Below are 288,358 nucleotides of genomic sequence, written 5' to 3'. Positions count from 1 at the left end.
AACTCTGCGACTCCAATCCACACTGATAAAATCCTCAGTATTCATTCACTGATTACAGACCTGCAACGTTCCATTTTAGTTCCCAATTATCAATCTTTTAGCCCTTGCCCCTCAAGGACCGACCCCCTGGAGGGTCCCAGGCCCTAATTCCATGCTCGATTCTCGAAGGGTTTTACATGCCGACTGTTTACAGTGGTAAGGTTTTTCTCCAGTGTGGACACGCTGGTGTGAGTTCAGATTACTTAAATCATTGAACGTCTTGTGACATTGTCTGCAGCGGAACGGCTTTTCTCTGGTGTGTATAAGCTGGTGTTTCTTCAGACTACCTGCCTCGCTAAAACTCTTCTGACACTGTTTGCAGTGGAAAGGTCTTTCTCCAGTGTGGACACGCTGGTGTCTTGTCAAAGTACCTGACTCACTGAAACTCTTGTCACACTGCTTACAACAGAAAGGTTTTGCTCCAGTGTGGACACGCTGGTGTCTTGCCAAAGAACCTAACTGACTAAAACTCTTGTCACACTGTTTACAGTGGAAAGGCTTTTCTCCAGTGTGGATACGCTGGTGTCTTTTGAGAGAAGCTAGCACCCTGAAACTCATGTGACACTGTTTACAGTGGAAAGGTTTTTCTCCAGTGTGTACACGCTGGTGTATCATACACCAGCGTATCCACACTGGAGAAAATCTTACCTCTGTAAACAGTGTGAAAAGTGTTTCAGTGCTTTGGGTGACCTGAAGAGACACCAGTGTGTCCACACTGGAGAAAAACCTTTCCAATGTAAACATTGTGAGAAATGTTTCAGTGTGTTGAGCACTTTGAAGATACACCATCGTATCCACACTGGAGAAAAACCCTTCCAATGTAAACATTGTGACAAGAGTTTCATTCATTTAGGTCCTAAATTACCGAAGCTCTTGTCACACCGTTTGCAGATGAAAGGTTTTTCTCCAGTGTGGATACGCTGGTGTCTTGTCAAAGAACCTAACTCTCTGAAACTCTTGTTACACCGTTTACAGTGGAAAGGCTTCTCTCCAGAGTGGATACGCTGGTGTTTCCTCAAAGTACTTAGCATATTGAAACTCTTGTCACACACTTTACAGTGGAAAGGTTTTTCTCCAGTGTGGACACGCTGGTGTCTTGTCAAAGAACCTGAGTCACTGAAACTCTTGCTACATTGCTTACAACAGAAAGGTCTTTCTCCAGTGTGGACACGCTGGTGTCTTGCCAAAGAACTTAACTCACTGAAACTCTTGTTGCTCTGTTTGCAGTGGAAAGGCTTCTCTCCAGTGTGAATACGCTGGTGGTGTCACACTGTTCGCAATGGAATGGCTTTTCTCCAGTGTGGATATGCTGGTGTGCCTTCAGATTACCCAACTGACTGAAACTCTTGTCACACTGCTTGCAGTGGAAAGGCTTTTCTCCAGTGTGGACACGCTGGTGTCTTTTGAGAGCACCTAACTGACTGAAACTCTTACCACACTGTTTACATATGTGGTTTTCTTTCCTGAATAAGTCATCAGATATATCTTTACTTCTCTTGGCTGAGTTAAAGTCTTGGTAAGATCTTGATTCATCAGTTCCATCTCCTTTTTTCTGGTTGGTTATAGAGCTGGCAATTTGAACATCCGCTGGTTCTTCGTCAAAGCTGCTGCAATCCTTGGACTGTGATGTGGATGGACTTATGTGTTCTCTTTTGGCTTGGAGATTTTTACTCATCTTCTCTTCGCTCGCGTGTCTCTCTCTCTCTCCTCTATATGTCTGTCTTTTTACTCGGGCTGTCTCAGTATATTGTTCTTGACTTGGACACAGACAAATTTGAAGTCTATTGGCTTTTATGGGTCAGGAAGATTTGCCCTCATATAGTCTCTTTCAAACCCTTCAGTCTTTTAGTTATCCATCCGTTTTATCCTCGTCCTTTTTTACTCAGACCACTTCAATTGATTATGTCTGAAGTAACAAATTTCACACACAACACAAACTGTGGCCAAGCATTCCAAACTGCTGATTTGCACCGCCACCGCCACCCCCCGGCCCCGTCTCCAGGGCAGCTACTGCCGCTGTCGCCTACCGCGCTCACTCTTGTGAGTGGCTTTGCGACCCTGCTCCTGGGGTTGGGGCTCTGGGGACTCTGGGGACTCTGGGTGAACGGAAGTGAGGCCCGGTCCCTGGTGGTTGCCCTTGCCTCTGTAGCCCCACATTTGCATCAGATTTGCCCAATAATAAGTCTTAATATTTATATAGGCCCCATTTGATGTAGATTGAGCATGTCAGGACCAGGTAGGCCGGTAAGTCCCCTCCCTCCGGAAAATCTCATTTCCATTTGATTTCAGGAATGGAGTCTGGCCTGAAGGCTTGTCTGGGCGTTTCTAGCCCGTTCACCAAATGGACGAGCCTATTAGCGTCGTCGCTCATCGTTCTGTGATTGACAGTGCAAGTTGGCCAATCAGGTGGCGAGTTCGAGTGAGCCTGAATGGAACCGAGTGCAGCCGACAAAAATGGAACGAGCCGCCATTGTTTTCTGTGGGCAGTTAAACTTTTTACTTTCGGTTTTCAAACGCTCTCAAACTTCATATATGTGGTCAATTAATCATGACAGAGCCTATTTAAAAATAAAAATTCAGAGAACCGGCAGGGGCGGGCAGTGACACGCATGTATCCGAATAAGGCAACTTATTTTGGGCATGGCCGTCTCAAAAGTCCCCTTGCGTCACATTAGTCTGGAGGTGGTAAAAATGCACTGCTGATTGGCTGAAGGGGAACAACGATCATTGGCTGAAGGGGTTGTCAGTCAACAGTATTACTCCCGCCCAACTCCAGCCCACAGCCAATATTGCAGAATGGGCGATCATGCCAGACTCACTCCTGAAAATAATTACAAATGAGATTTCCGGAGGGAGGGTTTACCAGGCTAAGGACCAGGGGCATCACATTCGAACAAAAACATATCATAGCCTGAAAACATCAAATACAGTGGCACACCATCATCAATTCAGTCACTATTGCTATGGTCTGCTTTTGCTGTCAAGGGACATAACTTGCAGATTGTTAATTAATGTTGATTAAGAATATTACTTTTAGTGTGCAAGTATTTGCTATTGCAGTGTCTTAATATATGATATATAAAAAACCTGAAATCTACATGTCACTCAGGCGGCAGCTGAAAGAAAGGTTATAATAATCAGTGGTACAGAATGATATTGCAGAGCTATAAACTGTAACCAATCTCTCTGACAGCACATGTAATACATTAAGCTAGGTTGAAGAGGTTTAGTAAAACACAAAAAAGAGCATTTCCAAATACATGTCCAGGCAAGTGTAATAACAGGCTTTATTTTTACACCCAAAGGTTTGCACACATTTTACAACAAAGACCCTGCATTTTGACCAGAAGTTGTCAGTGTGTCCAACACAAAATCGGCATTTCCAGACAATCCTGCATGAATGTCCTCCCTTAAGACGCTGATGCTGTGACTGCTAGCACTGGAGCTTCTGTCCCTGTTGCAGGCCCCTGTGAATAAAGTGAACAAAGCTAACATCACAACACTGAATCAATAATAATGATTGAGCAAATTTTGACCTCTACATATTAACAATTAGAAATTGTAGCCAAAGAGTGTCTGTCTGACTGACTGAGTTTTGTAGTTAGACAGCAGTGGCATTTAAAGGGACATTTCGCCGATTTTGCAACCAGATCTTATTTTAATGAAGTTTAGGACTCAAGAAACAAGATCCTGGTTTTCTTTTGTGTAAAATCATTCAGTCGCTCATCATTCGAATGCCAAAACTCAGAAGACAGTTGACTGGCAGTAAATGACTGGCTGGTGGCTGCTATTTATGTTATCAAATCACTACATAATGTTATATCATTGCCCTAAATGGCGAGATATTGACAAGGGAAGGATGATAAAAAAATCATTATGTCTGTATTAGCCTTGATGTCAGTATAAGAAATGACTTTGTACAGGTGGAAAACTTTAGTTAAATTTGCAGAGTGACGCATTACTTTACCTGAGTTACATCTTCTGATAGTTATACTTGAATGTTGACATGAAATAATAATCCTGTTTAGTGTTTCATAAGCGCAAGCATGAAAGAATCCAAATACAGCGTGGAGCGACGGTAAACAAACACTGTTGAAAGGCTAGGATCACAAACAATACCAAGGATTCGACAGTTATGTCGCTACTATGCTACACGGAAGTAGAACGGCATAAAGATACCAAGGATTTGTCAGTGATGTGACATCACTAACGAATCCTTGGACATGAAGGATGAGATGGACGCAGCTGACTTCCAGTGTTGCCAGATATTGTGAAAGAATTAAGAAACCAGGTCTATGAAAAACAAGACCAAAAGAAGATAACTAGGCCAAGAGCACTTTAAACCTAGACATGGGATATTATATATTTGAAAATTGCCGATCTACAAGCTCACAACGTGTTGCGATGTTACCCATTGTGAGCTTGTAGATCTGCTATTTTCCAAAAAATCTTGAGGGGAAAAAGTGCAAAATGTGGAATATTTTTTTATCGTTTTAACAACACATATTTGGTAGGGGCTCCCTGGCACAAATTATAATTTCAGATGGGGGTCCGTGGAAAAATACATGAACATGTTTGAGAACCACTGGTTTAAACAACAATCAAAACATTTGGATACAAGCCCAAATGTCAACTATATTTTAGAAAGAAGCCGCTTATAATAAGTAGACATGGCAACACTGTCGAACATGTACACATGTTGTGTGTTGTTGTTGAAGATCACACCCACATGCAGCCTCCACTCCCCCCACAAGGAGGGGCAGTGCACCAAAGCATTATGGGCATTGTAGTATTGCAGCAGTCCAGTCAAACCCTAGTCAAACACACATATTTCATAATTTTTCTGGCCATAGGGTGCATATTTTAAATTGTTCTACTGTAATCTACTACAAATACTATTAACATTGAGTGATTGCAGTTTCTTCCAGGGGTGAAATGCTCCTTTAATGTGTGTTGATTAAGTATTTTGTTATTGGCTTTCCATTATAATATCATTGTAAATCGACGCTCATTAGTACAGATACCCCTTATTTTACATGGTCAAAACATCTATTGTTTATAGAGTACCAGGAATGTACAGTACACCTGAATAGATCACCTCAGCTAATGCTAATTCTTCTGATGTTCTCTGACTGATGGATTTTTTTTTAAAGATTAATTTAAGAGCTTTATTTTCTGATTAACCCATTTAGACCTGGGGCCGATTCTAAAAAACGTCTTCTAAATCCTGACCTAAGTTTTCTGAAAAACAAAACAAAAACAAAAATTACAACAAATGTACGTTGCTATATACTGTACATAGCAACAAGAACCCCAAAAGGGGTTCCCGTCCTGAAAGGTATAGTTACAAATATGGGTGCCCATACTTTAAAGCCTCATTTGGACATTAATAACTCACTAACTATTTAATAACGTAATAGTCCCGTGGACACCCTGACCAAGAGCTATTGGCTAGCGGCTTCTAATCTAAAACAATTTGAGCTCCTACCTTTCTAATCTTTTCTCAATTTGAATAATTAGAAAGGAATGAATTACCGGGGCGTCCTTGAATGTAGTATGTAAAATAATAGGAACCATACAGTGTTGCGTTTTACATTTACACGTCAAATACACGTTGGATATGCAAGGAGTGAATGGTCAAATACTCACTTATTTTAATCGCGTTTGTTAATGTATGTAATGGGTTGAATGTGACGATAAACAGTTCTTGTTGACATGATATGGTCGAACATACAGATATGACTGAAAATAATATGTACTTACCAATAACGGTATGGATCTCAGCTGCCTCTCGTCTCGATAACGGTGGATACTAGTGACTCCGGGTGAAATAAAAACAATGTTGTTTTTACTCGCCCTCAGCGACTTGTTGGTCAGTTTTCTCGTCCATTCCAACATAGGTAGTGAAGCGTTGATACTCAAAAATACATCAGTACACGATCAGGAGTTAACATAACCAACATAGCAGTGTTCTTTTAATATAAAGATACGTTTCGGTGCCGTAGCAACGTGTAGCTCATCGGAACGTTTGACAGTGTAGCACAGCCACTCAGACCTGGAAGGGGCATGTCCACTCAGATTCGGAGCGAGAGACACTTTCCGTCCACAAATACTCGAGAGAGTTGTATTTTATGGACTAGATTTAGCTGAAAGCATGTGATCATTTCTGCTCGGCATGACGAGTCTAAACCAGGGGTCTTCAACAGGGGGTCCGGGACCCCTAGGGGGTCCTCAGAGTTACTACAGGGGGTCCGCCAAATCTTTGTGTGATATGTTTTTTTTTTTACCTTAACCACTTGAACCGTAGCCTCACAACCGCAAGCCCGTAGCCTCACAACCGTAAGCTCACAACGCCTCACGCTGCGAGGCGTTGTGAGCGTTGTGTAGATCGGCTATTTTTGGCAAAGAGCTATCGGTGTAGAGGGAAAAAAGAGCAGACCACGTAAACTAAAAAAGTTTAATATGAAACACAATTTTATACAATATAGAGGGGGTCCTTGCTTCATCTCTCTCTCAGCTAGGGGGTCCTTGGGCTGAAAACGTTGAAGACCCCTGGTTTAAACATTGAATTACATTTTGCCATAAGCACATTCCTATTTTCCCTGCATTCACTAGAAAAGCGGTTGAAGCCTTTTGATGCTGGATCAGGGCCCACTTCAAAGTCTTCGCGGCCCACCCATCTGACCACTTTGTTAAGTGTGTTAAGTGGTGCATCAGAGAATTTTTATTTTAATGATAATCAATCAATTGTGTTCAGGCTTCTTTCTTATTTTATTTTTATTTTACATAATTTGTTGCTGTCGGGCAGAAACCAGCTAACTCCAATTTTCCGCTTTTGCATTTTGTTCCCATATATCGGTGGTATTGAACACCCTTTACGTCTTTGTGTTGATAAAAAAAATATTGAACCAATGAAAACTATTAAAAAGCGCTTCTGACAAAACCAGCTAACTCCATTGGATCCTCAAACTGTCTGCTAAACTAGCTAACTCTACCAAAGGGGGGAGGAGTTAGCTGACTTTGCTGACCCCCAACCTCATTGTGAGCTTGGAGGTCCATTTAGCTGTCCATTTAGCATCAATGATGAACAAAAACTCTGAAAAACCCTGAACATTTTACATTTTGGAGTTAGCTGGTTTCTGCCCGACAGCAGAGATATGATCAATATCTCGACTTTTTGTCTCCACACACAGAGGATCTCACCATACATGCGTCAGAGAGGTTTAAGTTGGAGCATAGCGGAGCTTTGTTACTAAGCCTTAGAGTTACACTTGGTTGCGCGCGAGTGTCGTGCGGCGAAAATAGCAGATCTACAAGCTCACAAAGCACCGCGGTGCGACGCTTTGTGAGCTTGTAGATCTGCTATCTTCGGCTCACACCACGGAGCCACGCAGCCGAGTATATAAATCAGGGCCTTATCGTCCTGTTCCAGATCCAGATTCCTCCATTTGTACGGCTGAAGGCACTGCCAGCTGGCAGCTGTCCCTCTATGCTTCACACACACGCACACATACACACACACACACACACACACACACACACACACACACACACACACACACGCACACGCGCACACACACACACACACACACACACACACACACACACACACACACACACACAGTCGACGTGCAGAGCAGAGGAACACACACATACAGTAAGAGATGCATCTACACGAAACACCTGGGGACAGCAATTGCAGCTCTGACCAACAGACATCGATTCCAAAATAAAAAAGCGTGCACGCACGCACACACACACACACACACACACACACACACACACACACACACACACACACACACACACACACACACACACACACACACACACACACATACACACACACACACACACACACACACACACACACACACACACACACACACACACACACACACACATACACACACACACACCCTTTGAGACCCTAGAGTACATGGAATGATTGAAGCGTTCCGTCTGCCTCGATTGCCAGGTGTCAAATTTGCGTGCGTGTGTGCGCGCGCGCGCTTCTGAAGGCTAGCCTGTCATTTTATTTAAGGGCATATGGAAAGAGAGAGAACTTGAGAAGCTTGGCGGGATCGCCAGTTTAAAATTATTAAAAATAAATGAAAAAAATAATTGAAAAAACACGGTTTCCGAACATATCAGAAGGACAATGTCAGTCACCAGAACCAAGGACGGGTGTTTCTGATGAATCTATCATGGTTCAAATTGAGTTTGAAGTTACAATGGGTTTGTATAGGAAGGGGGCGTGTCTGATAAAATGAATATCAAATATCTAAATACTAAATCAAGCAACTTAAAAACTGTCCCTGGTGCTCACAAAAGCTTTAGTAGACAATAAAATGACCTTCTTTTTTTTATATCCCTTTAAGTCTGCTATTTTCACTACGTTTGAAATAGGGCTTAGTTGGTAAATTTTAAATGTATACCTTTCCCCCCTTCCTATAGAAACGTAGTGGAGTCTAAAGTGCAATAATTTGCCTTTGAAATGTAGTGGAGTGAAAGTCAAAAGTATCAACAACAAAATAAGTATGTACTTAATGTACTGTACTTTAACGACTTAAACCCCAGCATCCTTATTGTGGTTGAGAGCTTTCGCATGAAAATAGCAGATCAACAAGCTCGTTGCGACGTGTTGTGAGCTTGTCGATCGGCTATTTTTACCGAAAGCTTTCAACCACAATAACAGAAAACAGGCAAGCCACTAGCATAGAGCCCTGAGGGACTCCGGTCAACCATATGGGGTTTAAGTGGTTAAGTAACAGTCCTCGAGTAAATCTATTCCGTTGCTGTCCTCCGCTGATGAAGAGAGGCTTTCGGGGTGGGGCCGAGGGCACGGGGGTTCAGGCCACATGCCACCCAGTGAGACGCTGACCTCTCTCTCTCCTCCACGGAGGCGCAGCCGCTCAAATTAGAAAGTGAGGAGCGCAGGCCCGACTTTCAATTAACACTCTGCACTCCGTGTCGCTTCACATTTGAATGGAGGTGGTTACTCAGCATCAGGGTAGACAGCCCTGTGCGTGCGTGCATGCGTGCGTGCGTGTGTGCGTGCGTGCGTGCGTGCGTGCGTGCGTGCGTGCCGTGCGTGCGTGCGTGCGTGCGTGCGTGCGTGCGTGCGTGCGTGCGTGCGTGCGTGCGTGCGTGCGTGCGTGCGTGCGTGCGTGCGTGCGTGTGCGTGTGTGTGTGTGCGTGTGTGTGCACATGTGTGTGTGCGCATGTGTTTATGTGTGTGTGCGTGTGTGTGTGTGTGTGCGTGTGTGTGTGTGTGTGCGCATGTGCGTGTGTGCGCATGTGCACACACGCGCACGCACGCGTGTGCGTGCGTGGGTGTGTGTGTGTGTGTCTATCTTGCACGGCGCCTTATGCCTTATGCCTATGATCTTCTTAAGCATTGTTAATACTTTGAAAAACATTTTAAAATAGTGAACATAATCTATTATGTACGTTATGAGATCGGCTATTTACTTTATTTAAACATGTTTTATAGTAGTATAAAAACGCGTATATGTATGTATGTATGTATGTATGTATGTATGTATGTATGTATGTATGTATGTATGTATGTATGTATGTATGTATGTACTGTACGTATGTACTGTACGTATGTACAGTATATATGTGTTGTGTCCATTCCGATGGTGTCCATTCCGATGGGCGCAAGGCTATGAAGAAAGATTTCAGCACCACGGACAGTGCCTATAGCCCTCGGCCGGCTGATTGAAGGGAGCTGTATGCCAGTTCACCTTCTCTATCTGTGGTCTGATCGACCTTGGCCTATACAAACTGCAGATCATTCCTCAGACATTGGCCACATCCCAATAGGCTCTATGCACAGCAGACATATTGTGAAGAAATTCACAGGTGTTGCCAATGATACTAATGAAGGCTCTGTTCCATTCTGGTCAAACAGAGTCAGGGTGCTGATGTTGCGCACGTTGGCTCACTGGAAACACTCTGTTACACCAGTGGGACTAAGATTGGGGTTCAGGGACCCTCATGGTTCCTTGAGGGGGTTCCAAATGGCCCCTTATGGGTGTGTAACTCTGAGAGTGTACAAATGGAACCAAATGGACCCGTAAGGGTCCATTTGGTTCCATTTGTACACTCTCAGAGTTATGGTGGTCGTGGAAATTAAAAGGTCTGAGAACCACTGTGCTACACTAAATGGAACAGAGCCTTCATTATTATCATTGGTAACACCTGTGAAGGAAGTGATAATATGGATGCTGTGCATAGAGCGAGTATATATACTCGCGTCCTCCGTACAGTGTGACGGGCTTTACGGTGAAATTGGTGACCTGCCGAAATATGTGGCCATCTTGTGGACTTCACATGACAATGTTCAACGGTAAATCACTGCTGTTTGTTTATTGACAGAGTTAAACCTAGTATACTCTGTTAATAAACAAACAGCAGTGATTCATGTTCAGACATTGACGTTATGTGAGGGCCAGTGCTTAATTTGCTAATTATTACGTGCCGGAGCCCATGAATCCGACTAAAAGTTTATATATGTTTATTATCAATAAAAAGGGTCAAAGTCCAATCGCAATAATCAAAATATGCTTAAAACTCATAAAATGGCACTTCACTAATTGCCATATTCTGGGGGGAACAATAGCCCAAAATAGCAGATGCACCAGACCATAGTTTGACAGGAAAGAAAAAGGGGGAGAAATCAGAATAATAATACTAATAATAATCTACAAGCGCTAATTGCGTCAGAATGCGACACAAGCTTGTAGATCTGCTATTTTCACTTACAAGTTTTGAAAATGTTAACCTATAAAGACATAGAGGTCAAAAGTGGTTAAGTCTGTCTGTGGGATTTCTAAATATTAAACCAATAAAAAGCATTGACAAGACCATAATATCATAACTACATTAGATCAGTGGTGTAAAGTAACTAAGTACATTTACTCAAGTACTGTACTTAAGTAAAATGTTTAGGTACTTTTACTTTACTGTAGTATTTCCAATTGTCTATACTTTTACTTCTACTCCACTACACCTCAGAGGCAAATATTGTACTTCTACTCCACTACAATTATTTGAAAACTTTAGTTACTAGTTACTTTACAATATAAATGAGTACATTATGAAACATATATTAACTATTTTATACCTAGGCTATTTCAAAATAGCCGATCTACAAGCTCACAACGCGTCGCGATGCGGCGCGTTGTGAGCTTGTAGATCTGCTATTTTCAAACATTTTAGTATTTTTACTTTTGGTACTTTAAGTGCATTTTGATACCAATACTTTTGTACTTTTACTTTTTAAGTACATTTTTAATTCCGGACTTGTACTTGAGTACTTTTAAACATTGCAGTATTGATACTTTTATTTAAGTAAAACATTTGAATACTTTTTCCACCACTGCATTAGATCCATTGGAGTATCAGCTTATTATTATTTTATTTTTTTCCCCTGAAAAGTCACAGTATTGAACATACAAGGTTTCCACCCGACAGCAACAATACGAGAGTCAAGCTGCGAAATAACCCCACACTAAATCATTGGTGCATTGCAGAGAGAGAGAGAGAGAGAGAGAGAGAGAGAGAGAGAGAGAGAGAGAGAGAGAGAGAGAGAGAGAGAGAGAGCGCCCAGAACAGTGATGGACCACCTGTGCGATATAGAGCCTCATTTTGTGGCTCGGGAGAATTATCCACAGAGGGGATTACAGAAACGCCTATACGTCAGAGTCCTGGAAGGCAGTAAAGGTAGTAATTACCAGAGTGAGGGGAAAACAAGGGATAACCTGATTGCGTATTGATTCTGTATGTCGTGCTGTGGACAGATACAGCATTGCCTGGGGGGCAAAACGTGTGATGGACCCAGCAATATGTGGCTACATGTTGTAAACACAATTTCCTGGGATATAATAATGCAACATTTCCTCACACTGTTTGTCCGATAGATCTCTTGGAGTACATGTTAGGCCATGATGGGGGAACGTTTAGCCTCGGTGGAATAATTGGTTTTTCGTCGCTGTCGGGCAGAAACTATATGTCTGTTATGACTTGTATGTCTGTAAAACTGTGACTTTTCAGGAAATGGAAACAATTACCTGCTCTCCAATGGATCTGATGTAGTTATTATTTCGTCACAAGCTGCTGCTAATATTTTTCATTGGTAAAATATAAATAAATAAATAAACACTCACAGATGTAACCACTTTGGCTTTAAAATGTGTTGTGTGTTGATTAAATAGCATTAATACTGTAGGTGAGCTTGTAGATCAGCTATTTTTGCTACTTTTACGTGACACTCTTGTGCAGTGAATGCCGTACAACAATGGTATTCATCGTACAAATCGTGAATAAAACCGAATTACTGATATACAATGTGTCTGCCCGACAGTGTCAATAAACTGTTCGAGCTTTACTTCTATATAGATGTGATTCTCAACTCTTTTTATTTGAAAGACCCCAATTTCATATGCACTAGGCCACAGACTCCCATTTCATAAGGTTTGTATCTCTAAGCACATTGATATGATATGATTGGATTTGGTTTGATCTGATATTTGATCACTTAGTCCAGCATTGCTGTCTTTAGGAATACAGATAGCAGTGGTACTCTGAAAAAAAAAAAATCTTGTACATTCAATGGTGTAGATTTACTAATATTATTTGACATCTTGATTGATTGATTGATTGATTGATTGATTGATTGATTGATTGATTGATTGATTGAATACTTTATTAAAAGGTTTGTTAACAGTACAGGTAGTAGAGTCAAAGGTTATGCCACCCCGAGTCTCATTTAAATCCAGCAGAGTTGCTTCATCATTCCCAGACAAGATATTCGACTCATGAACAACTTTCCAAAATGTGCTTGAACCCACAACTAAGGCATCCGAGGCCACTCAATTCGTTCTCTTTGTCTTTTCATAACAGCAAGTATATAAACAGAAGCCTGTCCAATCAGTCTCTGCTTTTGCATGAGCCCGGTCCCTTATCAAACAACATTAATCTTGGTTGTAACAATCTCAGTATCTGCCATTGATGTAAATGCCCATTCCTCCGTTTGGAAAAGAATGGCGTCTCTCTTTCCTGACTAAACAGGCTCCTTTTTGTTTATAAAAAAAAACCTGATTGATCACTTTTCTTTTGTAAACAGAAGGAGGGCGCAGAATTTTAAATATGGAGGAAGCAGACAGGCTCTGTGATATTGTGCTCCCTCGTTTTTTCCCACGACCGGAACAGGAGCGATTGACACGGATTGATTTTGTTTTGTCGGTGAGGGTGTGCGATAAGCAGAGGAAAATAATGAGCAGTGTCTTATTAATGGCTAGAGAATGCATTATGGGTCATACTTTCAAATGAATTATGCATTAGGCACAAACAGCCATTGTGGGAGAAGGCATATCATTGGGGGGGTGTCATTGTTTGATTATATCACCTGATCATGTCACATGACACCTCCAGTGGTGCACAGTAACAAACAACATTTACTTGAGTACTGAACTTAAAGGGTTGGTTCAGATTTTTTGAGTATTTTCTGTAGGAAATACTTACCATTAATGTAGTGGTTGCAAAGGTATTAATTGATTGCCCGAGTCCCGTGGTCAGAGTTATGGTCCGGTTCTGATAAATATGAAGTAGTTCCGGTAGATTCAATTTCGACCCCTCTGTCACATGGTACTAATGTTTGTGTCCAGAATCACTGCGACACTACTCACGCACAAAATATATGACACAAAAAATAGTACCATGTGACAGAGGGGTCGAAATTGAGCGAAACCTGCTCTATATGGTAGAAATAGGTCAACAATACAAATGACGCTAGTTTTTTTAATTAATTTATTTTTAATGAGCGGCCCCCACCAAATCTACTAATCTACCGGAACTACTTCATATTTATCAGAAACGGACCATAACTCTGACCACGGGACTCAGGCAATCAATTAATACCTTTGCAACCACTACATTAATGGTAAGTATTTCCTACTGAGGTATATTTCCCACTGCAGACAACCCATATGAGGTATATTCTTCCACTGCCAACAACCCATATGAAGTATCTCTTACACGGCCTTAAAGGCTCTATTGAGTTGCCAACAACGCCATATTGCAGTTAAGTTTGTTGTTCCAGAGATGAGAATGAATGGTGGTAGAATGAATTTGAGTCATCACTCCAGCAAGTGAGGTTTCTTTGATTCCATTTATTGCATAGTACAGAGTTCCACAGCCAACTCCACAGCCTGTCGGCCGGGAGTGGCACACACACACTACAAGCTTACATGCCATAGTCTTTATAGCCCATTCAGTGAAAGAGGAGGTACAGGAATGGGTGTGTCAGACTTCAAAGGTGAGCCCCCATCCGCCCCGAGACATTTGCAACTGTTTAAGGCAGGAAGGGGAAATGATGCTCTCTGTCTCCTGCAGGTAAGACAAAGAAAATGCTAAGAGCACCCACACCCCGCTCAGACAAACCGGCACCTCTCTCTGACTCAATCCACTTCTTCTCTCTGTAGCCTACTTGTACTGTAGACTTGTGAAGTTAAATAATGCTAACAAATGTGTATGAAATGTTATTAAATATACTACACTACAGAAAATACTAAAACAATCTGAACTAACCCTTTAAGAACATTTAATTGTATTTGTACTGGGTTTTTTGATACTTATGACTTTCACTCCACTACATTTCAAAGACAAATATTGTACTTTCTTCTCCACTAGATATCTAGGGAGGGGGGGGGGAGTACATTATGAACTAGATAAAGTGCTCCTCGAAGCACAGGTCCTTCTAGGACCTCTTCCCCACTAGTCCCTCCCTAACATTTTAGTCTAGTTTTTATTTGTTGACAAAATTGTCATTATATCTAGTCTTAGTTTTAGTCATCATAGCTTAGTTTTTATTTAGTTTATATTTAGTTTTCGTCAGCGAAAAAAGGTAGTCGACGAACATTTTTCATTAGTTTTAGTCGACGAAATCAACACTGTGGTCAAGGGTTCTTTAACCCTTCCATTGTGTTAGGGTCTTTTTTGACCCGTTTTCAAGTTTGAATAGGTAAAAGGTACCCTTTACATTTCTTTATTGGAACGAGGCTTCATGATATCCTCAGAAATAGCCATTTTAACACAACTAAATTATTTATCATCATTTTAATTAATTCTGATGGTCTCAAAAAAAAAGAGTGACACGTGTGGTGTTAGGGTCCGAAATGACCCGGCAAAGAAGTGTGGCTCAATTCCCCCCCAAATGTTCAATATTCAATGTTTACATGTTTGAGAGTGAGAGAGACTTGTCCTCAATTAGCATTTGCCATCAGGAGTAAAATAAAGTTTGAGTTTATGAAAAATAAATGACTTTTTACCTTCTATGGTATACGGGTCATTTCGGACCCTAACACCACTAGTGTCACTATTTTTAATAATTTTAACATTTTTTAAAGTTAAAAAACGAAAACAAGTATTTTTTTTATTTATTTTGGAAGTGTGTTCTAATTATTATTCTTAATTATTCTATTATAGCTAGATAACATCATTATCCATTGCCTTCATTATAGGAAATGTATTGAGTGAATTTTAACATTTTTATAATAGAAAACAAGATATATTGAAAGATGAAACCGTAGCCCTAACCCAACATAATATTTTAAAAAGTGTTTACATGAATATGAATGCAGTACAAGTGAGCTATGAGGTGGGAGGAAAAAAAATATGAAAATACTTATTTTTTTAGTATTTTGGGCTGATTTAAATCACAGGTCAAATTTGACCCGCTAACACCACAAGTGGATGCAGTTTTCTAACACAATGCAAGGGTTAAAGAACCATTAAAATGAATTGTTCTTTAAAGAACCTTGGTCTGAAATGTTTTCTGTGTGTGACAAAGGAGGAGTGTGGTGTCATTTGTCTTGCAGAGTTTTCTAGAAGACTTCTCATAAATAATGAGCAAATATTTTGCCACACTGACATTTAAACTTAAGTTTCCACGAGAACCTCATACAGGAGCAGGGGAAAAAAGAACTCCATGCCAGATTCGGCTTGAAGTTTCCAACAAAAGCAGGCTTTGGATTCGATCATTGATCTAGTTTCTCTTGTTTCTCTAAAGCGAACAGCTCGCAGGGTCTGCCTTAAACAGAGATGTTCAAATAGGCATTATGTGCAAACGTTTTAGAACCCTTATAATGTAATACATACATTTATTACATGTACACAATTGCACATGCAATAAATCTGAGAAACTGGGCATGGCTGCGAAAGCTATGCATTTCGGCCATTTGAAAATAGCCGATCTACAAGCTCACTATGCGTCGCGATGCGACGCATTGTGAGCTTGTAGATCTGCTTTTTTCAAACGATTTTTTATACATTTGAAAACTTGAAACGGGACATTCTGCATAATGAGTTCTTTCTACTTTTGGTACTTTAAGTACATTTTGATATCAATACTTTTGTACTTTTACTCAAGTACATTTTGAATTCCAAAAAAAGAAAAACACTTTTACTTGTAACAGAGTATTTCTATATTGCAGTATTGATACTGTTTAATGTCTTTACTTTCTTTCTTTACTTTATTAATTTTAAGTGTGACTCATCCAAACAAATCCAAATATTGACAGAAAACTGCAAACGGTTACCAGAAAACAAGGTAGAATAAATTGACTGTTTTTGTCTCAAACCTAATAAAATGAACAGGGAAAAACCACACCAAGGTGCTAATTACAGGAAAACAACACATGTAAGCTAAATGCATTTTGGCTCCTCACAATCATTTGCTTACACAGAGTGGTCAGTGAGACACCTGTTAACCACTTGAACCCTAGCATCCCTATTCTGCGGGGAACATATACGCTAAAATAGCCGATACAAGCTCGGCTACTTACACGTATAAATCGGGTATTTTCAAGAGATTTGGTGTGGAGGGGGAAAAGGAGTGGATCAAGTACAAAGCCGACCTCGATCAACTAAGTATTAGATACTAAGTTTAGAGGTGTAAGTCAGTGGTTCTCAAAGTGGGGTCCGGGGACCCCCATGGGTCCCTGAGGGTGTTACAGGGAGTTCCCGGCAAAATGAAGAATTGAAACACTTTTACCCTATTTTATGCTTTCGTGCTCAAAAATAGCAGATCTACGAGCTCACAACGTGTCGAGATGAGACAGGTTGTGAGCTTGTAGAACTGCTATTTTTGATGTCATTTCAATTTGTATTTTATTTACATTTGCAAATTAGAAAAGCTTAGCAGCTATTTTTGAAGGGGAAAAGAATCCTGTGAAAATTGTAAAAACTAAAGAAAATGGGTCCCATGGCACAAAATCATTACAAATGGGGGTCGGTAGCCAAATACATTTGGGGGGCCTTGACATGGAAATGTTTGATAACTACTGGTTTAAGTGATTTAAGTGGCAAGGCCGAGGCACAGACAATCTCATTTTTTTAGGTTTGTGTGAGAGGTCTCTCTTTTTGTCACCAACTGACTGTATTTCCCCAGTCACTGTGGAGGAACACAAAAAGACCAACAGGTGAAGGACGTTTGCCGATTAAACCATAATGTGGACTCTCTTAATAACTTGGAATGATTTACCGTAGGTAGGTGGAGCTTTGAATCACAACACTCCTATCCTTGACTTGTTTTGACAATGACAACATAGGAAAAAAAATGTCACAGCACAAATTGGACTGCAGAATGAATTACTGCTTTGTTACCTTAAGGTAGCGGTGCTGCAAACCTTAACACTGCAGTTTAATATAGCAATTTACTGTGATTTTACAACAGCTAAGGGCTGTTGTTAGGCACTCCGCTCATGCAAAACAACGCCCCCTAGCTGTTGTAAACTCGCTTTTTAACACTGCCTCATGTGGATTATTGCTTTTATTAATGGTTACTATATATATACCTACTAGCAAGGCTTCATTAAATACATATAGATACACCTGAATGCCCGCAACACACCCAAAATAAACAGTCTTTATGTGCACGGCCAAGAAATGTAACGTGAAGAGAAAAAAGCCAGCACCCAGTAATGCTGATGAAGGCTGATTAGCCAAAACGTGTGCGTAGCTTGTTCCGATGAGACTAATCCATTTTTATGGCTGGCTTTTTCCATTAAATAAACACACACAGCAACAAATCATTTATTGACAGCAAATAATAATTCTTCCACCCAGGAAAGTAGTTCTATAGAGATATTTAGCACAATCGTTGCCAAACAACACAGAGATGCAGCAACACAATTTGTTTGTCGCAGTAATACTGATGTCATAATGCGGTCACATGCTGTGTTTAGACAGTATTTTACAACGGCCTTACAGTTAGCAGTTTAGGCATTTAGTAGACACTCTTAATCCAGAGCGACTTACAGTAAGCAAGGACACAAGATAATACATCATAATACACATAATACATCAAATGCATACAAATAGTAATCTAATAATAAAGTAATAGATAAGTAAACCAGTAATCTAATAATAACTATACGTAAACCAAGGACCTATCATCAGCCTACATTGAAACTATACACACTATAGGATGCCAGGTCAACAATGACCTGGCATCTGTCTACATAACATGCTATCTAAGTTACATTTTAGCCTTTGCATAATCCTGCAAGGTCGTCAAGGCTGGAGCAAGAGCCTTGAGCTCTGCTCAGCCAATCATAATGAAGTACCTGAACTAGCCATTCTATAACGAGAAGAATGCAAGCATTGTTGCCGTGCAACATGATGGAAGACAATCCTTTGAACTTAAAACATCATCTGTAGATCTGGTGTCGAGGGGACAAGGAGAGGACCACGTATAGACCTCTTGGGGTACCCTGCTCAACAAAGTATATGTGTAGGTTTTAACCCATTAAGATCTGGAACGCAGCTTGTAGATCTGCTATTTTTGAAAAATCAAGAAAATGTGTGCAAATTAATATATTTATATTATTTTAAAGCGATTTGTTTTAACTAAAATCTTTGTTTCTTGGGGTCCTGGTCCCTGGAACAAAATATTTTGAGATGGGGGTCGGCGACCAAATACATATCATTTTGGGGGTCCTTGACATGAAAAAGTTTGAAAACCACTGATATAGAAACATACTGTACGTATTTTTTTTTAAACGTAGGATTACAAGACATTTTGTAGAATCGGAACCTCAGGCTAATGGGTTAAGCATAGATTTATATATAACATATCTAGCTAGAGAGGTCACCGGAAATCCTCTTGTATGGAGTTGCTCACCCAGCGCATACTCCCATTTTTACTGCTTCTTCCGTGTTCTCTCGGTTCTGGGGGCTTGGTTTTAAGTGGTTAAAATGTAAAATAAAAGACAAAAGACATGATTTATAAATGTCCCAATGCCCTAAAATGTACTACTAAAATATGTACTGGAGGTCACTCAGGACAACAGACAAGACTGATGTCATCCTTCAAGCAGTCCAGTAGTTTGTGAAGAAGTTCGTTCAGTTGAACCATGGTGGGGTGTTTCGGTACAGAGAGTAAGTTCCTCATTGGTTCAGAGAAACGCTCTCAGCCTGGGTAAGCAAGGATGCTCGCCAGCGCTCAGCCACACCCCTGCATCCTGCACCACAGGACCGTATTCTAGAGGTACACCCATATGGATTTTTTCAATAACGATACCAATTCCAGTGTTTTTGGAGGTCAGAAAGGCTCGTTTAAATTGATTTTCTTTTTTCTTCTCTCTCTCTCTCTCTCTCTCTCTCTCTCTCTCTCTCTCTCTCTCTCTCTCTCTCTCAAAGATTCTGATATCCATAATTAATGTTGCTAACTCTGTAGCCTAAAAGGCATCTGATACCACTGTCTGCGCAAGTGCCTTTCATCTAGGGTGTGGTTACTGTTTACTCCAGTGGTTGGTTGAGCAACAATTTCATGTCAAGGTAATATTTTGTACCAGGGACCCCCATATACGGGAAGATTTGTGTTTCAAAATTATTTTTTTTTTTAATCTAGATTTTTCAAGATGTTTCAATAAACAATTGTCTTTGGATGGGAGAACTGGAGGGGAGCTAGAGATGGCACGGAGGCACAGTCGGTAGTGCTGTCTCCTCACAGCTAGAAGGTCCTAGGTTCGATTCCCGGCTGGGGGCGTGTTCTCTCCTCCGCGTCATCAGTGCCCATACCCTAGTTGGGGTTGGCAAAAGGGTCTTTCTGTGTGGAGTTTGCATGTTCTCCCCGTGTCCCCTAGGGTAGGTATCCTCACAAAAAACATACAGTAATCCTGGTACTGCCTCCCCTTGGTCAGCTGGGGCGCCTGATGAAGGGGAAAGGAATTGGTTGGAATAACGTGTTCCTTCTACACGCTAAATCCTACCGGGGAAACTCCCCCCTGTCAGGTGATAAGAAGTAGTCTGCTCCTCATGTGTTGAAGGAAGCATGAGCTCAGTGCAGGGCTCTCCCCAGGATGGTAGAGGGAGAATAGGATTACAAGCTTAGGCAATGGCACTGTGTGAAAAATAGGGTTACAAAATTGTGGGATAAAATAAAATAAAAAGAGATAAACTAGCTGTTGGCATTCTCTAAAGAGGTGAGATGGGTCAGATCAAAGCCAGCCCTCATCGTAGACTGAATATGAGGTGACTGCAAATAATGACATCATGTGTGACCACTCATCACTATTATTCATCACTATTTTCTTAACCAGTTGATCCCTATACATATTGCAACGCATTGTGAGCTTGTAGTTATTTTGACTAGCCTATTTCTGAAATCTTCAGAAATGTTGCCCTATTTGCCCAAAAAAGGTATGCCAGGGTTAATGTTGTTAAAATTTTTCTTAAATCTTAAATTGTGATTTTATCATGTTTGATAAAATCACAATTTAAGAATTAAGAAAGAAAAGCACATATCAAACATAATCAGACGGTTTACATTTCCCAACAGGAAATGTATTTATTTACCAAAAACAGGGATAAAACAACCCCCATTGGCCGTACATAATGAATGACCTTCAGGGCAAGGGGGGTTCGAGGGGGCATGTCAAAAGCTGAAGCGTGGATTCCCCTGCCATACAGGTATATAAATAGTTTCCCATTTTGTGCCGGTGTCAATCTAAATACATCACTGACCTGTTGAGAGATACAGTGTTTTGTGCTTTTGTATTTCCACTGACTGCGCCCAGAGATGGAGTGTTGATTGTCTGTCCCGAGGGCGTCTTGGCGTATATGGGAGCAATTTGCACGCATGAAGACAACAGGGCCATTATTCAGTCTTAACCCATTCAAAACCGTGAACGCATCTGTGTAACCACTTTAACCATTATTTTATACCTTGTCTATTCAAAAATAGCAGATATACAAGCTTGTGTATCAAGCTATATGAGCTTATAGATCTGCTATTTTTGAAAAATCTGGAACATTTTGTGCAAATCTTTGAATATATATTTTTAAGCACATTTTTTTTACTAAATGTTTTGCTTCTGGGGGGGTCCCTGGAACAAGATATTTTGAGAAGGGGTTCGCTGCAAAATACACTTAATTTTGGGGGTCCTTGACAAAGTTTGAGCGCCACTGATATTTAGCAAAAAAAAAAATCAGAAACCTGTAGAAGACATGTAGATGCGTTCCCGGACTGAATGCGTTAAAATGATGCAGCTTCTTATCACCTCGCAGGGTTGACTGAGGCAGATGCTCCTGTCAACATGCAGAGCAACCAAAGCATTGTGCGTGCGTGCTTACCTACTGCTATACAGTATAATTTGAGAAATACAAACTTGTGAGGACAATTCCCCTGGTACTCACAAGAGAAACGGATGGTTATGGCTTGTAAAAGATTCAGGTTAGGGTTAGGATTAAACATTTCAGAGGTTAGGGGTTGGGGTTAGGGATATTCCAATATATACCGGAAATCTACAAGCTCACAACACACACACACACACACACACACACACACACACACACACACACACACACACACACACACACACACACACACACACACACACACACACACACACACACACACACACACACACACACTCAAACACACACACACACACACACACACACACACACACACACACACACACACACACACACACACACACACACACACACACACACACACACACACACACACACACACCAGTGTTTATTTTTTTTATTTTTTTTATGATTAAAACTATGACTAAATGTATTGACAATTTATTCAGCAAATCAAAACTAGACTAAAACGTTAGGGAGGGACTAGTGCAGAAGAGATCCAGTAGAACTAAAAGACAAGTCATTTTATGTTTGGTTGCACTCGGGTGAAAATAACCGATTTACAAGCTCACAACGTGTCGCGCTGCAACGCGTTGTGAGCTTGTAGATCGGCTATTTTCAGCATGCAACCAAGTGTAAAATCAGCCATTATGACACCATCAATACACCGCCAAAATACATTTTAGTCGACTAAATCAACTGTAGATTTAGTCGACTATAATCTTATCATATTTAGTCGACTAAAACTAGACAAAAACTAAAACATTTCAGGTGACTAAAATATGACTAAAACTAAATGCAATTTTATTCAAAAGACTATGACTAAAACTAAATCAAAATTTGCTGTCAAAATCAACACTGACACACACACACACACACACACACACACACACACACTCAGTCTCACACTCTCTCTCTCTCTCTCTCTCTCTCTCTCTCTCTCTCTCTCTCTCTCTCTCTCTCTCTCTCTCTCTCTCTGTCACACACTTGCACATGTGCAAACACCATCATCCCAGCATCTCTAGTCCTGTGGTATATGGCAACGGGACGGAATGTCAAGTTGGACATGAGATGTTGACAGGCGACCGTCGTCGGAACAAGGTTGATAAGTTGCGGCCACTTTGGATAATAGGAACGATGACTATCATCAAAATGTGATGGTTCCCTGTTGTCCCACGTGTAATGAAATGTCAGGCTGGATTCAAGGACGTTACGTGTGTCTTCAGAGGGTGTATTTACTCGCACGCGATAAACTTGCTACATTGTAATGCCTGTCAAATCAATGTTTGCACAAGACCAGCCAAACATTGTGAAGAAACAGGAGCCACCCGCTGTGGAATGTTAACAATTCATTTCAGCATAACGTCTCTGTCGGGTGGAAACCTCACAGGCTATGTTCTAAAAATGTTACTTTTCAGGATTCAAATTCAAATGTAGCAAAAGTAGCAGATCTACAAGCTCAAAACGCGTCGCTTTGCGCCGCGTTTCGAGCTTGTGAATCTTCTACTTTTGATGCTTTTGTGTGACGCTGTTACTGGTCAAGTAGGGCATTCATTTACGAAAAACGCAAAAGGTTATAAATGGAGATAGGAGGTTTCTGCCCGACAGCAACAATGGACCCTATACTCTAGGTCTATGGGGTCCAAATGGACCCTTACATGTTTGTGACTCTGAGAGCGTACAAATGTAACCAAATGGACTTGTAATCTGTCTACGTTCTCTGTCTGTGAATCCGGAATCAATCTTGCCAACGACGTTGCGTGCCACATGTATTGTGCACGGAAGTCACTTCACTCCGATATTCCATACCGTCTGTCTTGGCTTCCAAAGTTTGCGGGAGGGGCATATTTTACTTCATGAACACACCAGCCAAGCTACTCCAAATGTAAATCACATCTTGAGGGGCCTCTACACAATGCAGAGCCAAAAGCGATTTCAAGTAAAGGGCACAACAAATGTGACAAATGTCACTGTTTGTAGCAAAAAGATGATTTTTCTTTCTTCTTTTTTTTACATGATTTACTAAATTAGGTACACATGATCTCGGGAGTCATGTGATAAATGAGCGTCAAGCAGGGTTTTGATTTTCTATAATGTGTGTCTGTGATTGTCTTCAGACATTTGAGGGAGGAGCTTACCTTTTACAAATATAGATCATGAACACAACATTCAATCGGGTTGATTGGAAAATCTAAGTAGATTCACTTGTTGAGGAGCTTCTCCAGTGCCCCTTCAAAGGTGCTCCGCCACCCCCCTCCGCAGCTTCCTTGGGTGCTGGTGTAGCAGTAGTGGCTTCGAACATCTGCCTGATGAACTAAAAGCCTAATATCTCCCCCGGCCTATGGGGAACTCCCTTTTAGGCTAGTGCTTAAGCTGTTGGCTTTCCCCAACCCCGGTTTGATTCCCGGGCGTTACATTGGTGATGTGACCCGGATCAGCTTTCCCGGTGGGAGGCGACCGCAACCCACGACCTACACAGCCCTGGATAGTCAAACCCGGCCTGGTGAAGATATATGCCCCCCTTTTATTCCAGTTAAAATCCCATCATCAACATTTTGAATGCTTCTTAATGAATCAAATCTTACCTGCTTACTGTATATGTTCTCCTTTAGACTGATGGTCGTGTCGGTCTGCTCTCACCCTTTATCACCAGCACTTCAGACAGTCCTCAGACTATCCCAGATTTGAATCTGGAGGTTATTTTTAACCTCAGCAAGGAAGGCAACCAGGTGTCTCAAAAGCGTCTCAAAATCACACGCGCAAGAAAAGAAAATATCACCGACGTCGCGTGGAAACCTTGTACGTCCAAAACGGTTACTTTTCAGGAAATGGAGAAAAAAAAAAGAACCTGTCTTTCAATGGATCCAATCCAGTTATTATTTTGTCATAATCTCGTGTCTTTTCATTGGTTAAATATTCATAACACACAGACACATTTATAACCTCTTTCAGTTTCATTCTTTAAAATAGTAGAATTAGCACATTGTGAGCTTGTCGATCGGCTATTTTCGCTACTTTCGCACAACACTCTTGTAAGGACAAAGTAGGGCGTTTATTTACAAATTAAAAACGTTGAATTATATGGACATACAAGGTTTCTGCCCGACAGCGATAAAGTACGTATATATCTATAAAAACCTACTTTCACCAGCTGGTACATTGTGGAGTGTCCTTGAGAGATAAAAATGTGGCTGGGATCTTCAGTCCCACTTGTCTGATGTGCAAAGGCTTTAGAAAAAACACACACACACACACACACACACACACACACACACACACACACACACACACACACTCACACGCACACGCACACGCACACGCACACACACACACACACACACACACACACACACACACACACACACACACACACACACACACTCACACTCACACACACACACACACACACACACACACACACACACACACACACACACACACACACACTTCTGCACCCTCACTCTGAGCTAGCGCTTAACCTCACTCCTGACCCAAAAGATAATAAAAAAAAGAAAACTGCACCAGAAATCATAAAGTCCCTTCTGCTCCAAGCCTCCCTCAGTGTGTTTGCACTGCAAAAAATTATATTGTCTCAATATTTTCTTTTTTTTGGGGGTTGCTGAATTGAGTCCACAAATCTATTTTTAATCCAATAAGTGAAACAATCTGCAATAATGAGATTTTTTTTGTTTGTCTTCTGTGCAGTGTTTCATTCAAAGGTATAGTAGTTTAATCAGTGTCACCTTTTGAGGAGGTACTTGCGTATACTTAAATACAATTTCGAGGTACTTTTACTTGAGTATGTACATTTTTCTGATTCTTTTACTTTTACTCGACTACATCTCAGAGGCAAAAGTTAACTGTCAGCTCAAGATCATTAAGAAGGAGTGAAATTATCAGGTCAGACATTCCTGATATGAGTTGCGTATATATAAAATGACATACTTAAATAAGGTGCATAGTTATAAGAAATAGCAGTGAATGAGGCAGTTTAATAGCAGCATAGATAGTAACAAGTGGGACATTGAGTAATGAGCTCACATCATCTGAGCATAGTCTTCACATATTTTTGCTTATTCTATCAATTATTTTCACAGAAAAGGCTATTCAATCGGCTATTTTCAGCGAAAGCTTTCCGCACAGAAAGCAGAAAATACACTAGTATAGAGCCCGGTCAACCATAATGGGGTTTAAGTGGTCAAGCGGTAATTTCTTTAGCCACCCCCTAGATGTTTTCTGAAATGACGCATCTGTGTACAGGTGACCTGATAGCAGAGTGATTGGGACACATACCACACGGACTCACATGCATGACAGTGACGTCCTGGTTCAATTTCCGGCCGGCACGACTTTAGTTGTACCAAAGCATCCATTGATCAACTATTGGTCAATATTGTCAATGCTTGCTAACTGGCACACCTAAAGTAGCTGAATGGTTTGAGAACCCGTCTGGGAAGGCAAAGGTCCCTGGTTCGATTCAAGCCCTCAGCAATGTGTCAAACTGAGTAAGTCACGTAACCCCATGACTGCTCCCCGAGAGCTTCACACCAACGGCTGCTAGCTGTAAAGAATAAAGAATAGCCTAGCCCCTTTCTGTGTAGAGTTTGCATGTTCTCCCCGTGTCCCCTAGGGTAGGTACCCTAAAAAAGAAAATGCAGTAATCCTGGTCTCTATACTACCTCCCCCTGGTCAGCCGGGGCGCCTGATGGAGGGGAAAGGAACTGGTTGGAATAACGTGTTCCTTCCACGCGTTACGTCGGTCTGGGGAAACTCCCCTGTCAGGTGATAAGAAGCGGTCTGCTCACTCCTCATGCATTGAAGGAAGCATGAGATCAGTTCGGGGCTCCCCCCAGGCTGGCAGAGGGAGAGTAGCGCCCAGGATTACAGTTTAGGCAATTGGCACTGGGTGTAAAAATGGGTTACAAAAATGGAGGGATTAAAAAAATGAAATAGCCTAACTACAGTGCAAAACTGCCCTCTTCCCCAACAGTGTTCTGCTACAATGCACTTGTGCTATAGTTTAAATGACAATAATGTTATCCTAGAGCCTTGATTCGTCTTCTGTTTTTCTTTAGGTAGTCGTTTTGTTGGTAGTCATGGCTGTCAGTTCCCACCTGATGTCGTGTGGAAGTTCTGACAGCTCTGAACCATACTGAATAACTGCTAGCTTGCATAATGTCTTCAGACTAGGATTCAAGTCTAAGATGTACATTCGGTCAGGCATCTCGCCATCACCTTCATCTTCAACATCCAATGGAACATATCTCCATCTTTGTCCTCCAAAGAGGATGATACGATCTCCCACCATGCAACAGCACATCTCAGACATCAATAAACATGGGTCTTTTCCCTTGGACTCAACCTTCTTCCAGGTGAATGCCTCTGGATTGAATTTCCACAGATCATCGAAGATGCGGCCCAAATGTAAGTTGTTACCACCAAATATGTACAGCTCTCCATTGTAAGCAAAGGCTGAATGACTCGAGCGTCCTTCTGGAAGATGCTGTGCAGAAGGCGTGCTCAGCCAGCAGTTGGTCTCTAGGTCAAACACTCTGATGTTGTTTCTGTAGCCGCCCTGTTCCTCTTCGCCCCCAAATACAAACATCTTTGTCCCAATGATGGTGGCAGAGTGTTGTATTGAAGCAAGTGGCGGAATGCTTCTGGTGTTAATCAAAGACCAGACCATTGTGGTGGTGTCCAACTTGCAGATGTCACTATAGCATGTCCCTTCATATTTATGTCCTCCATAAATATACATGACCTTCCCAAAGACACAGGCTGAGTGGTCGATCCTCTCACCTGGATGCCCCAGAAACCTTGGGCTTGAGCCATGTGTAGGCGTCGACATCAAATGCATAAAGGGTGTTGCAGTACCCCTTGTTGTAAGTAACCCCTCCCCAGATGTAGATGATATCTTCTATCAGCACAGCTGTGTGGTACACACACATGGAGGGAACCTCGCTTCCAGTTGTCACTGCGGGCAATGTCATCCAACACAAAGACACTGTGTTGAAGATGTACACCTCAATATGATGATCTATGTGGTGATCTATGTGGTTGTTGTATATGGTGGTGTCAAAATGGTACCCTCCAAAGGACCTTTTTTCCCAGTACCACGGAGGCATGTTGATAGGTAAACTTTGTTTCTCCTTTCAGATTTACTGTCCAACGCAACATTAGCACCAGTTGTGGAAAAATTACTGATCTGCAACTCTTTGTCTTCAAATTGTCATCTATAAAATCATCATATTGCGCACACCGCTTATATTGGTACAGTGGTCAATCTGGGAATCAGATGGGCTGTGTTGACCAATTAGGGAAGCTGATGCCTGTTGATATCCCTAATAAGGCAATCAGACCGCCATAGCAACCACAATCAGAATCAGAATCATCTTTATTGTCACATCACAGGTTTACAGGTGTAAAACAGTGGGTGGAAGTTGTTGAAAGAAAATAAAGAGGGGGGGGGGGGGGGCAAGGGAAGGATAAACAATAGGAAGGAATCAAAAAAGAGAACAAGGTACATATTTACACATATATTCATCCAAACATTATGTACATGAGGTTTAGAAATAAGGTGCATGAGCATAAGAGCTGGTATGTACCGTTCATGACATAGACATTAGTGCAAGAAGAGTATCAGTTGTACAGGAGATTAAATCTCCGGTAGGCTCTGTAACTCTGAGAGTTAAGATGGCACTGAGAATTTTATAGTGTAGACATGGGTCTCCCAGAAACAAAACTAAAATCCCAGTGCTGTTGCAGCGGCCTCTTCAGATGGACACTGAGTGAATCAGTTGTTCTCCAAGGACCCCAGAACTGATATGTATTTGGACCCCATTTGGACTCCCATTTGAAAAGATTTTGGCACTATTTGTGTTGTTAAAAATGATCAAGATTATGATTTCTTTGACAACCGATTTGCAAGCTCACAACACGCATGCTGCGTTGTATTTTCGTCTGTCTGTGACCAGCTAATCTCCGCCACCGTTGGCCCGGTCGCTGTGAAACTGCACACACACACTCCCTGGATGCCACAGCAGAACCTCTGTCCCACATTTTTCAGATCAGCCTGGGCATAGCGCCACCATGAGGCCGACTTTTGCCCAAAAAAAATAATAATATTACTCCTAGAGATTTTGTCCAAAAATACGGGAATCGGTACACAGTATCTCTGTAGTCAAGTGATCGACGTGGATCTGTCCGATTTTCCATATTCCATCCTGATTGGCTAAGATTGGCTTACAAAGTTTGCAGCATTGGTTAGTTTTGAACAAAATGTCTTAAATCATGAACGCAGTATGCGATTTCCGTGACATTTTCCACGTAGATTCTTACTTGGCCCAGGAAAAAATGCCACCCTTTTCACATTGGCCTGTTATAGCGTCCACCAGCAGGTCTAATTTAGCAAACCACCTTTTTGGAACAAAATCATGAATGCAGTGTAATAGTAATGATAATAATAATGGATTTTATTTGTAACGCACTTTACATTTACAAGAAATCTCAAAGTGCAGTGTCCGATGGCCTTGAAAGGCCTAAGAGGAAATGTTCACCCTTTTCACATTGGCCTATTATAGAGCCACCACAAGGCCACAATAACCTACATGACCTGGCGGAGACTTTTTCTAGTTTAGTAATACTTTCACTCCACTACATTTCAAAGACAAATATTGTACTTTTGACTCCACTGCATTATAAATGGACCACTTAAGCTCCATTTCAAATACAGTGAAAATAGTTGATCTAGAAGCTCTCTCACATTGTGGCACGTTTTGAGCTTTCATACTGTATTTATTGTAGATCTGAATTTTTTTTGTTGAAACATTTTTACTTTACTTACGGTTTTAAACTTATTTATGTTTGATACTTTATTTATAATTTGATGCCAATACTTTTGTAAGTAAAGTTTTGAATGCAGGACTTTTACTTACAGAAAGTATTTCTACATTGTGCGACAGACAGTCTTGCTACTTTTAACCACTTACACCCCATATGGTTGACCCTGAGTCCCTCAGGGCTCTATACCGGTGTATTTTCGGTTTTCTGCTATTGTGGGGAAAGCTTTCGCTGAAAATAGCCGATCGACAAGCTCACAACCTGCAAGACTGCAAAGGCCTTCCCCACAATAAGGATGCTGGGGTTTAAGTGGATAAGTAAAACAAAATATTTTTCCGCCACTGACAGTATTGTGTCTAAGCCAGGTGCTGACAAGCTCTCCTGAAGTCCTTTCTAAAGGTCAGGCCTCCCGCTGAGAGGTGTGTACTTTTTGAATAATTCATTTTTCGCTGTTTCCCCTCGGGACACATGACAAGAAAAAAGACGATGACATACGTAAACAGCACCGTTTCATCGCCCAGCTTTCTGCTCCCGGTATCTTTTTTTTGGCAACGGTTACTTTTTAATTAGTAGATAATCAATATGGTAATGGCATTTTGCAAAGTAGAAGGAGAGGGTTCAAACGATGTTAGGAGTTTACCGAGGTCGGAAAGTCATAGCCAATCAATGTTGAACTGCTAATGTATTAGCAGGTTTATGTAGAGCACAGTGACAGCACCATAAGAGTAAGAGAATTCATTGTTAAATATTTTATATTCTGCAACTATACCGTATCTTCTATCAGTGGTTCTCAAACGTTTATTTTTTTGTTTTGTTTTTAAGGACCCCCAATTTTGTAAGCTTTAGTCCAACCCCATAACTGGTCCATTATGGGTCCATTTGGTACCATTTGTACACTCACAGAGTTACCGACTGGTAAAGGTTCACTCACATGGGTCCCTAACTACCAATACTTTAGCCGGGGACCCCCAGTAGTTTGAGGACTACTGTCTTATATGGTCTTATCTGGACCACAACGTAAACAAGCTTTGGCTTTGTGTGACTTGATCCATGTTGACGTTTTAAGTTGCGTTGTTTGCGGGGGCACGGTGGCGCAGTCGGTAGCGCTGTCGCCTCACAGCTAGAAGGTCCTGGGTTCGATTCCCGCCGGGGACGCTGTGGGCGCTGGGGGCGTGTCTTCTCCTCCGCGTCATCAGCGCCCATACCCTAGGTGGGGTTGGCGAAAGGGCCTACTCTGTGTGGAGTTTGCATGTTCTCCCCGTGTCTCCTAGGGTAGGTATACCCTCACAAAAACATGTAGTAATCCTGGTCACTATACTGCCTCCCCCTGGCCAGCCGGGGCGCCTGATGGAGGGGAAGGGAACTGGTTGGAATAACGTGTTCCTTCCACGCGCTACGTCCAACCAGGGAAACTCCCCCCTGTCAGGTGACAAGAAGGTCAGTTGGCTCTCATGCATTGAAGGAGGTATGAGCTCGGCCCTGGCCTCCCTTGGCTGGTGAGGGGAGGGTAGTGCCCAGGATCACTTAGCAAATTGGCACCGGGTGAAAAAAGGGTTACAAAAATCGAGGGATAAAAATTATAAAGTTGCGTTGTTTTCTTTTATCCTATAAAGACCAGAGGTCGATTCTACAAATGCCTTCTAAATCAGTGGTTCTCAAACTTTTTCATGTCAAGGACCCCCAAATTGATATATATTTGGTCGCGGACCCGAGCCTGATGGAGAGGAAGGGAACTGGTTGGAATAACGTGTTCCTTCCACGCGTTACGTCCAACCAGGGAAACTCCCCCCTGTCAGGTGACAAGAAGGTCAGTTGGCTCTCATGCATTGAAGGAGGCATGAGCTCGGCCCTGGCCTCCCTAGGCTGGTGAGGGGAGTGTAGCGCCCAGGATCACTTAGAAAATTGGCACCGGGTGAAGAATAAGGGTTACAAAATCGCGGGATAAAAAATAAAAAAATTATAATAAAGTCGACACCACCTGTCCCCTGTACAGACCACCTTCACAACACAGAGGCCGACCTCTTGGTCCAAGTGGGACCAGAGACGAGGGCGTGGCTGCACCACTCTGAGCTGGTCATATTTTAAAACGGATTCCTTGAGGGGGTTCCAGTTGTGGGTGTCCTATTATCTTTGCCGAAACTATGAGATCTACAAGTTCAGAATCAGGTTCATTGTCACATCACAGGTTTACAGAGTAAAAAAGTGGGTGAAATTCGTTTTCGTGCATAGTTCCCATCGTAACGTTATTTCCATAGAAAGAAGAAGCGGAGGAAGAAGGGGGGGGGGGGGGGCAAGTGGAAAGGGAGATCAAACAAGAGAACAAAGAAAAACCCAACACGTTATCTACATATTTAAATCTAGTACCTGAGAATGCGTCGCAATTTTCACAGAATGTTTGCCTATTATGACTTGCCCGTAATATTAATTTAGCCCCAACTCCTTTGGCGTGCTGTATGTTTTGACGGTACAATTGCACATAATGTGAAATGTGTCCTCACCGTTTAACCATCCTAACTGTCAGGGTGCTATTATTTCAGCGCCCGGGGAGATGTTGCCAGTTAGGGGTTAAGTGTCTTGCTCAGGGAGACACTTTGATACATAGACTGGGTGGCAAACTATTTACTGTAGGGCTTAAGTGGTTAAGAATGAGACCATCAATCATGTTATGACTGCTGTGCCAAGTCAAATTGGCTGGCATGGCATCCTATTTTATTGGCGCTTATTTTCTGTTGTCGTAATTGGGTTTGCTTGAGATACTTATCTACATGAACCCTAGCGTCCGTATTCTGGTGCAAACATTCAGCAAAAATAGCAGATCTACAAGTTGTTGGTGAGCTCGTAGATAGGCTATTTTCTTTCTTTCTTTCTTTCTTTCTTTCTTTCTTTCTTTCTTTCTTTCTTTCTTTCTTTCTTTCTTTCTTTCTTTCTTTCTGTCTTTCTTTCTTCCTTTGGGAAAAAAATAAATACATCTATATGTTCTTCCTTTGTAGACCATTAACCCACTAAGACCTGGAACGCATCTGTGTCACTTTTTGATTTGAGCTAAAAAGCATTATTTTACACTTTGGCTATTCAAAAATAGCATACAACTCATAGCACGGCACCGAGTGCCGCGCTATGAGCTTGTAGATCTGCTATTTTGGGAAAATGTGTGCAAATCTTTTGATATATATTGTTTTAAAGCAAACATGTTTTAACTCAAATCTTTGCTTCTGGGGGTCCCTGGAACAACATATTTTGAGATGGGGTCCGCGGCCAAATACATATCATCTTGGGGGTCCTTGAGATGAAAAAGTTGGAGCACCACTGATATAGAAACATACGTTTTTTTTCAGAAAACTGTTGGGATTCTTTCAATCTTTCATTCTTTCATTCTTTCAATCTTTCATTCTTTCATTCTTTCATTCTTTCATTCTTTCATTCTTTCATTCTTTCATTCTTTCATTCTTTCATTCTTTCATTCTTTCTTTCTTTGGGGAAAAAAAGAAATACATCTATATGTTCTTCCTTTGTGGACAATTAAAGAGAGTTCTTCCCCTTTTTAATGGGCTTTTTATTGTTGTTGCCACAAGCCAACCCATTTAAGATCAAATGAAACTGGCCGGAAAATGGATAGCGTGTTATCCATTTGACAGAAACAGTCGGGCAGTCACAGCCGGAACAACTGAAACACGGAGCCACACGTTCTCTCTCCGTCTGCTTGAGTGAACACACTCCCTCTTACAAGTCCCACAAATTACTGAGCTTTTGTCACCGTCTAATAGAGGTCTTGAACGCTGTTCCTCTGCCCTTGGTGTGTCGCACAATGAGCTGTCAAAGAAACTTCTTAGAGGTCATGTGAACGCACGTTGCATTCAGCGGCACAGCCAATAGGTTTAATGCTGCAATCCAGAACTTGAAAGCTATAGCGTGGGCTTGTGGAAGGGCTATTTTCGGTGAAGACATTTGGTGTGTAGAGCAGGGGTCTTCAAGAGTGGGTCCGGGACCCCTAGGGGGTCCTCAGAGTTACTACAAGGGGGCCGCCAGATCTTTGTGTGATAGGACATTTTTTACATTTTTAAAGTTGTTTTTACATTAACCACTTGAACCCTAGGATCTTATTGAGGAGAACTTTAGCCAAAAATAGCAGATCTACAAGCTCGGCTATTTACGGCACAGAGGTTTGGTATAGATCGAAAAAAGAGCAGACCAAGTACAGAGTTAAAGGTCAAGTTTACTAAGTATTGACAGTTTAAGTGGTTAAATGTCTGAAAATACACATTAATCCAACATAAACTAATGATCAAATGTCAAACAAGTGTGAAGCTATCTATGAAATCTATTGAAAAGTTTAATCTGCAACACAATTTTATACAATATGTAGAGGGGGTCCCTGCTTCATCTCTCTCAGCTAAGGGGTCCATGGCCTTAACAAACCCTGGTGTAGAGGGAAAGAAGGAGGGGGCCTAGTGTTAGACCCTTGGGTCATGAAGTATATAGGGTGTACAGTAAGTGGTTGACGGTAGCGTAAGTGATATTTTATGGTTAAAGCCCTATATTCAGATATAAGTAATAATTGCTACAGTATAGAGCAGGGGTCTTCAACAGGGGGTCCGGGACCCCTAGGGGGTCCTCAGAGTTACTACAGGGGGTCCGCCAAATCTTTGTGTGATATGATTTATTTTTTTTACCTTAACCACTTGAACCCTAGCATCCCTTTTCTGAGGAGAACTTTAGCCATAAAAATAGCCTACCTACAAGCTCACAACGTTGTGAGCTTGTAGATCGGCTATTTTTGGCAAAGAGTTATAGGTAGTGGTAAAAAAAAGAGCAGACCAAGTTAACAAAAAAGTTTAATCTGAAACACAATTTTATACAATATAGAGGGGGTCCCTGCTTAATTCATCTCTCTCTCAGCTAGGGGGTCCTTGGCCTGAAAACATTGAAAACCCCTAGTATAGAGTGTTTGTTCAGTAACCATCTCCCCGTCTCTCCAGCTCTTTAGTAAAGATCAAATACATTTTCAGGTGGGTTGGCGATTTCATCCAATCAGGAGAAAGTACCCATCTATCAGCTTAAATCTTAGTGCTCCAGTTCCACTGTTGACTGCTCACTTCTTTGTGTCATCACTTCCAAATCAATCCACCTGTTGATCGTGTATCCTCTATCAGTTCTCTCACCTGATAAAATAATCGGTATCACAACCTGAAAATGCATTTTCTGTTTACTAAAGAGCTGCGAGACAGGGACACCCTGGTTACTGAACAAACACTCTATAGCAATGATTAGAATATAGAGCTATGTACCTTTAAAGTCATACTAGTATGTAACCTTTTCAATGAAGCAACATTTATTTTAAATTGGTACTCCCATGTTTGTTTGTTGTTGTAGTTTTTTTTGGTTAGTTATTTTCTTAAACTGAATTCTGTGAATCGCAGTTCTAACAGACCATAGACGACAAAAATGTTACTTACAAAGTATAGCTTTAATTAATAAAGTTTGTATGGTAGAGTATGATAATATAAGAATATATGAAAATATAACCAATACATCTGCAGTGGTCTCCCTACTTGAGAAGCTTATCACAATTTGTTCTCCAGCCAAACGGGGATTCCCTCGTGGAAGAGCAGTCCGAGACCCGGGTTCAAGTGCCATTATTATCAACCACTTATGGACTGTTTTATACTTCGGCTGAAAAACAGTCAATCTACAAGCTCACAACGTGCTGCAACGCATCACAACGCGTTGAGAGCTTGTAGATCTGTTATTTGCAAGATTAAGATTACTAATACAGGCCTTTTACTTGTCTTAACGTTGTGAACGTTCACAGACCGTTCAGACGGTACGCTCCCCCTTTCTACATCTTTTGGGTTTGACAACGGCACTCAAATGATGTGATGCCATCACTATAGGACGACTTGAGAGGGAGAATATGTTGTATTACTACTTTTACTTAAGTAAAAAAAAATAGTATGTCTTCCACCTCTGAGAGAGAGAGAGAGAGAGAGAGAGAGAGGGGGGGAGATCTGTTGCCAGTGGCAAATGGTGCATTGATGGAGTGGAGCGTGAGTTCACTCTTTACCTTCACTTTGTCCTTGAGAGGTTCTCCTCCCACGCACTGCATTTAGCCCTCCCAAGAAGACACACACTGACACTTTCACACACATCACACATAAACAGAGAAAACATTGAGAAATTAATGCAATCAGGAAATTATTTTAATAAATAAAAAATAAACCAATCTGTACAATAGAGTATGTTGATACATTATAACTACTACAACTGTATGGTAGAGTATGTTAATACAATATAACTAGTACATCTGTATGGTAGAGTATGTTAATACAATATAACTAGTGTATATCGGTATGGTAGAGTATGTTAATATAATATAACTAGTACTGTGCATCTGTATGGTACAGTATGTTAATACAATAGAACTACATCTGTATGGTAGAAAATGTTAATTCGTGTAATTTTAAATGGCTTTGGCTATTCAAAAATAGTCGCGCTATGAGCTTGTAGATCTGCTATTTATTTGTTTTAATCGTGAACATGGTGCAAATCTTTGAATATGTATATTTTTAGAGCCAACATTTGTAACTGTCAAATGTCTCAACAAATGTCTTACTTTTTCTGAAAAACTATTGTTGCTATATCAGTGGTGCTCAAACCTTTTCTTGTCAAGGACCCCCAAAATTGGATGGCCGCCAACCATCAAGATATGTTGTTCCATAATAGTGTAATAGTATATACTGATATAATATAATATATTACAGCAATAATGATTGTATATAATGGTAAAATTGCATTTAAACTGTGAGCTTTGAAGTCTGAAGAAAAACTTTGTTCTTGAAAAGCTGAGCTTTGAACATTCATGAATAAATCAGTTGCCTTGCCTTTGGCCTTTGTTGTTGTTGTTTTTCTGTAAAAGTTTAGATTATTCATAATAAATCTTTTTTTTTATGATGATGACATTTTACTGAAAGTGTTCTTTCATACACATGGGATATCAATAAATACAGTATTGAAATTATTACATTTACATCAGATAAACCGCTCTTGATACCCCCCCCCCCCCCAAAAAAAAAGAAGAAAATGTTTTTTTAATAAAACATCCCCCCATGAACAATAACAAAATGATAAACACAAAAAATACAACATCAACTCAACATTCTCAAACTCTTCAGTAGTAGCCAATCATGTTTTATCTTTTAACCACTCAAGCCTGATTTATATACATACATATGATATGTTATACATAGTTCTTGATCTCCTCAATATCGTACTCCATCGTCCTTTGCGTTTGCAGCTGAACAGTATTTTCTTTGGTGGCATTTTGTCTTTTGTTAGATTTCGTAGTTAGTTCAAAGTTTAGTTTTCAGTCAGTCAGACAGCGTACCTCAGGGCGCCGCCATCTTGGAACGCCATCGCGGTCATACTGTATAGGAGATAATATAACATGACACCGTGTCACTACGCGTCGCACCGACAGTACCAATTCACCGGCTGACAATGTGTCGCGATGCAACACGTTGTGAGCTTGTAAATCTGCTATTTAATAATCTGGACAATTTAGAAAAACGTATCTGGACGATTTTGAAATTGTGGGAGAACCGTGTTCGAGTCCCAGGAGGGCATGAAAGTTAAGGATTTCAGCTTTATGTGCTATTGATATTAGTCCAGTCATTAAAGAGATAGTTCACCCCCAAAATGACTTTCTTTTTTTATCGATTATTAGTCACCCCATGGAGACTTGAATGGATTTTTTTTTTGTTTTTGTGGCATTCCTAAGCCAATAATTTGATGACCGGCAGCGGTTCCAGTAGGAGACACTAAAGAGTCTTCTTTGTGTTTCCTACCGAAACCGCTGCCTACCGGTCCGCTGGTCATCAAATTATTGGCTTAGGAATGTGAGAAAAACAAAACATATCCATGAATTCAAGTCTCCATGGGGTGACTAATCGATAGAAAAAAAGAAAGGGTGAACTATCCCTTTAATGTAGTTAATTTACAACCAATGAGGATTCGTTGGGATCATGTCAGCATCCAACACTTCGTCGATGTCTAAAACTGTTACTTTTCAGGAAATGGGGGGAAAAAATAACCTGTGTTCCAGCGGATGTTAGTCACAAGCTCTTGTTTATACTTTTCATTGGGTTTAATATGTATAAAACCCTACAGACACACTTAACCACTGTCACTGTCAAAAAAATTAAAACGTAGTGAAAATAAGCGATCTACAAGTTAAAATACTATGGCTATCATCTCTGTCGGGTGGAAACCTCATACTGTATGTCCAAAACGGTTACTTTTCAGGATAGCAAAAGTAGTAGATCTACAAGCTCGAAACACGCCGCGTTTGAGCTTGTAGATCTGCTACTTTTGATGCTTTTGTGTGACGCTGTAGTATGATCAAGAAAGGCAATAATGTACGACAAAACACGTAACATGTAACAAATAGCAGGCCGACAACAACGATATACAAGGTTTCTGTCCGACAGCAACGACTTGTACTGCTGTTGCCTCCGAATTTGGACAAAATGAAAGCAAATCTCTCTCTCTCTCTCTCTCTCTCTCTCTCTCTCTCTCTTGACAGCGTGCTGATGAAGTTAACCTGGGCGTGTGTGTGATAAATCACGGCACCTTGCTCGCCCAGTTGATAACACCTCATCGTCAGCAATTATCTGCCGCATCAGATTGGTCACCGCCACGACCGAGGGGACTCATAAATCCACCGCACCCTGAAGCTTCCTGATCCCACTGATACACGGTGAGGCCCCCGCGTGCCTCCATTTGTACACAGTGGTGGACAGTAACTGAGTACATTTACTTGAGTAGCCTACTGTACTTTTTTTTTTTTTTTGTATATCCGAACTTGAGTTTTTTTTTTTTGTTCCACCATATTTCAAAGACAAAAGACAATTGTTGTACTTCTGACTCCACTACATTTCTACAAAGGGGAACATATGAATTAACCACTTAAAGGAGAATTTTGGACTAAAGTTTTCTTACCTTTTCTATGACGTTATGATATCTTAGGATGAATGGTACAGTAGAAAATTTTCATAACTCCACCCCTAAGCCGCCACAGCTTAAAAGGTGCGCGGATAGGCCTTAGGTTAGATCACATATTTTAATACCTTTTTTTTAAATGTTTTGGTGAGATCTGACGTTCATAGTGACAGAACACTATGCAACAAAAAAAAAAAAAAAAAAAAAAAAACAGAAGTCTCGCTAGACGAGATTGAAATCTCGAGATTTCAATCTCGTCTAGCGAGACTTCTGTTTTTTTTTTATTTATTTTTTTGGTTGCATAGTGTTCTGTCACTATGAACGTCAGATCGCACCTTTTTTTTTTTTTTTTAAAGCTATTAAAATATGTGATATAACCTAAGGCCTATCCGCGCACCTTTTAAGCTGTGGCGGCTTAGGGGTGGAGTTATGAAATTTTTCTACTGTACCATTCATCCTAAGATATCATAACGTCATAGAAAAGGTAAGAAAACTTTAGTCCAAAATTCTCCTTTAAGCCCTATTTCAAATGTGATCAAAATAGCCAAGCTTGTAGATCTGCTATTTTTACTATTATTTCTAAATCTTGTATACGTTGATATAAAAAATTAAATGTACTCTGTAATTTGAACATTTGAATACCCATTTTCAACCTATCTTCATATAATTGGTCCTCAATAGTCATGATAAAATGGTGCCATTTTTTTGTGCTTGGTCTGTGTCTTCTAGGAGGGCTGTAGACACTTCAGAAAACCTACCAGTGAGTGACTTCATCATTTGGCAGATTAATTTTTTCAAACAAGATTTCAAATGTTTAATTTAGATTTTTATTAACGTGAGAACAATGGCTTCCATAATAGCATGCTAACTTTCCAGGAATAGATAGCCTACAGCAGGGCTACTCAATTTAAGATGGCTCAGGGGCCACTCAGCAAAATACCAAAACTCCAAGGGCCGCAAGCTAATAATGTCGGTCCTATTTTCGATTTTTCAATTTTGTAACACAGCACTACACATTGTTATAAGAACATTTACATTTTTTTTACATCATATTCTTTTCACTGTAGGCTACCTGTTTATTTTGTGTGTATGTCCAGTGGCATCAGTTCAGCAAAAGCTAAGGTATGGCAAGGTTAGGGTTGCCAACACCCAGAGATTGAAATAAGGGACACCTATCCTGGGCGCGCGGTCCAGGATAGGTCAAACCCCCCAAAACCCCCGAAATGCATAGAAAACTATGCATTATACCTATAACACAATACAAACACAATGGTCTTACACCTGCATCAGGCTACTATTCATAATTTTCTTTTTTTATATATATATATATATTTTTTACCATGACGGGCTTGGTTTGACCATGATGGTCACCCGACTGAACTGTCCACAGCACTCTGAGACACAGACGGAGTAGAGAAAAATGGTACCATATTATCATTAGCATTACTGAGGACCTAGTATATGAAGATAGGTTGGGGAATGGGTGAAGTCGTCCTTTAAGTATTTTTAAAAGCATGCACTTTTGAATACTTAAGTATGTTTTTTATACTTTGACTCAAGTACGCAATTTTAGTCTCTGCCAGCAGGAGAGGCAACATTTTGCCATGAGAAAAAAACACCATCTATTTGCAGTAATGCCACTTGTATGCCGATGCAAATCTGTATGAGAACTACATAAATAGATTCCTCAATTACTGTATAGAAATGACTGAAATTAGATTACAGGAAAAAAAAATACATACAAATGTATTAAGCAATAGGCATGTCACTCCCCTCCTCTATCTCTGTGTTTCCCTTCTCTCTGCATTGTACAATTTGTACCTATCAGATACAAACGAAAATAGTTATGTATAATTTGGTTATATTTTGTCTCTGTCGGGCAGAAACCTTGAATCTTCATAGTTCAACTTTTTTTTATGTTTTTCCGTCACTTAATGCCCTACTTCGTCGTACAACACTGTCGAGCAAAAGTAGTGAAACTAGACAATTATGAGATTGTAGATCTGCTATGTTCAGTATTTCAGATTTGTTTTGCTCCAGCTCCTGAAAAGTAACAGCTTTGGACATAATACAAGGTTTCCTCCCAACAGCGGTGATTTGTACCCTCTCAGAGTTAAACGAACGCTCGTGATTCTCCGACGGATGGGGGCTTTGTTTCTTGTTGTCGTCCCCCTCGGGGGGGGAACATCTCTCGCCATCTGCATGACAAAGCGCTCCTCCTCGGCTCGGCCTCTCCTCCTCCATTTCCCCACTGCTACGGTTCAGTGGGTGCATAGTTAGAGGTGATAAATGATTTATTTTCCTCCGGTATGTTCCACCGCATAGCTCTGCCCGACTTTTGCCCAAGCCCCCCTTTTTTTCCTTCCTCCTCTCCGCTCATAACACCGGCATGATTTATGTGGGAACGCTCAATCCCCCCCAACAACAACGTTGGGCTTCCTTTAACGTTCTGCCGCATTGTGTGTAGTGGATGATATGGATCGGTTGGTGGTTAATTGGTAGTTGCGTTAGAACAAATATATATATATATATATATATATATATATATATATATATATATATATATATATATATATATATAAAGCACAGGCGGGCACACATGCACACACCCACCCACATACACACACACACACACACACACACACACACACACACACACACACGCGCGCACGCACGCACGCACGCGCACGTGCACGTGCACGTGCACGCGCACGCGCGCGCACACGCGCGCGCACACACACACACACACACACACACACACACACACACACACACACACACACACACACATACACATACACATACACACACACACACACACACACACACACACACACACATTCCTTATTCTGCAGGGGGCGAGTAGTACACCCAGAGTCGAGTCTGGAGTCAGTTCACTCATTGTTTTGCACCTTTGACACAGGGCACACAAAAGTAAGTCGGCAAGTAAGCAAGCGAGCAAGTAAGTAAGAAAGAAAGTACGCAGGTAAGCAAGTAAGTGAGCAAGTAAGCAAGTAAGCAGGTAAGCAAGTAAGCAAGTAAGCAAGTAAGCAAGTAAGCAAGTAAGCAAGTAAGCAAGTAAGCAAGTAAGCAAGTAAGCAAGTAATTAAATGGGTAAGTCAAATCACACAGGATGTCTATGTGCTCTAGGTGTACTTTGTTGCGTCATAGGCTGGCCTGGACTGCATATTTGGGCATTCCTCATACGGGACTCCATATTGGGGACACAGAGACGCAGACAGACAGATCCCAAAATCTCCATATATGGGCATAAAAGGCACACAGACAGATGGTGGCGGGACGTGCATTTCCAACTTGCATCGTTCTTGAGTAGGTGGTAGTCTAGTCTAATTGGTTAAAATTGGTTAGTACTGTACATGCCGATTTAATAATTTAAACATTATATCGTTGCTGTCGGGCAGAAACCTCTTATCTCCATATTTAAACGTTTTGTGTTTTTCTGTAAATGAACTCCCTACTTCACACAAAAATATCAAAAGTAGCAGATCTACAAGCTCGAAACGCCTTTTGAGCTTGTAGATCTGCTACTTTTGATATTTTTTTATTTGAATCCTGAAATGTAACAGTCTTGGACATAATGATGCTTCCCCCCGACAGAGACAATGTTTTTGATTGACAGGAAGTAGTTAAAGTAATACTAGGTAACGTTTTCAACAAAACTAAAGTTAAATTGTATATCTTTTGCGAGTGGCAAAAGTTTCACAACACCCACTCCGTGAATTTCACCCCCGGAAGCCTTTTATTTATATATTTTCTATTGAACGTGTACGGGGGGGACTTTCCCGGGAAAATGACGTTCCTGGCCAACGTCATGACGTCGTGGCCGACGTCCTCAGGAACTACCGCAACGGTTTCCTGTTTGGCCAGGAACTACCGCGCTATTAACAAAAAGGAACCTCACGCTGATTTTAAGATAATGTAGGATTGGAAGATCGAAAAAGAACAGAAAAAGAAAGCACAGCTCATGGTAACTAATGCTCCACTGGCTAAGAGAAACGATCCGTAGATAGTATAAAACAATTAAAAGATCGCTTTTTGAAACGCTTCCGGCTTCCGGTGAAAACGAATGGAATTCTGGGTAATCGAGGACTAGGGAAATTGTATGCAGTGACGGTAGTGACCAGCAGAGGTTGCTAAAAATCGTTATTTGTGATTCTGCATTGTACAACTTTAAGATTAGATTTTTAGGGATTTGAAATACTAAATATTATTAAAATACTCCAAAATGTAATACCATTTTTTTCATCTATTGTTAATAATGTCCCCATTGCGACATATATAACGTATATGCCCTAAAAGTGTGGAAAAACAGCTTGTCTCAGCTGGTCTTTTAAGTGACACTCTCTCTCCCTCTGCCTCACATCCATGAATGACAGAGAGGAAAATCAAACAACCCTCACCATGGCGTGGATCAATCAGGTGGAGAAGGTTCAAGGTCTTTTGGTATGTGCATTGAACGGAACAACGACAGCGCGTGGAGGAAGGGCTGACGACGACAATGATGATGATGATGATGATCAATGATTCTCTATAACCTTTTTAGTTTCAAGGACCCCCAGTTTGATGTGTAATTAGCCGAGGACCCCCATCTCAAACATATTTTGTGCCAGGGACCTCCAAAAGTAAAAAACAAACAGAAGATGAAAACAAAGATTTGCACACATTTTCAAAAATAAATAGCAGATGTACAAGCTCTTAGTGCGGCACAAAGTGAGCTTGTACATCTGCTATTTTTGACTAGCCAAAGTATAAAATATGGTTGAAGTGGTCGCAATGATTGTGATGCTTTATTAACAAGTTTTGCTGGGGACCCCCCTGGTACCCCAATCTACACTGTAAAAAAAAAGGAGTTACAGATCCCTAAGGGTCTATCGGGTGGACCCTTGGTGGTCCCTAAACCTGACGTTGAGAGACAGTGATGATGATGATGATGATGATGATGAAGATGTTGATGTTAATGTTAATGTTAATGTTAATGTTGATGTTGATGTTGATGTTGATGATGTTGATGATGATGATGATGAAGAAGATGTTGATGATGATGATGATGATGATGATGATGATGATGATGATGATGATGATGATGATGAAGAAGATGTTGATGATGATGATGATGATGATGATGATGATGATGATGATGATGATGATGATGATGATGATGATAGAGGGCCGAGGGCATAAAGCTCACGTCGCCCAGACGATCCAAAGCCAACATGGGTGAATATTCATTAAAGCGTCCACAGTAAGAGAGAGAGAGGGCTTAAACTGCTGCTGGTTTAATTATGAGGCTGCATGGAGCACGGCAACAAGGCTTTGGTCCAGATTCTGCTCGCCCCCCCTACGGAGACTCACCCTCCATCCCCTCACTCCCACCATATGAGAGGGAGAGAGGGAGAGAGAGAGAGAGAGAGAGAGAGAGAGAGAGAGAGAGAGAGAGAGAGAGAGAGAGAGAGAGAGAGAGAGAGAGAGAGGGACGAACGGAGGGAGGGACGGACGGACGGACGGACGGACGGACGGACGGACGGACGGACGGACGGACAGACAGACAGGAACAGCCATTTGACCAGTGATGAATCTGCTAGTTTTGAAAAATCTTGAAAATGTTTGCAAATCTTTGAATATATATATATTTTTAAGCGAACATTTGTAACGTAAATCTTTGCTTCTGGGGGGTCCCTGGAACTACATATTTTGAGATGGGGGTCCGCGGCAAAATACATATCATTTTGGGTGGTCCTTGACATGAAAACGTTTGAGAACCACTGATGTAGCAACGTGTAGCTTGCTGCTGCACACGGCCAGTGGTGGAAAGTAATTGCTGCAAGTACATTTACTCAAGTGCTGTACTTAAGTACAATTTTTAGGTACTTTTACTTGCCTTGAGAATGTCCATTTTTCGATTATTTATACTTCTACTCCATTACATCTCACAGGCAAACTATTGTACTTTTTACTCCAGTACAACTATTTGAAACTTTAGTTACATGTTTGAATACCCGCAACAAATTAGTATTTTTAGATTTCGATATTGCTAATTTTACTCAAGCTAAAATATATCAGAGTACGTCTCTCACCACTGCACACTGCAGAGGAGAACTGCAGTGACAGAGGAGAGGGTTGAGAGAGTGGAACAATAGCAGGCTGTGACCAAGTAACTGTTACATCCTGAGAGAGAACCATGCCAGCGCCACAAATTGGGACACCAGAGAGGGACACAGAGTTATCAGGGACGGGAAATGGTGTTCCTATCTGCTGCAGCATAATGGCTTGACGCAGGGAGGGTAATAGCTTTAGAATAGACTTTTTGCATCATCTGGCCCCCAGGTGAGGGCGGGTTATCGAGCTAAACAATAAAATCCTGAGATTTAATTTTACTCTGAGCGTGTACAAAATGGAGGTTCCATTTTGTACGCGCTCAGAGTTATGGGGCCCTTAAGGGTCCATTTGGTTCCATTTGAAGTGGGGGCGAGTTATTGAGCAATATGCCGCGAAGGAATGGGAACAGAGAGATGAGTTGAAATTTGAGTTGAGAGTTGAGATTTGGAATGAATGCCAAATATGGGAAGCCAATCTCTGCAGGCCCGCCGATGCAGGTTCATTTTCTCACGAAATGAGCGCAAGCCTCTTCTTCGTCGAGGTAGTTTTAATTAATAATGAAAAAACAACGCTATAAAACCGTTTATTAATAATATAATGCCCCACCACTGCTTTTTGCTCAAATATATTGATTGTTTCTTTCAGAAGCTCGAGTGGGTCTCAGTCAAAGTGTACCCCAGGGAGTAAACAAACCAAAACATAAACACGAAGCATAAAGCGTTCTTTGGGCACAGAAATCAATACGTTCATAGTACACACACTGAACATAAATGGTGGTAAATAGCACTGAAAGTGGTTCTTTGGCTCATAATCATAGGGGAACCTCTTCTGGCACCTTTGTATATAGAGCCATGCGTGTCTAAACTAAGCAGTGTGTGTGTGTGTGTGTGTGTGTGTGTGTGTGTGTGTGTGTGTGTGTGTGTGTGTGTGTGTGTGTGTGTGTGTTTGTGTGTGTGTGTGTGTGTGTGTGTGTGTGTGTGTGTGTGTGTGTGTGCGCGTGTGTGTGTGTGCGCGTGTGTGCGCGCGTGTGTGCGTGCGTGCGTGCGTGCGTGCGTGCGTGCGTGCGTGCGTCCGTGCGTGCGTGCGTGCGTGCGTGCGTGCGTGCGTGCGTGTGTGTGTGTGTGTGTGTGTGTGGACATCGTAAAATCTGGAGTGAAATTTTTACTGACTGTAATAATGGACCCATACTCTCAGGATTTTACTGTGCTGTAGATTGCATTTTTACAATAAATCCTGGACTTTGGTACCACAGGCATCCAGGAATTCATATAATTAAAACTTATCAAGTTGTTTATGCACCACACCACTTCATGAAAACTGTTAAAGGGGTATTTCACTTTCAAACATGGGTCATTTTGACATAACTCTGGCTTGTGTGTGCAGCCCAGACAGTTTTTAAGTGGCATGCTTCAGTATGAAATATGGACCCCCTGTGCGTCTGGAATAAAGTTTGAATTGAGTATAGATATATAATTAATTTTATCAGACTATATAAACCCATTGTAACTTCAAATTCCATTTTAACCATGCATAGAGAAACCATGTTTTTAACCATGTTAGATTCATTGAAAACACACGTCCTTCATAGTTCTGGTGACTGATATTGTCCTTCTAATGCGTGAGGGGGCCATGTTTTTTCAATTACTTTTTTCATTTATATTTTATACTTTTTGGGGGAAAATGAAAACAATAAAATAAATGAAATAACATAACATAAATGAAAAAAGTAATTGAAAAAATACGGCCCCTCACACATTAAAAAGACAATATCAGTCACCAGAACCAAGGACGTGTGCTTTCACTAATTTAACATGGTTAAAATTGAGTTTTTAAAGTTACAATGGGTATACTGAATCAAGCAACTTGAAAACTATGGTGTGCACACAGAAGCCAGAGTAGATGTTAAAATAACCCCAAACATGTTTGAAAGTGAAATATCCATTTAAAGCTGCTCTTTTTCATGTTTTTCTACTGCTCATCCAAGAGACAGTACCCGCTTGTGCAAAATAATGCATCGTTTAAGGAGGTCCTCTTCGTAAACTGGGGGAAAGTCAACATAACTGTTTTTTTAAAAGCAGTATGGATTTATTTAATTTGTATTCCTTTTCATAAACACGTTTTCTATATAACCTTGAACCATACGATTTCTTTAAATGTTTTATTCATTAAAATAAGTTCTCGATTGCAGCTTAAAGAAAAACAACCTTTATTCGGTTTTGCCTTCAAACTGTCGTCCTTTCCGCTGGGAAGGTGTTTGTATTTATTTCAAACATCTATAGTCCCCAGTCAGCCAGCTGCGGTATGAATCCCCTGTCTGTCTGTCTGTCTGTCTGTCTGTCTGTCTGTCTGTCTGTCTGTCTGTCTGTCTGTCTGTCTGTCTGTCTGTCTGTCTGTCTGTCTGTCTGTCTGTCTGTCTGTCTGTTGTTGTTGATTGTGAGATGTTTTTAAAGCACATTTGGAGCTGAGGTGATCCGGTTCTCGCCGCGTTGGGCGATCAATCGCTGGCACTGCTCTACGTGAGGTGTAGCGCCCACCTGCAATGTCAGACAAGAGCCCTATAGCCATGAATAAATGATGTTTGTTATACCCTTAGCGGCTACGAAAGCTGCATAATTCAAATGTAGAGTCACAGTATGATTGCATGAGCAGTTCTTCTGGCCAGCTCGACGTGCTTCCGGGACGTATAGATTACTTAATTGATTCCAATCCCTTGTGTTATTATATCGTTGCCGTCGGGTGGAAAGCTTGCATGTCCGAAACCGTTCCTTTTTTATTATTGTTTTTTTTTAACGTTTTAAATAATGAAAATAGACGATATACAAGCTCACATGGAGATACGGGGTTTCTGCCTGACAGCAACGATATACACAGTAAAATAACTCTGTGTTCATTTTTCCATTTGCAACTCTGAGAGTCTACAACTGTAACCAGAAGTTAAATGAACATTGAAGATTAACAGTAAAATCCCATAGGAAGCACCATAGAAGACAGGGAAGCACCATAGGAAGCACCATAGAAGACAGGGAAGCACCATAGGAAGCACCATAGAAGATAGGGAAGCACCATAGGAAGCATCATAGGAAGCACCATAGGAAGCACCGGAAGCACCATACTAAGCACCGCCAAAAACCTTCAAACCATGTAAAAAGATCATTTTATTGTATGATATTAAACCATGCAAAAAGGTCATACTTTAGTATAGTATGATGTTAAACCAGGTAAAATGGTCATACTATCATCAGCTATTTGAAAATAGCCAATCTACAAGCTACAAGAATCGGGAATATTTTTTGAAACATTTAAACAACACAAATCTTGCATGGAGGAGGTCCCATACCATTTTCAGCCGGGGGTCCTCGGGCCAAATACATATTAAGTCAGGGGTCCTTGACCTTTGAGAACCACTACTCTAATGTACCGGCGAGACCTCCGAAATAAAACCATTATGTTTTGTACCGTCACCCCCGTAGTAATAGAATAGCTACACGTTACGTGTAGCTCGTCATACGTGGAGGAGTGAAGCGTAGATAAGCTGCCATCCCCAAGGTCTTGCTCTCCCTCTGTCTGCAGAATAGACCTGAGGCAACATTCTTACAAAACGAACACCTTTATTATCCCATCCGTCTGCAGTTTTTTTTCCAAGGTTTTGATCCAGGGGGACGGGCCCTGGGGGTCTTCGCACGGTCGGCTAGGTATTGCCCCCCGCCACGGTCTGTGACTGCCTTGGGGGGGGATTAAACCGTGATTTATACATTGTCATGCGGCGGTGTCCTGCGCCCGAAAGTAGCCGATCTACAAGCTCAGAGAGCTTGTAGATCGGCTATTTTCGAGCGCGCTGCACCATCATTCAATGGAGCATCAGTGGTGAAAAAAGTACTCAAATGTTTTACTTAAGTACGTATCAATACTGCAATGTAGAAGTATTCTGTTACAAGTAAAAGTCCGGAATTCAAAATTTACTTGAGTAAAAGTACAAAAGTATTGGTATCAAAACGGACTTAATGTACCAAAAGTAAAAGTACTAAAAAGTTTGACAATAGCAGATCTACAAGCTCACAACGCGTTGCGATTTCAAATAATTGTAGTGGAGTAGAAGTACAAGTATAGACAATTGGAAATACTCAAGTAAAGTAAAAGTACCTCAAAATTGTACTTAAGTGCAGTACTTGAATAAATGTACTTAGTTACTTTCCACCACTGCGGAGCATAACTTTTATGGGCATTAGACCGCAGTGAATCTTTTCCTTGTGGTTCAGTTGCCTTTTTTTCCCCGCTCTCTCGTCACTCTCGGCGACGGGGCACCTGTCCTGGGCGCTGGCAGCAGGCAGCAAACGGGTCATCTAAAGACCATTATGTCAGGCAGCGTCAGACATGAAGTGACTATAAGGGGAGGAGAGCGCTACACCATACAGTCCAACTAATCTCTTCCTCTCTCCATTTCTCTTGCTCTGCCTCAGCTCATCGCATCCCTCTCTCCCTTTTCCTGCATTTTTCTCTTTCTCGTCTGATGAAAAGGACATTATGGTATGAACCCCCCCCACCACCACCACCTACCCACCACACACACACACACACACACACACACACACACACACACACACACACACACACACACACACACACACACACACACACACACACACACACACACACACACACACACACACACACACACACACACACACACACACACACACACACACACACATGAAACAGAGTGGTTCACTACCTCAGCCTGATGGCCTGAAAGTCTAATATCTCCCCCGAGCAATAGACCACCGAAGTCCTGACGTCACTCGCTCATCCCCAGGTTCGTAAAGTAATTTCGCTATGGAGAATAACATTGGGTCATCATAGAATCGTCTCATATAAGAATTGTGGTCAGAAAAAAATAAACAAACTGTCTCTGCGATATTGTCAGGGAGGAGGTTCTGTATTGTTTATGATAGTCAGTCACTTATATTTGATAGTCTGTTTCTGGCGAAAATTTAACTAATTCGGCGGAAGTAACATTATCGTTTTCTCACCGTCAGTTGATGGTTCATATCCATAAGAGTCAAACCGCCGGGGTCATTTGTTTATTTTTGGAACACAGTTCTTATTTGACGCGATATTAAATACGTCTATGGGATTCAGAATGGGGGTGGAAGACCGCGAACCAGGTAGACAAACAAAGGATGTGTAAATTACGTCAGACTTCGGTGCTCAATAGGGATACATCCCTTTGGCTTAGTGGTTAAGATGTTGGCTTTCCACGCGGTGGTTAGACTGATTTTTATGCTATATTAACACATTATGCTGGGGACTCCCTGGAACCCCCTCAAGGGCCCATGGGAATCCCCAGAACCCCACTGTGAGAGCCACTCAGAGGCTAGAGTTGTGGTGACGGCAGGCTGTATAAGGAAACATCTTAATGTGTCAGTGCTGACTCACGAAGAGCACTTTTACAATGTAGTTCACATTCATCCACTGACCAACCATGCAAGGCAACAACAACCTGCTCATCAGGAGCAGGCTTCAGTGTCTTGCTCAAGGACACTTCACCACGCAGCCCAGAGGAGTTTCATGGGGATCGAACCTAGGGCTGTCACGATTACACATTTAAGTTGACGATTAATTGTCACTCAAATAATTGCAATTAACGATTTAATTGTATGTTTGGCCATTGAACATTATCTGAATATATGAAGCCTTTTAGGCTTCGTAATCAAAAGTTGCACATGGCAGATATGACAAATAACTGAAATACAAAACTTATTGACATATTTAATCATTTTTATACATGTAAAAACAAATGCAGAAATAGTAGATCTACAAGCTTACAACGTGTCACTTTGTGTTATTTCTGCTTTTTGTAATTATTTGAAAATGTGAAAATCTTTCAACATGGAAACGATTATGACGATTATGCAAAAAGAATCACGATTATCTCAAATAATTGGGATAAGACAATTATGTAATAATTGTGACAGGCCTACGAACCATGAAGGCCTTATGAAGCCATCAACGCTGCAGCATTACTTGGAGGCACTAAAAGAAAAACGTTGAAGACCCCTGACTTACACCACCTTTAAGCTACATTGGCTATAGGATTGGGCGATTATTGTCACAGTCACAGACTTTTGTGTCATTGATTGTTGTGTCTAGGTCTTGTATTTCTACGTATGTTCCCTGGTTTAGTTTCCTAGGTTCTATGTTTCTGTTTGCACCAGCTGTATCTCATTTGTAATCACCCCTCTTGTGTACACTGTATCAGTCTTGTTCCAGTCCGTTTTTAGTCATTGTTTTCACATGTTTCTGTCTTGTTCACCTGTCTTCTGTTTTAAAACACCCATTTATGGGTTTTGAACACCATGCCTGGCTGTCCTTCGTTCGGATTCTCACCACACCAACACGTGACAGATATGACTTCTAATAAATATCACAAGTATTTCACACTTTTGCGACAAATGAACGATTATTTTATTCAACCTTTATTTAATTCTCGGAAAACACACTGATGGCTGAGACCCTCTTGTCCAGTGCTGCCGAGATTACAAGTTTGACAAAAGCACAAACAATATAAAAGAAATTTAAATAAATAAAATGCCATGATTTAAAATGAAATGACATCACATGATTTATCAACATCAATTAAAACAGGTGCAATTCAGATTGACCAAAGTTGATATCTGAATGAAAGTGACCTAGGGGAACAAGTGAGTTGTACTTAAGCAAACCCTGTTTATCCAAGTATGCAGATCACAAAACTTGAAAGCAGACTTTCCAAACTCAGTGGAGACACACGGAATCTCAAGCATAAAACAGTCCTGAGAGCGTGTGACAGGCATTTAAAAAAATTAATACAAAGAATATAGCTGCAAGCAGCGATAAGCGGGGCCAGGGAATGCAGAAAGAAAAAAGAAAGAAGCAATGATAAGTAATATGCACAATAAGCCATAGAAACATAGAAGAATGAACTTGAGAGAAAGAAGACCATGCAATTAACAAATGAGCATTTTAAACCCTCACTAACCCTAACCTCAGTAAAACAACGCCTAAGCCTATCCTCAAGAAACACTATGTGTAAACCCAAGAATGCCAAATCATGATCACCTCAGCACATCGTCGGGGACAGGGATCGAACCAGTGACCTCCGGACTCATGGGCTGCCTTTCTTCTCATTGAGCTATAGATATGATAACGCTGGTAGTGTCTGTTGATATATATAAGTCTTTCCGGCCATAGCTGAGTGGTTAGTGAGCCCGCCTAGGGAACCAGAGCTGGCCCTGGTTGCCCCAGGTTCGATTCCAGGCTATCCCAGCATATGTGCCGATGATATGAAATTTGTCCCTGAGCAAGATTTTTTTTTGGGGCGGCCATAGCTGAGTGGTTAGTGAGCCCGCCTAGGGAACCAGCTGGCCCTGGTTGCCCCAGGTTCGATTCCAAGCTATCCCAGCATATGTGCCGATGATATGAAATTTGTTCCTGAGCAAGACTCTTAACCCCAATTGCTCACAGGTTCTCATTGGAAACAAGACCGCAAGGACTTTCATGAACGACCTGTTAAAAGGAATTTCCGTCCCTGATGGACCAGGCCTCTGTTTTGCTGACTACTCTAGATCACTGGTTCCCTAACCATCTACCGAAATTGTACGTCTCCTCGGAACAGAAACCAGTGAAAGTAGCTGATCTACATGATGATGAGAGAGAGAGAGAGAGAGAGAGAGAGAGAGAGAGAGAAAGAGAAAGAGAGAGAGAGAGAGAGAGAGAGAGAGAGAGAGGCAGTGAGAGAGAGGCAGAGAGAGAGAGATAGAGAGAGGCAGAGAGAGAGAGAGAGAGAGAGAGAGAGAGAGAGAGAGAGAGAGAGAGAGAGAAACGGAATAGATTGAAGAGAAAGAGTGAGAGAGAGACATGGAAACGGAATAGATTGAAGAGAGAGAGAGAGAGAGCGAGAGAGACAGACATGGAAACGGAATAGATTGAAGAGAGAGAGAGAGAGAGAGACATGGAAACGGAATAGATTGAAGAGAAAGAGACACGGAAACATAATAGATTGAAGAGAGAGAGAGATGGAAGCAGAATGGATTGATTGGACATCTCAACCTATTGCCATTAACAGGAATCGAACCATCAACCTTCGAATTGACAGGCTGCAACACTACCTATAGTGCTATAGCTTTGTCCAGGCTGAGGTTGTCTGTTGAAGATAAAAGTGAACCAGTGAAAGCAGCCGATCTACAAGCTCAGAAAGAACGTTGCTATCTGAAAGGTTTTGAGATTGTAGATCGGCTATTTTCAGAATGAAGTATATCATACATACTTCATACCCTCTCAAATAAGCATTTCAGGTTATCTTTATCAATTGCATTATGTATTAATTGACACAATTACTGGTAGTGTCTGTTGATATTTATAAGTATTTCCGTCCATTATGAACCAAGCCTCTGTGTCCCGAACTACTCTAGATCACTGGTTCACAAACCATTTACCAATAAAGGCATTTTTGTGTCTCCTCGGAACGAAAACTAGTGAAAGTAGCCGATCTACAAGCTCACAAAACGTTGCTATCTGAAAAGTTGTGAGATTATAGATCGGCTATTTTCACAATGAAGTTTGTCATACATTGCAAAAACATACTCTCTCCAAGAAGCATTTCATGTTACCTTTAACAGTTGCACATGCATTAATTGAGAGAGAGAGACATGGAAACATAATAGATTGAAGAGAGAGAGAGATGGAAGCAGAATGGATTGATTGGACATCTCAACCTATTGCCATTAACAGGAATCAAACCCTCAACCTTCAGATTGACAGGCTGCAACACTACCTATAGTGCTATAGCTTTGACCAGGCTGAGGTTGTCTGTTGAAGATAAAACTGAACCAGTGAAAGCAGCCGATCTACAAGCTCAGAAACACGTTGCTATCTGAAAAGTTTTGAGATTGTAGATCGGCTATTTTCAGAATGAAGTATGTCATACATTGCAAAAACATACCTTCTCAGATAAGCATTTCATGTTATCTTTATCAATTGCATATGTATTCATTAATACAGTCTTGTTGTTTGCAATGCACTTTAAATGAAGTCTCCATCAAGTGAGGCTTGAACCGGCAACCTTGATGTTATGAAACATTCACTTAAGCGGGAAGCCATTGGACCAACAGACCTGATCCAGTGAAAACGGAGGTCAGACAGATGATACCATTTCACGCAAATAACTGAAAAATCCTGGGTTTAAGTGTTTTTCAAACTGCTCAAAATTGCGGACAATCTAAGGGCGGAGAGAGAGACATGGAAACGGAAAAGATTGAAGAGAGAGAGACACGGAAACAATCGATTGAAGAGAGAGAAGGATGGAAGCAGAATGGATTGATTGGACGTGTCAACCTATTGCCATTAACAGGAATCAAACCCTCAACCTTCGGATTGACGGGTTGCAACATTACCTATAGTGCTATAGCTTTGTCCAGGCTGAGGTTGTCTGTTGAAGATAAAAGTGAACCAGTGAAAGCAGCCGATCTACAAGCTCAGAAACACGTTGCTATCTGAAAAGTTTTGAGATTGTAGATCGGCTATTTTCAGAATGAAGTATGTCATACATTGCAAAAACATACCCTCTCAAATAAGTAATTCAGGTTATGTTTAACAATTGCACATGTATTCATTGACATAATCATGTTGTGTGCAATGCAACTTAATGAAGTCCGCATCAAGTGAGGCTTGCACTGGCAACCTTCAGGTTGTGAGGCACACGTTTAAGGGAGAAGCCATTGGACCAACAGACAAGAACCTGTGAAAAAGGAGATCACACAGATGATACAGTTTCACGCAAATAGCTGAAAAATCCTGGGTTTAAGTCTTTTTCAAACTGCTCAAAATTGCGGACAATCTAAGGGCGGAGCTTACTGGTCAACGTGATAGATGTGTTCCTCATGAGTCAGAATGTGTAAGCATGTTTAATGGCTGTCGGCCAAACGAGGCATGACTTTTGCCTGTTTAAAGTTTGCATTTTCAAAAAATCGCTATAGCGCCCCCCTTTGACCAATTGGAGTAAGATTGGTTTCAGTGATATTTGGAATGACCCTCAACATTACCGCAAAGTTTCAAAGAAATGTGAGTCTGCATGTATGTGTTAGGGGCAGATGAATAATTGTCATAAAACTGCAATATTCATTGGCTCATTAAAGCTTAAGTTTTTTCACTTATGGAAAATCTTTTGCACCAGTTTGTCGGCATAGGTCCAAAGTTCATGTGTAAAACGTTTCGTGCAGATTACTCAAAAATCCCAGGAGGAGATTCAAGAGATTCAGAATTCAAATGGTGGGAGATCTAAAGGTCAGAGGTCAAAAGTCAGAGGGTGAAAGTTGTTCATCATGAGAAGGCGCATGTGTGTATTGAAGTTTTATGGATGTAGGTCAAACAGGGCATGAGTTGTACCTGTTCAAAGTTGGCATTTTCAATTGAGTGCTATAGCGCCACCTTTTGACGAAAGATTTTTCATGACCATCTACCATATGGCCGAGTTTCGTAAAAAGCGACTTCGGTTCACCCAGAACTGCGAAAAGTGGTAGAAACAGAAGAATACTGCCAATCTTAAAACAGGTCCAGAGCTGAGCTCTGGCCCCGTAAATAGTAGATCTACAAGCTCAAATATGCTATAGAACTGCTATTTTCACTATTTTTGCACGTCACCTTTAAACAACGAAGCGCAATACAGGGCTTAAGCGGTGAATCTGGCGAAGGAAATCAGTAGGTTATAAACAGATTTCTTTGTGTGGATTCATTGATATATAATCCATTTAAAAAAGTAAAAAAGAACATGTTTCTCGATTGATCGATTAACCTATATGAGCAAGATTAACCTAAGACCTGAAGCCGATTCTACAAATGTCTTATAAGTCCCAACAGTATTCTGAAAAACATATGTTTCTATATCAGTGGTGCTCAAACCCTCAAAATGATATGTATTTGGCCCCCAACCCCCATCTTAAAGTATTTTGTTCCAGGGACCCCCCAGAAACAAAGATTCGAGTTACAAATGTTTGCTTTAAAAGAATATATATTCAAAGATTTGCACACATTTTCAAGATTTTTCAAAAATAGTAGATCTACAAGCTCGTAGCGCGGCACTCGGTTCTTCGAGTCCGTCGGTGTCACGTGACAAACGGTAAAATGAAAAGGTGATCCAAGCAGAAAATGAATTATGAAGAAAATGAAAAATACAAAATGACTGATGACAAGGAAAACAGCCCAGCCAACGTTTGCCGTGATGATAACATGCCCCCCCTGTGCGTCTGTCTGTGCCCAAAATCTCTTCTGCCCGGTTCTCCTCAGCAATTGATTGCTGAAGCAATTGATTTGCATTTGCACACAGCCATTGACCATTACCATGTGCACGGAACACCGAAGCCCGTTTTTCGCTTTCCCCAAATATGAGCTGTTTATTAGCGTTTTTGTGTTCACTGGCTCCCGAGTTGCCAAATCATGTGCTTGAAACAAGCGCCCGTGTTGCCACATCCATGAAACAAGCGGATCATGTTCATATCCCCCGACGGGTATAGGTCTAGACTCTAGTAAGTATAGTTCTCGTTGCCGGCCACTTTACTCACTGTCACCAGGGGTGGACTGGCCATTTGGCGTACCGGGCAAATGCCCGGTGGGCCGCGGGCCAGTGGGCCGCTGGGCCACCCAAAAAAAAAAAAAAAAAAAAAAAAAAAAGTTTTTTTTTTTTTTTTTTTTTTTTAATCAAATATTTTTGCTCCCGTTTTAGGATTATTACGGTCATTTCAGGGTCGTGTGGCCCAATTATTAGTTACGTTAATGTTTGGGCTGGGATGCTTTCCAGCAGGGGCCTCAGTGCGGCTGCAGAGTTCATGTGCAGGGCTGGGCTGAAACAGTGAAACGCCCCCCCCCCCCCGTTGACAAAACGGTCCGGGCGGTGGTGGGCCGGTCCGGACCAAAATGCCAGGGCTGAATTTTGGTCCCAGTCCGGCCCTGACTGTCACGGATGGAATCTTTATGTTCTTTATGACAGACAGACAGACAGACAGACAGACAGACAGACAGACAGACAGACAGACAGACAGACAGACAGGGGGGAACACACGATCTCCATTCCTGGCTTACAGAGGTAAGAGGTAATTAGAAGAAGAATTAGCATGCCATTGTTCCGCTATTGTCCCTAATGTCAATCATTAAGCCTTTAATGGGTAAGAATAGGATTAAGAGTTGTGTCTTTTTGCTATACATTGTACTTAGGGAAACTGCTAATTGCTTTACGAACAGTGATTTTCTTCACCACCTGCAAAATGCAAATGAACTCATTCTGCTTTAGGAAGTCAAAGCCCTATATGCTGCATGGCCTTTTTCTAAGCACATACACAACACAATTATGAATTAATTTGACTCTGAAAGAGTAAGAATTGACCTGTGAGTCCATTTCAGCCGGTTCAGGGTTACTGTTTGTTGCGTTGCACTGCATTTGGCATCCACCAAATTCCAGTGGTGGAAAAAGTACTGAAATGTTTTACTGAAGTAAAAGTATCAATACTGCAATGTAGAAGTACTCTGTTACAAGTAAAAGTCCGGAATTCAAAATTTACTTGAGTGAAAGTACAAAAGTATTGGTATCCAAATGTACTTAAAGTACCAAAAGTAAAAGTAGGCCTACTAAAATGTTTGAAAATAGCAGATCTACAAGCTCACAATGCGATGCAACACGTTGTGAGCTTGTAGATCTGCTATTTTCAAATAGCCTAGGTATAAAATAGGGTTAAAGTGGTTAATGTATGTTTTATAATATAATAATATATATCTGCAAAGTAACTAATAACTAAAGTTTTCAAATAATTGTAGTGGAGTAAAAGTACAATATTTGCCTCTGAGATGTAGTGGAGTAGAAGTAAAAGTATTGAAAATTGGTAGTAAAAAATACCTCAAAATTGTACTTAAGTACAGTACTTGAGTAAATGTATAGTTACTTTACACCACGGAAAATATCAGACCCACAAGCTCACAACGCATTTCATCCGCGGCTGCGTTGTAGATCTGCTATTTTCAAAGTAGTAAGTACGAATGGCGCTTACGGCTCACCCCCTCAAGTTTTTCATCTAATAGCAAGATCTAAACCAAGGACACTCACCCACGGCAGCAGCAGGGCTGACTTGCGCAAAGGATTGAGATCATATCTCTGTTACAGTACAACGATAATAAACCCCAACCAATTCATCACTGGAGCCAGAAACCCTTACCTCAGCTAAAGTCCCCCATTCATTTCTCCTGAATAGAGACAGCCCAGCATTCCCATTTGTTTTTCTATTCTGATTCCTGTGAATGATAAATAAAACGTTTGCCTTTGCTTTGGAAACAATTGTCTTTTCTCTTTCCTCTTCGCACTCGTTTCGGCGAGCGTCATTCATTTGCGTCGTCACCTCTGCTCTTTCAGCAGTTGCAAACAGCCAGCTAGACGTTTTGTATTCACTTACTGTTATAGGCCTGTCACGATTATTACATAATCGCCTGATCACAATTATTTGAGATAATGGCATTATTTTGTGCGTAATCGTCAGGAAAAGTTTCCATTAATCTGTGTAAATTCATCTGTTGAAAAATACAAAATTAAATAAAGATTGTCAAAATGGGACCCCCAGAAGCACACATTTTCACGATTTTTATATGTTTATAAAAACAATGTTTTTAATGTCATACCAGGACACGCAAACAATGGTTTCGTCCAAAGCTGTTACTTTTTAGGATTCAAATTCAAAAGTAGCAAAAGCATCAAAAGCAGCAGATCGACAAGCTCTGCTCCTTTTCATACTTTTGTGTGATTCTGTACTGTAGTATGATCAAGTAGGGCGTTAATTTACGAAAAAACACAAAAAGTTTGAATATGGAGATAAGAGGATTCTGCCCGACAGCAACGATTTGTTCCATGGATACGGGAGCTGTATGGCAGTGGTAGGCAACAGGCGGACTGTGGGCCAGATCTGGCCTGCTGCCAACAATGATATCTGGCCCGGCAAATTATTTTGTAAATCATTTACAATATAGCTGCACGACTGACAGACCAGGTATATGGACAGCAATAGCTTTGGTTTAATGAAACCCGGTAGAATGATCAAATAGTTCTATTTTCCATTCTTTGAATGTTGTGTTTTCACTGTCAACTTTCCTCTTGAGACTTTTGGATGAAAAACTTCTCTCATGTTTAAAAAACAAACCAAAACTGTGTTTCACATTAAAGTGGAACTACGTAACTTTCTTTTAAAGAATTAAATGTCATTTTGTCCAATCTGTATGGCGTTTGGGGTGGTTGTATTTTGTCTCCCTGCTCTCCTATTGAGACATTTAGATTGTTTCATGTGTCACCTAGAAACAGGAACTGACTCAAATTAGGACCTGATGGTCAAGATTGAATTCATCCCCTGAGCAAGCAGGCAGGCAGGCTCTATTAGTTCAATGGTAAAAAGAATGTCAGCGCTTGCGCAGGAAACCGGGTTCAAATCCGGGGTAGAAGAGGAAAGTTACATAGTGCAGCTTTAAATTATACATTGTTTCTTTCCGTTCACCTTCAACCATGAAAGAGCTCTTTTTCGAAAAGGACTCTGTCTCCAGATAAAATGTTCTTTTGAAACTTTTGGATGAACTACTGTAAATATTCTCTAAGTGCCACATTCAAGGATGAGGCCTGCACAAAAAGGTTTACATGAGCATTTATGTGTGCACCTTTCCACACAGAAATTTGATTCCACATGCATTTCTATTAATTGTTACACCACACACATCTTTATTTATTAGCTTTTATAACAATATAGTTATTATTGTATATAAGGTTGATTGTTACAAGTTCCAGGTCCTAAATTAGCCATTTATTTTGTTCTGGCCCACCATCTACTGGCTTAGAAACAAGCGCGGAAACAAGTCGGGTGGACTGAAACCGCCTGCTCACTCACTCACTATTCCTGCATGTCATGTTGTATATTGGATGCAGTATTTCTCATTCGTGTGTCTCACAAACACGCACGCACGCACGCGCGCACGCGCGTGAGCGAGCGCACACACACACACACACACACACACACACACTCACACACACACACACACACACACACACACACACACACACACACACACACACACACACACACACACAAACACACACACACACACACACACACACACACACACACACACACACACACACACACACACACACACACACACACACACACACACACACACACACACAAAGTGCACCCTTTGGGCTATCATCGATTAATTTATCCAAACTCCTAACATTAGTTATTGAAGAGAGTTCACGTTATAACTCAAACCTTGACTACTGAGGTAAATGACTTACTAGTTGAACTAGTAATTCACCAGCGTGTCCACACAGTCAACATCTTTATGACCTTATAGACTTTATGGTTTCCTAAGTCCTTACAGTATGTGTTTCTGGATGTTCTACATACAAGACTCACAAAGGAAATAAGAAATATATCGCCGCTGTCGGGTGTAAAACTTCAAACGTACGTTCAAAACTGTTCATTTTTGTATTATTATTTTAGAAAATATTGTAAAATAGTGAAAATAGCCGATCTATAAGCTCACAATGTGTCGCATTATGAGTTATGACACGTTTAGAGTTTATAGATCTGCTATTTTCTCTGCTTTTATGCGACACTCTTCTATGATGAAGTTGGGCATTACTTTATTAACCCATTTCGGGCGGGAATCCCTATTTGGTACTATACCTTTCAAGACGGGAACCCCTTTTGGGGTTGTTGTTGCTATGTAGTATATAGCAACGAACATTTTATTTTTTATTTTTGAATACATATTTGAAGTTTTTCAGAACACTTTGGTCAGGATTTAGAAGGCGTTTTTCAGGTCTAAATGGGTTGAGGGAAGAAAAAATATACAAAAACAAGAGGTTTCTGCCCAACAGCAACGATATATATTTCTTAATTGTCATCTAAACCAAACCAAACCAAACACTGTTTCCTCAGACCATAGGATCAAAATGCACATTCACAAATGTACAAGATGTAAACAATGTGACTAGTTCCACTTTTATACTTTTTCTTCCATCCTTATAGTTTCCATTTTTCTTCTTTGTTCTTTTTTCTTCTATTTTGATCACAACTTCCATTTTTCTCAACAGAGTAGGCTACAGACAGAGTGCTCTCTTAAAACAGAAAAAAGACTATTAGGCCTAGATTGGATTTTATTTCTCATCTGTCTTTCTGCCACTTTGGGATGGACCGAGAACACAGAGATTGACGTTGATCCAGGTTGCTGACACGCGTTATGAATAATGCCTCCGCTACAGATCCAATCGCACATTCCAGGTGCAAAGCCATAATTTAAGGTTTTCCCCCGCACCACAAAGGGGGGCTGACATCGGCCCGTAAGTCTTAATTATCTCGGAACGTCTTAAATCAACCTTTTCACACTTGTCTCTGTTAGGGAAGATAAGGCGAATCCGTCTCCGTCTGCCACAGCGTGGTGTGGAGGATGTGTTTATCTCCTCACAGCATCACTGGAGAGAGGAACCACCGCAGTGTGTGATTATCCGCTCTCTGCTCAGCACCACTGTCATGCTCCGTCCCCCCAGTGTTGATTTCGTCGACTAAAACTATGACGAAAAAGTGTTCGTCGACTACCTTTTTTCACTGACGAAAACGAAATAAAAACTAGAAAAAGTGCTCCTCGGATCACAGGTCTCCGCCAGGTCAGGTAGGTTATTGTGGCCTCCTGGTGGCGCTATAATAAGCCAATGTGAAAAGGGGCGGCATTTGTTCTTATGCCTTGCACGGTAATCGGACACTGCATTCATGATTTGAGGCATTTTGTTCCAAAAATGTGTTTTGCTAAATTAGACCTGCTGGTGGCGCTATAACAAGCCAATGTGAAAAGGGTGGCATTTTTTCCACTGCCTAGTGGGAATATGTGTGCAAAATTTCACAGAAATCAAACGTTGCGTTCATGATTTGAGGCATTTTGTTCAAACAATCCAGCAAACTTTGGAAGCCAATGTTAGCCAACTAGACGCGCCGCAATTCAGGGCAATTGCAGAGTGTGGTTGCGCCGACGCGAGTCGCGGGTCGCTGCCGCCGGTACTCGAGGAATACGCTGGGAGGAATACCGTCGGAGGCTGCGCCAATTACATTGTCACATAATTCCTGAGATCACTTGCGTTTCATTTTGAGAGGATTGATCCCCCCAACATAAGGTTTTTGCATCAAACGTTACATTTTCAGCATTTGTGGCGCCCCCTATGGATCAAAGTGGAAATGCTTTTGGGGAGTTTCGCAGCAAGCGGGCCAACGGTGCCGGAGATTAGGTGTTCACAGACACACGGACACACGGACACACGGACACACACACGGACGAACGGACAAGGGGTAAAACATACTCTCTCGCCATGCCTTTCGGCCTGGCGGAGACAACTAAGCTATGATGACTAAAACTAAGACTAAATATACTGACAATTTCGTCAACAAATAAAAACTAGACTAAAATGTTACGGAGTGACTCGAGAAGTAGAACTAAGACAAGTCGTTTTATGCTTGGTTGCCCTCGGGTTTTGCGCTCTGAAAATAGCAGATCTAGCACACAGCGCTGCGACGCGTTGTGAGCTTGTAGATCGGCTATTTTCAGCATGCAACCAAGTGTAAAATCAGTCATTACGAAGCCATCAAGGCACTGCCAAAATACATTTTAGTCAACTAAATCAACTGTAGATTTAGTCGACTAAAATGTTACGATATTTAGTTGACTAAAACTAGACAAAAACTAAAACATTTCAGACCACTAAAATATGACTAAAACTAAATGGAATTTTATTCAAAAGACTATGACTAAAACTAAATAAATATTTGCTGTCAAAATCAACGCTCCGTCCCCCTGATGCCACCCAGAGAGCTTTCATGCGCTCCTTTCGCGCTTCAAATGGTCATTGTGGTTTTACTTTTTTTAGGGTGGCAAATTCATTTTTATTACTGACCGTGATATTGACCATATCATATCAAACAAACAGGAGGAGGGCGCACACCAGTATTGGTGAGGTGCTGCTGACCTTGGTAAATAAGTATAAAAGTAAAGAAAAGGCCGCACACTCGCTGCCACTATGACATGATACTGACATGATACTGACCATGACACTGACATGATACTGGCCATGATACTGACCATGACACTGGCATGATACTGACATGATACTGACATGATACTGACATGATACTGACCATAATACTGACCATGACACTGACATGATACTGACATGATACTGACCATGACACTGACATGATACTGACATGATACTGACCATGACACTGACATGATACTGACATGATACTGACCATAATACTGACCATGACACTGACATGATACTGACATGATACTGACCATGACACTGACCATGATACTGACATGATACTGACCATGACACTGACCATGATACTGACATGATACTGACCATGATACTGACCATAATACTGACCATGACACTGACATGATACTGACATGATACTGACCATGATACTGACCATGATACTGACCATAATACTGACCATGACACTGACATGATACTGACATGATACTGACTATGACACTGACCATGATACTGACATGATACTGACCACGATACTGACCATAATACTGACCATGACACTGACATGATACTGACCATGATACTGACCATGATACTGACCATGACACTGACATGATACTGACCATGACACTGACCATGATACTGACATCATACTGACCATGATACTGACCATGATGTTTTCAAGTGGGCCATGATCCAGAAAAACGTTGAAAACCACCATCCTAGGATAACAAGGACACGATATTCTGCATTGTGACGTGCCAGTGGCACTTTGATGACCAGTGTGACAGCTTCCTCCTCATTATAGGTGTGAAGAAGACATGGGCAGCGGACGGACAGGAGGGGACGTTTTCCTTGAACGGCCACAGAGGGCCACAGGGCCACACACACTGGTCCCTGGGGAAATCAAAAAGCTATGGAGAGACACGCAAGGGAGCCACTGAGCTCCAAGTGTTGACATCTGAGACACGATGAACTGTGAAATCCTGAGTGTTCATTTAACTCTGAGTGTACAAATTGAACCAAGTCAACCCTTAAGGGTCTGTAACTCCGAGAGTTTACAAATGGAAGCCATTTGTAAACTCAAACGGGCCCTTATACGCCATGTTGGCTCCATTTGCACACTCTAAGTTAAATTGACACTGCAGATTTTACAGTCTGGAGACGTAATCTCGTAATCTAGTCCAGTTCACTGCAACGACAACAAAACCAGGATATTTGACATTGGGATTGATATTGGATATTGTTTTTTTCAAGAATGCATGAAGGGTTGGATGCTCTCGCATGTGACAATGAAGCAAAAGAAAAGACTAATATTTGAGAGATTGCAGAGATTGTGAAATAAAGCAACAATCCCCAATAGGCCATGGTTTACAATGATTACAGAACAGCTCTTATATATATAGTTATTATATAGTCCCGTTCAGAACAGATGCGTATGTGCCCATACATTCTGAGTGCAAGTGTCCTTAATTGGGTCACATACTCGCCTCCGTACTTCATGTTTATATTGAGCTTCAGACTTTTCGTATAATTGGTTCCGTTTGTACAGAATTGCCGACCCAAAAGCATCCATCTGGGCCCCTGGGGGTCCCCGGACCCAGCGCTTATAAGGTCTGTTTCTAGAGATAAGTCATGGTCCAGTTGCATCACCTACCGATGCAGTTGGATCGGTAGGTGTTTTGTAAAGCAACTTTGAGTAGCCTACCTAGAAAAGCGCTTAATACAGTACATTGGATGTACATTATTATTTACTTAAGGCCTAACTAAAAACAACTATTTCTGTTGTTATTGCAGTGAATGGATATGGATAATATAATACAGCAGTATTTTATTATTAGCCTATAAGTACAAAAAGGTGTAGTACTTAATCATAATTTTTCCTCAACATTAGTTATGTCTGTCTTTCACAAATGCATGACTACTAGCCTAGGGCAGGGGCCAGGCCTATAAAAAAAAATAATAGTGTGATAAAGTACATATTAGTACATGTTATTGTTGGCTTAGTTCTTGGTGTAGCACTACCTGGGGGGATATCCACCAGCCGCCACTGGCAAACTAAACATGCTCACATATGATTAAAAGCCAGGGTAAAGAAGTGGGTTTTGAGCCGGGATTTATAAACCTCAGTGGACTGCGCTGATCTAATTGGAAGGGGCAGACTATTCCAGAGCCTGGGGGCAGCAGCAGCAAAAGCACGGCCACCCCTACATTTGAGTCCAGAGGCCATTGTGGCGTCTACGTATATTACTCTAGGGTTTTAACCACTTTAACCCTTGCCTCCCTATTTTCATCATGTCATTTATAAGGGAACATTTTCACAGATTAAAAGAAATCTCTTGTTTTGTGAAGTACATAAATAAGTGCTTAACAGCAAAAGCTGGGAGATTGTCTTTTGTCTCTTCATGAGCGAAGCTTTGAGAGACTGACTTTTGTGAGTCATTACCGTCTTTTAATTCACTTCAGACTCATTTTCACCATAATGGCCTCTCTCACTCGCTTTTATTCTCGTTGTCAGTGGGGGTTTACAGTTTTCAGCATCAGTCTGGCGCTTTGCTGCATGACAAAAATAAAAGAATCAATGCTTGTTCATCCGCTTGTCACACTCCACGGCTCACTTCCTGTAAACACACTCTCCAAATCCTACAGTCTTACAAGGCTGTCTCCTCCTTTTGTCTTTAAGCTCCGGTGTCTGCCACCAAACAGACAACATTTTGTTTGTTTTTATGTGTGAATATAAGAATGCTTTGTTTCCGGCTGGAAAACAATGGTGGAAAGTAACGAAGCACATTTACTCAAGTGCTGTACTTGAGTACTTTTACTTTATTTGAGGATTTCTATTTTTAAACACTTTATACTTCTAACCCCACTACATCTCAGGGGCAAATGTTGTACTTTTCGCTCCACTAAAGTTGTTTGAAATCTTACACGTTACTTTGTAGATTTAGATTATTCATACAAAACATACATTAACCACTTGAGCCCCCATATACTTCATCAATTTGAAAATAGCTGATCTAGAGTAGATGTGGCAATTTTGAATAAGTTTGGGGGGAAAAAATTGAAGAAAAAAGCATTTTGAATACAGCCATACTTTTAACAGAGTATATTGTGGTATCGCTACTCATACTTAAGTAAAATAACAAATCTGAGTACTTCCACCACCACTTCTCTTGTCTCTAAGCTCTAGTGTCGGCCACGAAGCAGCCAGTTAATCCTTTTGTTTACATCTGGCGACTTGTGGTGAATAAAAGAATGCGTTGTTTCTGGTCGAGGACTCTGAGTTTATTCACATGCAGAGCCAGGTAGTGTGCTAACGCTTGTCAAAGCCTCCAGACAGTGTGTTAATGTAGACCAGTCTCAGGTAGAGAGAGGTCTGACCCTGGCAGTAGACTAGGCTACTGTGTGGAATACTAATGTCCTCTGGTCGTAAACACAGACCCTTACAACAGCCCCCCCGCCCGTGTGATGTCTTCACTTTACCGAGTTGTCGCTGTTGTGCAGAAACCTTGTATGTCCATTTAGACATTTTATGTGTTTTGTTTGTGAATTAAATATGCCATACCACAGTGTCACACAAAGGTAGTAAAAACAGCCAATAAGCTCACAACGCGAGCTTCTGGATCGGCAATTTTATTTTAATTTTATAGTGACAGTGAAAGTGTGAAACGTGTGTCTATGGGTTAGTATTAATATTGAACCAATGAAAAGTATTAACAAGAGTGACAAAATAATAACTACACTAGATCCATTGAGACACAGGTTATTTTGATTTCATCACCTGAAAAGTATAGCCGGTTTGGACATGATACCAGTGGTGGAAAGTAACTAAGTATATTTACTCAAGTACTGTACTTAAGTACAGTTTTGAGGTACTTTTACTTTACTGGAGTATTTACAATTGTCTATACTTTTACTTCTACTCCACTACATCTCAGAGGCAAATATTGTAGTTTTACTCCACTACAATTATTTGAAAACTTTAGTTACTAGTTTAGTTACTTTTCAGACACAAATGATGATATTATGAAACATACATTAACCACTTTTTGCCCTATTTCATACATAGGCTATTTTCAAACATTTTAGTACTTTTACTTTTGGTACTTTAAGTACATTTTGATGCCAATACTTGTGTACTTTTACTCAAGTATTGGTACTTTTACTTGAGTAAAGAATTTGAGTATTTTTTCCACCACTGCTGACCATGATACTGACCATGATACTGACTGATAAGTCTAAAAGACACTTTCACAGCAATGGGGAAAGTTGAAGAATCAATATACCATAATTAAAATGTTTTTTATTTGTCACAGTTTCACAGGTGTAAACTTTTCACCCCTGTCACCTCTCTCCCGGGGCCTTCCTGTACCATCCACTTTTTGCTCTTGTCCCATTCACATCACCCAGCACTTGGATGAATCAGCAGCCAGGCAGAAAATCACAATCAGAATCAACTTTATTGTCACATCACAGGTTTACAGAGAAAGCACAAAGACACATCTTCAGTTCACACATGTCACTGTTACACCAGAGTCTGCACTTTTTTGCTCACACAGTAAGTGTACATAATTGTCTTTTTGTTATTCTTCTCCTTAAAACGCTTGACTGTTACTACCTAAGCTGTATTTACACGTTTATACATTTAGAAGTGTCAGCCAGTGGTAAATGTTGATATGTATATAATACATTTTTGTTGTTGCTCTGATTTGTCTCCTTTTTCTCTTATTTTTTCCCCTTAACTTTTATAATAATTTACTATGCTGCTGTATTGTCTGAAGGTCGTCGAACAATTTTTACTCTTATGTAACAATAATAGTAACAACCTTGAACTTGAACAGAAGTAACCACCTCAATCCCAAGCACTTCACTCTCCCCGTACCCCCTTCTTGACACCTTTTCTTTCGATTGATGCTAGATTGAGGAGAAAAAGCTCTGGGTATAGAAACAGGTCAAAAAGACAAAAAATAAATCTAATGTGAAAGGAGCTGAGCGGGCTGCATAATTGCCTGTGGCGCTGAGGTGTGATCCAGCCAGACCATGGAGGTGCGTCTGATTGGAGCCGCGGGTCCCCTATCGCCCTGCTCCATTTCCATCTGTCTCCTATGTTTAAGGATAATTATACATGACGAGTTGAATGTCGTAATGGTCAGTATCATGGTCAGTATCATGGTCAGTATCATGGTCAGTATCATGTCAGTACCATGGTCAGTATCATGGTCAGTATCATGTCAGTATCATGTCAGTATCATGGTCAGTATCATGGTCAGTATCATGGTCAGTATCATGGTCAGTAGCATGTCAGTATCATGGTGGTCAGTATCATGGTGGTCAGTATCATGTTAGTATCATGTCAGTATCATGTTAGTATCATGTCAGTATCATGTCAGTATCATGGTCAGTATCATATCATGTCAGTATCATGGTGGTCAGTATCATGTCAGTATCATGTCAGTATCATGTCAGTATCATGTCAGTATCATGGTCAGTATCATGGTCAGTATCATGGTCAGTAGCATGTCAGTATCATGTCAGTATCATGGTCAGTATCATGGTCAGTATCATGGTCAGTATCATGGTCAGTATCATGGTCAGTAGCATGTCAGTATCATGGTGGTCAGTATCATGTCAGTATCATGGTCAGTATCATGTCAGTATCATGGTCAGTATCATGTTAGTATCATGTCAGTATCATGTCAGTATCATGGTCAGTATCATATCATGTCAGTATCATGGTGGTCAGTATCATGGTGGTCAGTATCATGGTCAGTATCATGTCAGTATCATGTCAGTATCATGGTCAGTATCATGTCAGTATCATGTCAGTATCATGGTCAGTATCATGGTCAGTATCATGTCAGTATCATGGTGGTCAGTATCATGTCAGTATGGGTGAGATCCCTTTTTTCGTGCAAGCTCCATCATTTTGTAGTTTTCAGGAAAGAAGGAAGGATAGAGACAGAGATTGAGGAAAGAGCAAGGAGAAAAGGCACTGGGTAGAAACAGGTCAAAAAGACAAAAAATAAATCTAATGTGAAAGGAGCTGAGCAGGCTGCATAATTGCCTGTGGCGCTGAGGTGTGATCCAGCCAGACCACGGAGGTGCGTCTGATTGGAGCCGCGGGTCCCACATTGCCCCGCTCCATTTCTGTCTGTCTCCTATATTTAAGGATCATTATACATGACGACAAACGTTTACGACAACACGTGCCACTTGCCTTGTCCCCGTTTGACAATGTTACATTTTCTTCTGTGGGCTATTTTTGGGGGGATTCCAGACTGGAGGGTGAATGCAGGCTTGGCAGAAACGCCCCGATTAGCCCGCATAACAAATAAATAAATAAATAAATACAGAATCCATTTACTCAAGTACTGTACTTAAGTTTTGAGGTATTTTTTACTTTACTGAGTATTTCCACAATTATTTGAAAACTTTAGTTTCTAGTTACTTTGTAGATTTGGAGTATTATTAAAAACATACATTAACCACTTCCGGACCATACATTTCGGCTATATACATTTCGGCTTGAAAATAGCCAATCTACAAGCTCACATTGTGAGCTTGTAGATCTGCTTTTTTCATGTTTCATGTTTTTTGTTTTATTTAAACTTGTGAAACGGGACATTCTGCATAATGAGTACTCTTACTTTTGATGGCAGTACTTTTGTACTTTTACTTTTTAGAATTCCAGACTAATCAATGGTGAACCATTGATTAGTGATCCGGTCAGTGCCGGCGGAGCGGCCAGCAGGTCCAGTGTGGTAACACGATGTTGGGCAGAAACCTTGTATGTCCAAAACAATTATTTTTCATTGGTTCAGTAGGCTACTCCTAAAACCCAGGCACAGACACACTCAACCACTTTCACTTTCATATAAAAAATCATTTAAAAAAAATCATCTACAAGCTCACAACGTGTTGCATCGTGACGCGTTGTGTGCTTGTACGTAGATTGGCGGGTTTTTGCTCATTTTGTGTGACACTGTAGTATGATGAAGTAGGGCATTAATTTACCCGGGGGAAATTAACGTTAATAATTGAAATACGGAGCTACAAGGTTTTTGTCCTCTCTCACTGCATCCATAAACCTCCCCTTTGGCCTTCCTCTTCTCCTTTTGCCTGGCAGCTCCATCTTCAGCATCCTTCTGTTCTCCCAATGTACCCCTCATCCCTCCTCTGCACATGTCCAAACCAAGTCTACCTCACCTCTCTTGTCTCGTCCCCAAACCTTCTAACCTGGGCTGATCCTCTAAAAGTTGTCATTTCTGATCCTGTCAATCCTTGTCACTCCTAGATCGGCTGCAAAGAGATTTGATGTAGAGGGAAATAATTGCGGCCCTAGTAGAGCCCTGAGGACCTCTGTAAACTAAGTAGGCTATATAGGTTTAAATAGTTACAGTATAATCGGTAGTACAACGGTGTCCCTGCCGACAACACCTGATCATCATCCTAATGGACTGCTGGCCCCAGGAGCTTCATCTCAACTGCTTCACACTCCACAAATAGGCTTAACTCCGAAGAGTGTACAAATGGAACCAAATGGACCCATGAGGGCTTCCATTACACTATTCGGAGCAAAAGGGATAGTTCACCCCCAAAATGATCGATAGCCTAAGTCACTCCATGGAGTTATTTTTTGGGTGAACTATCCCTTTAAGGATTTACTGTGTAGAACTGCTGCCAAAATAAATAAATAGAAAATATCTGTAACTTTGCTTCTGTGTTCAAGGAACCTCTGAAGGAGTCAGTCTTCTCTCTAGCTTATTGGTTCTCAATGTGGGGTTCATGGACCATCGGGGGTCATTAACGGGGCTTCCAGTGGGTCCCCAGTGAGGTGATTTATGGTTAATATTTGCTAGCATTACATTTACAATGAAATGTAGCCTATTAAAATATATATATAAATGCATACAATTAGAGAACATATGGATGTTGATCAGTGTCTTTCTAGGTTCGAATCATCAGTGTCTTTCTACCAACAGTATGTATATTTGGACCAAATAATCTAACAATAAAAGTCTTGGATTGGGGGGACTGGGTCCCAGAGACAAATTCTCATCAAATGGGGGGCCGTGCCCTAATGCAGAGCTATCCTTTTGAGGGCCTATGACACAAAAAGCTGCCGAGAAAATAAACACTGCTATAGTGTATGTCAGCATACAATCACACTTAACTTGTGGTCTCATATTAAGGATGTTGGGTTGAATTAAACAGAACTAAAATAATAAATCAGACATCACAAAATATTTACATAAAGAACTGTGAGTTCTACACACAAAAAGTGACGTTAATTTATACATTTGTAACTATGGGAGTTTAGATATTTGTGCACTCTCAGAGTTAATTAAAATTGAGGCTTTTACCAGGCAAAGATACAGCAGACTAAACTCATTCCACATGAAATGCATGATGACAGTCAGTCAGTCAGTCAGATCTAATGTCATGTACCGCAAGCTCTTCATTTAATCCTAGATGCTATTTATAGTGGACTGACCCTAATCATTGTAGCGGAGTTGGCAATTATGTGCCATTGGCCTCTGTAAGGGCTGAATCCCTTGGTTCTGCAGTGTGGCTAACGGGCACACAGAATTTCTGATGCTACTGCTCCCCCAAGTGGTGGAAAATTATACCGCATACATATGTCACTATTGTTCTTTGACCCCAATCTTCTATCTCCCATTAACCACTTGAAACCTAGCATCACTATGTTTGGGCAAACATTGAGGGAAATTAGCAAGCTCATAACTTTTCTTGATCAGCTATTATCGGCCAAGAGATTTGGTGTAGAGGGGGAAAGGAGCACACCAAGTATATAGCCCTTGGGGTCAACTGTATAGGGTTTAAGTGGTTAACATGACTGCTAAACTGATATTAGCCTACAGACTGAATCTACTGTATGAGGTAAAACAAATATTGTTACCCTTGCCCTGAAAGGGTAAGGTATTTTATTATACTGTACATGTCTGTCTTTGGTTTGCAGAGAAACAAGGTTGTGAAAATAACTGAATTGTTGCTTGTTCTACAAAGACATTCTATTAAAATAGCTTGACTAAAAGTGGATGGATGGATATTCTGTTTTTAATTAATATATCAATAATTGCATTCTCATAATCACTCATAAAGGCTACAAGTGTATCTCTAAAGACATTACTATTCCTGTGACCACTGTTGCCAGTATTATTGAGATGTTAAAGTCCCATGGGGTATTGTAGCCAGCATCTCTGGACGTAGTCCCAAGAGGAAAATTGGCCCAAGATTGAACAGAAAGATTGTTCAAATGGCCCAGAAACAACAGAGGAAAACTTCCAAACAGATCCAAGCTTATCTTCAAAGTGCAGGGCAAAACACTTTCAAGTTGCACCATCCGTCGTGGTCTGAATGACAATGGACTCCGTGGTAGAAGACCCAGGAAGACCCCACTTCTAAAAGCGAGGCACAAGAAAAAGCCAGACTGTGCATTGACAAAATGTGTGTTGACGAGCCATAATCCTTCTGGGAGAATGTACTTGGAAGTACAGATGAAACAAAAAGAGAGTTTTTTCGGTAAATCACATCAACTCAATGTACACAAACAGGGTCCGATTGACAATCTATGCTGGTCTATCTGTTGGCTGGTAGACGGCTGTTTTGTTTTGTTTTGTTTAGTTTAGTTTAGTTTCTTCGGCTGACTGGGCCCCAGAGATCGGCCGGCCCACTGTTACGTATATGTCTCTGATACTCAACAACACAAATAATGGAAACAATGGAGTTGACGAGAGTACTTATTCAACCCTGACATTATAAAAGCAGTGGTTCTCAAAGTGGGGTCCGGGGACCCCCAAGGGGCCTTTGGGGGGTTCCAGGAGGTCCCCAGCTAAATGATTGATAGTTAGGAACCAAATGGATCCTTACACGTCTGTAACTATGAGATTTATGGAGTTCCGTGATCTAATAAATGAGAAACTTCGGGTCTTTTTAAATTAAGAAATACACTGAAACGTGTGAGAACCACTGAACTAAATGAATGACAACAGAAGTGTGAGGATTGTTTCCTTAGGTACTAGTAGAATATCTGGTCAAATTGAGTTCCTGAGTGAAGTTTAATGCCTTGAGACGACTCACCCATTAAAATAAAATATTTCATGACAGCGTCTCATCACTGAGACTTATGCACTGTCAAATCAATGAGAATGACATACTGTACATACAGTACTTATGACATACATTAAGACCCACATTTTATGTGTCTTATTATTTCATAATTTAATACCTCAAAAATGTAAGTCAGAACACAAAAGGTTGTCAGTCAAAAGAAGACTGTTTATTAAATCAAACTATTAAAAAAAATAAGTAAAGAAAATGTATCAAAATTAGTACAAATCAGTGATGTAAGGATATGCATGGTTAAATGGAAAATAAAAAACTGTTACATGACAAATCAATCAAATCAATGTGGGAGCAGAGAGACTAAATCAGTCTTTCTCAACTTTTTTTGGGGGGGGGGCCTATCCAATATCCAGGTTCCCTACCACCCCCAACACCCAGTTAAAATGTAAGCTTTATTTTGTATTGTGTATTGTGTTGCCATGATACTGCCATGATACTGACATCATCAGTATCATATCAGTATCATGTCAGTATCATGGTCAGTATCTTGCTAGTATCATATCAGTATCATGTCAGTATCAGGTCAGTATCACGTCAGTATCACTTCAGTGTCATGGTCAGTATCATGTCAGTATATCATGGTCAAACTCAATATCATGCCAGTATCATGGTCAGTATCATGTTATTATATCATGTCAATATAATGGTCACTGACAAGTTGTTGGCGTATGTTGAGTGTAAACTAGGCTTTAGAAGCCAGTCTTCCATCATCATCCCAATACAAAAAACATGCAACTATACACAATTCAGAAACCATTTCAAGTTAATGAAAAGAAATGACTCTAGGATGAAATGAAGAAAACATGCACTTGAATGTATTGAACTCCCCCCCCCACCCCTTCCTCCAAGAGCACCTCAGCAGCCAACCAGGTGAGGCTCCTCCCACTAACGACCTCCACGCTGCTGTCTCTTCCTGAAAAGAGACAAGAACACAACCAGTAAGTAACAGTAGGAGCATCACACAACCAGTGTTGATTTCGTCGACTAAATGTTCGTCGACTACCTTTTTTTCACTGACGAAAACTAAATTAAAAACGAAATAAAAACTAAGCTACGATGACTAAAACTAAGACTAAATATATTGACAATTTCGTCAACAAATAAAAACTAGACTAAAATGTTAGTGAGGGACGAGTGGAGAAGAGGTCCAGTAGAACTAAAAGACAAGTCATTTTATGTTTGTTGCGCTCGGGTGTTGCTTTCTGAAAATAGCCGTTCTACAAGCTCACAACGCGTCGCGCGTTGTGAGCTTGTAGATCGGCTATTTTCAGCATGCAACCAAGTGTAAAATCAGCCATTACGACGCCATCAAGGCACCGCCAAAATATATATTAGTCGACTAAAACTAGACAAAAACTAAAACATTTCAGATGACAAAAATATGACTAAAACTAAATGGAATTTTATTCAAAAGACTATGACTACAACTAGATCAAAATTTGCTGTCCAAATCAACACTGCACACAACCAACACAACAACCAATCAATGCAAGTGGTGATTATGAGGTCATACTTATGAGGTTGTACTGTAGATGGTGTCATGACGTCATATGTATCCTGCTTCATAGTGGCTGGTTGGAGACTCTGATAGGTGGAGTCTGGACCTGTGGTCTGACAATTATATAGAGGAGGGAGCGGGGAACATTTCATTTGTCAAGTAGCATTTGCACACACCCTTGTCCTCTGCATTTAACCATCCTAACTGTCATCATGGCCAGCTAATGAACAGTGTCCTGGGAACAGTTAGGGGTTTGGTGTCTTGCTCAAGGACATTTTAGATGTGAAGTTAGGAGGAGCTGGGATTGAACCAGAGATATTGAAGCACACTGACTGTCATTGACAGGCTAAACTTCACCTCTGTGTGTCTGTCCACAGCTAATCTTGCATTCTTCTAGGCTAATCAGCGTCATATTTCTTGTGCACACTGACAAAGGGCCAAGGACTTTTCAAATTGGTCAATGACAACATTTTCTTTTTTTTTACTTTTTTTTATGACAGGGCAATTATCCCTTCAGGTTATGGGATATATCCCATCCAACTATGGACTGGCACTGAACTGCAGACATGCACATCAGGTTGCTGCATGAACACAAACATATCTTGCCCCCGCCAAAGATTTATGTTTGTCGACTATGTTTTATAATTTGCCAGGTGAGAGGCCAGACTATAACAACAGCAACATGTTTATGTCAATTTAGGGCATAGTGCCAGTTCTTGCTCCCTTGCGAAGGACACATTCAGCGAGTGTGGGCCAACGTAAACCTGACACTTACATTTCAAATTACAATTGACTGTTGATACAAACATAATTGACACAAGGCATTATCAATCAGCCCCAGGCAGACAGAAAGATGGGGAGAGGTAAATAATATGAATGTGTTTGAGAGAGAGGGAGGCATGTGGTAATCACGTCGCACGTGTTTGCATTCTGAGTGAGGCAGGGTGAATATTAATGTTTGGCCCATAAGTGCTGTGATATCAGTTATCACAAGTAGATCAAAAATAATTACCCGATCACTTGATTGATTGATGGCAGACTGGTCATGTCCAAGATTAGATGAAGTGTTCAGTGTTCCTACAAGAACAAGCATGGAATTAACAGGCAGTGTTTCTCAATCTGCCAGTCGGACACCAAAAGTACAGTATGTCTCAACTTTAATATTAGGAATATCACAGTCACGTCAGATGAAGGTTCCTGCAAAATTCTAGGTCCCAGTGAAAAGCAAGTGGAGAACAAGGACCTAGTTATATACAGCTTGTCATTTATATTGTTTGATTTTTGACACCAGCCACGAGAAACACATAATAAACACATAATGATGGATTATAAGGCTATATAATAGGCCTCATTTACCTTGTTTTCTGGTGCAAATAAGAACGACAATCACGATCACACAGCACACCAACAGTAACCCCTGTACAACCACTACGATGACAAGTGGATCCACCTTCTGACCTGGAATCAGACAAAAATATTTATTAAAACAGTTTTCATGACTGGAAATACAGTATATGCTTTTATTTACGCCAGCCCAATATGAATATGAATATAATACCATGTCATAATAGATTGTCGTATGAAACAATACAATTACATTTCTATGATTTTATTAATGTTTCCTTTCTACATGAGTAAACTTCTGTTATTTGACAAGCATTAAAACGTTACTGTAAATAACAAATCAGTGTCACATTTTACCATCAAATTTAAACAAAATGACACATGACAACCGCTAGTCCTGTGTTTTCTTTAACACTAATTGTCTCAGATCCAACTACCTGGAACTACAGAATTCTAAAGTCAACTGAAACCTGATTTAAATGCAGAACCTGCTATCAGTGTTTCTATCTTGTTTGTGGAGTGTTTTATGTTGTTTTGTTTTATTACATTTTATTCATGCGCACGCACGCACGCACGCACGCACGCACGCACGCACGCACGCACGCACGCACGCACGCACGCACGCACGCACGCACGCACGCACGCACGCACGCACGCACGCACGCACGCACGCACACACACACACACACACACACACACACACACACACACAATCAAGTCAGTATAATGGTCAATACCATGGTCTGTATCATGTCAGTATCGTGCCAGTATCATGGTCAATGACCATGACACTGACTGTCAGTATCATGGTCAGACACACACGCAAGCACACACGCACGAACGCACGCACGCACGCACGCACGCACGCACGCACGCACGCACGCACGCACGCACGCACGCACGCACACACACACACACACACACACACACACACACACACACACACACACACACACACACACACACACACACACACACGTATGCATTTGTATGTAAAAAAACAAAACATATCCTACTTATCTCCAGTTTAGCTCCTTTGCCAAAGACAATCTCTCCACATGCAGCTACAGCACAGTAGTACATCCCAGCATCAGAGGAGAGGACACTGTCCTTGTAGAGACTGTACACACATCTCTGTGGACCTGAACCAGCCTCAGTTTCACATCCTCTACTCCTGTGCCAGTGAGATGAAACCACGCCGGGAGGAGACTTGTTCGATCGGAACCAAAACACCTTGGATCCTGCAGAACACTGGTCACCATCTTCTCTGCTCTCAGAGAGAACCCAGCACTGGAGGTTCACTGGGTCTCCAAGAGGTACCGACCCAGACACTGGTACCAAAGTCTGGTGGATGGTCCTGTCATGGTCAGACTCTGTGAAAGGAAAATAAAGAGTGAAGAATTTCTACGTTTTCTCTGACAAGATACAATATGCTTAAAAATGCAATCATATCAGTTCATATGTTCACATAGAAGACCAGTGGTGGAAAAAGTACTCACATTTCTTACTTAAGTAAAAGTATCAATACTGCATTAAAGAAATACTCTGTTACAAGTAAAATTCCAGAATAAAAAATTCATACAAAAGTATTGGTATCAAAATGTACTTAAAGTACCAAAAGTAAATGTACTAAAATGTTTGAAAATAGCAGATCTACAACCTCAAAATTGTACTTAAGTACAGTACTTGAGTAAATGTTCTTAGTTACTTTACACCACTGTAGAAGACTGACACTGAATAGGACTTACTTTACCTGTTACAACTAAATGTGTGCCTTCTTCATATTTCATACTAACATGTGTTCCTACTCCACAGAAGTACGTTGCTTCGTCGTCTTTGTTGATATTTCTGATGGTTAGGTTAGAGTCAGCAGTGACTGTGTTCACCATGAAACGTACGTTCATAAACGGTGCCTGTAGTTCTGTTCTGTCAAAGTTGGAAGAAGACACTAGTTGCAGAGCGTGTCCCAGACTATACTTGTACCAGTGAAGCAGAGTTGATTCTCTTCGTGGGCATCGTATAGTGACGGTTTCATCGATTTGGACAGTTCTCAAAGAGATCTGCTGGGAAACCTGAATTGTGGCTGAAGGTCGGATGGCGATGATCCCAGAGAGCAAAGACAAAGAGAGAAAACAAATAGAATGAGCAGTTTGAAGATAAGAATGATCAGGTAAAGCAAAGGCTACAAAAAAGACAAAGAATGAAATGTCTGGTCTCTGGTGTCTTGCTGGAAATACTTTCCTTTAGCTTTTTTATAAGATACATACGATGCAGTGGAGTTAAATACAGTATTATTATCTAAATATGATAATATTTATTATCTAAATAATATCAAATGTAGTTATCAGACAGAGCAAAGACAGAATAGAGCATGAGTACAAATAGAATGACCCGTTTGAATAAAAGAAAGAGAAAAAAAGAAAAATAGTATTATCAGGTAAAGCACCATAAAAAAAGATCAAAAAAGGCAAATAATACAACTATGAAATGAAAATACTCTTTGGTGCCAAAAATATTTCTTGTTATAAATGATTTCTTCTAGCTTTAAAAAAATATGTAATAGGGGTCTTATAGTAAAATAGCAGATGTACTTACACACTGTTGTAAGAAGAAACAGAACAAAGATTATGTCAGTCATGGTGTTTTGACAGTTCAAGCCGATTCAAATGAAAGCTTTAGTCTGATGATCAAAGTTTACTAAGTGTAAAAAACATGTGGGTGGGAGGTACATGAAAGGTGCACTTCCTGTGACCAGCCCATGACCCTTTTAGGACCCTTTTGTATGTGATTATATGCACCAAGGAAAAAAGACAAGAAGAAAATAGAAAATACAGACAATAATACATAAAATACAGGACAATTGAAGAAAATAGAGATCCTCCACTAAAAGGATGTATATAGTCAACAACTAGTTGCTAATTATACCAACGAAGAAACACAAGATGATATAATGAAAACGCCACATGTATAAAACAAGAATAATATGTAAACTAGAAAAAGTCACAGGTCTCCGCCAGGTCAGGTAGGTTATTGTGGCCTCCTGGTGGCGCTATAATAGGCCAATGTGAAAAGGGTGCCATTTCTTCTTAGGCCTTTCACGGCAATCCAACACTGCATTCATGATTTGAGGCATTTTGTTCCAAAAATGTATTTAGCTAAATTAGACCTGCTCTGTGGCGCTATAACAGGCCAATGTGAAAAGGGTGGCATTTCTTCCTTGGTCTAGTGGGAATGTGCATGCAACATTTCATGGAAATTGCACGCTATGTTCATGATTTGAGGCATTTTGTTCAAAACGGACCTATCCTGCAAACTTTAGAAGCCAATGTTAGCCAATTACGATGGAATATGAAATATCGGACACATCAGTCTTGATCACATGACTATAGAGATATTGTGTACCTATTTGTGTGATTTTTGGACAGAATCTAAAGGAGAAATAGCAAAATAATGTTTTACAAAAGTCAGCCTCCTGGTGGCGCTCTAAAAGGCAGATGAGAAAATGCAGGGCAAAGGTTTTTCCTTGGCCTCTGGGGATTGGGCGTGCAATGTTTCAGGCAGATCGGTGCAGTTATAGGTAAAAAAAACGAATTGGCCTGTTATAGCGCCACCATGAGGCTGATGTGAAAACTTTCGAGTAGCATTTCATCCCCGGCCTAGTGAGAATGTGCGTGCAAAATTTCACGGAAATCGCATGCTGCGTTCATGATTTTGTTCAAAACAAACCAATCCTGCACACTTTGGAAGCCAATCTTAGCCAATCAGGTTGGAATATGGAAAATCAAACAGATCCGTGTCGATCACATGACTATAGAGATACTGTGTACTGATTTGCGTGAGGTTTGGACAAAATCTGTAGGAGTGATATGAAAAATTTTTTTTTTGAAAAAATCGGCCTCTTGGTGACGCTATAAAAGGCCAATCTGAATAATTTGGGGCAGAGGTTCGGCTTTGGTATCCAGGGAGTGTGTGTGCACAGTTTTGCAGCGGCCGGGAGTCAGAGCTGGATATAAAGTCCTGAAAAGTGCCCTTCATTTCACATATTTAAGTTTATAATATATGAAATAATCATCAAAGGAGGAGAAAGGAAATGTCAGCAGTCGGTTTCTGTGTACATGTTCTACTCAGGCCTCTTTTTCCTCAGTTTTTGTAAGTAATGCGAGCAGCATCTGGAACCTAAGCTGACCACAATGTCAGGGTACATAGGGCCACCGGAGGTCCCTTCGCTTTGTCTCTTCTAAGCGCATGAAGCTGTTGAAACCACACTGCTCATGTAAAGCCTTGCTTTTCTCACATCCATCATGTCAGCATATTTAGAGCAGATAGACAACTTTCCAACCACAAAAACAGTTGTGTTGTGTTGACGTTACTGACATGTACTTAGAGACCTGAGTCACTACATTAAGGTTTTTAACCCATTTTGGGCGGGAACCCCTATTTGTAACTATACCTTTCAGGACGGAAATCCTTTTGGGGTTCTTGTTGCTATGTACAGTATAGCAACATACATTTGTTGTAATTTTTGAATAAATATTTGAACATTTTCAGAAAACTTAGGTCAGGATTTAGAAGGCGTTTTTAGAATCGGCCTCAGGTCTAGATGGGTTAATGTAGCACATTAATATGAATCATATTGCATTATATTAATTATAATTATAAAATTGCATTGATTGCATATTAATATCTCTAACTTTGCATTCCTTGTCGCATAGTCAAAAGGCATTCATGTCAATAACAGAGCCCAAAAAGTCCTATTGATGAACTGAAGGAAGAGCCTAAACATTCACTTTGAAGAGGATACAAGAAAGAAACCATCACGATACCTTTGAAGTGACTGTCTATCCCTTCAGTTTATCTACAGTATAGGACTTTAAAGGGGCTGAGTACTCCATGCAATATACTGTAGGCTCAATGTCTCATGTTCCTGTGTATGTGCATGCATGCGTGCAAGTGTGTGCCGTGCATGTGTGTGTCTGGGTGAGCATACAGTATGGTGTGTGCATGCACAAGTGACTGTATGAACTTGATCATAGGAAGAGATCATAGGAAGACAGAGTGATTTGGAGAGAAGGTTTTCACATGTTTTTGTTATGATTATTAGACCTTTATTTAAGAAGGCAAGCGACGTTGAGATTACAACATCTCTTTTTCAAGGGAGACCGGGCCAAGATAGTCGCAACTACAGTGTTGCAAACAACATAAAACTAACATTAACAGCAGTAATTACATTTCTGTACTGGTAATTTGCCATATTGTGACCCCAGATGAATACTGTACATATTTATCCCTGCACCAGAGGTGTAGGGAGGGTGCATTCATTGTGTTATGCTCATAAATATAAGAGGACCAAATACATATATATATTTTATGATAACCTACATTTTCTGCTTCAGAAATGTGTTTTAATTGTGCAAATCAATGATCAATATTTGTTGATTTCTGATTTTCTCATTTTTACAGGTTGATTTACTTTTATTAAAATTGTATTTCAACTTTAGTACAATTTGGTTTAAGCATTCATTCATTTTTCATTCTGGTTTAACTTAAGACACATATTATTTTAAACATTGTACTCTTACTCATTATACGCTCCCTATAATATGTGTGATCTTTTGTCTTGTCAATGTCAATGCCTCGCAAACAAGAAAAAGTCCCCCTTGCAACAGTACACACATGTAAGCTGTGGTTGGCCATATCTCTGCCTTTGACAGACCACAGAGCCTCTCAGTGTGTATAGGCTACACTTGAATGTCGGTTACAGGATGTGTAGCTCAGGCACAGTACATCTCTGAGATGCCCAGACGATACTTTTAGTTTTGTCTCACAGTAACTGTTAATGCTTTACATGGAAGCATTAAGTACAAAATGTACAAACGTTAACACTTTTGCTTGAAAAAAGTATTAACGTCCACTCAGAGCACAGAGATGAGGATGTGTAGCCATAGTACTATAATGGTATAGTGTAAGGCAGAGGTTCTCAATGTGGGGTCTGGGGACCCCAAAGGGTCCTTGAGTGGGTTCCAGGAGGTCCCCAGCAAAATTTTAGCCACTTCAGCACTATTTCAAAAATCGCAAAAATAACCGATCTACAAGCTCACAAAGTGTCACAATATGAAGCCTTGTGAGCTTGTACATTGAAAACTGTCTCTATGGCATGCACACAATAGGGAGGACAGGTTGAAAGTGGTTAATTTCATTATAATTTCACCAGCTAGATACAGGGGTTATCAACCTTTTCAGGCCGCGACCCCCAAAATAATTATTTCCCGCGACCCCCCGCGTCCCTATACCCAGGTCAAAAAAAATTCGCGCGCGAACGGGACCCCCCGCATGAATTAATAATAACATAAAAAAATATTTTAAAACATTTTATTTTTATTTTTTACAGTCAATCTGGCAACCCCCCCAAATTAGTTGGCGACCCCCCTGGGGGTCGCAACCCACAGGTTGAGAACAACTGAGCTAGAAGGTAATCCAATGAGAGCATTGTACTGTGTAAGAATGATAATAATATACATTATTTCACTCTCTCCAACTACAGTCTAGACAGTTGTAGAATTCTGTATACTAAATCATTGCTGTTCTGCATTTTAAATAAAAATGGTTCCTATCAAAAGTCTTTGTCATGTCTGTACCTTCAAAGAAATCCACCGGTCATTACAATATGCCATGTGTGTTTGTGCCATGTGTGTTTGTTAATTTTTTTAAACTTATTTTATGTTTAGTTGACCTTTGATCAGAATTTTATTCATTTAACTGTTTTTTAATTGTTTTAGTTTTTTGCTTTTAACATGTAGCACTTTGAGATTTGTTTCAAATATAAAGTGTGTTACAAATAAAATGTATCATTATTTATTATTATTATTATTATGATAATAATATACATTATTTCACTCTCTCCAACTACAGTCTAGACAGTTGTAGAATTCTGTATACTAAATCATTGCTGTTCTGCATTTTAAATAAAAATGGTTCCTATCAAAAGTCTTTGTCATGTCTGTACCTTCAAAGAAATCCACCGGTCATTACAATATGCCATGTGTGTTTGTGCCATGTGTGTTTGTTAATTTTTTTAAACTTATTTTATGTTTAGTTGACCTTTGATCAGAATTTTATTCATTTAACTGTTTTTTAATTGTTTTAGTTTTTTTGCTTTTAACATGTAGCACTTTGAGATTTGTTTCAAATATAAAGTGTGTTACAAATAAAATGTATCATTATTTATTATTATTATTATTATTACCCTTATTATTATTATTATTATTACCCTTATTATTATTATTAATATTGTGGTTGAAAGTATTTTATAGATATTAATATATACAGTATATATTGTAAATTGTTGTTTGTTTTCATTTAAAACAATGCAGTTATTACCTAACAGGCAACTCATACTGTCACCATTTAATTCTGAATGACTGTTGAAACGACGGCTAACCTGCCCTTTACTGCTGACACAGCCAGAGCTTGAGAAAGCTGCAACGCGAGTGTGCGTGTGTGTATGTGCACACATCAGTTGTACAACAGTGTTGTTGACTGGTTGTGTTTGCAGTCAGGTTGATGCCCTCACAAGAAGATTCAGAAACTTCAGTCTGAGATAATACAGAACAATTGAAGGGGTTGTATCATCATCAAAATACTGCAAAATACTCCATGACAAAGTTGCAAATCTTTAACTCTTTTAAATCGTCAGTTACCTAAACTCAACTAGTCAGCCAGCCGACCAATCAAACTGTGATGATCTTCAGTCAAAAACTGGAGTGATAACACAAAAGGTTGTCAGTCAAAAGACAACTGTTTATTAATCAAACTATTTACAATAATAAGTAAAGAAATCTGTACAAATCAGTGATGTACGTAGCTATAACAACAATTATGGAGCTAGCACTAAAAATAATTTCACCCACTGTTTTACACCTGTAAATCTGTGACGTGACAATAAAGTTGGAAATTCTGATTCCGATATAATGTACTGTATCTACTGTATACAACATCAGAGGAGCGGAAGAAATATAAAATCTCCCTTATGTACAAAAGATATAACAAACAACATTGTAACCTATAGGGAAGAGCATGGTTCAATGGAAAATAAAGACCAGTTGAAGGATAAATCAAACAAAACCAAGAGCACACGTGGGAACAGATAGACAGAGACAGCCAGGAAGCTATTATAATCTGTCCGGTGCAGCCAACCAGGTGAATCTCCTCCCCTAACGACGACGTCCACGCTGCTGTCTCTTCCTGAAAGGAGACGAGAACACAACCAGTAACAATAGGAGCATCACACAATACAACAACACAACAACCAATCATCTGTGAAAAAGTGGTGATTATGAGGTCATACTTATGAGGTTGTACTGTAGATGGTGTCATGACATCATATGTATCCTGATTCATAGTGGCTGGTTGGAGACTCTGATAGGTGGAGTCTGGACCTGTGGTGTGTGGACCTCCATGCTGCTGTCTCTTCCTGGAAGGAGATGAGAGCACAAGCAATAGGACAGTAGAGTAGAAAGAGAGGCAGCATTCAACCAACACAACAACAATCAATAAAGTGGTGATTATGAGGTCATACTTATGAGGTTGTGATGTAGATGGTGTCATGACATCATATGTATCCTGATTCAAAGTGGCTGGTTGGAGACTCTGATAGGTGGAGTCTGGACCTGTGGTCTGACAAATATAGAGGAGGGAATGGGGAGTGTTTCATTTGTCAAGTGCATTTGCACACACATCCACACCTAATCTTACTATCTTATCTTATCTTACTATATATATATACTATATAAATGACAAAAGCTCCGAAAGTTCGTGCGGGGTGAGCAAGCACAGGATCACTCCATTTTCCCCGAAACTTGCCACAGACTGTTGATCATGAGCTATGGCTATGTTTTAGGCATCTTACCCCACCTCGATCTGTGATCAGACTCTCGGCTTGATTGATTCTCTGATTTGCCTATCAGACCCTCAGCCTGATATGGCAGGTTGCCATAGCAACCATATAAAGGAAGTTTGACCTCTTTATCACAATTACGGCAAACTCAAAGAGTGGCGGTGTACTAGCAGACATACCTGACCCACAGAAGGAGCCACTCTGCGTCACTCTGCGTCAATCCATGCTACATGGACCCTGTGGGACAGCCAACCCTAACAGCCCCTGCATGGTCAATAACAGCTTCCCTAAAGACTTCTCTGACAACACTCGACTGCCTCATGATGGCCATGGTTACCCACAGTACAGGCGGCCTAATGACCGAGGTTGGGAGGTTGGGACTAGAGGTTAGGGCCGCAAAGAAAAGCGGGGAGGGAGGAGAGGAGAGGAGAGGAGAGGAGAGGAGAGGAGAGGAGAGGAGAGGAGAGGAGAGGAGAGGAGAGGAGATCATCTGTCATCTAGTTGTCTCCGCCAGGCCGAAAGGCATGGCGAGAGAGTATGTTTTGCCCCCCGTCCGTCCGTCCGTCCGTCCGTCCGTCCGTCCGCCTGTGTGTCCGTCCGTCCGTCCGTCCGTCCGTCCGTCCGCCTGTGTGTCCGTCATTCTGTCTGTGACCAGCTAATCTCCGGCATCGTTGGCTTGCTCGCAGTGAAACTGTGCACACACACTCCCTGGATGCCACAGCAGAACCTCTGCCCCAATTTTTTCACATGGGCCTTTTATAGCGCCACCAGGAGGCCGATTTAAGAAAAACATATTTTTTGACAGTACTCCTACAGATTTTGTCCAAAAATCCCGCAAATCGGTATACAGTATCTTTGTAGTCATTAAACAAAATTTGTCGTTCCGATATTCATATTCCATCCTGATTGGCTAAAAATTGCTTCCAAAGTTTGCAGGAGTGCTCCGTTTTGAACAAAATGCCTCAAATTTCCACTATGCCGAGGAAGAAATGCCACTTGAAAATGTTCAAATCAGCCTCATGGTGGCGCTATAACAGGTCAATTCGTGTTTTTATCTATAACTGCACCGATCTGTGTAAAACTTTGTAAGCACACTCCCTAGAGGTCAAGGAAAAACCTTTGCTCTGCATCTGCCTTTTATAGCGCCACCAGGAGACCGACTTATGTAAAACATTTTTTTTTATATTACTCCTTCCGATTGGATCCAAATTTCACGCAAATCGGTACACATGGTCTCTATAGTCATGTGATCAAGACGGATGTGTTTTATTTTTCAGCAGGTCTAATCTAGCAAAACAAATGTTTTGATCAAAATGCCTCAAATCATGAATGCAGTGTCCGATTGCCGTGCAAGGCCTAAGAAGAAATGGTACCCTTTTCACATTGGCCTATTATAGCGCCACCAGGAGGCCACAATAACCTACCTGACCTGGCGGAGACCTGTGCTCCGAGGAGCACTTTTTCTAGTTATACATAATTTGTCCTCTGTATTTAACCATCCTAACTGTCAGCAGGGGAAACTATTGAACAGTAGAAACATTTATGGGTTCAGTTCAGTGATGGGCTGGACGTGTGTGTGTGTGTGTGTGTGTGTGTGTGTGTGTGTGTGTGTGTGTGTGTGTGTGTGTGTGTGTGTGTGTGTGTGTGTGTGTGTGTGTGTGTGTGTGTGTGTGTGTGTGTGTGTGTGTGTGTGTGCAAAGCAAACTGTGTGTGTGTGTGTGCAAAGCAAACAAAATAAAACCAAGTGTCAACGATGCTACAAGTCTTACATATCAAAACAAACAAAACAGAATGAAGAGAAACATTTTTAGTTTTGCGTCAATTACACAGAAAAAAACAAAAAAACAAAACAAAAATATTTGTATTTATATATATGAAGTGGTAGCTTCATATATATAAATATGATTCACATAAATGTTAGTATACATACACACGTGTGTGTGTGTGTGTGTGTGTGTGTGTGTGTGTGTGTGTGTGTGTGTGTGTGTGTGTGTGTGTGTGTGTGTGTGTGTGTTGAATTCATGATTGTCAACTGTGTATTACAATCTTGTCCTATTATATGAACTAGTGCCATGGTGCCAATTACTTACTTCCTCACAAAGGACACTTTCACACATTTCACATCACAACATTTGATTGACTGGTGATACAAACACCTCCCGTCATTGCCCTGTGCCTTTTCATACTCACACACAAGACACAACCCTTAACAACACATTGTCATCACATGCCCCAGACAGACAGGAAGAGGTAGACAATGAGAGAGAGAGAGGCAGACAGACAGTAGAGACGATGTACACATGGTAATCACATCACATGTCATGCTACTCATGGCTGTAGGGAGGCCTACAGTACAGTAGAAATTGAAGTACATTGATAGAGCATGCCCCCTGGTGGAGATCTTCAGTCTACTGAGTGCAGATTTCGAGTTTAAAGGAAGTGTAAGTGATATTTTATAGTTAAAACAAAAAACAATGTTGATAGTAATCATAGCTATAGAGTGTTTGTTCAATAACAGGGGTCTCCCCAGCTCTCTTTAATAAACAGAAAATGCATTTTGAGGTGGGTTGCCAATCAGGAGAGAGTAGGCCTACCCATGTATCAGCTTAAATGTTAGTGTTGCAGTTACATTTTGTTTGCTCATTTGTTTGTGTCACAATGTCCAATTTGTTGATCCTGTACAAGTTCTCCATCCTGATTGGATAACATTGGTATCCAGACCTGGAAATGCATTTTCTGTCTACTATAAAGCTGGAGAGATGGGGAGATATAATCTAATATTTAGAGATAATGCTATTCTTATTTTCAATGTATGAACGTGAGAAGTTAAATATCTATCCATTGATATTAAAAGTAACATCAATGGATATTACTAATATTATTAAAAGCAATTAGAAAACATAGGACATTGATAACAATACATGAAGACAGTATAATGTGGAGGTAGATTGAAGTCTAGAAAGAAATGCGACAGCTTGGAGGTAGAGTGAATATTAATGTTCCATAAAAGATGTGATGTTAGTTAAAGTCAGACTCATTACCAAACACAAGTCACTGGATTTGGTCGCTTGAAAAAGAATTACCTGACCACGTGGCTGACTGACAGCTGTCTGGTCATGTCCACGTTGAGAGGAAATGTTGAGAGTTCCTACAAAGTAAAAGAATGGAATTAACATCATGTACAACTATAACATGTATAAGGCAGTATTTTCTCTACCTGTGAGTCAGAACCCAAAATTGTATTGCAACTTTAACATAGGAATATCATTTCCTATAATAGTTCCTGTCATGGTCAGAACAAAATATTTAGTCCCAGTGCAAAGCCAGTTGAGAACAACATTCTAAGGACCTGGTTAGACATTTGGCATTTTTATTGTTTGATTTTTTTACACAAGCTGGCATGCAGTGACAGTTTAAAACAAAAGTTGGGTTTATCTGCAGTACATTGTTATATCTTTAAATCAAGACTGTACGTGACACGTACGTTCTTTAAGGGGATCGGGCGGTGGTTTTGGGGGAGGTGTGTTTGTTGTGTTGTCAGTGTGAGTGTAGAGTGTGAAATGGGTGGACGCGACCGCTCTGCATGCCCAACGTGAGAAGTTGCAGTACATTCATTATTGCAATTCCTACAGTATGGAGATACTGTAGTACTGTATATAGTACATACACGGATTGTAGTGTAGAGCAATTTGCAAAGCCGGGGAGGCGGGAAAAGGGAGGGGAAAAAACACATACAGTACAGACATATCTCCCTTGCAAAAGAGATATTTTCTAAATCTCAGTGGGTCTTTACCTGTATAAATAAATGATAGAAGAAATTACAAAGTACCATAAGTGTAAATATACAATACAGTAGTTAAATACAACACCTTCCATTTAATAATAGACTATAACAGCCATGAGAAACACATAATGATGGTGTTATAATGCATAATATGTAATAGATGTAATTGACCTTGATTTCTGGTGCAAATAACGACATTCACGATCACAGAGCACACCAACCGTAACCCCTGTACAACCACTAGAATGACAAGTGGATCCACCTTCTGACCTGGAAACCAAAAATATAATTAATACTGTTCATGATTGAAAATATATCCATATACAACAGTGTTAATTTTGACAGCAAATTCTGAGTAATAAATCTAGTAGTCTTAGGGCCCTATTTTCGCCGGTGCCCTACGATCCCTAAACTTCTTTGCCATTTTTTACTATTTTTAAGAACATTTTCAAATAGTTCAACTAGCCAATCTACACCGACACGTTGTGAGCTTGTAGATTGGCCATTTGAACTATTTGAAAATGTTTTAAAAAATAGTAACAATTGTCAAAGAAGTTTAGGGATAATGGGTAAGGCACTGGCGAAAATAGGGCCCTCTGTCTTTTGAATAACACACCATTTAGTTTTAGTCCTATATTAGTCATCTGAAATTGTTTAGTCTTAGAGCCGTTTCACACTCGGGTCCCGGGTGCGCACTCCAGACCGCTTGGCTAGTGTGAATGTTGCGAATCGTCTCCCGAAACGGGTAACCGTTCCGTTCCCGAAACCACCTCCGGAGGTAGTTTCGGATCCGGATCATGCGTTTTCGGGTACGGTACGCTGCAATGTGAAAGCAAGCGTACCATTAGACGGAAGTGGCCCGCTATTTGGAATAGGTGACGGTATATAAACTCGACAAAAACAGCCAACAAAAACACCGCTCTTCTAGCCGGTGCTACTGAATGAATGAAAACGCCCCAGAATGCATTGCGAACTTAAGGTGGGCAGGTGCATATTACTCTTAAGGTGGAACATAACAATTGAAATAATAATCTGATGGGAGCCTTTCTAACAATTTTACTCATTCAATTCTGAACCGATTCTTAAAATTTAAAATTCTCTATTAGCTGTGAAGGGCCTTCTTTCATGTCTATCAGTCATGAAACATTGGCGGGTCTCCATCGCGCATTTCAGGTGCGCGAGCAGCGCATATAGTATAGTATATCTTGTGGGTATCTTGTGGAGTTTCAGCTACTATGCATCCCAGAAATATATAGCTTATAAGGCTTTGTAATTTGAAATTTGTAAGTAAATATGGTAACTCATTTAGATGTAGGCCTACGTAGGTTTATAGTTTCCCAAGGACTATAGCCGTTTCACTCATGACGCAATTTCTCTTTCATAACAGATACATACATGTGCCAGATAATCCCCACACCAAGAGAGTCAAAAAAGAAAAGACGTTGGATTGATGTACTTTATTTAGACATGAGACATGAGAAACAGTACAAGTACAATTCACAATACAAGGTTTCAGTCATTCAGTCGGACTTCACTGTATAGGCTACTATAGTTGCCTTTTCATAAATGATATATTTTTGTACTTAAGCTGTCGTGAAAGTTTATAATATTTAGAGAAATGTAAAGTTTCAAATACAAAAGTATTAGTAGTTGTGAAGGTTAGCAAACTGGACATTTAGACTGAATGTTTCCTGTATCCTCATCTTGCGCTAATGCACGCAACTGTTTTGCCAGGTTTTATTTGTGTTGTTTCTCATAAGCGTGCATCCGTTGTCCGTCAACAACACAGTAGACTGTGCCTTGACTTCAGTGCGCTGACTCTCTCCCCCCCCGCCCCCCGCCCCCCGCCCCCTGCCCCCTTGCGCTTCAACTACATGCAAAAGGCCCGTTGACTCACTCCCCAGCCGCAACCATAGAGGTATAATATAACTAGAGGGCGGATTGCCCCGCCCCCAGCTATCATTTCAATGAATGTGCTCAGTGGCGTTTTGAAGCACCCGGAAACCTGCCGGAAGTAGAATTATTGGTTCGATTTTGTATCCCCATAGAGTTATGAGCATGCGCACTAGTGTCCTTTTTGCGTTCTACGGCAGCCCGTGTGTCAAGGATTGAACGCGAGATATTTATTAAATACACTCGAGATGCATATTTATATGTAAATGCATATGTATGTATGTATAATATGTTTACGTATTTATATGTATAAATATAAATATCTCTCAGTATGTTTTGCGCGTGCATGTATTTCTCCCCGCCTGCAGTTCCAGCTTTGGCCACTGGGGTGGCAGCTTCAATGTTTCTCAGCAACTCTGGGGGCTTGGCCGCAACCCTATATTTATACGAGCCCAGCACAAACATTGTCGCATAGTTGATGACGTCTGTGTCCACACTATGTGCATGCCGCCACCTATAGGATCGGGGGTATACATGCAAGTGTTCTCTGGTGCGATTGGATCTTGGGCAGTGTGAATGCTGGCCAGCCAAGCGTACTCGGGACCGGTTTGATTCAAACGAACCCAGTCTGAAACCGCCCTTAGTCAACTAAATATGGCCTCCTGGTGGCGCTATAATAAGCCAATGTGAAAAGGCTGCCATTTATTCTTAGGCCTTTCACGGCAATCGGACACTGCATTCATGATTTGAGGCATTTTGTTCCAAAAATGTGTTTTGCTAAATTAGACCTGCTGGTGGCGCTATAACAGGCCAATATGAAAAGGGTGGCATTTCTTCCTCGGCCTAGTGGGAACGTGCGTGTGAAATTTCACGGAAATGGAAGGTGTTGTATTTAACTACTGTATTGTATATTTACACTTATGGTACTTTGTAATTTTTGCTGTTGCTGTTGCTCACTTTCTAAAAGAACATAATTATGAGAAAGAGAGAGAGAGAGAAAGGACATCTCAACCTATTGCCATTAACAGGAATCGAACCCTCAACTTTCGGATTGACAGGCTGCAACACTACCTATAGTGCTATAGCTTTGTACAGATTGAGGTTGTCTGTTGAAGATAAAAGTGAACCAGTGAAAGCAGCCGACCTACAAGCTCAGAAACACGTTGCTATCTGAAAAGTTGTGAGATTGTAGATCGGAGAGAGAGACACATGGAAACGGAATAGATTGAAGAGATAAGGATAATTCCTTTAACAGGTCCGTTCATGAAAGTCCTTGCGGTCTTGTTTCCAATGAGGGCCTGTGAGCAATTAAGGGTTAAGAGTCTTGCTCAGGGACAAATTTCATTTGCTGGCCTGGCCTGGAATCGTACCTGGGGCAACTAGGGCCTCTGGCTCCCTAGGCTGGCTCACTAACCACTCAGCTATGGCCGCCCCTCAAGAGAGAGAGAGAGAGAGAGACATGGAAAGGGAATAGATTGAAGAGGGAGACATGGAAACGGAATAGATTGAATAGAGAGAGAGACATGGAAACAGAACAGATTGAAGAGAGAGAGACATGGAAACATAATAGATTGAAGAGAGAGAGAGAGATGGAAGCAGAATGGATTGATTGGACATCTCAACCTATTGCCATTAACAGGAATCGAACCCTCAACCTTCGGATTGACAGGAAGCCATTGGACCAACAGACCTGATCCAGTGAAAACGGAGGTCAAACAGATGATACCATTTCAGGCAAATAACTGAAAAATCATGGGTTTAAGTGTTTTTCAAACTGCTCAAAATTGCGGACAATCTAAGGGCGGAGAGAGAGACATGGAAAAGGAATAGATTGAAGAGAGAGAGACATGGAAACATAATAGATTGAAGAGAGAGAGAGATGGAAGCAGAATGGATTGATTGGACGTGTAAACCTATTGCCATTAACAGGAATCGAATCCTCAACCTTCGGATTGACGGGCTGCAACATTACCTATAGTGCTATAGCTTTGTCCAGGCTGAGGTTGTCTGTTGAAGATAAAAGTGAACCAGTGAAAGCAGCCGATCTACAAGCTCAGAAACACGTTGCTATCTGAAAAGTTTTGAGATTGTAGATCGGCTATTTTCAGAATGAAGTATGTCATACATTGCAAAAACATACCCTCTCAAATAAGTATTTCAGGTTATGCTTAACATTTGCACATGTATTAATTGACACAATCATGTTGTGTGCAATGCAACTTTAATGAAGTCTGCATCAAGTGAGGCTTAAACTGGCAACCTTCAGGTTGTGAGGCACACGTTTAAGGGAGAAGCCATTGGACCAACAGACAAGAACCTGTGAAAAAGGAGATCACACAGATGATACAGTTTCACGCAAATAGCTGGAAAATCCTGGGTTTAAGTGTTTTTCCAGCCTGATCTCCAGAGAACTAGTATACATTGCACGGATCCAGTGCACTTCATTCCGTGGATAGTCGCCTAGAAACCCCGAAATTGCGTGCATATGTACGGCAAGTCCCTCGGTGGGCGTAACCAGTCGCAACCCGGAAAAACCCGGAAGCAGAGCAGTCCCCACAACAAAATTTACGATTCTGTGCCTATCGGTACATAACTCAAACGGCGCTGAGTAGGCACAAGGGAATGTCGCAACGTTCGGGACGGCAACTCGCTCGCTTTAGCTCGCTCGGTGGCCCCTTACGTGGCGACAATTCCCTTGAGACTGCGCGCCTCCGAAATGGTTTTGTCACAAAGGGAGAGATGTACATATGCACGGAATTTCGGGGTTTCTAGGTGACTATCCACGGAATGAAGTGCACTGGATCCGTGCAATGTATACTAGTTCTCTGGAGATCGGGTTGGTTTTTCAAACTGCTCAAAATTGCGGACAATCTAAGGGCGGAGCTTACTGGTCAACGTGATACATGTGTTCCTCATGAGTCAAGGCACATGTGTAAGCAGGTTTAATGGCTGTCGGCCAAACGAGGCATGACTTTTGCCTGTTTAAAGTTTGCACTTTCAAAAAATCACTATAGCGCCCCCCTTTGACCAATTGGAGTAAGATTGGTTTCAGTAATATTTGGAATGACCCTCAACATTAACGCAAAGTTTCAAAGAAATGTGAGTCTGCATGTATGTGTTAGGGGCAGATGAATAATTGCCATAAAACTGCAATATTCATTGGCTCATTAAAGCTTCATTTTTTCACTTATGGAAAATCTTTTGCACAGGTTTGTCGGCATAGGTCCAAAGTTCATGTGTAAAACGTTTCGTGCAGATTACTCAAGAATCCCAGGAGGAGGTTTTAACTGTTTTTCATATAATTCAAAATGGTGGGAGATCTAAAGGTCAGAGGTCAAAAGTCAGAGGGTGAAAGTTGTTCAGCATGAAGAGACGCATATGTGTATCCAAGTTTCATGGCTGTAGGTCAAACAGGGCATGAGTTGTACCTGTTCAAAGTTGGCATTTTCAATTGAGTGCTATAGCGCCACCTTTTGACGAAATATTGTGAGATGTATTTCTTGATAGTTTTTCATGACCATCTACCATATGGCCGAGTTTCGTAAAAAGCGACAGCACGGTTCAGCCAGAACTGCGAAAAGTGGCAGAAACAGAAGAATACAGGCAATATTAAAACAGGTCCAGAGCTGAGCTCTGGCCCCGTAATAATATATAATAATAATAATTTTGGATTTGGATAAAATCTGAAGGCTTAATACTTTAAAAAAATGTTTTACTTAAGTCGGCCTCCTGGGGGCGCTATAAAAGGCAGATGTGAAAAATGCAGGGCAAAGGTTTTACCTTGACCTCTAGGGAGTGTGCATACAAAGTGATGTTTGGACAAAAGGAGGAGTACTGTCAAAAAATGTGTTTTGAAAAAGCGGCCTCTTGGTGGAGCTATAACTGGAACGTTTGAAAGATTTGGGGCAGAGGTTCTGCTGTGGCATCCAGGGAGTGTGTGTGCACAGTTTCGCTGCGATCAAGCCAACGGTGCCGGGGATTAGCTGTACACAGACAGAAAGAATGACACACGGACGGACGGACACACACACACACACACGAACGGACGGACAGACAGGGTGCAAAACATGGCCTTTTGGCCTGGCAGAGACAACAAAAACAAACATTAGCGCCAGTCAGGGAAAGACAGGGCTACATCAGCTAAGGCCAGGGAGAGGAAATTAGGCTTTAGTAACGATTTAAAAGTAGCGACTGGGCCGCTTTGATGCGAATGGGCGAATTATTCCAGAGCCTGGGGGTCACCCCTGTTTTTTTCCGTGGGTGCTCCAGCAGCAGCTGGTCGGCCGACCTCAAGGCTCTAGTTGGAGAGTGGTTGGAAACGAGATCAGCAAGGGACGGGGGTGCCAACCCATTTCGAATTTTATAAACAAACATTCAAATCTTAAAATCAATTCGGAAGCGGACAATGGAGTGAGGCCAAGACTGGAGTGATGTGGTCTCGCTTCTTTGTCCAAGTGAGGAGACGCGCAGCGGCGTTCTGGATCAGCTGCAAGCGCCTCAGCAGCGATTGATTGATGCCGACATATGGAGAATTACAGTAATCCAATCTGGATTAAATAATAGCATGGATAACCCTCTCGAGGTCATTTTGAGAGAGGTGGGGTTGATCTTGGCTAAAAGTCTGAGATGAAAAAAGTTGTTTTTAACAACAGAGCTAACCTGTTTGTCCAGTTTGAAGTGACACCAAGATTTTTTACAGAGGAGTGTGTGTAGGGGCTAAGGGGATGAAGGATGTTAGGGGGAGGGATGGGAGAGTCGAGGCCGAAAATTATCATTTCTGTCTTGCTATCATTGAGATTGAGAACATTTGAGCCCATCCAAGATTGAATGTCTGCCAGGCAGTCCTGTAGTAGCTGTAGTGGATTATAGTCTAGGTTTTTGTCTTTTGGCTTGAGGGGCAGCTTAATTTTGATGTCGTCGGCAAAGCAGTGAAAATATATGTTGTGTTTGGTTAAGATTTCGCTTAGGGGCAGTATGTATAATAAAAAGACGATGGGGACCACGATTGAACCTTGGGGGACTCCTCAGGGCAGAGAAGGGCCTTAGTTGATGAAAATTCCCCAATTCGGCTGCGGCCGTCAGGTCAAGTAGAACCAGAACCGCTGGAGTCCACAGTTAAAAGGAGGTCAATAAAAACCCTTAAGAGTGCCGTTTCCGTGCTGTGACCTGGTTTAAAACTGTTAGGAAAATTAGATTTTAAGTCTATAAGTATGATAAATGTGTCTGTAGAAAACTGCATAAATGTAGGAGTTTACAGGAGTAAAAAAGGGGGAACTAACACAAATGGTCATATGATGTTTTGACATTTTTTATAGTGGCTCATGTTTATATCCTGGTATTTACACATATAACTGCTCTAAGTTCAAATATTCTGATCACTTAGGCCACACATTGATATATAGACCTTTATACTGTGTATATTTTAATTTGTAGGTCTAATAGTGTTGAGTGTTAGTATAACTGCGTCAATATACCCTTATATTAAAAATAAAAATCACACCCTGTGTGAAGTGGGCGGTGTCTTGCTAGCTAATCACAATACTGAATGGAGTCGATCAATCATGTACAAAGGATAAATACATTTATTGAAACACTCTTTATGATGGACAAAACCATAACTTGAAAAAAACCAAATTTTGTTTTTTTTCAAGTTATGGTTGCTTATATAGGGCTATGCACATGTGTCATGTGACACTGGCCAATCACAGTCCTGAATAGGCTGTGATTGGCCAATCACAGCGCAGGATAATTCTACTAATTTCCTGGGCCCAGATCACAGCGCAGGAAAATGTACATTTTTCCAAATCTCACTTATAGGGGCGGTTTCACCGCCCAAAAACTGTTTATCAGAGCAGGAGATGAGATCATAGTTTAAAGAGGTCTTGATATAATGTTATCTAATAAGCACAGTAGAGAAGAGAGGAGTTTTAGGGAGGGTGCATTCCACAGGTGCCCTGGAGGAGCCAAGGTCATCTTGCAGCCCGGAGCAGCCATGAGAGAATGAACACACAGGGAGGGGGCCTTTGCCCGCCCCAACGATGGGTCGCGAGACGGCATGGGATTAGGGGCCGCATGCTCAATCCCCTACGATGGATCAACAGCGACTCCTGTTGATGATTTTTATTTTAATCTTTATGCCAGAGATATAAAAGCTTGATGAGAAAAATCTTATGTTATTACAAACTTCTCGACCTGCTTGAGAGGCGTGTATCTCGGAGCTCCGATGTAATATATATCTGGTGTAGTATCTTTATTGTTTGTTTGATAATTCATTCTAATAGTTTGTAGGCTCATAAATAATTGTATACTTAGTTTAAGGATAATAAAATCATTTCGATTTAACCACAATTGTAATCACCTGTGTAGCAATTATTTCAAGGGATTTTCCTCTCACTCTATAGAACCATCTGAACCAAGTACCTGTCATCTATGATTTACCCTTATGGTGTGAAGGTTCAGTTAATAAATCTAACAAATTGGTGCCTTGAAACCCTTATGGTTCTGTGGAGGGAAATCCTTTGGCAGGTTGACCGTCTGGACATCATTCCAGTAACCGGTCTCGGCTTTCTTGTCTCGGTTTGAGCAAACTTGCCCCGGGGTGAAAGATAAGGCTTGCTGAAGCCTGTTTCGACGAATTCAGTGATTGATTACTCTAACCTGAGTTTGTTTGACTGAGATAAGCAATTGTCGTAATCCCAAAGCATTGATTTAAATTTAGCGATTGTAGGACATTGATTTATAACCAAATTTGAATGAATTGTCATTAAGCTGTGTGTTTTAACTGTGCAAAATCGGACTCAGGAAGTTTGACGGGAGACTATTATTTATGGGTATTAACAGTAGAGAGATTACCAGATTTTACCGCACGAGTGCAGCATGTACCTTGATCCAGTATCTACGTTGTCACACAAAGTGCGGTTAATATCAGGTATTACAGTTTAGGACTGCCGAGATATAACAGCGATATAGCTGCCGACACATTACAGTTCATAGCTGCCGAGATATAACAGCGATATAGCTGCCGACACATTACAGTTCGTAGCTGCCGAGATATAACAGCGATATAGCTGCCGACACATTACAGTTTATAGCTGCCGAGATATAACAGCGATATAGCTGCCGACACATTACAGTTTATAGCTGCCGAGATGTTAACAGCGATATAGCTGCCGAGACATTACAGTTTATAGCTGCCGAGAGATTAACAGTGATATAACTGCCGACATATAACGGATATAGTCTTGACATTTATTGTATGGGTGGGTTTCCTTATAGCGCGCCGCGCTGTAAGTTTGTTTTGGGGAAAAAGTATTTGGGGGTGGTGTGTGCTCGCGACAATCTATTAATTGTCGCATCTCTTCTGTCTATCTCTTTCTAGTTCACTGTTAAATCATTGTATAATATACTACAGTTCATTGCGCTATTTTTTTATGTGTGTTTTTGGTGCTTCTAGTGAATTGTATTTGAAAACATATTTTCAAGAAGTGTTGAGTAATTTTCATGGGCCAAATATTTGTCATTGGTACCTGACATAAGGCACAAATGAGTGAGAGTTTTTGAGCATTTTTTGAAACTCCCTGAGAAATTTAGAATGAAAAAGGGACACAGAATTTGAGTAGTGGTGCCGCCACATGACACTCCCACATTCTCACACACACAGGGCAGGCAGAGAAATCCCCAGTAATAAATCACTGCTATAATGTGTTTCACTGAGTAGTCTCATGCTTTATCTTATATAGATTGTAACGTGGGGGATCATAAAAATTGGCATTTTCAGTGAGAATCATATTAAGTGCCACATCCAGCCGCTTTGTTACAAATTACTGCGGAAGGACAGTTGTATGAGAAATACTGAAATACTGCCATTTACTAGGGAGTGGTAAAAATAGCAGTACCTTAGTCCCCTGCTGTAAAACAGTTGACATGGCGACAATTGCTGATATGAAAAAAAGGCTTCTCAGATTACAAATACAACAAGTAGAACAACAGATTAGTACAACCAAAAAGAATGCCAAAAAGAATGCACCTGATCTTAACACAGTGCCTACACAGCCAGTGGTACAGGTAGCTCCCACATCACAACCTCAGGCGCCGAACACACAGACCACGCCCATGTTTTCATTTGAGCAAATGCAACAGATGTTATTATTGCAACAAATGCGGTTACAACAGCAAAATAGCAACCATGGGTACTATAAGGGTGGAGGAAGAGGAGGATATGGTGGAGGAAGAGGGGGTTATAGGGATCCACGTGACATGTCTCAGGTCAGATGTTTTAACTGCAATGATATGGGACACTTTGCCCGTGATTGCACACAACCCAGACGGCAGCGAACACACGGTGACTGCCGGCAGGGTGGTCATAGCCAGCAACAATCTTAAATGAGGCAGAATAGAACAGACTAGTTATAGGGGAAGCAAGGTGTTAAGGCAGGAAAGGAAGGTTACAGGGTTAAGCAGGACCAGCATAGAGGGCAGAGAAAAGTCGAATAGAAGAGAGTATGATAGGGTATGATAGGGGTCAGAGTGAAAGCACGGTCACACACAACATACATGACATTGCTTAGCTGCTGCAGTACACATGCGAAACCATACGTTTCACACACATGATAAGCAAAAGTTTAAGAGGAATAAATAATAATGATGATAATACTGCTAACTGCCAAATTATTATAACTGCCATTTTTCAAAGTACATAACCCTGCTGAGGATAATTGCGTTCACATCCGAGGGGTCCACGATGTTTATGGTCTGGACAATTTGCTTTTTCACATGAAGTGACACTGTCTGCAGCTATTGGACGAGACATTACAGGCGTGAAGGGGTCAGTCTATGCGACCTGGGATGTAAACGATGCTACTGGATTGTTTGCAATGCACATGCGACACGTGCAGGAGAGAGAACTATATCGAATGAGCATTTTGGGGGTGCTCAGGGAAACATAAACTGTTTTGCGTCTGTCTTCCGGCAGGAGGAGTGTGGAGGAGTGTGTCACGTGACCGGGCCACTGGAAGATGTCATACCAGGGTCTCAAGCCCCAATGCATGTGAAAGCAAATTTTCCTCTGGCAAGTTGGTAATTAAAGTATTAAATGGCAAAGTAGGGCAGAATTGGTTTTATTCACAACACCCTTTTATTTGTATGTTTCTGAAAAAGGAGATTACGTTGTCCTTTTTTCAGAAAAAGGGGGAGAGAGACAGGTCCAGGTTTTAACAAGCATTGCGACATTCATCACATTTAAGTGTTACAATGGAAAATTTAAGACAAACCATATATAACCACACATACAGTACTGTAGTATACGACCATGGCAGAGACATTGTTGTACATAGAAAACTCACACTATACACTGACTGGCACCCTGACCAAAGATTACAAGTGTATGTAGTAATTAAGTAAGTAGGCGTAGTGGAGGTGAAGTTTGGAACAATAGGAGAAGAAAGTTTGTTAAAATATTAAATGAGGGCCGTTGAATGGAAAAAAGAATGTTATCAGAGGGCTTGAGAGAGAAAGAGAGGAGGGAGAGCTTCTGTATGTGATGTTTAGAAGTAAAAGAGCTAAGGAGGCCAAGAGGGTGATTTGACTGCCACGGCCTGTATGTAAGTGGTGTGATTGAACAGACAGAGAAGTTTAGTTTAGTTTAGTGTATTTTTATTAAAAGTTCAGAATTAGAAGAGTACTAAATCAACAGAGTATAGTATGGAATAAATTAGAAGTGTTTAAATGCTTCTTAAATGTTGGAAAGTGTTTGAAGACTTAAATGGCATCTAGTAAGTTCAATAAGTAAGTGCGGAATGTGAGAATGTTAGAAATATGACAATAAGTAAATTTAAAGTATCTCATTGTCTTGTGGGTTAGGAGTGAATGTTAGAAGGAACATAAATAATAATAAAATATATGATAAGAACAAGGAATGTTTTTTTAACGAGCGGCAGATGGTGCGGGGCATGTTTAGTTGAGAGTGAATACATTCTAAAAATGGTTTGGTCAGATATGATGGAAGTGCAGCCCAAAACAATATAACAATAGTTTCAGTAATTCAAAGTTGGCGTTGGGGGAAGTATTGCGATTGTATTAACTGTTGTACTGTCATCTGTTAACTTAAGTGATTGATCATTCCCCAGATGAACTAACCACAGATCGAAAAAGTCACGGACCAGCTATTTTTAGGTCAAAAAGGGGGACGCCCCTGGACCTGAGCAAAATGTGTAGAAAATGTATTACAAAGTGTACAGACCCTAATTACATTGAAAGCCTCTATTTTTCTAACAGACACAGGAGAAACGGACAGGAGGTATACCCAGAATCCAGCATAATCTGTGTTTGTTATGCTATGCTTGCTTTATGTTGTGGCCTGTCTGTCTGTTTTGTTTCCTCCCCAGCCAGTCAGCTAAGGGGGACACTGGGGCAGTCCTTTGGGGTTTTGGCTGTTCTCAGTTGGTAGTGGCATGGGAGAATGTGTGTTTTAATCACAATTTTTTCATTGTAGCACCTACAGAATGCCGTGCCTAACCTAAATCTAACCCAGACACACATGACGACCCATTTGCAACTTGTGACACAACACTGTAAATCTAGGTGTAGGTCCTTCTAATTTCCCTTCTAGATTCCACCTACCACTATGGGAGGTGGAAAAGGGGGACTGTTAGGAAAATTAGATTTTAAGTCTATAAGTATGATAAATGTGTCTGTAGAAAACTGCATAAATGTAGGAGTTTACAAGAGTAAAAAAGGGGGAACTAACACAAATGGTCATATGATGTTTTGACATTTTTTATAGTGGCTCATGTTTATATCCTGGTATTTACACATATAACTGCTCTAAGTTCAAATATTCTGATCACTTAGGCCACACATTGATATATAGACCTTTATACTGTGTATATTTTAATTTGTAGGTCTAATAGTGTTGAGTGTTAGTATAACTGCGTCAATATACCCTTATATTAAAAAAAACTGTTTATCAGAGCAGGAGATGAGATCATAGTTTAAAGAGGTCTTGATATAATGTTATCTAATAAGCACAGTAGAGAAGAGAGGAGTTTTAGGGAGGGTGCATTCCACAGGTGCCCTGGAGGAGCCAAGGTCATCTTGCAGCCCGGAGCAGCCATGAGAGAATGAACACACAGGGAGGGGGCCTTTGCCCGCCCCAACGATGGGTCGCGAGACGGCATGGGATTAGGGGCCGCATGCTCAATCCCCTACGATGGATCAACAGCGACTCCTGTTGATGATTTTTATTTTAATCTTTATGCCAGAGATATAAAAGCTTGATGAGAAAAATCTTATGTTATTACAAACTTCTCGACCTGCTTGAGAGGCGTGTATCTCGGAGCTCCGATGTAATATATATCTGGTGTAGTATCTTTATTGTTTGTTTGATAATTCATTCTAATAGTTTGTAGGCTCATAAATAATTGTATACTTAGTTTAAGGATAATAAAATCATTTCGATTTAACCACAATTGTAATCACCTGTGTAGCAATTATTTCAAGGGATTTTCCTCTCACTCTATAGAACCATCTGAACCAAGTACCTGTCATCTATGATTTACCCTTATGGTGTGAAGGTTCAGTTAATAAATCTAACAAAACCGGACTGGAACTTTTTGTGGATGCCGTGAGTTGCAGTTGTGCATAAACTGTCTTCTCCAGGACCTTAGACAGGAAGGACAACTGGGAAATGGGCCTGAAATTTGAGAATTTCAAGATGTATTTTTTATTATTATTAGAGGCTGCACCACAGTGCGGGGATTTATGAGGGAATTAAAAACATTAAAAAGAACTTGGGCGCGGCCCCGTAAGATCTCTAGTGAGACATGTAGTTTTTCATTTTGCCATTTTCTCTCTGCTTGCCTACATCAAAATGACAATTTCAGTTAAATGCTAAACTGCTAGTTGATGTTATAGACAGCACTGTCTATTTATAGCTTCTGAAGAAACCGCCAAATATCACCCTATTCAAAGTCACAAAGTCATTGTTTACACTTTGTTATTGTAAAGTTTAAACGTATAAACTTACAACCACTAGTCCTGTGTTTTCATTAACACTCATTGAAGTAGATCCAACTAAACCTGGAACTACAGAATTCTAAAAGTCAATTTAAATCTGTTTGTAGCCTACTACAGTCAAAATGCAGGACATTTTTGTATCATGTTTGTGGAGTGTATTTACATATGATTTAATTGTATGTCCTTCTCCTGATTGTAAAATCTATAAGAGATATCAAAATCTATATATTGACAACAGTGGACACTGGACAGGCGCCGGCGGACACTGCCGACACTTCTGACATACGCACGCGTGCGGGGACACCTCCCCTACAACGCCACACTCTCGGATAAGCCCAGGAGGTGTAAAAAAAAGTGTGGCGGACCGTCCAGTGAGGTCAGAGGTCAGAAAAGTGCAATTTTCAGACAACAGTGGACACTGGACAGGCGCCGGCGGACACTGCCGACACTTCTGACATACGCACGCGTGCGGGGACACCTCCCCTACAACGCCACACTCTCGGATAAGCCCGGGAGGTGTAAAAAAAAGTGTGGCGGACCGTCCAGTGAGGTCAGAGGTCAGAAAAGTGCCATTTTCAGACAACAGTGGACACTGGACAGGCGCCGGTGGACACTGCCGACACTTCTGACATACGCACACGTGCGGGGACACCTCCCCTACAACGCCACACTCTCGGATAAGCCCGAGAGGTGTAAAAAAAAGTGTGGCGGACCGTCCAGTGAGGTCAGAGGTCAGAAAAGTGCCGTTTTCAGACAACAGTGGACACTGGACAGGCGCCGGCGGACACTGCCGACACTTCTGACATACGCACACGTGCGGGGACACCTCCCCTACCTCAGAAGTGCTGGCACTAAGCACCGTCTCCTGTCCTGTGTCCAAATTGCATACACTAGTGTCTGAAAACTGCCCTTTTTTTTGCAATGAAAGACCAAATCACAATATGTGTGAAGCCATACCATTACCAATATTAAACAGCTTTGTGAATGACACACTTGGGGCTAATTTCCTTGGAAATGACCTGCTTTGCCTTAAAAGTCTTGGTCGCTATATTTGCACTCAATGTGGTGACCAGGCCGTACCATCTAGAAAGAACATGTCAGAACTCATAGTGCAGCCACTTGAAGTGTCACAAAAAGGCATCTTGGACACAGTTGCAAAAATATGTTCTGCTCAACTTGACCAATGTGAAACATGTAAGCAGGACTTAACCTTATCAACCTATCAAGTAATTCACAGCCCACAGACTTTACTTCTCCTGCTAAGATCTGGTGCAGAAATTCCCAAAACGTTCACTCTCTCCTGTCTGTACCACCAAAATGATTCACCATAGTGTCATTGTACATCTGTAAAGACCAGCAATGGCATATCATGACAAATGCATCCAATGACACAGCAGGCTATACCTTTGAGCTGATGCTAAAAATACTGACCACAGCTAGTTGCTTTGTCGTGTCATACGAGAAAACTAATAGTGTGAAACTAATCAACTTTCAGCAGGTCGAACAAAAACATAAATGCACAGACAGATGCAAACAACACAAGCAGACAAGGGCTAGAAAAGTGAGATCCATTCCAAAGGCAGCTGTGGAGAATAACGAGTGGCTGAGTGATAAGATGATCGATGAGTACCATAAGCTCTTGCTTTCGAGTGTTGAAAGAAAAAAAAATGCATATATTTGTCCCAGCACTTTTGTAAGCCAACAGTTACAGAGTTTTTGGTGTGATGACATCAGTGTCCTCCCAGATGTACCACGAGCATCACGCAATTGGTGGAACTACGAGTTGGTGATATTGCCCGTCAACGCAAATAAGTCCCATTGGGGAGCCATCGCGGTAGATTTCACCAAAAAGACAGTGAATGGTGATGTTATAGTATTAGATGTTGTGATAATGGATTCACTACGTGTGCATGAGCAAGACCTGGTTAAGGCATTTTTTCCACTGCAAAGGTACTTAGCATTACAGTACTTTGCATTGTATGGTAGAGGTATGGGTATTACATTTAGATATGAGTGTTATCACAGTTGTCCCAATTTCATAGAACAAACTGACGGCAGCAGCTGTGGTATTTTCACTTGTTTGTTTTCCAAAGCTGTTCTGTTTGATGTGAGCCTCAACACTTTCAAAAGCCACCGTGAAAAAGCGAGATTGTGTTATGCATGAGTTGTCAGGCAAAAAGATATTTATCTGAGTACAAAGTTAAAGCATGTACTGTGATTTACTGTATCTTGGACAAACTACCTAAAAGGCTCTGTTGTGTCTGTTGTAGGAGAACGTCACAAATGGAGGATGCGAGGGACCAGAACTGACATGTTCCCAAGACACCAGGAGGGAACGTCATTTTGGTCTTCCTTTTTTTCCTTTAGGTTTTGATTTAATCAAATGTTTTTTTCTTTTTTTCTTTTGTCTTTGTGCTTACTGTGATCATCTAAAAACAAACATTAGAGCACAGGAATATGCAATGTTTGGACTGAGCTGGTTTTGCTTTATATACGTACATCTATCTATTGATCAATTTGTGTGTGTGTGTGTGTGTGTGTGTGTGTGTGTGTGTACAATGTTTGCACTTTAAGTTTGCTGTGTTGCACTTTTGAGTGATGTTTGCACTTCAGTATATTGCATGTTATACTTTTTTATACATTTGAGTGATGTTTGCATGTTGGTACATTGCATGTTGTACCCGTTTATTATACATTTGAGTGATCTTTACACTTAGGTACGTTGCACGCAGTACCATTTTATACTTTTGAGTGTGGTTTGCACTTCCACATTTTTACAGTTTTGCATGATGATTGTGTTTGAATAATGTTTTCTGTTATTAACGCACACACATTTGGTAAATTGATCAAATCTGTGACTACTAAACTACTACAGTAGCCTCTCAGTCCACCTTAAGACAATTGGCAATGTTTAAAAACAAATATTGGAAATTGTATTTATATTTATTCTGTTTTTGATAATTTGTACACTGTTTTATTAGTAAAGAGTAATTAAAAGGTATTTTTTTAAACTTTCAAAGCCTGTCTGTATTCTTTTATTTTATGTCTGTATTATTTTACTGTTGTCTGAAAACGGCACTTTTCTGACCTCTGACCTCACTGGAAGGTCCGCCACACTTTTTTTTACACCTCTCGGGCTTATCCGAGAGTGTGGCGTTGTAGGGGAGGTGTCCCCGCACGCGTGCGTATGTCAGAAGTGTCGGCAGTGTCCGCCGGCGCCTGTCCAGTGTCCACTGTTGTCTGAAAACGGCACTTTAAAAAAAAAACGGCCTGCCACTTTTTTTTTTTTTTTTTTTTTTTACAAATTATCTCTCAATGTTCACCAACATTCTGTACTACTGGTCTGTATCAATTTTCTATCAAGTTCAGGGGCGCTCAGTTATGGAGCAGTTCTCACAAACACACACACACTCACTCGCTCGACCGCTCGCTCGCTCGCACGCACGCACGCACGCACGCACGCGCGCACACACACACACACACACACACACACACACACACACACACACACGCACACATTTTGTGTACATTTTTCTGAATACATTCTTATTTGTATTGTATTTTAGTTTTTCAATAGGTGAGATCAACTTTATAAACCCCCCCCCCCCCATGATAATTTTCCAAGAGTGACCTGGCTGGCCTAGAGGCAGCATCATTACAATAATGGACAAACAATACAAAAACAATACATATGTAACAATCACAAATGAATATCCAGTTAAAGTGCAAAACAGGATCAGAAATTGTGCTAAGTGCACATTTAATGGGGATCAATAGCCAGTTTAAATCAGGAACAACCTAGCACTTGGAAGTGATCTAGTATAAGCCATTTAAAAAGACATACATCATAAATATATTTTTAAAAATACATTGTGTCTTTAAAAAGAAAATTGACACTTAGAAGTGTTCTAGTATGCGCCATTTAAAAGACATTCATCATAAATGTATTTTTAAAATAGATTTGAGTCTTTTAAAAAACATTACAAATTTGTTATCTTATTTTGAAGGCAACCGGAAACCTTATTGTTGCTAGCTCAAAAACCGGATGTCTTATCGTTGCTACCGGAACGGAGCTGGCTGGTGTGGTGTCAAATTCTTACTTCCTGTTGCAACACACTCTCAAAGGAAGTGTGGGCCAACAACAACCTGACAGATACGTAGCATTTCACATCTCAACCTACAGGTATAACAACACAAAGCTGAAAATAAAAGTAAACTGTAACTGTAACTTAGACATGCTTTTTTATATTTTTCGCAATGCACATCATTCTGCTGAATGAACACAAACGTTCAATGTATTGTATCATGACTGCAATGAGCAACATGAGTTGATCTTTGACAGACATTTCACAACTCAATTTCATTTCATTTGAATTTATTCAATTCAAATCAAAGTCCATTGTTCCCATTAGTGCAATTAAAAAAACATGTTTTATTCAGCTATAAGAAAACAGCATATACAATGCTCAACATTTTACTCTGAACACCCTGTTAGTATGTGTGATCTTTTGTCTGCTTGCTGAGTGTGGTATGTGGTTTCCATGTCAATGCCTTGCAAACAACAGGAAAAGTCACAGGAAGCAGCTCACTGTGGTTGGTTGGTCATATCTCTGCCTTTGACAGACCACCTTTAAATGTGTAGCCTACAACTTAATGCTGGTATCAACAGGATGTGTAGCTTATGCGTACATCTTTGAGAGGCCCACAGTGGGCTAAGGGGGACTCCCCAGCATGCCTAGAGGCAAAATATTTGGTGCAATAGTTTTATTGTTGTTTAATTATTTTTCGGAATGTGTTATGAAGATGAATGTGTCATATTGTTCTGTATTATCTTATTTATTCATTTATGTTATATGTGTGTTTCTGCTAACAGCACAAGTGAGAGTGTAATGACTGGGAGCATACACCTCCCTTTGTGTGCTGTGAGTGGATTGAGATGAGCCTCAAAGCCATGCATGCAGTCCTCCAGTAATGCATTTAAAGGAGTAACACTTTTTGTCATTTTAATGTCTACTCTGGCTTTTGTGTTTTTAAGTTGCTTGGATCAATATTTAGATACTTGATATTCATTATATCAGACCACCCCTCCTTATTTTCTTTCTTTCCTGGAAAACAACAAAATTATGGAGTTTACACGAAAACACATTTTACCCACTGATTTACACTTATTGTATTCTTATTCTGTGTGCACACAAAACCTAAGTAGTAGTAGTGTTTGAAAGTGAAATTCCCCTTTAACCCTTTTAGACCGGGAACGCATCGGTGTCATATTAAGATTTCTTTGGCTATTCAAAAATAGCAGATAATACAAGCTCAGTTAAAAAAATAATATATATATATTATATTCAAAGATTTGCACACATTTTCAAGAGTTTTCAAAAATACTTCAAAGATTTCATTGGCTATTCAAAAATAGCAGATATACAAGCTCATGGCACAGCACCGAGTGCCACGCTATTCCAGGAGGTCCCCAGCAAAATGAGGACTATTTAAAAAATAGCAAAATAACCAATCTACAAGCTCACAAGGTGTCACTATATGAAACCTTGTGAGCTTAGATTGATAAATGTCTCTATGGCATGCACAAAATAGAGAGGACAGGTTGAAAGTGGTTAATGTCATTATAATTTCACCAGCTAGAAGGTAATCCAATGAGAGAATACTGTAAGAATGACTATACTTCATTTCACTCTCCCCACCTACAGTCTAGACAGTTGTAGAATTCTGTACTAAATCTAATCTAACACGTAAGATCTTCTCTATGGGGTCCACAGCTCTATATGTATCAGTTTGGGAGTCCTTGTACAAATATTTGACAACCACTGGGAGCATATATATACTGCATTATAAAGAAAACTATTGTTCCTATCAAAAGTCATTGTTTTTGTTTAAAACAGTCAGTCCAAAGAAAACTGTTTATTAATAAAAAAAAATGTTTTACCAAATCAATACAAATCAGTGATGTAGCTATAATATCTACAATGTAGCTACAACATCTGAGGAGCGGAAGATAAATACATGTTCCCTTACGTAGAAAAGACAACCTTGTAACCTAGTATGTAGGGGGAGCATGCGGATGAATGGAAAATAAAGACCAGTTGAATGATAAATCTAACAAAACCGGGAGCACATGGGAGAGACAAAACATACAGAGCTGGGATCTAAATGATCTGTCCAGAGCAGCAACCAGGTGAAGCTCCTCCCCCTAACGTCGTCCACGCTGCTGTCTCTTCCTGAAAGGAGACGAGAACACAACCAGTAACAATAGGAGCATCACACAACCAACAAAGGAGGTAGTACCATTTTCCCGTTAGACAGAAGACCCCCCCCCTTTTTGCTTTGACTCTCACCCCCCCCCCCCCATTGATTGTACATATAGTATTTTCCTTTTCTCTGTATTTTTTGTTTTTGTTTGTACATATAATGTTCTTTTTTTTCCTGTACTTTTGTGTTGATATTTGAACTGTTGGTGCCACTATATATGACCATGAATTGAATACCAAGGACTTAAATGGAAACAAGACTGCAAGTATTTTAAATGTAACTGTGCTGTTTTACATTTTTGCCAAATAAAATATTCAATCAATATTCAATCAAACACAATTCAACCAATCAATTGTGGAAAAGTGGTGATTATGAGGTCATACTTATGAGGTTCTGCTGTAGATGGTATCATGACATCATATGTATCCTGATTCATAGTGGATGGTTGGAGACTCTGATAGGTGGAGTCTGGACCTGTGGTGTGTGGACCTCCATGCTGCTGTCTCTTCCTGGAAGGAGACGAGAGCACAAGCAGTATGACAGTAGAGTAGAAAGAGATGCATCATTCAACCAAGACAACAATAATCAATAAAGTGGTAAGGCCTGTCGCATTGCCTTTAATCATGCACAACGATCTGTGTTTAAGACTTGATGCTCCTTTACAGTATTTACAGTGCCTTTTCACCCACAGCACTGATTTTTAAACATGCTGCTACTCTTTTCCCTACTTTTACTTTTACTCTAACTGCAACCGTTAGAGCCTACACAAATAAGAATTTCATCCACTTTTGCCTTTTAACTGTGATGTGAAAATATAGTTTGACTGATTGATTCATAAGGTTATCATACTTATGAGGTTGTGCTGTAGATGGTGTCACGGCATCATATGTATCCTGATTCATAGTGGCTGGTTGGAGACTCTGATAGGTGGAGTCTGGACCTGTGGTGTGTGGACCTCCATGCTGCTGTCTCTTCCTGGAAGGAGATGAGAGCACAAGCAGTATGACAGTAGAGTGAAAGAGAGGCACTATTCAACCAATTACACCAATACAACAATAATCAATAAAATTGTGATTATGCTGTCATACTTATGAGGTTGTACTGTAGATGGTGTCACGGCATCATATGTATCCTGCTTCAAAGTGGCTGGTTGGAGACTCTGATAGGTGGAGTCTGGACCTGTGGTCTGACAAATATATAGAGGAAGGAACAGGGAACGTTTCATTGGTCAAATACATTTGCACACACCCTGAATAAAGTCCTCTGCATTTAACCATCCTAACTGTCAGCAGGAGAAAGCTATGGAACAGTGTCCTGCCAGGAACAGTTATGGGTTCAGTGCCTTGCTAAGGACACCAACCAGAGGTACTGAAGCACACTGACTTCACGTCTGTGTGTGGGTGTGTGTGTGTGTGTGTGTGTGTGTGTGTGTGTGTGTGTGTGTGTGTGTGTGTGTGTGTGTGTGTGTGTGTGTGTGTGTGTGTGTGTGTGTGTGTGTGTGTGTGTGTGTGTGTGTGCGCGTGTGCGTGCATGCGTGCGTGCGTGCGTTTGAAATACTAGGCCAATCAGAATCATATTTCAAAATTATTCATTTCAATCAATCATTCTTCCAGGCTATGGGATAAGCATCCCGTCCGGCTATGGACTGGCACTAGCCAATCTCAGATATACATTCTGCTGAATGAACACAAACATACCCTCAATCTGAAGTCATTCCAGCAAGTGAGGTTTCTGAATCTATGATTGTCAACTATGTTTTACAATTTGTCCTATTAAAGGATCTACACTATGAATTTAAAAAAATATATTTGATATTTAATATCATATGGTGTATGTCCCTCAAACCTTTTTCAAAAGGTTTGAGCCTAAATCATCACTCAGATATACTCATCCCAAGTCAATTGTCTCTGGCTTATACAGCACTTTCAGCTGCAATACCAAAACGTCCTCTTGGGCAGGGGGGGGCTACTGAGCAATTCTGTCTGTTAATAAAAAAAATATTAAAAAAATTTATTAAAAAGGAAAAAAAAATGGAAAAATTCTGCATAAAAAGAAGCATCTAAGAAAAATACAAAATCGAAAAAAAAACACTTTGAACAATTCCACCAAGTGTTTGAGGTGCCTGTTTCACCCACTTCCGGGGGGCAGAGCCAAAATCCGAGCCCGAAGTATTTGTTCGTAGACCCCCACTTAGGGGAGCGATTCGGGCACTTTTCATTTAACATTGGGTTTGCCATCATTAATGTTTGTGACATCAGAAACATTACTTTTACTTTACTTTATTTGTTTATTTAGACAGGACAGAGCATATTAATGAACGTCACATGAACGTAAATACACCGGATTTAGCAAAGATGCTAATTTTCATCCGCAGTCCTCACACAAAACAGAAAAACAGAAAAACAATAACATCAGAAAACAGACAAACGGTGAAATACAATTACATTACATCACATAGCCTAAAAAAAAACTAAAATATGATCACAAATGGTTGCAGCTTTGGTTTTCAAGCAACCATCTTTTCACATTGAATTTAAAAGATGGAAATGTAGCACAATCCCTATTATGTAGAGGAAGGCCATTCCATGCTACACTCTGAGATCCATTCTGAGATCGCCTGTTCAGACACGCCCATTCTGGAAATCCATGAAATGAGAAGGAATGACTGAATTTAAAAAAAAAAACATTTTTTTGGGTACAAGAGACACTGGGGACCCCAAAAAATACAAAAAAACAAGAAAAAAGTGATTTTCATGGTGTAGACCCTTTAACTAGTCCCAGGTGAGAGGCCACACTAACAATAGCAGAAATATGTTTATGCCAATTTTGAGCATGGTGCCAAGTTCTTACTTCCTCACAAAGGACTCACACAGCGAGCGTGAGCCAATAGAAACCTGACACTTAGCCTACATTTACAATTACAATCTTTGATTGACTGGTGATACAAACACCATCTCCCGTGCCTTTTCATACTCCCAGGCGCATAATTCTAGCCTACAGCAGTGCTATACACACAATCCTAAACCACTGTCATCACATGCAGAAAGAACAAGAAGAGGTAGACAATAACAGGGGTCTCTCTGGCTCTTAAAATAGCCAGGTGGGTTGACAGTTTTATCCACTCAGGAGAGAGTACCCATTGATCAGCTTCAATTGTATAGTGTTCCAGTTCAAATTGTATCTGCTCATTTCTTTGTGTCATCAGTTTCAATTTGTTTATCCTGTACCAGTTCTCTGTCCTGATTGGATAAAAACCGACTTGAAAATGTATTTTATGTTAACTATAAAGCTGGTGAGACGGGGAGATCCCTGTTACTGAACAAACTCTCAAGCCTATAGCAATGATTACTATCACAAAATAAAACTATTTCACACTTATTTGAACAAAAAAATTGCTGCACCTTTGATATAAATTCAAAATGATAAACTGATATTTAGATATTATGTTGTTCTTATTTTCAATGTATCTTTCAATTATGTGAGGAGAAATTTAAAATCTCTCCATTGATGTTAGTAATATCAATGATTTTTTTTTTTTTTTTCAAATATTTTTTATTTATTTTTTGTGACATACAGTACATGACATCTACTTTCACACACATTCATACATATACACATATATAATATCAATGAATATTACCAAAAGCCATTAGAAAACATTGGACATTGTTACCAATACATGGAAATACAGTATAATGTGGAGGTAGATTGAAGTAGAAATGTGACAGCTTGCATATACAGTGAGTGAATATACATTTTTGGTCCAAGAAAGATGTGATATCAGCTAAAGTCATATTACCAAACACAAGTCACTGGATTTGGTTGTTTGAAAAATAATTACCTGACCACTTGGCTGATTGACAGCTGTCTGGTCATGTCCACGATGAGTTGAAGTGTCCAGAGTTCCTACAAAGTAAAAGCATAAAATTAACATCACGTAAAACTATAGCCTTTATAAGGCAGTGTTTCTCTACCTGTGAGTCAGAACCCAAAATTGTTGTAACTTTAACATACTGTAGGAATATTGTGTCATATCATATTGCATATGTCAAGTCCAAAACTGTTCCTGTATTATTATTATTATTAGTATTATTATTATTATTATTATTATTATTATTATTATTATTATTATTATTACTATTATTATTATTATTATTATTATTATTATTATTATTATTATTATTATTACCCTTATTACAAGCTCACAACACGTCGGGAACATGTCGGCTATTTTCATTAATTCTCTGTGACACTCTTGTATGATGAAGTAGAAAGAAATGAATGCACTAAAAAAGGTAAGTTGAAATATGGAGTATTAGGTTTCCGCCCGACAGTGACAATATAATAGTTAATGTTGTGATCAATAGTTTTTCATGATTTAAACAAAAGTTGGCTTTATCTACAATACATTATTATTATATCTTGAAAGCCAGACTTAAAAGGAAACCAGCTTGTAAGGTGAACAAACTTCTTCATAGAATGGAGGTAATGTAGTATCCTCCCACAATAATTGACAACCAAACTCATGGAGTCCACATGATTGCATGTGGAGGGCGTCCAAGCAGACCCATGGCCCAACTAACTCCAAACTTTTCACAAAAATTCCTCAATATTCTGCCTCCCAGCATACCTGCTTCCCACACCGTTACTGTACTTGCAGGATGTACAATCAATAACAAACGCATTATGCCAATACTTATGCAAATCACTTCGCCAGCTGCAATTTACTTCCGGAGGGTTCTTTTAACAGCCAATCATCATCATCTGCCACAAAACCTCAGCACCTTCGTTCCCCTGCACACAGAAACAAGCGCTGCCTTGGTCTATGCAGCTCACCCCCCCCCCCTCAGATCTACAAGCTAACAACGCTTCGTGCGTCGACATGCTGTTGCCTTGTAGATCAGATGTACTGCCAGCAGCCCCTCCCCCTGCAGAGCACACAGGCCATCTACACAGCGCAGCGGTCACAACCACGAGCGAGTGAGGGAGAGAAAGCCACACCATCTTTTGGATGGTGTTTTAACAGATCTACAAGCTTCAGAAAGACACACATGGACATGGAGAGAGGGACAGAGACACAAAGAGACAACACGAAAGTTTTCCTCTACAGCGGTCACAGCCGCGAGTGAGGTAGGGACAGAGAGACAGACAGACAGAGAGGGGGACAGAGAGAGAGAGACACACTACACAAAACTTTGCACGCAGCCATGGCACGCAGAAAAACTATGATGAGCGAACGCACACGCAACGCCAAGAAACTGTGTGTGTGTGTGTGTGTGTGTGTGTGTGTGTGTGTGTGTGTGTGTGTGTGTGTGTTTGTGTGTGTGTGTGTGTGTGTGTGTGTGTGTGTGTGTGTGTGTGTGTGTGTGTGTGTGTGTGTGTGTGTGTCGCACGTCGCAAAAACACAGTGGCCATTTTGACCAGCTTGAACAGGGTCACACTTTTCTGTATAACACCCTCCACCGAAACATCGAATTCATTCTAACACATATCCGTTGGTAGGTCAGTATGTCCACAACGCGTCGCAAAAATACACAAACAGTGGCCATTTTGACCAGATTGTACAGGGTCACACATTCCTGCATAACACCCTCCGCAGAAACCACGCACGGCCTTTTGCCGAGTAGTTGAAGCACAAGGGGGGGGGCGGCCGGGGGGGAGAGAGTCAGTGCACTGAAGTCAAGGCACAGACTACTGTGCTGTTGACGGACAACGGAAAGGAAACATTCAGTCTAAATGTCCACTTTGTTAATTCACAACTACTGTGCCAGATAATCACCAAGACAGTCCAAAAAAAATCAGTCCCACTTCACTGTAGCCTATAGTAGCCTAACTAGCCTTTACATACATTATATTTGTATTAGGCTGTCCTGACACTTTATAATATTTAGAGAAATTTAACGTTTCAAATACAAAAGCAGTGGTAGTAGTTGCACATTACTGGACATTTACACTGATTTTGCTACACACATAAGAACCCAGCTCTAATGAAAACACGTACAAACGCCTATAAGTCAGACCAGGTTGCCGAAGTTCTAGTATAGAGTAATTTGCAAAGCCGGGGAGGGGGAACAAGAAATTCAATAAATAAATGAATACGCACACATCTCCTTTACAAAAGAGATATTTTTTTATCTCAAAGCTTTACCCGTATAATTAAATGATTGGGAAAAAAATCTATATATTTATATATATATTTATATTATGCAGGTATATATATATATATATATATATATATATATATATATATATATATATATATATATATATATATATACATGTATATATATATATATATATATATATATATATATATATATATATATATATATATATATATATATATATATATATATATATATATATATATATTTTTTTTTTTTTTTAATATATATATATATATATATATATATATATATATATACACACACACACTAATACGTGAATTAGTTTAGAGTCGAATCATGCCAGAGCCGTACGGTCTCCACCTCAGCTTTCCTCCTCATATGTTTCAATATATAATACAGTGGTTACAACACCTTCCTTTTAATAAGAGAAAGAAAGTACTGTAACAGCCATGAGAAACACAAAAGGATGGGTTATAATGCATATATAAGGACCTATTTACCTTGTTTTCTGGTGCAAATAACGACGTTCACGATCACACCAACAGTAACCCCTGTACAACCACTACAATGACAAGTGGATCCACCTTCTGACTTTGTCTCTGGAATCAGAGACAAAATAAATCAATAATTAACACTGTACATGACTGAGATATATCCGTATTAATATATAACAACTATACAAAATGAATATAATATAATACCATATCATATACATTGTAGTAGCATATGAATTAAATTCCTGTATTTCAGAATGTTTTAAATTCTGTCTTAAACTCTTTTAAATTTCAGTAAACTTTTGTTATTGGACAATAATAAAAAATATAAAAAAGTTATAGTTACAGGCAGCATTTTCTATTTATGTACTTTTTTATTTGATTTTATGTCCTTCATCTGATGGTAATATAAATGGAAGTGTTTATTGTTAGTTAGTAAAATGTGAAATAACAACGGGCAGGTAGAGAAATAAAAAAATAAACAATATCACAGCGCAATGTGATAGTAGACACAGAAGGAATATCACGGGCTGCCTTAGTTGACATATATGAGTGCAGTGTGTGCATTAAAAGGTAGAGGGAAAACATTCTAAAGTTATGCGATCACTTCTACATATTTTTATTATGTTATTAATTGTCCTAGGGGGAAAAAAGACATATCCTACTTATATCCAGCTTAGCTCCTTTGCCAAAGAGAATCTCTCCACATGCAGCTACAGCACAAAAGTACATCCCCGCATCAGAGGAGAGGACAGTGTCCTTGTAGAGACTGTACACACATCTCTGTGGACCTGAACCAGCCTCAGTTTCACATTCTCTACTCCTGTTCCAGTGAGATGAAACCACGCCAGGATGAGACTCATTTGACCGGAACCAGAACACCTTAGATCTTGCAAAACACTGGTCACCATCTGCTCTACTCTCAGAGAGAACCCAGCACTGGAGAGTCACTGGGTCTCCATGAGGAATCGCCCCAGACACTGGTACCAAAGTCTGGTGTACGGTCCTCTCATGGTCTGTGAATAGAATAGAATAGAATAGAATAGAATAGAATAGAATAGAATCCAGTTAAAATGCAAAGCATAAATTGTAAAAATAAATGGTTACAATGTAAACAATAGTGTTCACTTGTGTGATATTTGTTTTGTGTTTATTATTATTATTATTATTATTATTATTATTATTATTATTATTATTATTATTATTATTATTATTATTATTATTATTAGTATTATTATTATCGTATTATTTATTATTGTAACAGTGTTTCAGGCTGCTGTCTTGGTCAGGTGACTCTTAAAAAATAGATGTTAATCTCAATGAGTATTTTACCTGCTTAAATAAAGGATATGATGAGATGTTAGTGTGAAAATGTACTGACAAGATGCTATAGTCTGACATATGTAATCAAACTTCAGCTTATATGTTGCTGTGGTTTGCAAGTGAATGAAAATCAGAAAAAATCTTGGCACATAAGTGGTAAAGATATCAGAAGAAGACATAGAGACACTGAATGTGACATACTGTACCTTTCACAACCAAATATGTGCCTTCTTTAAATGTCAGGTGACTTCTAAATGCCGTTCCTACTCCACAGAAGTATGTCGCTTCATCTTCTTTCCTGATATTTCTGATGGTTAGATTGAAGTCAGCATTGCTTTCGTTCAGAATGAAACGTGAGTTGTTAAACTGTCCTTGTAGTTTTGTAGATGAATAGGTTAAAGTAGCAACCTGTTGGAGCATAAGTCCAGGACTTTGCTTATACCAGTAAAAAAACTGTCCTGTATTTCGCGGGCATCGTAAAGCAATGTTTTCATTGATTCTGACAATTCTCAAAGGGATCTTCCTGGGAACCTGAATCATGGCTGAAGAACAGAGGACAATGGTAGTTTCCAGACGGAGCAGAGAAAAGGGGAAAAAAAGACAAAAAGTGTCAAAAACATTTCTTGTAAGATAGTTTAAAAATATTGATTAAAAATATATATATTTATTATCGTTAAATATTATCTACTGTATATATGGGTCTTATGGTAGAATATAGCAGTTTTACTTACACACTGTTGTAAGAAGAAGCAGAACAAATAATCTTTCAGTCATTGCAATTGTGTTTTGACAAAAAGGTGGTTCAAATGAAAGCTCTAGTCTGATGATCAAGGTTTAAGAGGTACATGAAAGGTGCACTTCCTGTGAAACATGGCCAGCCCACAACCCTTTTGATGTGATCATTTGCTGAAAAGACCAATATAGACAACATAATTATGAGTTTTTAATGTTGTACTTTATGTTGTTACTATATTATAGCAAGCATACTGTGTGTGCATGTTCATATTGTACAACATATGAACGTTCTGGTAACTAGCCATCATTTGTGCGAATATAATATTTCTCCCTGCACCAGAGGTGTATTGTGGACATTTATAGAAGTACAAAATAGGATTTTATCAAAATAATATCCCACATGTTCTGTTTCAGAAATGTGTTGCAATACAATTTAAAGTGGCTGTAAAGTTTTATTAAAGTCTAGTGGTCAACAGCTTTACAGTAGCTTGATGTATTAAGTATTTCAATGTAGAGTATCATAATTATGTGTTGATCTTTGACTACCATTTTTACAAGTAAACGTGATTTGATTTGTTTTAATTACATTCAAGTGTTTTTTTTCTTTAGGTATAATATTATATACAAAACCTTTTACTCTGAGCTCTTATGTTATGTGTGATGATTTTACAGAGTGTGTTATAGTTTGCATGTCAATGCCTTGCAAATAGAAAAGACACATGCAGCAGCTCACTGTGGGCCATATCTGCCTTTGACAGACCACAGAGGCTCAAAAATGTGTATAGCCTGAACCTTAAAGTTGGTATGAACAGGATGTTTGAGGCACCCACAGAGGACAGTTTTAGTTTCATCTAGGGCTGGACATGAAAAGACACCATTTGTAATTTAAACTTAACTCATAGCACCCTTATTGCATTACTTTTGCTTATATTATTGTTTATTGTAGTGTACTTGGCTGTTAGGGGCTGACAGGGACTTCCCATTTCATATTAACTAAGTTAACTGACATTGGGGTCCACCAGTAATGTGTTGGTTAAGCGATGCACAACTGAAAATGTTCTGTTTGATAGCTGTTCAATAACATTTGGACACAAACTTGAAAGAACCTGAGCCTACTTTAATCATTTTCATTTTTGGTATCTCGGAACACAAACTTAAAAACATGGAAAGAAAAACAGGGAAGAAGTCCTATTGAAGCCACAGAGGCGCCTGAATGAACCACCTGATGACCGTGGCTGCTGCAGGCTGCAGTCACGAGTTCCAATAGGGGAGAGAGGAGTAAGATGAGCCTCTTTTTACGTATGTTGTCCTCTAGGCCAGTGGTTCTCAAACCTTTTAATTTCAAGGACACCCCAGTTTGATACAAGTTTTATCTCTTGTACCCCAATCTACTCTGTAAAGTTCTCAGTTTTAATTTATCAGACCTCTAACTCCACAAGGACAAATCGCCAACTCCGCCATACACTATGGTTAAATTTTTTTTTTTAAATAATTTACAGCTCGGCAATTTGATATAATGAGGTTCTTCCAGGAAATGTCATGAGATCGCTTCCTTACTTATACAGAGAGAATTATTTTCCCAGTTATTCCTGAATGAGACTTCTACCCCTTTAAAATACAAATAAAAAAGTTCTCAAGGACCCCTGGAGTTTGAGAACCACTGCTCTAGGCAAGGCAAAATGAGAGAGAAGATATAAACAGATACCCTTATTTCAGGGTGTATTTTGTCACTTTAAATTATGATGTATGCATCTATGACAAAGGGCCATAAAACATAACTTTTTGGCTCAGCTTAGCCCACCCAGCAAGCACAGTCAGGACCCGGACCAATCAGTGACGTCTCGATTGGGGCTAGATCAAGTCAAACCAAGACAAGTCAGATCTGGCCCAGAATATCACCTGATTTCAACCAAAATTAATCCTGACCACAAAAACGTCACTTCCAGGACGTCATCTAAACACATTTCTCATCACCCAAAATTGCTGTCCAAATGTCCATAGGATGTCCCTGTGACGACGTCCTGTAAATGACGTAAAGATCATCCCCATATGGGCTGTGATCTGGCCTAGTCCTGAACGTCACCGGGGTGATGACCGGGCGTCATCATAACGTCATCATGACGTCATTGTGCTTGCTGGGCAGGTTGGGGTATTTACTCATAATGAAACATACAAATGTATGTTTGGCAAACACTGTTTTAAGGTATGGTGCCAAATTCTTACTAACAGTTAGATAATGACATGAGCTAGGGTGCTTTAAAGCCTGAGTCATACAGTATGTACATCAGTGGCATCAACAACAGTTATTGTAGAGCAGAGGTGAGCAACCATGACTTTAAGATCCCAACAGGCTTTTTGGTCGATCATGGATTTGAAAACCCACACAAAAACATCCATTCATATTGTCTGACGTCCAATCATGCACAGGTTTGCTGGTTTGATATGTTAATGTGGTTAGTGTTAGAGACAGAGGCTGTCAGGGTTGGGAATAGGCCAAAATAACCCAGAACGGGCACCTGTCCTCGTAGAAGGGGTCTCACATGACATGACATAATAGATTTTCCCATATGGTGAAGAAAGGCAACTTGGAAAGACACTTTCAGACAAACTACTACCAATTTGACTACATATTTCCAGCCAACTGAGAAAAATAAAGAAGGAACTGAAATGTCAACCAAGTGTACCTTTTATTTGTATCAAACTATTGAGTAATTCTGTATTAAAATGGTTAATTTGATCTCATGCACCAAACGGTTGCCCACCTGTATACAGGTCCACAGGCCAAGAATTGACAGCTAAATGAACAATTACAAGCTCACGTGTCATGATATGACAGAGTGAGACTGTGTTGGATATGAAGCCTCGTGAGATAGTAGATCTGCTAGTTTGAACCATTTTTGGCTATGAAATGCACAACATAGAGACAGGTTGAAAGTGGTTAATGTCAATAATTGCATGCATGTGTGCATGCATGCGTGCGTGCACATCCATTGTATCATGTCTGGTACAGCAGTGTTCAAACTCAGGAGCACATGTGGGAAACAGACAGAGCTGGGAAGCAAAATATTCTCAGAGTAGCCAACCAGGTGGTTGGTTTCCTGGCACTAACGACGTCCAGTGGTGGCTTATCCAACGGGCTTGAGGTGCTGAAGCACAGGGCACCAACCTTGGGGGGTGCACCAAACGGTGTGAGAAAAAAAAAAACAAGAAAAACAGCGAAATTTAGAAGCAGCGGCTGCTAAAGGAGCGCTACAACATTGAAACGCGCCGGTGAAGCGTCACGAAACTAAACCGGATCCAATCACCGTGCACCACGAAGGGTTAATCCGCCCCTGACGACGTCCACACTGCTGCCTCTTCCTGAGGGAAACAAGAACATAACCAGTAACAATAGGATATTCACAATCAATACAACAACCAATCAATTGTGAAAAAGTGGTGATTATGAGTTCATACTTATGAGGTTGTGCTGCAGATGGCGTCATGACATCATAATGTATCCTGATCCATAGTGGATGGTTGGAGACTCTGGTAGGTGGAGTCTGGACCTGTGGTCTGACAAATGTAGAGAAAGGTATTGGAAAGTTTCACTGGTACATTTCAAACCCACAATTTGTCCTCCGTATTTAACCATATCCTAACTGTCAGCAGGGGGGAGCTATGGAACAGTGTCCTGGGAATTAAGTGCCTTGCTAAGGACACCATTATGGGATCGAACTAGAGGTACTGAAGCACACTGAGGCGTGTGCGTGTGTGTACTCAAATTTCTTGTACACTGACAACAGACCAAGGACTTCAATTCTCGAATACTTTTCAAAATGAACAGAGCAATCGTTCTTCCAGGCGACAGAAAAGCATTCCGTCCGGCTATGGACTGGCACTAGTCAATCTCAGACATGCACATCACTCTGCTGAATGAACACAAACGTTCAATGTATTGTATCATGACTGCAATGATCAACATGAGTTGATCTTTGACAGACATTTCACAACTTAATTTCATTTAATTTGAATTGATTCAATTCAAATCAAAGTCCATTGTTCCCATTAGTGCAATTAACAAAACATGTTTTATTCAGGTAAAGAAAACAGCATATACAATGCTCAACATTTTACTCTGAAGTAAAGTATGTGTGATCTTTTGTCTGCTTGCTGAGTGTGGTATGTGGTTTCCATGTATGTGGTGTCAATGCCTTGCAAACAACAAGAACAGTCACAGGAAGCAGCTCACTGTGTTGGTTGGTCATGTCTCTGCCTTTGACAGACCACCTTTAAATGTGTAGCCTACAGCTTAATGTTGGTATCAACAGGATGTGTAGCGTGGGTACATCTTTGAGAGGCCCACAGTGGGCTAAGGGGGACTCCCCAGCATACCTCGATGCAAAATCTTTGGTGTATAGTTTTATTGTTGTTTAATTCTTTTTGGAAATGTGTTATGGAGATGAATGTGTCACATTGTTCTGTATTATCTTATTTATTCATTTATGTTATATGTGTGTTTCTGCTAACAGCACAAGTGAGAGTGTAATGACTGGGAGCATACACCTCCCTTTGTGTGCTGTGAGTGGATTGAGATGAGCCTCAAAGCCATGCATGCAGTCCTCCAGTTATTCATTTAAAGGAGTAACACTTTTTGTCATTGTAATGTCTACTCTGGCTTTTGTGTTTTTAAGTTGCTTGGATCCTTTTTTTCAACAAAATTATGGAGCTTACACGAAAACAAATTTGACTGATTTACACTTGTAAACCATTAAAACCATATTCTTATTCTGTGTGCACACAACACCTAAGTAGTAGTAGTGTTTGAAAGTGAAATTCCCCTTTAACCCTTTTAGACCGGGAACGCATCGGTGTCATATTAAGAATTCTTTGGCTATTCAAAAATAGCAGATATACAAGCTCATATAGTGCGGCACTGAGTGCGGCACATATCATTTTGGGGGGGTCCTTGTCATGAAAAAGTTTGAGCACCACAAAAAAACATACGTAAAAAAAAAAAAAAAAAAAAAAAACGCTTCCCTAGAAGCAAAGATTTGAGTTACAAATGTTCGAGTTTTAAAAAATACTTCAAAGATTTCTTTGGCTATTCAAAAATAGCAGATATACAAGCTCATGGCACAGCACCGAGTGCCGCGCTATTCCAGGAGGTCCCCAGCAAAATGAGGACTATTTCAAAAATAGCAAAATAACCAATCTACAAGCTCACAAGGTGTCAATATATGAACCTTGTGAGCTTGTACATTGGTAAATGTCTCTAGGGCATGCACAAAATAGAGAGGACAGGTTGAAAGTGGTTAATGTCATTATAATTTCACCAGCTAGAAGGTAATCCAATGAGAGAATACTGTAAGAATGACTATACTTCATTTCACTCTCCCCCCTACAGTCTAGACAGTTGTAGAATTCTGTTCTAGATCTAATCTAACACGTAAGATCTTTTCTATGGGGTCCACAGCTCCATATGTATCAGTTTGGGAGTCCTTGTACAAATATTTGACAACCACTGGGAGCATATATATACTGCATTATAAATAAAATATTGTTCCTATCAAAACTCATTGTTTTTATTTAAAACTATGCAGTAATTACTTAACAGGCAAGAAAAGACAACCTTGTAACCTAGTATGTAGGGAGATTATGCGGATGAATGGAAAATAAAGACCAGTTGAATGATAAATCTAACAAAACCAGGAGCACATGGGAGAGACAAAACATACAGAGCTGGGAAGCTAAATGATCTGTCCAGAGCAGCAAACCAGGTGAATCTCCTCCCACTAACGCCGTCCACGCTGCTGTCTCTTCCTGAAAGGAGACAAGAACACAACACAGTAACAATAGGAGCATCACACAACCAACAAAGGTGGTAGTACCATTTTCCCGTTAGACAGACGACCCCCCCCCTTTTTGCTTTGACTCTCATCCCCCCCCTCCCCCCATTGTTTGTACATATAGTATTTTCTTTCTTTCTGCATTTTTTGTTTTTGTTTGTACTTTTTGCTTTTTTTTCCTGTACTTTTGTGTTGATATTTGAACTGTTGGTGCCACTATATATGACTATGAATTGAATACCAAGCACCTCAATGGAAACAAGACCGCAAGGACTTTTTTGAACAGACCTTTTAGACAAAGTATTTTTAATGTTAAATAATAATAATACTAAAATATGTTTTGCCTAATGAAATATTCAATCAAACACAACAACCAATCAATTGTGGGAAAGTGGTGATTATAAGGTCATACTTATGAGGTTGTGCTGTAGATGGTGTCATGACATCATATGTATCCTGCTTCATAGTGGCTGGTTGGAGGCTCTGATAGGTGGATTCTGGACCTGTGGTGTGTGGACCTCCATGCTGCTGTCTCTTCCTGGAAGGAGACGAGAGCACAACAGTAGGACAGTAGGAGTAGAAAGAGAGGCAGAATTCAACCAACACAACAACAACAATCAATAAAGTGGTGATTATAAGCTCATACTTATGAGGTTGTGCTGTAGATGGTGTCATGACATCATATGTATCCTGATTCATAGTGGCTGGTTGGAGACTCTGATAGGTGGAGTCTGGACCTGTGGTCTGACAAATATAGAAGAAGGAACAGGGAACATTTCATTCGTCAGGTATGTTGAATATGTCATGAATATGTACTCTGCCTTTTAGTGCCTTTAACCATTCTGTCAGCAGGGGGAAGCTATAAAACAGTGGGAATATGTATGGCTTCAGTGTCTTGCTATGGACCTCGATGTGATTCTGGAATTGAATCAGAGATACTGAACCATACTGACTAACTGGGCTAAACTTCACCCATGTGTGTTTGTGTGTGCATCTGTTCACATCTAATCTCACATACTAATAGGCCAATCAAAATCATATGTCTTGTACACACTGAAAGCAGGCTAAGGACTTCAATTCTCAAATACTTTTCAAAATGGTCCATGGCAACTATGTATATTTATGTATTTATTGTATTTATTTGTTATAATCGCAGAGCAATCATTCCTCCAGGCTATGGGATAAGCATCTCGTTTGGCTATAGACTGGCACTAGCCAATCTCAAACACATCATTCTGCTGAATGAACACGAATGTTAAAAAAATAATCAATCTTAACTAATTCCAGTGAGTGAGATTTCTGAATGTATGTTGGTCAGATATGTTTTATAATTTGTCCTATTAGTCCCTGAGAGGCCAGACTAACAATAGCAAAAATAATAAATAGGTATCCCGACCTAAAAATGTATTTTCTGTTTACTAGAGTTGGAGAGAGGGGGAGACCCCTGTGAACAAACACTCTATAGCAATGATTACAGAATATAGAGCTATTTAACTCTTATTTAAAAATAATATAGGCTATAACTTACTGCACCTTTAATATAAATTTTATATGATAATCTTTAGTTATTTATTTAGACATTATGATAAATTAAAGTAATACTAGGTAACGTTTTCAACAAAACTAAAGTTAAATTGTATATCTTTTGCGAGTGGCAAAAGTTTCACAACACCCACTCCGTGAATTTCACCCCCGGAAGCCTTTTATTTATATATTTTCTATTGAAAGTGGACTGGGGGGACATTCCCGGGGAAATGACGTTCCTGGCCAACGTCATGACGTCGTGGCCGACGTCCCCAGGAACTACCGCAACGGTTTCCTGTTTGGCCAGGAACTACCGCGCTATAACAAAAAGGAACCTCACGCTGATGTTAAGATAATGTAGGATTGGAAGATCGAAAAAGAACAGAAAAAGAAAGCACAGCTCATGGTAACTAATGCTCCACTGGCTAAGAGAAACGATCCGTAGATAGTATAAAACAATTAAAAGATCGCTTTTTGAAACGCTTCCGGCTTCCGGTGAAAACGAATGGAATTCTGGGTAATCGAGGATTACGGAAATTGTATGCAGTGACGGTAGTGACCAGCAGAGGTTGCTAAAAATCGTTATTTGGGATTCTGCATTGTATTACTTTAATGTGAGGAGAAGTTAAATATCTCTCCATTGATTACTTTTAACCAAGGACCCCTTATCTGAGAGAGAGATGAACCAGCGACCCCTACAATTTATTGTTGAAAATTGTGTTGCAGATTAAACTTTTTCATAGATTTCAGAGATACTGTAGCTTCAATGGCCACCATCATAAGTGTTATGTAAATTAATGTTGGTCTTGGTCTTCTCCTTTTATCCCCCTACACCAAACCTCTTTGCTGAAAATAGCCGATCTACAACTTACAACGCCTCGTGAGCATGTAGATTGGCTATTTTCGGTTAATGGTCCCTCCAGAATAGGAATTCTAGGGTTCAAGTGGTTAATATAAAAAGAAGGTTCCTATCACAGAAAGATTTGGCAGCCCCCCTGTAGTAACTCTGAGGACCCCCTGGGAGTCCCGGACCCCCTGTTGATGACCCCAACACAGAGGACAGTGACCAATACATAAAGACATAATTTTGAGGTAGAATTAGAGTAGTAGAATGAAGTTTAGAAAGAAATTGAATATTAAAGTTGTGAGATCAGTTAGAATAATTTTATCAAACACGAGTCACTTTGGTTGTTGAATAATAATTACCTGATTACTTGATTGATTGGCAGCCATCTGATCATGTCCACGATCATGAGATGAAATGTTCACTGTTCCTACAAGTAAAAGCATAGAATTAACATCAAGGTGGTGTTATCAAAAAGTGTGCCACAATTTCATACAGTGTAATTCAATATTATAATTCCTGTTGTGGACAATAAAAACAGAGAAAATGAGTCTAAAGACCTGGTTATGTGACTGTTCTTGATAAAATAAAGAATAAAGGTTATTATATGTCTTTAAAACAGACTTAAACGTTTAAAACCAGCTTGTATAGTGAGCTAAATTCTTAGTAGATACTGCAAAATAGAGCATTTTGATGGGGGAAGAAATTATAAATATACTGTATTCATATCTCCCTTGCAAAATATATATTTTTTATATATTTACCTGTATAAATAAACAACATAAAAAGGAAATTGTTTAGACTGAATAATGCCAGAGCCATATGCAGTTTAGAAAATACAACACCTCCCTTTTAAGAATAAAAAGAGAGTAATGTAACAACCATGACAAACAGATAATGATGGATTATGTGCCCAACAGCAACGGCATATCGTTGCTGTCGGGCAGAAATCTCATATAATGTAAATGAATGCCCTAAATTAGTGAAAATAACAGATATACAACCTCCGCACGCCTCACAATGCTTGTAGATTGGGTATTTTGACTATTATTAAATGTTAATTTAAAAGAATTATAATACTAAAGGAACGGTTTTGGACATACAAGGTTTCCACCCGACAGTGACAATATGCAATTAACCTACTTTACCTTGATTTCTGGTGCAAATAAGAACAACATTCATGACCACAGAGCACACCAACAGTAACCATGGTACAATGACAAGTGGATCCAACCTCTGTCCTGGAATCAGAGACAAGACAATAAAATTTAAACTATTCATGATTGACTGAAAATAACCTTAATATGTCCACTATAATAGCTACATAATATAATAAGAATTAGAATAATATAATATACTGTATTACCATCATAATTGATTATATTATGAAACAATAGAATTTCATGTTTGCTTTTTAAACGTGAGGAAACATTTCATTATTCATTGGACAAGTATTACAAATTGTATGTTAAAAAATAATATATATATATATAGATATAGATATAGATATAGATATAGATATATATAGATATATATAGATAGATAGATAGATAGATAGATAGATAGATAGATAGATAGATTTTTTTAATGTGTGTTGAAAGTAAAAGCATATCATACTTATCTCCAGCTCAGCTCCTTTGCCATAGAGAATCTCTCCACATGCAGCTACAGCACAGTAGTACATCCCAGCATCAGAGGAGAGGACACTGTCCTTGTAGAGACTGTACACACATCTCTGTGGACCTGAACCAGCCTTAGTTCTATTTTCACATTCCCTACTCCTGTTCCAGTTAGATGAAACCACACCAGGATGGGACTCTTTAGATCGGAACCAGAACACATTGATCACTCCTGCAGAACACTGGGCACTATCCTCTTTACTCTCAGACAGAACCCAGCACTGAAAGGTCACCGGGTCCCCAAGCGGGACTGGCCCGGACACTGGTACCAACGTCTGGTGGACGGTCCTCTCATGGTCTGTGAATAGTATAGAATACAGAGATCCAGTTAAAATGCAAAGCATAAATTGCATACATTGTTTAAATGCAAATGATAATGTTCACTTGTGTGATATGTGATATGTTTTGTATTGTTTTTAATTATTGTAACAGTGTTTCATGCTGCTCTCTCGCAGGTCACTATGACGTTAATGTCAACGAGTATACCTGCTTAAATAAAGGATATATGATTAGATTTTAGTGCGGAAATGTGCCCTTGGCTGACAAGATGCTATAGTCCTACATATGCAATCCAACTCCAGTTCATATGTTTTAGTGTTTTTCAAATGTACATCACAACAATTCATGCCACATAAGTGGTAAAGATATCAGAAGAAGACATATTGAATGTGACTGTGAATACTGTACCTTTTACAACCAAGTATGTGCCTTCTTTATATTCCATACTAAATAACGATCCTACTCCACAGAAGTATGTTGCTTCATCGTCTATGTTAATATTTCTGATGGTTAGATTGGAGTCAGAAACACTTTTGTTCACAATGAAACGTGAGTTGTTAAACTGTCCATGTAGTACTGTTTTGTCATAGGTTGTAGTAGAAACCTGTTGCAGCATACGTCCAGGACTTTGTTTATACCAGTAATGAAAGTCCTGTCCTTTATTTCGCGGGCATCGAAAAGTGATGGTTTCATAGATTCTGACAACTCTCAAAGGGATCTGCAGGGGAACCTGAATCATGGCTGGAAAATGTTTCCAGACAGAGAAAAAATAAAACAGAGAGAACAAATAGTATAACCAGTTGGGAGAAAAAAGAGGAAGTGAAAAAAAACAAAATACACAATACTATTAAATGAAAATACTCAAAATTCAAAAATATGTCTTGTAAGAAAGTATTTTGTCTAGTTTTTTTGTTTTTGTTTGTCTTTCTTTTTCTGCATTCAATGCAGTGGAGTAGCCTACACAGGAAAGTTAAATATTATCTAAATATGTGTTTTATAAAATAATAGCAGATGTACAGTACTTACACACTGTTGTGAGAAGAAGCAGAACAAAACAAAAATCAGTCATTGTGTTTTTGACAGAAAGCTGATTCAAATGAAAGCTTTAGTCTCAAGGTTTGGAAAGTGGTACAAAAAGGTGCACTTCCTGTGAAACTTGGCCAGCCCACAACCCTTTTGATTTGATGATTTGCAAAGAAAAAAAAGAGGAAAAGAACAATACAGACAACAATACTGAAAATACAGGACAGTTCTGCAGTAGAGGAAATAAACCAAAATCAGCCAATAAGAGAAGAGATCCTCTCCAAATGATGAAAACAATCAAATAGTAATTATACCAACAAAACAATAGATATAACATAGACATAGACAAAAAAAAAATCAAGGGAGCCCTGGCAGCAATTATAGTGCAATTATTATTATTATTATTACTATTAGTCAAATTTGATTTGATTTGAAGCATGTACAGTATGCCCATAATTATGCTCAACGTTTTACTCTGAGCTCCCTGTTAGTACAGTATGTGTGATCTTTTGTGTGTGTGTGCAAATTAATGTACAAATATGTGATCATAGGAAGACAGAGAGATATGGAAAGGAAGGATCTCACATGGATCTCACACTTTTTCATTATTATTATTAGACCCCCGATTTTATAGGGGGTCAAGGGGGGCATTTCTATAAAAGTACAATAATAAGGACTGTCAACCCCTGATGTGGAGGACATAAAAGCGGCATTACAGTATGTAACTTTTTTGTATTAATAAAGTGTAATTTTGTTAATTATTTGTTAATAATTTTGTTAATGTTAATACAATAAAACTTGTACAATTGGGGTGGTTGTATTTTGTGTCCCTGCTCTTCTATTGAGACAAAGATCATGTCTCATCTAGACACAGGATCTGACACGAATTTTGACCTGAAGGTCGAAAGAATGAATCCCCTGAGCAAGCAGGCTCAATGGTAAAAAAAAAATCTGCACTTGCGCAGGAAACTGGGTTCAAATCCGGGGTAGAAGAGGAAAGTTAGTGCAGCTTTCAGTACTTTTTTGCCATTTATATTCGATTATATTTGATTCGTAAAACAGACATTAAATGCAAATAATTTCAAACATACATTGTGTGTTCATACAACATGTAAATACTTTGATAATTTAATTGTCATATTATGACCACAAATGAATATTTCTCCCTGGTGTAGGAAGTGTGTATTATAAATATTCATTCAAGAATACTAAATATGATTTTAAATGATATACTACATTTTCTGTTTCAGAAATGCATTGCAATACAATTTTAACTGTACAAATCTTACACATTTACAGTTGCTTGAGGTACTAACCATTTCAATGTAATGTATGTATGTATGTATGTATCCAATAATCAACATGAGTTGATCTTTGACATACATTTTACGAGTTGATTTGATTTTATTTGAATGAATTCAATTCCAAGTCCATTAGTGCAATTTGGCCTAAATTATGCCTAAAGTAAAAACTAAGAATAATTCAAGACATAACAGCATATCAAATATTTTAGTCTGAGCATGATGTTAATATGTGTGATCTTTTGTCTTCTTTTGCATGTCAATACCTTTGACAAACAACAAGAGAAGTCACAGCTCACAGGTAGCAGCTCACTGATGTAAGCATGTGGTTGGTCATATCGCTGCCTTTGACAGAACAAATGTGTTGCCTACACCTTAATGTTGGCATCAACAGGATGTGTAGCTTGGGTACATCTTTGAGAGGCACACGGTGGGCTAAATTTAGTCAGGTTTGGTTTCAGCTGACAGTTTCATTCAGGGCAATACAGGAAAAGACCCCATTTGAAGTTTTAAACAATATAAACTTAACTGTTAGGGCCGTCCTCAAAGTGGGCTCTGGGCTGTGAGATTTTGCTATACAGAACAACAAGTATTGCACTTATGTAGTTCACTCACAGGAAAACGTGACTAGTTTTGCTTAAATTGTTGCATTCTGGGCTGTTAGTGTCTGAGGGGGACTTCCCAGCATGCCTCAGTGTACACTCCAGTTCTTGGTGTGTTGTTGTTTATTCTTATAGGGAATGTGTTGAAAGTGAAACACCCCTTTAAACCTTAGGCTTGGGAGTCAGGATCATAATTTATAATTGTAGATAAAACTAATAATAATAGTGAAGAATTGAAGAAGTTGTAGAATATTTGGAATGTTTTTGTAACCAAAATATGTTACGGAATATATGGAATAATTTGTGAAGTGATGTTGAGGAGGAAACATCTTTTTTAAGGTACAACACTGATTATTATGTTGCAATTTATATTATATTTGTGTATCAGACTGTTTTGCAAATAATGTAGACTACAGATGTATTTAACCTTATTGCCTGAAATCAATAAAAGCATACAAATTTAAATTGTGAAGTGTAAAGCCTGCATGATTTATACTTGCGTGTCAGCGTCGCACACCGAAAACAGCCCATCTACAAGCTCACAACGCACAACACGTGTGAGCTTGTTGTGCGTTGAGTTATTTTCAGTGCGTGACACAATGTCCAACCAATTATAAATCAGGCATAAGGGGCATACTGTAGGTTGGCGTTGGTGTTCTGTATTATAAATAAAAGATTGTTCTTCTTTCAGAGAAGAAATCCACCAGTCATTACAATATTGTTACATGGCTTAAAATATTTTATGTATATTTATAGTACATTTTTCATTAACAACTATGCAGTAATTAGTTAAAATGCTCCTAACATTGAAGGAAAAGCCATTCAGAATGACTGGCTACTGCTAACCTGCCTCTGCTAACCTGCCTCTAACTGTTGACAAAGAGCTCGAGAAAGAGGCAAAGAGGCGAGAGAATCGCACCCGCTAATTCACACCTTTCAGCTTCCCATGTATCTGTGCGTGCGTGCGTGTTTGCGTGCGTGCGTGCGTGTTTGCGTGCGTGCATGCGTGCGAGGCGTTGTGAGCTTGTAGATCTGCTATTTCATTTGTTTCATTTTGAAACTTTCTAAAATATCAGATTTGTTTGGAAAGTGTCTAAATTTCATTACAGCAATTAATTAATATTAAAAAGAAAATGTACTACTGTATGTAATTTGCACTTTTGAATAATGGGGTTGAGAAATGTGTCCAGTAGTATGGTGGCCAATATGGTACTACAGTTTGGCATTTTTCCAAAAACACACCCAGAGGAAAACACCTCTAAAACTGTTATGAAAATAAGTTGAAATCCGCAAAAGAGGGAATTGAGGGAATTTGTAAGTCACCCAGAGCTCATTTTGTGTGCGATGTCATGTGAAACTAAAAGTATCTGTGCATCTGAGCTCTGCCTCGTGAACGTGCAGGCTGTTTGGAGTATGGTTAGCTCTTTATCAATGTGTATCAAAACATAATATAGTTATATATAATATATATATATATATTATATCATTATCAAATAAAATGACTGCTTAATTACAGTTTGTCTCTAGAAGTCTAGTCTTTCTAATCTGAATTTCAGATCACATCAAAGTGCTACTAAATAGGCTGGTAGCCATGTGTCATGTCTGCCATGTCTCTTCAAAACCACAACCACAGCTTATGGTTTTGAATTGTGATTTCATCATTCTGTTGAGATGCAATGCAACAACTTTATCAAACATGGCACTGGTGTCTAATAGAGGTGGTTGAATCTCAAACTTTGCTACATACCCTTTTATTTGATTTGAGAGTAAAAGAAAGTGAGATTACATACCTTAAATTACACGTTTAAACAGGGATCTCTCTCTCTCTCTCTCTCTCTCTCTCTCTCTCTCTCTCTCTCTCTCTCTCTCTCTCTCTCTCTCTCTCTCTCTCTCTCTCTCTCTCTCTCTCTCTCTCGGACTGGATAGCAAGAGCAATCAATGAACGAACCAACCAACCGTGATGATCTTCAGTTAAAATAGGTGTAAGAACACAAAAGGTTGTCAGTCAAAAGAAGACTATTTATTAATCAAACTATTTACAACAATGAGTAAAGAAAACTGTACACTGTAACTACGATGCTGCTGCAATGTCTGAGGAGGCAAACAAAAATAAATGTTACTCTTATGTACCTGCACAAGATGACCACCATGAACATTGTATGCAATAAAGTGCATGGAGGAAGGCAAAAAAAGACCAGTATATACTAATAAATAAAAAGTACATGTGGGAGTAGACAGACATGAACAGACTAAATATTCTCTAGAACAGCCAACCAGGTGGCTCCTCCCACTAACGACCTCCACGCTGCTGTCTCTTCCTGAAAGGAGACAAGACAACCAGTAACAATAGGAGCATCACTCAACCAACACAACAAGCAATCAATAAAGTAATGATTATGAGGTCATACTTATGAGGTTGTGCTGTAGATGGTGTCATGACATCATATGTATCCCGATTCATAGTGGCTGGTTGGAGACTCTGATAGGTGGAGTCTGGACCTGTGGTGTGTGGACCTCCATGCTGCTGTCTCTTCCTGGAAGGAGACGAGAGCACAACAGTATGACAGTAGAAGCAGAAAGAGATGCATCATTCAACCAAGACAACAACAATCAATAAAGTGGTATGGCCTGTCGCATTGCCTTTAGTCTCGCGTAGCCAGACAACTATTCCACAATCTCTGAATGCTATATAGAGTCTGGAACTACAACTCCCGAAATTCGAGAGAGGAAGCTGGCACTTCCGTTCACGAAAATATATTTTAAAATATCTTTACATTTTATTATTTTATTTCCATTTCTGCTAAGCAGCAAGCTAAATATACTTAGATGATTTGTATTTATATTAATAAGATACATTTGCGCGACTGTAAAGACGAAACGGAAGTGGGGAGGAGGCTTCATATCCGGTTTATATTCTAATCATGATCAGAGCTTCCGAGTCCCAGACTGTATGACCGGAAACATTCGAAAATTGTGGGAGGCAACAGTCTGGCCACGCGAGACTACATTGCCTTAATCATGCACAATGATCTGTGTTTAGACTTGATGCACCTTTACAGTATTTACAGTATCTGTGCCTTTTCACCCACAGCGCTTATAAAGAAGGCTTTCATATCATACTTGCCAGCCTTAGTCATAACAGATACCACCACGAGTTAGCCTGTGTCACAGGATGCCTGAAACTTCACATATGAGATAAGTGACAGATTCAAGTCGGACATCATAGACTCTATCCTGGACTATCTTTGGGCATGATGGACATTGGGACTCCATATATTGATATGACTGAAGATATAATGAATCTTGGAGTTAGATCAGATGCAACGATGAACCCCAGAGACGATCCTCAAAGCTCTCCCCGAGAGCCTACCTTGTACCAGCCAGGGTATCTGGCATTCAACCCAGATACTCCGGCGACTACAGAGCTCACTGAATCTCTTTCACCCCCTCTAGTCTAGTACTTCACCTTGTGAACCACTTGGGTTGAACAACTCGGTTTAAGTCCTGCTTGGACACCATTGCAGTGGGTCTTGGCTCAGGATACCATGCAGTCGAGCCTTTGGTCTTTTACAGCGCAGATGTTTAAACTTGCTGCTACTCTTTTCCTTTTACTCTAACTGCAACCATTAGAGCCTACACAAACAAGAATTTCACCCACTTTTGCCTTTTAACTGCGATGTGAAAATATAGTTTGTTTGATTGATTGATTCATAAGGTCATACTTATGAGGTTGTGCTGTAGATGGTATCATAACATCATATGTATCCTGATTCATAGTGGCTGGTTGGAGGCTCTGATAGGTGGAGTCTGGACCTGTGGTGTGTGGACCTCCATGCTGTTGTCTCTTCCTGGAAGGAGACGAGAACACAACCAATAGAAAATCACAGTAGAAAAGGACATCACACAACCAACACAAGAACAATTAATGAAATAGTGATTAGTAAGGTCATACTTATGAGGTTGTGCTGATGGTGTCATGACATCATATGTATCCTGATTCATAGTGGATGGTTGGAGACTCTGATAGGTGGAGTCTGGACCTGTGGTGTGTGGACCTCCATGCTGCCGTCTCTTCCTGGAAGGAGACGAGAACACAACCAATAGAAAATCACAGTAGAAAGGGACATCACACAACCAACACAAGAACAATTAATGAAATAGTGATTAGTAAGGTCATACTTATGAGGTTGTGCTGTAGATGGTGTCATGACATCATATGTATCCTGATTCATAGTGGCTGGTTGGAGACTCTGATAGGTGGGATTTGGACCTGTGGTCTGACAAATATAGAGGGAACATTTCATTGGTCAAATATAATTATTTGCTCATACACCCAGATTTTGCATTTAACCTTCTTATCGTCAGCAGTGGGAAGACACTGTTCAATAGAACAGTGTCCATGGAAGAGGACACCCATTCAATTCTGGGATCGAACCAAAGATACCACCATGTATTTTGCCAACTGAAAATATTCTGTGCCAGGACCATACAACATTTGAGTTGTCAAAATATTTAAAATGTTCTTGAAAGTAGCCGATCTACAACCCCCAACGCATCACTCTGCGACGCATTGTGAGCTTGTAGATCAGCATTTTCCAAATAGACAATTTATTTAGGGTTAAAGTGGTTAAACTGATTTCTTGCTATATTAACTCATTTAGCTGGGGACCCCCTGGAACCCCCCCATGGAGCCCTGGCCTAAATGGCCACTTTGAGAACCACTGACCTAAATTAATGATCAATACAATTAGTTAGTTAGTGAAAATGCAATTAAAGTCATTACTGCAAGTCCATTTGAAATTGATCTTGAATGAAAATAAACTGTGTTTGCGAACTAATAAAACTTCTGTGTGAATGCTGATTCATGTGACCCCTACTTCAAACAGTGACTCTATTAGTCCAGGGCTGAATGTGAACAATTTTGAAACCAATATGTGTTTGTAAATACATTCTTTTGTGAAAAAAACAGGATAGTTATTTATTTATTTATTTATTTCACTGATAGTTTTAATGTACTTGTATGGAATCATCCTTAACCTTTAAGTTAAATTACTTAATGTTGTGGATTTAAAATCAGTTTTATTGCATGGCCATCCTGCTCTGGCATTTGGCCTTTGTGCCCTCAAACAATTGACAAAACCAAAGGCTAAGTAGCCTTGCCCTTAAAATAATGACATTTCAGGCCTGCATAGCAGAGATCTAATTATTACTAATCTAAGATATTACTGTATGATATTCTTATTTTCAATGTATCATTCAAGAATGTCAGGAGAAGTGAAATGTATCTCTCTATTGATTCTACTATAACACATCCACCCGTATGGAGCCATTACAGAGGGCAGGCTGATTTCACTCAATAAATACAAGGTAGAGGTAGAAGTTTAGAAAACTAATTGACAGCTTGGAAATATTTGGGTCCATAAACACTGTGTTATCAGTTCATGTTATGAACTGGATTGTGTTGCTTGAAAAATAATTACCTGATCACTTGGCTGATTGACAGCTGCCTGGTCATGTCCACGATGAGATGAAATGTCAAGAGTTCCTATGAAGTAAAAGCTTAGTATTAGCGTCAATTAAACCTACAGCGTTTCTAATGCAATTAGCTGCATACATTGTTATTATATCTTTAAAACAAGACTTAAAAGGAAACCAGCTTGTGTGTGTGTACAGTATATATATATATATATATAATTATATTATGACTGTTACAGTTCTCTCTCTCTCTCTCTCTCTCTCTCTCTCTCTCTCTCTCTCTCTCTCTCTCTCTCTCTCTCTCTCTCTCTCTCTCTCTCTCTCTCTCTCTATATATATATATATAAAGAGAGTACTGTAACAGTCATAATAAACACACAAGTGGTTTATAATATCTGCCTATTTTACCTTGATTTCTGGTGCAAATAAGAACGACAATCACGATCACACAGCACACCATCAGTAACCATGGTACAATGACAAGTGGATCCAACTCTCCTGGAATGAGATGCAGAAAACTTGATCAAAACTGTTCAGGTTTGACTGAAAATAGATCCATATATATCTACTATAACAACTACACAGCATAGCATAGATCTTATAAAACAATAATATATTAATTTAATTACTTGACTTAATAGTAATATTCCCTTTTTAAATTTGAGCACAATTTAGTTAATGCACAAGTATTAAAACGTTAATGTAAATAACAAATCATTGTAACACTAGTTGTACCATCACAATTACAAACAAAAACTGCTAGTTAATGTTATAGGCAGCATTGTCTGTTTATAGCTTCTGAAGAAACAGCCATATCAAATTCACAATCTCACCACATCCATTTAAATGCATTTATAAAGTCATCATTTATAGTGTACTTTGTTATTCTAAAGTTTTAACCAAGTGTTTTCATTAACACTAATTGTCATAGTGAGATCCAACTGGAACTACAGCATTCCTAAAGTACATTTAAATCTGCCAATGATTTAAATGCACAAACTACTAGTAAAGTTTCATGTTTAACAGTAAGTGTTTTTATTATTATTATTACGGACAGGGTGCAAAACATAATGTTCCTACTTATCTCCAGCTTAGCTCCTTTGCCAAAGAGAATCTCTCCACATGCAGCTACAGCACAGTAGTACATCCCAGCATCAGAGGAGAGGACACTGTCCTTGTAGAGACTGTACACACATCTCTGTGGACCTGAACCAGCCTCAGTTTTATTTTCACATCCTCTACTCCTGTGCCAGTGAGATGAAACCACGCCAGGATGGGACTCAGTTGATCGGAACCAGAACACCTTGGATGCTGCAGAACACTGGGCACCATCTTCTCTGCTCTCAGAGAGAACCCAGCACTGGAGGTTCACTGGGTCTCTAAGTGGTACCGACCCGGACACTGGTTCCAAAGTCTGGTGGATGGTCCTGTCATGGTCATACTCTGTGAATAGAATAGAATAGAAATTTTAGAGTGAAGATGTACCTTTGCTAACAAGATACGATAGGCCTAAATATGAAGTCATAACAGTTCATATATTTATCAACAGTAAAATGCATGACAAATAAGTGTTAAAGACTAGAAGTAATTAGAGGACTGGCATAGATTGAATGTGATATACAGTTACTTTACCTTTTACAACCAAATATGTGACGTTGGTATATTTCATATCATATAATTCTCCACGTCCACAGAAGTATGTTGCTTCATCGTCTTTGTTGATATTTCTGATGGTTAGATTGACGTAATCAGGGCTGTGTTTCACGATGAAACGTGAGTTGTTAAACTGTTCCTTTAGTAATGTTCTGTACAGGGTTGAAGCAGAAACTATTTGGGGCAGATGTCCCACACTTTGCTTATACCAGTAAACAATACGTTGACCTCCCGGGCATCGTAAAGTGACAGTTTCACTGATTCTGACAGTTCTTAAAGGGATCTGCTGAGAAACCTGTATTATGGCTGAAGAACAGACGACAAATGTAGTTTTCAGACAGAAAAGAGATTATAATTACCAGTTTGGGGGGAAAAGAAAAGGGGAAAAAAAGAAAGAATTATCAGGTAAAGCATACTGTAGACCAAAAAACACAAATAATACAACTATGAAATGAAAATACTGGCGTCAAAATATTTCTTGATAGAAATTATCTTTTTAATAAGATACATTGCAGTGCATACATTTAAGTCAATCCAGTATTATTATCGAAGCATGGGTCTTATTATTATAGAATAGCAGATGTACTTACACACAAGAAGAAACAGAACAAAGATTATGTCAGTCATGGTGTTTTGACAGTTCAAGCCGATGATGAAAATGAAATCAAATGAAAGCTTTAGTCTGATGTTCAACGTTTACTAAATGTAAAACACATGCGAGTGGGAGGTACATGAAAGGTGCACTTCCTGTGAACAGCCCATGACTCTTTTAGGACCCTTTTGTATGTGATTATATGCACCAAGGAAAAAAGACAAGAAGAAAATAGAAAATACAGACAACTAGAAAGAGCACAGGTCTCCACCAGATCAGGTAGGTTAAATTCTGGGCCAGCAATGTTGGGAATTCGGCAATCAGGATGGAATATAAAAAATTGGACGGAACCATCTTGATCACTTGACTATAGAGATAATGTGTACCGATTTGTTTGGACAAAATTTGTAGGAGTAAAATGTTGCAAAAATCGTCCCCCTGGTGGCGCTATAATAGGGCAATGTTAAAAGGGTGGCATTTGTTCCTTAACGTAGTGCAAATGTGTGTGTAATGCGTTCATGATTTGCGGCATTTTGTTCAAAACGGGCCCCTTCTGCAAACTTTAGATGTCAATTTTAGCCAATCAGAATGGAATATGAAAAATCAAACAGTTCCGTCTTGATCACATGACTATAGAGATCAACTGATCAAGTGTACCGATTTGCGTGAAATTTGGATAAAATTGGAAGGCTTAATCTCCATTTTTTTTTTTTACATAAGTAGGCCTCCTGGTGGCGCTATAAAAGGCAAATGTGAAAAATGCAGGGCAAAGGTTTTTCCTTGGCCTCTAGGGAGTGTGCAAACAAAGTTTTACACAGATCGGTGCAGTTATATGTAAAAACACCAATCGGCAAGTTATAGCGCCACCATGAGGCGGATTTAAAAAAAATCAAGTGGCATTTCTTCCTCGGCCTAGTGGGAATGTGCATGCAAAATTGGACGGAAATTGCACATTGTGTTCATGATGTGAGGCATTTTGTTCAAAACGAGTACTCCTGCAAACTTTGGAAGGCAATTTTAGCCAATCAGGATGGAATATGAAAAATCTGAAAGACGAGTTTCGTTTCATGACTATAGAGATACTGTGTACCGATTTACGTGATGTTTGGACAAAATCTATAGGAGTACTGTCAAGAAATGTGTTTTGCACAAATCGGCCTCCTGGTGGCGCTATAACAGGCCCATGTGAAACATTTGGGGCAGAGGTTCTGCTCTGGCATCCAGGGAGTGTGTGTGAACAGTTTCGCTGCGAGCAAGCCAACGGTGCCGGAGATTAGCTGTACACAGACAGAATGACACACAGACACACGGACGGACGGACGGACGGACAGGAGGTAAAACATACTCTCTCGCCATGCCTTTCGACCTGGCGGAGACAATGAAAACGCCACATGTATAAAACAAGAATAATATGTAAACTAGAAAAAGTGCTCCTCGGAGCACAGGTCTCCGCCAGGTCAGGTAGGTTATTGTGGGCTCCTGGTGGCTCTATAATAGGACAATGTGAAAAGGGTGGCATTTCTTCCTCGGCCTAGTGGTAATGTGCGTGCAAATCTTCACGGAAATCGCACGCTGCCTTCATAATTTGAGACATTTTGTTCAAAACGGACCAATCCTTCAAACTTTGGAAGCCAACCTAACCAATCAGGATGGAATATGAAATATCGGACAGATCCGTCTTGATCAAATGACTATAGAGATGTGTGGACTGTGTACCAATTTGCGTGATGTTTGGATAAGATCTGTAGGAGTAATATCCAAAAATGGTTTTGCACAAATCGGTTCTGAATTGGCATCCAGGGAGTGTGTGTGCACAGTTTCGCAGCGACCGGGCCAACAGTGCCGGAGATTAGCTGCTCACAGACAGATGGGCAGACGGACACAAGGACCAGTGGTGGCTTATCCAACGGGCTTGAGGTGCTGAAGCACAGGGCACCAACCTTGGGGGGGGGGACACCAAATGGCATGAAGAAAAAAAAAACGGAGAAAAGCGGCGAAATTTGGAAGCAGGGCTGCGAAAGGAGCGCTACAGAATTGAAACGCACCGGTGAAGCGTCCTTTTTCTTCGCGCAGCACCCCCCCATCATTAAAATAAACATGCTCTGAAAATGCACGCGGCCCACCCCGTCTAGTGGCCAGATGGGTGGACCGCGAATGCTTTCATGATTATCAAGTGGGCCCTGATCCAGAAACGGTTGAGAACCTGACTGGTCTATAGGCCAAATAAGATGAATACACAATATAGCAAGAATCGTTCACTTTGTGATACAAGCATGAAATACTCTCTAAGGGCCACTCTTATGTAAAAAGGCGCTGACCACTCAAAAATCCAAGATGGCGCCCATTTTTTTCAAGATGGCAACCACCTTAGCGGAGCAGATCTTTCAGGTTGTGATACAAGGATGAAATTTGGCACACATACTCTATAAGGGCCGATCTTATGGAAAAAGTTGCTGGCCACTAAAAAATCCAAGATGGCAAAAAAAAATCTCAAGATGGCCACCACCATAGTGGAGCAGATGGTGATATAATCTTTCAGGTTGTGATACAAGGATGATATTTGGCACAAATACTCTACAAGGTCCACTCTTGTGAAAAGGGGAGCTGGCCACCCAAACAATTCTAAATGGATGCCATTTTTCAAGATGACTTCCAGGAGTTGTACCATTATGTATTATATAGCTTTTATATATAGAGTGAATGTCATTGCACAACCAGGGCACAATGGTGGCATCACTGCTGTGTAACTCAGCATGGGGTTCAGTGTCAGCTGAGCTAGTTTTACTAACACTGTAGTAATAGTATATCTTATCAGTGTCCCAAATGGTGTCTAACAGCCCCGGTCAATTAGCTAGTAACATTTAGTAGATGTAGTTAGATAACCGTGCCTGAATTGACAGGGTGTGCCAGCGCGGGAGAGCCGAGCCAAGGGTAAGCTGGGCTATTCATGACTTGTGCATGTATACTTACCCGGAAGGTGTACAGATCACACCGGACTTAAATGGCACTGGATGAATGATCGTGCTAGTATAGGTGTAGGTCACCCGAACCTAGTTGTATCCCATACCTGAATGTGCAGTATCACTTTGATTAAGTTGGTAAAAGGATAGCCCCTCGGCCTTAATCAGAAATCAATCCACCAAAAAATGGCAAACGCAAATCCAATGTTAGCCAACAGGCAAACTGATTGGAAGAAATGTTGTCTTTGTCAGATAGACAAAAAATAATGATGACCTAGTATCACCACCAACCCATCATGTTCCTCAACATGATGGCTACACCATGCTTGCCACCAATGTTCCACTCTTTCGTGAGATGAATCAAATGCCAATGATCCTGAACCCAGCAAGGCTGGATGAAGGTGGTGGCATAGAAGCTACATTGAGAAGAAACCAGGCCAAGTATCACACAAGTTGTCGACTTATGTTCAACAACACAAAATTAGATCGTGCGATGAAGCGACAGTCAGATGTTCCGATGGTCCTGCCGTCTTCCGTCTTGCAGATATGAGCAACCTGTGCGAGCAGCGTCTGGAGCAACTGGGTGTAACCTCACCTACTGTCAACTCTACCAGACTAAAGGACAAACTGATGGCAGAGATCTGAACTACCTGAGCAGAGATGTGTTCCTGACTTTTGAGGTAGACGTAGGATTGGCTCTCTCTCAAGCCGCTGAAGCTGCTGAAATCTCAGAGGCACTTACCATGGCCAAGGCTGCAAAAAAAGAAAAAAAGAAAAAAAAGAATATTATATCACTATCTGCTCTGCTAAGGTGGCGGCCATTTTTAAACAAATGGTTGCTATCTTGGATTTTTGCGTGGCCCGTGCCTTTTTCCATAAGAGTGGCCCTTAGAGTATGTGTGCCAAATTTCATCGTTGTATCGCAACCTGAAAGATTAAATCACTATCTGCTCCGCTAAGGTGGTGGCCATCTTGAAAAAAATGGTCACCATCTTCGATTTTTGAGTGCCAGCGGCATTTTGCATAAAAGTAGCCCTTACAGAGTATATGTGTCAAATTTCATTCTTGTATCACAACCTCAAAGATTATATATCTGCTTCGCTAAGGTGGTGACAATCTTGAAAAAAATGGTCGCCATCTTGGATTTTTGAGTGGCCAGCGCCTTTTTCCATAAGAGTGGCCTTTACAGAGTAAGTGTGCCAAATTTCATCCTTGTATCACAACCTGAAAGATTATATCACTATCTGCACCGCTAAGGTGGCGGCCATGTTGAAAAATGGTCGCCATCTTGGATTTTAGAGTGGCCAGTGCCTTTTTCCATAAGAGTGGCCCTTAGAGGGTATGTGTGCCAAATGTCATGCTTGTATCACAAAGTGAACGATTATATGCTTACCTGCTCTACTAATACTACTTTACTGGACAAGGACAACAGGTTGAGTCAGAGCTGTATATAAAGTCCTAAAAAGTGCCCTTCATTTCACATATTTAAGTTTATAATATATGAAATAATCATCAAAGGAGGAGGAAGGAAATGTCAGCAGTCGGTTTCTGTGTACGTGTTCTACTCTGTATGTGCGAGCAGCTTCTGGAACCTAGCTGACCACAATGTCAGGGTACATAGGGCCACCGGAGGTCCCTTCGCTTTGTCTCTTCTAAGCACATAAGGCTGTTAAAACCACACTGCTCAACATATTTAGAGCAGATAGACAACTTTCCAACCGCAAAAACTGGTGTGTTGACGTTACTGACATGTACAGTACTTAGAGAGACCTGAGTCACTACATTAAGGTTTTTAATGTAGCAAATTAATATGAAGCATATTGTATTATATTAATTATAATTATACATTTGCATTGGTTGCATATTAATATCTCTAACTTTGCATTCCTTGTCGCATAATCAAAGAGCCTAGTCATTCATGTCATAACAATAACAGAGCACCAAAAGTCCTATTGATGAAAAAAGAGCCTAAACATTCACTTTGAAGAAGATACAAGAAAGAAACCATCATGATACCTTTGAAGTGAGCGTCTATACACTCAGTTTATCAATAGGACTTTAAAGGGGCTGACTGTACTCATGCAATATAGGCCCCTTTACATGTCAGTGCCCAGGGGCCCAATGTCTCATGTCCCAGTCCATGCAAGCAAACGTGCTTGCTTGCGTGTGTGTGCATGTATGTGTGTGCATGTATGTGTGTGTGTGTGTGTGTGTGTGTGTGTGTGTGTGTGTGTGTGTGTGTGTGTGTGTGTGTGTGTGTGTGTGTGTGTGTGTGTGTGTGTCTGCGTGCGTGTGTGTGTGTGTGTGTGTGTGTGTGCATGTGTGTGTCTGAGTGAGCATACAGTATGGTGTGTATGAAGTGAGTGTATGAACTTGATATAGGAAGAGATCATAGGAAGACAGAGTGATATGGAGAGGAGGATGTCACATGTTTTAGTTATTATTAATAGACATTTATTGTCTCCACCAGGCCAAAAGGCGTGGCGAGAGAGTATGTTTGCACCCTGTCTGTCCGTCCGTGTGTGTGTGTGTCCGTGTGTGTCCGTGTGTGTGTCCGTCCGTCTGTGAACAGCTAATCTCCGACACCGTTGGCTTGATTGCAGCAAAACTGTGCACACACACTCCCTGGATGCCAATTCAGAACATTTGTGAATGTTGTGGTTAAATGGCTTCCAAAGTTTGCAGGAGTGCTCCGTTTTGAACAAAATGCCTCAAATCATGATCACAGCATGCAATTTCCCTGAAATTTTGCACACACATTCCCACTATGCCGAGGAAGAAATGCCACTTCAAATGTTTTAAATCAGCCTCATGGTGGCGCTATAACAGGCCGATTCGTGTTTTTACCTATAACTGCACCGATCTGTATAACACTTTGTGTGCGCACTCCCTAGAGGCCAAGGCAAAACCTTTGGCCTGCATTTTTCACATCTGCCTTTTATAGCGCCACCAAGAGGCCGACTTATGTAAAAAAAAAAAATTAATATGACTCATTCCCATTTTATCCAAATTTCACGCAAATCGGTACACATGATCTCTATAGTCATGTAATCAAGACGGATCTGTTTGATTTTACATATTACATCCTGATTGGCTAAGATTAACATCTACACTTTGCAGTAGTGGCTTGTTTCTCCAAAATGCCGCAAATCATGAACGCAGCGTCTGATTGCGGTGAAACTTCCCACGGACATTCACATTATGTTGAGGAACAAATGCCACCCTTTTAACATTGGCCTGTTATAGCACTACCAGCAGGTCAAATTTAGCAAAACTAAATTTTTAGAACAAAATGCCTAAAATCATGAATGCAGTGTCCGATTGCCGTTCACAGCCTAGGAAGAAATGGCACCCTTTTCACATTGGCCTATTATAGCGCCACCAGGAGGCCAAAATAACCTACCTGACCTGGCGGAGACCTGTGCTCCGAGGAGCACTTTTTCTAGTTTAAAAATGTGAGTGCCGTTGAAATTACAACATCTCTTTTTCAAGGAGACCTGGCCAAGATAGTCACAACACAACATATAATTAACATTAAAAGGAATTACATTTCTATTCTGGTAATTTGCCATAATAAGCCAGAGGTGTTGTGCACATTAATACCAGATATAATTTGTATGTATATTTTTTTGTGATAGCCTACATTTTCTGTTTCAGAAATGTGTTTTAACTGTACAAATCCTATATTGAGGTCTACTGCAACAGATGTATAGTAGCTTGATGTACCAACCATTTCAATGTAGCCTACTGTCCCATGACTGCAATGATCAACATTTGTTGATTTGTGACAGACATTTTTACAGGTTGATTTTATTTTTATTTTATTTCAATACCTTTTGTTCCTTTAGTACAATTCGGCTTAAATGAAAAGGTTTTCATTCAGGTATAAGACACAACAGTATATTATACAAAAAAGATTTACTCTGAGCTCCCTATGTTAGTATGTGTGGTCTTTTGTCTTGTCAATGTCAATGCCTTGCAAACAAGAAAAGCCACATACAGCAGCTCAGACATGTGTGGTTGTGGTTGGCCAAATCTCTGCCTTTGACAGACCACCGAGGCGCTAAGTGTGTGTGTATTCAGTAGAATGTTGGTATCAACAGGATGTGGAGCTCAGGAGTACATCTCTGAGAGGCCCAGATGATAGTTTTAGTTTCGTCTCACAGTAACTGTTGATGCTTTTTACTGGAAGCAATAAGTAAGTACAAAGTGTACAAACGTTAATACTTTTGCTTGTAATATATCCTAGAGTCCTGGGCAGTTAATGGCTGAGGGAGACTTCCCTTGGGGTGCACAATAGCCTTTTTTTTGGTGTGTTGTTTTATTGTCGTTTCATTATCATTTCATTCCTTATTGCATTGCAATAAAAACAAGTGTTTTTTTTTCTTTAGGTATAATATTATATACAAAACCTTTTACTCTGAGCTCTTATGTTATGTGTGATGATTTGTCTTCTTGCTGGAGTTTTATAGTGTGGTATAGTTTGCATGTCAATGCCTTGCAAATTACAAGAAAAGCCACATGCAGCAGCCCACAGTGGTTGGCCATATATCTGCCTTTGACAGACCACAGAGGCTCAAAAATGTGTAGTCTGAACCTCAAAGTTGGTATGAACAGGATGTGTAGCTCTGGTACATCTTTGAGGCACCCACAGAGGACAGTTTTAGTTTCATCTAGGGCCAGACACGAAAAGACACCATTTGAAGTTTTAAATTATTTAAACTTAACTCATAGCACCCTTATTGCATTACTTTTGCTTATATTATAGTTTATTGTAGTGTCCTGGGCTGTTAGGGGCTGACATGGACTTCCCATTTCATATTAACTAAGTTAACTGACATTGGGGTCCACCAGTAATGCATTGGTTAAGCGATGCACAACTGAAGATTTTCTGTTTGATAGCTGTTCAATAACATTTGGACACAAACTTGACAGAATCTGAGCCTAGTAAGACACTTTCAGACAAAACACTATCAATTTGACTAGATTTTTCCAGCCAACAGTGAACTGAGAACAATAAAGAAGGAAGTTAAATCTGAACCAAGTGTACCATACCCTGTATTCATATCAAACTATTGAGTAATTCTGTTTGCATTGTTTGAATTAGCATCCTATAATAGATTGTAAAAGCAGGTGATTGCCACCGTCTAATTAATGTAGATCTCACCATCTTGAAAAATGTTCAAGTAGATCTCTTGCACCAAAAGGTTTCCCACCTGTTCTATTGTATACAGGTCCAGTGGCTGTGGGCAATCAGATAGGACAGAAAAACTAAATATTTAGCCTTTCATGAGCAGGGACTATTCTTGAGACTGTTGAGACCCCAGTAGAAAATCTCACATCTGTTGTTGTCCTTTGTATAATAACAGGCTCCAGCAGGATAAAAACTGTCATATAATAGGCCGTCATCAGAGCAGTTGTTAAAATGTCTGTTTCATTGTTACATCAGTACTGTAGTATTTGTTTTGCCAAACAATATCACCCCTCAATGCCTATACCAAATATATACAGTATAAACATACACTGCATGAAGTGACTTGTGTCGTATCGCTTTAATCTTTTGAAAACAAAACAATATGCTAACGATTTATTCTATATACACTGCAATGCAAGAAATATACATGCTTTCTTCACAAGTACTGAAGCCACACACACCCCAAAATGTGTCTTTTAAACACCACCTTTGTCAGGTTCTCCAACACACTTAAATTAATCAAACAAAACGACTCATGGTGTGGTCAGTAAAGTAAAAAGTCTAGCTATGTAAAGGATAAGTTCACTGTTTTTCAACCATATTACCCTGCTCTTTGTCTATATATTTTTAAGAAAATCAGCCAATCATAGACTAGCATGGAATGGCGGTTAAGCTCAGTGTCGGTGTCTTTGGCTTTTGCATGTGTACAAGCAGGTGGATAGAATACATTTTTCTGGGACCTTGTCTTTTTAGGAACACATTTTTATCACTACAATAACCAATTAATCAGTGTTCCAACAATTAATCGTAAATTAAAATATGCGTCAGAACTTTAGCCACTTAAGCCGTATTCGTATACTATGCTCCGTCATACGACATTGTCGCGGTTAACCCATTTAGACCCGAGGTCGATTAAAAAAAAAAATCCTTTTGCTAAATACATAGCAACATCTAAAATGACAAGTGCTTTCCCTGCTTTAAAAGGTATAACATGTAGGCTTTCCCCGCTTTAATGGCTTAAAATAGCCGATCTACAAGCTCACTATGCAACGCGCTTTTACATCTATTTTATGAACTTTTCACAACATGCCGAAAACATTTACACCAGGTTGAAAGTGCTAGCGACGACTCCCCATTCAGAGACAGAAGTCTTCTCTTGTTAGTCAGAACTTACTGCCCAGCAGGTGTTACCATGCTAGCTCCCCACTGAACCCACTCCGGCTTTAGTACTGAGAAACATAACCCTGCTACATCTTCTCACTGCCTTTAACCACATGAACCACCCACAACGACAACAGTGACGGCAGAAGCTACATTGAGTCCATTTCATTTAACATATCTGTGAGCTCACCCAAAACTGGCACATCGATGTTTCTTCTGAACTCAACGGTTATTTGGAAGAGCTGGAGGAAATGAGCATCAGGTGATGAGGACAAATCAAATCAGGCAGATCTTACACATCTGAACTACATTATGACAGCAAGATGAAAAGAGATTCCAAAGGGCCCTCATCCACTAAATAGCCAAACTACAAGCTCAAAACGTGTCGCACGGTGGTGTGTTGTGGGAGCGTAAATCTGCTATTTTTGCCGAAAGTTAGCCCCAGAATGGGGAAACTAGAATCCACATGGTTAAATGTAGGCTACTCCTTTAAACACAGCCCTACCAGGGGAAATCGTTTAGGCCTTCAAAACCTTTTTTATTTGGGAAACGGTGAACTCACAGTTTAGCCTTAAAAGAACATGTTTTGAATAGCAGCGATACTTTTGATTTGGAACTACTTTGTGCCATTGCTGCAGCACATCCCAACCATTTGTGAACTAACTGTCACACTAGATCTCCAGAGAGCAGGAAGCTCCAAATAGTAGCCAATACACAGCAGGGACAATGCAAAAATGTCTCGACTATACTGAGTTTCCCGGTTTCCTAAAAAGTGGGGTTATCATGGATTTTGGAAGGGCTAAATGATATCCCCCTTAGACTGCATTTAAAGCTGCAATCCCATACTTTCATGTCCTATCCTTAATCCGAGATTCGAACCCGCGTCCACTGTGCGAACGCCGACTACTGAGCTATAATCGAAGGAAACTTATTTCATGCAATACGTCTTGTCGACCAATAGTGGTCCTAGCCGACCACAGAATACACATTTCTTGATAGAAGCGCAGGGAGACCACCTTCAACCACCACAATATTGGTTGGTACTGAAAAGATTATGTTATGGATTGCAGCTGCATGATAAGTTATTGGTGTGGCTGTGCTATCCACATTTATATAATGGAAATATCAACAGCCTAATAAGGATTAATTCATACGAAAATAGCAGATCTATAGCTTGCGATGCAACGTGTGGTATGCTTTTAGATCGACTATTTTAAAAGGTATGCGACACCAGCTCACAACTAAGCATAAATCAGGCTTACGGTCTAATAACTTTGAAAAACCGCGAACCTATCCTTTATATCAGTGGTTCTCAAAGTGTGTACCAGAGACCCTCAGGGTTCCTCGCAGGGTTTCCAAATGGACCCTTACAGATATGTAACTCTGAGAGTTATAGAGGGTCCTTGAAATTAAAAAAGTCTGAGAAACACTGCTTCAAGTTTAACCCATTCAATACAGGAACGCACCTGTGTCACTTTAGATTTCTTTGGCTATTCAAAAATAGCAGATATACAAGCTCATAGCGCGGCACCAAGTGCCGCACTATGAGCTTGTAGATCTGCTATTTTTGAAAAAACGTGAAAATGTGTGCAAATCTTATACATGAATACATATTCTACAAACAGTTTTTTGAAACAACTTATGTTGCAATATTAGTGGTGCTTCAACTTTTCCACGGCAAGGACCCCAAAATGATATGTATTTGGCCGCGGACCCCCTATCTCAAAATATGTTGTTCCAGGGACCCCCAGAAGCACAGATCGGAGTTAAAATTTTTCGCTTTAAAACATATGTACAGTATATATATATTCAAAGATTTGCACACATTTTCAAGATTAAAAAAAAATAGCAGATCTACAAGCTCATAGCGCGGCACTGAGTGCCACACTATGAGCTTGTAGTTCTGCTATTTGAATAACCAAAGAAATCTAAAATGACACGGATGTGTTCCCGGTCTTAAAGGGTTAAACACTAGGTTAAGTAGCTTTAAGTCTCTTGGCCTCTGTGTTCTCTGCCATTGGTTCGTCCTGCTGGCGTTTGGCACCATGTGCCTCCTTGTCCGCCGCGGACAGCTGTGACTCGGTGCCGCCGGCGGTGGCGGCGGCGGCGGCCATCTCGTGAAACTGTCTAAGCTCCCTCCTGTCTCTGCGCTCCTCCATCTCGCCGATCTCTAATGCAAAGAGGGCTTTGAGGGCAGGGATGAGCCTGGGGATGAGGCTGAAGTCTCTGAACCGGATCTGGGTTGGATCGGGGTGGTGAGGGGAGGTAGAGGAGGAGGAAAGAGGGAAAAGGTCAACAAGAATGTAGAGCTGTGGTTTTCAAAAAGTCACACCAATGGGAAAGTCAAAGTCTAACTAACAAAGTTGAAATTCTATTTCTTAATTTATCCAGTGGTTCTCAACCTGTGGGTCGGTACCCCCAGGGGGGGTCTCCACATGATTTTTTTTGGGGGGGGGGTCCCCATTTGACAGTTAAGTGACAATTTAAGGACTTTTAAGACCTTTTTAACTCATTGAGTGCCATTTACGTGTTTCACATGTTTTACCGCTATGGCGCAACGTGCCAATGACGTGTTTGACGTGTTTTCGAAAAAAAATTATAATAATAATAATAATGTTCAGAATCATTATCTGAAGATTTGCTGCTCCATCCACTCTTTGTTTAACTTATAACTAAAAAAGGCTGTATCTCGCTTCCTAAGCACTTTTTTTTTACTTTGAAAAAATCTCTGGCACTGGGACAGCATGGCCAGAAATAATTCTGGCACTCGGTGAGTTAATACCTTTAAAAAAAAAGAAAGAAAGAAAAAAGACCATTACTGCATCACAAGTAATCAACACACTATAGTATAAAAACTGGTCAAACATCGGCCAAATTGTCAAATAATATAAGAAAGAGGCAACAATTGTGAAAATAGCTGATCTTGTAGATCTATCTGTGGAACAGAGTCTACAACAATTCCAAGTGCTTATCAGGGTGGGGGTCCCCAGTTCAAATGTGATTCTTTATTTTGTCGGGTCCCCAGTTCAAATATGATTATTTTGGGGGGTCGCGGCCTGAAAAGGTTGAGAACCACTGCCTTATACTGTACAACAGGTCTTGAGAGTGCGACATCTAGTGGCTGAATGTTGTCTACTGCACCTTCAACACACACTATGACATTAATATAGGGAGGCTCATAGCAGAGGTTCTGAAAGTTACTACATCACATTCAGCACCACAATAGTAACAACTGGGACCACCAGGGGTGAAAATGGACCCTTAAGGGTCTGTAACACAAAGTGTACAATTGGATTACGGGTCAATTTGGTTCCATTTTGACACGTTCAGCGTTAAATAAGCACTGAGGATTTTACAATGTAGACTGGGGTCCCGAGATAAAAAAAACAAAACTGTCAGTGCTCTGTGGCCTAATAATGCATACCAAACTTGAAACAAAAAAGGTTAAGAATCAGATGCTTTCCCAGTTTTAATGGGTTAAGACAGTGTGTCATTTTATAGCAACATAGGTTTTTCAGAAAACTTATTGGATTTAGAACATTGGTTTAGAACAGTGGTTCTCAAAAATAGCAGATCTACAAGCTCACAGCACTTGTACAGCTGCTATTTTTGAACATTTTTGAAAGATCTTTCAGATGGAGATCAGCGGCCAAATACAGGGCGGGTCCTTGGTACGAAAGAGTTTGAGATCAGGTCTTAATGGGTTGACTCACCCTCATGTGGTCGAAGGATATCCCCACCCTGTCGTTGAAGTCTTCGCTGAACAGAGGGATCTTGGCGTAGCGCTGGCTGAAGTGGTTCAACATGATGAACTGGGCCTTCATCTTCATGCCGATGCCGATGGCCTGGGAGGTGGTGCTGTCCAGGGGAAAGGGAGATAAGCAGGCAGGCAATGAGACAAACGTATCGTCACTGTCGGCTGGGAACCTTGTATGGACAAAACAATGTACCTAATGGAGTTATGCCAGTGGTTCTCAACCAGTGGTACGGGGACCACCAGTGGTCCTTGAGGGGGTTCCAGGTGGTACCCAGCAAAACGATGGAGAGTTGGTAACCAAATGGACCCTTATAGATCTTTGACTCTTGAGAGTGTAAAATGAAACCAAATGGACCCTTACGGGTTCCATTTTACACTCTCAAGAGTTAAATTATTGTTAAACATCTGACCATATTCACACGGAGGCCATGTTGCTATTAAGTCAATGAAGTGCCAACCCGGTTGCCACGGCAACGGGTGGCACTTTCAATGTTAAATTCCAAAATGGCCGCCGTGTGAATGTGGTCTATTACTTACTTTAAAAGAAGTCTACAGAATTAGAGAACGTAAAAGAATTGTTATTTCGATTGTTTGCCTGTAGTGTTATCTCTCCTATGGCACCAACATCAATATAGCATGGAATTGTGGACAAAATCTTATCCAACGATAACAAAATATTCTAGGTTCTGAGAGGCTAAATCTCGTCAAACGGTGGTTCCGTGGCTCAAATGCCGAATAAATAATGGACCTTGATATGAGAAGGGTTGAAAACCACTGAGTTATGCAATTTAGTCACAAGCTCTAATACTGGGTGTTTCATTGGTTAACAACTTTCAACCTGGCGTTCCTATTTTCGGCATGTCATTATAAGCGGAATTGTTCAAAAATAAAATGAATGAATTCGTTATAAAAATCGCTAAACTAGCAGATCTACAAACCCAGGCGTTGTGAGCTTGCAGATAGGCTAGTTTCGCTGTTTATTTCAAACAATAAGAATAAAGTAGTAGCTTAAGTAGCCAACTACTGTAATTGTTAACTAAACCCACAGAGAGACGTAAAGTGTGAATGATTTATCTAAAAAACAAACAAGCAAACAAACAATGAAAATTATGATACAAGGGATACAAGGCTTCGAACTGGCAGTGACAATACGTTACACTGCCGGCATCTAAGATAGACCAGGCTCTATGGGGGAAATACAAGGAACTGCAACACACACAAAAAAAAAACTTTTTCTTTGCAAAAGCCAGTTGGCCAAATCAATGCATTTCTCAGAGGCATTCTCTCTTTTCTTGATTTGTGTTCAATTCAGTGAGAGCGGAAGAAGGCGGCTTCTTACACAGCCTTGATAAAAGACACAAATAAAAAGAAAAGGAAAAAGGGAAATCAATGGCAATTGTGGGGGAGAATGAAGCAGGTAACAATTTGCTCAAAAAATTACTGCAATCTGCAGTGAGAGCATTTCCATTGTCTGCTGAAATACAGCTTTATCTAACATTACAACGTTTTATTTGTATTTTCTTGTGAGTGGAGGGTCATCCAGTTTGAGCATATGCATTTCCAACGGTAAGGCCGTTTGTGAACACAATTGTCCCTTGCTGATACTGTAACTCCTTGCTTGAGCTCTGTTATGGCTCCTTTCCAATAAAAGTGAAGCGTGCTGTATTAACTCATTGAGTGCCATTAACGTATTTTACCGCTATGGTGCAACGTGCCATTAACGTGTTTCACGTGTTTTTGAAAAAAATAGAAAAGAACTTAAAAAAAAACTAAAAAACTAAAAATCGTACTGGCCAGAAATAGCCCGAAATAATTCGGGCACTCAATGAGTTAACCTATTTCACAGGTTCAGGGGTTTGTTCCCATACGCTACGGCTCGGTTTCAGAGAAAGTTCTCAGAACCTAATTTGGACCCTGCTCACCCTGCTAGGCTGAGTTCTGGGAACCCATGGCAGGAGCAAGCGGTGCTGTGGCCATGGATTGGTCAAGCTGAGGTGACGACACAGGAACTAGGCACTTTAAAACATTCTCAAAAATAGCCAACAAGGCTCACAAGGCGTTGGGGCGACGCATTGTCAGCTTGAAGATTAGCTATTTTTGAAAAAAAGAAAAACGGATAATGGACACAGGGTTTTTTTATGACGTACCTCCCTCTTCAGGGGTGGAAATCACTCAGTATACATTGTGTTTTGCTTTGTATATGAAGTGTACAGAGATCCCTTGTATTGGGGTGACGTTGCACTATACATAAATAAAAACTGAACGGAACTGGTTCTGGTTATAATTGAAACGTAAACAAAAAAACATCAAAGGACTTGAATGGCTTCTGGAAAGTTTCAGGTGATGGGAGGGTTCTGGGTTAACTCTTTGTAGTGAATAAGTGCCATCAGACATTAACTGTGACATACACACCTATGTCTCTTCTCCACAGCCTCCTCCTCCAGTCCGTCTTCCAGTGTCGCCTCATGAATCAGTAGCGTTGCGTCCTTTCCTTTAAAAAAAAACAAACAAAGAGAACGGAGGCATGAACATGAATCACACAGCCGGTGTACAGACCAGTACTAAAATCTGACTCATACATACAGTACCACAGTGTCCAGGTCTGAAAATAGCTGACCTACAAGCTCAAAACACGACGTATTGAGAGTATGGGTACAGCCGATAATTGATGTAATTGAACTTTTTTTTTTATATACTTTTAACGTGCCATCCCTATTTTGGGAGATAGAAACAAAAGAAACAGGGGGAAAAATAAACTGAAAAATAACTGATAGTTGCAGCCCTGGTAGTGTGCTTGTAGATCTGCTTGTAGATTTTAAGCGTGGGACACGGGCGCGCAATTAAATATAAATTGGGGCTTTACAGACACACACACACCATAGACTGCCCTTCCCGTTCCAAAGGAAATCAATCAAGGTGTGTGTGTGTGTGTGTGTGTGTGTGTGTGTGTGTGTGTGCTCGCACGTGCGATCAGGACCCGGCACGCCCTGTCTGTGTGAAGAGCTGATCCATCTATAATGATCAGACGTGGGACTCGCTGCCTCTACCCGCTCCGTCTGGCTTTACTTGGACAGAGTCCAGTCCAGCTATTTAGATAGAAGAGTCAATGAAGTCCCGTAGGAACGCTTGAGTGTGATTCATCGGCTCCTTTGAGAGCCGATCGATGGCATGGAAAAGACATTTTGCGCAATTACGTAAGGCAGTGGTTCTCAATGTCTGGTCCGGGGACCATCAGAGGGTCCAAATGGACACTTCCATTTGTACGCTCTCAGAGTTAAATTAACACTGGTCCGTGATCTAATTAATATCAAAACAGGTCCATGAAATTAAAAAGTTTGAAAATCACTGGTCTATTGCATCTTTGATTTAACTATATATACAAACGGACACATGATTTTATGGATCTCTGAAATGGCAAATCTAACACTCACTTTACTCCACCTGTATCTAGATACAGGTGGAGTAAAGTGCCACCAATGTTGGGTTGAGGTGTAATACTGACCCATGAGCACCAAGGCGTCACAGGGCATGGTGTCACCAGAAAACACAAGCTTCCACCCCGACTGATGCGTGATGCTGCAGGCGTAGGCGCTCTTGCAGTGACGCACCAGACACGCCTGGACCTAGAGACCAGGAGAAGCAAAGACCTGTATGACGTTTTACAGTGATGGAAGTGGTACTCAGATTTTACTTAAATAAATAAAAGGTAGCAATACCACAATTTAGAAATGCTGTGTACCGTACTTTCCGCACTATAAGGCGCATCTGAGTATAAGGCGCACCTTCAATAAATGTATTATTTTCATATATAGGGCGCACCGCATTATAAGGCGCATCCGCACTATAAGGCGCACTGACGGTGCGGCTTATAGTGCGGAAACCAAGGGAACCAATATTGATACATATATAAGGCGCATCGGATTATAAGGCGCATCCGCACTATAAGGCGCACTGACGGTGCGCCTTATAGTGCGGAAAATACGGTACTCATTATTTGACTTAGTACAAAGGTATCGGCATCAAATAAGCTTACCAAACATAAAAGTACTCATACAGAATATGGTCATAGAGTTCTCAAATTCTGCCCAAACCAGACCCTACCCGACCCTAGCCTGTGTTATTAAAGAAAAAAGGGGGACAATGGCCAAAACACAGCCAAAAACCCAGTAGGGCCGGGCCTTAATTTTCTGACCCATTGAGAACTCTAATTGGTCATGCATTAACGTGTTCATCACTTTAATGTTGCAGCTGGTAAATGTGGGGCCGATTTTAATAACTTTATGTGTTGCTAGGTAGATTAACCTGTAATAATACATCATTTATCATTACAGTACTTGAGTAAAAGTACTTAGTAGTTACATTCTACCATGTCCCACATCAAATATGCACTTTGAACAAAGAAAAGCAATTAATGGTTCAGATGATCCACACACCTTTTCCAAGTTGTTTTTCTTCAGCATCGCTTCGATGAAGGACTTTGTCTTATTGTTGTTCACCTCTGCTCCTTCACACAAATAGTTGTTTGGGACAAAGCTGAGAAAAAATTGAATAAAATTGTACAATTAATGTGCGGAATCTCTGTACGGTAGCATGTCTGTCCGTCCGTCTGTTATTCACGTATCTCGAGAACCACCGGACACACCGACTTCAAACTCGGTACGCGCGGCGCAGCCGACCCGAGGGGCATTTATATAACCGACATCGAGGCGGTCTGATAGGCGTTGACCAGAACCGCCAAGCCGACCAATACGCCCATATATGAAGATCCGGATGCTATGCCCAAATATGGTCACACGCATGTGCCAAACTGACAGTCGAGCACAGGTCTAATACGATTTTTACAAAATATACTTTGTCGTACAATGGTGTCACACGGTGAAAATTGGAGATCAAACAAGCTCACAACACGTTAATATGCGTTGTGAGCTTGTAGATCTGCTATTGTCTAGGTTGAAATGAACTAATAGTCAAGTGAATTGTTGAGCAAAAGTATTGAACAAAAGGTACTTTTGAGGTAGAGTAACAGATAAAAGATACCTTCAGATATTTACATATTAGTCCAAGCTTTTTTTTTTTATCACATGAAACTGACATAAAAAGATAACTGTTTTTCGTAAATGCTGAAAGAGCAGCGGTCTGGGTATGAACAATCATGACATCACGAGTGGAGGAAGTTGCTAGTTGTACATGCTGCATCAACAATACTTGGTACAATATCTGCCTATAAATGTACATTGTAAATGTCTCGCATTCAAAACCAGCTGCTTGTGCAATGCTCTGGAAGACACTCTGTTAAACATTATCTGTTGCCTTTAAAATACAGCCAGTCAAAAGGTCAACCATGCATTTATCACTATGCTTAGATTCCTTTAGCTCACATCACCCCAATTTCAGGCTCTTGTACACTTGCTCCCTGTTTTAGAACTGACTTTAGGGATTACTTTTAAAAAGGTCCAGTAGGGTCAGAAACATGCCCACAATTCAGATCTTCCATCCCTGTAATAGCCTAACGCAGAACACTCTGTCCCTTCCAGAGTCTAGACCAAAGTCTAAGGCCCCACGAATGACTTGGCTAGTTCTGAAAGTTTTGGAATAGGGCTTATATGGTTAAAATAAATACAGTTCAGTTCATGTGCATAATGTGCTTATATTTACTTGCTTGCTTGTTCATTGTATTATTAAAGTTAAATGGTTTAATGTATATACTTACATTAACCCATTAAGACCGGGAACGCATCTGTGTCATTTTAAGATTTCTTTGGCTATTCAAAAATAGCAGATCTAAAAGCTCACAGCACGGCACCGAGTGCCACGCTGTGAGCTTGTAGATCTGCTATTTTAGAAAAATTTAGATTTTTGGGGCAAATCTTTGAATATATATATATTTTTTGTAACATTTGTAACTCAAATCTTTGCTTCTGGGGATTCTACAAATGTCTTCTAAATCTCTAACAGTTTTTTGAAAAAACGTATGTTAAAAAAATACATATTCAAAGATTTGCACAACATTTTCAAAAAAAAACAAAAACAGCAGATCTACAAGCTCATAGCGCGGCACTCGGTGCCGCGCTATGAGCTTGTATATTTGAGCGTGTATATTTTTTAATAGGAAAAGAAAGCAAAGAAAAAATTACTCAGATGTGTTCCCGGTCTTAAAGGGTTAAATGTTTTAACTCATCAGGAGTAATGTGTGGTCATTTGTATTTGTTTTATTATAAGTTAATGTTCTCAAATTGATATTCAGTGGTCTAGGACTCGTGATCGGATCCAAACATCTGGCATGGGTCAGGCTCTAGTTATAATAAGACTTGTGCGTCCACCTACTTGACATGGCTGAGGACCTCCTCACAGTGGTAGTGGTACTGGTTGAGCCAGCTCATCATCTGGAACGGGGCCATCAAGTAGATGGGGCTGAAGTCTTTCCCGAGAGTCTCCTACAGTCGGCACATAATATGACCACATCACTCACATGTAGAAGACCCACATCAAAGCCCGAAAATAGCACCGCGACAAGCCTTGACCTGGTACTGTAGATTGACTATTCTCAGCACATGACTTAAAAATTAAGCATTAAGGATGTTTTCAAATACTAGACGTTTTAACCATAAACACTGATGCAGATAAAAACAAATCTTAAAAAAATACAAACAACTTTTTATCTATTGTAATATTTCTATCTACAAATGTTTATACAATGAGGACACTGAATGGAGGGTTCAGAGAAGCTTATTACCATAAGGATATGAAGCTGAGCAATCAGATCGTGTAATTTATAACCCTTGTAAACATTTCTTCTCATATAATTCCTTAGCTATAAATTCCCATTCAAAAGGCTCAATGTGTAGGATTTAAAAACAGGAGACAAAAGAAAGTGAACTGACCAGCGCTCTTTTCCTCTGATAGAGCAAGTTTAACAGTCCCTGGGATGAAAAAAAAACACACACACACACACACGCACACACACGCACACACAAATATCAGGAATACAATGAGAGTCGGCCAGTGCGAAAATGATTACTTCAGAAATGGCAAACAGTGTAGGCAAACAGCTCCCTATACCGTGTGATGGTCAGCGTGCAGGTGTGAGACGAACACTGTCGAGATGTTGGACAGAACTTCGTCCACGCCGTCCCCGTAGTGTCTGCACAGCTGACCGAAGATCCCCGCACCACAGTCCAACATCACCGACTGACTCTGGCTGGGATTCATGGACAACGAAATGTCACTAACAGTGGTGGAAGAGGAACGCAGGTCTTTGTACTTAACCCATGAAGACCGGGGACGCATCTGCGTCATTTTAGATGTCTTTGGCTATTCAAAAATAGCAGATATACAAGCTTGTAGCGTGGCACCGAGTGCCGCGCTACGAGCTTGTAGATCTACTATTTTTGAAAATCGTGAAAATGTGTGCAAATCTTTTAATATCTACTTTTTAAAGCGAACATTTGTAACTCAAATCTTTGCTTCTGGGGGCCCCTGGAACAAAATATTTTGAGATATATATATTTTTTTATATATATATATGTATTTTTTAAACTGTTAGGATTTAGAAAACATTTTTAGAATCGGCCTCAGGTCTTAATGGGTTAAGTAAAAGTAGCAAATATCACAATATGAAAATACTTTGGTTACAAAGTAAAAGTCCCTTATTCAAAACTCCCGCCAGAACCCTCCAGCCATAGAGGTCCAATTTGGTTCCATTTGTACACTCTTGAGAGTTAGATTAACACTGATGATTTTACAGTGTGGATCGGGGGTCCCAGAGATGAAACATCATGTGAAAAGGGGGTCCGTGGCCTAATGCATATCACACTGGGGGTCCTTGAAATTAGAAAAAGGCTGAGTGAATGACTGCCGTACCTGATGTTGACTAAAGTGCCGCTGACATTCCTCAGCTTCGTGGGGATTGCAGATCCTGTTCCCAGGAAAACCACCTCTGGATACCCCTCTGCTTGTCCTGCATGACAAACAACAAAGGTTCACAAACCTAAATGAACGGCACACCATCGTCCAATCACCATCACCAATTCTAATCAATTAAGCCTTATCTGTAGTTTCAGATCTTCCATCCCTTCCCATAATAATTGGAAGATCTACAAGCTCACAACGCATTGCAACATGATGATGCGTTGTGAGCTTGTAGATTGATATTTTGGCCACAGGGGCACACTCCTTTTATTTCCCCCCTCTACACCAAATCACGAAAATAGCATAAAATATCAGATCTATTTTTCACAGAATGTTCACCTATTATGACATGTCAAGAATACTTGTGACACAAGGGTTTAAGTACCAGCTCAGTGGCATTGTGGTTAGAGAGTGTGCCCTGAGATTGGGAGATCGGGTTTCAATCCTCGGCAGAGTCATACCAAATACTATAAAAATGGTACCTAATTCGTCCCTGCTTGGAACTCAGCATCAAGGGTTGGACTGGGGTAAGTCCATGTAACATACTAGTGTCATGTCCACGGGGGTGTACTTGTCTTGTGCATCATGTAACATACTAGTGTCATGTCCACGGGGTGTACTTGTCTTGTGCATCATGTAACATACTAGTGTCATGTCCACGGGGGTGTACTTGTCTTGTGCATCATGTAACATACTAGTGTCATGTCCACGGGGGTGTACTTGTCTTGTGCATCATGTAACATACTAGTGTCATGTCCACGGGGGTGTACTTGTCTTGTGCATCATGTAACATATTATTGTCGTGACCAGGAGGTGTACTTCACGCCTCACGCTACAGAAACAGAAGATAGGCTCCTGACCTATGGGCCACAGGTTACTAAAAAGCAACACTTGGTTGTCTTGTCTTGGCCCTCATTCCTGTATACCTTCTGGCTATCCAAAGCAGAACTCACCAGACAGCAGTGCCGTGTCAGTGGAACAGAACTGTTTGCACTCCTCCACTTCTCGCACAAAGTCGGGGACCTCTGCAGCCTCTTTCACAAACTCCTCGGTGTCACAAGAGGGGATCGCATCTCTAAACAAATGAGTGACAGAGTGAGAGGGGCGCGGTTACACACAGTCACACATACACACAGAAATCAATTGAGGGGGAAAGTGAGTGACTCTTAACCCATTTAGACCTGAGACCGATTCAAAAAACGCCTTCTAAATCCTGACCCAAGTTTTCTGAAAAACTTCAAATATTTATTATTTAAAAATTACAACAAATATATGTTGCTATATACTGTACATAGCAACAAGAACCCCAAAAGGGGTTCCCGTCCTGAAAGGTATAGTTACAAATAGGGGTTAAAGCTGCAATCTGTAAGATGTATTTAAATGTCTCAATAGATTGAATTTGTTATATTATACATATATATATATATATATATATATATATATATATATATATATATATATATATATATATAGTTATATTATTTATCATCCATTTATTATTATTCATCATTATTTTAACCAATCACTCAGATCGGTTAAATAACGTTTTATTCACACAGAAAGTTATGGATTGCAAGCTTTAGTTTTCACACTAGAGAAGTATGACAACAAGAAAAGGCTCGTCAGATGGAGGGAAAATAACTACAGCTGAGAGCAGTGTTCCATTCCACATTGTTTTCTGTGACAAGCGGACGAAGGGACAAAAACCAACCTTTGCCATTCCATCACAGGTCTGAACTGGAACTTCAGCATGCACTCGGCTCTGACGGTGGGGACGTCCATGTCTGCCTGGCTCTCCTGGGGAACGACAATAGAACTCTTAGCTTTCAGTATCTTACAAACAGAACAAAACAACGAGCACGACTTAAGTAGAACACACGGTAATACTGCACTCCAAAGAATTATGTATCTATAACAGGGGTCTTCAACAGGGGGTCCTGGACCCCTAGGAGGTCCTCAGAGTTACTACAAGGGGTCTGCCAAATCTTTGAGTGGTGGGGAACATTAGCCGAAAATAGCAGATCTACAAGCTCACAACGCCTCGCGCTGCGAGGCGTTGTGAGCTTGTAGATCGGCTATTTTTGGAGAGTTGGTGTAGAGGTAATATTGAGGGTTCCAAAGGTTAACTGTCTGAAAATACATGTTTAACATGAATCCAACATATTGGAACAAGTCTATGAACCTACAGTATAAATCTGCAACACAATAGTGGGGGTCTCTCGCAGCTAGGGGGGTCCTTGACCTGAAAAGGGTTGAAGACCCCTGATCTACAACAAACTAGATCAGGGCACTAGTTCTTCTGCTACGGTCGGAGCACGACGTGGCATGCAAGCAAGTAGAACTCGGACATTACCGTTGCTTTGTAAGGCTTGATGTTTGGAAAGATCTCCGGGTGAATCATATTCAGCTGGGCCTGAATCTTGTGGCTTCTGATGTTGTGGACAGTGCAGGTTTGCTCGTTGAGTATCAGATGCTCGGTAGTCGAGGGGAACCTAGAAACAGACAAATGGGACATGACTCCTGGCCTCAACACATCAAACTGTAAGACCACAACCAGAGCGACATGTTGTTAGCTTGTAGATCTGTTCTTTTTGGCCAGCGACAAAACAAATGGAGGTGTTACACTGTAAGAAAGAGTACCTCTTCATCCACTCCTTGTATTCATCCGTTTTCAAGATGCAGCAGGGTCTTCACTCCCCCCGGTCTGGTAACTATACAAGATAAACACACAGCACTGGACAGTCATACTGCTCTCTACAACACAATACCTAAACCATTTATTTAGTTCATGATAATAATAATAATAATAATAATATTATCGCAACAACACAAAGAGGACTAATGAGGACTGACAGATAAAATAGAACAAGTCAAATACCAATTAAAGCTACAATAACAGCACAGGAAGAACCACACACACACTTTCTGTCAGAAAGCCCTCAGGGGAAACTTGTCTCTTCTGCGGACTGCACGGCGTGTTTACCTGCCCAGCTGCTGATCGCTGCAGATGGCTTTCAGAAACTCCTTAGAGGGACACTCAACTATGATGAAGGCTGGTGACGGGTAAGTGGGAGTGCAGACCTGCTCGGGCCGGATCTACAGAACAATGGATACGCAATAGTTAACCACATGAACCCTAGCATCCCTATTCTGGGCACGGCATAATAGGTGAACATTCTGAAAAAAATTGCTTGCATCTAGGGATGGAACAGTTAATCGAACTGATCGATGTAAACGGTTATTAACCCATTTAGGGAGGGAACCCCTATTTGTAACTATACCTTTCAAGACGGGAACCCCTTTTGGGGTTCTTGTTGCTACGTGCAGAATATAGCAACATACATTTGTTGTAATTTTTGAATAAATATTTGAAGTTTTTTAGAAAACTTCAGGATTTGTACGTTTTAGAATCGGCCTCAGGTCTAAACTCATTGCATTAAAGGCGACAATCTAAAAATAAAATATAAAAAATGGCAAGGTAAATAATTCAAAAAGTTAGAACAGTGAGATAAATTCAGAAAATGACTTAGGCTACCGGTAACTTTATGTAACCTTGTAATGTTGTCAATCCAAAACAAAAGATAATTCCTTTTTTGTTTTTGTAATCAGAATCCTCTTTACTTTTATAACCCCTAACGACAAGGCTTTTTGCAAGCAATCCAAAAAAACAATTCTTGCCATCGGTTTGGATAGTTGTAAAGGTATATCGCCTCTTGACAGCACACACATTACTTTTCCGCATTCACCCAGCAGAGGGCTTGCTCAGATGAGTTCTCGGTGGGGAGCAGTTAGGGGTTAGGTGTCTTGATCAGGGACACTTTGAAACATAGATGGGCTATCTGAGGGTTGAACCAGCGCCCTTCTGATTACTAGACAGTGTATGGCCGCCCAGAGAGAAGGAAGATGAGAAGAAATCCTATCCTCATGATCGGACACTTTTGTGAAGTCGAAAACGACAAAAAAAAGAAGCAATGGAATACTTCTCTACAGACAGTGGAAAGAAGTCAATTTTATCAGGTTTTCCCATGTTTGGAGAAGAAAAAAAACACCAATTCAGGTGGGGAAAGGGTGTAAGGAGTCCTGTTACGAGTAAGTTGAAAAAGATACCTCTTTCCCTTCGTATATGACACTTTTCCCATCCTTAAGCTGTTTAACGAGTTTGCCGATGGCTGCTGTGCCACTGCGAGAGAAGGAGAGAGAAGAACAAAATCCAAACTTTTAGTGAGAAAGCACATACAGTAATGTACCTTTGCATCTAAAATACAAAATACAAAAGTCCACTTACACGGGCATACCAAGCTTCTTTGCTTCAGGGACCAAGAAGTTTCCTTTCTTGGGGTGCAGCTGCAAATGAGGAGAGAACATTCCTTTAAGAAATGTGCGGATCCATAAGGTCACAACGCGTAGTGTGAGCTTGTAGACCTATCATTAAAATGCAAATTTCTTCCAAGCGTGCCTCATATACCATGTAAAGGCCTTTACACACCGGGGCGTGACAAATAAATGATACAAAAATGCTTAATTCTAGTGTTGTTTGTTTATGTATTGTGTGATTTCTGTGTCCTGATGGCTGCTTGGCACAAAGGGAATTTCTGCAAGGACTAATATCGAGGCTTGTTCCGAATAATACTATTTTCACAACTTTTGCACGACACCGTTGTGCCACTAAGTACAACATTTGTATGTGGATTTGGATTATATCAAGTAATGGACAGTTGCAGCCCTATTAGCTGTCCAGTCTCTTCACATAGTCTCTGTGTAAACCTCTCTTTGCCTTGCCTACTTGTTAACTAGTTGTACGAACTCTTGTTTTATTGTTTTACTGGATCTTTCGATACACTTATTTGTTTTAGCTCTCGCTCATTAGTTTTTCCTATTCGTCTCATCTGTTTAAGAAAGTAGGTAGCTGATATATTGCACTTTTACCTTAGCGCTAGGTATACTCTTAGTTGCTTGTTTTAGAAGAGAATGCACTTAAGACTTCTGGTGATTAGTAGTTTCGTTCCCTACCTATGTTGAATGCACTTATTGTAAGTCGCTTTGGATAAAAGTGTCTGCTAAATGACTGTAATGTAATGTAATGTTAACAAGACAGGGTTTAATAACAGTGTGGCTTCCCTGTGGTTATTGATGACGTCTGTCCCGAATATCGGGGGACGAACAACTGTTCAAAAATATATATTTTTGGGCAAATTTAACGCACAGAAAAAAAAGAAACCGCTCCCGATGTGTTTTTAGAAGAATATTTATAAATTCAGTACCTTGCAAACAAATGCTACCACCAAGGATGCATCTCTGGTTGTTCTGGGATTTCCACCTACATTCAAACAACATTATGCATAAAACATTACGTATTACACAACAGAACAGTGGTTCTCAAACATTTTCATGTCAAGCACGCCCAGATTGATATGTATTTGGCAAAATACAAAACAAATATAATATAATAGCAGATCTGCAAGTTGCGATGTGTTGTGAGATTGTGGACATTGTCAATAGCTGAACTATAGAAAAGTGGTTAAACTCTTCCTCATTTTGCCAGGGACCCCCTGGAACTCACTCAAAGACTCTTTGAGAACCGCTGCAACAGAACACTATTGTATAAATGGATGCATAACCTTATAATGTACAGTACCAATACTGCATGTTATGATAACTCAGTATTATTCAGTGCAATCTTGCAACACTTAAATCACACATTCTATATTGAGTGAGTGTCAACACACTGAATCAGTGAATGCAAGCCAGTTGTAATATGACTTCTATGATGTAAACACTCAAGTACTGGCAAGTGGCAACCATGCTTGTCTGTCTGCAATGAGACAGGTCCTCGCAGAGACTAGCTAAGCCCGAGTTATAAGTCTGTGTCACACCAAAAATAGCCAATCTCATAACACGTCACAGCTACGGCTAGTTTAGCTATTTCTGAAGAATTTTGAAAGTGAAATTGTTAATACTTTTCACTGGTTCAATATTAAAAGTTTGTGAGTTTGTGACTAAATTATAAAAACTACATTGGATCCATTGGAACACAGGTTCTTTTTTGACATTTCCTGAAAAGTAACGGTTTTGGAAATTATAACGTTTCCACCTGACAGAAATGATATAATATATGTGTGTATTACAGCATCTTTGTGCATGCGTGAGTGTTATGTGTTCATTAATATGTAAAGTGTCAGGTGCCTGTGTGTGTGTGGTGTGTGTTTACATATTAGAGCTGTAGTATGCAAGGGCACACAGCATAGCATTAACCCATTAAGACCGGGAACGCATCTGTGTCATTTTAGATTTCTTTGGCCATTAAAAAATTGCAGATCTACAAGCTCGTAGACCTGCTATTTTTTTTTATCGTAAAAATGTGTGCAAATCTTTGAATATATATATATATACATTTTTAACTCAAATATTTGCTTCTGGGGGTCCCTGGAACAACATATTTTGAGATGGAGTGGGTTCGCGGACAAATACATATATCATTGAGAAGCACTGGTATTATAGCAACATACGTTTAAAAAAAAAACTGTTCCTCTGTGCCTCTGTCATTTTTTAGGTTTCTTTGGCTATTAAAAAAATTGCAGATATACAAGCTCATAGCGCGGCACTGAGTGCCGCGCTATGAGCTTGTAGATCTGCTATTTTTGGAAAAAACATGAATATTTGTGCAAATCTTTTCATATATATTTTTCAAAGCAAACATTTGTAAAATATGTTGTTCCAGGGACCTCCAGAAGCAAAGATTTGAGTTACAAATCTTCGCTTTAAAAATATATATATTCAAAGATTTGCACAGATGTTCAAGATTTTTCAAAAATAGCAGATCTACAAGCTCATAGCGCAGCACTCGGTGCCGCGCTATGAGCTTGTAGATCTGCTATTTTTGAATAGCCAAAGAAATCTTAAAGTGACGCAGATGCGTTCCCGGTCTTAATATTACTCCCAGAGTGTACAAATGGAAAGGGTCCATTTGGTTACACTTGCACACTCTTGGGAGTTAAAATAATACTGAAAGTTAGGGTCCATTTGGTTCCCAACTATCAATCAATTAGCTGGGGACCCCCCGAAAGTGTAGTAAAGAAGTCAAATTACAGGATATAGCTCCAAGAATGAGAGAAACAAAAGTCAACTGTACTATCCAGAGTTATTGTGGCTGATAAACACTTGAACCCTAGCGTCCTTATTCTGGTCATGTCCTATGAGGTGAAAGTGTGCCAAAAATAGGCAGAGCTTTGGTGTAGAGGGGGAAAAAAAGGTATGGACAAAGTACAGTTTAAGTGGTTCAGGTGAGATATGCATTTTTTTAGTCTCCATCCAGACTCTAGAAAATGTTAAGGCTAATATGCATGTAAAACCATTCTAATAGATAACTCGCATCCAAAGTGCATTTGGTTACTCCTCCATCATGAGAATGGCTCCACCCGCAGGGCAAGAGTAGTGCTGCAGTTTGGGCTGAACGTGATCACATGGAATGGTTTGTTTACTAGCATTTACTTACTACTAGCTCCAGAATAGGCTCTATGCACAGCAGCCATATTGTGAAGACATTCACAGGTGTTACTAATTATACTTGACGGTTCCCTGTATTGTAGTATAGTAGTTTTTTGAAAGGAGTGTCATTTGGGAATCAATCCGGGGATTCCCTTGTCCAGTTGGTTCAACGGTCCGGTGAGTAGAGACAAAGCGATGTTACACGCTTGTTTTTGTCTGGATTTTGTTTGGGAGATGCAGTTAATTTCTTTGGTTTGAATTTAATCTGTTTAATCTGTTTATTTAGATTTTGATAAGTTACAGATTTGATTAAATTGCTACGGGGGGAGTTTTGTCCTGGTATTTGTGCTGCTAAGTTAAAAAAAAAGTAGTAAAAGAAGCGGATGAAATTGAACGTGACTTCCCAGAGGTTTTTACAGCTTGTGCAATGGCTAAGTTAAAAGAGAGATCTGAGTCACAAGAATCGATTACGACTAAAGTATCTGAAAAGTTTTCAATACCTCTTGCTAATTTTCCATTGTCCATAACACGTTCAGATCTGGTTGCGGAGCAGCAGGCTGACCCCTCTCTGACGGAGCTGGTGCCGCTGATACGGCCAGAGGATGAGCTGCTTGACAGTGCTTGTGGGTATTTTCTGCAGGACTCCTTGTTGGTGAGAAAGTGGCTGCCACATGAGGGAAGGTTTGTGGGTGAACCAGTGTTCCAAATTGTGTTGCCAGTCAAACTTCGCCAGTCAGTGTTAAAAGTAGCTCATGATGAATCTGGACATGCTGGTGTGAGAGAAACTTATGACAGGCTTCTTAGACATTTCTTTTGGCCTCGAATGAAGAGAGATGTGTCAGCATTTATCAAGACATACATGTCAGTTAACTGACAAGCCTAATCAGAAGCTGAAACCAGCCCCATTGTATCCCATTCCTGCCATTAGCCAGCCATTTGAACATCTAATAATTGATTGTGTGGGTCCTCTACCACGTTCAAAGTCAGGAGCAGTGTATTTGTTAACGGTAATGTGCCAAGCAACTCGCTATCCTGCTGCATATGTGACCTCCTCTATCCTGTCCTGCCTGCTGTATCACCAAGGACCGACACGAAACAGGTGCTGGAGCAATAGAGTGTGGTTTTATTCTGTAAGCACAATTTGGGACACACAACCACAGCTCTTAGTAAAGTACAGACAGTCTTGTGTCATCTCTTTCATAAAGGATTCCTCTGGACTAACAGACTTATCAAACATGGATCGTATAGTGGAATTAGTTTTACACAAAGTCTGACAAAAATGCATTTCCTTATAAAATACATGAATTCAATATCACAGCAATACATTACAAAATAGCAGAATAACCTTTTCCCTCTAAAGCTCCATTTTTACATGTTACAAATGTCAGAATGCACAACCATGAACTTTACTGCCGCCCTGCTGGAATCAATGCAGAATTGCAGGTTGGCCTCTCAAATAATTATGCCACTGCATACTGTACAAAATAATAATAACAAAACCTCAAAACAATATTACACAGAGGACATACCTGTAAGCACAATTTGGGACACACAACCACAGCTCTTAGTAAAGTACAGACAGTCTTGGGTCATCTCCTGTTCAGAGACAGCATGTTTCATGTTAGTGGGCTCATATATAACAGCAGATAGCTTAGCATAAGCTAATCGTTTTTTAACCATGAAATAACCAATTCCATAAAATCAAATATAAAAACGAGTGTTACTAGACAACAAATAATGAACACAAGAGCATATTTGGCCACTCTAATGAAACACAGTTAATGTTAATTAATTATTTAGAGTCTGAGTAGACAGGAGACCATCTTACTTTCATAAAGGATTCCTCTGGACTGAGGACCCACAATGCAACACAACAACTTCAGAATAAGATGCATCACATACAAAAGGGAATTAAATAGCTATGGCTGTGTCCCAAGTTTAACATAATTGATAATAAACAGGGTATTTGTTAACACTGTTACATACACCCCCCTTAAATTATGTTAAACTCTTGTGCAAATCGTAAGTCATCAAACCCAACGAAAAACAACGCCCCGATCACCCAAAAAAAGAGTGAAGGAAATCAGAGCACCGATGTATCACACAGTCAATACAAAATTCTCCTGTAAGGAGTGCAAAAGAATAGGGTGGTACCATACCCTACACTTTCCACAGACTAATAGAAGATGCCGTTTACACCTCCTGTACACTTAGCTCTCGTTGCATATTCAAACAAAAAGAGTCATAAATCACCTCCTCAATCAAGGCATATCAGAAACTTAAGACTTCAAAGAAAACTGAAAAAAAAAACTCTTGGTCATTTAAACCACAAGGTCGAAGAGGGGACTCAAAACAGAACCCGAAACAGGTGAGGTATCCTCAACCTTTTGTGTCAACATCTCGCAAATCAATCTGTTAGGAGGTCTGACATGTCTCCCAAACCTGGTAGTGACCGCACCAGTTTGACCTGCACTCAAACTCTGAGGCTGCGTAGAAACAACAGTATCCTGATTAACATCATCTGAGAGGTCTAAGTGAGACACACTGACTGACTCTGGATCAGGTGAGTGAGCTACAATGACAGGGGAAGGGGCTGTCTCAGGAGTTGCACTGACAGGGGCTGATTCAGGGGCAGGGACTGCATCGGCAGGGACAGGGTTAGGGGAAGGGACTGCATTGGCAGAGACAGGCTCGGGGGAAGGGACTTCATTGGTTGGGACAGGGTCAGTTCCATCAGGTGTATCGGCCAAGTCATCAGGGATGGAATCACTTCCTGAAGCTATGGATAGAGCTTCATCTACATCACTCCCATCAACAGGGTCCTCAATCTCAGGAGTATTCATGAGCCAGTCCATTGTCTGGACATTGCGATCCATACCGCCAACTGCCGCTGACTCCGGGCCACTTCCATCAGCCACAACACTGAGATCTGATCCCACAAGAGAGACTGGAGGCTCATCCTCATCCAAGTTTAGGAAGTCGACTGGGAGAAGAAGGTTCCTGTGTACAACTTTCTCCTTGCCAGTTTGGATGTCTTTTATCCTGTACACGTTAATGTCGGGCCTCACTGACACAACGTCATAAGGAGCCGAGTCCCATCTGTCAGAGAGCTTCCTCTTGCCTTTCTCACCACGAGTGGCCAGCAACACTCGATCACCCACAGCCAACGAAGAACCCTTGACTCGACGGTTGTAGAGTCTGGCGTGACGAGCCTGCTCTTGGAGGCTATGTCTTCGAGCAATCTCTGCGGCTGCACACAAATCTTGCCTCAAGCGAGTAACAAACTCATTACGGCTGACCACCTTGTCATCCTGGCGGACATGTTGGAACATGATGTCAATGGGGAGACGGGGGACTCGCCCAAACATCAAGAAGAAGGGGGCAAAGCCAGTGGTCTCGTGCACTGTACAGTTGTAGCAGAAGGTCAATGTCTGTAGCATCTGAGGCCATCTGGCTTTTGCAGTAGGGGCCAGGACTCTCAACATGTTCCCCAGTGTCCTGTTGAAACGTTCTACAACACCATTACCCATTGTATGGGGTGGTGCGTGACTTGTGAACTCCCGCCATTTCCAGAAGTTCTTTCATGAGCCTGCTCCCAAAGTTGGCACCTTGGTCCGAGTGTAATCTTTGCGGAAAGCCATAAATACAAAATAAGTCATCCCACAACCGCCGGGCAACTTGTTTCGCAGACTGATTTCGACAGGGAAAGGCATGTGCCATTTTGGAGAAGTGGTCCGTTACTACCAAGACATCGACTGTCTTCTTATCACTCAGTTCGGCCGACCAGAAATCAATACACACCAATTCCATTGGAGCAGATGTCTGAATGTTCTCCAAGGGTGCACGGGCCTCAGGTTCAGGTGTTTTGCCAACAACACATCTCTCACATCGGCGTACATGGTTGGCCATGTCATTTTCCATTCCGATCCAGAAGAACCGTTCCCTGGCAAGGGAGAGAGTTCGTGCACGGCCCTGATGACCAGCATTATCGTGGACGCCAAGGAGAACTTGATGTTTGAGGCTATCTGGCACAACGAACTGGAAGAGCTTCTTGTCGAGTCTGAGGTCTTTTTTCACCCTGTACAGGATTCCATCTCGTACCTGCAGCTTCTTCCAGTGTCTGAGGAGCTTGTTGACACAGCCAGGTTCAGACGCTGTTTCCCGCCTGGTAGCTCTCCTATGCCGCTGCACATAGAACATGACTCTGGTTATTGTGGCATCCTGCTCCTGAAAACTCAAGATCTGGCTCTGGGGAATAACAGTGGAAGGGTCTTCTCCAGGTAACTGGGGCAACGGTGGACTAACGCCGGGCAGACTGGTCATTCCACTGTCACTATGGGCAATCAGCACAGCTGACACCTCTTCAGGGCTGATGGAGCCCTCCACAGATTGAGAGACAGCTCCAGCATCGGAATCAGAAGATCCTGGTTCCACTTCTCGAACAGCTTGACAGTTGTTTGTCATCCGGAAGGCATCCTGTACTGTACCCCTGACAACACCATTGACTTCATCCAACAGTGCAATGTAAGGCTCTTTCATCAGACGGTGACTGATACATGACTGAACGAATGGCTCACGGCTGAGCGCATCGGCGACAATGTTCTTAACACCTGGCACATACTTCAGATCAAAGTCGAACGCTGCAAGCTTAGCCACCCATCTCTGTTCACAGGCATCCAAGCGAGGCTTCGTTAGGATGTAGGACAGCGGGTTGTTATCCGTCCAAGCAGTAAAGTGTCTCCCCTTCAGCCAGTGGCCAAACTTGTCACAAATGGCCCACTTCAACGCCAGGAATTCCAGCCTGTGCGCTGGGTAGTTCATCTGTGACCGGGACAGTGTCTTGCTAGCGAAGGCGACAGGCCGAGCGATCGTTTCACCTGGTGGCACTTGAGACAGGACGGCGCCAATGCCATCGAATGACGCATCAACAGCAAGAATGAAGGGCTCACTGAAGTCAGGGTGGGTTAAGGTGACCCCATAGGCTAGTTCACTCTTCAGGGTCTGGAACGAGTCTTTGCATGCGGCAGTCCAGTCACTTGCCGTAAGCACTGGTGGAGCAGATAATCGTTTCTTGCCCTTCCTGCTCTTCATGGTCTTACACTGCACCTGCCTTCCAGAGAGGAGCCTGAACAAGGGCTTAGCTTTTGCAGAGCAATCAGCAATGAAGTGCTGATAATAGAATCCATCTGTTCAGGAGACCTTGTTGCCACTGGGTGCTGTGAGACACTCTGCATATTGATAGAGATCTTATCAGGTGGAGACAACTCCTCGACTGCAACACACGGAGAGACATCTGCAATCTTGCTGTTCCTCTTCAGGGTCACCGTCTCAGTGCTAGGGTTTATCAGCTTCAGGGGCACCCACCTGTCCCCCCACAGTGGCGATATGACACGGCCCACCAACACATTCCTGGGCCTGGATCTTGACTGGGTTGCCTCAACAACTACTGTGCTCCCCACTGATATGGGTGCAGAAGCAGGCAGCTTGCCCCAAACAAGGTGTTCACACAACGGCTCAAGTGTGACACTCTGTCTCAGCTTAACAGTGCCGACCTTGTCCGGCATGGGTCCTCCCTTCCACTTCTCAGAGTTGGATAGCAGGGACAAGAACTGGTAGCACTCACCGTCGGCGACATCAACTGGGGAAGCCAAAAGACTCCAGTAGTTATCAGAACTCTTCATCTGACGTATAAGCACCTTAATGGCATTGCTGCCGACAATCATGTCATCTGTTTGCCCAGGGATGACCAACGTTGGGATAAGCAGCTTGAAACCGTAGATGGTCACTTCCAAATCATAGACTGCTTTTGGAGTGACATGGTGACCCCCAGCACCAATTACAACAATGTCATCAGCAGGACTTCTCTTAGTGTCAGGGCATCGTTGCATAAGGCGCGCTGCAGCAGCCTCACTCAGTGAGCATGCCATGGAGCCGCTGTCAATCATGGCTTTCAGATCAACTTTACCAGCAGCACGAACATCAGTATAGAACAAGCTGTCAGCTCTCTGAAGCCTGTGTGTCAACTGGAATACGGCAGTCTTCCCAGAGGGTGTGACAGAACAGAGAGAGTCATACAAGGATTCTAAATCATCGTCATCACAGTAGGGAGGGTTGCTATCATGATCCACACGGTCCTCCATTAAGTGTGGATCTTTCAGTTTCCCGGCTGCTGGGAAACGGGACGGGAGTTTGACACTGTGCTATTAGGGCAATCACGTCTGGAATGGTCTGGTGAGTGGCATTGGAAGCAGAGCTTATGGTCACGGCAGTGGGTGAATGCAGAATGTGCAGCGTCTTGGCAAACAGAACAAGGCATGTTATTTAAACCTCCAACCCTGGGGAGCCGTGGGCCAGACTGTCTGGTTGAAACTGGAACGGGTCTTTGCAGGAGCACCTTCTCCAGCATGCTGATAAGGCGGTTCAGGGCATCAGGGTCAGTGGCCTGCGGCTGCAGTAGGCTCTGTCCCTCAGCATGGAGCACAGCTGTAGGGACAGCAGCAAGAGCATTTACTGACACCCTTTCCTTGGGAGCCCTGCTCGTCGTCAACGTCATCTCAGAATGATACTAGTTCAGAATATCTTGAACTTCATGAGCTGTCCACTTGTCTATTGTTTTTGACCTGAAAGTCATAGCAAGCTCAGTGGAGGGGCAGTTCTTTATGAACATACGTGTCACTTCGGTGCTAGGGCTGTCTAGAGTCTTGCCTTGTTCCCTCAGACGCTCAGTGGCTAGGTCGACAGCACGGTTCAGCCTGAGCCAGTAGTCAAACGCATCCTCACCCTTCTCAGGAAGAGTGGTGTAGAAGTCTGCTAACGGGAGCGATGAGCATGTGGCAGAATCAAAGTGCTTCCGCAGGAGGCCATAAACGGCGTCAGGGTTGCGGGTGATGTCGATATCACTGTTCCTGGTTCCAAACCTGACGACATCCTTGGCTTTGCCTCTGAGGTGAACGAGAATCTCCTCTGCTTGTTCCTCAGGTTGCAAATTCCCTCTCTTAATGAAACTCCTCATGATCTCCTCCCACTCCTGTATGGAAACAGAGTCTGAGCTGTCTCCTCTGAAGCAGGGGGGCTCCTTCAGCTTCCGATGGGACACATATTGCAAATGGGAGGCATCAAGTACATTTGTAGCAGACACATTGGCATGGGTAGGTGTAGGGGCCGCACTGTGCAAAGGGGTACTGACAAATATATTGGCATGGTTAGGTGGAGGGGCAGCACTGTGTAAAGGGGTACTGGCAAGCACATTGTCATGGGCAGGTGAAGGGGCAGCACTGAGTAAAGAGGTACTGACAGACGGACTGAGATGGGAAATAATCTCCTGTGCTACTCGCTGGCTGACCTGCTGAATCAATACGTCACCCATCTGACTAATAATACTGGCAGCAATGACATCAGGGGTAGGGACAGGGGAGCCTGGACTTTGGCTAGCTGGGGCAGGGAGACCTGTGCTTTGTCTGGCTGGGGCAGGGGAACCTGTATGTTGGCTGGCTGGGGCAGGGGGACCTGTATGTTGGCTGGCTGGGGCAGGGGGACCTGTGCTTTGACTGGCTGGGGTAGGGGCAACATCTGTACTGAACAAAGGGGCCCCTGATGTACTCTGGACACTTGACATCACAATACCACCCCCCTGAACAGGACTGTTAAACTGTAAAGTCACAGGAGGCTTAAAACCTCTACCTCTGCCAACCCCAAAAGGAGTTACAAAAAATCCCCCCTGAGAATTACTCATGCTAAACAATCAAGTGAACAGCATACAATGTCATTAAAGAAAGGAAAAAAATCCTCAATCTGACCACTAGTACTGTATCAGAGCAACACATCCACCTGACTTCATGGACTGTAGACGAACAGCAGCAGCAGAACAGTTCCCGGATCGCTCTGTAGCATCCACAGCTTAACAGAAGAGTCTCGAGTCACGGCACCAATGTGACCTCCTCTATCCTGTCCTGCCTGCTGTATCACCAAGGACCGACACGAAACAGGTGCTGGAGCAATAGAGTGTGGTTTTATTCTGTAAGCACAATTTGGGACACACAACCACATCTCTTAGTAAAGTACAGACAGTCTTGGGTCATCTCTTTCATAAAGGATTCCTCTGGACTAACAGACTTATCAAACATGGATCGTATAGTGGAATTAGTTTTACACAAAGTCTGACAAAAATGCATTTCCTTATAAAATACATGAATTCAATATCACAGCAATACATTACAAAATAGCAGAATAACCTTTTCCCTCTAAAGCTCCATTTTTACATGTTACAAATGTCAGAATGCACAACCATGAACTTTACTGCCGCCCTGCTGGAATCAATGCAGAATTGCAGGTTGGCCTCTCAAATAATTATGCCACTGCATACTGTACAAAATAATAATAACAAAACCTCAAAACAATATTACACAGAGGACATACCTGTAAGCACAATTTGGGACACACAACCACAGCTCTTAGTAAAGTACAGACAGTCTTGGGTCATCTCCTGTTCAGAGACAGCATGTTTCATGTTAGTGGGCTCATATATAACAGCAGATAGCTTAGCATAAGCTAATCGTTTTTTAACCATGAAATAACCAATTCCATAAAATCAAATATAAAAACGAGTGTTACTAGACAACAAATAATGAACACAAGAGCATATTTGGCCACTCTAATGAAACACAGTTAATGTTAATTAATTATTTAGAGTCTGAGTAGACAGGAGACCATCTTACTTTCATAAAGGATTCCTCTGGACTGAGGACCCACAATGCAACACAACAACTTCAGAATAAGATGCATCACATACAAAAGGGAATTAAATAGCTATGGCTGTGTCCCAAGTTTAACATAATTGATAATAAACAGGGTATTTGTTAACACTGTTACACATATCCTCTGCGCACCATTACCACTCGGTCGGTGGTACGTGCACTTTCTCAGTTTATTTCTATATTTGGGATTCCGAAGGTCATCCAATCTGATCAGGGATCGAACTTCTGTTCTCGCATGTTTTCCCAGGTTCTGAAGCAGCTACATGTCCGTCACAACCGGAGCTCTGCGTACCATGCTCCGAGTCAGGGGGCGTTAGAACGCTTTCACCAAACGCTAAAAGCCATCTTGCGCGCCTACTGCACTGAGCTAGGTAAAGATTGGGAAGAGGGTCTGCCGTGGCTGATGCTTGCTGCTAGGGAGGTAACACAGGAGAGCACAGGGTTCAGTCCAAACGAGCTGGTCTTTGCTCATACAGTAAGAGGTCCCTTGGCTGCGCTGTCTGGGGAATGGATAGAGGCACAGCCTCCCAAAAATTTGATTGAATATGTTAATGGTTTTCGTCATCGGCTTTACACAGCCGGGTTGTTGGCTAAAGAAAAGTTAGCTTCAGTTCAGGATAAGATGAAACTGTTGTATGACTCTAAAGCCGAGCGCCGTGTGTTTAGCCCTGGAGACCAAGTACTGGCTCTGCTTCCAATTGTTACGTCACCCTTTCAGGCAAAATTCTCCGGTCCACACAATGTGGTAAAGCAGGTTTCCGAGCAAAATTACATTATTTCAACGCCTAAACGTAAGAAACCAACCCAACTCTGCCATGTAAACTTGCTTAAGCCTTATTATGCACGCACTTCTGAGACACCGGTGTTGTGTGTGCAGCCAGAGGTTGGCTTGGCTCATGCAGTTTGCATGGCGGTTCCGGTGTTGTCTCCCAGTCGGGAGGTAGAGGAAGATGGGTTGGGTACACCTGATCCAGCGTTGGTGCACGGGTGACTGAAAAATTCAGAAGTGCTTGCGTGCCTCGATACATTGTTGGCTCATTTGCCTGCGACTGGCCGCGGGGAACTTTCAGGTTTAATCCGGGAGTTTCCGTGCCTATTTGGTGATACACCGAGTTGTACTCATTTAATCGAACATGACATTGACATTGGTGATGCAAAGCCAATAAAACTGAGGTTTTACAGGGTGAATGCGGATAAGCGTCAATATTTAGAAGCCGAGGTCAATTACATGCTAACAAATGGCATTGCAGAGCCATGTGCATCTAGTTGGGCTTCACCTTGTATATTGGTTCCCAAGTCAGACGGTACATTTCGTTTTTGTTCTGATTTCCGTAAAGTGAATAATGTCACTAAACCCGACTCTTTTCCACTTCCTAGAATGGAAGACTGCATCGATCAGGTGGGCTCCGCGAAGTTCGTGAGTAAATTCGATCTATTGAAGGGATACTGGCAGGTACCTCTGTCAGCGCGAGCGCGTGAGATAGACGCTTTTATAACGCCTAATGGTCTTTATTCATACAAGGTCATGCCTTTCGGACTTCGAAATGCGCCTGCTACCTTTCAGCGGCTTATGAATCAAGTGATTTGGGATATGCCGGGGTGTGCAGTGTATTTGGACGATGTAGTTGTCTATTCAGACACATGGGAGGTTCATATGGAACGCATTCGGGAACTGTTCAACCGCTTGAGGGAGGCAAGGCTCACTGTCAATCTTGCCAAGTGTGAGTTTGCAAGGGCGACAGTGACCTACCTCGGTCGAGTGGTTGGGCAGGGCCAAGTGTGTCCGGTTGGTGCCAAAGTTCATGCTGTTGAGCAGTACCCGGTTCCAACTACAAAGAAAGAGCTCATGCGCTATCTTGGTTTAATAGGTTAGGTTAGTTTCTGTAGGAATTTTGCGACAGTTGTGGTGCCTCTCACCAACCTACTTAAGGCTAAGGCACAGTTTGTCTGGTCGCCCGCTTGCCAGGAAGCATTTGAGCAGGCTAAATTGCTTTTGTGTACCGCTCCTGTTCTGTCGGCTCCACGCTTAGACAGGCCATTTAAAATCTACACTGATGCCAGTCATGTGGGGGCGGGGGCCGTACTGATGCAGGAGGACAATCTAGGAATAGATAAGCCTGTTAGCTTTTATTCCAAGAAATTCAACTCTTACCAGCTAAATTACTCAGTCATAGAAAAGGAAGGATTGGCTTTGATTTTAGCTTTATAACATTTTGACGTTTATGTGGGCGGTAGTACCCCCGTTATCTATACTGACCATAACCCCCTGACTTTCCTGAATTCTCTGTGTCCAAACCAGAGGTTGATAAGGTGGTCACTGTTCCTGCAGTCCTATACCTTGGACATCCGTCATGTTAAAGGGACAGAGAACGTGGTGGCCGATGCGTTATCACATGCTCCTCATGACTGAGGTCCTGATTATCTCCGTAGGTCCTCCTCTTGCCTCTGTCTTTCACCGCTTAAATGCTTCCTTGGATCCGGTTGCTGGGGTGGAGGTCTGTGACAGGGTGCGGGCGGCCATTGGAGTAGAGGTTTGGTATAGTAGATAGATAGTATATTTATTGTAAATTAGATACCGGTGATCCCTTAGGGACCCCGTCTTTATGGGGGGGGGGGGTGTGACGGTTCCCTGTATTGTAGTATAGTATGATAATGTGATGTCACTCTTAGGTTATATGGTTATGGTTTTGTTGCTTTGTATTCAGTTGTGTTTCTCATTGGTTCCTATAGGACTTGGGGAGCAGTGAGATGTTGGCAATCAGCCAAATTGGCGTGCACCTGGGCCCGGGTGTCCACGCCCTATAAAAGCCTGCCTCCCCAGTCCTCTTTCTCTCCTTCAGTTCATTTGCTTTTGCTCCTCGCTCAAGCTACACCTCTTTCTCCCACATTTATGTTCACACATGCAACACTCACACACTACATAATCCACTCATCCATACACGCATTACACTACTGACGTTACTGATTTCCACACCTCATCTGTTAATTCATGATTTGTTCATTCATTTTGATTACTTAAATAAACACTATTTCTTTGTAAACTGCGTCTCCCCTGTATTTTTGTTGTGTTCCCTGGTCCCCCTAGGCCAGGGTCATAACATACTAATGAAGGCTCTGTTCCATTCTGGTCAAACAGAGTCAGGGTGCTGATATTGTGCACATTGGCTCAATGGAAACACTCTGCTACACCAGTGGGACTACAATTTGGGTCCAGGGACCCTCATGGTTCCTTAAGGGGTTTCCAAGTGGCCCCTTACGGGTGTGTAACTCTGAGAGTGTACAAATGGAACCAAATGAACCCTTACGGGTCCATTTGGTTCCATTTGTACACTCTCAGAGTTATGGGGGTCATGGAAATGAAAAATCTGAGAGCCACTGTGCTACACTAAATGGAACAGAGCCTTCATTAGTATCATTGGTAACACCTGTGAAGGAAGTGATAATATGGCTGCTGTGCATAGAGCCTATCCTTCAACGGCTGGAAGATTCACACACACACACACACACACACGCCCTATATACATTTCGGCCATTTGAAAATAGCCGATCTACAAGCGACGCATTGTGAGCTTGTAGATCTGCTATTTTCAAAAGATTTGTATACATTTGAAAACTTGTGAAATGGGACATTCTGCATAATAAGCACTTTCTACTTTGGGTGCTTTAAGTACATTTTGATACCAATACTTTTGTACTTTTTACTCGAGTCAATTTTGAATTCCGGACTTCCGGAGTAATTTCTACATTGCAGTATTGATACTTTTACTTAAGTAAAAAATGTGAGTACTTCTCCCACCACTGTTAGTAACACCAAACTCCTTCCAGAAACATGTAAGGTTCATTCACTCACCAGCTGTGGGGGTCCGGAGAGAACACACTCTGGGACACCCGTGTCCTTCAGTGTCAGTATCATCCCTGTAGCAAAAAGAACATCATCACACAGCTGAAAGGTGGGCTGTCCTGATGACACAGGCCTCCAACATGTTTATACTGCATATCTCTGTTGTCGGGCAGAACCCAGCTATGTCCAAAATATTAACTTTTCAGGAAATAAAAAAACAAAACATGTTTTTAAAAAAGACACAATACTGGCTCATCAAAGTTGGTATGGTGACTTTATACATTGTGAAGATACTTGAATGTGTCATTATATTATCATCACTTTACCCAAATACAGCTCAAGTGGGGTTAGGAGTTTTTTGACCATTAATGTGGAGGGAAGGTTTTTTTCCGTCTGACTTCGCCATTCTAATCAATGATGGAAAAAACAACTCTCCAAAGTTGGAGTTAGGTGGTTTGACCGACAGTTTGAGGATCCAATGGAGTTAGGAGGTTTAGTCAGAAACACATTTTAATTTGTTTCATTGGTTTGATATTTGTAAAACCCACACACAGACGTAAAGGGTGTTCAATAGCACTGATTTATTAAAAAAGTAGAAAAATGGAGATAGCAGGTTTCTGCCCTGAAAGCCTCGATATATATGACGGCAGGTGCTCCCCACTGTTGCTGCTTATGAATACTGTGTTGGTTGTTAAATATTGTTATATCTGCCGTTTTTGAACTGCCTCATTTTAGTGATATTTACGTGAAACCATGCCCCTTATGTACAGTACATATCTCTTATTACACGTTCTGCTATGTAACTGCCTCATCCCACTGCTATCCCTTATTGATGCTAGCTTGCCATGCAGATGTAAATTGGTTACTTGTTCTCATGTTTTTGTTCTTTAGATTAGTGTTCTCTCGACCACAACGGTTCAGAATGTTTTTTTAGACAGCATGTGGCTTAGACAGATGCTAGGTTCATTGTTTACCTGGTATCTAAGTTTTCTCTATTATGTACCTTGTTAAGTGACTAGAGTTCTTCTGTACTCTGCTTATTCTGTTTTCATACTTGTAAGCCGCTCAGGATAAGAGCGTCTGCTAAATTGCAAATTGTCTATTTTACCCACACACACATTATATATTTGACCTGTTTCAGTTTCTTTACTTCTTACTTTCCACCTTTCTTGAAACTGCAATGATGTAGCTTATACAACAAATACATTCACCCACTTCTTTACATCTGTAAACCTGTGATGTGACAATGGTATGTTGAGTTGAGGTTTCAAACATAAGCCTGATTTATAGTTTGTCATACGAAAGGGTTGCTCACCGAAAGTAGCCGATCAGCAAGCACACAACACGTTGCATCGTGACGCGCAGTGAGCTTGTTTATCGGCTATTTTACGCGAGCGTCACCATCGTATAACGGAGAACAACTTAAAAGGGATAGTTCACCCAAAAAAATACTTTTTTTCTATGGATTAGTCACCCCATGCAGACTTGAATTCATGGATATTTTTTTCGTTTTTGTCGCATTACCAAGCCAATACTTTCATGACCGGCAGCGGTTCCGGTAGGAGACACAAAGAGTCTCCTTTGTGTCTCCTACCGGAACCGCTGCCTACCGGTCATCTGAGCTGGTCATCAAATTATTGGCTTAGGAATGCGACAAAAAAAAAGTCTCCATGGGGTGACTAATCGATATAAAAAAAGGGCATTTTGGGGGTGAACTATCCCTTTAAAACACAACACACATGAAAACTGAGGGGGATTTAATAAGCGTTGGGTGTGTGCCAGACCTGATAAACCCCCAACATTCGGCCAGCTCACTCTGGTCAAGAAGATGTTATCCAGACGAGCAGCTTTCAACCTGTAAACAGCAAAGCGGCACAGAGGCCATTTTGTAAAGTGTCTGACAGGGTTCATGGTGATTTCTTTGCATTTGTATAAATCAGTGGTTCTCAACATGGGGTCTGGGGACACCCAGGGGTCCTTGGGAGGGGGGTTCCAGCCCAGGGGGTCCCCAGATAAATGATTGATAGTTACAGTAGGAACCAAATGGACCCTTAAGGGGCTGTAACTCTGACAGTGTACAAATGGAACCAAATGGACCCTCACGGGTCCATTTGGTTCAATTTTTACACTGTCGGAGTTATGGTGGTCCGTGACCTTATATAAATGATACCAAAACGGGGGTCCTTGAATATTAAAAAGTTTCTGAGCCATTGGTATAAATCACAGCAGTCAAGACAGCTTACTTGTGTTCCTGCATGAGCCTCTGTGTGCCTTCACCACAGTTGAACAGGTACCTGAGGTAGTGGGGAGGACAATAAGCATTTATCAGTGGTGGAAAGTAACTTAAGTCCATTTAATCTTGAGGTACTTTTACATTACTTGAATATTTCTATTTTTCTTATACTTCTACTCCACTACATCTCAGAGGGAAATAGTGTACTTTTTACTCAACTATAACAGCATTACAGTAGTTACAAGTTACTTTGCGGATTATGAAGACAAAACACAGATTACGTAAGTGATAAATAATGATGTATTATCATGGGTTAAGCTACCCAGTAGCCCTGGTCCAGAGTGTTAAGTGAGTTCTCTCTAACGTCCTGCCACGCGCTCGGCTCTGCTCATAGACAAAGAAATTTCTCTGCCCTGCGAGGGCTCCAACTGTAGTAAAAATAAACAAAACCACTTCGCTACTCACTGAGACAAAGGCAGTTTTGTCCACCTTCTCTGTATAATACACTTTTTGGGCAGAAAATAAAATATGTCCGCGAGACGGAAATTTTTATAAGCTCACAACGTGTCGCGTTGCGATGTCTCACTGAGAAGAGAGGGTTTAAGTGGTTAAGTAAAACATCTGACTACTTCTTCCATCACTGGCAATTCTACTTCTCTGTCAGTAAAACAAGAGAGTACTTCTTTCAGCGGTGACATACTGTAGTTACCTGTTGTACTCTGAGAAGACGTAGAGTGCTGCAGCGTTGGCCCTGCTGCCTGAAGACACCACCTGCAGGAGGGGTTCAACAGTTAGTCATCCTACTAATCCATTTGTTTTCATCTATCATTGTTTGTTTTTTTTATTAATAGGGGGGGGATACATTGCAATTGTTCTTTTGCCTTTCAAATCTTTTTAGAAATAGCAAAAAGAGCAGATCTACAAGCTCACAACATGACATTTAATGACACTTTGTGAATTGTGACCTTGTAGATCAGCTATTTTTGCACTGCAATGAAGTATAAAATAGGGCTTAAGTGGTTAATCAGACTAATCGATTGTGTCAAAAGCTGATTCTTGATGATTTGATTAATCAAAAAAAGTTATCAAAAGAATAACCGCTACGAAAAGAATGGATCATTGCAACCTTATTTGCAAGTTTGCATTTCCAGTCTAAAGAGAATCAGCGGATACAGAAACAGTGTGTGTGTGTGTGTGTGTGTGTGTGTGTGTGTGTGTGTGTGTGTGTGTGTGTGTGTGTGTGTGTGTGTGTGTGTGTGTGTGTGTGTGTGTGTGTGTGTGTGTGTGTGTGTGTGTGTGTGTGTGTGTGTGTGTGTGTAGGTGTGCGTGTGCGTGTGCGTGTGTGCGTGTGCGTGTACACGTTACCAGTCCAGTTTATGGAATAGGTTGTATCTAGACCAGATGAACCACTTATGCCCATGTTTATACTTCAACAAGCTCACAACGTGCCGTGATGCAACGTGTTGTGAGCTTGCAGACTTAAAATAATAATAGTAATAACATTTGAAAGATTGTGGAAGAATTTTGAAATATTATGTAACATTGTGAAGACTTTTAAAAATGTTTGGGAAAAAAAATTTGAACATCAGGCTGAAAGTAGTGGTTGTTAAACAGCTAACCATTTATGGAATTACCCGTTATGGAAGGTAATCAATAATACTACTAATCACACCTCATTCACATACAGGACTACTAGTCAAACCCTTTTTCTTATAAATAAATATGACTGTTTACTGAGCAATATATTCTTTTTATTTTTAGTGTGAACTACGCAAGTAAGTATACACACACACACACACATACACACACACACACACACACACACACACACACACACACACACACACACACACACACACACACACACACACACACACACACACACACACACACACACACACACACACACACACACAGACTTGAATTCATGGATATTTTTTTCGTTTTTGTCGCATTACCAAGCCAATACTTTCATGACCGGCAGCGGTTCCGGTAGGAGACACAAAGAGTCTCCTTTGTGTCTCCTACCGGAACCGCTGCCTACCGGTCATCTGAGCTGGTCATCAAATTATTGGCTTAGGAATGCGACAAAAAAAAAGTCTCCATGGGGTGACTAATCGATATAAAAAAAGGGCATTTTGGGGGTGAACTATCCCTTTAAAACACAACACACATGAAAACTGAGGGGGATTTAATAAGCGTTGGGTGTGTGCCAGACCTGATAAACCCCCAACATTCGGCCAGCTCACTCTGGTCAAGAAGATGTTATCCAGACGAGCAGCTTTCAACCTGTAAACAGCAAAGCGGCACAGAGGCCATTTTGTAAAGTGTCTGACAGGGTTCATGGTGATTTCTTTGCATTTGTATAAATCAGTGGTTCTCAACATGGGGTCTGGGGACACCCAGGGGTCCTTGGGAGGGGGGTTCCAGCCCAGGGGGTCCCCAGATAAATGATTGATAGTTACAGTAGGAACCAAATGGACCCTTAAGGGGCTGTAACTCTGACAGTGTACAAATGGAACCAAATGGACCCTCACGGGTCCATTTGGTTCAATTTTTACACTGTCGGAGTTATGGTGGTCCGTGACCTTATATAAATGATACCAAAACGGGGGTCCTTGAATATTAAAAAGTTTCTGAGCCATTGGTATAAATCACAGCAGTCAAGACAGCTTACTTGTGTTCCTGCATGAGCCTCTGTGTGCCTTCACCACAGTTGAACAGGTACCTGAGGTAGTGGGGAGGACAATAAGCATTTATCAGTGGTGGAAAGTAACTTAAGTCCATTTAATCTTGAGGTACTTTTACATTACTTGAATATTTCTATTTTTCTTATACTTCTACTCCACTACATCTCAGAGGGAAATAGTGTACTTTTTACTCAACTATAACAGCATTACAGTAGTTACAAGTTACTTTGCGGATTATGAAGACAAAACACAGATTACGTAAGTGATAAATAATGATGTATTATCATGGGTTAAGCTACCCAGTAGCCCTGGTCCAGAGTGTTAAGTGAGTTCTCTCTAACGTCCTGCCACGCGCTCGGCTCTGCTCATAGACAAAGAAATTTCTCTGCCCTGCGAGGGCTCCAACTGTAGTAAAAATAAACAAAACCACTTCGCTACTCACTGAGACAAAGGCAGTTTTGTCCACCTTCTCTGTATAATACACTTTTTGGGCAGAAAATAAAATATGTCCGCGAGACGGAAATTTTTATAAGCTCACAACGTGTCGCGTTGCGATGTCTCACTGAGAAGAGAGGGTTTAAGTGGTTAAGTAAAACATCTGACTACTTCTTCCATCACTGGCAATTCTACTTCTCTGTCAGTAAAACAAGAGAGTACTTCTTTCAGCGGTGACATACTGTAGTTACCTGTTGTACTCTGAGAAGACGTAGAGTGCTGCAGCGTTGGCCCTGCTGCCTGAAGACACCACCTGCAGGAGGGGTTCAACAGTTAGTCATCCTACTAATCCATTTGTTTTCATCTATCATTGTTTGTTTTTTTTATTAATAGGGGGGGGGATACATTGCAATTGTTCTTTTGCCTTTCAAATCTTTTTAGAAATAGCAAAAAGAGCAGATCTACAAGCTCACAACATGACATTTCATGACACTTTGTGAATTGTGACCTTGTAGATCAGCTATTTTTGCACTGCAATGAAGTATAAAATAGGGCTTAAGTGGTTAATCAGACTAATCGATTGTGTCAAAAGCTGATTCTTGATGATTTGATTAATCAAAAAAAGTTATCAAAAGAATAACCGCTACGAAAAGAATGGATCATTGCAACCTTATTTGCAAGTTTGCATTTCCAGTCTAAAGAGAATCAGCGGATACAGAAACAGTGTGTGTGTGTGTGTGTGTGTGTGTGTGTGTGTGTGTGTGTGTGTGTGTGTGTGTGTGTGTGTGTGTGTGTGTGTGTGTGTGTGTGTGTGTGTGTGTGTGTGTGTGTGTGTGTGTGTGTGTGTGTGTGTGTGCGTGTAGGTGTGCGTGTGCGTGTGTGCGTGTGCGTGTACCAGAGTCCTGCAACGGGCCGGGTACCCGCGGATACCCGACGGGTACTCGCGTTTGACGGGTGAAAACGGGTGAAAATTTTACTTTGATAAGATCACGGGTACGGGGACGGGCGGTACTGAACTAATCGCGGGCAGGTATCATTTTATTGTGAAAATCAGAGAGCACTGTTTCCGCCCAAACAACGTCACTTGTGTAACTTAACACAGCACAACTGCATGGAGCACGCTGGTCAGTTATCTTAACTCACAAAAACACATTGAACATCCTGTTAAACCTTCAAATTAAAACCATCTGACGACGTAAACAACGACACATGTGTGCTGCGTAGATGCACGTTCGCGCGCGTGGCTTAAGCTCGCTCCTCCGTCTTCACTTGATTTCTGTACGAACCTGACCACTGAATGTAGCGCTGTTGTTGAAGGCTGCTATCTTTTTCAACACACTTTTCAATAGGATTTACATTTTCTGCATGTAATCACGGGTAAACGGTCGGACAACAGGTCGTTTATTTGACGGGCGGGGCGGGTCTGGTTCGTATTTTGAAATAATCACGGGTGACGGGTTGGTCTACGGATCTGAGTATTGACGGGCGGGGCGGGCGCGGGTTCTCAAAATTGGACCCGTGCAGGACTCTGGCGTGTACACGTTACCAGTCCAGTTTATGGAATAGGTTGTATCTAGACCAGATGAACCACTTATGCCCATGTTTATACTTCAACAAGCTCACAACGTGCCGTGATGCAACGTGTTGTGAGCTTGCAGACTTAAAATAATAATAGTAATAACATTTGAAAGATTGTGGAAGAATTTTGAAATATTATGTAACATTGTGAAGACTTTTAAAAATGTTTGGGAAAAAAAATTTGAACATCAGGCTGAAAGTAGTGGTTGTTAAACAGCTAACCATTTATGGAATTACCCGTTATGGAAGGTAATCAATAATACTACTAATCACACCTCATTCACATACAGGACTACTAGTCAAACCCTTTTTCTTATAAATAAATATGACTGTTTACTGAGCAATATATTCTTTTTATTTTTAGTGTGAACTACGCAAGTAAGTATACACACACACACACACACACACATACACACACACACACACACACACACACACACACACACACACACACACACACACACACACACACACACACACACACACACACACACACACACACACACACACACACACACACACACACACACACACACAAGTACATCCCAACATCAGAGGAGAGGACACTGTCCTTGTAGAGACTGTACACACATCTCTGTGGACCTGAACCAGTCTCAGTTTCCATGCCAGGATAGGACTCATTTGATCGGAACCAGAACACCTTGGATCCTGCAGAACACTGGTCACCATCTTCTCTGCTCTCAGAGAGAACCCAGCACTGGAGGTTCACTGGGTCTCCAAGAGGTACCGACCCGGACACTGGTACCAAAGTCTGGTGGATGGCCCTGTCATGGCCTGTGAATAGAATAGAATAGAATAGAATAAAGATTTTAGAGTGGAATATACCTTTGGCTGACAAGATATTCAATTCAATCTTTATTTCAGACCCAAGGCGATCCATATCACAAAATAAAAAAACACCATACAAAATATAACAATAAAAGAAAAAGAAATACAATAAAAATAATTCCACCATGTTCAGTTTCGAACATACAGACAAGTGCGCCAATGGTTCCACAGTCTAGAGGAGAACCTGACAGAACTACGTAACGGGTTACTTATGACAGAAATGATGTCATTTACCGACTCAGTTGCCCTACACATAAATCTATACATAAGATTGCGTAGCACAGCAGGGCAGGTGGGTACCCCAACACTAACAAACATCTGGCTTGCACTGGAGCTTCTTGGAGCTCTCAGCAGCAGCCGCATACAGTCATTATAAGCCACTGTGAGTCGTCTGATGCTGCCTTGCTTGTAGCGACACCACAGGTGTGCAGTATACAGAGGTGTACAAAAAGATTTAAAGAGTGAAATCTTCACCGGTACTGAGCACATGCTAAATTTGCGACACAGCATGTTCCCTTGAGCATACAGCTTCCGACGCTGTCTATATGTCCTTGTCATCAGAGAGGTCATTTGATATTATATGGCCCAAATATTTAATCTCACAGCAGACACTAAGGACAGTGCCTGAGAGATAGAAGTCAGGAAAAGTTGACTGTCTGTCTTCTCTGCTTCGGACAAACATCATCTTACTCTTTTTAGCATTGTACTTTATGTCAAAATCAACACCATACTGTGAGCATGCCCTCAGAAGCTGTTGAATACCAGCACTATAAGGACTGAAGATGACCAGGTCATCCGCATACATAAGGTGATTAATTAGCGAATTTCCAACCCTACACCCTGTATCACATGCGTTTAAAATCAAAGATAAATCATCCATATAAACGTTGAAGAGAAAAGGGGACAAAATCCCCCCCTGGCGTACCCCATTGTTCACACGAAAGGGAGCAGAGGTTGACCTCCCCCATTTCACTCGCATCGTCTGGTGAGCATACCAGAAGACCAGGATTCTGACTAGAAAACTAGGGACCCCTCTTTGTGACAATTTAAAAAATAATTTCTCATGATTAATGCGGTCAAAGCACGTGACGCATCAATAAAACACATAAACATTGTAGAATTTTGCCTATTATATTTATCTAAAATTTCTTTAAGTGCAAAAATACACATATCAGTGCCATGCTTACGTTTGAAGCCAAATTGGTTGTAAATAGACTTGATGTGTTTCTCAAGTCTACTCAGAATAATTGTCTCCATAATTTTGGACAGCACGCTGGCTAGGGCTATAGGCCTATAGTTGTCTGAGCTGTTTAGCTTCCCCACTTTGTCTTTAATGACCGGCACTAAAACAACAGAGAGCATAGAATCAGGTAAAAACCTGTGAACAAAGAAACCTGTAAAACACATTGCAATTACAGGACACAGTTTCTTACTGGCAAATTTGAGATGTTCAGCTGTTATATTGTCCAGCCCACAGGCCTTATTATCACCAAGCTTCAGAATAGCTTCATGGACCTCACCAGGAGTGACAATCACTTCATCATTGAAATCTACCTGATCCACTACAAACAGGTTACTTTTCACACAGTTAAACAGTTCAAAATACTGATTCTGCCATAATTGTGAGATTGCTTCAGACCCACTCACACCATCTATGTTTGATGGGAGACATGTTTTGCAATTATTCATATTTTTTATCTCCTTCCAGAAGTCATTTACATTATTCTTATGCAACTTTCTTGCTAGAGAATCTGACCTCATAGTGTTTTCATTTCTTTTTATAAAGCGAAGAGCATATTTAAAATCAGCATTAGTGCGTTTTTTCTTTTCAAACAGAGGTCCATGTCTAGCCTGGTAAACCCTCCCTCCGGAAATCTCAATTCCATTTCATTTCAGGAGTGAGTCTGGCCTGATCCGCCTGTCTGCAATATTGGCTGTGCTGGAGTTGGGCGGGAGTAATACCGTTGACTGACAACCCCTTCAGCCAATGATAATTTTTCCCCTTCAGCCAATCAGCAGTTCACCAGTCTTAATGTGACGCGACGGGACTTTTGAGACAGCCATACCCAAAATGGGTTGCCTTTTTCGGGTACAATGGTGTCACTGCCCGCCCCTACCGGTTCTCTAATTTATTTTTTTTAAATAGGCTTTGTCATGATTAATTGACCACATATATGAAGTTAAACAACTAAATTCTATCCAAACGATATCTTATAAGTAAATTCCGTGCCTCAAAATAGAAGTTAGAGAGCTTTTTGAAGTAAAAAAATAGCGGAGAATTGGCCGCACAAGAAAAAGATGGCTGCCGTTCGTGTTTTGGGCTCACTCGAACTCGCCACCTGATTGGCCAACGTAAGCTGTCAATCACAGAACAATGAGCGACGACGCTGATAGGCGCGGCCGTTTGGCATACACAGCCAATATTGCAGAGAGGCGGTTCATGCCAGACTCACTCCAGGAATCAAATAGAAATGAGATTTCCGGAGGGAGGGTTTACCAGGCTAGTCCATGTCTACCTTTGCCTGACTCAGCCCACATTTTAAAAGCATTTCTAGCCTCTGCATGAAGCTCTTCAACATGGTCATTCCACCCTGGCTTAGCATTAAAAACTTTTGCCCTGTGCTTATAGAGAGGCCTGCTGGATATACACAGAGACTCCACAATAGCTTCATACAGGGAACATAATATATCACAGTGTTGTGGGTTCTTGCAGTTCATATCCCGACACATGACAACATCTTTTGTAATTTCAATATTACCCAGTAAGGCATCAGAATGCTTCAAGTATTTATCCAGATCTTTTTTGGTTAATTTCGACCAATCTATTTTCCCAGCACTCATGCTGTTATCCACAGGCAACAACACAGGTAAGTTGCCTGTTTTTAACACCACACGAAAGGGTATGTGGTCTGTGGTAGCCAAATCATAAACAATGTCTATTGTATCAATCGAGTCGTGAGCATCCACTGTACAGAGGCAGTGATCAAGCCAGGACGTCGTGTGCCAAGCCTCGCTGATATAGGTATAACTATTCTCTGGTAGACAAACCTTGCTAGATAAAATCAATCCACTGTCTGCACAGAAATCCATTAAATGTTTACCAAATAACGATTTAACATCAGTTACATCTGCATTCATGTCACCGACCACATATATGCAGGTGGAAGGGTTGTCCTGAATAAAAGACATGATGAATGCCAATCTACTGAGATATTCATCCTCATTTTGATAGCACTCATATGGTGTGTAAACATTCAAAATTATTATCTTTTTACCGTGACAGCACAGCTCTATCCCAATAGCCCAGTTAACTCCCAATCTAATGACATTAACCGACTGGTCATATTTTTTATTCCACAGAGTGGCAACTCCACCTGGAATCCTCCCTCGTACCACTTTAGAACACAGGTCGGTGGTGGATTCCCCCGCACCGTGAAAGTCCTTATGGATAGAGTTAATACCTTCCAGGTCTTGTTTAGCCAAGAACGTCTCCTGGACACACAAAATGTCACATCCCTCTAACAGTTTGTCCACAACAATACGGCGTGATTTATCGGTTTCACTGTGGCCAATACGCAGCCCTCGCGCATTGTAGGACACAACACAGATGTTCATGTTCATGTTCATGTTCATGTTCATGTTCATGTTCATAGAGAGATTAGTTTGTCACGGTGACTATTCCGTCGCAGACTGGCTCTCAAGCAGAGCTGCGGGTATCCCGCTGCCAGTAGCCTTGGGCCCACGAGCCTCATAATAGCGGCGGACATAGGTTCCAGTGGGCCACAGTTTGGGATCAAACATATCATCAACATTATTACATTCAGCAGTAATGTGAAACGAACCGAATCTGCTGTGAGGCGACTCGATCCTACGACATGTCACTGTTTTATTACCCAATTTCTCAGATAAATAATCCCGCAGTGTATCCGCCTCCAGATTAGGGGAAAACCGAGTAGCAAACACACTCACCAGTTTGGTTGTCACCACGTCAATGTTGCTCTCAGTGCCAGTTCCTACTATGCCCAAATTCTTCTGCTCACGTCTCAAGTGAGCTTGCTTGTTGTGAGGTTTGGGCCTCACTGCTGCTGCTTTCAGCGACACCGGCTTCTTGCGACCTTCCTTCACAACACGGCTCCACTGCGGGGACTGCTGTTGCGATAGTGGCAATGAAGTTGTAGTTACACCTACATCCAACTCCTCTTGTTGCGCGGAACCCGCCAGCCCCTGCACCCCCTCTCGTGAGGTACTGGCGATACCGGTATCCAAACCCGGGCCTCGAAGCCTCCCAGCAGGAGATGTTGTTAGCTCCTGTTGACAAACAGGGCCTGTTAGCCCCCGCCACGGCTCTGGCCCCCGCAGCGCCTCCCGTGCGGAGCCGGCAGCCCCAGGATCATAGCCCGGGACACGGTGTTTCTCCACCGCCGTCACCCGGTGATTCATGGCCGTGACAATAGCTCCCAGGTTCTCACTCACATCTGTCTGTGTTTCCAGTGACCTCCTCAGACCCGACACTTCTTGGCTCAGCTGCTCCATTCTGCTCAGCAGCGCCGAAGCGTCCATGTTGCCGAACCCAACCGGTGGCAGTTCATCCAGATAGTGTGAGACAAATCTGGGAATATTTTCTCCAAGCTCATTAAAAACTTTTAAGCAGGCTTTGGCATTATTAGCATCCTTCTGTGCGCCTTTGTGCATCACATTTCGTACAGTGGTGTTTGGGCAGAGTTCAAACAGCAGCCGCTTTGACTCCTCAAGCCATTCAGATGAAAAATTGTTTGTCAACAACATCACAATTTCATCCTGACTCAGAGTCTTCATTTTTACCACAACAAAGTTTAAAAGTTCGTCTTCCACTATCACCTTCCCATCATCCGATTTGTAAATCTCAGGTTTTAAGCGAGGGCAAGCAGAGCCACCACCAGCACGCACCCCCGCCGCCGCCGCCATCACTTTCTTCACATAAGAGTAGAACAATAGGCCTACAATAAATAATAGTTCATATGGCAACAGTACAATTCATGGCAGATATTTCGTAAAGATATCAGAAGAAGACTGATAAAGACACTGAGGGCTCTATTCAGAGCCAGATTTGAACAAACCACTAATTAGGGATGAAGGACTAGGCAAGAGGCGTTTCCCCGCAAAATTCGGTATTCTATGGCACCCCCGTGACCCGCCAAACACCTGAGCTACCCGTTACATTATGCATAGGTGTGGTTTGGGCGTTACACAAATCAAACCAATCAGTGTGCCAGGTGCCATTGCCTTTAAGAGCAGGCTGCGTAACCCACAACACGCAATCCCACAATGGAGGAGGAAGTGCAGCCCTCACTTGGGCGTGCTCCGCGTTTTAGGGATGATGAGGTGAAAGCGCTCGTGCATGAGGTCAAGGCAAGGCAGGTGCTGATCTTCGGGTCCTCACGTCATTCTACAAAAAGGGACGAGGCAAGGCAGGCGTGGGTTGATGTAGCGGCGGCGGTGTCGGCCTTTTCTGGCATCACTAGAAGTGTGGAGCAAGTGAAGAAAAGGTTCGACACCACCAAAAGAACGGGGAAAAAAAAGGTTTGTTGCATATGTGTAATTTCGCGATTAATCCATTGGGATTTCCCCTTGATTTTATCATACTGCTGTACCTTGAAATTGTCAATAAAATATTCCCTCAATCACTCCAAGGCCGCCGCTAACAGACGGGAACTGCTGGCCACAGGGGGAGGACCAAGCACGGTGGAGGTCCTCACTCCCTCGGAAGACCTCGCCGCCTCCACTCTCTTCCCCGAGAGTATATATGGCATCGGCGGACCAGTGGAGGTTGGCGGGGCAGAGGGAGGTAATTCAATAATTTTGCCAATTGCACCTGGTTTTGTGAAGGTCTATTTCTTGGGAGTAAGACCATGCTTAATGTGCAGACATGGATGGTCAGAAACGACACACTTGCGTTCATTAGACACACAATCATCGGACATTAGTATGCGCAATCTGAGATTATTATGACCGCCATGTGTGTAGGTAGGCCTATTCCAAACATTAACACCGTCCGTGCAGAGGAGCAGGTGTTTCTGAATTACTTACTTAATTCCAACGAAAAGTAAAAGAAGTGGGCAGCACCATGTCTAACCCAAACGAAAAAATATCAAACAATTGTTCTAGATAATAATCACAGGATAAAAATCCACAAATGATTGTTTATTAATTAAATCCGGCCATAAATGGACGTCAAACCCTCAATTTCTGCCAATGTAGCGTCAACTTTAATAATCAACAGTAGGCCTACTTCCTCCACAAAGTTAACCCCAAAAATGAAACTGATCCAAGTTCTACAGTCAGCGCAAATACTCTAAATTTGAAGGGAAATCTCACCAAAAGAAAACGTGGAGATCAAGAGATTAAACACTACAAGGTCCTTACACCCCGGGCCGATTTCTTTCATGCGAACAATACGTTTTTTTTAATAACCTTTATAAAGTCAATGCAAGCTTACATGGAGCGCAAAAGCGTCTTTTAATTATTCGGAACGAGTCCGAATTTTGCGTATATTCGCCGATCGCCTTAAACCAATTCACTTCTAATTAATGTGGAGGCTGCTGGATAATATAACATTTTAGGCCTATTTCAAAATTACATTTCAAACATGTGACATCGACTGGCAAGTATAGGCTAGTTTAACAATTACCAAGGGGGAAAGAATGAAGCATAACAAATGTTCCAACAAAATGATAATTTATTAAAAATCTAAACAAATGAGTGCAGTTGGCCTAAATGTCAATTATTCCCACAGATGAGCCACTCGAGGAGGAGACACAGGGGGGAGAGCGAGCAGAGGATCCTGGTGAAGGATCTTCAGGGGTTCCAGCAGGCCGAAGGTCGTCGGGGGTTCCAGCAGGCCGGGCCCAGAGGAGACCCCGCCCCCGCCGATTCAGAAATGTGGTAAGACCAGAGGACCACCCAATTCTCGCGATCCAGCAGGCAGGGTTCCGCATGCTGGACCGGGAATTGGGTGGTCTTCGGCGGGGTCTCTTCAGCCTTAACAGGCAGATGGTCAGCCAGGGGCGGCTCATGAGGGAGGGAGTTGCAGCGCTCCAGCAGGGAGTTGCTGTCCTTCAGCGGAGCGCTGCAGCTCTGGAGTCGCTCTCTGTGCTGGGGCCTCCGGCGGCCCGATCCGGACCAGCTGCTGCTGCTCCTCCACCACCACCACCACCACCACCACCACCACCACCAGCTCGCTCTCCTCCCAACACCAGAGCGGCCCACCATCCAGCAGCTCCTCCTCCTCCTCCCTCCCGTGGCCGGCGGTCCCGTGGTGGCTCACGCCTGCGAGTGAGGGGAGGAAGAAAGTGAATGAACAAAGAATGATGTGAGGACCCGAAGATCCTCACCTGCCTTGCCTTGACCTCATGCACGAGCGTTTTTAATTTAATTTATTTTGTTTCCAGGATGTTTTATGGCCTTTTTTTTTTTAACAGTTATAGAAGGCCTGTTTTTGTTTTCTTGTAGTATTATTGTTATTATTGTTTATTTATTATTATGTGAAATATATATATATGAAAAATATGAAATAAAAAAAGTATTTAAGACTGAAAACATGTACTGTACTTTACTGTACCATTTTGATGCATTTACACTTAGTATTTCCGATAGCCTACTTTTATTCTACTACATCTCAGAGGCAAATGTTGTGCTTTACTCCACTACAATTATTGGAAAATGTGTCTTACTAGTTACTGTGACGATTTAGATCAGGGGTCTTCAACAGGGGGTCCTCCAAATGTTTGTGATATATATATTTTTTTTTTACCTTAACCACTTGAACCCTAACATCTCATTTATGAGGAGAACTTAAGCCAAAAATAGCAGATGTACGAGCTTGTAGATCTGCTATTTTCAAATTAGTTGCAACATGTTCAAACTTGCGAAATGGGCCATAATTACTTTTGGTACTTTAAGTTGGCCTATATTTGGATGCCAATACTTTTGTACTTTTACTAAAGTACTTTTTTAATAGTACAAAATGTGTAGCCTACTTTTTCCACTGCTGGTTCCAACTCCCTCACCCATCTGAAATGAAGCGTACAAACATTTTAGAAAATATGTACAGCCAAAGAAATGCCTACATTGACTGCAACCATTTCCATGTTTTGTTTAGTAAGCGACATGGAGTATAATAAAAGCGCTATATAAATTGCATGTATTAGGCTACTGATTGATTGCACAAATTACTTACGAGGCAGGCTGCAGATGACATGATGACTAGCGGAGTCGCAGCTCCGCTGCCAGCTGGTCCCTCACTGCCCGTGCTTGTGGTGGCACATTTGCTTCTAAATTTGGATTGGGCAGCATCTGCACCTCAGCTTGCCGTCTTCTATAGTCCGCTAATCTACCCTCGTCGAAGTCCAGCACCATTCCATGTTGTTTGGCAATGTTGTGCAACACACAGCATACCACTACGAAACGTGCTACCTTCTGAGGACCATACTGCAAGACTCCACCCGACTTGTCCATGCAGCGGTAGCGCATTTTGAGCTGGCCAAAGACCCGCTCAATGACAATACGTGCGCGTGAGTGTTTTCTATTAAAAGAACACTCACGCACACTTGTCGGCGCTAAGTATGGCACCATGCACCACGTCTTTAATGGATAGCCATTGTCACCCAACAGCCAACCATCTAGAGGGGGGTTCCTCGGAGTCTGGAAGACTGCTGGGATGACGGACTGTTCCATTATAAAGGCGTCGTGACTACCTCCAGGATGATTTGCGTATACATTTAAGATGTTTTCATCTGCATCGCAAATCACCTGGACGTTAATGGAATGGGTTCCCTTACGGTTCACATAAGCGCCACTGTTCAGCCTCGGAGCCCGAATTAGAACATGTGTGCAATCCACTGCGCCGAGAACCCTAGGGAACCCATATTTTGCCAAAAAAGCCTGCTTGCCCCGGCGCTGTCTCTCGGGTGTCACAGGGATGCCAGTGATGTACCTACCTGCATGTCGGACTATGGCATTCGTGACGGCAGTTATAGCCCTGCTTACGGAGGGTTGGCTGATTCCTCCAGCCAAGACCAGTGGATTTTGAAAAGTGCCACTGGCATAGAAGCAAAGTGCCACAGTAACTTTCACAGCAATAGGCAAGTGGGGACCAAAGCCAGGGCCAGCGGGCTCTAGGTCATCTGCAATTAAGTGACATAGTTCTGTCACTGCCCCACGGGTGAGGCGCAGGAACGTCACGCTTTCTCGTTCTGTGGAAAATAAAAATGTTATTGCCAACGACTTTATCACTATAAAAACGGCAAAATGTATTGATTAAAAAAAAAAAAAAAAAATACCAGTCAGGTTGAGGTAGGAGACTCGCTGGCGCGGGACTCGTTCTGGTGGAACAACCAGCATTCCATCAAGCCTATTCAGCAGAATCTCTGCCATGATCCCAATATTTATTTATATATAAATTGTAAATTTATATATAAAATGTATATGTAAATTGTCTGTCTGTCTGTCTGTCTGTCTGTCTGTCTGTCTGTCTGTCTGTCTGTCTGTCTGTCTGTCTGTCTGTCTGTCTGTCTGTCTGTCTGTCTGTCTGTCTGTCTTTCTTTCTTTCTCTCTCTCGCGCTGATCTCAATTGTTTGCTTGTCTGTCTGGGGTCATGAGGGTTCACAGCCGCAGATCATCTGACTTTTATATGCGAGGAATGGAGGTGGAGCCCTTGTGCGCGTCCACATGTGTCCAAGTGGACGCGCGTTGAAGCCGCCTGGGCGCGCTCTTGTAAACGACTAAATGGACGGCGGGTGGTATTAGATTCCACTATGCCCCCCCCGAAACCCGTACCCATGTGTGTCTGTAGAATTGCAATGTGGGGGATATAGCAACAACACGCCCACGGACACACCTCCACACGCAAATAACGGCGTCGGCATAATGGTGACGGGTAGAGCAGGTGCTAGAATAACCTATTGGGGCGGCGCAGGTCCATTATCCCGATTTAACGGGGAATTTTTGGCCTGGGAATGGGGCCCCCAATGTGATAAACTGTACCTTTTACAATCAAATAAGTGCCTTCTTCATAATACGTAAGGCATCCCTTCACTACTCCACAGATGTATGTTGCTTCATCATCTTTGTTGATATTTCTGATGGTTAGAATGGAGTCAGCAGTACTTGTGTTCACCATGAAACTTGAGTTGATAAAATGTCCCTTTAATTCTGTTTTGTCATACACTGAAGAAGAAACTAGTTGCCGTGTATGTCCTGCACTTTGCTTATACCAGTGAAGAAAACTTGTTCCTTCGATTCCTGGGCATCGTAAAGTGATAGTTTCATTGATTCTGACTATTCTTAAAGGGATCGGCTGCATGGGGAGCCTGGTTCATGGCTGAAGTACAATCAAATGTAGTTATCAGACAGAGCAAAGACAGAAAAGAGTATGAGTACAAATAGAATGAACCGTTTGAATAAAATAAAGAGAAAAAAAGAAAAATAGTATCAGGTAAAGCAAAGACCAAAAGAGACAAATAATACTGTATTATTTATAGTTGAAATGAAAATACTCTATGGTGCCAAAAATATTTCTTGTTATAAATAATTTCTTCTAGCTTTTTAAACATATGTGTATAATATAAATAGGGGTCTTATAGTAGAATAACAGTTGTACTTACACACAGAAGAAGCAGAACAAACTAGAAAAAGTGTTCCTCGGAGCACAACCGCAATCGGACGCTGCGTTCATGATTTGCGGCATTTTGTTCAAAACGGGCCACTCCTGCAAACATTACATGTCAATGTTAGCCAATCAGGATGGAATATGAAAAATCAAACAGATCCGTCTTGATCACATGACTATAGAGATCATGTGTACCAATTTGCTTGAAATTTGGATCAAATCTGAAGGCTTAATATAAAAAAAAATGTTTTACATAAGTCTGCCTCCTGGTGGCGCTATAAAAGGCAAATGTGAAAAATGCAGGGCAAAGGTTTTTCCTTGGCCTCTAGAGAGTGTGCATACAAAGTTTTACACTGATCGGTGCAGTTATAGGTAAAAACACGAATTGGCCTGTTACAGCGCCACCATGAGGCTGATTTGAACATTTTCAAATGGCATTTCTTCCTCGGCCTAATGGGAATGTGTGCGCAAAATTTCACGGAAATTGCATGCTGTGTTCATGATTTGAGGCATTTTGTTAGAAACTGAGTACTCTTGCAAACTTTGAAAGGCAATTTTTGCCAATCAGGATGGAATATGAAAAATCTGAAATTAGCCGTTTCTTTTAATGACTATAGAGATGCTGTGTACCGATTTGGGGGATTTTTGGCCAAAATCTGTAGGAGTACTGTCCAAAAATGTGTTTTGCACAAATCGGCCTCCTGGTGGCGCTATAAAAGGCCCATGTGAAAAGGAGGTTCTGCTCTGGCAGCCAGGGAGTGTGTGTGCACAGTTTCGCTGCGATCAAGCAAATGGTGCCAGAGATTAGCTGTACACAAAATGACAGAATGACAGAATGACGGACGGACACACACACGGACTGACGGACAGGGGGTAAAACATACTCACTCGCCTTTCGGCCTGGCGGAGACAATAATTTGTCAGTCATTGTGTTTTGACAGAAAGCTGATTCAAATGAAAGGTTTAGTCTGATGATCAAGGTTCACTAAGTGGTACATGAAAGGGGCACTTCTTCCTTTGGAACTTGGCCAGCCCACAACCCTTTTGGTCTGATTATTTCCTGAAAAGAACAATACAGATAACAATGTATAAAATACAGGACAATTGTGCAGTAGAGGAAAATCAGCTATGCAAAGAGTCAAGTAGTAATTATATCAACAAAGAAAGATAACATAGACAAGCCCATTGAGATAAAAGATCAGTTTTTTCAAGGCAGCCGTGGAGATAGCAGCAATTACTGTACATTGTTGCAAATGATACATAACAAACATTAAAAGCAACAATAACATTTCTGTAACAACGTAAAACAAACATTAAAAGCACATAATACAGTATGGGCTTTTAATGTTTGTTTTATGTTGTTACTATATTATAGCATACAGTGTGTTCAAACAACATGGATGTTCTGGTAAATTTGCCACAGTTTTACAGTAGCTTTCAATGTACGGTATCATGTGTATTGATCTTTTGACACCCATTTTTACAAGTAAATGTGATTTGATTCGATTTGATTTGATTACATTCAAGCCAATTCAATTGCATTGTTCCCATTAGTCAAATATAGCTTGCAGTGGGGGTTCTTTTGTTAGTTTTTTTTCCAGGTATAGGCTATAAGACACAACAGCATATTATATGCAAAACATTTTTCTCTGAGCTCCCTATGTTAGTATGTGTGATCTTGTGTCTTCTTGCTGGAGAGTTACAGAGTGTGCTATGGTTTGCATGTCAATGCCTTGCAATAACAAGAAAAGCCACATGCAGCAGCTCACTGTGGTTGGCCATGTCTAACTTTGACAGACCACAGAGGCAAAAAAATGTGTAGCCTGAACCTCAAAGCTGGTATGAACAGGATGTGTAGCTCTGGTACATCTTTGAGGCATCCACAGAGACAGTTTTAGTTTCATCTATGGCCGGACACGAAAAGACCCCATTTTAAGTTTTAAACAGGGTCTTTACTTTTGCTTATATTATAGTTTATTGTAGTGTCCTGGGCTGTTAGTGGTTGACATGGGACATCCCATTTCATATTAACTTAGTTAAATGACATTGGGGTCCACCAGTAATGTGCTGGTTAAGCGATGCACAACTGAAGATGTTCTGTTTGATAGCTGTAGAATTTGGATACAAACTTGAGCCTACTCTAAGGATTTTCATTTTTGGTATCTCGGAAAGCAAACTTAAAAGCATAGAGTTTAAAACATAGGACAGAAAAACAGGGAAGAAGTCCTATTGAAGCCACAGACGCTCCTGAATGAACCACCACCTGATTACCGTGGCTGCTGCAGGCTGCAGTCACAAGCTCCAATAGGGGAGAGAGGGTTAAGATGAGCCTCTTTTTACTTATGTTATCTAGGCCAGTGGTTCTCAAACCTTTTAATTTCAAGGACCCCCAGTTTGATTCAGTTTTATCTCTGGGACCCCAATCTACTCTGTAAAGCAAGTTTGAGAACCACTGCTCCAGGCAAGGCAAAATGAGAGAGAAGATATAAACAGATACCCTTATTTTAGGGTGTATTTTTTTAATTTAAATCATGACGTATGCATCTATGACAAAGGGCCATAAAAACAAACTGTTTGGCTCAGCTTGCCCCGGGTTGGAGTATTTACTCATGAAACATACAAATGTATGTTTGGCAAACACTGTTTTAAAGCATGGTGCCAAATTCTTACTTCCTGTTGCAACACACTCTCAAAGGGAGTGTGGGCCAACAACAACCTGACAGATACGTAGCATTTCACATCTCAACCTACAGGTATAACAACACAAAGCTGAAAATAAAAGTAAACTGTAACTGTAACTTAGACATGCTTTTTTATTTTTCTCCTCGGTTTCCTGCCCGTCTATTCCCAGTTATAGGAAACCAAACACAAGTAATATTCTTGATTTATAATAACTAATTAATAGTTGAATAGATAACACCTCTTACAGGATTTACAAAAACACCCATACATAACACATACTGTAACACAGTGACAAAAAGGACATTTTCACCTTGTACAGTGCAAAGGGGACACAACCAGTCAGTATAGGATGTCTGTAACAGTTTGATAATGCTTTAAAGCCTGAGACATACAATATGTACATCAGTGGCATCAACAACAGTTGTAGAGCATAGATGAGCAACCATGACCTTAAGATCGACCAGTTGATCCCAACAGGCTTTTTGGTCGATCATGGATTTGAAAACACACTCTGGTATGTGGAGTCTGGACCTGTGGTCTGAAAAATGTAGAGGAAGGAATGGGAACGTTTCACTGGTCAGGTACATTTCAAACCCACAATTTGTCCTCTGCATATAACCATATCCTAACTGTCAGCAACGGGGAAGCTATGGAACAGTGTCCTGGGAATTCAGTGCCTTGCTAAGGACACCATGCTGGGATTGAACCAGAGGTACTGAAGCACTGATGCGTGCGCGTGTGTGTACTCATATTTCTTGTACACTGACAACAGACCAAGGACTTCAATTATCAAATACTTTTCAAAATGAACAGAGCAATCATTCTTCCAGGCGACAGGAAAGCATTCCGTCCGGTTAAGGACTGGCATTAGTCAATCTCAGACATGCACATCACTCTGCTGAATGAACACAAACGTTCAATGTATTGTATCATGACAATGATCAACATGATCAACATGAGTTGATCTTTGACAGACATTTCACAACTCAATTTCATTGTCTCCGCCAGGCCGAAAGGGATGGCGAGAGAGTATGTTTTAACCCCTGTCCGTCCGTCCGTCCGTCCGTCCGTCCGTCCGTCCGTCCGTCCTGTCCGTCCGTTAGCAGCTAATCTCCGGCACCGTTGGCCCGGTCGCTCCGAAACTGTGCACACACACTCCCTGGATGCCAAATCAGAACCTCTGCCCCAAATATTTCACATGGGCCTGTTATAGCGCCACCAGGAGGCCGATTTGTGCAAAACCCATTTTGTTTTATTACTCCTACAGATTTTATCCAAATGTCATGCAAATCGGTACACAGTATCTCTATAGTCATGTGATCAACCCGGATCTGTCCGATTTCCCATATTCCATCCTCATTGGCTAAGGTTGGATTCCAAAGTTTGCAGGATTGGTCCGTTTTGAACAAAAAGCCTCAAACTATGCACGCAGCTTGCAATTTCCGTGAAATTCTACACGCACATTCCCAGTAGGCCGAGGAAGAAATGCCACCCTTTTCACATTGGCCTGTTATAGCGCCACCAGCAGGTCTAATTTAGCAAAGCACATTTTTGGAACAAAATGCCTCAAATCATGAATGCTGTGTCTGATTGCCGTGAAAGGCCTAAGAATAAATGGCACCCTTTTCACGTTGGCCTATTATAGCGCCACCAGGAGGCCAGAATAACCTACCTGACCTGGCGGAGACCTGTGCTCCGAGGAGCACTTTTTCTAGTTTCATTTGAATTGATTCAATTAAAATCAAAGTCCATTGTTCCCATTAGTGCAATTAACAAAACATGTTTTATTCAGGTATAAGAAAATAGCATATACAATGCTCAACATTTTACTCTGAACACCCTGTTAGTATATGTGTGATCTTTTGTCTACTTTCTGAGTGTGGTATGTGGTTTCCATGTCAATGCCTTGCAAACAGCAAGAACAGTCACAGGAAGCAGCTCACTGTGGTTGGTTGGTCATGTCTCTGCCTTTGACAGACCACCTTTAAATGTGTAGCCTACAGCTTAATGTTGGTATCAACAGGATGTGTAGCTTATGCGTACATCTTTGAGAGGCCCACAGTGGGCTAAGGGGGACTCCCCAGCATGCCTCGAGGCAAAATCTTTGGTGTATAGTTTTATTGTTGTTTAATTCTTTTGGGGAATGTGTTATGGAGATGAATGTGTCACATTGTTCTGTATTATCTTATCTGTATTATCTTATTTATTCATTTATGTTATATGTGTGTTTCTGCTAACAGCACAAGTGAGAGTGTAATGACTGGGAGCATACACCTCCCTTTGTGTGCTGTGAGTGGATTGAGATGAGCCTCAAAGCCATGCATGCAGTCCTCCAGTAATGCATTTAAAGGAGTAACACTTTTTGTCATTTTAATGTCTACTCTGGCTTTTGTGTTTTTAAGTTGCTTGAATCAATATTTAGATACTTGATATTCATTATATCAGACCCCCCCTCCTTTTTTTCTTTCTTTCCTGGAAAACAACAAAATGATGTAGTTTACACGAAAACACATTTTACCCACTGATTTACACCTGTAAACCTGCCATTAAAACCCTATTCTTATTCTGTGTGCACACAAAACCTAAGTAGTAGTAGTGTTTGAAAGTGAAATCCCCCTTTAACCCTTTTAGACCGGGAACGCATCTGTGTCATATTAAGATTTCTTTGGCCATTCAAAAATAGCAGATATACAAGCTCATATAGCGCGGCACTGAGTGCGGCACATGTCATTTTGGGGGGTCCTTGTCATGAAAAAGTTTGAGCACCACAAAAAAACATTTGTTAAAAAAAAAGCTTCCCCAGAAGCAAAGATTTGAGTTACAAATGTTCGCTTTAAAAATATAAAAATATATATATTCAAAGATTTGCACAAATTTTCAAGAGTTTTCAAAAATACTTCAAAGATTTCTTTGGCTATTCAAAAATAGCAGATATACAAGCTCATGGCACGGCACTGAGTGCCGCGCTATTCCAAGAGGTCCCCTGCAAAATGAGGACTATTTAAAAAATAGCGAAATAACCAATCTACAAGCTCACAAGGTGTCACTATATGAAGCCTTGTGAGTTTGATTGAAAAATTTCTCTATGGCATGCACAAAATAGAGAGGACAGGTTGAAAGTGGTTCATGTCATTATAATTTCACCAGCTAGAAGGTAATCCAATGAGAGAATACTGTAAGAATGACTATACTTCATTTCACTCTCCCCACCTACAGTCTAGACAGTTGTAGAATTCTGTACTAAATCTAATCTAACACGTAAGATCTTCTCTATGGGGTCCACAGCTCTATATGTATCAGTTTGGGAGTCCTTGTACAAATATTTGACAACCACTGGGAGCATATATATACTGCATTATGAATAAAATATTGTTCCTATCAAAAGTCATTGTTTTTATTTAAAACTATGCAGTAATTACCTAACAGGCAAGAGGCAACTAATATTGTGAGAAAAAGTCACCACCCGAACTCAACCAGCCAACCGGGGATAGCCAATCAAACAAACTGTGATGAACTGTGTAAAGAATAGGAGTCCGAACATGAAAGGTTGTCAGTCCAAAGAAAACTGTTTATGTTTTTTTTACCAAATCAATACAAATCAGTGATGTAGCTATACTATCTACAATGTAGCTACAACATCTGAGGAGCGGAAGATAAATACATTTTCCCTTACGTAGAAAAGACAACCTTGTAACCTATAGTATGTAGGGAAGAGCATGTGGAATGGAAAATAAAGACCAGTTGAATGATAAATCTAACAAAACCAGGAGCACATGGGAGCGACGAAACATACAGAACTGGGAAGTTAAATGATCTCTCCAGAGCAGCCAACCAGCTGAATCTCCTCCCACTAACGACGTCCATGCTGCTGTCTCTTCCTGAAAGGTGACGAGAGCACAACCAGTAACAATAGGAGCATCACACAACCAACAAAGGAGGTAGTACCATTTTCCCGTTAGACAGACGACCCCCCCCCCTTTTTGCTCTGACTCTCACCCCCCCCCCCCCCATTGTTTGTACATATAGTGTTATTATTGCTTTGACTCTCACCCCCCCCCCCCCCATTGTTTGAACATATAGTATTTTCTTTCTTTCTGCATTTTTTGTTTTTGTTTGTACATAGTGTTCTTTTTTTCTGTTCTTTTGTGTTGATATTTGAACTGTTGGTGCCACTATATATGACTATGAATTGAATACCAAGGACCTCAATGGAAACGAGACCGCAAGGACTTTTTTGAACTGACCTTTTAGACAAAGTATTTTAAATGTAACTGTGCTGTTTTATATTTTTGCCTAATAAAATCTTCAATCAATATTCAATCAAACACAACAACCAATCAATTATGGAAAAGTGGTGATTATGAGCTCATACTTATAAGGTTGTGCTGTAGATGGTGTCATGACATCATATGTATCCTGCTTCATAGTGGCTGGTTGGAGACTCTGATAGGTGGAGTCTGGACCTGTGGTGTGTCGACCTCCATGCTGCTGTCTCTTCCTGGAAGGAGACGAGAGCACAACAGTAGGACAGTAGAAGCAGAAAAAGATGCATCATTCAACCAAGACAACAATAATCAATAAAGTGGTATGGCCTGTCACATTGCCTTTAATCAAGCACATTTATCTGTGTTTAGACTTGATGCTCCTTTACAGTATTTACAGTATTTACAGTATCTGTGCCTTTTCACCCACAGCGGAGATTTTTAAACCTGCTGCTACTCTTTTCCCTACTTTTACTTTACTCTAACTGCAACCGGCGTTACACAAATAACATTTTCACCCACTTTTGCCTTTTAACTGCGATGTGAAAATATAGTTTGACTGATTGATTCATAAGGTCATTGATAGAGTTAATCTTGATTGATCATAATGTGTCTAGGGTCATAAACCTGCTTTAAATGTCAATTTAATATAATGGTGTCATATTGGTCTAATTCAGTCATGTTAAATGTGCTTCTGTACTCCTATTCTCTCTGTGTCTATGCAAGGTCAAACTAGCTACAGGCTTTCTGTGGCTATCTGTTGTTTTGAGAACACTATCTCGGTGTTCTTCTCCAATGCATAACCCTTCTTTTAGTGTCACGAAGTCACCACTGACCAGTGACCGGTCAGAGCCGAGGTCAACGTGTTGACCCAGACATGTGGACGCTGTTTGTCCAAAGATAAACTGTCACACCATCATCATCATCATCTTCATCATCTACCATCCTCATCTTCATCTGACGACAACTAGCATCATCACTCTCCACCAATGGCAGGATTACACCTCCGACGGCTGGACGCTTGACCTGTCTTCCATGATGTCATATGTTTATGTTAACGGACGCTGTTAAAGTCCAGTGCTTTCTCTGTCCAACTGGAGAGAGACGACGACCGATGATGCGTTAACACCTGTGACACTGTAACCTTCCATATCTCTCTGTCTGTTAATACAAGATATTTCACTACATCCAATGGCTGCCTGTGTTCGAGTCTGAATTTTCTTTGTCGCCTTTATGAAACATGTCTGGTACTTTGTGTGGGTGATAAGGAAAAAACAGCTCCATCAGTCATACTTATGAGGTTGTGCTGTAGATGGTGTCATGACATCATATGTATCCTGATTCATAGTGGCTGGTTGGAGACTCTGATAGGTGGAGTCTGGACCTGTGGTGTGTGGACCTGCATGCTGCTGTCTCTTCCTGGAAGGAGACGAGAGCATAAGTATGACAGTAGAGTAGAAAGAGAGGCATCAACCAATTCAACCAATACAACAATAATCAATAAAATGGTGATTATGCTGTCATACTTATGAGGTTGTACTGTAGATGGTGTCATAACATCATATGTATCCTGATTCAAAGTGGCTGGTTGGAGACTCTGATAGGTGGAGTCTGGACCTGTGGTCTGACAAATATATAGAGGAAGGAACAGGGCACGTTTCATTGGTCAAATACATTTGCACATACCCAGAATATATCCTCTACATTTAACCATCCTAACTGTTAGCAGTGAGAAGTGTTCTATACTGTCTAGTGTAGAACAGTGCGTGCGATTTTCTTTGGTTAAATAAGTGTTATATAAAATAGCTCTATATTCTGATAGTACTCATTGCTATAGAGTTTGTTCAGTAAAAGGAGTCTCCCATGTCTCTCGAGCTCTTTACTAAACAGAAAATGCATTTTCAGTACTCTCTCCTGATTGGCTTAAAACGTCTCACCTACCTGATAGCAATGATTACTATCAGAATATAGAGCTACGGTATTTAACACTTATTAAAACAAAACAAAAAATAATTACTTACTGCACCTTTAATATAAATTCAATATGCAAATCTAATATTTATCATAAAATTATGATATTCTTATTTTCAATGTATCTTTCAAGAATGTGAGGATAAGTTAAATATCTCTCCTTTGATATTACTTTAACACGTCCACCCGTATAAAGACATTAGACAACAGAGGACAGTGATACCAATGTTAAAGACATATAATGTGGAGGTAGAAGTTTGGTTAAATTAATATCAAAGTTTGGTCCATAGATGCAGTTATATCAGTTAAAGTTATGTCACCAAACACAAGTGACTGGATTTGGATGCTTGAAAAATTATTACCTGACCACTTGGCTGATTGACAGCTGGCTGGTCATGTCCACGATGAGATGAAATGTTCAGTGTTCCTACAAAGTAAAAGCATGAAATTAACATCAAATTAAACTACAGCCTTTATAAGGCAGTTTTTCTCTAGTCAGAACCCAAAAGTGTTGCAACTTTAACATAGGAATATTGTATCATGTCATAGTTCATGTCGTGATAAATTCAATACACAATGTTAGGCCCCAGTGCAAAGCCAGTTGAGAACAACATTATGGACCTGGTTATACAGATGTCATTTAATTGTGTAACTTTTCACACAAGCTGGCATGAAGATACAGTTCTTGATTTAAACTTGGGTTTAGCTGCAATACATTGTTATTATATATTTAAATACAGACTTCCTCCTTATGAGTTTCAGTATAAAACACAGGAGCAAAATACAACACTTCCCTTTTAATAATAGAAAGAAAGTACTTTAACAGCCATGAGAAACATAATGCTACAGATATAATCAGGGATTATAATTTAATGAACCTATTTTACCTTGATTTCTGGTGTAAATAAGAACAACAATCACGATCACACTGCACGCCAACAGTAACCATGGTACAATGACAAGTGGATCCAACTTCTGACCTGGAATCAGGAGAGACAATATAAAAAATAAAATCTATGTAACATTTTACCATCAAAATTACAAACAAAATGGTAATTTCAGTGAGATGGAAAACCATTATTTGATGTTATAGTCAGCACTGTCTTTGTCTGTAGCCTCTGAAGAAACAGACAAATACAATTCAAAATGCCACCCTATCCTTATAAATGTAGTCATCATTTGCAGTACACTTTGTTATTGTAAAGTTTAAACTTGACAACGACTATAGGGTCATGTGTTTTGTCAGAGCGTCTGCTAAATGCCTAAACTGTAAACTGTTTTCATACTTGTCATAATTAAGTCTAACTACACCTGGAACTACAGAAACATAAAAGTCAATTTAAATCTGTTGAGATAATGATTTCATTGCCGAAACTACGGTGGAGTGTTTTCCATGTTCTGTTCTGTCCTTCACCCGATTGTAAAATAAGTGTTTATTGTATTGTTTGTTTATTCAAAACTTAAAATTAATTAAATATAAAATGAGACATGACGCGTGCGTGTGCGTGTGTGTGTGTGTGTGTGTGTGTGTGTGTATATATATATATATATATATATATATATATATATATATATATATATATATATATATATATATATATTTGTTATTTCACGTTTTTAATTGTGTTGAAAAAATGCATGCATGCAAGTGCATATCCTACTTATCTCCAGCTTAGCTCCTTTGCCAAAGATAATCTCTCCACATGCAGCTACAGCACAGTAGTACATCCCAGCATTAGAGGAGAGGACACTGTCCTTGTAGAGACTGTACACACATCTCTGTGGACCTGAACCAGCCTCAGTTTCACATCCTCTACTCCTGTTCCAGTGAGATGAAACTACGCCAGGATTGGACTCTTTAGATCGGAACCAGAACACCGGAACACCATCTTCTCTACTCTCAGAGAGAACCCAGCACTGGAGGCTCACTGGGTCTCCAAGAGGTACCGACCCAGACATTGGGACCAAAGTCTGGTGGACGGTCCTCTCATGGTCAGACTCTGTGAATAGAATAGAATAGAACAGAATAGAGAACCATTTAAAATGCAAAGCATTTTCAAATAATTTTGCATTCACTTGTAGTGTGTGATAGAGTGGTTGTATTGTTTTGTATTGTCCATGTTTATTGTTGCAACAGTGTTTCATGCTGCTCTCTTGGCCAGGTGACTCTTGGAAAAGAGATTATAATCTAAATGAGTATTTTACCTGGTTAAATTAAGGATATGAGATTTTCTAGTGTGGAAATGTGCCCTTGTCTGACAATATGCAATAAGCCTATTGTACATACTGTATAATCAAACTCCGGTTTATATCATTTAGTGTTTTGCAAATGTACACCAGAACAATTCTTGGCATAAAAGATATCAAGAAGAAGACTGACAAGATTGACTGTGACATACTGTACCTTTTACAACCAAATATGTTGCAGCTTTATATTTCATATCATAATCCGGTCCTGTTCCACAGAAGTATGTTGCTTCATCTTCTTTGCTGATATTTCTGATGGTTAGATTGCACACAGCCTCGCCTTTGTTCACAATGAAACGTGAGTTGTTAAACTGTCCATGTAGTTCTGTTTTGTAAAAGGCTGAAGTAGAAACCTGTTGGAGCATACATCCAGGACTTTGCTTATACCAGTAAAGATATCGACTTCTTTTATTTTGCGGGCATCGTAAAGTGATGGTTTCACTGATTCTGACAATTTTCAAAGGGATCTGCTGGGGAACCTGAATCATGGCTGAAGAACAGAGGACGATGATAGTTTCCAGACAGAGACAAAAAAATGGACAAAACAAATAGGATTTGGGGAAAAAAGAGAGAAAGTGAAAAAGGAAAAATAGAATTATCAAGTAAAGCAAAAAACTAAACACAACACAAGTAATTCAACAATGAAATGAAAATACTCTCTGGTGTCAAAAAATATTTCTTGTAAGAAGTCTTTCCTCTAGTTTTTTTGTTTAGTTTTGTATGCATTCAATGCAATGGAGTACACAGGAAATTTAAATATGTAAATATTAGTCTTATAGTAGAATAGCAGATGTACTTACACACTGTTGTGAGAAGAAGCAGAACAAAAATTAATTCAGTCATTGTGTTTTTGACAGAAAGCTGATTCAAATGAAAGCTAGTCTCAAGGTTTAGTAAGTGGTATGGAAGGTGCACTTCCTGTGAAACTTGGCCAGCCCACAAACCTTTTGATTTGATTATTTGCCGAAAAGAAAAGAAGAAAAGAACAATACAGACAGCAATATGTAAAATACAGGACAGTTGTGCGGGAGAGGAAATAAACCAACATCGGCCAATAAGAGAAGAGATCCACCCCAAATGAATTTAAATAATCGAATAGTAATTATGTCTATGTCTAAGATAAAACATAGACTGACAAACATCTTTTTTCAAGGGAGCCCTGGCCAAAATAGTAGCAACTAGAAAAAGTGCTCCTCGGAGCACAGGTCTCCGCCAGGTCAGGTAGGTTATTGTGGCCTCCTGGTGGCGCTATAATAGGCCAATGTGAAAAGGGTGACATTTCTTCTTAGGCCTTGCATGACAATCGGACACTGACTGCATTCATGATTTGAGGCATTTTGTTAAAAACATTTGTTTTGCTAAATTAGACCTGCTGGTGGCGCTATTTCCTGCCAGAATTATTTCAGATTTTTTGCTGTAGACTGCCAGAGATTTTTCAATTAAAAAACAAAAGTACTCAGGAGCCGAGATACATAATTTTTAAGTTTTAAGTTAACAAGGAAGTGGATGGGAGTCTAAATCTTCGATAAATCATATCTCCTTGGTCTTGGGGTCAAAAAAAAAAAAGAAAAAAAAATATATATATATATTATTTTTCTTTAGAACGCAGATCTGCATCTTTGGCAGCCAGGCGAGAAATTAATTAGAACGCAGATCTGCGTCTTTGGCAGCCTTAAAAGGGTGGCATTTGTTCCTCAACATAGTGTGAATGTGCGTGCAAAGTTTGAGCGCAATTGGATGGTGCGTTCATGATTTGCGGATTTTTGTTAAAAACAAGCCAATAATGCAAACTTTAGATGTCAATCTTAGCCAATCAGTATGGAATATGAAAAATCAAACACATCCGTCGTGATCACATGACTATAGAGATCATGTGTACCGATTTGCGTGAAATTTGGATAAAATTGGAAGGAGTAGTATAAAATAATGTGTTTTACATAAGTCGGCCTCCTGATGGCGCTATAAAAGGCAGATGTGAAAAATGCAGGGCAAAGGTTTTTCCTTGACCTCTAGGGAGTGTGCATACAAAGTTTTACACAGATTGGTGCAGTTATAGGTAAAAACACGAATCAGCCTGTTATAGCGCCACCATGAGGCTGATTTGAAAAATTGCAAATGGCATTTCTTCCTCTGCCTAATGGAAATGTGCGTGCACAATTTCACGGAAATTGCATGCTGTGTTCATGATTTGAGGCATTTTGTTCAAAACGGAGCACTCCTGCAAACGTTGGAAGACAATTTTAGCCAATCAAGATGGAATATGAGAAATCTGAAAGACCTGTTTGGTTTAATGACTATAGACATACTGTGTACCGATTTGCGTGATTTTTGGACAAAATCTGTAGGAGTACTGTCAAAAAATATGTTTTGCACAAATCGGCCTCCTGGTGGCGCTATAAAAGGCCCATGAGAAAATTTGGGGCAAACGTTCTGAATTGGCATCTAGGGAGTGTGTGTGCACAGTTTCGCTGCGATCAAGACAACGGTGCCAGAGATTAGCTGGTCACAGACGGACGGACACACGGACGGGGTGGAAAACATACTCTCTCGCCATGCCTTTCGGCCTGGCGGAGACAATTATAGTGTTGCAAACAACATAAAACAAACATTAAAAGCACATAAGCCAAATAATGATTTTATATTTATACATTTTTCTTCAGGTATGTACATTATTCTCAACATTTGTGAGCCCCTTATGTTAGTACAGTATGTGTGATCTTTTTGTCTTTTGAGCTACAGAGCATAGTATGGTTTGCATGTCAGTGCCTTTCAAACAAAATGAAAAGATATGTAGCAGCTCACTGTGGTTGCAGGCTGTGTGGTTGCACTGCCTTTGACAGACCACCGAGGCTCTAAAATGTGTAGCACCTGAATGTTTGCAATGTTCGCATCAACAGGATGTGTAGCTCGGGTACGTCCAGGGCCGCATTAAGGCCCCTCAGGGCCGTGGAACTACACCAAATCAAAGGCCCCCCCTCAACATTAATCGGACAATATTTGGTGCGTTCACGCGCACGTGCGTTTGGTGCACGTGCCACCGCCAGCACGATCGGTGCCGACACAGGCACTCGGCACAGCCTTTCCAACTTCAGTCTATGCTATAACTACAGTGTCTATCATTACAAATTACATTTATTATTAAGGAGGTTACTTTATGGTCATTACAGTCGTAGGCTACATATGGTGATGAGATGGGTAACAAATGTTTCATATTTATTTTCTTATTCTTCATAAGAAATTCAACAATTCAAGTTTAGAATTGACTGTAAAAAAGCCAACTGAAAAATGTTGGCCTAAAATGTCATTTTAAGTTGTTAAGACATTAAACTATAAATTATTAACATTGAGGCAAAAACTTAAGTTAGACCAGCACACCTAACTAGTTGTATGTTGCAACATCACTTTGTGAGTTTTACAAACTAACTTGTTTCAGTTTGGAGTCAGTACAAGAGGAAAAGTTCTGCTAACTCATGAGTCCTTGTTGAAAAAAGGCGCAAATACCAACTTTCTGTTAATTGAAGAACTCCGCCCACATTCTCCATTTTATTCTTTGGAGCTGCATGAATGCACATCTCTTCTGGAGCAGCTGAATCCACATCACTTTCACTGTAAGTTTGAACCTACTTTTCATTTAAGTTAAACAATGGTGTCACTATTGATGGTGTGATAAAGAAATCGATAAGTTGGGCAGGCATTACCGACAGTGAAAGAGAGATGAATGATGCAGGCTAGTCCCCACACTCTCTCCCCAAACACACACACCACAGAGCGGACAACATGACAGAGAGGCCACGGTGGAGACAGACAATTTGCACCAGGTTCAGTGAAAAATAACATTTTATGTCAATTTATGCTCAAATGTAACTGTAAGAATCTTCTATGGTAAAGAGACAATCCTATAATCCTGTAACATTGAGCAAACTGTCTGTCTGCATCTCAATGCGTTTTGCAACTGATCTTAAATATGGACATGTACACTGTACTATTATCAGTCTTAATTTAACTAAAAATGTCCAAAATGGACACATTTTGTTTGATTTAGACCTGTATGTATCATGGAATAAAAACCATGCATGCGTTGAGGATTTTGTTGTGCAAGTTTGCATGGATTGATTAGCCGTGATACATGATCTGTCATGAATGGATGAACTTCAATCTGGTGTTTGCAATTTCTCCATTTACAACCTGTACATCTACATAACCATTCATATTTCAAATATAAAGTGCTGACCCCATGGCCATGGATGTTACAATTATCTACGGGTCCTCAGAAGTACCCGTATATTCCATATTGTTCAATAAAAAGCATTTTAATCCGATCGGTGGCCATTTTCTCCGTTTTTTTGCCACGCTTTCAACTATGCACCTATCGGTTGGGAGGTGTATTGCACTCTAATACATTATACCTCTGTTAGAAAATGGCCACCGATCGGATTAAAATGCTTTTTATTGAACAATACGGAAAATACGGGTACTTTTGAGGACTAACGTCCGTAGTATAACATCCGTGGCCATGAGATAAGCACTTTATATTTGAAATTTGAACGTTTATGTAGATGTACGGGTTGTAATGGAAAAAGTGCAAACACCAGGTTGAAGTTCATCCATGACTGTCGTGACGCAGGTAGACCAACGTCATATGACGTGAGTTATAGCAAGCGTGGTTTATACTTCGTCGTATGGTGGTGTCGCGAGCCGAAAATAGACGATCTTCAAGCTCACTTGTGGCACATGATCATCCACAAAGACAAAGTTATAATTTATGATCTTGTAGATCGGCTATTTTCAGCTCAACACAGAGCATAAATACCGTTTCACCAGATGCAACACTGAAGTCAATTAATAATCATGCATTGTGCATCATCAGTTAACATTAAGAATGTGATGTAACACTAATCCTGAGTGTTAATTTAAGATCATCAGTGTTAATTTAACCCTTAGAGTGTACAAATGGAACCAAATGTACCTGTAAGGGTCCATTTGGTTACACATGGATAAATTATGTAAAGGAATTTACTGTCTAGCATCATATGGGGGTTTAATTCTTAAAGTATCTGGTTCAAGAGGAAGTGCTCTAACCTAAAAAAAAATGAAATGTTTAATTCATATTTGATATTTAGCCAATATTGTATTTCCTAGTCCCCTCATTAAGGTAACAGTTTCCCCATTTGTACTACTTCCAGACTAGTTTTGGTACTGTTAAAACATTAAAGGATAGGTCTGTACAAAAAGGGAGGGTGAAAAAGCTATTTTTCACTTTCAAACATGTTTGGGGTCATTTTAATGTGTACTCTGGCTTTTGATAGCACCCGTTTTTAAGTTGCTTCATTCAGTATTTAGATATTTGATATTCATTTGATCAGACACGCCCCCTTCCTATACAAACCCATTGTAACTTAAATTTTGATGTATTCATTGAAAACACCCTGCCTTGGTTCTGGTGACTGTTATTGTCCTTCTAATGCGTGAGGGGGCTGTGTCCTTTCAATAACTTTTTTCATTTGTTTTATTGTATTCTTTTATTATATTTTGTGTCTGTGTTCCAGAAAATCTGACGGCCTTCCCTTGTATCCCCGATACTGTCATCAGAAGCTGTTCAGGACCTGTCTTGTGAGTGGCTTATTATACTTTTATTAAACATAGACTCCACGTTTCTTTGATTTTATTTATGCTGTACTTGATTTAGATTTTTTTCCCCAATGTCCTCTTTCTGGTGTAATTGGTGTCATGTACTGTATAATTTGGGTTTTGTACTGTATAAACTTGTTTTGCAATAGTTGGAATCATTTTAGAATAGCTTTGTGTGAGCCATAGCATTTTAATGACAAATAGCTTGCAGTTGATGTGTTGACCATTTCCTGTTTGTCATCACAAGGAAACTGAGGAGGAGCAGACACAGGGCATCATTGTGGCGATGATAGTTCAGCTCTTTCGCCCAGAGTCCAGAACGTTGCTGTTATCGTCCTTCAAGATCTCCCTGACCTACCAACGGCGGTGGCTTACCTCTTTGGGCTGATCTATGCTCTAAACCTCCAGTACCCAAAACAGCTGAGGTACACATTTGAAACAATTCAAAAGGTTTTCATGGGATTTAGAACTGATCTCTCAGCAAGGGTCAGATCCTAACAAAACAAAATGCGTGAGGGGGCCGTGTCTTTTCAATAACTTCTTTCATTTATTTAATTTTATCTCTTTATTATTTTTTTTTAATTGAAAAAAGACAATATCAGTCACCAGAACCAAGGACGGGTGTTTTCAATTAATTTAACATGGTTAAAATGGAGTTTGACGTTACACTGGGTTTGTATAGGAAGGGGGCGTGTCTGTTAAAATGAATAAAAAAGATCTAAATACTGAATAAAGCAACTTAAAAACTGGTGCTCACAAAAGCCTGAGTAGACGTTAAAATGACACCAAACATGTTTGAAACTGAAATATCCCTTTAAGTGTGTTAAGCAGTGTCTGTAATTATTAATTAATAATTAATTTGCAATTTTAAATTTGTCTTTATAGGAGCAATGTCAATTTAAAAAGTTGTTTAAAATGGTTGTATTGTTTGTACAGAGTATAGCTGTTAACAATAACATTAAATTGATAAATATTTAAAACGTATTAGGTTGGGCAAAATTCTTCAGCTCAAATTATTTTATTTGCTTAGCAAATTTCAGCTCATGTTGTCACCTTTGTCTTACAGATTTACATGCATTGCAAATTCTGCAAATTCAACCACGCTAATGAATCTGTTGTAGTGAAACACTACAGTCTTCACCACAGAGGAGCAAACTGGCCTTGCATCCACACAGACTGCGTGTGTGCACCTTCAGGACCATCGGTGCATTGAAATCACACCTGTCAAGATTGCACCGGACTGTCCCAAGGCAAGAAAACTCAACATTTTACTGCTGGTTGTGTGAATTCAAATACATTTGCTCTAAAAAGAACATATTAAAACATTTAAACACCTGGGGTGTGTTGCCCATTCTCAGGATGCAGCTTTGAAACCAACCTCGCCAACAGCTTTACTGCAACCATAGTAGTTAACCCTGTACAAGTGGCCTTTGTTGGCAAAAAGCTCACTTCTTGGTACCTGGAACATTTTAGGTCCTATGAGCTTGTGGAGAGCATCTATGCAGATACCGAGATACTGGATCCTGAGGCTCTCAACAGCTATCATCCGTTGACTGCATACACAGTGGGAGGGAAGGTGCTGGTGACTCCAAAAGCGTGCCTTCTCCATTGAAGGGACACAAAATGGTAAGTAGGAAAAAAATATATTTTCTTTCTTCCATTCAAATCAGATGCTTATATTTAAATGCTCTTCCAAACTGTTAAACCACGACCACTTAATCATTTAAAATAGTATATGAAGAAGCACATTTCTGACTTATTGCAGGTAGTACTGACAAAATCTAGGGTCTCTGCGGGTCCACTAATATTTGTGGAGCTGACTGTACCAGGACATATATAATATGGCCTCCCTGTGGACCCCCATTTGATAACAGAAATCTTACCACACGATTTGTTCAAAAATAGGTTGTACATTTATTTAATATTTATTCTTAAAAAGATCTTTAAAAACATTGAATTCAACGTTGATACCTGCAGACTCACTGAAAGTCCTTACTGCCTTGTTTATTAATTTCATTTTCTGAAAATTGTCTTCTTTTCCCCTTTTTTCTCATCTAACACAGGGTTTATTACTGCTGGTGAAAATCTCCCCAAAAATGTCACATAAAGTGGTGCTTCCTCAAGTACCTGAATCAGTTGAAGATTTGCAAGGCATTCTTCGTGAAAAACTTCAACTTCAAGGAAGCTTTACACTACAGTTTGAGGACCCAGCCTTTAATAACATTCCCTGTAATCTGTTTGATATCAAAGAATTGCCACCTGAACATGTCATCTTGCACATTCTTTAGGATGAGCCACTGGTACAAGTTGCCCTGCAAGAATCAGACTCTTCGTCTTCCCTGGACACAGCCAGTTTAACCTCCACAGAGTCACCCCAGAGTCCCTCAGCTTTTATCAGGAATTACATGCAAAGTGTGTCCGAGTGGCCTTCCCCTTTCCCCATTCCAGACTTCTCCCATGATGTGGAATTGAAGTTACGCAAAGGCAATGAGGCATATGAGAAGACCAAGAAAGCTATCATCCTGACAAGAGACATGAAGATTGACATTTTGGATAAGATTGCAAAAGCAATGTTTGACTTTGAAGTGAAAGCCAATCCTACACTAGACCAGACTGAGTCTGTTGCTTCTGCTCTCATCACCAAACACCCCTGCCTACGAGAACCAAGTGGTGAAACAGGGTATGATGAATGGAAAAAAAGCATAAAATACAAACATTTGAATTACAGGTCCAAGCGACGTGAGGCAGGCTGTGCTGAGGTCAGCATTAACCGCAAAAGAAGGAGCAATGAAGGTGATGGTGCAGGTCCTTCCTTGAAGAGACCAAAGAGATAAACCATGTCCCTGACCATCCAGATACTGATGACTCGCTGGAGGACGAAAGACTTACCATGGTTGAGGAGTTTAAGAAGAAAAATAAAAATGTTGCACTCATAAAGCAACAGATGGAACTGACTTTCTCCCTGAGGCGCAGGGAGATAGTGGAGATGCAGCCCATGGTGTCAGAGGTTCAGGAGCGGTGGCCTGCTCTGTTTTCCCAGTCAGAGGTAAGCAGCTGAGCAAAGAATGTTATGTTGTGTTTCTGATTTAATCTTTGAAAAATAAGAATCTCTAGTTGCTTACATCTGTTGATAACATGCATATTGGGATGTTGTGTTTGACTTTGTATTGAAGATTTAAAGTGGTTCTAAATGTTTTCAACAGATCATGGAAGAGTTTCATCGGATCACCAACAAGAACCTAATGGATGACTTCAGAGCAGCCATTAGTCAGCACACTCCAGGGCTCCTTAGACTGTATCGGGCCAGAAGCACAGCTTTTCCACCTGAGATGGATCGACTGCTGGACAAGCTGGATAATGAGGTACATTTCAGACATAATACCATTTCTCTGGACATTATGGACATAAATAAAAACTACAAAACAGGTTCTTGAATGCATAAATGTTGCTATAGAGTTTAATGCTGATATTCCTTTTAAGGTGTGTACTCAATAGGTTGTTGTACCATATCAGTTTCCCATGGGCAGCATGTTTTCATATTTGCTCGGAGCTTTCTACATGCAATTTACTACGCGCGTGTGTGTGTGTGTGTGTGTTCCAGACATCTGACATCATAGCACATCGGCAGACTGTAGCCTTGAAGGGCCTTCCCTTGTATCTCCGAGACTGTCATCAGAAGCTGTTCAGGACATGTCTTGTGAGTGGCTTATTATACTTTTATTAAACATAGACTCCATGTTTATTTGATTTTATTTATGCTGTACTTGATTTCGATTTTTATTCCCACTGACCTCGTTCTGGTGTAATTGGTGTCATATACTGTTTAATATGGGGTACATTTTTGGTGGAGATGGAAATGTTTAATATGTCAAACACATATGCTTGTTTATGCAATATTAATTGCATAGTAATAGCTTTGTGTGAGCCATAGCATTTTAATGACAAATAGCTTGCAGTTGATGTGTTGACCATTTCCTGTTTGTCATCACAAGGAAACTGACCCAGAGGAGGAGCAGACACAGGGCATCATTGTGGGTATCCTAACTGTGTTGGAAGATGATAGTTCAGCTCCTTCGCCCAGAGTCCAGAACGTTGCTGTTATCGTTGAACAACACATCGTCCTTCGAGATCTCCCTGACCTACCAACGGCGGTGGCTTACCTCTTCGGGCTGATCTATGCTCTAAACCTCCAGTACCCAAAACAGCTGAGGTACACATTTGAAACAATTCAGAAGGTTTTCATGGGACTTCAAACTGACCTCTCAGCAAGGGTCAGATCCTTACAAAACAAACTACTTCAGTGAATCCAGCACACTTAGCGAATGGTACTCTATTCTCTCTCTGCTTTTTCTGTTCTTTATCTCAAGTTCTCTCTCTTCTCTACCCTTTTCCCCTTTTCTCTCTTATCTCCTGTTTTTCTGTAATTCTTATACTGCCATGTTTGAGGTTTTTGTTAGATGAATAGTTTTGGATAACTAGTTATGTATGCAAATTTATTTCTACCTGCTTGATCTCCCAAAATGTTACCTCATCACATTTAGTGTTCAATATGTGATGCATGCTAGTATATATGGGTGTCACAACACTTCCAATCCTCATCGATGTGATTTTCTTTTATTATCGGTCTAATCATGGTGGTTTTAGGTAACCCCAGGAAACCCAAGTTGTTGTGAACCCTTCTGGTATATGTGGCTCTTCTATAACTGCAGTGTGCTCTCTTCACATCAAACAAACAGTTATGGATCTCAGCACTTCCCATTTAATTGGACAGGAGGATCTGTATGTTTTTTGATAATAAAAAAAAAGGTTTGAATATACATGTTGCATTTGTAATTGTTTATTTGACGTATTGGTCCTAACTGTTGCAGTGCAATTTAAATTTACTCTACATTGTTCCACTAAATTAAGTGGGTATTATTGATAGATTTAAATGACTCAAACTTGGTTTGCATTATTATTACTATCATCATCATCATCATCATCATCATCATCATCATCATCATCATCATCATCACCACCATTACCATCATCACCATCATCATTATTATTCTTATTATTATTAGTAGTGTTGTTGTTGTTATTATAATTATTAAAGTTGACAGATGGTATAATTTAATGTTGATACAATATGAAATTATAAGTAAGGGGAACTGAGAATTGAAAGTTGAACAAACTCAAGCAAAACGTAAAAGTTTGAGTTACATAAGTAAGGGTTCAAAGTTGATACAATATAAAATTATAAGTTAGGCCAACTGAGAATTGAAAGTTGAACAAACTCTTCAAAGTTGATACAATATAAAATTATAAGTTAGGCCAACTGAGAATTGAAAGTTCAACAAACTCTTCAAAGTTGATACAATATACAATTATAAGTTAGGCCAACTGAGAATTGAAAGTTCAACAAACTCTTCAAAGTTGATACAATATACAATTATAAGTTAGGCCAACTGAGAATTGAAAGTTGAACAAACTCAAGCAAAACCTAAACATTTAAGTTTGATTGTCTAACTTAAAAGTTTGGTGAAGTTTGTTGCCTTAAAATTTTAAGTTTTCTCAACTTTATTTTTTTTACAGTGTGAGAAAACAATACTCAGCAGAGATGGGAAACGTACTACTCACTCACTTTCTTTACTTAAAGCGACTTTAGTAAAAGTACTCATTCAACTAATTACTCAAGTAAAAGTACAAAAGTACAGGCTCTGAAATGTACTTGAAAAGTTAAAGTAAAAAGATCCCCACCAAACATGTGACAATCATGCAAGTAGACCCACCTCTTTAAGTCTACCGCAGTGGTTCTCAACCTTTTTACCACCTCAGAAAATAATATTATGGCTCACCATTATGACTGACTGATGTTAAAATACAGTAGCGTAGACCTACTACTCCATCCTATTCAGCTATTTGCACAGTACAAATGTATTAAGAATATGTCATTTAGATTTTCACAGTGTACATTATGGTAGCACTAAGACAGACAGACAGAGTCACAGAGATGACATTAACAACCGTGAGCTACATTATTCAAACACAGCACGTGAGATACAGTCTAAGCCTACTTCAAACAAACACACACACACACACACACACACACACATCTTCATTGTAAGATTAACTCACCATGCTGCGCCGGTGTTCAAAGAGTTTAACACACGGCACTTCCAAAGTTTGTACAATGTTTAAGTCACAGGAGCTGGTTTTCATATCGTAAATATGAACGTTGGCCCAAATGTTGCGTTTAATCCACATGGTTCTTGTTTATATTTGTGTTGCTGTCACAGACCATGATAGCAGAGTCATAGCCTACTGGTTAACAGAAACAAACTTACGCTAAAAGCGGAGGATTTCAAAATAAGAGCCGCTTCTAAAGATTAGTCGACAGTAGTTTTATTTTTTTGTCTACTTACAGGAAGTAGAAGTGACACATCAGTACCAGCCACGGTATGCAAGAGGTTTGCGTCTGTTCTGCCGCGCAAGGCGCAACATTAAAACTAAAGCAACATATGTTTCTAAATATATATAATTCACACAGCAGGGCCCGAATGTATACATTTTTATAAATAGTAATAGTAAGAATATATATAATATTATAATAAAATAATATAAATTTAAAAAAATAAATAAATAATTTATATATATTTTTAATACATAATTCACACAGGGCCCCTGCAGGCTCAGGCCGTGGAACACAAGTTCCACTAAGTTCCGCGGTTAATGCGGCCCTGGGTACGTCTTTGAAAGGTCTCTCAAAGAGTGGTTCCAGTCGACAGTTTTAGTTTTGTCCAGACAGGAAAAGACCCCATTTGAAGTTTTAAAGAATATAAACTTAACCGTTGGTGCCTTAATAGGCTACTTGAAGTGGGCTGATGTGGGATTTTGCAAGCACAGTACATTATTCATAAAAGTATTGTACTTCATAATAGGTCAGTCACAATAGGGTAACTAGAAAAAGTGCTCCTCGGAGCACAGTCCGCCAGGTCAGGGGCCTGTTCCTCAAAAGGTGAATTAGAGCTAAAGCCTGGCTTTACCACCTATCCTGGCTTAATTTAGCCAGGATTAGAGCTGAGTCGGTTCCTCAAAAGGTGAATTATCTTGAAGATTAGTTTAGCCAGTTCACCCTGGCTAAGTTTAGCCTTATCCGATTCCTCAAAAGAGAATTGAAGCAAGCCTAGCTTAGTTACCATGGCAATTTAGCTGTGAAGTTAGCCTGGTCAGGAGCAGGCTACAGCCAAGCTTTATTAATCCAGTGCCTTGTTCTTCAAGTTTTGTGAAATAGCTGTTAGTCCAATGACTCCAATCATAAACCAATGAGTTTGGACCCCCGGCCGCCAAAAGGCAAGCTTTTCCCTTGTAGATCTTCGATTTTAGAAATTTGAAATTAGAAAATTATTCTAAGTGTTTATAATTATAATTCCAACATTCACTTAAACTCCTTATGTTTAAACCTAACTGAATTATATATTTATGGATTTGTATATAAATTAATTGCATATTTTTGGACAACTTGTGCATTTAATTTGTCGGCAATACTTTGCCACGCTTTCTCCCTGGATCTATATTTATTGCGGCCGTGTTTCCTTTCTTGCTTATTATAAATTTTACTTCCTTGTAAGATTCCATGAGCTGCTGCAGTGCTGCTGTTCAGCCACAGAGAAGAACGCCGCTCTGGTTTTGGGCTCCATGATTGGTCAAGTTCAAGGATTCTGCTATCGACTTTCATGGTCTTTTATAGAAATAAGTGAAGCCTGGCTTCATTATCCTGGCTCGACACAGCCTGGCTTGACAAGGCCTAGCTCGACAAAGTCGCTCCTTTTCAGCCTGGCTTGGCGTTCCAGGAACCGAATAAACCAGGCTATACGGACCCGACTTTGTCAAGCCTGGATTTGACTTAAATCCAGGCTTATTTAATTCACCTTTCGAGGAACAGGCCCCAGGTAGGTTATTGTGGGCCAGCAATGTTCAGAATTCGCCAATCAGGATGGAATATGACAAATCGGACAGATCCATCTTGATCACTTGACTATACCGATTTGTGTGATATTTGGACAACATTTGTAGAATATAAAGAAAGTTTTTGTAAAAATCGTTATAGAGCAATGTTAAAAGGGTGGCATTTGTTCTTCAACATAGTGCGAATGTGTGTGCAAAGTTTCACCGCAATCGGACAAAACGGGCCACTCCTGCAAACTTTAGATGTCAATCTTAGCCAAGAAGACCCGTCTTGATCACATGACTATAGAGATCATGTGTACTAGCTGATTTGTGTGAAATTTGGATAAAATCTGAAGGAGTGACATACAGTAAGTCAGGTGGCGTTATCAAAGGCAGATGTGAAAAATGCAGGGAAAAGGTTTTTTCTTGGCCTCTAGGGAGTGCGCATACAAAGTTTTACACAGATCGGTGCAGTTATAGGTAAAACACGAATCAGCCTGTTATAATGCCACCAAGAGGCTGATTTGAAAAATGTCTTTCTCGGCCTACAGGGAATGTGCATGCTAAGTTTCACGGAAATCGCATGCCGTGTTCATGATTTGAGGCATTTTGCATCCTTGCAAACTTTGGAAGCCAATCTTAGCCAATCAGGATGGAATAGGAAAAATCCAACAGACCCGTTTCATTTAATTGCTATAAAGATACTTTGTACCGATTTGTGTGATGTTTGGACAAAATCTGTAGGAGTACTGTCAAAAAAAATTGTTTTGCAAAAATCAGCCTCCTGGTGGAGCTATAACGGTCCCATGTGAAAAACGTGGGGCAGAGGTTCTGCTCTGGCATCCAGGGAGTGTGTGTGCACAGTTTCACTGCGCTCAAGCCAACGGTGCCGGAGATTAGTTGATCACAGACGGACACACACACGGACGGACGGACGGACGGACAAGGTGCAAAACACAGTCTCGGCCATGCCGTCGGTCTGGCGGAGATCCGGCCCTTTGACAAGCTCAATCCGGCCCGCCAAGTCCTCAAAGAAAAACTAAATGACCCCCCCAAATAATGTACATTCTAAAAGGCTGCCGTATGTTAATGGTTTTGATAAATAATTATTTAACTCGTCTCCAATTAATAGTAATTAATATTTACCATTTCAGTACAATACCGGCTTTTCTCCATACAGTACGTATGTACTCAAATGTTTTATGTTTATAATGTAACAGTGAAACAGTAAACCTTGATTCCATATTTATAACATAATGCAATGTGTTTTATCAGTGACCTATGGAGTGGTGCATACCAGATAAGATAAGATGCTGTACACATTCATATTATATGGCATTGACGTGGATTGTTGTATGCAAGTAATCTTTATATTGTAAGACCAGAGTACACCAGAGTGATACAGTAGCCTACAGCTGTAAAAATTCCACACAAAAAAAGCATTTTGTAACTGAAAAGTATTGTTGTGAAACAAGTACCTTATTGTAAAGTAGTCTGGTATGTCTACCATATTCATGCAGTTTTAACATAATTCAGCACTATGTGTTTCAAGTTTCAATTCAATTGTACCTTCACTCACTTTATCGAAGTCAGTATGGCCCTCTGGAAATAAATACTGCCCACCCTTGCGCTAGGGTATATATAATTGGTTAAAATTCACACAAATTCAACTCGGTCTGAGTCATTGCTAATTCCTGCCTTAGAGAGAGTGTAACAATGCAAGTGCCATCAAAATGTGAGTTTTTTCATAAGCCTGTGCAGTAGTACACTACGGAGAGAGGCACACATAGAGGACTGGTCTTATCATGCTGGTCCATTTAATTTGTAATACTTTCATATTGACTGTGACTGGTCAGCTGGATGACACACTTTGGCCAGTATCCCCTGTTCACATCTACATCCATCCAAAACAACAATGCTTCACAAATCTTCTTCCAACTCGGGTTTAGGGTATGGTTTGCAATCTGTTTACTCAAATAATTTGTCCGTAGATCATCCTGCAATAGCAATACAGCAGATTATCTAAGAGAGTGTGTTTACTATCATCATTTTCTGTTTTAATAATGGTAAAGGTTATGTTTATGTAGATGTCTTTACAATTTGTCGTGATTATAAACATCTAATGCTCTTCCTCTGACCACTCCTGCAAACACACGCACCCCATTCAGTGGCTAGCTTTGTATCATAACTGTAAGGTCCTTACACACTGGGAGCGTGACGACTAAACAATGCAAAAATGTGTGTGAATATTTCACATCAAACTATCAATTTGGTGACGCCTCATTCATACAGGTGTGATAGATAGTGTGCGCTATATATCATGTCTGGTATAGCAGTGTTGACTGGTTCTGCTGCAGTCAGGTCACAGGGAGATTCATGACTTCAGTCTGAGAGAATACAGAACATTAAGGGTTGTGTAAAAGATTATCATAATGATGCTTGGAATTGGATAGCATAGAGTTATGAAAGAGATTAATATAAAATTCAAATTCAGTGACAGTCATGACACACCTGCAAATCCATAGCTCTTTTCAATAGTTAGTTACCCAAACTCAATCAGTTGATCAACCAATTAACCAACGATGATTAAGCTCCAATATCAATACGAGTGATAACACAGTTAACATAGGTTGTCAGTCAAGACTGTTTATTAAAAAAAAAGTGGAAAGAATACAATATGCAATTTAGTAACAAAATCAGTACAAATCAGTTATGTAGCTACAATGTCTACAATGCTGCTACTCTGAAGAGCAGAACAAAAATAACTTTTACTCTTACGTAGCTGTACACAAAAAATAACAATACAGACGACCTTGTAACCTAGTATGTAGGGAAGTGCATGTGAATGGAAAATAAAGAACGATTAAATTATAAATCAAATAAAACCAGGAGCACATGTGGGAGCAAACATACAGAGCCTGTCTCCTGAGCAGCCAACCAGGTGAAGCTCCTCCCACTAACGTCGCCCACGCTGCTGCCTCTTCCTGAATGGCGACATTAGCACAACCAGTAAGTAACAGTATACAGTAGGAGCATCACACAACCAACACAACAACCAATCAATAAAGTGGTGATTATGAGGTCATACTTATGAGGTTGTGCTGTAGATGGTGTCATGACATCATATGTATCCTGATTGATGGTGGCTGGTTGGAGGATTTGATAGGTGGAGTCTGGACCTGTGGTGTGTGCACCTGCATGCTGCTGTCTCTTCCTGGAAGGAGAGGAGAGCACAACCAATAGGAAGTCACAGTAAGAAGGACGTCATTCAATTAAAACAACAACCAATCAATAAAGTGGTGATTATGAGGTCATACTTATGAGGTTTTGTTGTAGATGGTGTCATGACATCATATGTATCCTGATTCATAGTGGCTGGTTGGAGGCTCTGATAGGTGGAGTCTGGACCTGTGGTCTAGAGGAGGGAACCGAGAATGTTCAATTTGTCAAGTACATTTTTCACACACCCAGAAGTTGTCCTCTGCATTAAACCCATCTTTTAACTGCAACAGTGGGAAGTTATTGAACAGTGTCCTGGGAACAGTTCAGTCAACAGGGTCAGTGTCAAACATTACCATGTCCCTTTTAATCTTAAGTCATGGCAGCAAGTGAAGTTTTGGCATTCATGTTAATTGACTATGTTTAGCAATTTGTCCTATTTAATTAAATGGTCCCAGGTGAGAGGCCAGATTAACTACAGCTAAATAATAATATAAATTTAGACAATGGTGCCAACTTCTTACTTCTTATTTGTTTATGATTGGTAATTTATTAAATTTTGGAGACTTTCTTTTGTTTGTTTTTTTCTCACATCACTTTTCAAAAAAATGTGACAGCAGACACTCAGCTTGAATTTTCATTTTGTTTCTCTCCATTATTCAGCATAATTTTATTTTAATGGCCGTGGCTAGCGATTCAGGGGCTGGAACCAGGCTAGCTTGGAGGTAGAGTGAATATTAAAGTTTGGTCCATATACATGTTACTGATTAGAGATTATTTTATATTTTTGTAATCAGTTCATTATTTCCTGCGTAATCGATGAATAAAACTGACTTGTGTAAATTGGAACATTGCATTGCGCGATGCTTAACTTGCCTTCTTTAAATAAATTAAATAGACTACCATCTTATATAAACACAATTGGCACAAGGAATTGACAATTGACACTCTCCCTTCAGCTGATTATAGTAAAATTAGAATCACAGAGATTTGTTGACAATGATAGCCTGTAGAGAGAGGTGCGTGCCTGTAGGGGATTTTGCTGTAGGCTGCGGCTTTGTGGGTGGATAAAAAAAAACTCCTTATTCACTTTGGTGGGTAACGCACAAAGTAACGTAGTGTCATTTTAATAATATATTACAGCTTCTCCTTGTAGTAATGCGTTATATTACCCGTTACCGCAATTCGGTAATATATTACGTAACGGCGTTACGTTACTAACGCACGTTACCCAACACTGTCCATAACTGATGTGAGATCAGTTCAAGTCATATTATCAAACACGAGTCACTGGATTCAGATGCTTGAATTATATTTACCTGATTACTTGATTGATTGACAGCTGTCTGGTCATGTCCACAATGAGATGAAATGTTCAGAGTTCCTGCAAAGTAAAGGTAGTGAAAGGGTTAGCCGCAAAACAATGTTATTATAGGTTTATCAACCAGACTTAAAAGGAAACTATTTTGTACAGTAATCTAAATTATTCATTTTACAAGTACAGCTGAGGAGGCGGGGCAAGAAAAATAAATACTGCATAATACAGTATACACATTTCCCTTGCAAGAGATTTTTTTTTCTCTAAGGGACTTTACTTACTTAAATAGTTTAGACTAGAGTGAATCATGCCAGAGTCGTATGCTGTCTCCACAGTCTCCCCCTCAGTTTTCGTCCTCATAAGTTTCAGTAATACACTAGCAAAATACAACACATCCCTTTCAGTAATTAAAAACAGACTACTATGACAGCCATAAAGAACACTTAATGCATTATAATGTGTGTGTGTGTGTGTGTGTGTGTGTGTGTGTGTGTGTGTGTGTGTGTGTGTGTGTGTGTGTGTGTGTGTGTATATATATATATATATATATATATATATATATTATTAACCTTGAATTTAACCTTGAATTTACCTTGATTGGTGCAAATAAGAATGACAATCATGATCACACAGCACACCAACAGTAACCACGGTACAATGACAAGTGGATCCAACTTTTGACCTGGAATCAGATAAAAACTGTTCATGACTGACTGACAATACAGTACAGTACCCTTATAACAACTACACAATGTGAATATAATATAATACCATTTAATACATTATTATATAAAACAATACAATATTAATACAATTTTCATGACTTTCATAATGTTTCCTTTTTTACTTTTGAGTAAAATTTTGTTAATGGACAAGCATTAATGTCAACATCAACATTACAAACAATTTCAGTTAAATGGAAAATGTATAGTCGATGTTATAGGCAGCGCTATGCTGCTGCCTATAACATCTCATAAAACATGTCACCACCAGATCAATTAAAATGAATTTACAAAGTCATCGTTTACAGTATTAGGCCTGCACTTTGTTATTCTACAGTCTAAACTTGACCACCACTGGCCCCTGTGTTTTCATTAACATTGATTGTCCTAATTAGATACAGCTATGCCTGGATATATATATATATATATATATATATATATATATATATATATATATATATATATATATATATATATATATATATATATATATATATATATATATATACTGTATATATATATATATATATATATATATATATATATATATATATATATATATATATATATATATATATATATATATATATGTATGTATGTATGTATGTATGTATGCATATCCTACTTATCTCCAGTTTAGCTCCTTTGCCAAAGACGATCTCTCCACATGCAGCTACAGCACAGTAGTACATCCCAGCATCAGAGGAGAGGACACTGTCCTTGTAGAGACTGTACACACATCTCTGTGGACCTGAACCAGCCTCAGTTTCACATCCTCTACTCCTGTGCCAGTGAGATGAAACCACACCAGGATGAGACTCATTTGATCGGAACCAGAACACCTTGGATCCTGCAGAACACTGGTCACCATCTTCTCTACTCTCAGAGAGAACCCAGCACAGGAGGGTCACTGGGTCTCCAAGAGGGACCGGCCGGGACACTGGTACCAACGTCTGGTGGATGGTCCTCTCATGGTCAGACTCTGTGAATGGAAAATAATGTAGTACAATTTATTGCATGCAAGTGATATCAGAAAAAGTCAGACATAGAGACTGAATGTGACATACTGTACCGTTTACAATCACATATGTGCCTTTGTTATATTCCACACTCAATGATGATCTTTTCCCACAGAAGTATGTTGCTTCATCGTCTTTGTTGATATTTCTAATGGTTAGATTGTTGTCAGAAGCACTTAAGTTCACGATGAAACGTGAGTTGTTAAACTGTCCTTGTAGTACTGTTTTGTCAAGGCTTGAAGAAGAAACCTGTTGGAGCATACGCCCAGGACTTTGCTTATACCAGTATTGAAAAGTCCATCTTTTAATTCCCGGGCATCGTAAAGTGATGGTATCGTTGATTTTGACAATTCTCAAAGGGATCTGATGGGGAAGCTGAATCATGGCTGAAGAACAGAGGCCGAAAAGAGAGAAAACAAATATATTGACCAGTTTGGATAAAACATTTAAATAGAATTTGCAGGTAAAGCAAAGACCCCCAAAATAATAATAATTCTGTCTGGTGTTAGAAATGATTTCTTCCAGCCTTTTTTTCTAATATGCACAATGCAATGGAGCTTATGTGTTAAAAGGTTATACATTATCATCTAAATATGGGTCTTATAGTAGAATAGAAAATGCACTTACACACTGTTGTAAGAAGAAGCAGAACAAAGATTTTTTCGGTCATTGCGTTTTGACAGAAAGCTTTAGTCTGATGATCAAGGTTTACTTAGTGGAAAACTCATGTGACTAGTGGGAGGAACATGAGAGGGGGACTTCCGCTGAAACTTGGCCAGCCCAATTTGTACATATACAAAAATTTTGAAAATAACAATACAGACAATAATACATAAAATACAGGATGGTTGTGTAGGAGAGGAAAATAAACCCCTTCCCTAAAGGATGTATAACAATCAGCAAGCAGTAATTATACTAATGGAGAAGAAATGTGTGTGTGTGTGTGTGTGTGTGTGTGTGTGTGTGTGTGTGTGTGTGTGTGTGTGTGTGTGTGTGTGTGTGTGTGTGTGTGTGTGTGTGTGTGTGTGCGCAGTACAAGTGAGTGTATGATCATAGGAAGGTAGAGTAAAATGGAGAGAAAAACATTTTTATTATAGGCAATAGGCATATATTTAACAGGTGAATCCCACTGATATTACAAGGTCTCTTTTTTGAGGGAGCCCTGGGCAAGATAACAGCAATTACAGTGTGTAAAAAACAAACTTAAAATACAGTACAGTATAGTGAGCATACAGTGTGTGTTCATAGAACATGTGCATGTTGTGGTAACTTGCTATAGCCTACTACATGTTTGACTTCAAATAGCAGTATTAGCAGTACTTGTTAACCCATTGTTAGATTCTAGGCTTCTGTAAAGCTACTGACTGAACATTTTATTTTCTCTGATTTGAGGTATAGTGCAGTATTTTGGCTATACAGAAAGATAGAAAGGTCAACTTGGGCTCAAATTGAAGCTTTTGAATGTGGGACATGTTCTGTATACAAGAGAGGTAGTTATATTCACCATAAAGTGCTGGAAAATAATATTTGATGAGAATTTCACAAGCGGACAGCCATTTTTTGGGGGTTTCTGGGGATGTTGTGGGTGGTATTTCAAAATACAATGGTAGCAAGCGCCAGAATCCTATTTTGCTACTTACCGCTATGTGTCAGGATACTCCATGCCATGACAATTTATGTCATTTTAATACATTAATATGCCATTTACATAAATGTCGCCAGAGACATGTACCAAAAAAGGGGTTTTGGGGCCCCTGAGACCAAACGGTCCTGAGTTGGGGGTGTTCAGTATGAACTTGTGATAGGTATACGCTAACAGGAAATAATAGATTTATTTTTAGCAGAGAGCCTGGCTCCCGGACTATACAGAGTGTGCTATGGTTTGCATGTCAATGCCTTGCAAATAACAAGAAAAGTCACATGCAGCAGCTCACTGTGGTTGGCCATGTCTGCCTTTGACAAACCGCCAAGGCTCATAAATGTGTTGCCTGAACCTGAAAGTTGGTATGAACAGGATGTGTAGCTCTGGTACATCTTTGAGAGGCCAACAGAGGACAGTTTTAGTTTCATCTAGGGTCGGGGAAGAAAAGACCCCATTTGAAGTTTTAAATAATTTAAACTAACTCTCGCATTTTGCTTGTATTATAGGTTATTGTTGTGTACTGGGCTGATAGTGGCTGACGGGGACTTCCCATTTCATATTAGCTAAGTTAACTGACATTGGGGGTCTCCGGCTCAACAATGCATGACTGCAGACGTTCTGTTTGATAGCTGTTCAATAGGCTCTATGCACAGCAGCCATATTGCCTGAAATCAAGGCATATTCCTTCATAGGTGTTACCAATGATACAGGCTCTGTTCCATTCTGGTCAAACAGAGTCAGGGTGCTGATATTGTACACCAGTGGGTCTCAAATTGGGGTCCAGGGACCCTCATGGTTCCTTGGGGGGGTGTGTAACTCTGAAAGTGTACAAATGGAACGAAATGTTCCATTTGTAAACTTTCAGAGGGGCCTTGAAATTAAAATGTTGGAGAACCACTGTGCTGCACTAAATGGAACCAAGCCTTCATTAGTATTATTCGTAACACCTGTTAAAGAAGTAAGGAAGTGGCCCAACTTTTTGTAATTTTTTATCCCATGATAACCCTTTTTTCACCCGGTGGCAATTTTCTAAGTGATCCTGGGCGCTACACTCCCCCCACCAGCCTAGGGAGGTCAGGGCCGAGCTCATGCCTCCTTCAATGCATGAGAGCCAACTGACCTTCTTGTCACCTGACAGGGGGGAGTTTCCCCGGTAGGACGTAGCGCGTGGAAGGAACACGTTAGGCCGAAAGGAGAGATTATATTTTGCACCCTGTCCGTCCATCCGTCCGTCCGTCCGTTGTCATTCTGTCTGTGTACAGCTAATCTCCGGCACCGTTGGCTTGATCGCTGTGAAACTGCACACAAACTCCCTAGATGCCAGAGCAGAACCTCTGTCCGAAATTTTTCACATGGGCCTTTTATTGCGCCACCAGGAGGCTGATTTCTGCAAAACATTTTTTTTGACAGTACTCCTGCAGATTTTGCCCAAAAATCCCACAAATCGGTACACAGTATCTCTATAGTCATTAAACAAAACGGGTATTTCATTTTTTTCATATTCCATTCTGATTGGCTAGAATTGGCTTCCAAAGTTTGCAGGAGTGCTCCGTTTTGAACAAAATGCCTCAAATCATGAACACAGCATGCAATTTCCTTGCACACATATTCCCACTAGGCTGAGGAAGAAATGACAAATGAGCCTCATGGTGGCACTATAACAGGCCGATTTGTGTTTTCACTTATAACTGCACCAATCTGTGTAAAACTTTGTTTGTATGTGCACTCCCTAGAGGCCAAGGAAAAACCTTTGCCCTGCATTTTTCACATCTGCCATTTATAGCGCCACCAGTAGGCCGACTTATGTAAAACACATTTTTGGATATTAAGCCTTCACATTTTATCAAAATTTCATGCAAATCGGTACACATGATCTTTATAGTCATGTGATCAAGACGGATCTGTTAGATTTGTCTTATTCAATCCTGATTGGCTAAGATTAACATCTAAAGTTTGCAGGGGTGGCCTGTTTTGAACAAAATGCCGCAAATCATGAACGCAGCAACACATCCGATTACGGTGAAACTTTGCACGCACAGTCGCGCTATGCTGGGGAACAAATACCACCCTTTTAACATTGCCCTATTATAGCACCACCAGGAGGCAGAGCTTTAAAGCCTGAGACATATTAATGCCATTAACAACAGTTATTGTAGAGCAGAGGTGAGCAACAATGTCAAGCAAGACAGAGGCCCCAGGGGTTGTGAACAGGCCAAACAGACAGATTCAAATAACCCAAAACAGAGAGACACCTGTCCTTCCAAAAGGGGTCTCACGACACATTCTAGATTGTGCCCACATGGTGAAGAAAGCTTTCAGACAAACCACTTTCCAATCCACTTGACAGTGAGCAAGGAAATACTTAGTTTTGTTGTTACTATTGAGTCAATGTATTTATTTATGTATTAAGTAGCCTTCAGAAGAAGGGTGATAATGCACCTCGGCTCCGCCTCGGTGCATAATCACCCTTAAATTTCAATAATGACTAAATCCCCATACATTATCCCTTGCTTAATGTTGCCTGTACCAAATATATACAGTACAGTATAAACAAACATACACTGCATCAAGTAACTTGTGTGGTATTGCTTTAATCTTTTGAAAACAAAACAATATGCTAACGATTTATTCTATATACACTGCAATGCAAGAAATACACATGCTTTCTTCACAAGCACTGAAGCCACACACCACCTTTGTCAGGTTCTCCAACACACTTAAATTAATCAAACAAAACTATTCATGGTGTGGTCAGTAAAGTAAAAAGTCTAGCTATGTAAAGGATAAGTTCACTGTTTTTCAACCATATTACCCTGCTCTTTGTCTATATATTATTAAGAAAATCAGCTAATCATAGACTAGCATGGAATGCGGTTAAGCTCAGTGTCGGTGTCTTTGGCTTTTGCATGTGTACAAGGTGGATAGAATACATTTTTCTGGGACCTTGTCCTTTTAGGAACACATTTTTAACAATACTTTTTACTTAATTAAACGTAAATTAAAATATGCATGTCAGAACTTCAGCCACTTAAGCCTTATTCTATACTCCGTCATACAACATTGTCGCGGTTAACCCATTTAGACCCGAGGTCGATTTAAAAAAAAAGAAATCCTTTTGCTAAATACAGTACATAGCAACATCTAAAATGACACAGATGCTTTCCCCGTTTTAATGGCTTAAAATAGCCGATCTACAAGCTCACTATGCAACGCGCTTTTACATCTGCTATTTTATGAACTTTTCACAACATGCCCAAAACATTTACACCAGGTTGAACGTTCTAGCGACGACTCCCCATTCAGAGACAGAAGTCTTCTCTTGTTAGTCAGAACTTACTGCCCAGCAGGTGTTACCATGCTAGCTCCCCACTGAACCCACTCCGGCTTTATACTGAGAAACATAACCCTGCTACATCTTCTCACTGCCTTTAACCACATGAACCACCCACAACGACAACAGTGACGGCAGAAGCTACATTGAGTCAATTTCATTAAACATATCTGTGAGCTCACCCAAAACTGGCACATCGATGTTTCTTCTGAACTCAACGGTTGTTTGGAGGAGCTGGAGGAAATGAGCATCAGGTGATGGAGGACACATCAAATCAGGCAGATCTTACACATCTGAACTACATTATGACAGCAAGATTAAAGAGATTCCAAAGGGCCCTCATCCACTAAATAGCCAAACTGCAAGCTCAAAACGTGTCGCAAGGTGCCATGTTGTGGGCGTGTGAATCTGCTATTTTTTCCGAATGTTAGCCCCAGAATAGGGACACTGGAGTCCACATGGTTAAATGTAGGCTACTCCTTTAAACACAGCCCTAACAGGGGAAATCGTTTAGGCCTTCAAAACCTTTTTTATTTGGGAAACAGTGAACTCACAGTTTAGCCAGACATGTCTTAAAAGAACATGTTTTGAATAGCAGTGATAATCACTTTTGATTTGGAACTACTTTGTGCCATCGCTGCGGCACATCCCAGCTATAATGGAAGGAGACTTATTTCATGCAATACCTCTTGTCGACCAATAGTGGTCCTATCCAACCACAGGATACACATTTCTTGATAGAAGCGCAGGGAAACCACCTTCAACCACCACACAGTTGTGTTAGTTATATTGGTTGGTACTGAAAACATTACGTTATGGATTGCAGGTGCATGAAGTTATTGGTGTGGCTGTGCTATCCACATTTATATAACGGAAATATCAACAGCCTAATAAGGCTTAATTCATACGAAAATAGCCGATCTAGCTTGCGATGCAACTTGTGGTATGCTTTTATATCGGCTATTTTAAAAGGTATGTGACACCAGCGCACAACTAAGCATAAATCAGGCTTAAGGTCTAATAACTTTGAAAAACAGCGAACCTATCCTTTATATCAGTGGTTCTCAAAGTGTGTACCAGAGACCCTCAGGGTTCCTTGCAGGGTTTCCAAATGGACCCTTACAGATATGTAACTCTGAGAGTTCTAGGTCCTTGAAATTAAAAAAGTCTGAGAACCACTGCTTCAAGTTTAACCCATTCAATCCGTGAACACATCTGTGTCACTTTAGATTTCTTTGGCCATTCAAAAATTAGCAGATCTACAAGCTCATAGTGCGGCACCGAGTGCCGTGCTATGAGCTTGTAGATCTGCTATTTTTGAAAAATCTTTCAAATTTGTTTAAATCTTTGAATATATATTCTACAGTTTTTTGAAAAAACGTATGTTGCTATATCAGTGGTGCTACAACTTTTCCACGTCAAGGACCCCCAAAATGATATGCATTTGGCCGCGGACCCCCCATCTCAAAATATGTTGTTCCAGGGACCCCCAGAAGCACAGATCGGAGTTAAAAATGTTCGCTTTAAAACATATATACTGTATGTATTCAAAGATTTGCACACATTTTCAAGATTTTTCAAAAATAGCAGATCTACAAGCTCATTTGTAGATCTGCTATTTGAATAGCCAAAGAAATCTAAAATGACACGGATGCGTTCCCGGTCTTAAAGGGTTAAACACTAGGTTAAGTAGCTTTAAGTCTCTTGGCCTCTGTGTTCTCTGCCATTGGTTCGTCCTGCTGGCGTTTGGCACCGTGTGCCTCCTTGTCCGCCGCGGACAGCTGTGTGGCGGCGGCGGCCATCTCGTGAAACTGTCTAAGCTCCCTCCTCTCTCTGCGCTCCTCCATCTCGCCGATCTCTAATGCAAAGAGGGCTTTGAGGGCGGGGATGAGCCTGGGGATGAGGCCGAAGTCTCTGAACCGGATCTGAGTGGGGAGGGGAGGTAGAGGAGGAGTTGAGAGGAGAGAGGGAAAAGGTTAACAGGAATGTAGAGCTGTGGTTTTCAAAATGTTTGTGCCCAAGTCACACCATTGGGAAAGTCAAAGTCTAACTAACAAAGTTCTATTTCTTGACACATTGAGTGCCATAACCGTAGATCTACGTGTGTTCAATTTCATTTATTTATTTTTCACATGGGGCACTCTAACGCAACTTAGGAATTATCCGCGGACCCTGTAAAATGGAATGGACGGATGTGAATCCAGTCAAAAAAACGTACCTCCCATCCACTCCAATGATAGGATCTTGAGAAAAAGGTCCCTATCTCTCCATATCTTTTTACAGTGGGGAAAACGTGCCTTTTTTGCCGCACGATCACTCTGCAATGGCGGATCGCGTTAGACATATTATTGTTCCAGTCGTTAGACGGGACCCTCGGCCATCGCGCACACACCCTTTGTTTACATCCGTGTCCTCGTGGAGGCTTCTACAGCTCTAAACAGATCAGCGTAAACGGTAAGAAGCGCTGGCACTGGATGTACCCCGTTTTAAAAAACCTCTGGCACTAAATGTGTTAATTTATACTAGTGGTTCTCAACCTGTGGGTCGGTACTCGGGACCCCCATATAATTTTTTTTTGGGGGGGGGGAGTTAAGTGACAATTTAAGGACTTTTAAGACCTTTTTAATACCTTAAAATAAAAGAAAGAAAGATGAAAGACCATTACTGCATCAAAGGTAATCAACAAACTATAGTATAAAAACTGGTCAAACATTGGCCAAATTGTCAAATAATATAAGAAAGAGGCAACAATTGTGAAAATAGCTGATCTTGTAGATCGGCTATTTTCGCAATATCCATCTGTGGAATCGAGTCAAACTAAATGTAATGCTTCAGCTACAACAATTCGAAGTGAGTGCTTGTCAGGACAGGGTGGGGGGTCCCCAGTTCAAACGTGATTATTTATTTTGTCGGGTCCCCAGTTCAAATATGATTATTTTGGGGGGTCGCGGCCTGAAAAGGTTGAGAACCACTGCCTTATACTGTACAACAGGTCTTGAGAGTGCGACATCTAGTGGCTGAATGTTGTCTACTGCACCTTTAACACATACTATGACATTAATATAGGTAGGCTCATAGCATAGGTTTTGAAAGTTACTACATCACATTCAGCACCACAATAGTAACAACTGGGACCACCAGGGGTCAAAATGGAGACTTAAGGGTCTGTAACACAGAGTGTACAATTGGATTACGGGTCCATTTGGTTCCATTTTGACACATTCAGAGTTAAATAAGCACTGAGGATTTACAATGTAAAAAACAAAACTGTCTGCTCTGCGGCCTAATAATGCATACCAAACTTGAAACAAAAAAGGTTAAGAATCAGATACTTTCCCAGTTTTAATGGGTTAAGACAGTGTGTCATTTTATAGCAACATAGGTTTTTCAGAAAAGATTTAGAACATTGTTTTAGAACAGTGGTTCTCAAAAATAGCAGATCTACAAGCTCACAGCGCTTGTACAGCTGCTATTTTTGAAATGTTTTGAAAGATCTTTCAGACGGAGGTCAAATACAGGCCAAATACAGGGGGGGTCCTTGGCACGAAAGAGTTTGAGATCAGGTCTTAATGGGTTGACTCACCCTCATGTGGTCGAAGGATATCCCCACCCTGTCGTTGAAGTCTTCACTGAACAGAGGGATCTTGGCGTAGCGCTGGCTGAAGTGGTTCAACATGATGAACTGTGCCTTCATCTTCATGCCGATGGCGATGGCCTGGGAGGTGGTGCTGTCCAGGGGAAAGGGAGATAAGCAGGCAGGCAATGAGACAAACGTATCGTCACTGTCGGCTGGGAACCTTGTATGGACAAAACAATGTACCTAATGGAGTTATGCCAGTGGTTCTCAACCAGTGGTCCGGGGACCACCAGTGGTCCTTGAGGGGGTTCCAGGTGGTACCCAGCAAAATGATGGAGAGTTGGTAACCAAATGGACCCTTATAGATCTTTACACTTTACACTCTTGAGAGTGTAAAATGAAACCAAATGGACCCGTTCCATTTTACACTCTCAAGAGTTAAATTATTGTTAAACATCTGACCATATTCACACGGAGGCCATGTTGCTATTAAGTCAATGAAGTGCCAACCCGGTTGCCACGGCAACGTGGTGGCACTTTCAATGTTAAATTCCAAAATGGCCGCCGTGTGAATGTGGTCTATTACTTACTTTAAAAGAAGTCTACAGAATTAGAGAACGTAAAATAATTGTTATTTCGATTGTTTGCCTGTAGTGTTATCTCTCCTATGGCACCAACATCAATACAGCATGGAATTGTGGACAAAATCTTATCCAACGATAACAAAATATTCTAGGTTCTGAGAGGCTAAATCTCGTCAAACGGTGGTTCCGTGGCTCAAATGCCGAATAAATAATGGACCTTGATATGAAAAGGGTTGAAAACCACTGAGTTATGCAATTTAGTCACAAGCTCTAATACTGTGTGTTTCATTGGTTAACAACTTTCAACCTGGCGTTCCTATTTTGGGCATGTCATTATAAGCGGAATTGTTCAAAAATAAAATGAATGAATTCGTTACAAAATCGCAAAACTAGCAGATCTACAAACCCAGGCGTTGTGAGCAGATAGGCTAGTTTCGCTGTTTATTTCAAACAATAAGAATAAAGTAGTAGCTTAAGTAGCCAACTACTGTAATTGTTAACTAAACCCACAGAGAGACGTAAAGTGTGAATGATTTATCTAAAAAACAAACAAGCAAACAAACAATGAAAAAGATGATAAAAGGGATACAAGGTTTCGAACTGGCAGTGACAATACGTTACACTTAGTTACATCTAAGATAGACCAGGCTCTATGGGGGAAATACAAGGAACTGCAACACACACACAAAAAAAAACTTTTTCTTTGCAAAAGCCAGTTGGCCAAATCAATGCATTTCTCAGAGGCATTCTCTCTTTTCTTGATTTGTGTTCAATTCAGTGATAGCGGAAGAAGGCGGCTTCTTACACAGCCTTGATAAAAGACACAAATAAAAAGAAAAGGAAAAAGGGAAATCAATGGCAATTGTGGGGGAGAATGAAGCAGGTAACAATTTGCTCAAAATTACTGCAATCTGCAGTGAGAGCATTTCCATTGTCTGCTGAAATACAGCTTTATCTAACATTACAACGTTTTATTTGTATTTTCTTGTGAGTGGAGGGTCATCCAGTTTGAGCATATGCATTTCCAACGGTAAGGCCGTTTGTGAACACAATTGTCCCTTGCTGATACTGTAACTCCTTGCTTGAGCTCTGTTATGGCTCCTTTCCAATAAAAGTGAAGCGTGCTGTATTAACCTATTTCACAGGTTCAGGGGTTTGTTCCCATACGCTACGGCTCGGTTTCAGAGAAAGTTCTCAGAACCTAATTTGGACCCTGCTCACCCTGCTAGGCTGAGTTCTGGGAACCCATGGCAGGAGCAAGCGGTGCTGTGGCCATGGATTGGTCAAGCTGAGGTGACGACACAGGAACTAGACACTTTAAAACATTCTCAAAAATAGCCAACAAGGCTCACAAGGCGTTGGGGCGACGCATTGTCAGCTTGAAGATTAGCTATTTTTGAAAAAAAGAAAAACGGATAATGGACACAGGTTTTTTTTATGACGTACAGTACCTCCCTCTTCAGGGGTGGAAATCACTCAGTATACATTGTGTTTTGCTTTGTATATGAAGTGTACAGAGATCCCTTGTATTGGGGTGACGTTGCACTATACATAAATAAAAACTGAACGGAACTGGTTCTGGTTATAATTGAAACGTAAACAAAAAAACATCAAAGGACTTGAATGGCTTCTGGAAAGTTTCAGGTGATGGGAGGGTTCTGGGTTAACTCTTTGTAGTGAATAAGTGCCATCAGACATTAACTGTGACATACACACCTATGTCTCTTCTCCACAGCCTCCTCCTCCAGTCCGTCTTCCAGTGTCGCCTCATGAATCAGTAGCGTTGCGTCCTTTCCTTTAAAAACAAACAAACAAAGAGAACGGAGGCATGAACATGAATCACACAGCCGGTGTACAGACCAGTACTAAAATCTGACTTATACATACAGTACCACAGTGTCCAGGTCTGAAAATAGCTGACCTACAAGCTCAAAACACGACGTATTGAGAGTATGGGTACAGCCGATAATTGATGTAATTGAACTATTTTTTTTTTGTAATACTTTTAACGTGCCATCCCTATTTTGGGAGATAGAAACAAAAGAAACAGGGGGAAAAATAAACTGAAAAATAACTGATAGTTGCAGCCCTGGTAGTGTGCTTGTAGATCTGCTTGTAGATTTTAAGCGTGGGACACGGGCGCGCAATTAAATATAAATTGGGGCTTTACAGACACACACACACCATAGACTGCCCTTCCCGTTCCAAAGGAAATCAATCAAGGTGCGTGTGTGTGTGTGTGTGTGTGTGTGTGTGTGTGTGTGCTCGCACGTGCGATCAGGGCCCGGCACGCCCTGTCTGTGTGAAGAGCTGATCCATCTATAATGATCAGACGTGGGACTCGCTGCCTCTACCCGCTCCGTCTGGCTTTACTTGGACAGAGTCCAGTCCAGCTATTTAGATAGAAGAGTCAATGAAGTCCCGTAGGAACGCTTGAGTGTGATTCATCGGCTCCTTTGAGAGCCGATCGATGGCATGGAAAAGATATTTTGCGCAATTACGTAAGGCAGTGGGTCTCAATGTCTGGTCCGGGGACCATCAGAGGGTCCAAATGGACACTTCCATTTGTACGCTCTCAGAGTTAAATTAACACTGGTCCGTGAAAAACAGGTCCATGAAATTCAAAAGTTTGAAAATCACTGGTCTATTGCATCTTTGATTTAACTATATATACAAACGGACACATGATTTTATGGATCTCTGAAATGGCAAATCTAACACTCACTTTACTCCACCTGTATCTAGATACAGGTGGAGTAAAGTGCCACCAATGTTGGGTTGAGGTGTAATACTGACCCATGAGCACCAAGGCGTCACAGGGCATGGTGTCGCCAGAAAACACAAGCTTCCACCCCGACTGATGCGTGATGCTGCAGGCGTAGGCGCTCTTGCAGTGACGCACCAGACACGTCTGGACCTAGAGACCAGGAGAAGCAAAGACCTGTATGACGTTTTACAGTGATGGAAGTGGTACTCAGATTTTACTTAAATAAATAAAAGGTAGCAATACCACAATTTAGAAATGCTGTGTACTCATTATTTGACTTAGTACAAAGGTATTGGCATCAAATAAGCTTACCAAACATAAAAGTACTCATACAGAATATGGTCATAGAGTTCTCAAATTCTGCCCAAACCAGACCCTACCCAACCCTAGCCTGTGTTATTAAAGAAAAAAGGGGGACAATGGCCAAAACACAGCCAAAAACCCAGTAGGGCCCAATTAGGGCCGGGCCTTAATTTTCAGGCCCATTGAGAACTCTAATTGGTCATGCATTAATGTGTTCATCACTTTAATGTTGCAGCTGGTAAATGTGGGGCCGATTTTAATAACTTTATGTGTTGCTAGGTAGATTAACCTGTAATAATACATCATTTATCATTACAGTACTTGAGTAAAAGTACTTAGTAGTTACATTCTACCATGTCCCACATCAAATATGCACTTTGAACAAAGAAAAGCAATTAATGGTTCAGATGATCCACACACCTTTTCCAAGTTGTTTTTCTTCAGCATCGCTTCGATGAAGGACTTTGTCTTATTGTTGTTCACCTCTGCTCCTTCACACAAATAGTTGTTCGGGACAAAGCTGAGAAAAAATAGAATCAAATTGTACAATTAATGTGCGGAATCTCTGTACGGTAGCATGTCTGTCCGTCCGTCTGTTATTCACGTATCTCGAGAACCACCGGACACACAGACTTCAAACTCGGTACGCAGCCGACCCGAGGGGCATTTATATAACCGACATCGAGGCGGTTTGATAGGCGTTGTCCAGAACCGCCAAGCCGACCAATACGCCCATATATAGGCATATATGAAGAATCCGGTTGTCCACAGCCACAAATCCAATTGCTATGCCCAAATATGGTCACACGCATGTGCCAAACTGACAGTCGAGCACAGGTCTAATACGATTTTTACAAAATATACTTTGTCGTACAATGGTGTCACACGGTGAAAATTGGAGATCAAACAAGCTCACAACACGTTAATATGCGTTGTGAGCTTGTAGATCTGCTATTGTCAGGTTGAAATGAACTAATAGTCAAGTGAATTGTTGAGCAAAAGTATTGAACAAAAGGTACTTTTGAGGTAGAGTAACAGATAAAAGATACCTTCAGATATTTACATATTAGTCCAAGCTTTTTTTTGTAATCACATGAAACTGACATAAAAAGATAACTGTTTTTCGTAAATGCTGAAAGAGCAGCGGTCTGGGTATGAACAATCATGACATCACGAGTGGAGGAAGTTGCTAGTTGTACATGCTGCATCAACAATACTTGGTACAATATCGGCCTATAAATGTACATTGTAAATGTCTCGCATTCAAAACCAGCTGCTTGTGCAATGCTCTGGAAGACACTCTGTTAAACATTATCTGTTGCCTTTAAAATACAGCCAGTCAAAAGGTCAACCATGCATTTATCACTATGCTTAGATTCCTTTAGCTCACATCACCCCAATTTCAGGCTCTTGTACACTTGCTCCCTGTTTTAGAACTGACTTTAGGGATTACTTTTAAAAAGGTCCAGTAGGGTCAGAAACCTGCCCACAATTCAGATCTTCCATCCCTGTAATAACCTAACGCAGAACACTCTGTCCCTTCCAGAGTCTAGACCAAAGTCTAAGGCCCCACGAATGACTTGGCTGGTTCTGAAAGTTTTGGAATAGGGCTTATATGGTTAAAATAAATACAGTTCAGTTCATGTGCATAATGTGCTTATATTTACTTGCTTGCTTGTTCATTGTATTATTAAAGTTCAATGGTTTAATGTATATACTTACATTAACCCGTTAAGACCGGGAACGCATCTGTGTCATTTTAAGATTTCTTTGGCTATTCAAAAATAGCAGATCTACAAGCTCACAGCACGGCACCGAGTGCCACGCTGTGAGCTTGTAGATCTGCTATTTTAGAAAAATCTAGATTTTTTGGGCAAATCTTTGAATATATATATATTTTTTGTAACACTTGTAACTCAAATCTTTGCTTCTGGGGATTCTACAAATGTCTTCTAAATCTCTAACAGTTTTTTGAAAAAACGTATGTTGCTACAAAAAAAAATACATATTCAAAGATTTGCACAAAATGTTCACGATTTTTCAAAAACAGCAGATCTACAAGCTCATAGCGCGGCACTCGGTGCCGCGCTATGAGCTTGTATATTTGAGCTTGTATATTTTTGAATAGGAAAAGAAAGCAAAGAAAAAATTACTCAGATGTGTTCCCGGTCTTAAAGGGTTAAATGTTTTAACTCATCAGGAGTAATGTGTGGTCATTTGTATTTGTTTTATTATAAGTTAATGTTCTCAAATTGATATTCAGTGGTCTAGGACTCGTGATCGGATCCAAACATCTGGCATGGGTCAGGCTCTAGTTATAATAAGACTTGTGCGTCCACCTACTTGACATGGCTGAGGACCTCCTCACAGTGGTAGTGGTACTGGTTGAGCCAGCTCATCATCTGGAACGGGGCCATCAAGTAGATGGGGCTGAAGTCTTTCCCGAGAGTCTCCTACAGTCAGCACATAATATGACCACATCACTCACATGTAAAAGACCCACATCAAAGCCCGAAAATAGCACCGCGACAAGCCTTGACCTGGTACTGTAGATTGACTATTCTCAGCACATGACTTAAAAATTAAGCATTAAGGATGTTTTCAAATACTAGACGTTTTAACCATAAACACTGATGCAGATAAAAACAAATCTTAAAAAAATACAAACAACTTTTTATCTATTGTAATATTTCTATCTACAAATGTTTATACAAATGAGGACACTGAATGGAGGGTTCAGAGAAGCTTATTACCATAAGGATATGAAGCTGAGCAATCAGATCGTGTAATTTATAACCCTTGTAAACATTTCTTCTCATATAATTCCTTAGCTATAAATTCCCATTCAAAAGGCTCAATGTGTAGGATTTAAAAACAGGAGACAAAAGAAAGTGAACTGACCAGCGCTCTTTTCCTCTGATAGAGCAAGTTTAACAGTCCCTGGGATAAAAAAAACACACACACACACACAAATATCAGGAATACAATGAGAGTCGGCCAGTGCGAAAATGATTACTTCAGAAATGGCAAACAGTGTAGGCAAACAGCTCCCTATACCGTGTGATGGTCAGCGTGCAGGTGTGAGACGAACACTGTCGAGATGTTGGACAGAACTTCGTCCACGCCGTCCCCGTAGTGTCTGCACAGCTGACCGAAGATCCCCTCACCACAGTCCAACATCACCGACTGACTCTGGCTGGGATTCATGGACAACGAAATGTCACTAACAGTGGTGGAAGAGGAACGCAGGTCTTTGTACTTAACCCATGAAGACCGGGGACGCATCTGCGTCATTTTAGATGTCTTTGGCTATTCAAAAATAGCAGATATACAAGCTCGTAGCGTGGCACCGAGTGCCGCGCTACGAGCTTGTATATCTGCTATTTTTGAAAAATCGTGAAAATGTGTGCAAATCTTTGAATATCTACTTTTTAAAGCGAACATTTGTAACTCAAATCTTTTCTTCTGGGGGCCCCTGGAATAAAATATTTTTTGATATATATATTTTTTAATATATATATATGTATTTTTTAAACTGTTAGGATTTAGAAAACATTTTTAGAATCGGCCTCAGGTCTTAACACTCTCACCGCCAGGCCCGTAGCCTACGGCCCGATAAATCCAACCGTAAAGCGCCGATCCCGTAGCGTACGGGCTGTGGTGCTTTTTCCTTTTTTTCGAAAAAAAAAACCTTTCAATTTTCTATACGGCACATTTCATTGTAACACCACCGGAAACGGAATTATTCGGGATCACGTTTTGCCGATCCCGTAGGCCTCCATTCTAAAGCGCACACTGAAACGCAATTTTCTTCGATTGTAGTTTTTCTCCTCGCTGATCACTGTTTAACATAAACCGTTCTAACTACAACATGGCGGCTCCGTTTGACACGTGGTTTGGACTGGTAGACGCAGGGAGATCTCCGCGATGTATACAAACAGTGCACAGCTCAATCTTAAAGATTTTAACGAGGTCTATGGCAACGTGAAAAAAACAAAAAACAACAATAAAACGTTGGCACTGGTGAGTACATTATGAGATTAACCTCTGGCGGTCAATGTGTTAATGGGTTAAGTAAAAGTAGCAAATATCACAATATGAAAATACTTTGGTTACAAAGTAAAAGTCCCTTATTCAAAACTCCCGCCAGAACCCTCCAGCCGTAGAGGTCCAATTGGGTTCCATTTGTACACTCTTGAGAGTTAGATTAACACTGATGATTTTACAGTGTGGATCGGGGGTCCCAGAGATGAAACATCATGTGAAAAGGGGGTCCTTGGCCTAATGCATATCACACTGGGGGTCCTTGAAATTAGAAAAAGGCTGAGTGAATGACTGCCGTACCTGATGTTGACTAAAGTGCCGCTGACATTCCTCAGCTTCGTGGGGATTGCAGATCCTGTTCCCAGGAAAACCACCTCTGGATACCTCTCTGCTTGTCCTGCATGACAAACAACACAGGTACACGAACCTAAATGACCTGCTCTACAAACCATGAACAACGGCACACCATCGTCCAATCACCATCACCAATTCTAATCAATTAAGCCTTATCTGTAGTTTCAGATCTTCCATCCCTTCCCATAATAATTGGAAGATCTACAAGCTCACAACGTATTGCAACATGATGATGCGTTGTGAGCTTGTAGATCTGATATTTTGGCCACAGGGGCACACTCCTTTTATTTCCCCCCTCTACACCAAATCACGAAAATAGCATAAAATATCAGATCTATTTTTCACAGAATGTTCACCTATTATGACATGTCAAGAATACTAGTGACACAAGGGTTTAAGTACCAGCTCAGTGGCCTTGCGGTTAGAGTGTGTGCCCTGAGATTGGGAGATCGGGTTTCAATCCTCGGCAGAATCATACCAAATACTATAAAAATGGTACCTAATTCGTCCCTGCTTGGAATCAGCATCAAGGGTTGGACTGGGGTAAGTCCATGTAACATACTAGTGTCATGTCCACGGGGGTGTACTTGTCTTGTGCATCATGTAACATACTAGTGTCATGTCCACGGGGGTGTACTTGTCTTGTGCATCATGTAACATACTAGTGTCATGTCCACGGGGGTGTACTTGTCTTGTGCATCATGTAACATACTAGTGTCATGTTCACGGGGGTGTACTTGTCTTGTGCATCATGTAACATACTAGTGTCATGTTCACGGGGGTGTACTTGTCTTGTGCATCATGTAACATACTAGTGTCATGTTCACGGGGGTGTACTTGTCTTGTACATCATGTAACATATTAGTGTCGTGACCAGGAGGTGTACTTCACGCCTCACGCTACAGAAACAGAAGATAGGCTCCTGACCTATGGGCCACAGGTTACTAAAAAGCAACACTTGGTTGTCTTGTCTTGGCCCTCATTCCTGTATACCTTCTGGCTGTCCAAAGCAGAACTCACCAGACAGCAGTGCCGTGTCAGTGGAACAGAACTGTTTGCACTCCTCCACTTCTCGCACAAAGTCGGGGACCTCTGCAGCCTCTTTCACAAACTCCTCGGTGTCACAAGAGGGGATCGCATCTCTAAACAAATGAGTGACAGAGTGAGAGGGGCGCGGTCACACAGTCACACATACACACAGAAATCAATTGAGGGGGAAAGTGAGTGACTCTTAACCCATTTAGACCTGACACCGATTCAAAAAACGCCTTCTAAATCCTGACCCAAGTTTTCTGAAAAACTTCAAATATTTATTTAAAAATTACAACAAATATATGTTGCTATATACTGTACATAGCAACAAGAACCCCAAAAGGGGTTCCCGTCCTGAAAGGTATAGTTAAAAATAGGGGTTAAAGCTGCAATCTGTAAGATGTATTTAAATGTCTCAATAGAGTAGAGGGACCACCCCCCAACCACCGCAATTGCATTCGTTATATTATACACATACATACATATATATATATATATATATATATATATATATATATATATATATATATATATATATATATATATAGTTATATAGTTATATTATTTATCATCCATTTATTATTATTCATCATTATTTTAACCAATCACTCAGATCGGTTAAATAACGTTTTATTCACACAGAAAGTTATGGATTGCAAGCTTTAGTTTTCACACTAGAGAAGTATGACAAAAAGAAAAGGCTCGTCAGATGGAGGGAAAATAACTACAGCTGAGTGCAGTGTTCCATTCCACATTGTTTTCTGTGACAAGCGGACGAAGGGACAAAAACCAACCTTTGCCATTCCATCACAGGTCTGAACTGGAACTTCAGCATGCACTCTGCTCTGACGGTGGGGACGTGCATGTCCGCCTGGCTCTCCTGGGGAACGACAATAGAACTCTTAGCTTTCAGTATCTTACAAACAGAACAAAACAACGAGCACGACTTAAGTAGAACACATGGTAATACTGCACTCCAAAGAATTGTGTATCTATAACAGGGGTCTTCTAGCCTGACACTCAGCCTGAATTTTCATTTCGTTTCACTCCATCATTCAGTCTGAAAGCCCTCTCAGTGCAGCTGTTTTCTGAGGTGGGGGGCGTGGCCAAAGTTGGACTCTTTGGCGATTGGTTCATACTGGATTATCCCAATCCCGATTAGTCGTACAGATTTTCAACCGAGAAACCCCCGCCTTCAACACCGTCACCAGACCCTGAATGCGAGACAAGCGATTCAGGGGGTGGAGCCAGGCTAGGGGTCTTCAACAGGGGGTCCTCAGAGTTACTACAAGGGGTCCGCCAAATCTTTGAGTGGTGGGGAACATTAGCCGAAAATAGCAGATCTACAAGCTCGGCTATTTTCGGAGAGTTGGAGTAGAGGGAATATTGAGGGTTTCAAAGGTAACTGTCTGACAATACATGTTAAACATGAATCCAACATATTGGAACAAGTCTATGTATGAACCTACAGTATCTATGAAATCTAAGAAAAAAATTAATCTGCAACACAATAGTGGGGGTCCCTGCTTCATCTCTCTCGCAGCTAGGGGGGGTCCTTGACCTGAAAAGGGTTGAAGACCCCTGATCTACAACAAACTAGATCGGGCACTAGATCTGCTACGGTCGGACGGCCCGACGTGGCATGCAAGCAAGTAGAACTCGGGCATTACCGTTGCTTTGTAAGGCTTGATGTTCGGAAAGATCTCCGGGTGAATCATATTCAGCTGGGCCTGAATCTTGTGGCTTCTGATGTTGTGGACAGTGCAGGTTTGCTCGTTGAGTATCAGATGCTCGGTAGTCGAGGGGAACCTAGAAACAGACAAATGGGATATGACTCCTGGCCTCAACACATCAAACTGTAAGACCACAACCAGAGCGACATGTTGTTAGCTTGTAGATCTGTTCTTTTTGGCCAGCGACTAAACAAATGAGGTGTTACACTGTAAGAAAAGAGTACCTCTTCATCCACTCCTTGTATTCATCCGTTTTCAAGATAGATTCCGGAGTCATGTGGACCACTAATGCAGCAGGGTCTTCACTCCCCCCGGTCTGGTAACTATACAAGATAAACACACAGCACTGGACAGTCATACTGCTCTCTACAACACTAAACCACTTATTTAGTTCATGATAATAATAATAATATCATTGCAACAACACAAAGAGGACTGACAGATAAAATAGAACAAGTCAAATACCAATTAAAGCTACAATAACAGCACAGGAAGAACAACACACACACACACTTTCTGTCAGAAAGCCCTCAGGGGACACTTGTCTCTTCTAGGGACTGCACAGAGTGTTTACCTGCCCAGCTGCTGATCGCTGCAGATGGCTTTCAGAAACTCCTTAGAGGGACACTCAACTATGATGAAGGCTGGTGACGGGTAAGTGGGAGTGCAGACCTGCTCGGGCCGGATCTACAGAACAACGGATACGCAATCGTTAACCACATGAACCCTAGCATCCCTATTCTGGGCACGGCATAATAGGTGAACATTCAGGAAAAAAATTGCTTGCATCTAGGGATGGAACAGTTAATCGAACTGATCGATGTAAACGGTTATTAACCCATTTAGGGCGGGAACCCCTATTTGTAACTATACCTTTCAAGACGGGAACCCCTTTTTGGGGTTCTTGTTGCTATGTGCAGAATATAGCAACATACATTTGTTGTAATTTTTGAATAAATATTTGAAGTTTTTTAGAAAACTTCAGGATTTGTAAGGCGTTTTTAGAATCGGCCTCAGGTCTAAACTCATGGCATTAAAGGCGACAATCTAAAAATAAAATATAAAAAATGGCAAGGTAAATAATTCGAAAAGTTAGAACAGTGAGATATATTCAGAAAATGACTTAGGCTACCGGTAACTTTATGTAACCTTGTAATGTTGTCAATCCAAAACAAAAGATAATTCCTTTTTTGTTTTTGTAATCAGAATCCTCTTTACTTTTATAACCCCTAACGACATGGCTTTTTGCAAGCAATCCAAAAAAACTATTCTTGCCATCGGTTTGGATAGTTGTAAAGGTATATCGCCTCTTGACAGCACACATCTGAGAGAAAACATTTCTATTTTCATCCTGAGGGGGAATTACTTTTCCGCATTCACCCAGCAGAGGGCTTGCTCAGATGAGTGGTGTCTTGATCAGGGACACTTTGAAAAATACAGTAGATGGGCTATCTGAGGGTTGAACCAGCGCCCTTCTGATTACTAGACAGTGTATGGCCGCCCAGAGAGAAGGAAGATGAGAAGAAATCCTATCCTCATGATCGGACACTTTTGTGAAGTCGAACACGACAAAAAAAAGAAGCAATGGAATACTTCTCTACAGACAGTGGAAAGAAGTCCATTTTATCAGGTTTTCCCATGTTTGGAGAAGAAAAAAAGCACCAATTTAGGTGGGGAAAGGGTGTAAGGAGTCCTGTTACGAGTAAGTTGAAAAAACTACCTCTTTCCCTTCGTACATGACACTTTTCCCATCCTTAAGCTGTTTAACGAGTTTGCCGATGGCTGCTGTGCCACTGCGAGAGAAGGAGAGAGAAGAACAAAATCCAAACTTTTAGTGAGAAAGCACATACAGTAATGTACCTTTGCATCTAAAATACAAAAGTCCACTTACACGGGCATACCAAGCTTCTTTGCTTCAGGGACCAAGAAGTTTCCTTTCTTGGGGTGCAGCTGCATATGAGGAGAGAAAATTCCTTTAAGAAATGTGCGGATCCATAAGCTCACAACGTGTAGTGTGAGCTTGTAGATCTATCATTAAAATGCTGATTTCTTCCAAGCGTGCCTCATATACCATGTAAAGGCCTTTACACACCGGGGCGTGACAAATAAATGATACAAAAATGCTTAATTCTAGTGTTGTTTGTTTATGTATTGTGTGATTTCTGTGTCCTGATGGCTGCTTGGCACAAAGGGAATTTCTGCAAGGACTAATATCGAGGCTTGTTCCGAATAATACTATTTTCACTACTTTTGCACGACACCGTTGTGCCACTAAGTACAACATTTGTATCTGGATTATATCAAGTAATGGACAGTTGCAGCCCTATTAGCTGTCCAGTCTCTTCACATGGTCTCTGTGTAAACCTCTCTTTGCCTTGCCTACTTGTTGTTAACTAGTTGTACGAACTCTTGTTTTATTGTTTTACTGGATCTTGTTTATTCGATACACTTATATGTTTTAGCTCTCGCTCATTTGTTTTTCCTATTTGTCTCATCTGTTTAAGAAAGTAGGTAGCTGATATATTGCACTTTTACCTTAGCGCTAGGTATACTCTTAGTTGCTTGTTTTAGAAGAGAATGCACTTAAGACTTCTGGTGATTAGTAGTTTCGTTCCCTACCTATGTTGAATGCACTTATTGTAAGTCGCTTTGGATAAAAGTGTCTGCTAAATGACTGTAATGTAATGTAATGTCAACAAGACAGGGTTTAATAACAGTGTGGCTTCCCTGTGGTTATTGATGACGTCTGTCCCGAATATCGGGGGACGAACAACTGTTAAAAAATATATATTTTGGGGAAAAATGTACGCACAGAAAAAAAAGAAACAGCTCCCGATGTGTTTTTAGAAGAATATTTATAAAAAAATTCTGTACCTTGCAAACAAATGCTACCACCAAGGATGCATCTCTGGTTGTTCTGGGATTTCCACCTACATTCAAACAACATTATGCATAAAACATTACGTATTACACAACAGAACAGTGGTTCTCAAACATTTTCATGTCAAGCACGCCCAGATTGATATGTATTTGGCAAAATACAAAACAAATATAATATAATAGCAGATCTGCAAGTTGCGATGTGTTGTGAGCTTGTGGACATTGTCAATAGCTGAACTATAGAAAAGTGGTTAAACTCTTCCTCATTTTGCCAGGGACCCCCTGGAACTCACTCAAAGACTCTTTGAGAACCACTGCAACAGAACACTATTGTATAGCTGGATGCATAACCTTATAATGTACAGTACCAATACTGCATGTTATGATAACTCAGTATTATTCAGTGCAATCTTGCAACACTTAAATCACACATTCTATATTGAGTGAGTGTCAACACACTGAATCAGTGAATGCAAGCCAGTTGTAATATGACTTCTATGATGTAAACACTCAAGTACTGGCAAGTGGCAACCATGCTTGTCTGTCTGCAATGAGACAGGTCCTCGCAGAGACTAGCTAAGCCGAGTTATAAGTCTGTGTCACACCAAAAATAGCCAATCTCATAGCACGTCACAGCTACGGCTAGTTTAGCTATTTCTGAAGAATTTTGAAAGTGAAATTGTTAATACTTTTCACTGGTTCAATATTAAAAGTTTGTGAGTTTGTGACTAAATTATAACAACTACATTGGATCCATTGAAACACAGGTTCTTTTTTGACATTTCCTGAAAAGTAACGGTTTTGGAAATTATAACGTTTCCACCTGACAGAAATGATATAATATATGTGTGTATTACAGCATCTTTGTGCATGCGTGAGTGTTATGTGTTCATTAATATGTAAAGTGTCAGGTGCCTGTGTGTGTGTGGTGTGTGTTTACATATTAGAGCTGTAGTATGCAAGGGCACACAGCATAGCATTAACCCATTAAGACCGGGAACGCATCTGTGTCATTTTAGATTTCTTTGGCCATTAAAAAATAGCAGATCTACAAGCTCGTAGACCTGCTATTTTTTTTTTATCGTAAAAATGTGTGCAAATCTTTGAATATATATATATATATATATATACATTTTTAACTCAAATATTTGCTTCTGGGGGTCCCTGGAATAACATATTTTGAGATGGAGTGGGTTCGCGGACAAATACATATATCATTGAGAAGCACTGATATTATAGCAACATACGTTTTTTTTAAAAACTGTTAGGATTCAGAAGCAAAGATTTTGGCAAAGTCTAAAAATGACACACAGATGCGTTCCCGGTCTTAACCCATTAACTGCCAGAGGTATTTTCATATTTTTTTAGCCAGTGCCAGAGTTTTTAATTGAAAAAAATAAAGTACTCAGGAGCCGAGATACAGAATTTTTAAGTTAACAAGGAAGTGGATAGGAGTCTAGATCTTTGATTAATCATATCTCCTTGGTCTTTGGGTAATTTTTTTTTTTTTCACTTCACGTAGATCTACGCGATTGGCACGTGGCGGCTTTAAATAGGTTTGCGTAGATCTACGTGATTGGCAGTGAATCAGTTAATGGGCTAACAGATAAATCACAGTGCTCTGGCAGTGCAAAGCATTGAGGAGGACCACCATGTGTCCCTTGGTGCTCACCTGGACTAGCAGAGCTCCTGTCCCTGCAGCTGTTGGTATGAACCCCCTGGTCTCCTCCTGCTTTCCTCTGGGATTCCTCCGTGCTGTTCTGTGCCGACCGGGCCGAGACGTTTGTGTCGACGCTGCCTGTCGACTGAGCTGCAGGATGGCCATGGCAAAAAGACGGATTCAGATTCTTACAAATCAAACCTTTTTCTGTTAAACCCATTAAGACCGGGAAAGCATCTGTCATTTTTTAGGTTTCTTTGGCTATTAAAAAAATAGCAGATATACAAGCTCATAGCACGGCACCGAGTGCCGCTCTATGAGCTTGTAGATCTGCTATTTTTGGGAAAAATCGTGAATATTTGTGCAAATCTTTGGATATTTTTTCAAAGCGAACATTTGCAAAATATGTTGTTCCAGGGACTTCCAGAAGCAAAGATTTGAGTTACAAATCTTCGATCGCTATTATATTCAAAGACTTGCACAGATGTTCAAGATTTTTCAAAAATAGCAATGTACAAGCTCATAGCGCGGCACTCGGTGCCACGCTTTGAGCTTGTAGATCTGCTATTTTTTAATAGCCAAAGAAACCTTAAAGTGACACAGATGCGTTCCCGGTCTTAATGGGATAAGGACCCCCCTTTTTTGATTCTCAGTGTTATTTTAACTCACAGAGAGTACAAATGGAAAGGGTCCATTTGGTTACACTTGTACACTCTTGGGAGTTCAAATAATACTGAAAGTTAGGGTCCATTTGGTTCCTAACAATCAATAAATTAGCTGGGGACCCCCCTGGAACCCCCTCAAGGACCCCTGAGGGTCCTAAGACACCAGGTCGAGAACCATTACACTAGAGCCTGGCATTTCAGCCCAGTTCTGGTATCAAGCATGGAACCAACATCTTCATCATGTTGGCACATATCACATTATATACACAAATTGTCAACCACACGATCTTCAAGGAAGAAAATATAGAAAATGTATAGAAGTAAAGAAGTCAAATTACAGGATATCTAGCTCCAAGAATGAGAGAAATAAAAGTCAACTGTACTATCAAGAGTTATTGTGGCTGATAAACACTCGAACCCTAGCGCACGTATTCTGGTCATGAGGTGAAAGTGTGCCAAAAATAGGCAGAGCTTTGGTGAGGGAAAAAAAGGTATGGACAAAGTACAGTTTAAAGGAATAGTTCACCCCCAAAATGACTTTTTTCCTATCGATTAGTTACCCCATGGAGAGTTGAATTCATGTTTTTTTTTTTTTTTTGTCGCATTCCTAAGCAAATAATTTGATGACCGGCAGCTCCTACCGGAACCGCTGCCTACCGGTCCGCCGGTCATCAGATTATTGGCTTAGGAATGCGAAAAAACTAAAACATATCCATGAATTCAAGTCTCCATGGGGTAACTAATCGATAGGAAAACATTTTTTTGTCTTGGGTGAACTATCCCTTCAAGTGGTTCAGGTGAGATAGGCATTTTCTAGCCACAGCTTAGTCTCCAATAGAAAAGGTTAAGGCTAATATGCGTATGTAAAACCATTCTAATAGATAACTCGCATCCAAAGTGTATGTGGTTACTCCTCCATCATGAGAATGGCTCCACCTGCAGGGCAAGAGTGGTGCTGCAGTTTGGGCTGAACGTGATCACATGGAATGGTTTGTTTACTAGCATTTACTTACATATCCTTCATTTAGGCATTATAACTCACCAAATAAGGGCACTTGAAGGACCGTCATTGTGGCATCCGAGTATGTCTCTTCGGTATACGGTCGAACGGCTGGAAGATTATAACACACACACACACACAGTGAATATGGCAGCATTCACACCCAATAGATCACATAATGTCACCGTCATACTAGTCTGACTGCAACCGTTGTCAACATACATAGTTTGATGTCTTCCAGTGGTCCAGAAAACACCTTGATGGCATTCAGGTAATTCTCCTTTATTAAAAAGGGACAGACATGAGGATGAAACATGACATTAAAAGCAAATTAGGGGAAACATAAAACATTACGTATTAGTAACCAGTGTTGTAAAGTAACTAAGTACATTTACTCAAGTACTGTACTTAAGCACAATACTTTTACTTTACTGGAGTATTTGCAATTTTTAGTACTTTTACTTCTACTCCACTACAAATATTATACTTTTACTCCACTACATTAATTTATTTACTTGTTACTTTGTAGATTTTGATTATTATTACAAAACATACATTAGTCACTTCAGCCCTATATACATTTTGGCCATTTGAAAATAGCCGATCTACAAGCTCACAATACGTTGCGATGTGACACATTGTGAGATTGTAGATCTGCTATTTTCAAAAGATTTTTATACATTTGAAAACTTGTGAAATGGGACATTCTGCATAATGAGCACTTTCTACTTTTGGTGCTTTAAGTACGGTACATTTTGATACCAATACCTTTGTACTTTTACTCAACTGAATTCCGGACTTTTACTTGTAACAGAGTAATTTCTACATTGCAGTATTGATACTTTTACTTAAGTAAAAAATTTGAGTACTTTTTCCCACCACTGTTAGTAACACCAAACTCCTTCCAGAAACATGTGAGGTTCATTCACTCACCAGCTGTGGGGGTCCGGAGAGAACACACTCTGGGACACCCGTGTCCTTCAGTGTCAGTATCATCCCTGTAGCAAAAAGAACACAGTCGTCACACAGCTGAAAGGTGGGCTGTCCTGATGACACAGGCCTCCAACATGTGTATACTGCATATCGCTGTTGTCGGGCAGAACCCAGCTATGTCCAAAATATTCACTTTTCAGGAAATGAAAAAAGAAAGATGTTTTTAGAACAACACAATACTGCCTCATCAACGTTGGTATGGTGACTTTATACATTGTGAAGATACTTGAATGTGTCCTTATATTATCATCACTTTACCCAAATACAGCTCAAGTGGAGTTAGGAGTTTTTTGACCATTAATGTGGAGGGAAGGTTTTTTTCCGTCTGACTTCGTCATTCTAATCAATGATGGAAAAAACAACTCTCCAAAGTAGGAGTTAGGTGGTTTGACCGACAGTTTGAGGATCCAATGGAGTTAGGAGGTTTAGTCAGAAACACATTTTAATTTGTTTCATTGGTTTGATATTTGTAAACCCACACACAGACGTAAAGGGTGTTCAATAGCACTGATTTATTAAAAAAGTAGAAAAATGCAGGTTTCTGGCCTGAAAACCTCGATATATATGACGGCAGGTGCTCCCCACTGTTGCTACTTATGAATACTGTGTTGGTTGTTAAATATTGTTATATCTGCCGTTTTTGAACTGCCTCCTTTTAGTGGTATTTACCTGAAACCATGCACCTTATGTACAGTATATATCTCTTATTACACGTTCTGCTATGTAACTGCCTCATCCCACTGCTATCCCTTATTGATGCTAGCTTGCTATGCAGAAGTAAATTGGTTACTTGTTCTCATGTTTTTGTTCTTTAGATTAGTGTTCTCTCGACCACAACGGTTCAGAATGTTTTTTAGACAGCATGTGGCTTAGACAGATGCTAGGTTAATTGTTTACCTGGTATCTAAGTTTTCTCTATTATGTACCTTGTTGTTAAGTGACTAGAGTTCTTCTGTACTCTGCTTATTCTGTTTTCATACTTGTAAGCCGCTCAGGATAAGAGCGTCTGCTAAATTGCAAATTGTCTATTTTACCCACACACACATTATATCTCTGCTGTTCAGCCTGAACCTGCTAACTCCAAAACGCTCATTGTTCAGGAAACGATAAAACAAAATAAAAGATTTTCAGGAAATGAAGAAAACCTTATATTTTTAAAACAAAGCAATACTGCCTCATCAAAGTTGGTATAGTGACTTTATATATTGTCAGATACTTGCATGTGTCATTATATTATCAACACTTTACCCAAATCGCGGGTAAATCAACACTTTACCCAGCGCAAGTGGAGTTAGTAGTTTCAGACGAGCAGAAATCAAGCTGAAATGGAGTTGTTGTCCAAACAACAATAGCTCCACTCGCTGCTGAGGGAGAGGTTTCAAAAGGGTACAAATTCCCAAAAGCTAACAATGGATCTCCAAGCTCACAATGCATCACAACAACGTGTGAATTAATGCCTTGATGCTTCATGACACTTATTATATAGGCCTAAAATAATAAACAGGACTTTAAATATTACAATAACTTCTGCAAAGAGCGAGTAGAACTAGCGCGGCAGAAATGCTATGAACGCCTTTCTTCTTGTCACATTGCTCTCCTCATTAAACACTTCATAGATTTTAGAAATATAATTACTTGTTTTCATAACATTAGCGTCAGTGCTAAGTTTGATAAACAGGTACACTGCATAGTTTTAACAGACTCCTCCTGGTTCACTGCGCAGCGCGTTCTACTCATGCTGTGAAAACGCAGCACTGGAGAGGAGAGGGGGGAGTTGTTTGTTTTTGACGGACAGTTTGAGGATCCAATGGAGTTGGGAGTTTTCGTCAGAGGCGCTTTTTAATACTTTACATTGGTTCAAATGTTTTGATTTTTACACAAACGTAAAGGGTGTTCAATAGCGTTGATTTATGAAAAAAAAAAAAAAAGATGAAAATGGAGTTAGCTGGTTCGTCCCGGACACCGACGATATATTTGACCTGTTTTTCAGTTTCTTTACTTCTTTCTTTCCACCTTTCTTGAAACTGCAATGATGTAGCTTAAACAACAAATAATTTCACCCACTTCTTTACATCTGTAAACCTGTGATGTGACAATGGTATGTTGAGTTGAGGTTTCAAACATAAGCCTGATTTATAGTTTGTCATATGAAAGGGTTGCTCACCGAAAGTAGCCGATCAGCAAGCACACAACACGTTGCATCGTGACGCACAGTAAGCTTGTTTATCGGCTATTTTACGCGAGCGTCACCATCGTATAACGGAGAACAACTTAAAGGGATAGTTCACCCAAAAAAAAACTTTTTTTCTATGGATTAGTCACCCCATGGAGACTTGAATTCATGGATATTTTTTTCGTTTTTGTCGCATTACTAAGCCAATCATTTCATGACCGGCAGCGGTTCCGGTAGGAGACACAAAGAGTCTCCTTTGTGTCTCCTACCGGAACCGCTGCCTACCGGTCATCTGAGCTGGTCATCAAATTATTGGCTTAGGAATGCGACAAAAAAAAAAGAGTCTCCATGGGGTGACTAATCGATATAAAAAAAAAAGGCATTTTGGGGGTGAACTATCCCTTTAAAACACAACACACAGGAAAACTGAGGGGGATTTAATAAGCGTTGGGTGTGTGCCAGACCTGATAAACCCCCAACATTCGGCCAGCTCACTCTGGTCAAGAAGATGTTATCCAGACGAGCAGCTTTCAACCTGTAAACAGCAAAGCGGCACAGAGGCCATTTTGTAAAGTGTCTGACAGGGTTCATGGTGATTTCTTTGCATTTGTATAAATCAGTGGTTCTCAACATGGGGTCTGGGGACACCCAGGGGTCCTTGGGAGGGGGGTTCCAGCCCAGGGGGTCCCCAGATAAATGATTGATAGTTACAGTAGGAACCAAATGGACCCTTATGGGGCTGTAACTCTGACAGTGTACTTTTTTACACTGTCAGAGTTATGGTGGTCCGTGACCTTATATAAATGATACCAAAACGGGGGTCCTTGAATATTAAAAAGTTTCTGAGCCATTGGTATAAATCACAGCAGTCAAGACAGCTTACTTGTGTTCCTGCATGAGCCTCTGTGTGCCTTCACCACAGTTGAACAGGTACCTGAGGTAGAGGGGAGGACAATAAGCATTTATCAGTGGTGGAAAGTAACTTAAGTCCATTTCATCTTGAGGTACTTTTACATTACTTGAATATTTATATTTTTCTTATACTTCTACTCCACTACATCTCAGAGGGAAATAGTGTACTTTTTACTCAACTATAACAGCATTACAGTAGTTACAAGTTACTTTGCGGATTATGAAGACAAAACACAGATTACGTAAGTGATAAATAATTATGTATTATTATGGGTTAAGCTACCCAGTAGCCCTGGTCCAGAGCGTTAAGTGAGTTCTCTCTAACGCCCTGCCACGCGCTCGGCTCTGCTCATAGACAAATAAATTTCGCTGCCCTGCGAGGGCTCCAACTGTAGTAAAAATAAACAAAACCACTTCGCTACTCACTGAGACAAAGGCAGTTTTGTCCACCTTCTCTGTATAATACACTTTTTGGGCAGAAAATAAAATATGTCCGCGAGACGGAAATTTGTATAAGCTCACAACGTGTCGCGTTGCGATGTCTCACTGAGAAGAGAGGGTTTAAGTGGTTAAGTAAAACATCTGACTACTTCTTCCATCACTGGCAATTCTACTTCTCTGTCAGTAAAACAAGAGAGTACTTCTTTCAGCGGTGACATAGTTACCTGTTGTACTCTGAGAAGACGTAGAGTGCTGCAGCGTTGGCCCTGCTGCCTGAAGACACCACCTGCAGGAGGGGTTCAACAGTTAGTCAAACTAATCCATTTGTTTTCATCTATCATTGTTTTGTTTTTTTATTAATAACATTGCAATTGTTCTTTTGCCTTTCAAATCTTTTTAGAAATAGCAAAAAGAGCAGATCTACAAGCTCACAACATGACATTTCATGACACTTTGTGACCTTGTAGATCAGCTATTTTTGCACTGCAATGAAGTATAAAATAGGGCTTAAGTGGTTAATCAGACTAATCGATTGTGTCAAAAGCTGATTCTTGATGATTTGATTAATCAGTGTGTGTGTGTGTGTGTGTGTGTGTGTGTGTGTGTGTGTGTGTGTGTGTGTGTGTGTGTGTGTGTGTGTGTGCACGTTACCAGTCCAGTTTATGGAATAGGTTGTATCTAGACAAGATGAACCACTTAAGCCCATGTTTATACTTCAACAAGCTCACAACGCGCCGTGATGCTGATGCAACGTGTTGTGAGCTTGCAGACTTAAAATAATAATAGTAATAACATTTGAAAGATTGTGTTAGAATTGTGAAATATTATGTAACATTGTGAAGACTTTTAAAAATGTTTGGACATTTTTTTTGGAACATCAGGGTGAAAGTAGTGGTTGTTAAACAGCAAACCATTTATGGAATTACCCGTTATGGAAGGTAATCAATAATACTACTAATCACACCTCATTCACATACAGGACTACTAGTCAAACCCTTTTTCTTATAAATAAATGTGACTGTTTACTAGCTGGGCAATATATATTTTTTATTGTTAGTGTGAACTACGCAAGTAAGTAATATATATTTATTTATTAACTTTTTAGATATCAGAGGTTTTTGTGGACATTCTAGGATGTATTTTATTCTCTTGCTTGTTGTTTTCAGAGGCTGAGTCAGGGAGCTATGCTCAAGAATCCAATGCACTCCTGCAAATGGCAAATAATAAAACCTGTTCATAATAAATAAAACATGTTCATAATCTATGTGGTTCCATTTGAACACAGACCTGGCTGCAAGGGTTCATTTGGTTCTATTAACGAATCATTTAGCAGGGGACCCCCAGGGGTCCTTGAGGGGGAGAAGCAGTGATGTTACTAGCCCTGAAACATTACAGTCATATCATGACAATCATGGATGAACTTCAACCTGGTGTTTGAGCTTTCTCCATTTACGGACGTACATCTAAATAAACGTTCAGATCTCAAATATAAAGTGCTTACCTCATGGCCACGGATGTTAGAATTATGTACGGGCCCTCAGAAGTACCCGTATCTTCCGTATTGTTAAATAAAAAGCATTTTAATCCGATCGGTGGCCATTTTCTTTGTATTTTCAACTACGCGACCCTATTGGTTGGGAGGTGTATTGCACTCTGATACACTATAACACTATGAGAAAATGGCCACCGATCGGTTTAAAATGCTTTTTCATTGAACACGGAAGATAAGGATACTTCTGATGGCCCGTACATAATTGCAACATCCGTGGCCATGGGTTAAGCACTTTATATTTGAAATCTGAACGTTTATGTAGATGTACGGGCCAAAAAGGGAGAACGTGCAAACACTATGTTGAAGTTCATCCATGACGGTCATGGATCAGGGCTATGTTACCTGCAGGTAGACGGTGGACGGGCCATGTGTGTCCCCACCACGCCTGCTCCTCTGCTCCTTGGTCTTGACATGCCTTAAAGGCTCTTTGGTCTTCTTGCCTTTCTTTGAATTCATCATAGTTCTGATATTATTATCGTTGTTGTTGTTGGTCGCCATGGATCGTAAGAACAAGCACTGATGATGATGATGATGATCACTGCATGATCGATGACTGATCGACCTGATCGATTTCACAACATGTAGCAAAGTCAAAGAGGTTCTCAACGTACGAGCAGCGTTCATAATAAACACACACACTCACACACACACTCGACAGGGTCTGGCCATCGACAATATCACTCACGACTTGTTGTGAAATGTCATCATCATTACCTAACGATAAACAACTATCCTACACTTTGAAAGGAGACAGAAATTGACCCATGTGATCATGTTGTGGAAGATTGTTCCGGCCACTACTGATGACGTTATTGACGTATACACTTTAGAAGGCCAATCGCAGGTGGGACTTCTTCTTCTTTTGGTTTTATAACGGGTTGTAGCTCTGGTCCATAGCATTAGAAGTAATTCTCCTTGACGCTATGTTACTTTCGAACCGCTGCCCGCACACCCGTGGTAGCGCAGCGGCCGCAGCCTCTCGTCTGTAGTAAAAAAATAAATAAATACACTTTCGCTACTCACCAAAACAAAGACGCTTGTAAGATGTTGAAAGCCTACTTTCCTTAGTGGGAACACTCGGAGCCCCTCACATCACGTCTAAAATACACTTATTGGACAGAAAAGAAAATATTTCACCGGATGGAAAACTGTTTTAGTTGCTCCGCTGCGCCCCCTACAGATGTGGTCAATTGAAGTTTTCTATTGACAAGATCTGTAGGGGGTGCAGTAGAATAACTTTTAAAAAAATCCATCCAGTGGATTTTTACAGTTTGGTCAAAAAGTGTATTTTGGACGTGAGGTGGGGCCGTGGGGGGCTCCGAGTGTTCCCACTAAGGAGAGTAGGCTTTCAATATCTTAAAACCGTATTTTTTTTGGTGAGTAGCGAAAGTGTATTATTTATTTTTACTAAAGACGAGAATAGCATCAAGGAGAACTCCTTCTAACGCTATGGACCAGAGCTAGACGGGTTGCAACCATTGCTTTTAGATGCATACCGCCACCTACTGTACCGGAGTATGTAGTATGACTCCCTGGATTACTGCATCATCATAAATAAATAATACTGAATTAATTATGTTAATGACAGTAATAATAATACAATATAAATATGTATCTATAATCGTTAAAGGGGCAGAATTGTAAAATAATAAATATATAAAACACTGCCTACCCTATATAGCATCACCAGGCTTTCCTCCTGTACCTGTGAAAAGCCTGGTTTTCATTCTGAATTGACCAGTGTCGCACACAGCACGCACGCACGCACACACGCACACGCACACACACACACACACACACACACACACACACACACACACACACACACACACACACACACACACACACACACACACACACAGACACAATACAAGCGAGCCCCATTTATTTCCATATCTCTATAGACCCAGACCTGCAACAAAGCCACTCACAGTCTAATAGATGCACATCTGTGGTAAAGAGATTTTTTTTGCATAATGTAGCCTAATGTGGTTAGAGTATTTATTTCAGTGTTCATGCAGGATGCAGGGATTCACATCTGCTCTGATCTGGTGAATAGCTGAGTCAGAAGTGTAGTATTGTATGAGTCACTCCCAGTAAAAACTTGAAAGCAGCTTGAGGACTTGTTCTTCCATCTGCAGCTATTCCACTATCACATGAACTGGGAAGTAGCCTACTTTCTTTTCTGTGCTGTCCCTGCTTTCAGGTTGGCATGCGGCATCATGTGGAAGTAGGCGATCAGCAGTAGCACATTGGTGTTTCTAATGCAGTGAACAATAGATATTGTGTATATACTGTTAAGACATGGGAGGTTTATGTCTATGAAATTAACTCAAGGACCCCAACGGAAACAAGTCCGCAAGGACTTTTTTGGCCGGACCTTTTAGACAAAAGCATTATAAATGTAACTGTGTTGTTTTACATTCTTTTGCCTAATAAAAATTTCAATCAATCAATCAAAGGTCCCATTAGTGGATTAGTGTGGGCGGCAGACGGCAGTGCAGGATAAACAGGCGGAATCCAAGGTTCAAACTAAATTAGTTTTATTTTCCAGCAGTTAACACAGCAGTTAGTTAACAGCAGTTAAATCAGAGCAATGTGCAAAAATCCAACTTTGTTTTATTTTCTAATTTTTTTGTGATACTTTAGAATTGTATTCCATGGCACCAGTATAAACATATATACCAGACTTGGTGGAAACAGTCCAAGGAACAAAAACATCATGTGGAAAACGTTTCACCTGAAAAAAGGTGCTTTACAAATATACAGTGAGGGAATGGAGGCAGAATGTTTTGCAGAATCCCTTCGACAGCAACCTAAAGAAGAGGCTTTTGCATATTTTTTTTCTCACTTCTCACAGACGGGCTGCAAAGAGTGCTGTTGTCAAGAAACAGAGAGAGAGAGAGAAAGAGAGAGATCTTCATAGGCAGAGCCTAGAAAGGCGTGGTTGTTTCTGTGGTGCTGGGATGGTGAAGATCGTAGAAAGAGAACTGGCCAGTGTCCATGCTTAATAAGCGTGGTTAGCCACGTACAGTGACTCTCCGCCGGCGGCGCTGGCTCCAGCAGCGGCATATTTGCCGACGCAGGCCAGGCTGTTAGCCAGCGCTCTCTTCATGAACTCCTCCTGGCAGGCTTTACCATTCTCCTTCTTGCCACCCCATGCTTTGAGGGCAGAGGCCTGCAGGGCACGGCCGTAGGAGAAAGTAATGGCCCATGGCCTGTGCAGAGGGCATTTGTTCATGGCGTTCAGGTTGATGGACGCCTGCTCCTCACTCTGGCCACCAGACAGGAAGGTGATGCCGGGGACTGCGGGGGGCACGGTGCGGCGCAGGGCAGTGACAGTTGCCATGGCGATCTCCTCGTTGGTGTACATGTGAGAGCAGGCGTGTCCGGCGGTGACCATGTTGGGCTTGAGCAGGGTGCCCTCCAGGTAGACGTGGTGGTCAGAGAGGGCCTTGTACACAGCGGCCAGGACAACCTCGGTCACATACTGGCAGCGCTTCAGGTCGTGGTCGCCGTCGGAGAGGACCTCAGGCTCAACAATGGGGACAATGCCGTGCATCTGGCAGATGCTGGCATAGCGGGCCAGGACGTTGGCGTTCTCAATGATGGCCAGATTGGAGGGGGTGGTGGGGGTGATCTTCAGCACACAGCGCCACTTGGCGAAATCTGCACCGTCCTTCTTGTACTGGGCCATACGCTCATACAGGCCATCAAGACCCTGGGTGGTGGTCTCGTCGTTGGTTCCGGCCAGGGGGACGACACCTTTGTCAACCTTGATTCCAACAACCATGCCTCTCTTCTTCAGGAACTCGGGGAAGAGCACGCCATCGTCGGTCTTCTGGTACATGGTCTCGTGGAAGAAGATGACACCACCAATGCAGGGCTCCATGCGCTCATCAGCGGTGAAGAGCAGCTGACGGTACAGCCTCCTGTTCTCCTCAGTGTTCTCAGCATTGATGCTCTGGAAGCGCTTGGCAACGCTGCCGGTAGACTCATCTGCGGCGAGGATTCCCTTGCCGGGAGCGACGATCTTGTGAGCAATGTCACTGAGCTCCTTCTTCTGCTCAGGAGTGAGGAAAGGGTATGCGTGAGGCATCCTGACTCTTTGAGGTTTAGGAGAGCTGGGAGAAGCTGGAGGAGGTGAAGATCTGGTTCCAGTCCGCGACAACTCTTGGGCCCGCAGACCCTTGTATTTATCCTCCCATTGTGACCCCTCCCATTTCAGCTGCCCGGCTAAGAAAAGAACAGGACGCAACCAGAGATGGCTTGTGACATAACATTAAAAAAAACTGTGCTGGAGTTACTGGGAGTTCTGGGAGTTACGTTTGACCAAGATATGTCCTTTCAGTCCCACATAAAACAAATTTCAAGGACTGCCTTTTTTCACCTGCGTAATATTGCAAAAGTTAGGCACATTCTGTCTCAAAATGCTGCAGAAAAACTTGTTCACGCATTTGTTACTTCTAGGCTGGACTATTGCAACGCTTTATTATCAGGCTGCCCAAGTACAGTAAGTCCCTAAATAGCCTGCAGCTAGTCCAGAATGCTGCTACGCGCATACTGACAGGAACCAGAAGAAGAGATCATATCACTCCTTCACTGGCCACTTTGCACTGGCTCCCGGTTAAATACAGAATAGAGTTTAAGGTTCTCCTCCTCACATACGAGGCTCTCAATGGACAGGCAACAGTGTATCTCAAAGAACTCATCGAGCCCTATAAACCAGCCAGAACACCAGTGAGTCCACAGTATGCAAAAATGCTTAAGGCTCCAGGAAACCCCAAAAAGGTTAGAACAGGAGGCAGAGCATTTAAGTTTCAGGCACCTCAGCTGTGGAACCCTCTCCCAGTCTCAGTCACACTCAGCAGACACACTCTGTATATTTAAGACTGGATTGAAAACCTTTCTTTATGATATAGCCTATAGCCGAAGTGTATAGATGTAGACAGATGCCAGGTGATTGTTGACCTACATTATGAATTTTAATTGTATAGTGTTTCTCAGTACTCAGTCACCCTATAGTCATCCCCTCTCCCCTCTCCCCTCTCCCTCCCCACCTCCCCCCTCACTTACATCCCCTCCCTCTCTCCTCTCGTCCTCTCTCTTCTCGTCCTCCCTTTTGGTTGTGTGGGTTTGTGTCCCACTGTTACACTATCATATTTGCTACTAATGTTATTGTTACTACTTGTATCTCTCTCTGTCTCTCCTCTGTCTCTCCCTCTCTCTCTCTCTCTTCTTTCCCCCCGACACGGTCGAGGCAGAAGGCCCCCACCCTAGAGCCTATAGGGTCTGCCTGACGTTTCTTCCAGTTAAGGGTTTTTCGTTGCCACTGTCGCAAAATTGCTTGCTCAGGGTGGGCATTCTGTCGGGTCTCTGCTCTATATGTAAAGTGTCTTAAGACAACTTGTTGTGATTTGACACTTTAATAAAATTGAATTGAATTGAATTGAATTGAGTAACGGGACGGTGGACAGCCATCAAAAGGGCAAATAGTGATCCAATGAACCACAGATGCCACAGGGAGGAGACAGAGAGATTTGGGATGGGAAGGAGGATGTGGGGGATTGTTGCAAAGAGGTAAAATAGGTATAAAAGAATGGAAACAAAGTACAGACAGGTAGGTGTAAAGAGAAAAGAGCTTGAAGGTCGTCTAGGACTCAGAAAGCATGGTAAAGGATGGTCTCACAGTGACTGGAGGGTGTCCGACATACAGAAAAGAAAGATTTTCTCCCCCCAAAAAATCTAGATCTTTCTTTCTTTCTTTATGCTAGGTTTTTGTATGGGCATATATAATTAAACCATATACATATAACATACTTGTGCAATTAAGTAATGTGCATTTATTTGGCTGAATTTAGTATTGAAAAAATATATAATCAAAATTGTAGGTTCAGCTAATTGGGTATTATCATGCTGATTCAGTGTCAAATGTATACAAGGATTCCATGAAGAGCATCCCAGTACCATCAACAGATTGAGAGACACGCACGCACGCACGCACGCACGCACGCACGCACGCACGCACGCACGCACGCACGCACGCACGCGCACGCACACACACACACACACACACACACACACACACACACACACACACATTTAACATCTTTATTTGCGTTCACATTTAACAAGAAATTCTTGAACACAAACAATAGTAGACGCAAAAACTTGGTAAACCTCAATAACAAGTATTCAGGATACAGATCACGTGTACAGGAAGCATCGCCTCCTCCATATATGGCGACTGCCAATTATCACAGACACTGAACAGAATTTTGCCAATGCCTTAGCTCTTCGCTTGGGCATTCCTGCAATCTGCAGGCCTCTCACAACTGATTTATGGACATTACAGAGGCTTCCAAATATGAACACAAGCAGTTAACATTTGTAACCAAGCTGTACAATAGCATCCTTAAGACGTGCCTCTAAGGAATGCCTCTTCCAGGCTGTGGTCAAATGTACATGCCATAATAGAAAATAACAACGAGCACTCTCAGTCTGTATATGGTGCAGTTTGCGGGTGCACGACTCACAAAGATTCACAGTAAATAAAGCAATAGCCAGCACTCCAAAGTCCTTCTGGTACTTTTAATTCATATGCAGCACGGACAACAGCATACACGGGCGCGTTTCGGCGTCAAGCCTTCCTCAGCGTGTATGTACAGTAGGATCCTACATAGATAGCCTTAGCCTCAGATTTGTACCAACGGTTGCCACCACTACGTCTCTGGTATAGAACAGTACACTTGACACTGAGTGTTTTGCCTCTAGACCGGACCAGTCTAGAAATGAGTCTGTTCTAGAGAGCATTCTTAATAACACTCTCTTCCCGAGATGCTAGCTGTATGTCATCCGCATGAACCTGGACAGGGTTTGGGGAAAACACATTGGGTGGGGCACAGTCACACAACCACTTTATCCACTCATTGATTGCAAGAACAAATTTAATGGCACTCCACAGCCTGTTTTAACGCACACACACACACACACACGCACACGCACACGCACACGCACACGCACACGCACACATACACACACACACACACGACACAGACACACGCACGCACGCACGCACGCACGCACGCACGCACGCACGCACGCACGCACGCACGCACGCACGCACGCACGCACGCACACACACACACACACACACACACACACACACACACACACACACACACACACACACACACACACACACCAGTGGCATACACAGACCTTATTACACATGGGTTTTCAGATCAAAAGGGCCCTGGCACGCAAGCACACGTTTTTCGGGTTTTAGCGGTTATTTGGGTTATGGGTGGCTATTTTTATATATTAAAAACAAAATGAAGGAACTAAAAAATAAAAATAAATCCTCGCAAGCAGGGGGGCCCTCTTGCGGTGAAATCCCGCGTATGGGTTTACATAACCCAGCAACCCTATGTAAATTACGCCACTGACACACACACACACACACACACACACACACACACACACACACAGAGGCCTGGACAGCTGAGCATGTGACAATATTGCTAACCTGCCCTTAGAAATCCTATCCAGCACACAGTGTGCTGATCCTTGACTTGTAAACTGGCACTATATGAAGTATGAAGTGACCAGGGGGTCTTGGTAAAGGTTGCACATGGACAAAGTTAGCCTGTGTCACTGTAAACTTGTTACATTTATTTCTCTCTGAATTTGTCAAGCACTTTCCTTGAACCATTTTTAACCTGACATCCATATTTTTATAATGACATCCATATATGTCATTACTAAAATGTTTTTATTTATTTATCAAAAACAATTGAAAATACCAGATCTACAAGCTCCCAAATGCGTTGCACTGCAACTTGTTGTGAGCTTGTTGCTTGGCTATTTTTAACAGCAGGGTAAAACATGGCAGGCTGCAAAAGACAGATCTTCTAGTACACTGTGACTAAGCAACGTAGCTGCAGCTAATCAAATTCACAACAGGTGTGTTAGATTTAGGTGTGTAAATACTGTATGGTTGCACATTGGCACACAAAGTAGAAAAATGTGACATAACTCAGTCACAAGTAATCAACTATTTACCTGGTGCAGGGCTCACTGTCTAATGACCGGACATCTGCTACAACTGAACACGGAAGTGTCCTAAAGGTACTTTATTTTTGAATAAAATGCTGATATTGGACATTTGCACACCCATAACTGTCATTGTATTAGCTGCAGCTGCGTTGCATAGCTTTCCATGTTTTTAATCTGCTATAAAAAAATCCAACTTAGGCCTACTGTAAAACATCCCCAAGGGGAGAACCAAAGGATAATGTTCCAAACTATTACTCAACCTATTATCGTCTTGTTTGTCCCAGTCCATTCCAAGGTTATTATAGTTTTGAATTTGTCATTTGTTTTTATTTAATTTTCACTTTTATAATGTTTTCAATTTAATTTGGTTTTAATTCGTTATTAAAGCAGGTTTGCTAGTGTAGTTTAGTTTCTGTTTTATTAAGTTTTATTTAGTTTTAGTTTAGTTTTCTTTATTAGTTTCAATGTTAGTTTTAGTTTTTTATTGTAAAAGGGATTAAAAAAGCTCATAAAAATAGCAGATCTCCAATTAAGCTCACAACACGTTGTGATGCTGGGTGAAACATTTTTGCCCAACCTCCATGTTTTTTTCAGAAAGGGAGATTGATGGAGCTTGCCCAAAAATTTTACCCACTTTATTTACACCTGTAAACCAATTATGACAATGGAGATTGATGGAGCAGTTTTTTCCTTATCACCCACACAAAGTACCAGACACTTTCATAAAGGCGACAAAGAAAATTCAGACACGGAGACAGGCAGCCATTGGTTATAATAATTATATTCAGACAGAGAGACTGGGAAGGTTACAGTATCACAGGTATTGAAGGCATCATCGTTCGTGGATCTCTCCAACATAGCACGCCAAAACTGGACTTTTAAATGGCCCGTTATCAGTTGGGTAACATAAACAACTAGAAGGTACTGTTCCTGAAGAAACAGTGTGGGATCGCTAAGAATGTTGATGGTATTGAGTATTGATAGTGTTAGTAGAGTTAAAGGTTTGAAAGGTTTAAAGGTTTTAAAGGTTTTAAAGGTTTTAAAGGTTCTAAAGTTTTGAAAGGTTCTAAAGGTTTGAAAGGTTTGAAAGGTTTAAGAGGTTTGAAAGGTTTGAAAGGTTTAAGAGGTTCTAAAGGTTTGAAAGGTTCTAAAGGTTCTAAAGCTTTGAATGGTTCTAAAGGTTTGAAAGGTTTGAAAGGTTTAAGAGGTTCTAAAGGTTTGAAAGGTTTAAGAGGTTCTAAAGGTTTGAAAGGTTTAAGAGGTTCTAAAGGTTTGAAAGGTTTAAGAGGTTCTAAAGGTTTGAAAGGTTCTAAAGGTTTGAAAGGTTTGAAAGGTTTGAAAGGTTTGAAAGGTTTAAGAGGTTCTAAAGGTTTAAGAGGTTCTAAAGGTTTGAAAGGTTCTAAAGGGTATTTACTTTAAATTATTTTTAGTCACTTTATTTACTTTAAAGTATTTTTTACTAATTTTTACAACTTTTAAGTATTTTTACTATTTTTTTCAACTTTTAAGTATTTTTACTCATGTTGAGTACTTTTAAGTATTTTTACTCAGTATAAGTACTCTTAAGTATTTTTAATCAAGGTACTTACTTTAAAGTATTTTTTGTCACTTTATTTACTTTAAAGTAGCTTTTACTAATTTTTACAACTTTTAAGTATTTTTACTGTTTTTATCAACTTTTAAGTATTTTTACTATTTTTTTCAACTTTTAAGTATTTTTACTCATTTTGAGTACTTTTAAGTATTTTTACTCAATATAAGTACTCTTAAGTATTTTTACTCAAGGTATTTACTTTAAAGTATTTTTAGTCACTTTATTTACTTTAAATTAGCTTTTACTAATTTTTACAACTTTTAAGTATTTTTACTCTTTTTATCAACTTTTAAGTATTTTTACTATTTAAAAAGTGAAATATCTCTAAAAGTACAAATTATTTCAAAAAATTCTAATGGTAGCCAATATGTCCTAAGTAGGCTGAACGTTATAGAGTTGGAACGGAGTTTCTATCTAAAAGTATGAATTTCTCCATTGAAATGAATGGGAGTTTTTTAGAAATAAAAAGTGAAATATCTCTAAAAGTACAAATTATTTCAAAAATTCAAATGGTAGCCGACATGTCCTGAGTAGGCCGAACGTTGAAGAGTTGGAACGGAGTTTGTAGCTAAAAGTATGAAGGACTAGTTAGCCGTCAAAAAACGGTGTTGACAATAACAGTAGTGTGATCGCTTTAGCGATCCCACAATGACATCATAGGATGTGACATAGATGAGTTTCCGGGCGAAGGTGGACTTCTTGGATTGGATGAGAGTGATGATTACGTCGTCGTCAGATGAGGATGATGATGGTAGATGATGAAGATGATGATGATGGTGTGACAGTTTATCTTTGGACAAACAGCGTCCACATGTCTCAAACAACATGTTGACCTCGGCTCTGACCGGTCACTGGTCAGTGGTGACTTCGTGACACTGAAAGAAGGGTTATGCATTGGAGAAGAGCACCGATACGAAGTGTTCTCAAAACATCCCATATTGACATAACTTGAGGAGCCAACAGATAGCCACAGAAAGCCTGTAGCCAGCTGCTTTGACCTTGCATAAAGAGACAGAAGAATAGGAGAATAGAAGCATTTAACATGACTGGATTAGGCCAATATAACACCATTATATTAATTTGACATTTAAAGCAGGTTTAGGACACTAGACAAATTATGATCAATCAAGATTAACTCTATCAGAGATGTTTCTTGATTCTTGATTCTCCCACTCCTCTCTCTAGCTCTCCTTAATACCGCTCTCCGCGCCTCTGTGGCGCTGAATCACATCTAAATGATTCTGTACATGTTCATCACACGAGTACAGAGAGTAGTGGGAGTGTCGAGTGTGTGTGCAAAGTTTCACACTGATGGGTCCAGCAATAGCTGCTCACAGTCAGACAAACACACGGAGGGGGGCGAACATACGATCTTCCGCCCCGTATGTTATGGCCTGGTAGAGATAATTAAGCATTGACCACTCAAACTCTATTTACTGATCTACAAGCGAGGCGTTGTGAGCTTGTAGATCGGCTGATTTGGCAAAGATGTATAGGTGTAGAGGGAAAAAAGAGCAGACCAAGTAAACAAAAAAGTTCAAACTGAAACACAATTTTATACAATATAGAGGGGGTCCCTGCTTCATCTCTCTCTCAGCTAGGGGGTCCTTGGCCTGAAAACATTGAAGACCCCTGCCCTAGGGTTCTATACTTCGTCCCCTCAAGTTAGCCACACATGAGAACTGGGTACTTTGTGGTCCCAGTTTAAACTGTAGTGGATCTAAGAGCAGCAGTGGACTGGACAAATAAAAACGTATTGATTCTTGACAGCTTGACAAGTAAAGGTTGAAAACTAGGTTGCAACTCATTCACATTCAGGCTTTTAACATTTCAATGAATGCCACAGTATTTATGTTGGACACTCAATCTTCCTTCCTGTTGTTTTGTTTTTGTGACTGCTCTGAAGTGTGATCTTTGGCCTGGCATGCACTGTTTTATGGAGGAACTAAGAAGAGAAAAAGAAAGGCATCAACAGTCAATAAGTACTGTACACACAAGATTAAAAAGGTGAGATAAAGTTTAAGAAGTCTAGATAACACTGGTTTAGATAACAAAGTGTGTGTGTGTGTGTGTGTGTGTGTGTGTGTCTGTCTGTCTGTCTGTCTGTCTGTCTGTCTGTCTGTCTGTCTGTCTGTCTGTCTGTCTGTCTGTCTGTCTGTCTGTCTGTCTGTCTGTCTGTGTGTGTGTGTGTGTGTGTGTGTGTGTGTGTGTGTGTGTGTGTGTGTGTGTGTGTGTGTGTGTGTGTGTGTGCGTGTGTTCTTGAGAATGTTCCATTTAGCTTTTTAAATACTTAAAAAGCCCCCACTTGTCCATCTAACAGTTTGGTCCCAAACAATAACATCTCACTAAAACTGCTGTGATCTTTGTCCTGGTAAGCCTTGTTTTATGGAGGAAATAAGAAGAGAACAAAATAAAATCATAATAAGTCACTGAACACAAGGAAGTTTAGATACAGAGCAATTAATAAGCACGTGGCAGGGATGTATTTAAACAGGTCAACAGAGAGAGCTCAGAACACAATTGAGAGAAGAGATTTAGAATGACTGCATCCAGATACGGAGACACCATGTTGGCATTGCTGGGGTTGTTGTTAGTAGGCTGCCTGCCCAGTGCAGAGGCAAGGGGAGACACTGTAGACGAGGTTAGCTTGAATGAGATTCCACAGCAGCTTGTGAATGGAGCAGCGAGGATCAGTGCTGTTCAGGCTGAATCACAGGTACCATGTTCCAAATACATTTCTGTTTGCCTTTTAGGCTTTGTAAAGAAAATGACATGGGACAGATATATACTGTATGACAAATAAGTTAAATATACAAAGACATGACTGACAATGACTGGTATCATTTGTTAAATTATTTGCCAAAGCAGGCCATATATTCGTATATGATTTGACAATTTCAAACATTTTCAAAAATTGGGAAAATAGCCGATCTACAGGTTCACAACGCATCACATCACGATGCATTGTGAGCCTGTACTGTAGATCGTCTATTTTCAAAAAGTTTTAACAGATGATTTTATACATAATTCTTACGATTATGCCAAATAATTGTGATTATCTCAAATAATTGTAACTGTGCCAGGCCTACCCACAGGGAGACAAAGCAGCAGCCTCTACCTTCACCTTTTTTTTGTCAATAAGGTTGCCAGTGTCAGGGCAGGTATTACACCCTCCACCTCAAACCAACCATTATCTCCAAACCGCCAGTTTACTCTTAATTCCTTTTCACCCATTACCCTCCATGACCTATCAGAACTAGTGAGCAGCACAAAAACCTCCTCTAGCCCCTTAGACATCATCCCAACTTCTCTGTTAAAGGACGTTTTCAGCGCTATTGGTCCCTGTCTGCTTTCCATCATAAACATTTCGCTGGTTTCTGGACAGGTCCCCGCCTATTTTAAACAGGCAATCGTTCAGCCGCTCTTAAAAAAGCCAAGCCTGGACGCCTCGTTACCAAGTAACTATCGGCCCATCTCCAAGTTAACTTTTATGTCCAAAATTTTAGAAAAAATTGTTGCCAATCAGCGTATAGCTTTTTTAAATGAACACCACATTTTTGATAAATTCCAGTCCGGCTTTCGCCAAAAACACTCCACAGAAACTGCACTCTTAAAAGTGTCAAATGATCTACTGATGTCTGCCGACTCTGGTAAATGCTCTATTTTAGTTTTATTGGACCTCAGTGTTGCGTTCGACACTGTGGATCAAAACATCATTACAGACAGGCTCAGAAATTGGGTGGGTGTCACAGGGAGTGCACTTAAATGGTTTAAATCCTATCTCTCAGGTAGATATTTCTCAGTCGCAATCGGCCCTCATGTGTCTAAGTCTGTCCCCCTTTCCTGTGGGGTCCCCCAAGGCTCGGTACTTGGTCCAATTTTATTCGCACTGTATTTGCTCCCGCTAGGACACATTTTAAATTATTTTAAAGGCATCTCCTACCACCTTTACGCGGATGGCATCCAGCTGTATTGCTCTTTTAACCCTGACTGCCCTGACGATTTTAATTCTAACCTTGCTGTTTTAAATGAGTGTCTGTCTGCCATTAAGGCCTGGTTAGCAAGTAACTTCCTCCAGTTGAATGAGGCCAAAACCGAGGTGCTCATTGTGGCCTCTGATGGTGTTGCATCCAGGGTGGCTAATTGTATCGGTCCCTCAAAAATAATGTTAGCCCCAATCTCAGGAACCTTGGGGTAATTTTTGATCAGGCCATGCACCTGGACACGCACATAAAATTGGTGACCCGCACTTGTTTTTTCCATCTCAGGAACATTGCCAAGTTAAGGTCGATTGTTTCCCATTCTGATCTTGAAATGATGCCTTTGTTTCCTCTCGCCTTGATTATTGCAATTCAATTCTCACCTGCCTCAATAAGACATCCATAGACCGCCTCCAATTTATTCAAAACACTGCTGCAAGACTATTAACTAGCTCAAGCAGAAGGTGTCACATTACTCCAGTTTTGGCATCTCTGCACTGGCTTCCAGTAATTTTCAGAGTTCAGTTCAAGGTCCTGGTGCTGACTTTTAGGGCTCTGCATGGCCAGGCACCTGCATATGTAACTGACTTGCTGGAACCATATGTGCCCAGCAGGTCCCTGAGGTCAGCAGACCAGGGTCTATTGGTCATTCCTCATACCAGGTTAATCACCAAAGGTGACAGAGCTTTTCAGTCTGTAGCGCCTAGACTCTGGAATGCCCTCCCGTGTGGCCTGAGAGCTGCAGCTTCTGTGACTATTTTTAAGAATCAGCTAAAAACTCTGTTGTTTCTACAAGCTTTTGGGTAATGTCACTGAGGTTTCTCCTCCAATGCTGAAATATGTCTGCTTTTGTTATTGTTTTCTCTGAGATGCATTGTGTTTTTGTTCTGTTTCCTTTTCATTTGATTGTTTTTTGCTGTATTTATTTCTGTTTATGTAAAGCACTTTGTGAGTCCTCTCTGTGAAATGTGCTATACAAATAAAAATTACTTACTTACTTACTTACCCAACAACCAGCCTGTCAGCCTGACATCCATGCTGTGCTGAGAGAGATGACCGCTCTGATGACAGAGCAGCGCATTGAGCTACGACACACCCAACAGGAGCTGCGAGCTGCCATGGAAAGACTCACAGAGAGCGAACGTCTGATGAAAGGTATTTTTATTGACTATATTGTAATGTTTTATTTTTGTTTATCCTTTATTTAACCAGTGTAACACATTGACAAACAACATTAACAAATACACTGTAAGAGCATGAAGGCAACCAGGTGTCCAATTTCTTGCAAAAAAAAACCAATCAATTCCAGTGATGGAATTCTACCTTTAAATCTTTTTAGTAGATTCCAAGAAAACTTAAAGCATGTTTCCCAAAAGCAGATCAGAACTTAAAATAAAAGTAGCAACTACATCATTTTGCTGAAATATTTTACAAAAGTGTTTGCGAACGTGATGAATATTATATATTATATATTTTTCAGCTGCTCTTGAAACCATTGAAGTCAGATCCAATGCCACAGAGCAGGAGGTACAGCTTCTACAAAAGCAGAATGAAGGTAATTGGCAGAAATAAATAAAGGACTTGTGTGTGTGATAATAGAGCCGTACTGGACTGCATAGATGTTTAATTACCCTATACATGTCACATGTGTTTTACAGTCAAACAAGTGGCTTTCTCAGCCTCTCTTCTGGCATCTGGAAGTGGACACACAGGTCCCTACAATGTTCACACTATCCTGATCTACAGACATGTCATCTCCAATGTTGGTAACAGCTACAATCCAAATACAGGTATGGAATAGCATTGTGGACAGGATAACCTATCTTGAAAGCTGTTATGTTTACAGTAATGTTTTCATTACTGTTCATTTTTGTTCATGTGGAAGGTACACATTTACCTTTTTCACTCATGGTTGTACAAGGCAGCAGTGGTGGAAGAAGTACCCACATTTTTTTAACGTAAAAGTAGCAATAGCACAATGTAGAAATACTCTGTTACAGGTGGTCCTGTATTAAAAATGTTAAGTATTAACAAAAGTTAATATAGGCATTATGCAGAATGTCCCATTTCACAAGAAAAAAACTGTTTACGTTTTCAAAATGTGTATTTAGTTACTTTGCACCACTACTCGGCAGACAGTGAATAGCCAAACTAAATAAAAAACTGTATTTTTTGGCCTTTCCAGCATAAATGTTTTGATTTGGATTTTTGTTTCTTTCCATTTAAATGTACTTTTCTATCTTTTTCAACTTTGTTTTATCATATGTTTTTAATCATTTGCAACTAAACTAAACTAAACTAAACTAAACTAAACTAAACTAAACTAAACTAAACTAAACTAAACTAAACTAAACTAAACTAAAAACTAAACTAAACTAAACTAAACTAAACTAAACCTAAACTAAACTAAACTAAACTAAAATGTGTTTTCCTGAACACAGGTTTCTTTACTGCTCCAGTGAAAGGTGTCTACCAGTTCAGTTTCTTCCTCCATGGTGGAGGAGCAGGTCATGGCACAGGAGCTGTGTTGGTTAAGAACGGCCAGCATGTAGTTATCGCCTATGAACATCAACCTACACACAGTGTTAACCCGTCTAATGAAGCCTCTCTGCTGCTGGAGGCAGGGGATGTAGTCTATGTGAAACTCTGGAATCATGCATGGATATATGACAGTCAGAATCACCATAGTACATTCAGTGGCCATCTGCTGTTTACAGTGTGAGGAAGACACGTTGATTTCACTGTGACATAGATGACTGTTAATATTGTATTGCATCATCAACATCGTTGAATAGCAAAAATACGTGTAGGGATGCCAGGTAGAAAGTGGTTACATTTTTAAACAATGTTATTACTGTGCTTCACTATGATGTTACATGTGGGAGTTATCTATGTTAAAGTTATAGGATAATATATTCTGTATGACAAGTTGAACTGATATAACATACAGGCAGACAATGGATGAAAGTATGCTGTAATTTTGTGCAACATGTTTAAAATTATGAACTACCTCCAAACATACAAGGCCTCACCTCTCTTTATTCCCTTTTATTTCATCCTGCTCTTTCTATTGTGTTTATTTACTCTCAAACTGATTTGATGTATTCTGGAAAACACTTTGTAACTGCAGCATTGAAAAGTGCAATATGTAAATAAACTTGTTGATGATAATGATTATTATTTTGTTGATACAAGTGATGGTTAACAATAATAACCATCAATATCTGCAATGATGGAAAAAGTACTCACATGTTTTACTTAAGTAAAAGTATCAATACCCTATTGTAGAAAATGGTCTGTTAAAGTACAAGTCAATATTCAAAATTTACTTGAGTAAAAGTACAAAAGTATTTGCATCAAAATACACTTAAAATACCAAAAGTAAAAGTACTCATTATGCAGAAGGACTTATTTCACAAGTTTTCAAATGTATAAAATGTATTAAAAATCCTTGAAAATAGCAGATCTACAAGCTCACAGCACGTCACTTTGCGATGCGTTGTAAGCTTGTAAATCGGCTATTTTCAAGTATATAGGTCTGAAGTGGTTTTGCAATATTAATCTAAAATCTACAAAGTAGTAACTAAAGTTTTCAAATAATTATAGTGGAGTAAAAAGTACAATATTTGCCTCTGAGATATAGTGGAGTAAAAGTAAAAGTATAGCACACTGGAAATACCCCAGTAAAGTAAAAAAAAAAAAAGGATATACCTAAAAATTGTACTTGTACAAAATTGTAAGTACAGAAGGCCTACTTGAGTAAATGTACTTATATATTACTTTCCACCACTGAATATCTGCTGTCCCCTTTCTTCATCAGTTCACTAATAGGTGGCCACAAGAGAAGTTTGGTCTTAATTATGTATTTCCATTTAGATTCATACTGTGTAACTTTTTTCAATTAAACAAAAGGTATTTTTGGTGCTATATGTGTAAAGCCCAACTGATCCACCAGGTGGCAGAAAGTAACAACAATCACAGTCATGCGTTGGTTCTTCCAGCATGAGTTAAGGTTCATTGACACCATCAATTGTAAGTTTGCCTGACCTTTTGGCTTGGCTGAAAGACTAGTGAGTGAACTATAAACCGTTAACAACTTACAGAATGTATGTTTATCTCTGCCAGGCTGATAGGCTGGCAGGCTGACTCCCAGTAGGGAAGGAAGAACCTCCGCCCCAATTGTTTTCAAATCAGCCTCATAGTGGCACTATAACTGCTTCACATTTTGGCCTATAACTCTTGAACCACAGGTTGTACAGTCCAAAAAATATATTTTTAAAAATCCACTGGATTCTTTGGATCATGCCCAAACGCTCCATATAGGGCTTGACCATTTCCAAATGATCATAGCAATGACACTCGTAACATCTGCTCGGTGGAAAGGGACACTGTAACAACTGTTATAATGTCAGCTGTCCCAGGGGACTTATATTTGCATTTTCAAGGTTTACTGGTTTCTCCTGTGACCAGAATAGATCAACACACTGAGCAGACATGAATGGTTCACATCCACGGCAATAATGGATACCGTAGTCACTCTTGTTCTCTTTATTGCCTTTTAAACTGTGATTTCCAGAGCAACACGTTCAACAGTTCATCATCGGCCAGAGGAATCACATGTAGACATGCAGTACATTGCTGAATTGAGCGGTATTTCCCTTTAGTGAAATCTAAGTATTGGCAGTATTTCTGGCTTTTCTTTGATTTGCATAGTCATGGTACAGTGGTTTGAGCTGCTGACCAGAATAGAGCACCACTGCTCACAGATGTTCACCTGTCCCTCAGGTTTGAACGCTTCATGGAACACATACTGTTCAGATCTGTCTGTGGTTGTTATAAACCACAGTTTCTCAACCTGTGGATTGGGACCCAAATATTTACTGACAGGGTCACGGACAAAGAATAACTTTTATACATAGGATTATTGTGGTATTTAACTCTGGAATTTCAAGAATCAAGGTTTATTAATCACTATTCGGTACAAGAAGTGAAATGCAAGTACAGTACATGAGGTCCTCAAGTACTGTGCCACAGCAACATAAAAAGGCAATAATACAAAACTAAGACCACAAAAAAGAGTCTTCAAAAAGTATGCACATCAGCATAACATAATAGTGGCAAGTGAAAAAAGTTATATAAGTGTATAATAGGGAATATAAATGTGCAAAGCCATTTTCTGCAGAAAACCGTTACAGCGCTATAGCAGAAATAGTTGTGTATATTTCTATATATTTTAATTTGTCATCTACACAATCCAATGTATATCACGTTTTTAAATAATCTACCTGGAATCAGATTACAGAATAGAAAAACTTAATTTACTTAATTTACCAGATACAGTTTGACCTATTCATATATACTATGTTGTATTCAATAAAAACAATGACATTATTTAACCCTGGCATCCCTATTTATAGTGAAAATAGCTGATTTACAAAAGAGCTGATCTACAAACACACAGCGTATTGCCATGTTATGTATTGTGAGCTTGTAGATGAGCTATTTTCACTATTTGTTGAACAATAAATTCTATACAGTTAACTTAATCTAGAGACTCATCCCACTGTGAGTGTATTAATGACAATATTGCTCACATCTTTATAATCAAAGTTTTCTTTTGTTAACCCTTACATGTGTTGGATGAAGCAATCAATCCAATCAGATGAACTGTCTCCCTGCATCCCACAGTGTTAGATTAAATATGAATGACAAAATGCTGACTTCATCAACATTCATTTTTATTAACTTTTTCTCTATGAAAGCCATTCATTTCCATAAGCATTGAGCAAAGCCAGTAGTCAGAGCATCTCTCTACAGCCCACACTGTGAGTATAGGAATCAATTACAAACCTTAACAACAAAATCTTAAATGCTATCTTGTTTCATTGATTTCTGAACAATGGACAAGTAATCTCTATTGACTGTCATTAGGTGGATAAGTGTCCAAACCCAACCCTGATGACAGTAATTGCTCTTTCTTAAAGCATGTAAGTGTAGTGGAACGCAGTAAGCTGGGATTGAACCCAAGGATCCCACTCCACAGTCCTACGTGTTACCAGTCATGCCAATAGGGCTGAGGCCGTTCTGGCTAATTTGACTGTGGGGGCTACAATCACCTCAATCCCAGCTTACTGCGTTCCACTACAATCTGGCGTAGTCGGCAGGACGAGGAGCGTAATATCCTTGCGTGAGGGACATGAGGGAGGGGGGGGGGGTGATTGTAGCCCCCACAGTCAAATTAGCCAGAACGGGCGTGCAACAGACCTGCCAATCGGGCTCAGCCCTATTGGCATGACTGGTAACACGTCGGACTGGCGAGTGGGAGCCTCGGGTTCAATCCCAGCTCACTGCGTTCCACTACATAAGCATATGGCAACAGTAATGGAGCTCTCTGCCTCTGACACTAAGAGAGTAATAATGACAAACAAACAGTGACATTACTTAACGTAATACATTTTTATTTGCTTTCTTTTTCCTTCTATAAAGCCATACATCTTCAGAAGTCTCTACTTCCCACACTGTGTCCTGGTGATGTCAGTGGACTGTGTGTCTCCCTCATGGTTGACCTTGCAGGTGAACACCTCCCCCTGCTCCCACAGTGCCTTGCTCAAGGTCAGGGTGCTGCTGCGGCCGTAGCGGCCGTCCTTCTCCACCTCCTCTGAGGTCAGGACCCCGGCCGTCACCTCCTTCCCGTCCACCTCCCAGCTCACCTGGGCTCCTGGGGGGTCGTAGCCACTGAGCAGACAGGCCAGGGTGGCTGAGACCCCGGCAGAGAGCTGCTCAGATGAGGGAGGATGCAGAGAGACGGAGGGCCTGACCGTCACACCAGCTGGACAGAATAGCAGACCATGAATCAACTTCATATCGCTTTGTATGTACAGCAAAGAATCATATATGGTAACACATTACACATAGAGGAGAGACAATGCATTCTATTAACTTCATTTGACTTTGTATGTACAATTAGCGTTGATTAACAGCACACAGACACAGTGAATAAAGTTCATTGTTACACTAGAACATGCATGAACAGGAACAGAAACTCAATACTTTCAATACTGTTATTATGGATTTGCATCTTTCATTAGTTTGAAAATTTCAATTTAGTTTTAATTACTTTTTTAAACAGGTTTGCTAGATAAGTGTAGTTTGTTTTGTCTTTTTTTAAGGATTAAAGTAGTTTTAGTTTAGCTTTTAATGTTAGTGTTAGTTTTAGGTGTATGGAGAGATTCAAAAAGCACCGAAAAATAGCAGATCAACAACCTCACAGTGGGTCGCATAGTGACGTGTTGTGGGCTTGCAGATTGGTTACTTTAGTTAAATGAAATACAAATAAAAACAAGGCTCACAAAAAACAACAACATACATCATAGAGAAAATGTCCTTAGTTATTGTCTATATTTTTCAATATTTGTCAATATTTCATACATAAGACTAGTATTTCAGGTGGATATTAAATCTTATCTTCCAATATTTTTTATCTGTGCCAGTTTTAAGCCTTGTTGTTATAAAAAAAATGTGCTAAAGTATATGTTTTGTCAATTCTAGTTTTCATCTACTGTTGTACAATAACAGTCTAGTAACTAGAAAGAAAGAGAGGCAACATTTTAATTTCAAACTATTTTAGAACTGTATCAATTATGGATCTGATGCTACATAATCAGTGTATGTAATGTAGAACTTCTATATTTATAATCAAATCAAATAAGGATATTGACTTAATCTTTCATCTAATAAACGAGTCAGCTCTTGTTCATGCTGGTGATGTTACACTATTCAGTTCAGTTTAAATAATAACCTAATCCTTTATAAAAAATAAAAAATAAACATCTGCCATAAATGCTTTACAGATAATTATGACACAGGTCAGTCGTCAACATAATACAAATATAAATGGAACAGAAGATAAACAAATCAGTACTTACTTTTGACGATGAGTTTGGTGCCTCCACCGAAAGTCCACCACAGTGATCCATTCTGGTTAAACCATCGTACAAAAACCTCTGTTCCACATGAATGACTTCACTCAACCTCCACTCGCTCACAATGTACTGAATAGATTACAATAGCACTTATGAGTAACTTATATTACTATAATTAGGAAGCATATCTGTTATTTATGTTACTCACTGTTTTCCAAATTACCTTAATTATCCATTACTTTTTAAATACTTATGACTCAATCAATGAAATGCTGAAAAAACGTTAGCCCATTGCGATGCCAGGATTTCCTTGTGGAGGGGTTTTCATTGAGCATATTTCAGTTCTGTTATGAATATGATTGTTTTCCAAGATCCAGATAAAAAACAAAAACTTTGATGATAATTTGATGGTTCAGACCTCAGTTGGGTTGGGTGTTGTCCATCAATCAGTTGTTTCATAAAACCACTTTAGGGATCCTCAACAGTTTTTTCCTCAACCCCAAATTCAGTCTCATCCAGGAACACAGACTGGTTAACACTCTGGTAGCTGTTCCATTCTCCAAAATAGTAATTCCTGAGTAATAGTTCCTATAAGTGGCTCTATTTGCATGGCTCCAGCCAGGCTAGAGGCTTTTATAAACTGCATCCATACTGGCTCCTATAGACACGTCCAATAAGTAAGTACAGTATAGTCAATAATCCAAACCCTCTGCTGATCCATGTTGCATCATTAGCCATGAGTACTGTAAATCCAGTGTAGAATCCTTCATCTCTCCTTCAAAATAAAACAAGTAAACCATCTTCATCATTCTTGTTTGACCGGTTGCACATGCTCTTGAAAAAGTTGACATGCTCTTGAAAAAGTTGCTTGTGATGTCAATATTCATACATGCTGATATGTCCCCCCTCTAAATACTAGTCTACTTGTTGAAATTACAGTCAATACAGTTTACATGAAACCTATGATTAATTAACTCAGATAACTATTCTCTAAGTATGATTTTGGAAAATGTCATCATAACACATGATCCATTATCCAATTAAATTCTTACCTGTATTTTTATACAGGTAAGAATGATTATGAGTCCTTTTGAGTTCTATATATAATTATTTTTATGATAATGATTATGACAGGTCCCAATGAGTTGTTCCAATAACGTCCTCTTTTATTGAGAGAGGTTTTTGTACGACTCTGTATCACTGTGTGAACGAGTGCAAATTGTTCATATAGTCTTGACTCATACAGTAGAAAACACTTGTATCTTCAGCATGGACTCCACTGATGGTCAGGGTGAAGTCAGTCCCAGATCCACTACCACTAAACCTGGATGGAATTCCTGACTGACGGCTATTTGTGCTATAAATGAGGAGATTAGGAGCTTCTCCAGGCTTCTGTTGGTACCAGGACAAATAACTTGATGAATATATGCTCTTACTCAGTCTGCATGCTAAACTCACTGAGTCTCCTACATTAACGGTTTTCACTGAAGGAGTCTGAGTCACACTCATCTGGCCCCATGTTTCTGCAAAAAAAAACAAAAAAAAACAAGCACATTATAATTAGACCTCTTTAGGTAGTTGTATTTGAAAAGTTCTGTTCTTTTATTGATCCTCACTTGGCAGGAACTGATCTAAACAGTATTAACTTATGATGGTATATGTGATGATCATTTAGATTTTAGAATCAATAAATAGACTTTGTAAAAAATATTTGAGATAAAAAACAAACATATTTTATCTATATCCAAACAAAGATTAGATCAGGCTATAGGAGATTTATAAATGTGTTAAATGGTTACCTTGAATGCAGAAAGCACATGTCAAGATGAAGATGACGGTCAAACACACAGCTTTCAGAGTCATTGTCACGAGGAACAAGCTTCAGTCATGAAGGGTTCAACTTGCTGAACTATAAACTCTCTCTGAGCACTGACGTGTGTCCTTCAAAGATAAAGCCTCCTCTCTATGCAAATCATCTTAAACGTAACTGCTATATACCTCTATTACAGTGTGTCTTCAATGGTCTATTAGACAACAATTTATTATGTGGTATACATGTTCAACTATTCCAATATTACTAAAGGCTGTCTTTGAATGAATAATAATAATCATCATTATTATAATAACAATCACTATTACTATTAGTATTATTACACTTATTATTACAACAACACCAATTACCACTTCAACCTGTGCCTGTCAGTCTCTTTCCATCTGTCTATCTGTATTTCTATGTATGTGTCTATGAATCCATGTACCTAACCATCTTATAAAGCTATATATTTTCACTCCAAAAATCTGTTTTTTTAAAGATGAACCTTAAATAATGGTATTACATGTTGGTCATTGTGCAAGTTTTCCAAATATATTCTCAATGACAGTAAGCACAAATTAAAATACATGCATTTTATTGAGTCTATTACTTTCTTTCTTTTTATAATTAAAGTTTGTTTTAATTCATTTTGAACATTCACACAGACAGCACAATACAACGTTCATTGGCTCATGGTAAATGCACATAATCAGAAAACCTGTTTTTTAAGATAACTTCCATGTAAATGTGACAAAGGTGAAACGGGGGTTTCTTAAAACTTTTGTAAATGTTTTTATTGGTGCTTAATGTATAATTATTTGCTCATTTAACCACCATCTTATTATTTTTGTACAACCGTTTTGCACTGTTTTACAATTGTTTTCCCCCGGTCCCTTGGTTCACTCATTGAGAGACATTCAGTGGCAGAGAGGTGGTCACGAGGTCCCGCCCAAGGCCACGGTCATGGCCAATGTCCCCAGACATTATGTCACCACGGACAAATGAAGGAAGAGAGAGGTGTGGTTTTGACAGGTATAAAAGAGGAGGCGGGACAGTTGAAAGCAGAAGCAGAGCCCAGAGAGAAGGAGGGTCAGACGGAGAGAGGAAGCAGAGGAGGAGGTTGTATGAGAGCCCCGGAATAAAGTGAGGGAACTTGAGCGAGTTACACCAGCCACCAAGCAGTTGGAAGCCGAGGTGTACCTATCTATGAACCGAAGGGGAGGAAGAGAGAGCGAGACCAGACCATAAACAGAGGACCATACGAACCGAGACCAGACCATAAAAGGAGCGCTGAGACGGAGAGTGGTGATAAACGTTGCATACGCAACCTACTCAGCGCCAGGTGTAAAAGCCTGGCCTGTCAGTAAGTACCGATCCATGCAACGTTCATCCTTGTATAAACCACCAACTGTGAAAACGCGCATGTACTTTACCAATGCACAGTGAACTGGTCATAGTTTCTATCATTGCAGAAGGAGAGAAGAAGAAAAGAAGACAAAGACGACTGGCATAAACCCTCTTCCTACTTACCCCCATATATGGACATGCAACATTTCCCCCTGAAACGAAACGTGTTGAGTACCTCAAAAGCACTTTATTGGCACAGCACGTTACTTAAGTATTGTTGCACAGAAACCCCTGCTAAATTGAAAACCTGTTGACCAAGCCCTGCGTAATTTGCACAACTTTATAATCCATTTTATAGTTGTTGTGTAAATTACTTTGTTGTGTTTTAGTTAGGTTTTATTAGTATAGTGTCATTTTGATTGTTTTTAAGGCAAAGAAGCCACTGTATTAGGGACCAATAAATATACTTACCTTTTTGATACATTTTGCATCCGTGTCCAGTTTCTCAGGGGAATTTTCTAAAGTGTGTGTTCTCAAAACCAAAGTATTGAAACTTACCAGTAACTCGAACCTGTGAAAGCCTGTAGAAGTAAAGGTGTATTTAAAGGGGACTCTCCTCTATAACAAAAGTGGCGTAGTCGACAAACTAAACAATATTCAGACTGAAACTCACAATAATTACGCACCCAGCACTTTACTGTGCATTGATATTTTATTGTTGTGAGTTTGATATTGAATTATTTATTAAAGGACAAATAGAGTGTGCAATACCTCAAGATAATTGCAAGTCAAATGTGATACAATTACGGCCTTGTTCACATATTTGGCGTAGCGCGGCAGGACTGGTTGAGAACACACAGAAAAAAACCCTTAAGAGAAACTGTACTGTTATTTTGTTATTTTGTGTTTTGTTTTTGCTTTATAATGATGATGATGCCAGTGTATCCCGGTGCCCCGTGGTTGCCCACTTTTGGTGGTACAGAAGGTGAGAGTAGATATAAGGAATGGAAAGAGCAGATCAAAGGATTATTAAGTACCCAGGAACTAACAGAAGTAAAAAAAGTTGCTATTGTAATCAAAACACTCACGAACGAAGCTAAACGGCAAATTAGTGTGGTTGATGATGGCGAACGTGACACAGTGGCAAAAATCTTTACATACACTTTATATAAAGAAACTGTTTCAGTCGCAGAAATGCGCTCTTTATTTTATGGGTGCGCACAGCGTGCAGGAGAGAATGTACAAACCTATATCCTGAGACTTAGAGAGCTGTTTTGTGGGCTGCGGCGACACGACTCAGGCACCGCTCCCTCCGATGCCATTCTTCGTGATCAGTTTATTATGGGCTTAGCTGAGGGCCCTCTGGGCCAAGCCTTAAAAGTATATGCTCGACGACACCCTGATGAAGATTTTGCTGCTCTGCGCGAAGAAGCCTGTCTGTTAGATGCTGAACATGGAACTACTGAAATAATGTGCCACGCTGTTAATCCTATTTCTGTCCCCAAACCCTCTCAGGACCCCGCTTGGAGAGAAAAGTTAAAACAGGAAATCATGGACGACGTTAAAACCCAAATGCAAGGATTCACGCAGGAACTCATGAAAGAAATCAGACCGCTCCTCCGCACTGGCACCGCTGACGCACGATCTCGCACTCCGCCCCCACCTGAACGACGGTACACGGCCTCTCAGCGCTATGAATGGGATGAAGGAGGTAGGCCGATATGTGGACAGTGTGGGCAGGCTGGTCATATAGCGAGGTTCTGTAGATCCGATCGAGCTCAGTTAAACTAGTACGCCCTGTCGCCGAGGTCCGGGGGGCAGAGGTGCAACGTTCACTGAAAAAGTTAAGGGCCAATGAAGTGTTTATTGGGGAATGTCCGACAATTGGGATAATGATGGGGGGAGTCAAATTGCGGGGTTTATTAGATACGGGGTCCCAAGTAACGCTGATGCAACAGAGTTTGTTTAACGAAAAGTTCTCACAAGAAAAGATGGAAAATGGGCCTCTGGTGTTTAGCCTACGGGCAGCGAATGGTCTCGATTTACCATACTCTGGCTATGCCATATTCGATTTAGAATTAGAAGGACTGAAGATACCTGGAAGAGGAATAGTAATTGTGAAAGATGAACATTGTATCCAGCCGCTGATAATTGGAATGAATGTGGTCCACGCCGTGTGGCACGCACTATTTAAATTACCTGGGAGGTCTGTGTTTCCATGCCAACAGGAGAGGACGCCATGGAGAGAAGCCTTTGCCGCCTGTAGGAGGGTGGAAGCCGTAACCCACGAAGATGGAGCGTTGGGCTATGTGTGGCCTGTCGGCCGGCGGAGAATCCGAGTCCCCGCCCGCAGTGAATTAGTAGTATGGGGCCGTGCATGGAAAGGACCAAATGGAGCAGAATACGAGGCCCTGATGGAGGCCATACCGGAAGGGAAGGATCTGGGAGTGGCCCGAGCGTTGGTCACCGTGCGTAATGGTCGAGTCCCAGTGCGCATTTGCAACCCCCACTCGTATAGCCTGTCCGTGGGCCGATATCAAAAATTAGGGAAGCTGTATCCGGTGGAGGAGGCCGACGTCCGCGGGAGACGAGACCTGAACCTGTCCCTGGGAACCGATGGAGCAGTGGAAGTGTCCCTGGTGAGCATAGAAGACGATGGACCAGTGAAGACCTTACCTGAGGAGATGGAGGAGTTGACCCGACGAGATGACTTACCTGAACAGCAGAGGAAGGAGCTGCATGCGATGATGTGTAAATGGAAGAAGGTGTTTGCAGTCCATGATGAGGATTTCGGGCAGACGGACGTTGTACAGCACCAAATACCGACTGGAGACGCGGCACCCATTCGTGAGAGGCACCGACCGCTGCCGCCCTCCATGTACAGAGAAATGAAGACTCTACTGAGTGACATGCTGGACAAGGGAGTGATAAAAGAAAGTTGCAGTCCATGGGCAGCGCCCATTGTCCTGGTGAAGAAAAAAGATGGCAGCTGGCGTTTCTGCGTCGACTACCGAAAACTGAATGCAGTAACCCACAAAGATGCTTTCCCCTTACCTCGGATCGAGGAGACCTTAACGAGCCTGACCAAAGCCCAGTGGTTCTCCACACTCGACCTGGCTAGCGGGTATTGGCAGGTGGGCATGGACCCTCGGGATCGGGAGAAGACAGCGTTCACCACCCCCCTAGGACTGTTCGAATTCCAGCGGATGCCGTTTGGGTTATGTAACGCCCCCGCAACCTTCCAAAGACTAATGCAGCGATGTTTGAGTGGCCAGGTGACAGAATCGTTATTAGTGTACCTTGATGACATTATTGTCTATTCACCTCTTCTCCTCTCACATGCAGCACCTTGACCAGGTCTTCGAGCGGTTGTGGAGACACGGACTGAAGTTGCGTTTGGACAAATGCAAGCTCCTCCAAAAGGAGGTAAAATTCTTGGGCCATGT

The 288,358-nt window shown here is 40.6% G+C and overlaps 8 protein-coding genes and 1 long non-coding RNA gene across 13 annotated transcripts; 1 reads left to right on the top strand and 8 right to left on the bottom strand.

Moving 5' to 3' along the window:
• Positions 1-73,755: 73,755 nt before the first annotated feature.
• On the bottom strand, positions 73,756-127,908 carry LOC308097952 (uncharacterized protein). The gene is made up of 5 exons (XM_080446118.1): positions 127,832-127,908; positions 75,756-75,857; positions 75,412-75,476; positions 74,415-74,512; positions 73,756-73,814 (listed from the first exon to the last, which is right to left on the bottom strand). Exons 1-5 carry the CDS (start codon positions 127,866-127,868, stop codon positions 73,787-73,789), a joined length of 330 nt encoding a protein of 109 aa, XP_080302244.1. The 5' UTR covers positions 127,869-127,908; the 3' UTR covers positions 73,756-73,786.
• LOC308097948 (uncharacterized protein) lies at positions 83,607-117,354 on the bottom strand. 3 transcript variants are annotated; one of them, XM_080446111.1, is made up of 9 exons: positions 117,266-117,354; positions 116,741-117,076; positions 115,877-116,227; positions 115,218-115,316; positions 112,431-112,495; positions 109,678-109,775; positions 109,439-109,564; positions 108,973-109,098; positions 108,222-108,558 (listed from the first exon to the last, which is right to left on the bottom strand). In XM_080446111.1, exons 1-9 carry the CDS (start codon positions 117,306-117,308, stop codon positions 108,531-108,533), a joined length of 1,272 nt encoding a protein of 423 aa, XP_080302237.1. In that variant the 5' UTR covers positions 117,309-117,354; the 3' UTR covers positions 108,222-108,530. The 3 variants fall into 3 exon arrangements, with proteins under 3 accessions (XP_080302238.1, XP_080302239.1, XP_080302237.1); XM_080446112.1 differs by lacking the exons at positions 108,222-108,558; positions 108,973-109,098 and adding an exon at positions 83,607-83,984; XM_080446113.1 differs by lacking the exons at positions 108,222-108,558; positions 108,973-109,098; positions 109,439-109,564; positions 109,678-109,775 and adding exons at positions 83,607-83,984; positions 84,088-84,213; positions 84,319-84,416.
• LOC308097951 (uncharacterized protein) lies at positions 120,078-126,711 on the bottom strand. Of its 2 annotated transcripts, XR_013934248.1 has the most exons (7): positions 126,614-126,711; positions 125,828-125,895; positions 123,744-123,841; positions 123,510-123,635; positions 122,987-123,071; positions 120,726-120,824; positions 120,078-120,629 (listed from the first exon to the last, which is right to left on the bottom strand). XR_013934248.1 is itself a non-coding variant. In XM_080446117.1 (5 exons), the coding sequence occupies exons 1-5, from the start codon at positions 126,645-126,647 to the stop codon at positions 123,044-123,046; spliced, it is 354 nt and encodes a 117-aa protein (XP_080302243.1). In that variant the 5' UTR covers positions 126,648-126,711; the 3' UTR covers positions 122,935-123,043. The 2 variants fall into 2 exon arrangements, 1 of the variants encoding a protein (XP_080302243.1); XM_080446117.1 differs by lacking the exons at positions 120,078-120,629; positions 120,726-120,824 and having other exon boundaries at positions 122,935-123,071.
• A 4,731-nt stretch (positions 127,909-132,639) lies between the features above and the next one.
• LOC308099652 (uncharacterized protein) lies at positions 132,640-208,432 on the bottom strand (the record flags this gene model as incomplete). Its single annotated transcript, XM_080448388.1, has 9 exons — positions 132,640-132,667; positions 132,758-132,883; positions 134,072-134,197; positions 204,613-204,738; positions 205,796-205,921; positions 206,029-206,126; positions 206,836-206,900; positions 207,361-207,453; positions 208,135-208,432. The coding sequence occupies 9 exons, from the start codon at positions 208,430-208,432 to the stop codon at positions 132,640-132,642; spliced, it is 1,086 nt and encodes a 361-aa protein (XP_080304514.1).
• An 8,833-nt stretch (positions 208,433-217,265) lies between these two features.
• Positions 217,266-219,012, top strand: LOC308097949 (uncharacterized protein). Its single transcript, XM_080446114.1, has 4 exons — positions 217,266-217,394; positions 217,552-217,710; positions 217,950-218,045; positions 218,341-219,012. The coding sequence occupies exons 1-4, from the start codon at positions 217,293-217,295 to the stop codon at positions 218,650-218,652; spliced, it is 669 nt and encodes a 222-aa protein (XP_080302240.1). The 5' UTR covers positions 217,266-217,292; the 3' UTR covers positions 218,653-219,012.
• A 5,901-nt stretch (positions 219,013-224,913) lies between these two features.
• On the bottom strand, positions 224,914-227,902 carry LOC308097950 (uncharacterized protein). 2 transcript variants are annotated; one of them, XM_080446116.1, is made up of 6 exons: positions 227,407-227,902; positions 227,096-227,190; positions 226,816-226,880; positions 225,595-225,692; positions 225,366-225,491; positions 224,914-225,261 (listed from the first exon to the last, which is right to left on the bottom strand). In XM_080446116.1, exons 2-6 carry the CDS (start codon positions 227,172-227,174, stop codon positions 225,234-225,236), a joined length of 396 nt encoding a protein of 131 aa, XP_080302242.1. In that variant the 5' UTR covers positions 227,175-227,190; positions 227,407-227,902; the 3' UTR covers positions 224,914-225,233. The 2 variants fall into 2 exon arrangements, with proteins under 2 accessions (XP_080302242.1, XP_080302241.1); XM_080446115.1 differs by lacking the exon at positions 227,096-227,190 and having other exon boundaries at positions 224,915-225,261.
• Positions 227,903-228,163: 261 nt separating this feature from the next.
• LOC308097953 lies at positions 228,164-229,244 on the bottom strand. Its single transcript, XR_013934249.1, has 3 exons — positions 229,183-229,244; positions 228,609-228,941; positions 228,164-228,518 (listed from the first exon to the last, which is right to left on the bottom strand). It is a non-coding gene; the product is annotated as an uncharacterized lncRNA (long non-coding RNA).
• Positions 229,245-235,045: 5,801 nt separating this feature from the next.
• Positions 235,046-260,979, bottom strand: elac2 (elaC ribonuclease Z 2). Its single transcript, XM_080446110.1, has 25 exons — positions 260,541-260,979; positions 258,871-258,932; positions 258,177-258,227; positions 257,758-257,828; positions 255,061-255,125; positions 254,350-254,407; positions 254,170-254,238; positions 252,475-252,612; positions 250,797-250,852; positions 249,814-249,872; positions 249,643-249,715; positions 248,497-248,609; positions 248,147-248,245; positions 247,860-247,998; positions 246,984-247,069; positions 246,178-246,299; positions 245,104-245,200; positions 243,817-243,955; positions 243,661-243,699; positions 243,103-243,212; positions 241,180-241,279; positions 240,486-240,606; positions 239,406-239,484; positions 237,112-237,256; positions 235,046-235,453 (listed from the first exon to the last, which is right to left on the bottom strand). Exons 1-25 carry the CDS (start codon positions 260,820-260,822, stop codon positions 235,214-235,216), a joined length of 2,613 nt encoding a protein of 870 aa, XP_080302236.1. The 5' UTR covers positions 260,823-260,979; the 3' UTR covers positions 235,046-235,213.
• Positions 260,980-263,080: 2,101 nt separating this feature from the next.
• LOC308098335 (fructose-bisphosphate aldolase A-like) lies at positions 263,081-264,361 on the bottom strand. Its single transcript, XM_080446644.1, has one exon. It carries the CDS (start codon positions 264,295-264,297, stop codon positions 263,206-263,208), a length of 1,092 nt encoding a protein of 363 aa, XP_080302770.1. The 5' UTR covers positions 264,298-264,361; the 3' UTR covers positions 263,081-263,205.
• Positions 264,362-288,358: the final 23,997 nt, after the last annotated feature.

Source organism: Gymnoscopelus braueri (genome assembly GCF_963280865.1).
Source record: "Gymnoscopelus braueri genome assembly, chromosome: 13".
In the NCBI taxonomy this organism is placed as follows: Eukaryota; Metazoa; Chordata; class Actinopteri; order Myctophiformes; family Myctophidae; genus Gymnoscopelus; species Gymnoscopelus braueri.
Note: the sequence above shows the minus strand (reverse complement) of the source record. Positions and strands in the feature narration are given on the sequence as shown.

Bases quoted from the DNA above. Each gene is read 5' to 3' on its own strand.
- LOC308097948 (XM_080446111.1), bottom strand. From the start codon at position 117,308: ATGACTGAAAGATTATTTGTTCTGCTTCTTCTTACAACAGTGT. The intron at 116,228-116,740 runs GTACAGTATGTC...TTCTATTCACAG, and splicing joins CACATATTTGGTTGTGAAAG to ACCATGAGAGGACCGTACAC. The intron at 115,317-115,876 runs GTAGGATATGTC...CTCTGATTCCAG, and splicing joins AGGAGCTAAGCTGGATATAA to AGACAAAGTCAGAAGGTGGA.
- LOC308097951 (XM_080446117.1), bottom strand. From the start codon at position 126,647: ATGAATGTTGTTCTTATTTGCACCAGAAATCAAG. The intron at 123,842-125,827 runs GTAATTATTATT...TATATTTGTCAG, and splicing joins CCAATCAATCAAGTAATCAG to ACCACAGGTCCAGACTCCAC. The intron at 123,072-123,509 runs GTATGACCTTAT...GTCTCCTTTCAG, and splicing joins TCTACAGCACAACCTCATAA to GAAGAGACAGCAGCGTGGAC.
- LOC308097952 (XM_080446118.1), bottom strand. From the start codon at position 127,868: ATGGAATATAAAGAAGGCACATACTTGGTTGTAAAAG. The intron at 75,858-127,831 runs GTACAGTATTCA...GTCTGATTCCAG, and splicing joins CACATACTTGGTTGTAAAAG to GTCAGAAGGTGGATCCACTT. The intron at 74,513-75,411 runs GTAATTATTTTT...TATAATTGTCAG, and splicing joins TCAATCAATCAAGTGATCGG to ACCACAGGTCCAGACTCCAC.
- LOC308097949 (XM_080446114.1), top strand. From the start codon at position 217,293: ATGGAACTGACTTTCTCCCTGAGGCGCAGGGAGATAGTGGAGATGCAG. The intron at 217,395-217,551 runs GTAAGCAGCTGA...TGTTTTCAACAG, and splicing joins CTCTGTTTTCCCAGTCAGAG to ATCATGGAAGAGTTTCATCG. The intron at 217,711-217,949 runs GTACATTTCAGA...TGTGTGTTCCAG, and splicing joins TGGACAAGCTGGATAATGAG to ACATCTGACATCATAGCACA.
- LOC308097950 (XM_080446115.1), bottom strand. From the start codon at position 227,521: ATGAACAGTTTTTATCTGATTCCAGGTCAAAAGTTGGATCCACTTGTC. The intron at 225,693-226,815 runs GTAAATATAATT...TCCCTCCTCTAG, and splicing joins TCAATCAATCAAGTAATCAG to ACCACAGGTCCAGACTCCAC. The intron at 225,262-225,365 runs GTATGACCTCAT...GTCGCCATTCAG, and splicing joins TCTACAGCACAACCTCATAA to GAAGAGGCAGCAGCGTGGGC.
- elac2 (XM_080446110.1), bottom strand. From the start codon at position 260,822: ATGAACGCTGCTCGTACGTTGAGAACCTCTTTGACTTTGCTACATGTT. The intron at 249,716-249,813 runs GTAAGTGGACTT...CTTCTCTCGCAG, and splicing joins AAGAAGCTTGGTATGCCCGT to TGGCACAGCAGCCATCGGCA. The intron at 243,956-245,103 runs GTACGGCAGTCA...CATGAATCCCAG, and splicing joins GGCACTTTAGTCAACATCAG to CCAGAGTCAGTCGGTGATGT.
- LOC308098335 (XM_080446644.1), bottom strand. From the start codon at position 264,297: ATGCCTCACGCATACCCTTTCCTCACTCCTGAGCAGAAGAAGGAGCTC.